This window comes from Halichoerus grypus, chromosome 1 (assembly GCF_964656455.1).
Source record: "Halichoerus grypus chromosome 1, mHalGry1.hap1.1, whole genome shotgun sequence".
NCBI classification, from domain to species: domain Eukaryota; kingdom Metazoa; phylum Chordata; class Mammalia; order Carnivora; family Phocidae; genus Halichoerus; species Halichoerus grypus.
The window spans coordinates 6,265,004-6,553,361 of NC_135712.1; the positions used below are offsets into that span (position 1 = coordinate 6,265,004).

At 42.8% G+C, this 288,358-nt stretch overlaps 5 protein-coding genes and 1 pseudogene across 21 annotated transcripts in view; 5 read left to right on the top strand and 1 right to left on the bottom strand.

The window, feature by feature from the left end:
• The window catches only part of LCA5L (lebercilin LCA5 like), an 18,158-nt gene extending 7,103 nt beyond the window's left edge, over nucleotides 1-11,055 (top strand). Inside the window, exons 3-6 of the mRNA XM_036119146.2 lie at nucleotides 2,911-2,995; nucleotides 6,341-6,444; nucleotides 6,609-6,726; nucleotides 10,293-11,055. Of these exons, the coding sequence (XP_035975039.2) occupies nucleotides 2,911-2,995; nucleotides 6,341-6,444; nucleotides 6,609-6,726; nucleotides 10,293-11,020 (1,035 nt within the window). The 3' untranslated portion in view covers nucleotides 11,021-11,055. The remainder of the gene's footprint in view (nucleotides 1-2,910; nucleotides 2,996-6,340; nucleotides 6,445-6,608; nucleotides 6,727-10,292) is intronic.
• A 14,068-nt stretch (nucleotides 11,056-25,123) lies between these two features.
• Nucleotides 25,124-38,299, bottom strand: GET1 (guided entry of tail-anchored proteins factor 1). Of its 2 annotated transcripts, none has more exons than XM_036119150.2 (5): nucleotides 38,098-38,299; nucleotides 30,682-30,847; nucleotides 29,546-29,613; nucleotides 27,636-27,750; nucleotides 25,124-26,119 (listed from the first exon to the last, which is right to left on the bottom strand). In XM_036119150.2, the coding sequence occupies exons 1-5, from the start codon at nucleotides 38,197-38,199 to the stop codon at nucleotides 26,046-26,048; spliced, it is 525 nt and encodes a 174-aa protein (XP_035975043.1). In that variant the 5' UTR covers nucleotides 38,200-38,299; the 3' UTR covers nucleotides 25,124-26,045. The 2 variants fall into 2 exon arrangements, with proteins under 2 accessions (XP_035975043.1, XP_077928139.1); XM_078072013.1 differs by lacking the exon at nucleotides 38,098-38,299 and adding an exon at nucleotides 31,028-31,139.
• Nucleotides 38,300-45,569: 7,270 nt separating this feature from the next.
• LOC118552623 (chromobox protein homolog 1 pseudogene) lies at nucleotides 45,570-46,572 on the top strand (annotated as a pseudogene).
• A 22,253-nt stretch (nucleotides 46,573-68,825) lies between these two features.
• Nucleotides 68,826-76,000, top strand: HMGN1 (high mobility group nucleosome binding domain 1). Of its 12 annotated transcripts, none has more exons than XM_078072204.1 (6): nucleotides 68,826-69,288; nucleotides 69,587-69,712; nucleotides 70,046-70,192; nucleotides 70,275-70,325; nucleotides 73,123-73,184; nucleotides 75,133-76,000. In XM_078072204.1, exons 2-6 carry the CDS (start codon nucleotides 69,698-69,700, stop codon nucleotides 75,260-75,262), a joined length of 405 nt encoding a protein of 134 aa, XP_077928330.1. In that variant the 5' UTR covers nucleotides 68,826-69,288; nucleotides 69,587-69,697; the 3' UTR covers nucleotides 75,263-76,000. The 12 variants fall into 12 exon arrangements, 10 of the variants coding, with proteins under 10 accessions (XP_077928330.1, XP_077928301.1, XP_077928409.1 ...); XR_013447946.1 differs by lacking the exons at nucleotides 69,587-69,712; nucleotides 73,123-73,184 and adding an exon at nucleotides 73,231-73,359 and having other exon boundaries at nucleotides 68,971-69,288; nucleotides 70,046-70,078; nucleotides 70,163-70,192; XM_078072283.1 differs by lacking the exon at nucleotides 68,826-69,288 and having other exon boundaries at nucleotides 69,517-69,712; nucleotides 70,046-70,078; nucleotides 70,163-70,192.
• A 33,609-nt stretch (nucleotides 76,001-109,609) lies between these two features.
• Nucleotides 109,610-227,647, top strand: BRWD1 (bromodomain and WD repeat domain containing 1). 4 transcript variants are annotated; one of them, XM_036072653.2, is made up of 42 exons: nucleotides 109,610-109,966; nucleotides 110,070-110,128; nucleotides 110,269-110,298; nucleotides 110,481-110,540; nucleotides 130,316-130,466; nucleotides 132,560-132,658; nucleotides 133,038-133,198; nucleotides 134,372-134,593; nucleotides 144,267-144,367; nucleotides 145,605-145,675; nucleotides 147,257-147,357; nucleotides 148,133-148,173; nucleotides 148,962-149,060; nucleotides 151,393-151,543; nucleotides 151,799-151,933; nucleotides 156,075-156,203; nucleotides 156,622-156,847; nucleotides 162,692-162,877; nucleotides 164,929-165,112; nucleotides 168,791-168,884; nucleotides 173,123-173,254; nucleotides 179,123-179,217; nucleotides 180,929-181,118; nucleotides 183,464-183,589; nucleotides 183,679-183,786; nucleotides 186,385-186,509; nucleotides 187,179-187,261; nucleotides 191,451-191,562; nucleotides 192,198-192,259; nucleotides 192,783-192,938; nucleotides 193,164-193,284; nucleotides 194,191-194,316; nucleotides 195,737-195,809; nucleotides 196,969-197,007; nucleotides 198,585-198,731; nucleotides 199,345-199,497; nucleotides 202,342-202,508; nucleotides 206,921-207,144; nucleotides 208,626-208,790; nucleotides 211,230-212,141; nucleotides 213,141-214,064; nucleotides 224,392-227,647. In XM_036072653.2, the coding sequence occupies exons 1-42, from the start codon at nucleotides 109,918-109,920 to the stop codon at nucleotides 224,781-224,783; spliced, it is 6,981 nt and encodes a 2,326-aa protein (XP_035928546.1). In that variant the 5' UTR covers nucleotides 109,610-109,917; the 3' UTR covers nucleotides 224,784-227,647. The 4 variants fall into 4 exon arrangements, with proteins under 4 accessions (XP_035928546.1, XP_035928543.1, XP_035928544.1 ...); XM_036072650.2 differs by lacking the exon at nucleotides 224,392-227,647 and having other exon boundaries at nucleotides 180,929-181,127; nucleotides 213,141-220,935; XM_036072651.2 differs by lacking the exon at nucleotides 224,392-227,647 and having other exon boundaries at nucleotides 213,141-220,935.
• A 395-nt stretch (nucleotides 227,648-228,042) lies between these two features.
• PSMG1 (proteasome assembly chaperone 1) lies at nucleotides 228,043-238,976 on the top strand. 2 transcript variants are annotated; one of them, XM_036072654.2, is made up of 7 exons: nucleotides 228,044-228,228; nucleotides 229,482-229,588; nucleotides 230,719-230,870; nucleotides 232,814-232,876; nucleotides 235,866-236,064; nucleotides 236,889-237,025; nucleotides 238,757-238,976. In XM_036072654.2, exons 1-7 carry the CDS (start codon nucleotides 228,095-228,097, stop codon nucleotides 238,829-238,831), a joined length of 867 nt encoding a protein of 288 aa, XP_035928547.2. In that variant the 5' UTR covers nucleotides 228,044-228,094; the 3' UTR covers nucleotides 238,832-238,976. The 2 variants fall into 2 exon arrangements, with proteins under 2 accessions (XP_035928548.2, XP_035928547.2); XM_036072655.2 differs by lacking the exon at nucleotides 232,814-232,876 and having other exon boundaries at nucleotides 228,043-228,228.
• The last annotated feature ends 49,382 nt before the right edge of the window (nucleotides 238,977-288,358 follow it).

A 288,358-nucleotide genomic window follows, 5' to 3' on the forward strand; every position in this document is an offset into this window, starting at 1 on the left:
TGTTTCCTGTCTTTTGGAAGCCATCTATCCTGATCTTAATACGATTTCCACCATGACCCAACTTCCCATTGAACTCTGACCTGATAGTCCCTGAGCTTGTGAGTATTTTTTTCTATAAATATTCCCCAAGCATTCCATGAGCATTCCTAGATGTGGATTTTCCTTCTTATTGCTTCTCTTGATTAACTGATTGACCTCAACTACACAAGTATCCTGGGTTGCGTTCTGAACCTGTTGTCTTTGATTTTGAGCCCAGCTCTGTGGAGGGCACCCAGACTTGGACATTTGTTCCAAGCCTGAGGGAGGACTGTTCTTCACGTGACTTCCTTTTGCCCCCAGCCAGCCCTGCACCAGCCACCTGCCAGTCAGCCATTCTTACCTGCCTTCTTCCTGCTCTCTGCTGCTGAAGCACATACTCCACCCTCCAAGGAGCCGGACCAAATCAAAAGAAATAACTGAATTTTCCAGACGATCAACGCTTGTCCCTCTAAACATCAAAATCATTCTTGTCTTAACCAGTAGGGGTAAAAAAAAAAAAAAATCTAAGATCTTCTACATTATATTCTTAAACATAATATCTAGAATAAACTTGATCAATTTTTCATGGCATCAAAGTGTCCCCATTACTGTTCTTTCTTGCTAAATGCAGTGTTATCACAATGAGAAATAAAAAGAGAAACATACTGTAACATGTTTGTTCCCAGAAACTTAATTTCTGGAAAAGATTAATATTCTCATATGTTATCCATTTACCTCTGATAGCAGATTAATTTTATGATTAAAATAAATACAAACCAGCAGTGTCTGGGCGGCGCAGTGTCTGCCTTCGGCTCAGGTCATGATCCCAGGGTCCTGGGATCGAGCCCCACGTTGAGCTCCCTGCTCAGCTGGGAGCCTGCTTCTCCCTCTGCTGCTCCCCTTGCTTGTTCTCTCTCTCTCTCTCTCTGTCAAATAAATAAATAAATAAATAAATAAATAAATAAATAAATAAATAAAATCTTTTAAAAAATAAAAAATAAATACAAACCCTGCCCTCTCCAGTTCAGATGTGCAAAAATATGTATGTTTTTTATTTTCTGTAACTGAGCTATACTCCCTCATGAGCCCCATTCCCACCGGTGGGAGGTGGGGACATGGACAGATATGAGACGATACAGAAGCTTGTCTCAGTCTGTCCAGTTGAAACTGGTCCTAGTTTAGGTTGTCTCTGAGGCTTGCAGCAGTTTTCCCCAACCCCATCTCCCATTTCTCAGTGGAGATAGCATCTAGCCAGGGCGGGGGGCGGGGAGGATGCACACGTTCTGTTGGTAAAAGGGGAAAGGGGCCCCTGGCCCTCTGGAACCTCTAGACTAGTTCTACTGAGGAATGACTGGTCTTAACTAGCCAAGTCCCTAGGACCTGGCTGGTGTCTACTGAATATGGCTGGTGAAACTCGTGGCCTCTTCTCAGTAGGTCCAATCTTAGTGATCTTCGCTTGTTGTCTGTTGAGGCCAATGCCTCGAGATCCATCTGCCATCTGATCCTTGGCTAGACCGTCGATCCCAAAGCCTATGCTGTGGGATCACCTGGGTCAGTAACCTTGAGGACTGGGGAGCAGGTTCCCTAGCTCCCTGCGCAGCTCCCCTCTGTGGGGTCCCACTCCTTGTGTAAGTGAGGGAAGCATTCTCTTTGGCCCTTTGCCTGGACATTGCATTTAGCCTTTTCCACTTACCACTTAGCAATGCCATGTTACTCTTGCTCCACGCTGACCTGGGGGCTTGACGAAGCGGCTTGAATTTCCTGGGCCACGCCAAGGCCTCCTGGGCTGAGAGTGTCCCAACCTCAGAGTTGTTTCTTCACCCTCTTAGTATCTCTGAGGGCACAGGGAGACCAGAACCCCATCTGATCTCTCTCTCTCCCCCTACCCCGCATCTCTGCCCCCACCCTTCCTTGGGCCCCCTCCTCCAGGCTTTCCTGCCTAATCACACAGTAGAAGACACCCTTCACTCATACACTCCTTTTGACTGTGGTTTTGGCTAAAACTTGGTGGTCTTGAGTCTAACAGGCTTGCCTCTTGATGCATGTGTGAGAGGAGTGTTTGGTGCTTAGCGAAACCTTTTTTTTTTTTCCTCGACAAGCCAGGATTTCACACATTTTGTTTTGCCAAGACTTTAAAAAGTCAATACTTTTGGGGCGCCTGGGTGGCTCAGTCAGCTGAGTGTCCGACTCTTGGTTTTGGCTCAGGTCATGATCTCAGGGTCATGAACAAAGAGTCTGCTTGGGATTCTCTCTCCCTCTGCCCCTCCTGCTTGTGCTCACGCTCTCTCTCTCAAATAAACAAATAAATCTTTAAAAAATAAAAATAATAAAAAAGTCAATACCGAGATTTAAAGCTGAACAATGATGCCTCTGTTCTAGGCTTTACCCACCCTGCATGTACTGTCTAAATGCAGCCGTGTCTAGTAGAACTTCCTGTGGTGGTGGGAATGTTCTACCTGCACCACCCAACAGTGTGGTCACCAGCCGTGGGCAGCTACTGAGCGCTGGAAACCTGGGTAATGTGAGGGAGGACTGAATTGTTCATTTCATTTTAATTAGTTTAGATCACAATGTGGCTAGTGCTATACTGGACCATGAGAAAAAACCAGCAAACTTCATGGCACAGACCCAGGGGACAAAAAACTCCAGTGAAAGAAGCTGGCTCGCAAAGCCCTCGGCGATATTGTCCCCGTCACAAAAGTCTGTTGCTCTGTTAAAAAGTACTTTTTGGTGTCGGGGATGATATATAAGGTTATGGCCTATTTCTGTTTCTGCTAGCATCTATAGATTTTATTCAAAGAATACTGAGCCCACTTAAATTGTTTTATAGAAAAGATGGAGGCTGATAAGAGCAAACATTTATAGAAAAATTGGTATTGTGGTTCTCTTTAGGAGAAGGATCGAGAGCTTGAAATTAGAAACATCTATACTAGTCGGATACTTAAAAATTTACATGACAAAGAAGATGATCTAAAAGGTACATTTTAATTATTTTTGCTCAAAATCTATTTTTAAGGATGTAGTCATATTTTTCTACTTTATATCATGCAAATAATGGATATTTTAAAAATCAGTTTCACTAGGCATTGAAACATTTTGGGATTCTAGAAGAATAATGAGCCATGGGATATGGTTGAAACAGTAGGACATAGACATGCTCTCCTGCCCTCCCAGCCTCCGCTCAGTCCCGCATGTCCTTACTGCAGGCGGATTGGGAGCCCCACTTTCCAGCTGGGAGCAAATTGTCTACCAGACAGTGAACTTTCTAAGTACATCTGTTGCCCAGTGTGGGGGTTTTTTAAATCATCATTATTTAGGTACAATTTTCCTCAGTAAGATGCACCCATTTTAAGCGTGCATTTTGGCGGGTTTTGGCAAAAGCTGACATGAATGTGACCAGCACCCCAGTCAGTACAAACCCCCCCCTCAGGAGGACCCCTCCCAACCCCCTGCCATCAGGAGTCCCTGGCCCTGGCCTGAGGCAACCGCTGATTTCCCTTGTCAGAGCAGCTTTCTTTGCCCGTTCTAGAATTTCCTGAGTGGAATCATATAGCAGGTGCTCTTCCGTGTCTGGCTTCTTTTGTTCAGCCTAATGCTTTTGAGATTCACCCATGTTGCTGTTGCCATCATTCGTTTGTACCTTTTCATTGCTGAGTAGTATTTTTCCTTCAAGACAGGCCGTACTTATCCACCATCCCCAAGATCTGCCAGCATAAGGCTTTGCTCAGAAGAAATACAATAGGAACACTCACCCCTAGTTTGGTAGAAAAAGCCACTACGTGCTTACTTTTTTGTTGTTTTTTGTTGATGGTGGGTTTTTTTAATTTAAATTCAATTACTTAATATATAGTGTATTATTAGTTTCAGAGGTAGAGTTCAGTGATTCATCAGTCTTATATAATACCCAGTGCTCATTACACCCCGTGCCCTCCTTAATGCCCATCACCCAGTTACCCTATCCCCCACCCCCCCAGCAACCCTCAGTTTGTTTCCTATGATTAAGAGTCTTTTATGATTTTTCACCCTCTCTGATTTCATCTTGTTTTATTTTTCCCTCCCTTCCCCTATGATCCTCTGTCTTATTTTTTAAACTCCACATATGAGTAAGATATGATAATTGTCTTTCTCTGACTGACTTATTTCACTTAGCATAATACCCACTAGTTCCATCCAAGTCATTGCAAATGAGATTTCATTTTTTTGATGGCTGCATAATATTCCATTGTATTTATGAACCACATCTCCTTTATCCATTCATCTGTCAATGGACGTCTGAGCTCTTTCCATAGTTTGGCTATTGTGGACTTTGCTGCTATGAACATTGGGGTGCAGGTGCTCCTTCAGATCACTACATTCGTATCTTTGGGGTAAATACCCAGTAGTGTAGTTGCTGGGTTGTAGGGTAGCTCTATTTTCAATTTTTGAGGAACCTCCATACTGTTTTCCAGAGTGGCTTCACCAGCTTGCATTCCCACCCACAGTGTAGGAGGGTTCCCCTTTCTCCACATCCTCGCCAACATCTGTCGTTTCCAGACTTGTTAATTTTAGCCATTCTGACAGATGTGAGGTGGTATCTCATTGTGGTTTTGACTTGTATTTCCCTGATGCCAAATGATGTGGAGTATTTTTTCATGTGTCTGGTGGCTATTTGAATGTCTTCTTTGGAGAAATGTCTGTTCATGTCTTCTGCTCATTTCTTGTTTGGATTATTTGTTCTTTGGGTGTTGAGTTTGATAAGTTCTTTATAGATTTTGGATACTAGCCCTTTATCTGATAAGACATTTGCAAATATCTTCTCCCATTCTGTCAGTTGTCTTTCGGTTTTGTTGACTGTTTCCTTTGCTGTGCAAAAGCTTTTTATCTTGATGAAGTCCCAATAGTTCATTTTTGCCTTTGTTTCCCTTGCCTTTGGAGACGTGTCTAGCAAGAAGTCGCTGCGGCCGAGGTCACAGAGGTTGCTGCCTTTGTTCTCCTCTAGGATTTTGATGGACTCCTATCTCACATTTAGGTCTTTCATCCATTTTGAGTCTATTTTTGGGTATAGTGTAAGGAAATGGTCCAGTTTCATTCTTCTGCATGTGGCTGTCCAATTTTCCCAACACCATTTGTTGAAGAGACTGTCTTTTTTCCACTGGACATTCTTTCCTGCTTTGTTGACGATTAGTGGACCATAGAGTTGAGGATCCATTTCTGGGCTCTCTATTCTGTTCCATTGATCTATGTGTCTGTCTTTGTGCCAATACCATACTGTCTTGATGATGACAGCTTTGTAATAGAGCTGGAAGTCCGGAATTGTGATGCTGCCAGCTTTGCTTTTCTTTTTCAACATTCCTCTGGCTATTTGGGGTCTTTTCTGGTTCCATACAAATTTTAGGATTATTTGTTCCAGCTTTGTGAAAAAAAATTGATGGTATTTTGATAGGGATTGCATTGAATGTGTAGATTGCTCTGGGTTGCATAGACATTTTAACAATATTTGTCCTTCCAATCCATGAGCATGGAATGTTTTTCCATTTCTTTGTGTCTTCCCCCATTTCTTTCATGAATGTTCTATAGTTTTCTGAGTACAGATCCTTTGCCTTTGGTTTATTTCTAAGTATCTTAGGGGTTTTGGTGCAGTTGTAAATGGGATTGACTCCTTCATTTCTCTTTCTTCTGTCTCATTGTTAGTGTATAGAAATGCAACTGATTTCTGTGCATTGATTTTCTATCCTGCCACTTTGCTGAATTCCTATATGAGTTCTAGCAATTTTGGGGTGGAGTCTTTTGGGTTTTCCACATAGGGTATTTGTCATCTGTCTACGCGCTTACTGTTAAAGGCAACAACCTCAAATTTCCTTGCCTTCCTTTGTTTGCTTCTGCTTTGTAATCCAGAATAATAGCTAGCAGAGATGATCATACCAACCACGGGGTCATTTAAATGGGATCACACTTTGAGGAAAGTGTAGGTTTAGTGGCAGGCTCCTGCGTGAGCCATCATTCTAACCACTGGTAACCAAGAGCACTGCCACAGGAGGTCGCTGTGGCTCACTGCCTCACGACTGCGTGTCCGGGCAGGGAGGACGTGTCCTCCAACAGCAAGGCCCTCCTAGCCTAAAGCCTCCTTGACACCCCTAACCTATGTGGCCCAAAATAAGACAAAACCGGTGAAAGGGTAGGGTAAAGGGGAACCGGCAAATGTTATCCATATATTGGGGAAAAAAAGGTTTAAATGTCTGTACACATTGTCTTACACTACAAACTTCAGCATTATTTTATATCTAAAATCAATGTTGCTTCCACATGTAAAATGTTTCTTACATATAATGTACCTGTTCTGTAGTTTCTTCAACAAAATCTGTACAAGCAGACAGAAGTTTTTCATTGACAAGTATGAAACACCAGGAAACCCAAAAATCGGAAGATGCTCCATCTTTGACAGCGAAGGTACAACAGGTTTGAATTCTTGCGGTGTCTGAACATATCTTTATAAAAATAGGGTAAAATCGTCTCTTATTCTCCACAAAAAGTATTTATATTCATTGAACAAAACAATTTAAAATTGCCTGTACCCCCAAAAAATGTGGTTTTGCTGCTTTTCTAAATTATAGGGTAAAAAGACAACTGGAAACATTGGTCATAGAGAAAAATCAACTGAAATAACCTGTGCAATTCCTCACTATATCAGCAAACTTCCAAACCAAGAGGATTCCAAGAGAAAATACGAAGGTAATTGTAACCACTTTTAAAAGTTTCCTTTACTCTTACTTGATTTAAGTTGTGAATTAGTGTGTGTGTGTGTGTGTGTGTGTGTGTGTGTGTGAAAAGTATACATAAGAGGCACTTGGGTGGCTCAGCTGGTTAAGCCCGCCTTCGGCTCAGGTCATGATCTCAGGGTCCAGGGATCAAGCCCCACAGGGAGCCTGCTTCTCCCTCTCTCTCTGCTGCCCCCCTGCTTGTGCTCACTCTCTCTCTCCATCAAATAAATTCTTTATAAAAAGTAAATAAAAGTATACATAAAACACATATATACAATGTAAAGAATTCTTAGGAAATGAACACCTCTGTAGCCACACCCCTGCTTAAGAACTAGCACCTTCGTGTTCCCCGCAACACCTGTGGGCCCTTCCGAACCGCAGGCCTGCGCCCCCCGCCCTCCAGAAATAACCACCATCTTCCATTTCATGCCCGTCATTGCCTTGCTGTTCCTCACAGTGCGTATCCTTAAACAGTATGTTCAGTTTTGACACACTGAGCAGCAAACCCAAACCTAGCTGAGTAAAGGGCAACATCCCTGCTAAGGAAGACTTTAAATGAAGACTCCCAGGAAAAGACGCACAGACTCTGGCTTCAGCTTCCCCGGACATACAAGGGGTCGGATCTGGGGGTGAGGTCAGGCGTCCCCCTGGGAGGCAGAGAACCATCAGGGCCCTGGCACCTACACCGGGACAGACGGGGTGGGAGGGAATGGGCTGCCCGGAATTTCCTGTGCTAAGATCACCAGACTCCGTCCAGCGCTCGGGAGCAGGTCCAAGCAGAACGCTGCTGTCCCCGGCCAAGCCAGGCTGCAGCGCGTGATGGCGAGGGCAACACCTTCATCAGGCCCCGGGCAGGACAGGCCAAGGACGTGGCGTGCCCGGGAGGTCTGCGGAGCAGGGGTCTTGGTGGCGCCAGCCCTCAGTGCTTCAGCCTCTTGGCCTCCGGCCCGGTCCCCCGTACCTCTGGCGCGCAGCTGTGGTGCTGGGACCCGCGTTTCCCCGCAGGCTCCTGCCACCCCGTTCTCTGCCCAGTTCTGGCTCCTAAGCCATGGCCTCCTCCTGGGTAAGAGCCGTCGTGCCCTAAGAGCACATCCTCCCCCAGCTGCTGGAGGATGCGTGCGTGTAAGGTAGGTGTGTATGCCTGTCGTCTGGAAATGGCATTACGCGACCCTCACGCTTGATGAATACTTGGCTGGAAAGAAATGCTAGGTTGGAGATCATTTACCTTCAGAATTCTTTTTTAAGATTGTATTTATTTAGAGAGAGAGAGTGGGCACACGCGAGTGGGGCTGGGGGCAGAGGGAGCGAGAATCTCCAGCGGACTCCCCGGTGAGCACCGTGCCTGTGCGGGGTCGATCTCACGACCCTGGCATCAGGACCCGAGCGGAAATCGAGCCCAAGGCTTCCCCCACGGAGCCGCCCAGGCGCCCTCCGTCCGGAATTTTAAAGCCACTGCCCCCTGGCGTCCGTGTGCAAGTACTGCCGCCGGGAAATGTGCCGCGCGCCCCACGGCCGGGCAACCGCAGCGGCGGCGGGCAGTACCCGCGGCCCGGGTCCCGCTCCGGAGGCCGCACCCTCGGTGTGGGGCCTCCGACTTCGCCCAGACGACACGGGGCTCGCCGGCGCGTCTGCGGCCGACCGAGGCTGACAAGTCGGCTGGTCGGTTTCCACGGCGCCGTTAGTCCGTGTCGGTAGTTGTTGTTGTCCCGGAAAGCTTACCCATCCACGGGACAAAGGGTCTTGGAGCCACAGTGTCCGATCCGGTTCCGGGGAGGAGTCGCGCCCTCGTGCGCCGCTGACCCAGCGAGGAAGGACCCGATGGCGCGCAGCAGGGAAGGCGTGCGGCTCGGCTGGGGGCCGTGGAGCTGCCGAGAGCGCCCGCACCGGGAGGGACGCGGAGGGCAGCTCCGGGGGCGGCGGGGGCGGCGGGGGCGACCCGAGCGGACACCCGAGGAGGGCATTCCAGGCGAAGCCCGCGCCGCCCGCAGGAGGGGCTGCGCAGCGGGGGGCTGCGGGGGGCACGGGACAGCTCGGGGAGCACGGTGGGGACTTGGGCCTTCTCTCGGAGGCGGGTGGGGGCGTGGGGAGCCACGAAGGGCTCGGAGTAGAGGCCGCTGCGCAGGAAGAGCAGGGCAGGGAGGCCGGGAGCAGCCCACCGCCCTAGCCCCGGAAGGGGGTGGCAAAGGAGCAGTTCCACCCAGGGTGTCCCGTGTCCACATTCGCATCAGGTATCGTGGGGCACGACAGGAACAGTTATTCAGAATTAACCATACGGTCTGCTGGCTTCTTTGCTCACCACTAATTCTTAAAACGATTGCTCTTGCTAGAATTCCTTTTTTTTTTTTTCCTGGATTAAAACGAATACTTTTATTTCAGAATGTGTTCACGTGAGAAAATTTCCCAACCCCGTGCTCATGTGACATTGCCCCATTCCCCGCCACAAATGAGCGACCGTCCAGGTGTGTAAGTGATCAGGACGCAGGTCGTGGGTGCGGGTCTCCTCGGAAGGTACCTGCAACAGCCCTTCCTCGGAAGAGGGGAGGCTGAGGGCAGGGCTTCCTGAGTGCCTGAGCAAGGAACGGGAACGGAAGGCTCACCTCCAAATGACTTCTTCATTTCACAGCCTACCCTGAACCTCTCCCCGTCAGTCCCCACGGCCCCACCCCGGTCTTTACAATAGCTGCCCAGAATCCCCCGGACTGCGCACGCCATTTCTTTACCCGTGGCCCCTTCACACACACTTAGGATGTTTCCTTGTTGCTACACCATGCTGCAGTGCACATCCTTATCCGTATCTTTGCGTATTTTTGTAGTTTGGTCCTAGAAGTGAGGTTGTTGGATCTAAGAGCACGTTCACGTAAATTCTGATAGATTCAGGGGAGCCAGGGCGGGGCAGATGGCTGAGTGTCTGACTGGTGTCAGCTCAGGGCATGATCTCAGGGTCTCGAGATCGAGCCCTGGGTCAGGCTCCGTGCTCAGCAGGGAGTCTGCTTGAGATTCTCTCTCTCCCCGTCCCTTTGCCCCTCCTCGCCAAACCCCCATCACACGTGCACACTCTCACTCTAAAAAAAAAAGGTTAAAAAAAACTTTTGTATAGTTACAGTCAAATTGCCATCCAAAAAAAGCTGTACCAATTGACACACCCACCAATGGGGAACAGAGTTCCAATTTCCCCGTATTCTCACCAAATCTGGAAACTATTTGTCAGTTTGGATGGGTGAAAAGTATTTTCATTGTTTTAAATGGCACTCCATCGCCTAGGAATGATGAGCATCCACTGATAACTTCTTAGCAAATGTCCATTCTTCTTTCATGAATATCATGTTTCTTTTGGTTTCATAATTCTTATTTATTTGGTATGTTCTAGGAAAGTTGAACATTTCAAGCTTGTTACCAGCACCCTTCCCTGTATTCTAGTGTTGGATGCATGTCATGTTCATGTGCCTGTCAGATGTCAACAGTGTGCTCAGTATGCCTTCTTGAAATAGAAATCCCTACATTTTAAAGATCACTAAACAGACTATTTTTCGAATATAGATTTATCGAAGGAAGAGGAACATTTGGAAGTACAACCACCTCTGGCGAATATTGGAAGACAGAGAGAAACAAAAGAAGATCAAGAAAAGAAAACCACTTTGGTGAAAGAAGAAGAAGAACTACCACCAAAAAGAATTCAAGTAACTCATCCTGAAAGGGAAGGCAAGCAGGAAGACAATGCAGGGAAAGAAAAGTTCAAAACAAGTCTCCAAATAAATGACATGGACGAGATGCCTGATAAAAATGCTGCTGCGAATATCAAGATACCCTTCAGACAGAGAAAGCATTACTCGTTCACAGAAGCGACGGAGAACCTGCACCACGGGCTTCCTGCCTCGGGCGGCCCGGTCGGGGCAGGGGTGATGAGAGGCGGCGTGGGCACCAGCAAGCCTCGCGGGAACGCGGACGGACTGAAGCCAGAACATTCTGTGAGTGGGTATGAACCCTCTTTTGGCAAGTCTTCCCGGACAAAAGCAAAAGATACTTTCAGAGATAAGAAAAGAAGTCTAATGGAAGAGCTCTTTGGGTCGGGCTATGTCTTTAAACACAACCAGACCAGCACGGCTGCTCCTGAACACGCTGACGAGACTCTGGAAAGTAAGAAGATGCACCATCTACCTCCTAGTCAGGCCTCCGCCAGCAACGCTTTCGGAGATTCTAAAGTAACTGTGGTAAATTCTATTCAGTCATCTTCACCTACAGAAGGAAAAAGAAAAATAATTATTTAAATATAATCAATATCCTAATACATTCTGATATGATATTCTCGTTCTTATGTGCCTTTAATCTTATAATGTTAGTGTTGTGTGTCTGTGTGTTTCGGTACTTAAACTGACTTTGGATAATTAAGGTTTTTATAATCTAATTTTGAAAATCCATTTTGTATTAGCCAGTCACATTTCAAATATAAAATTATATCTTTTCTTCCTACAACTGAAAACATGTCCATTATGCTTTAATACTCTGTGGGACTCCACAGCTCGTAAGTCCAAGTCAGCCAGCCAAGACCCACACACCTCATGTATGTGGGAACGTCCGCAGCAATCAAATTGTGTTTTAACTAAAAAGCATGGAAGCAGCTTTGAAAGAGAAGACTCTATAAAAAAAAAAAAAAAAAGGCATAGTGATGACCAAGCGTGGTTTTATGAAAATTACTTTTGAGTGTTCTATTCAGCTAAACTGCCTTTGTGATGACACTCTCCTCGTGTACACCTGAGATTCACTATTTTTATTTCTATTTGTTACATACCTATTCCTTGTCCTTCTTCCTGTTAATCTTGTTGTAAAAGAGCACCTGGGCAGAAGGGTGTCCACTCTAGCGAGCGGCTCCATGACACTGAGAGTATCTCGTATGGGGACTAGACAGCGGCTGCGCTCCCAGCACTAATCAGTTTACTTACCACCTTCATTTAGTTTAAGGCCAACTTATTTACAGTGTGGACCATGCTATTTCCAAAGAGGTTTATGGATTGGTGTGTAATACTAACACTTTAAAAAATTGAGAACTTTAAAAATAAAACTTTTAAAAGAGAGTGAAAGCCATGGTGGGAAAACAATTGTATTCAAAACCAAAGACGAGATAAATACTGTAACTGCCATAAGCTTTGATCTTTATGAAAACCACAGAGGGGAACAGAGAAGGAAAGGGAGGTGGGAGAGGGAGGAAAGTTTGATGTTCCACAGGCTTCTAAGGAGAGACACGCAAATGCACGTCAAATGATATAAATGCCTAGCCCTAAATTCTGGAGAAATTCACTAAAAGGATTCTTGGAAATGGTATATGGAATAATATTCCAGTATTTTAACATCTACTTGCTTTACAGCAGGTGTAGGATTTTTCAAGGGATCTCTTCTTATGCCTGCCTACCCATAACAAAAGCATAAATCATAACATGAGTTAAGGGTCCGTCCGACTCTTGATCTCAGCCCAGGTCTTGATCTCAGGTTGTGAAATCAAGATGCACGGGGCATGGAGCCTACTTTAAAAAGGAGAGAGAGAGAGACAGATCTAGGCTGGTAGTACCCTCAGGGCAGGAGAAATGAAAACTGTCTCTGGAAAAACCTGTCCTTGACCCAGGCCTCAAGAAATTCCCATAGATAATTAAAAACAAAAACAAAAACAAAAACCCACCCACATACATGCAGTCCAAAAAATGATAAAAGACAAGAAAACAAGGTGTTAAGACAACCAACAGGAACAGATATCAGGGTCAGATCTGCAAAGACTCTACATGTTGGAATTATTATACGCAGAAAATAAGCATGTTTAAAGAAATAAGTTTCTGAAAATATGAATAAAAAGAACAAGAACTCAGCATATGTGACAAAGAACTTAAAAGACGTACATATAATCATTGAATTTAAATTAACTCTATAAATGGGCTTAACAGCAGAAGAAACCAGAACACAGCAAAAAGATGGATCTAAGAAACCAGAACACAGCAAAAAGACGGATCTAAAGAAGCGATCACCATCGAAGCACAGAGAGAGAGAGGAAGTATGAGGGGAGGTTAACAGGCATTCACAGATTAAAAAGGCTGAACTAATATGTAATCTCATCTTCTGAAGAAAAAAGAAGAGAGAATGGAGCAGGGTTAAATACCTAAAGAGATAAAGGGTGAAAAATTTCCAGAACTGACAGAAGGTACCAATCCACTGATTCAGAAATCAAGCAAAATAAACAGAAATAGAAATGAAACGAAACTCACACCTGGCTAGGGCATGATGAAACTGCAGAACACCAAAGACAAAGAGAAATCTTAAGATCAACCAGACGGTAAAGGCAACGTATTGTGAAAGGAAGCACGGCACGCATCCATCACGACAGTGAAGGCAGAAAACAGTGGGGAGCCCACGGGACAGCCGTGACCTGGAACCGCACACCCTCCAACACTGCCCAGAAGAAAGAAGATGCAGGACACGTTTTCAGAGCCTCGCTAATGCGGAGATCAGCAAACCTTTTCTATAAAGGGCCAGACAGTAAATAACTGAGGCTCCACAGGCCACCTACTCTCAGTCACACCTTCGCGACACCACTGGAGCGTGAAAACAGCGGGAGACGATACGCAAACGGGCCTGGCTGGCCTCCTTCCAATACAACAAACCAAGTGCAGCCCGCTCGCCAAGTAGAGCCTGCCACCTAACTCCCGTTCTGACTGACAGACTTCAGGCAGAGGGACTGGTTTGAGATAAAAGGTCTCCTGTGCGAGCAAGAGTGGTGAGTGTGTAGTCCTAACATCGTGGTCTTACACCACCATCTCTGGTAGGGTCACACGGCTGAGGCATCATGCGTATGATGACGAGTACCTCGTGCGTCGGGAGGGAAGGACTGACGTTCTGGTGTTGGCGCTCACGCTACAGCAGAGGAGAGGAAAGCATTAACGTTAAGCATGGACAAATTTCCTAATGTTAAAACAAAAATCAAGTAACTTCAAAATTTAAGGGGGGAGAAGGATGTGGAAAAAAAAAAAAAGAAGGCGGCAATCATGAGATAATAGAAAATATGTACTGTGGGGACACCTGGGTGGCTTAGTCGGTTAAGCGGCTGCCTTCAGCTCAGGTCATGAGCCCAGGGTCCTGGGATCAAGTCCCGCATTGGGCTCCTTGCTCAGAGGGGAGCTTGCTTCTCTCTCTCTCTGCCTGCCGCTCCCCCTGCTTGTGCTCTCTCTCTCTATCTCTCTCTCTGTGTCAAATAAATAAATAAAATCTTTAAAAAAAAAAGAAAGAAAGTATGTACTGGCCTCTGCCCAGGCTCCCGGCACAGAGCTCCTGAAACCCCTGTAATTCCCTGCATGGGAGGAGCACTCGGAGCACCTTTTGTTCTGGTATTTGGTCTCTAACCCCTTCCTGACACAGGGCTCCAAAAACCCTGGTAATTTCTGGGTGATGGGCGTGTCTTTTGTTCTAACGAGGCGACTCCAGGTGGGCTCCTGGGTGGGGGCTGGTCACCGGAAAGACCACGCTGGGATTAGAAGTTTGGAACTTTCAGCCCCACCCTTATACTCTTGAGAAGGGAGAGGGGCTGAAAATGGAGTTGATGACCCACCATGCCTACCCAAGGAAACCTCCATAAAATCCCGGCAGCACGGGGTTGGGAGAGCTTCTGGGTTGAACACATGGAGGTGCGGGGAGAATGGCGTGCCTGGAGACGGCGTGGAAGCTCCACACCCCTTCCCACACACCTTACCCTAAGCATCCCCTCCATGTGCTGGTCATCGGTATCCTTTATCATATCCTTTTATAATAAACTGGCAAACAGGAAGGAAATGGCTTTCCTGAGTTCTGTGAGCTGCTCTAGCAAATTAATCAAACCTGAGGAGATCATGTGAATCCCTGACTGATAGCTGGTTGGTCAGAAGCAAAGCCCAGACCTCCCGGTAATGGGTAGCCCAGCAAATAAAAAAGCACCAGTAAAGAAAAAGATTTGAATAAGACAGTTGGTAACTCTAATCTAATGGACACATACAGAAGATAACTTCAAACTTGTATTTTTCATCACAAATGGAGGATTTACAAAAATTTTATCCTAATATATTTTAAGGTGGAGAAGAAATGGTTAAATCCTAAGCTAATTTTCCTAATATAATTCAAGAAAAAATATAAAACTGAAAAACCTCATAATCACTAAAGAAATTGAAATCAGTAGTTAATCTTTCAATAAAAATAAGAGAAAACCCAGAAGATTTTACCAACAAATTCATCATATATTCAAAGAATAACTCAGACCTTAAAGGTGGTCCAGAATATAGAAAAAGGAACATTTTCCAACTCATTCGTATGAGACTGGCATAACCTTGATAACAAAACCAGATGAGGAAAAAGACAATACTGTCCACATTCAACACTTCTATTCCACACTGTATAGAGGTTCTGGCCAGAGCAAGTAGGCAAAAATGAAATAAAAGGCATTGATTGGAAAAGAAGTAAAACTATCTCTATTCACAGATGACATGATCTTGTATATAGAAAATCCTAAGGTATCCACTAAACTACTGGAACTGATAAATGAGTTTGCAGAATACAAGATCAATGTATAAAAATCAATTTCTATATAACAATCAAATGAAATTTAAAAAATTTCACTTATAATAGCATCAAAAAGAAAATACTTATGAATAAATTTAACAAAGGAAATAGAAAATATCATCTGAAAACCACAGAGCGTTGTTGAAAGAAATTGAAGATCAAAATAGCTTGAAAGACAGCCCATGTTCATGGATTGGAAGACCTAATACTGTTAAGAGGGCAATACTCCCCAAGCTGACAAATTCAACACAATCCCTATCAGAATCCCAGCTAACTTCTTTGTAGAAATTGAGAAGCTAATTCTAAAATTCATATGAAATTGCAGGGGACACAGAACAGCCAAAACAATCTTTAAGAAGAAACACAAAATTGGAGGATGCACACTTCCCAATTTCAAGACTTACTACAAAGCAACTGTAATCAAAACATTTTGGTATTGGTTTAAGTACAGACAGACAACGAGGTGGATGGAATAGAACTAAGAGTCCAGAAATAAACCCATGTATCTACAGTCCACTGATTTTTGACAAGGTTGCCAAGACCACTCAACGGGGAATAAACAGTCTCAACAAATGGTGCTTAAAAATCAGATATCCACGTACAAAAGAATAAAGGTGAACCCTTACCTCACTCTCTATACAAAAATTAATTCAAAGTGAATAAAAGACTTAAATGTAAAAGTTAAAACTATAAAACTCTTAGAAGAAAACATAGACATAAATCTCTGTGACCTTGGATTTGGCAACGGATTCTTAGATATGACACCGAAAGCACAAGCAACAACAAAAATATTGGCAAAAGCTACACAATATTCATTCAACTTAAGAATGAACTCTCAGGCAGGAGTCAATATTGAGTGTTGAAAGAGGGATGCAGGAGAAGAGGAAAGGATGGTGGAGGAGCAGGGAACCCTATTCCAACTGGTCCCCGGAATTGAGCTGGATATCTACCAGACCACTCTGAGCACCCACAAAACCAGCCTGAGATGGAAGAAGATCTGGATCTCTACAAACAGAATATCGCAGGCGGTTGGTTCCAAGGTACGAAGCGGGGAGCCGTGATTCCGCGGGCAGATATCGGAGGATAAACGGCAGCGGGAGGGAGCCTGGCCGTGGGGATCCTACACCGCCGGTGAGCGACAGCCTCGCGCGCTGCGGACGGGCACAGACTCGCAGACCGGTAGTGGCGGGGAAAGGACTTTAGGGCAGCCCCCGGGGCGGAAACCCAGAGGGTGGGGTCGCGCGTGGGAACTGGGAGCAGCTGGCGGTTCTGGAAGCACAAAGGGCAGAGACATGCCCCGACCTGGAGGCAGGACTGGGGGCGCTGCGGAGGGGCGCACAACCCAGGATGCTGCAGTTTATAGCAGCACGGACAGAAACGGAGACGGTGTGGCCTGGAGAGCTCACGGAAGAACAGACTGCGGTCTCTCTGCTCTGAGACAGAGGGCTGGAAACGGTCTCTTCTGCTCTGACTCATGGAAGAGACGTGGAAAGCCGCCAGGGAAAGCTGCCAGAGAACAAAAGCCCCAAAAAACCGGTTCCCACTGAGCCAAACCCCCGCCACAGGGGTCAGGGCAGCTCCGCCCAAACAGGGTTGCCTGAGTAACAGCGTGGCAGGCCCCTCCCCCAGAAGACAGGCTGGGAGAACAAGAGGCCAGCAACCCTAAGGTCCCAAGAAAACAGGTGCATCTTGCTGGGTTCTGGTCAATAATTTGGACTCTATACATTCCCTCAACCACCCATCAACAGTATGACTAGGAGGAGGAGCCCCTAAAACAGAAAAGACTCAGAGATTATGACTTATGCTGCAGATTTACAAATGGATGCAGATATAACCAAGATGTCAGAGATGGAATTCAGGCTAGCAATTGTGAAGACAATGGCTAGAATGGAGAAATCAATTAATGGCAACATAGAGTCTCTAAGGGCAGAAATGAAAGCTGAATTGGCAGAACTTAAAAATGCTATCAATGAGATCCAAACTAATCTAGATAATCTAACAGCTAGGGTAAGTGAGGCAGAAGAACGATTAGTGACCTGAAGACAATTTAATAGATAAAAAGGGAAAAGAGGAGGCCAGGGAAAAACAACTCAGAATCCATGAAAATAGAATCAGAGAAATAAGTGACACCATGAAGCGTTCCAATGTCAGAATAATTGGAATCCCGGAGGGAGTGGAGAGAGAGAGAGGGCTAGAAGATGTATTTGAGCAAATTGTAGCTGAGAACTTCCCTAATCTGGGGAATGAAACAAACATTTGTGTCCTAGAGGCAGAGGGGACCCCTACCAAGATCAAGGAAAACAGGCCAACACGCCGGCATGTAAAAGTAAAACTTGCAAATCTTAGAACCAAGGAAACCATCTTAAGGGCCGTTAGGGGGAAGAGATTCCTTATGTACAGTGGGAGGAACATCAGAATAACGTCAGACCTGTCCACAGAGACCTGGCAAGCCAGAAAGGCCTGGCAAGACATATTTAGAGTACTAAATGAGAGGAACATGCAGCCAAGAATACTTTATCCGGCAAGGCTGTCATTTAGAATGGATGGAGAGATGCAGAGCTTCCACGACCGGCAGAAGCTGAAAGAATATGTGACCACTAAGCCAGCCCTGCAAGAAATATTAAGGGGGGTTCTATAAAAGGAGAAATACCCCAAGAATGATATACAACAGAAATTTACAGGGGCAATCTATAAAAACAAGGTCTTCACAGGCAACATGATGACAATTAATCCATATCCTTCAATAATCACTCTTAACGTGAATGGCCTAAATGCTCTCATAAAACGGCACAGGGTTGCAGATTGGATAAGAAGACAGGACCAATCCATATGCTGTCTACAAGACAGGTTCATTTTGAACCTAAAGATACATCCAGACTGAAAGTGAAGGGATGGAGATCCATCTTCCATGCCAATGGACCTCAAAAGAAAGCTGGGAGAAAAAAAACAAAAAACAAAAAACAAACGAAAAACAAAAAACAAACAAAAAAATAAATAAAAAAATAAAAAAATAAAACAAAATAAAATAAAAAGAAAGCTGGGGTAGCAATTCTTATATCAGACAAATTAGATTTTAAACTAAAGTCTGTAGTTAGAGACACAGAAGGACACTATATCATTCTTAAAGGGTCTATCCAACAAGATCTAACAATTGTAAATACCTATGCCCCCAACATGGGAGCAGCCATCTACATAAGCCAACTGTTAACCAAAATAAAGAGTCATATTGATAACAATACGTTAATTGTAGGAGACCTCAGTACTCCACTCTCAGCAATAGACAGATCATCTAAGCAGAAAATCAACAAGGAAACAAGAGCTTTGAATGATACACTGGACCAGATGGACCTCATAGATACTTACAGAACATTCCATCCTAAAACAACAGAATACTCATTCTTCTCGAGTGCACATGGAACTTTCTCCAGAATAGACCACATACTGGATCACAGATCAGGTCTCAACCGATACCAAAAGACTGAGATTATTCCCTGCATTTCTCAGACCATAATGCTTTAAAACTGGAACTCAATCACAAGAAAAAATTTGGCAGAAATTCAAACACTTTGAAGCTAAAGACCACTCTGCTCAAGAATGTTTGGGTCAACCAGGAAATCAAAGAAGAACTTAAACAATTCAAAGAAACCAATGAGAACGAAAACACATCGGTCCAAAACCTATGGGATACTGAAAAGGTGGTCCTAAGGGGGAAATACATAGCCATCCAAGCTTCACTCAAAAAATAGAAAAAGGGGCACCTGGGTGGCTCCGTCACTAAGCGTCTGCCTTCGGCGCAGGTCATGATCCCAGGGTCCTGGGATCGAGCCCCACATCGGGCTCCCTGCTCAGTGGGAAGCCTGCTTCTCCCTCTCCCACTCCCCCTGCTTGTGTTCCTGCTCTCACTATCTCTCTCTCTGTCAAATAAATAAATGGAATATTAAAAAAAAAAAAAGGTTTGAAAAAAGAAAAAAATAAAAATAAAAATAAATAGAAAAGTCCCGAATTCACCAACTAACTCTACACCTTAAAGAACTAGAGAAAAAGCAACAAACGATGCCTAAGCCACACATTAGAAGAGAAATAATTAAGATTAGAGCAGAGATCAATGAATTAGAAACCAGAAACACAGTAGATCAGATCAACGAAACTAGAAGCTGGTTCTTTGACAGAATTAATAAGATTGATAAACCACTGGCCAGACTTATCCAAAAGAGAAGAGAAAGGACCCAAATTAATAAAATTATGAATGAAAGGGGAGAGATCACGACTAACACCAAGGAAATAGAAACAATTATTAGAAATTATCAACAACTATATGCCAATAAACTGAGCAATCTGGATGAAATGGATGCCTTCCTGGAAACCTATAAACTGCCAAGACTGAAAGAGGAAGAAATTGACAACCTGAATAGGACAATAACCAGTAACGAGATTGAAGCAGTGATCAAAAACCTCCCAAAAAACAAGAGTCCAGGGCCTGATGGATTCCCTGGGGAATTCTACCAAACATTCAAAGAAGAAATAATACCTATTCTCCTGAAGCTGTTTCAAAAAATAGAAACAGAAGGAAAACTTCCAGACTCATTCTATGAGGCAAGCACTACCTTAATCCCCAAACCAGGCAAAGACCCCATCAAAAAGGAGAATTTCAGACCGATATCCCTGATGAATATGGATTCCAAAATCCTCAACAAAATCCTAGCTAATAGGATCCAACAATACATTAAAAGGATCATCCACCATGACCAAGTGGGATTTATACCCGGGATGCAAGGGTGGTTCAACATTCACAAATCAATCAATGTGATAGAACACATTAATAAGAGGAGGGAGAAGAACCATATGGTCCTCTCAATCAAGGCAGAAAAAGCATTTGACAAAATACAGCATCCTTTCCTGATTAAAACTCTTCAGAGTATAGGGATAGAGGGAACATTCTTCAAGTTCATAAAATCCATCTATGAAAAACCCACAGCGAATATCATCCTCAACGGGGAAAAGCTGAGAGCCTTGCCCTTAAGATCAGGAACATGTCAAGGGTGCCCACTCTCGCCACTATTGTTCAACATCGTATTAGAAGTCCTAGCAACAGCAATCAGACAACAAAAAGAAATAAGAGGTATTCAAATTGGCAAAGAAGAAGTCAAACTCTCTCTTTTCGCAGATAACATGACACTTTATGAGGAAAACCCAAAAGACTCCACCCCCAAATTACTAGATCTCATCCAGCAATTCAGTAATGTGGCAGGATACAAAATCAATGCACAGAAATCAGTTGCTTTCTTATACACTAACAACGCAACTGTTGAAAGAGAAATTAAAGAAACGATTCCATTTACAATAGCACCAAAAACCGTAAGATACCTCGGAATAAACCTAACCAAAGAGGTAAAGGATCTATACTCTAGGAACTACAAAACACTCATGAAAGAAATTGAAGAAGACACAAAAAGATGGAAAAACATTCCATGGTCATGGATCGGAAGAATAAACATTGTTAAAATGTCTATACTACTCAGAGCAATCTATACCTTCAATGCCATCCCGATCAAAATTCCAATGACATTTTTCAAAGTGCTGGAACAAACATTCCTAAAATTTGTATGGAATCAGAAAAGACCCCGAATCGCCAAGGAAATGTTGAAAAAGAAAAACAAAGCTGGGGGCATCACAGTGCCAGACTTCAAGCTCTATTACAAAGCAGTGATCACCAAGACAGCATGGTACTAGCACAAAAACAGACATACAGACCAATGGAGCAGAATAGAGAACCCAGATATGGACCCTCAACTCTATGGTCAAATAATCTTTGACAAAGCAGGAAAAAATACACAATGGAAAAAAAAGACAGTCTTTTCAATAAATGGTGCTGGGAAAATTGGACAGCCACATGCAGAAGAATGAAACCTGACCATTCTCTAACACCATTCACAAAGATAAACTCAAAGTGGATGAAAGACCTCAATGTGAGACAGGAATCCATCAAAATCCTAGAGGAGAACATAGGCAATAACCTCTTTAACATCGGCCACAGCAACTTCCTTCAAGATACATCTCCAAAAGCTAGTGAAACAAAAGCAAAAATGAACTTTTGGGACTTCATCAAGATAAAAAGCTTCTCCACAGCAAAGGAAACAGTCAACAAAACAAAGAGGCAACCCACAGAATGGGAGAAGATATTTGCAAATGACACTACAGATAAAGGGCTGGTATCCACGATCTATAAAGAACTTCTCAAACTCAACACCCAAAAAACAAATAATGAAGTCAAAAAATGGACAGAAGACAGGAAAAGACACTTCTCTGAAGAAAACATACAATTGGCTAACAGACACATGAAAAAATGTTCATCATCATTAGCCATCAGGGAAATTCAAATTAAAACCACACTGAGATACCACCTTACACCAGTTAGAATGGCAAAAATTGACAAGGCAAGAAACAACAAATGTTGGAAAGGTTGTGGAGAAAGGGGAACCCTCTTACACTGTTGGTGGGAATGAAAGTTGGTACAGCCACTTTGGAAAACAGAGTGGAGGTGCCTCAAAAAATTAAAAATAGAGCTACCATATGACCCAGCAATTGCACTACTGGGTATTTACCCCAAAGACACAGATGTAGTGAAAAGAAGGGCCATATGCACCCCAATGTTCATAGCAGCAATGTCCACAATAGCCAAACTGTGGAAAGGGCTGAGATGCCCTTCAACAGATGAATGGATAAAGAAGATGTGGTCCATATATACAGTGGAATATTATTCAGCCATCAGAAAGGATGAACACCCAACTTTTACATCAACATGGATGGGCCTGGAGGAGATTATGCTAAGTGAAATAAGTCAAGCAGAGAAAGTCAATTATCACATGGTTTCACTTATTTGTGGAACATAAGGAATAGCATGGAGGACATTAGGAGAGAGAAGGGAAAAATGAAGGGGGGAAAATCGGAGGGAGAGATGAACCATGAGAGACGATGGACTCTGAGAAACAAACAGGGTTTTAGAGGGGAGGGAGGTGGGGGGATGGGTTAGCCTGGTGATGGGTATGAAGGAGGACACGTACTGCATGGAGCACTGGGTGTTGTACGCAAACAATGGATCGTGGATCACCACATCAAAAACTAATGATGTATTGTATGGTGACTAACATAACATAATAAAATAAAATTAAAAAAAAAAGAAAGAAAGCGGGATGCATACTCTTTACATGCCAAATATGCAAGTAGAAAAGCTAACCCACACCAACAAGAAGAGAGCCCCGAGAGAGGATGGCATCCACACTAGTGTGCAAACCAGCAACACACACAGCTTTGAATCTGCCACACCACCAAAGGGCTCTGCCGTGAAGGACTTACAAGAGAAGAGCATCCTAGAAAATTCTAGTATCTGTTCATTGGTAATGCCTCAACTATGAAGAAAATATACTCCCTGGGAAAGACTTACATGGCCCTAGTGGAAAGCCATTATGTGATTTTCTTTTTTAAGTTAAATATTCCTGGATACTGACTTAAGACACGCTGGGAAGGGGATAAAAAAGCCTAAGGGACAGTCTCTGGCAGCACTGAAAACCCTGTATCACACACACACACACAAAAGCATCTAAAACATTAGGAACAAAACCACACAACAGCAGACACCCCACATCAATACAAAACCGGTTGACAAATCAGTCACAGAGATACTATGTAAGGTTCAACGAGGAGGGGAAGAAAAAAGAAATCACTATCATCTAAGATGATTAAGAGAGGGCTTCACACATTGCAAGGGGGGCTCAGCACACACACAGATTGCAGGGGAGGCTCAGCACACACACACACAGATTGCAGGGGAGGCTCAGCACACACACACACAGATTGCAGGGGAGGCTCAGCACACACACACACAGATTGCAGGGGAGGCTCAGCACACACACACACACACACACACAGATTGCAGGGGAGGCTCAGCACACACACACACAGATTGCAGGGGAGGCTCAGCACACACACACACTGATTGCAGGGGAGGCTCAGCACACACACACACAGATTGCAGGGGAGGCTCAGCACACACACACACACACACACACAGATTGCAGGGGAGGCTCAGCACACACACACACAGATTGCAGGGGAGGCTCAGCACACACACACACAGATATGCAGGGGAGGCTCAGCACACACACAGATTGCAGGGGAGGCTCAGCACACACACACACAGATTGCAGGGGAGGCTCAGCACACACACACACAGATATGCAGGGGAGGCTCAGCACACACACAGATTGCAGGGGAGGCTCAGCACACACACACAGATTGCAGGGGAGGCTCAGCACACACACAGATTACAGGGGAGGCTCAGCACACACACACACAGATTGCAGGGGAGGCTCAGCACACACACAGATTGCAGGGGAGGCTCAGCGCGCGCGCACGCGCACACACACACACACACACACACACTGCCCCCACTGAGAGCTGCACGTGTAAGAGAAACCATGGGACACCAGAGTGCCTGGCCAGCTCAAGGGAGAGTGAACTAGCTGACTAGCGTTATGCCTCCTTGTGGCGGCAACAGAAGCGTATTAACCCCATACAACAGTGTCTGTGGGGGTTTGTGTATAAAGATCTCCCTGCTTGATTTACCATACACGTAAAGCAAACAAAATTGGCATAAGGAGAACTTTAGATATATTAAATCAAAGAGGTGTCTATCTTCACGTAAAGCCATCAACTATATCCAGTATTTTTTCACAGAAACCCAAAACCTATCGCTATCCATACGTAAATAGGAAAGTTAAAGCACGAACGTTAACACCAACAATCCCAATCCTGTGGGTACGGGAGACTTTGCTTCCTTGCTTCCAAGTAGGAATTAAAAAAAAAAAAACACAGCAAACAGTTACCATTTTTTTATGTGTTACTTTTATAAAAAAATTTTTATTTTAGAAATGCACACAATTTTTCATTTACATATGGGATATCGCTGGAAGAATCATAAGAAAACGGTAACAGAAGATGGGGTGACACGATGGTCAAGGGTCAGATCTACCTCCCACCGTATCCCTTTCTGCAGCTTTTGAATCCAGTACCATGTTTATTATCTATTTAAGAACAATACCATTTCTGAAAACCCACAGTGACGTAAAACCTGAAGGATACTTACGTGCCCCTCGCGTCGGCCCTGCCAGCTGCTGCCGCGTGTGGCAAGATCCCCAGCTAACCGTGCGTCTTCTCCCCTGGCCGCTGTGAGCTCTGTCGAAGCCTTGAGTGTGAACTGAAAGAACGGGTCTTTAGGAGATCCAGAAGGCTCTCGTCAGGGAGACTGGACGCGGACAGTGAGCCAAGGATGTCCCCGGGCAGGCCGTGCGTGGCCACCGAGCGTTCACCGCGCACCGGGCCCCTGATGCGGGCACCTGGGCCTGGGCCCCGCAGCTTCCCCGTGCCACCGCCTCTGCCTCCTCAGGCGGCCCTCCCAGCCTCGGTGGCCCGGGTCCGCCCTCTGATGCTTTTGCTCTAAGTGCTCCCGTGACTCCTGCTGCGATCCTCTCTTAAAGCTAAGTCAACCTGGGCGGGGGCGTCTGAACTAAAGCACCACAGCATTTCTCCAGTACAAGGCATGGAATTAACAACGAGCTGCTTATTAGACCACTACAGAACTCAAGAATACAAATATGACAAGGACGATATGACCTTTTAAAAACCAGTGACAGAATTTAGCTTTACGGGGCTGTGGCCAAGCAAAGTTAACAGTTAAAGTCCTCTGTCACTTGTCAGTTACAAACTGGTCATAGCAAGTAGGCGGGCTGTAAGGAAGAACAGTCACACAAGCCCTTGCAAAAATTTTAATTATGAAAGTGTTTTACATGGGGAAACCAGACTTACTGTGGTGATCATTTACAGTGTATACAAATATCAAATCACTACGTTGTAGTCTTCAAACTAATATAATGTTATCTGTCATTTAGAACTCAAAAAAAAAAGCAACACAACAGTAAAAAAAAAGTGTTTTGAAAAATGTATCCACTCATTTTAATTTAATCAGAATTCCTAGTTTGTTTTTTAACTTTGTTCCATTCTACAGAGCATAAATATTAAATGCTTATAAAACACACTTCATTTGAAATGCTTTAAATATAAAACACACAATTCAAGCATAAAACAATGCATTATGATCCCATGAATACATTTACAAAACACAGTAACGAAAAGTTAACAACTTCAAACAAGTAGATAATCCTATACGCAGGCTCCCGTATGACCTTTTAAACAGAGGATGAAAACCACACAAGCGATGTCAATTAGTGTTATTCTTTTAGTAGGACTACGGGAGACTTCAAACTCTGGTAGTGGTATTAAAATTAAATCGCTTTCTAATCTGGATCAAAAATAGTGCTAAGTCTTTTTAAAGTACTTAAGTTAGAAAATTTTGACTTCCCAGTTGGCAATGTGACCTCTGAGGGACGCCAATGGTGCACAGCGCCAGTAACGTGCCGCCAAGGCCCCTTCTTGGGACCAACCCGGGGCTTGCTGGCCGGGTCACACGTGGGAGAGCCTGGCCTTCCAGCTCGGTGACAAGTGTACAAAATCAGGACTCTCGTATCTCACATAAAATCCAAGAACAAACACATTCAACAAAAAAACTAACCTGTGTGCTTTTATTTCCTTAAAAAAAAAAAAGTATCAATCAGATTTGTAACCTCCTCAGCGGAAATCCACTCCCTAAAATGTCACAGTTGCATCTGTCTTCTTTCAGCTGAAAGGGTGAAGCACAATCGCCACAACCTTGTTACAGACTAAAATCCAACAGGTAATCCCAACGCCACCTGGAAGTACAGAAGCTCACCGTCAGAGGGCATGCCAACAGTCCCGCCTGCATTTCCTGCCTCTGCTACCCTGAACTCACAGGAAGTCGACCCTTTTGCAGCAGCGCTCGGCTAAGCCAGCCTAGGTGTGTGCTTCCTGGATTCAGATTCAGCAGGCCTCCTCCTGAGTCACAGGGCTGCCCTCCTTACTGAACAGGAATCACACAGAACAGCTACCGCAGATGTGCATTGTTATGTATGATATTAACAAACGGTAAAACCGCCCAGTAAGACTGTTTTTCCTTCTCAAAAAAGCATTATGAACACAGACAGCAGTGCCTACCCATGCCTTTCTTGCCCAGCTGGTGATGGAGAAACAGGAAGTCAGGCAGCAGGAGTGGCTGATGGCCCTCTGGATGCCCGGAAGGGCGTCCTCACGCTCTCCTGCTCAGCAGCACTGACAGCCCACGGGCACGGTGCCCACAAGGTTGGGTGGGGGGAGGAGGGGGCAGGGTAGAGGGCGTGGTGAAACTGGGATCTCTGAAACACTCACTCCTCTTCACTCAGTAATTCATCTCCAGCAACAGATCACAACCAAAGGCTGAATGACAGGGATGTGTGCGGCATGCAGCATTATTCCTGATAGTAAGGACTTAGGACCTAAATATGTATCTTTTATCAGGGGAATTAGTAAATCATGATATATCCCAATGAAGAGCAAGTTATTCAAAATTTCTTAAAAAGTTTAATGATATGGGAAAGGGTTTACAATATAAAGTAAAAAGGGGTCTAAAACTGTATGTGCCAGATGATCTTAGTTGTATAAAATAAATGGAAAAAAAGAGTGGAAAAACATACCACAAAGTTAAGAGAGGTTATCTACAGCTTATGAGATGTTTTTAAATTGTTCTTATATCTCTAATCATTCTACAATGATATGTACCATTTTTTTTTTAAAGATTTTATTTATTTATTTGAGAGAGAGAGAAAGAGCATGAGCAGGGAGGACAGGGAGAAGCAGGCTCCCCCCTGAGCAGGGAGCCCAATGGGGGACTCGATCCCAGGACCCTGAGAACATGACCTGAGCCGAAGGCAGCCGCTTAACCGACTGAGCCACCCAGGCGCCCAATATGTACTACTTTTAACACCCAAAGGATATTATTACCTTTCAGAAATAAAAGAATGACCAATAGCAGTACATGCTGGAGAGAGGCCAAGCAAAAGAAACGAAGAGAGGTCACAGAACCTAGGAACTAGAGATCGGGGTTTCACTGAACAGGGTATCAGACAAGGTATGGGCTGACATTCTGCAAGCAGACCCAGGGTGAACTCCAGCTCTGCTACTTAACATTTCAGTGACACTGGACAAGGTAAGTAACTTCTCTAGCCCTATTTCTTCACCGTGAGCCTTGTGCAAGGCCAAGACAAAGTACTGCTCACTAGTCAATGGATGAGCTTGGGTTCCTTCACCTTGTACCCTACACGTCTACAGAAGCCTATCCGTATTCTTCTGCTCTGGTTTCCAGAAACTTCTTACCTGCTACTCTAGTCGGAAATGCTACCAGGCGGTCTAGCGGAGTGATCCACTTGCTCGGTACCACAGCTACGGGGACTGAGTAGTACTTCCAGATGAGCGACACCATCAGGGCAGCCTGCGAAGACAGTGCTGGTGAGTGCAGCAACCCGCCGGCCACACGCCCAGTAACCAAGGAGGAAGAGAGACGGGCAAACACTAAGGAAACTCTCCAAACTGGTGACTTCAAGCCCCACCAATCCAGTCCTTGCAGGACACAGACACATCCACACAGCCACTAATTTGCTGGCACCCCGAAACAGAGTGTCTAATTAAAGACTAGTTCACGGGGCGCCTGGGTGGCTCAGTCATTAAGTGTCTGCCTTCGGCTTGGGTCACGATCCCAGGGTCCTGGGATCGAGCCCCACGTCGGGCTCCCTGCTCAGCGGGAAGCCTGCTTCTCCCTCTCCCCCTGCTTGTGTTCCCTCTCTCGCTGTGTGTCAAATAAATAAATAAAATCTTTAAAAATAAATAAATAAATAGAGACTAGTTCCCAGGACACCTAGAACACACTGCTGCCAAGTGGGGTAGCCTTCTTAGTGAATTGCTATTTTACTGTTTTAATCTGAATAATAAATATACACTATTAAATTAGCTGATAAATTAACCAAGGTCTCCTATAACAAAGGTATTCTTTTCTCACTGAGCATCTCCTTCAAGTAGCTAGCCTACGATAAGTACACCCTATTAGTGACAAAAGCAATCCCTACCCGGACAGTGAGAAGCACTTTCCACGTCTGCATGCCGCGCAACAAGCAATGACCCAAACTGACCATCTTAGAAAATACAACGTCTAAATAAGCTTCTCTCACTTCCCCGCAGGCTCCCCAAACTGCACTGGAATAAAGGCAATACGAAAGAGCCCCAGAGAAGCTATTCCAGCATTCATGTGCTAAAAAACCCCCATGTTTCACAACGCAAGAGACTTTCTTGGAACCCTCGTGCACTGCTGGTGGGAATGCAAGCTGGTGCAGCCCCTGTGGAAACAGTACGGACGTTCCTCAGAAAGTTAAAGATAGAAATACCATAGGACCCAGTCATTCTCCTACTGAGTATTTGCCCAAAGAAAACAAAAACACTCATTTGAAAAGATACATGCACCCCTATGTTTATTGCAGCATTACTTACAGTAGCCAGGACATGGAAGCAGCCCAAGCGTCCATCGATAGATGGACGGACAAAGATGAGGTGGTGTATTTACATATATTTACACACATACGTACACACACAGTGGACTACTACTCAGCCACTAAAAGGGATGAGATCTTGCTGTTTGTAACATGGGTGGATCTAGAAGGTATAATGCTATGTGAAATAAGTCAGAGAGCAAGACAAATACATTTTTTAGACAAATCTAAAAAATGAAACGAATAAACAAAAAGCAGACCTATAAATACAGAGAACAAACTGATGGTTGCCAGAGGGAAGAGCAGTAGAGGGATAGTAGATAAAGGAGACTAAGAGGTACAAACTTCCCGTTCCAAAGTAAGTAAGTCATGGAGATGAAAAGTACAGCAGAGGAAATGGAGTCAATGACATCGTAACCACGCTGCACGATGAGGGGTGGTGATTACACTTATCGTGGTGAGCACTGAGCAACAGAGAACTGCTGATTCATCATGTTGTACACCTGAAACTAACAGGACACTGTACCTTACCTGTACTTCAAATTAAAACCAGAGAGAGAGAAAGGCTTTCTTTTAGCCTAACTTATGAACGCACAGCGTTCGGTTCCATGCCCACCGGAGAGCACAGCACAGCCGCGGGAAGTGGAAAAGCCTGAACTCTGGACCTGGATTCTGGGGGCCACAGGGCCCTGGAGGACAGTCCGTTATCAACTTTAAAGACCCCAGGTAACACAATAGTATACTTACTTGCAATACATAGAAGGCAACACTTATAACCCATTTTATCTTGGCCAATTGAGCTGTCCGAGCTTTCACTGAAAGGAAAAACAGGATGAAATCATTGTATCAGTCCTGAAGAGAAAGGAAAATATTCAAATACACAGAAATGTTATTCTCCTCTTATAAAATATCTTCTAATCATGTTGTGTAGCATTTGCTCAGTATATTTAGAAAATATAAAACAGAATTTCTTAAAAGCCACACATGATGCCATTCATTAAAATAGTCACGCACATATTGTAAGATTTGAAGCTTTAATTTTGAACACCCTTAAAACTATCCGTCTACACCAGAGATTCTTTTTATAGTGTACTTACCAACAGGACTACGTTTGCTTCCCAGGTCTCCCTGTCTACACAGTACATTAACCCACACGTGGGAGCCTAGCTTTTCCTGGGCCTGGGGGACCCTCCATATGTCTTACTAGCCTGGAGAAAGCGGTCTCACTGTGCGAGTTCCCAGCACGTGGGTGGAAATGTCTTCATCACAGAAGACTGTTAGGGACGGTGGCGACCACAGCAATGAACAAGACCTGATCCTGACCCTGTCAGTCTATTCTCGGATAAGGACACTCTGGGCACGTTGGAGAGCGTTCACAAAAGCCCTTGGGCATCGACTGTGACACTTTCTCTAGGCTTATCTTGAAAAGTGTTGAGGGACGCCTGGGTGGCTCAGATGGTTAAAGCCTCTGCCTTCGGCTCAGGTCATGATCTCAGGGTCCTGGGATCGAGTCCCACATCGGGATCTCTGCTCAGCGGGGAGCCTGCTTCTCCCTCTGCCGCTCCCCCTGCTTGTGCTCGCTCGCTCTCTCTCTCTCTGACAAATAAATAAAATCTTAAAAAAAAAAAGAAAGAAAGAGAAGCGTTTAATTTGAAAATGTCTACCTACAGAAACAGAAGAAAAGCTAAGAGGATGTTGTTTCTGTGTTTAGGAAGCAAAGGTTCACCAGCAAATAAAGAGAAAGTAATCATGACTACTGAGTTTCTTCTGGACAAACATTGAGAACATCTAAGAATCAAAGCATATATCCTACCAATCTTATAAAAAGACTTCTCTATTCGTCAGCCCCCATGAAGCTTTCCACACTACAGCGAAACCAGTACCGTGAGTTTTAAGCTTATCCGTCATCTTGTTGATCTTTCTCTCTAGCCTGGCGTATCTGGCGAATTCATCCATCATGTTGACAGTGGAGAGCTCCTGCTTCATGTCCTGGATCTCTGCTCTCATCTGTGCCTCCTGCTCAGCATCCTTCTGCAGCAGCCTGGACATCTGGTGGAGTGGACAGCTGCGGTCAGTGCCTTCCCACAGGGGGACAACTCCCCCCCATCCTACTGCTGCCGCTTCCAGCCGGGCAGGCTGCCCTTTACCTGAACAGCCAGCCTCTGCGGCCTAGTCCTGCTGCCCTCTATGACCACCACAAAGACAAAAACTCCCTCTGATGTGACTCACCGTTCTAATTATACGTTTCCTTTTGCAGACATGCCTATGGATCGCTCCAGCACAAATGTCTGTATCTTTCACTATAACTGTAAAATTGTGATTATGAAGTGAAAACCAATTCCAGGCGTCAGTCAGGTTAACAGGACCACACATCCTCTTCCCTTCCTGAAGAATTTAGTCCTAAATTAGGTAGGCAGAGGAAGGCGGGCGGTGCTAGTGAGGAGGGGGTGGCCCAGCAGCAGGACTTAATCCCTAGCACCATCAGGAGGGCATTCCCACAGAGGGGCCCCTGGCAAGGGAGGACAGAGCCAAGCATGGTGATGTGAGCATCTCCAGAAAGGGCAGCCTGGCATAGGACGCAGAGTAAGAGGCCTACAGGATAAGAGGAAAGCACCCAGCCAACCCCAGCGACAGAGCCCAAGGGGGGCCGGCAGGCATGGGGGTAGGGCAGGAGCAGGCAGCAGTGGGGATGCGAGATCAATTACAAAGCACTGATCAAATCCAGTAAACATACTGAAAATAATGGGAGCCAGTTTTCTCACTATCAGAACAAGGGGTTAGGAATATGGAAGAACCAGAATGAATCCTGCAGTGTTGAATTAGAATTGGAGGCATGGGTGTGAACTCGCGGTTTTTGGCAGGTAGAGAAATACAGACATAAATTTTGTGAAGAGGCGCCTCTGACAGCCAGACCCCACATGGGCCGTCCCCAGATGCCACTCACCCTCACATACAACTGCGGGGACACTGGCAGGCGGGAGCCCAGGGACCAGATGGCAGTGGCCACTAGGTGGCGCCCGGCAGCCGGCCAGGATGCCTCAGGATCGCCCAACAGCAAGGGTGCGGTGAGGAGGGAGGGTGGTGGGGCGGCACCCCCCCTTCGGACCCGCCCCAAGTGAAGAGTGAACGTGCCACGGCGCCAGATGAGATGCAGTGAGAACATAACATCCCTTCTGTGACACGGGACAAAGATGTTCTAAGCATTCTGCAAACTCACTGCCCTTGCCATATTCAGAAAGGTCAGCCATACAAGTCAAGGAAATACCGGGAATCCTGCCAGACTGAAGAGACGTGGCAAGTATGTGCAATGCACAGCACTGACCGGGATCCTTTTGCTACAAAGGACCTTGAGTGGGACAAGTGAAAACAGGAGCAGGTCAGTAGGAAGGTTCCTGATGGCTGTGCTGTGGACAAGGCACCTGTTTACACAGCAATGTGTCGGGGAATGCAGGGGCTCAGGTCGACAACTTATTTTCAAATGGTTCAGGAAACAAAATCAGTTCTTTGTATTGTATGCGTACCTTTTCTGCACGTTTGTTTCAAAATTTTAAAAACAGATTAATGAAAAAAGATGAAAGGGGATAATGTATGTAAGTGTACGGGCACATAGCAAGTGCACAATAATTGAGTTTGTCCCTCCAGCTTGGGGTCCCCTCTGCACAATAGGGCAACTCTTCAGATAGAGCCGGGGAGCCACGCCCCATCACGGGTCTCCCGGGGCGTCTGCGCAAGTGCGGGGTCCTGGGACACCCTCTGAGGTGGCATTCTCTAGCGCCTGCACAATGAAGCCCTTTTCGTGGGGACAGAGGTCTCTCAAGGGCACCTGCACAAAGCACAGTGTGTTTGCCCCTGCGCATCTTCCTGCAGGCTTCACGCCAAGAGTAGGGGTCTTCAAACCCAGCTCTGTCTTCGTCCCCTCTGCCCTAGCCTGACCCCTACCCAACACTTGAACTAAAGGACATATATACTCCAACCTGATCCACCCTAGAGACAAAAATAGGAATGGGCCAAATTTTCTTTAGAAAATCACAGAATCATCTTTCAGAGCAAGAGTCTATAGATGTTGCTTAGCTTTATAAATCAAGAAACAGGCACAGGGTGGGGAAATAGATTTTTTGAGGTGATAGATATATTCCTTATCTTGATTGTGATGGTGGTTACCCTATGAATAAGTAGCCCAAAACTCATCAAACTGCCCACCTACCTAGAAACAGTGAATTTCACTGAATGCAAATTACACATCAATAAACCTGACGTTTAACACTAGATCTTCAAAAGAAGAAATAGAAGCACAAGCACATTACTTAACAGTATAGAGAACACACACAAAAAATTAAAAACTGAAAAGACCAAAGATGTTTATTCAGGACTAGAAGGTGAGTGAGGGTGGGAAAATGAGCTTGTGGAGAAGTTTAGGATCTTATGGTTAAATTAGACAACTGTAGTTGGGAGGGAAAATGAATAAATTATGTCTGCAAGTACACAAAAATATTTGGAAGTGTTTAAATTTGCAAATAGGTACCTATATTAATCCAAGACCTCCTTATTAGTGACAGTTAAAATGTACTAGAACTATGAATTAAATTTTAAAATCTAATGAGATTTGAATTTAAGTGTTCTGAATATTAATTTTTCAAACAAAAATAAACCTCTGACCTCCTTATGTATTCAAAAGCACCTTCCAGGACATTAAACCTCCCACTTGACAGAAACAGATAAGCTATGTGGGGTACAGCTTTTCAAAGACCTGTAGATGGGTACACAAAGAATTCTCAAGCAGAAAACAAGTTTTTCAAAATTCTTATTAAGAGGACAGGCAGTGGAGAAAACAAGGATAGAACCAATCCTCCTTGTCACCCTTGTCCCTCAGACGCTGGCTGCCAGCCTGCATGAGCTCATAGTCTCCTACCAGACTCACCCTCAGATCCTGTCCAAGTTCCACACCCCTTTCCCAACAGACAAATGTTACGTTTTGAACTTGGAGTCACACCAGGGAAGAGTCAAACTCCACTCCACCACTCAGTGGCTGGCATCTGGACTAGACCCATCTGAATTAATATATAATGACATTTAAGCCCAAAGGTTCGTCCCTCCTGAAACACAGGGGGCACCAGGGGAATGACATGCTGGGGTTGCCCACTTAGATGTGTCCCTAATACTGGCGACGCACTGCTCATCCCGAGAAGGGACCAAGACTCCTGCGAAGCTGCAGACCCACATGAGGGCCCCCAGTCTGGAGCCCTCCTCACAGCACTGGTCCTGCGCACCTGGACGACCCCATCCACGAGGCCCCAACTGCGCATGTGCACTCAACCCCCCCTGCCCCCTCAATTACCCCCACGACTAATACTCGCGGGCCATCCTCACGCCTGGTGGTCCACAGAGGAACTCACGAGGCGAGTGTGCTCCCTGGAAAGGGGGAGGGTCTCAGGAAGGCCCCTACAGCAGCAGGCAGGTCCTACAGTGTCTGTCCCTGGCCTCAGAGGCCTGGGCCCCCACAAGGAAAGGGAGGCGGCCACTTTTCAGAGCAGAAAATGAAGGGAATTTCAAAGTCATCAAATATGAAAATGGCAGTCACCCCACAAGCCAGATCCCAGAGGGCAGCCTGCGCCGGGCCCAAGCCCAGGGTCTGCAAAGCGGGGTGCCCCGGAAGGGAGGGGCTATTACACCAGCGCAGCACCCACTCTCAGCCACGTCAATCCTGGGGCGCCTGCGTAGTGCGCCTCCCTACACCCCGCCTCCCACCGGAGTCCCCGGGGCGCATGCGCAGTGCACACAGCTCGCCAGGACGCTCGCTCTGCCCTCTGCCACTGCTAGGCCTGGGGCGCCTGCGCGGGGCGCCTGCGCAGTGCGCCTCCCTACACCCGCGCGCAGGGGTGCTCCCAGGGGCATCTCTGTCTCCCTCTTCCTCTGCCTTTGGCTGAAGAAAGTCCTGGGTCACCTATTAAATGAACTAGGCCCTCTCATCCATATGCCCTGTGACCAGCTTCAAGAGAATTAAGAACTCTCAGGAAAATTCCAACCAAGTCAACACCAGGGACTGGGTGTCCTCATCCAGGCCCCCATCTCTACCCACGTATTCAGCTGAGGCCCCCTCCCAGGACCCTGCAAGGCTTTGCTAGGCAGAGGACTTGTGATACTTAAGAGACTTATTCAAGGGCCTCAACCAGCCTACCTAACGGGATGGTGCGCCCCCCCGCCCTTCCTTCTAGCTGCGTGGAAAATGCTTCTGAAACACTGGCAGGAAGGCTATCTTTGACGTAGGAGGACATGGCCCATTCCCAATCAAGCTTTGTTTCTCCTCGGGAGTCTTTCCCACTTAGGTCCTCCAAAAGGGCCTGCAACAGGCAGCCTCTACTGGTCATGAAAGAACAGCATCTTACCCTAACCAGGACCAGAGCGTTCCTTACGGCTTTACACTGACCCTCACCACAAACCCAGTGACCGGGCGGTACAGATCTCTTCATTACTTTTCCCTGTTCTGCACACCAACAGTAGGGGCTGTACTCTGCTAGGGTAAGTATATGTGACGACCCTGACAAATAGCGTTACAACCAAGGGGAAACAGGTTCAAGAAAGCTAATTGGTTTGAGGTCACAGAGGTTATACAACCTGTGGGAAGCAGCACAGATTGTGAACCCATTGCTTTTTCACCTAAATGAGGAAGATCGAGGAACACAAGCCTCACGTACTTCTAGGCTGCAGCAATAACCCTTGGTGAGTGTGTCCTAGCTGCTGAGCACCAGTTTGGTGGAAGCTTGGTTAAGGAGCCTGATGGTGATAGGTCTTACTTATATCCACTAGCATACCCCAAACACACACTCCTCTTTCCCCTCTGCTAACAGGAAATTATGAGCAGCTCATAGAGGAATACAAAACTAACACAGCCTCTTTGAGCAATTTCATTTCATATAGCTCCAACAAGAGGTGAAATGGGATGGGGTACATAAGAAGAATCAAGGTAATATTCAAGAAAGATGGGCAGGCAAACCACAGAACGGGAGAAAATGTTTACAAATATATCTGGTAAGTAAACAATTCCTCACCCAACAACAACAACAAAACAAACACCCACTCACTCTCCGCTCTCAGTCCACAGAGGATGCCCTTCCCTTACGGACAAGCTCCTGATGCGCCATTAAAAAGGGGGCAAAGGACTTGAACAGACATTTCTCCAAAGAAGATATACAGACGGCCAATAAGCACATAAAATGATATTCAACATCACTATTCATTAGGAAAATGCAAATCAAAACCACAATAAGATGCCACCTCGCATCCACTGAGGATGACTATTATAAAAACAAAAACAAAACAAAACAAAATAGCAAGTGCTGGAAATTGTGGAAAAATTAGAACCTTGTATGTTGCAGGTGAGGATGCAAAATGGTGCAGCTGCTACGGAAACCGGTTGGGCAATTTCTCAAAAAGTTGAAAATAGAATACCATATTATCCAGTAATCCCACTTCCGGATGTTTACCCAAAAGTACTGAAAGCAGAGACTCGAACAGGTATTTGCACACCAGTGTTCCAGAAGCATTATTCACATAGGCAAAAAGGTGAAAACAACCCAAATGTCCATCAAAAGATGAAAGGATAAACAAAATGTGGTATACACAGACAATGAAATATTATTCAGCCTTAAAAAGGAAGGAAATCCTAACACATGCTACAACAGGGATAGACCCTGAAGGCATTATGCTGAATGAAAAGAAGCCAGGCATAAAAGGAAAAATATCGCATGATTTCACGTACATGAGATAATCAGAGTAGTAAAATTCATAGAGACAGAAAGTAGAACTGTGGTTGCCAGGACTGAGGTGAAAGAGGGATAGGGACTTACTGTTTAATGGACAGTTTCAGTTTAGGAAGATGGAAAAGTTCTGGAGATGGATGGTGGTGATGGTTGCACAACAATGTGAATTATTTAATGCAAGTGAACCATACACCCAAAAATGGTTAAAATGGTAAATTTTATGTTATGTATTATTTTACCACATTTTTTTTTAAAGGAAAAAAAAAAAGATAGGCAAAGGCCAGCTCTTCGAGGGTCTTTTATGCAATGCTAAGTATCTGGGACATCATCTTAAAGACTAAGCAGTATCCAGGGGAGAATGAGGGGTTAAGAGAGAATCTCCTATGCCTTAGTTGGGCAATGCAGGTAGAGTACAGTCCTAGAATAGAATCGTACATGAAACAGGCACTCAATGAATGCTGGTAGAATAAAGAAAGTAGAAATCCCGCCTAGTCTTAAATAACACCCCCTCCCCCATACACACCACCAATTTACATCAGGAGATAAGAGCAGGGAGAACTGCGTCTCCCCCAATAATGCTACAACGGCGTGCACCCAGTCTTTGAGGTCTTCCTGTCTGTCAGACTCCGGCTGTGGGCATAAAGGGGGCGCCCTTCCCCAGGGTACAGCTCCCTGTTTCCCACACACACCTCCAATCTACCACCACACCTGTATCCATGCTCCAACAGGCAGAGGGACAAAACTAGGAGAATCACAAACCAAGGATCAGTCTCCGCCCTAGTAGTCACTAACTGGATGACACAATGCAACTACCTGACCCTCTGAGTCAGACTCCTCCTCTGGGAGGTAAAGGGGCATGAGATGACATTCGCATCTTACAGCAGCCGTGACAACTGGACACGAGATAATGTACTCATGCCTACGCAAAACGCACGGCAGAGAGCTGCTCCCCGGTGCCCTTTGCTCTCTTGAATACAGGAAGCATGACACGGTGCCGAGATTCTGTCTGCACTGCCTCCGACCGCAAAAATGGGGGCGGCTGCACCCTGAGACCCTTCCATCTGGGACCTGGCACGGCTGGTACTCCGGCACTACGTGCAGGGAAGCCCAGGGCCTCCGGGAAACCCTGTACTCCGCGCTGCGCCAGGCTCTGGACCCCAGCAGCGAGGGCTGCTTGATTCCTCCACCGACCAGGAGCTAACGGAAATAAGTGTGGCCGGCCGGCAGAGGGGCACTGAGAACTTCCAGTCTCGGGGCTGCTGCCACGTGAAAACGTGGCCAAGTGTTGCCGGGTCATTCTTTTTTCTCCCTGAGACCCCAGAAATCCGGATTTGGGGGTAAAGCTTTGCAACTCTTAGACGCCAGCAACTAAAAACAAAACAAAACAAAACAAAACTTAAAGCAGAACGGCCCAACCAAGACGCCTCTGCTGGCGGAACCCAGCCCTCACGCGGCCAGTCTAAGACCGCCGTATCTACGCCAGGCTCGCCGGGGACCGAGGCAGCGACCCACCGGCCCCTGGAAGGCAAGGCAGCCACTTACGAAGGAGGAGAAGGACGGGAGGAGGATCCTGAGGACATTGCACCCAAACACGAAGCTGAGCACCAGCAGCCACGCCCAGCGGTCAGCCTCCGCGCCGCTCATGCCGGATGCTCCCGGTGGTGCCGGCTCCGCTAAGGTAACTCCATGGGGACCACGCCGGCGCCCACGCCGCGCGGGCGCCTGCGCAGTGAGGCCCAGCGGCCGCGGAGGCGCGCCGCCGCGCCTGCGCACTGTGCCACACTGGGCCGGGAGGCAGGGCCGTCTTTTCCTCTTGGTCATGGACGCTTTCCAGCTTACTCCTTGGCCTTTCCGGCTTCCGTAGCCTTTCCGTACCCTCCCCACCACCCCCCTGGCCGCGGTTTTCCAAGCTCCGGTGGTTGGGCTGCCACCGGCTATAGGTTTGTTGTAGCTGCGAGCCACTTGTTACAATTATATAATGAGTGCTTTCTTTAAATTGACTTTTATTCCTAGATAAATTTATTTTAAAATAAGCCTCCCCATAAGTGGAAAACTACCGTAATTATAGTAGCAAGTGACTGTAAAAAGAAACGTTTTGTAATCATATGTGAAATGTCCTGTTTATATTTCAAAACAAAACACTGAAGTAAATCTAAACAATTTACAAAGCTGCATACCTAAAAAATAAGTATTAATCAGAAGGCACTGTTTACAATCAGCCTGTAATAACCTAAGTTTAGGTGAAATGAAGTTTTATGGCAAAATAATCCCAATTCATGTTTGCATATAGTAGATAAAGCAAAAGATACATAGCTGGGGGCGCCTGGGCAGCTCAGTGGTTAAGCCTCTGACTCTTGATTTGGCTCAGGTCAAGATCTCAGAGTTGTGAGATCTGGGCTCCCCACTTAGTGTGGAGCCTGCTTAGGACTCTCTCTCTCCTTCTGCCCCTCCCCACCCCCACCCCACCCCACCCTTCCATGTGTGTGCGTGGGTCCACTCTTTCTCTAAAAATAAATAATAAATAAAAATAAAATAAAATAAGAGATATTTAGTTGCCCCTTCTGCCAAGGTTGGATTTTTTTTTTTTTAAGATTTTATTTATTTGACGGAGAGATAGCGAGTGAGGGAACACAAGCAGGGGGAGTGGGAGAGGGAGAAGCAGGCTTCCCCCGGAGCAGGGAGCCCGTAGGAGGGGCTCTATCCCAGGAACCTGGAATCAGGACCTGAGCCGAAGGCAAACGCTTAACGACTGAGCCACCCAGGCGCCCTAGGTTGGATTTTGAGAACAAATTCCAATCAAGGGAATCAAGGAGCTGTGGTTCTACTCTCTTAGCAAAATGAGCAAAACTTTTAGAATTTCTAAAAGTATTAGAAAGAGTTTTCTGGAGCCCAAGTTAGGACAGTTGCCTGGGAAACATGCTCCTCACAAGGAAGAAAGTGTTCTAGAAAAGTTTTTACAGGCTTATATACTTTTTTTACATCTTGTACAGGCTCAAAAGCTTACAGATTAGCATATAGGCAGGAATCATGAGTTTTATCACAGAGGAATGCCGGGAACAGCAGGATTGATCAGTATCTTAAGGACAAGATGGTTCTCCTTCAGGCTGCTTATTCACAAAGCAGATGCACAATGCATGGGTGGCAGACCATAAATCAAGTTTTTGGTTTGAACAAAGTTTCTTAAGAGTCGTGTTGACTGAGAAAGAAATCTGAAATGGCGTTCCTTGTATATCAGGGCTTTAGAGAGTTTTTCTCTCATCATTTCCCGCTTTTGATCAATAATCTTTCGACAGAAAGCATTGGTGATCATTATTTTGCCCCTTGATGCCTGAGTGATTGCTTACCTGCCGTGGGCCCATCATGTCCCTCAACGCTAGGTTGGATTTAAGTCACCTAGGAGTCTATGTGTGTGTGTGGGGGGGGGGGGTTGTCAACAGAATGGCCTTTAACAGGGAATATTACAGTATATATATATTTTTTCAATCAGATCGAATCGTCATGCCAACATTGTATGTGTGCTTTGTAATGAATTTTTGCCTTTGCATTTTTGTAACATTTATAACATAAATACAAAATAGCAATAAAAATCCAATTAATAACATTTGAAGCAAATAATGGGGACTAGGTACAGAATTAGAAAAAGAATCCCTCCAAAAAATCCATTACAGGGGCGCCTGGGTGGCTCAGTCGTTAGGCGTCTGCCTTCGGCTCAGGTTATGATCCCAGAGTCCTGGGATCGAGCCCTGCATCAGGCTCCCTGCTCTGCGGGAAGCCTGCTTCTCCCTCTCCCACTCCCCCTGCTTGGGTTCCCTCTCTCTGTGTCTCTGTCTGTCAAATAAATAAATAAAATCTTAAAAAAAAAAAAAATCCATTACAGGTATTTTGTAATATTGAATTAACTTGAGTATCTATTTCCTTTATCTGTAGTTATTTGTGCCTTGTGATATGTTTGAGCTGATTGGTTTAAAATGGTAATTAAATTTTCTGTTATTTTTTTTAAGATTATTTATTTATTTATTTGGGGGAGAGAGAGAGCATGAGAGGGGGAGGGTCAGAGGGAGAAGCAGACTCCCCGCTGAGCAGGGAGCCCAATGCGGAACTCGATCCCAGGATTCCAGGATCACGACCTGAGCCGAAGGCAGTTGCTTAACCAACTGAGCCACCCAGGCGCCCAAATTTTCTGTTATTATATGTAACAATTTCTCTGGCCAGTTAGTTTCCATAGATATTACATCTTGTGGTGGTTGTAATTCTATCTCCCAAAACATTTGGTCATGAATATCAATATTAGTATGATTTTTGTTAGAATCAGGCAGTTCTATTTGAGATAGAAGGCCAGTATTACACCATATAGGAGTAGAGTTAGGATGAAAAGTACTCTTGTTACAAAATAAATCAAGGAGTATTACAGAGGTGGGGTTTTTTTTTTAAGAATTTATTTATTTATTTGAGTGAGAGAGAGAGAAAGAGTGAGAGAGTGAGCACAAGCAAGGGGAGGGCAAGGGGCAGAGGGAGAGGGAGAATCAGACTCCCCACTGAGCAGGGAGCCCAACACGGGTCTCAATCCCAGGACCTTGAGATCATGACCTGAGCTGAAGGCAGACACTTAACCAACTGAGCCACCCAGGCACCCCTGCAGAGGTGTTTTGAAAACCTTCCCAACAACATCTTCTTTTCCCATATACCATACGTTAGTTTGTACAGGCCAAGTTGGAGTGAATTCAGGGCTCCATTGTTGTTTAGGGCCTAACCATATATTTTTCCTGAATTCACAGATATCAGAAGATACAGGAATCCAGTAAGAATCACTGCCTATTAAGGCCCATCTTCCTCCAATGGTAAGAACTTTGGTGGTATTTATAATAGTTTCTATTCCCATTATGACACTGAAATAAGTCTAGTTAGCCATAAGTTTGGATACCAAGGCAGTAATTGAACATTTATATAAGTTACAAGGGTCTTTAGTGATTTTTCCACAGGTTAGGAGAGCTGTACATTTTGGGTTTCTGCGGCCGTTGACCCATAGTTACCTCAGAATCTTCTGGGATGAATGGCAAAGTTAGATTTAGGAGATGGCTGAATCCACCAAGTCACTCCTAAAGTAGCATCTTTGATAGATGCCCACTGTTTTTTCTTGTTTTGTCTTAGGCCGCTCCATCTACAAAAACATGGTTTGTGAGTTTACTGGATAATTCGGCATGTTGGACAAGCTATTGCTAAGTTTCTCCCGTTGTACCTGGGGACCCTTCTTCATGCATTATCATCCAAGTTTATAGAGACACAATGGTCAATCTGTTGAGTATTATATATACTGTAGGTTAAATCTGAGTTATGTAGCACTTCTTGAAAGGCTTTTCCTAATAGAGGTAATTTATAAGCACCAGTGTAGCTACAGGAACATTAGAGTAAGTCCAAAAGTTCATAAATATTTCATCTAAGTTCTCATTATAATAAAGTACTCCGGTAATATTCAAAGTTATATTAGTTAAGTCTGCAAGTAACCATGATATTTTACCAGGACATAATAAAGGGGGAGGTGAAAGCAAACAAGTAGATTTACTATCTTCTAATATCGCAATTTAAAAAAAAAAAGAGTAGAAATACAAGCCTGGTCCCAAATCTTGGGAAAGCAGTCTATACTGTTGTCACCTACCCCTCATCCTAACTTGTAGCTCAAATGTCTCTGATGATCCTTCAGTGCCCCACTAAACAATTAGACACAAAGATTTTGTCTATTCGTGAGCTATTGTGGTGACTTCTTTACATCATTTATTTTTTCCAGTTTGCAGAGCTTCAGGGAAAAGGACAGTTTTAATTCTCAAATGATTCTAAGTCAGAAAGGTGGGAGAAAAATCAAAGTGTTAGTTTGAAGAGTTGTAGCCAGGCATTGGAGGACACTAAAAGAAATCAGAATCAAGGGGCGCCTGGGTGGCTCAGTCATTAAGTGTCTGCCTTTGGTTCAGGTCATGATCCGAGGGTCCTGGGATTGAGCCCACGTCGGGCTCCCTGCTCAGTGGGGAGCCTGCTTCTCCCTCTCCCTCTCCCCCTGCTTGTGTTCCCTCTCTAGCTGTGTCTCTGTCAAATAAATAAATAAAATCTTAAAAAAAAAAAAAAGAAATCAGAATCAAGTCCAGTTTATAATGAATAGTATTAAAATCTAATAGCTACAAAGATGTGCTATTGAAACATGTTCTTTCTATAATCACCCTCATTTTTACCAAAAATCGCCAAATTATTACTAATTTCTTTGCAAAATAAATCCAGTTTTAATAAACTTGGCCTTATTACTTACATAAGCAGAGCAAGAATAGTGATTGACCAAATAAGGTTTTTAAAATCTGCTTTGCTGGAACTTTTTTTTTTTAAGATTTTTTATTTGAGAGAGTGAGTGAGAGAGAGAGAACACGAGCTGGGGGGAAGAGCAGAGGGAGAGGGAGAAGCAGACTACCTGCTGAGCAGGGAGCCCGATGTGGGGCTCAATCTCAGGACCCTGGGATCATGACCTGAGCCGAAGGCAGACGCTTAACCGACTGAGCCACCCAGGTGCTCTTGGAACTTTTGTATCAGGGATTTTAGATTGAACTTTTAATAGCCTCTCAAGGCCAGAAGCCAAACCAAATTCTTGCTGTCAGATTTGCCAGCAATACCTATAGATTTAGGTGAATTCCTCTCCTCAAGGTCCCCAAAATATCCTGAGGTTCCTGCACCTGCCAGGAAGTGACATTCTTTACTCACCTGGTAAGGCTGCTGGGAACTCTGCAAGCAAGATAGCAGGCCAGCATTTCCAAGGGGCTTTATTGGCTCCAGAAAGTCAACCTTAGTTCCTTAAAGTTGTCTGGTCATATCTGAGTCTATGCATGTCTCTCTCAAATATGACATTCCAGTCAAAGTGTTGGTAAAATAACCAATGGTGTCCTGTTACAAGGAGAACAGATTCTTATTGAACTTATGCAGATGATTATAACTGCCATGAAAGAAAGAATACTCACTGAGAGTTTCTGAATTTTGGAGGGTTTTAGGTAGAGAGAAAAGATAAATGTTTCAATTTGTTCACAAAAGTGTATTTTATCATATTTCTGTAAGTCATAGGTATCTTAAGAGAAAAGGTTTCCTTAAATCTGGAAGAGTAGACTTTAAAGGACCAGTAATGTTTCTCTTGATCTCAGGGTCATGACTTCAAGCCCCACGTTGGTCTCCATGCTGGGCATGGAGCCAAATAAATAAATAAATAAATAACCAGTAATGTTCTAAACAAGAGTCATAAAAATCATAATAATCTTGCTCAATTCATTCAGTCCCATCTTATTAATTCTTGTTCTGTTTGAATGCAGTTTTCCCACTACTGGAAATTCTTACTCAGCTTAGTTTTATGATCTAAAAGACATCAGAAACCTGGGTTGGTCAAAAAGTCCATTTCATGAATCTCATTAAAGATGAAACACATTTTCAAAAGCATCGGAACAATAACTACAAATGGCAAAAAGACTCAAAATGGATATGGTTAAAGATGTGATGAGAGTTCATTATAATGCAGTTCACAAAGAAATCCAGTTGTTTCAGTGACATACAACACATCAATAATTAGAATGTCAAGTGATGACCTTACACCAGGACATATTAAAATTTTAGGAATTTCATGTAATTTCTGAAATAGTTACAGCATTTCAGGGTGCCCTCATGGTTCAGTTGGTTGAGCATCCGACTCTTGATTTTGGCTCAGGTCATGATCTCAGGGTTGTGGGACTGAGCCCTGTGTGGGGCTCTATGCTCAGTGGGGAGTCTGCTTGGGATTCTCTCTCTCCCTCTCCCTCTGCCCCTCCCCCCACTCACACACGCGCGTGCGCGCTCTCTCTCTCAAAATAAATAAATCTTTAAAAATAGTTATAGCATTTGCCCATACAATATAACCTAAGAAGGTTTATCGTCATTTGTTTAACAATGTTTCCCATATGACTTAACACAACAAATAAGCAAGCCTAATTAGTGAAAAGGATTTCATTTAGAATTCAAATCTTTGGGAAGTTCTGTTAAAAACCTCAGATGGTTTTAAAGCACATGACTAAATAGGATTAATGGTTATAAAACTTAATATTTAATTATCTATTTAACCAACGTGGCAATGCCTAAATTCTAAAGACAAATACAAGAGGTTACCCAGTCATTAGCAAAACTTAGCTCCTTTCAATACTGAAAAGTCTTAGCTTTCTTAAGTAATCAAAGACCTGATAGAGACAAAGCATAGCTAGCATGGGTTTGTTTTTTGTTTTTTTTTTTTTGGCGGGGGGGGGGGGGTGTAGATAAGAAAAACTTTGTTTATAATTTCTTCTCAAGAGCAGACCAACAATCCAAGAAAACTTTGACTTTTTAACAGAGAAAAAGGCCAAATGTCAATCTTATATTAATGTACATTAAGAACTCATTCATTCCTATCTTAATTAGCCCTGACCATGCATAAAATTCGTTTCCAAAGATTTCCCGTCACAAACCTACAACTCTTTTCTTCATTCAGATTTTTGTCCTTAGCCTTCTCTCTCTAAATAACCAGTCTCATTTTAGGACAAAATTACTTTCCTTTCCCTCAACAAAAATATGTTCCCATTCCTCATACCTTTCTTATCAAAAACACATCTTACTTTCCTTACATACAGAGTTGGTTTCTTTATCATTTTCTAGCAGTCTCAAATATTTATCAGAATTCTTAATGCTTAGAAACCTTAATTTCCGGGGCACCTGGGTGGCTCAGTCGTTAAGCGTCTGCCTTCGGGTCAGGTCATGGTCCCAGGGTCCTGGGATCGAGCCCCACATCGGGCTCCCTGCTCAGCGGGAAGTCTGGTTCTCCCTCTCCCACTCCCCCTGCTTGTGTTCCCTCTCTCGCTGTGTCTCTCCCTGTCAAATAAATAAAATCTAAAAAAAGAAAAGTGTGTGGCTGAGGGGAGCGCCGTTGGCGGGGCCTGCCGTCCGCCGCCTCCGTGAGGGGGTGCTGCGCTGTCCCCGGCCGCCCGCCGCGACGAGCCCCTAGCGCGCACCGATTCCTCTCGGGCTCTCGGGCGCTGCTCTGAGCAGCGTCACCCTTTAGACGAGAAAGCTGGCGGGCGCTATGGGGAAGAAACAAAACAAGAAGAAAGTGGAGGAGGTGCTAGAAGAGGAGGAAGAGGAACATGTGGCGGAAGAAGTTCTTGACCATCGGGTGGTGAAGGGCAGAGTGGAGGACCGCCTCCAGGGGAAGGGGTTCTCGGATGAGGGTCACACGTGGGGCGGAAGAGAGCCTGGATGGCCCTGAGCTCATTGCCGAGTTTCTACAGTCACAGAAAGCAGCACATGAGACAGACAAACCAGAGGGAGGCAAACGCAGAGCTGACTCTGATTCTGAGGCTCAGGGAGAAGAGAGCAAACCAAAGCAGAAGAAAGAAGAGCCAGAAAAGCCGCGAGGCTTTGCCCGGGGTTCGGAGCCAGAGCGGAGCACTGGGGCGACGACTCCAGGGGAGAACTCATGTTCCTGATGAGATGGAAGAGTTCTGATGAGGCTGACCTAGTCCCTGCCAGGGAAGCCAAGGTCAGGTGCCCACAGGTGGTCATATCCTTCTATGAGGAAAGGCTGACGTGGCATTCTTGCCCCTCGGAGGACGATGACCAAAAAGATGACAAGAATTAAGTCTCCTGAGTACCTGCCCCGTCACATCCGACTGTGGGTTTCAAGTGGGGAGGGAAGGAGTTCTACTTGTCTTGACACCATAGAGGTGGCTTGAGAAGATGTCCTTTGAAGAGCCAGTATCGTCTCTGTGCCCTACAGCAGCCCAAGCGCTTTAAAGCCTTTCCATGCTGTGTAGTTGGCACACCCATCCCGGCGGAGGGGAAGGAGAAGTGTTGTAAGGCAGCCCATTCTGTGCTTTGCTGAGAAAGGCAAAGGGCCTTCCATGAAGGACAGAGCTTGCAGAATGGGTGTGTGGGAGAGCAACAGATACTGTAGATCTTCAGAGCGCATCTCCACAACCCACAGCCTTCTTCCCAATAGTTTAACTCTGCATTTTTACAGCGTAGCATGTGTGTAGTTTTTGGCTATTACTGGCTATTACTGGTGTATCATTGGGGGTGGGAGGGTTGGGGGTGGGAAGGAACAGAGATGGGTAGGATCATTTTGTTAAAATTTGGGGCCTGATTGGGGAAATGGTGAAACAATGGAAAGAACAAACTTGTGGCGATTCGGTTCTGTGTCCAGAATATTTTATCTTTTCAAAAAAATGTAATTGGCGACCTAAATGAGGACTGTGAGAGACTGTTTAAAAGCTGTTTAAAAGCTGGGAATGCCCGAAACTTTAAGCCAAGGTGTTCCCCACCTGAGCTTAACGCTGTTCCCAACAAAGGACTAAGCCAGTTAATAAGTTACCAAAGCTGCCATTTTGGGGATGGAAACTGGTTGAAGAGGAAAAGTCTTATTGGAGTGTATACATAGGCAGATTGTTCTGTCTTAGAGGTGCTAATTCTTGAAATTGATAAGAAGACCCTTTCTTTTCCAATTATGAAGTTTTAAACATCAGCTTGTCCATCCACGCCACTGCCTGAGGTATTTGGGGAGGGGAAGAGGGTAGTATAGAAAGTGGGAGAGCAGAGAAAGACAAAGGCCCCTGCTCTTAGGGTGGAAAACTCTTGGAGCCTGTTATTTGAACTTTGAACTCTGAAATCAATCATTGGTGGCAGGGTTCAGTCACTGACAGTACAAGTTCATTGAATCACTTCAAGAGTGGAAGGATTTCAAAAGCCCTGGTCTCAGGAGAAGATTAAACTTTCATACTGGGGCAGTGGTTCACTTTAAAACACAAAACAAAATAAAACATTTTTTTTTAAGCCTAAGAATTAACTAATACCCAATATGCTGTTTTGAGTCATGAGATCCATCACTTCTTGACATTGTCTAGACCTGCATTCTAGAACTCCATTGTAAAATCTTTTTAGGCATGTGTTAGGTTTCTGTGGAAACTTTGTTTAAATGTAAACTTCATACCACATTGTCAGTTTTTGTCTTAATAAAACTATAGATTTATAAAAAAAATAAAAATTAAAAAAAGAAACCTTAATTTCTAGTAAAAATTAAGTAGTAACCACTTGTGAACTGCTACACCAGAATACTTTACACAAGAAATTTCTGAATACATTTCCTGATTTCTAGCTAATGTGTTTTTTTTATAGTATAACTTTCAGTAAAACACAAAGCATGTTTACCAAACAGAACCACATATTCCCAGTTTCTCTGCAATAAGAAGGCAAAAGCAGACAAACCTACATTCAGTAATCAATACTCTAGTATTCTATCTTATTTGGCAAAGACCTAGATATCCAATGAATTCAACCCAGTTTATCATTTAACATAGCAACACTTCAAAGTTTCAGGTTACCAAAGATTTTGAAAGTTATAAACCTTTTTATTTACTTACCCTATTTGCTCATAACAATTACCCAGGAAAAGATCATGAGACAGACAAAGTCAACCATTATTTTAAGTTATTTTTTGCTGAAAATGGCACCAGAGATGACACGAGCTTATCTGACCTTTAGTAAACCTTATTAGAATAAGAGTTTTATGTTTAATGCAGATATCTCTAAAGACATGTCTATTTTATTTAAACCGACAACTTAAACTAGTTTTAATGTTGAACATTTTTCCAGATCATGTAAACATGAAAAACATTTGGGTTAGTCTCTATCTTTCTGAGTTTTAGAAGGTTCAATTCTTTTTTTGTTTTGTTTTGTTCTGTTTTTATTTTTAATTTAAATACAATTAAATAACATATAATGTATTATTGGTTTCAGAGGTAGAGGTAAGTGATTCATCAGTCCTATATAATACTCAGTGCTCACTACATCATGTGCCCTCCTTATTAAAGTTCATCACTCAGTTACCCCATCCTCCTGCCCCTCCAGAAAGCCTCAGTTTGTTCCTATGATTAAGAGTCTCTTATGGTTTATCTCCCTCTGTGATTTCATCTTCTTTTATTTTTTCCTACCTTCCATTATGAGCCTCTGTCTTGTTTTTTAAATTCCACAAATGAGTGAGATCATATAATAATGGTCTTTCTCTGATTGCCTTATTTTGCTTAGCATAATACCCTCTGCCTCCATCCATGTTATTGCAAATGGCAAGACTTCATTCTTTTGATGGCTGAGTAGTATTCCATTGTGTATATATACCACATCTTTATCTGTTCATCTATCCATGGACATCTGGGCTCTTTCCATAGTTTGGCTATTGTGGACATTGCTGCTATAAACATTGGGGTGCAGGTGCCCCTTCAGATCACTACATTTGTATCTTTGGGGTAAATACCCAGTAATGCAATTGCTGGGTCTTAGGGTAGCTCTATTTTCAACTTTTTGAAGAACCTCCATACTGTTCTCCAGAGTGGCTGCACCAGCTTGCATTCCCACCAACAGTGTAGGAGGGCTCCACTTTCTCCACATCCTCACCAACATCTGTCATTTCCTGACTTGTTAATTTTAGCCATTCTGACTGGTGTGAGGTGGTATCTCATTGAGGTTTTGATTGTGTATTTCCCTGATGCTGAGTGATGTTGAACATTTTTTTCACGTGTCTTTTGGTCATTTGTATGTCTTTGCAGAAATGTCTGTTCATGTCTTCTGCCCATTTCTTGATTGGATTCTTTGTTCTTTGGGTGTTGAGTTTGGTAAGCTCTTTATAGATTTTGGATACTAGCCCTTTCTCTGGTAAGACATTTGCAAATATCTTCTCCCATTCTGTTGGTTGTCTTTTGGTTTTCTCAACTGTTTCCTTTGCTGTGCAAGAGCTTTTTATCTTGATGAAGTCCCAATAGTTCATTTTTGCCTTTGTTTCCCTTGCCTTTGGAGATGTATCTAGCAAGAAGTCGCTGTGGCTGGGGTCACAGAGGTTGCTGCCTTTGTTCTCCCCTAGGATGTTGATGGACTCCTGTCTCACATTTAGGTCTTTCATCCATTTTGAGTCTATTTTTGGGTATAGTGTAAGGAAATGGTCCAGTTTCATTCTTCTGCATGTGGCTGTCCAATTTTCCCAACACCATTTGTTGAAGAGACTGTCTTTTTTCCATTGGATATTCTTTCCTGCTTTTATGACGATTAGTTGACCATAGAGTTGAGGATCCATTTTGGGTTCTCTATTCTGTTCCATTGACCTATGTGTCTGTTTTTGTGCCAGTACCATACTGTCTTGATGATTACAGTTTTGTAGCAGAGCTTGAAGTCCAGAATTGTGATGCCCCCAGCTTTGGTTTTCTTTTTCAACATTCCTTTGGCTATTCGGGGTCTTTTCTGGTTCCATACAAATTTTAGGATTATTTGTTCCAGCTCTGTGAAAAAAAGTTGATGGTATTTTGATAGTGATTGCATTGAATATATAGATTGCTCGAGGTAACATACACATTTTAACAATATGTGTTCTTCCAATCCATGAGCATGGAACGTTTTTCCATTTCATTGCGTCTTCCCCCATTTCTTTCATGAGTGTTCTATAGTTTTCTGAGTATAGATTCTATGGTAAGGATTGAAATCATTTGGTTAGGTTTATTCCTAGGTATCTTATGGTTTTGGGTGCAATTGTACATAGGATCAACTCCTCAATTTCTTTTTTTTCTGTCTCATTGTTAGTGTATAGAAATGCAACAGATTTCTGTGCATTGATTTTCTATCCTGCCCCTTTGCTGAATTCCTGTAGGAGTTCTAACATTTTTGGGGTGGAGTCTTTTGGGTTTTCCACATAGAGTATCATGTCATCTGCAAAGAGTGAGAGTTTAACTTCTTCTTTGCCAATTTGGATGCCTTTTAGTTCTTTTTGTTTTCTGATTGCTGAGGCTAGGACTTCTAGTACTATGTTGAATAGCAGTGGTGAGAGTGGACATCCCTGCCATGTACCTGAACTTAGGGGAAAAGCTTTCAGTTTTTCCCCATCGAGAATGATATTCACTATGGGACTTTTTATGTGGCTTTTATGATATTGAGGTATGTTCCCTCTATCTCTGCACTGCAGAGTTTTAATCAAGAAAGGATGCTGTACTTTGTCAAATGCTTTTTCTGCATGTGCTGAGAGGATCATATGGTTCTTGTCCCTTTCTTTTATTTATGTAGTGTATCATATAGATTGATTTGCAGATGTTGAACCACCCTTGCAGCCCATGAGTAAATCCCACTTGGTCATGGTGAATAATCCTTTTAATGTACTGTTGGAACCTATTGGTTAGTATTTTGGTAACAATTTTTGCATCTATGTTCATCAGGGATATTGGTCTGTAATTTTCCTTTTTGATGGGGTCTTTCTCTGGTTTGGGGATCAGGTAATGCTGGCCTCATAGAAAGAGTTTGGAAGTTTTCCTTACATTTCTATTTTTTGAAACAGCTTTAGTAGAATAGGTATTATTTCTTCTTTAAATGTTTGGTAGAATTCCCCTGGAAAGCCGTCTGGCCCTGGACTCTTGTTTGTTGGGAGATTTTTGTTTACAGCTTCAATTTCCTTGCTGGTTATGGGTCTGTTCAGGTTTTCTATTTCTTCCTGTTTCAGTTTTGGTAGTTTATATGTCTCTCGGAATGCATCCATTTCTTCCAGGTTGCCTAATTTGTTGGCATATAGTTGTTCATAATATGTCCTTATAATTGTTTGTATTACTTCAGTGTTGATTGTGATCTCTCCTCTTTCATTCATGATTTTATTTTATGTATTGTGTCCTTTTTCTTTCCTTTTTAATAAATCTGGCCAGGGGTCTATCAATCTTATTAATTCTTTCAAAGAACCAGCTCCTAGTTTCGTTGATCGGTTCTACTGTTCTTTTAGTTTCTATTTCATTGATTTCTGCTCTGATCTTTATTATTTCTCTTCTCCTGCTGGGTTTAGGCTTTATTTGCTGTTCTTTCTCCAGCTCCTTTAGGTGTAGGGTTAGGTTGTGTATTTAAGACCTTTCTTGTTTCTTGAGAAAGGCTTGTGTTGCTATATACTTCCCTCTTAGGACTGCCTTTGCTGTATCCCAAAGATTTTGAACAGTTGTGTTTTCATTTTCATTTGTTTCCATGAATTTTTTAAATTCTTCTTTAATTTCCTGGTTGATCCATTCATTCTTTAATAGTATGCTCTTTAGCCTCCATGTATTTGAGTTCTTTCCAAATTTCCTCTTATGATTGAGTTCCGGTTTTAAAGTATTGTGGTCTGAAAATAGGCAGGGAATGATCCCAATCTTTTGGTACTGGTTGAGACCTGATTTGTGACCCCAGATGTGATCTATTCTGGAGGACGTTCCATGTGCACGCAAGAAAAATGTATATTCTGTTGCTTTAAGATGGAATGTTCTGAATATATCTGTGAAGTCCATCTGGTCCAGTGTGTCATTCAAAGCCCTTATATCCTTGTTTATCTTCTGCTTAGATGACCTGTCCATTGCAGTGAGTGGGATGTTAAAGTCCCCTACTATTATTGTATTATTATCGATGTGTTTCTTTAATTTTGTTATTAATTGTCTTATAAAATTGGCTGCTCCCATGTTAGGGGCATAAATATTTACAACTGTTAGATCATCTTGTTGGATAGACCCTTTAATTATGATATAGTGTCCTTCTTCATCTCTTATTACAGTCTTTGGTTTAAAATCTAATTTGTCTGATACACGGATTGTCTCCCCAGCTTTCTTTTGATGTCCATCAGCATGATAAATGGTTTCCACCCCCTCATTTTCAATCGGGAGGTGTCTTTGGGTCTAAAATGAGTCTCTTGCAGACAGCATATCAATGGGTCTTGCTTTTTTATCCAGTCTGATACTGTGTGTCTTTTGATTGGGGCATTTAGCCCATTTACATTCAGAGTAACTATTGAAAGATGAATTTAGTGCCATTGTATTACCTCTAAAGTCACTCTTTCTGTATATTGATTCTGTTCCTTTCTGGTCTATGTTATTTTGGGCTCTCTCTTTGCTTGAAGGATCCCTTTTAATATTTCTTGTAGGGCTGGTTTAGTCATCACAAATTCTTTTAGTTTCTGTTTGTCCTGGAAGCTTTTTATCTCTCTTTCTATTTTGAATGACAGCCTTAGTTTCTGTTTGTCCTGGAAGCTTTTTATCTCTCCTTCTATTTTGAATGACGTTCTAGCTGGATAAAGTATTCTTGGCTGCATATTTTTCTCATTTAGTACCCTGAATATATCATGCCAGTCCTTTCTGGCCTACCAGGACTCTGCATAGGTCTGCTGCCAATCTGATGTTTCTACCTTGTAGGTCACAGACCTCTTGTTCTGAGCTGCTTTCAGAATTTTCTCTTTGTCTCTGAGATTTGCAAGTTTCACTACTGTATGTCGGGGTGTTGACCTATTTTTATTGATTTTGAGGGGGTTCCTCTGTGCCTCTTGGACTTGGATGCCTGTTTCCTTCCCCAGATCAGGGAAGTTCTCCACTATAATTTGCTCCAACATACCTTCTGGCCCTCTCTCTCTCTTTTCTCTTCTTCTGGGATCCCAATTATTCTAATATTGTTTTGCTTTATAGTATCACTTATCTCTGGAATTCTCCCCTTGTAATCCAGTAGTTATCTCTCTTTCTCTCAGCTTCTTTATTCTCCATCATTTTGTCTTCTATATCACTAATTCTCTCTTCTGCCTCATTTATCCTAGCAGTTAGAGCCTCCATTTTTATTGCCTCTCATTAATAGCCTTTTTGATTTCGACTTGATTAGATCTTAGTTCTTTTATTTTTCCAGGAAGGGATTCTCTAGTGTCTTCTATGCTTTTTTCAAGCCCAGCTACTATCTTTATAATTGTTATTCTGAATTCTAGCTCCAACATCTTACTTATATCCATACTGATTAGGTCCCTGGCAGTCCGTACTGCCTCTTGTTCTCTTTTTTGAGGTGAGTTTTTCTGTCTTGATTCTGTCCAGAGAAGTATAGATGAATAAGAGAACAAAATACTAAAATGGCAACAATGACCCCAGAGAATTATACACTAAACAAATCAGGAGAGACCCAAAACCAAAACTAAATGTTTTTTAAATTAACATATAATGTATTATTTGTTTCAGGCATACAGGTCTATAATCTATCAGTCTTATATAATGTCCATCACCCAGTTACCCCAATGTCCATCACTCAGTTACCCCATCCTGCCACTCTCCTCCCCTCCAGCAACCCTCAGTTTGTTTCCTAAGATTAAGAGTCTCTTATGGTTTGTCTCCCTCTCTGGTTTCACCTTGTTTCTTGAAAAAAAAAAAAATTTTTTTTTTTTAAGAGAATGTAATCAGACAGGTGAACCGAATAGAGCAATACACTGGATTCTGTGTGTATTTTGGTCTGTTTGTTAGAAAACTAGATCCCAAAATTTAAAGAAAGAAAAATATATGTACAAAAACAAAATTAAATACAATGAAAGGGTAGAATGTAAAAATGAAAAAAGACAAAAAAAGAGAAAATGTAAGAATGTAAAAATGAAAAAAGACAAAAAAAGAGAAAAAAATAAGGAATATAAACAGACAGGTGAACAGAACAGAGCAATATACTATATACTGTGTGTATTTTCATCAGTTTGTTAGAAGACTACATCTTCAAAATTTTAAGGAAAGAAAAACTTATATATATACAAAAATAAAATTAAATACATTGGATGGATAGAATGTAACTGTAAAGATGAAAATTAAAAAAGACTTTAACCAAAAAAAAAAAAAAAAAAAAACGAAAAGGAAAAAGAAGAGGAAAGAAAAAAAATACAAGAGAATATGATCAGACAGATGAAGAGAATAGAGCCATATACTAGATTCTGGGTGTATTTTGGTCTGTTAGAAGAAACTGCATCCCAAAAGTGTAAAGAAAGAAAAACTTATATATATATACAAAAATAAAATTAAATAAAATGAAAGGATAGAATGTAACTGTAAAAATAAAAATTAAAAAAGATTTTTAAAAAGAGTTGATAAAATAAGGAATTGGTTGAAAAAGGAAAGAGGGGAAAAAATTAAAATTGAAAAACTAAAGAATCATGGGGAAAAAAACTATGAACTGTATATGCTATATTCCCCTAGCACTGGAATTTTGCAGTTCACTATGATTGGTAAACTTGGTCTTGGCTGGATATTCTTGCTGATCTTCTGGGGGAGGGGCTTGTTGCATTGATTCTCAAGTATCTTTGCCCTGGATGGAGCTGCACCACCCTTGCCAGGGGCCAGGCTAACTAATTTGCCCCGATTGCTCTATGTGGCTTTTGTTCCCTGAAGGTTTTCTGTGCTGCTTTAGAGGTTAAGAGTGAAAATGGCAGCCTCCCAATCTCTGGCCCTGGAGCCAAAACCTCAGGGCCCCCACTACTCAGTGCACCCTCAGAGAAAAGCAGTCAATCACTCCTATCTCCCTGGGCTCCATCAGCACTCCATGCTCACCCAGCCTGTGACCGCGAGTGTTTCTATCTCAGGCACGCGACCCCATGTCGAGTCTCCAAACCCTGCAGACTCTGTGGTGTGCTCCCGCACCGCTCCTCTCTGGGGAGGAAGGGGGGGCCTTGCTGTTTCTGCCATTTGTTGGGCCCCTGCTCAGAGAGCAGTCACCCGACCATGCCATGGTTTGTGGTTTATGGCAACCCTGAGCTGAGAGCTCTCTCCAGGGCTCGCTGATCGCAGCCAGCTGCCCCGCTCCAATGCCTGGGAACTCTGCTGTGCTCAGGCACCCCTGGTCTTCCTGTGCCCCCAGGGATCCTGGGACCACACTGTCTCATCTAGGATTCTACCCCTGCTTCATCACCTGAGCACCTTTCAGGCAGGGATGTCCCTCCCTGGAGCAGACTTGTAAAAGTTCTGATTTTGTGCTCTGCTGTTCTATCACTTTCTGGTAGCCAGCTTATGGAGTTTCTCTCCCCCTGCAGTTTATCTTCCCATATATTGCCTCAGATTCACTTCTGTGCACCACTTACCTTGCAGTAAGTGGTCACTTTTCTATTTGCAGAGTTGCAGCTATTTTCTTCAATCTCCAGTTGAGTTCGTAGGTGTTCAGAATGATTTGATAGCTCTCTAGCTGAATTCCTGGGACCAGATGAAACTAAGGTCTGCTATTCCTCTGCCATCTTGGACTCTCCCCTACTGAGAATGTCCAATTCTTATAGACACTTGCTTTAAGCCAATTAAATAGAGCTCTTTTACAAATTAATTTTAGCAATACCATCCGGAGGTAGAAAAAAAATCTCACATTTGTAACACACATGGACACATATACACAAACAAGATGCAAACAAAATCTAGCCTTTGTTTCATTAATATTTGTGGAGAGGACATTAAAGACCCAATTTCCAAATATCTCTGTTTTATTAAAACAAATCAAATTGCAAGATAGCATTATAATTATGGATCCGTGAACTAGTCATTTCCTGTTTTCCAATATAACAATATAACAGAGCTTGTCTGAAGATGCCAAAAGCTACAGCAACAAATAAACCAAATGAGGCCCAGAATACCTCTGAGAGTGTTGGTTCCTCTCGAAAGCCAAGGGCTTCCCTGACTCAACCAAATAGCTTCCTACTTTCTGGTTGCTTAATCTTACAGCCCGCTTTCTCTAATTGTGTGCACAAGAAAACTAATTTTGGAGGGGGGGTGCCTGGCTGGCTCAGTTGGTAGATTATGCAACTCTTGACCTAGGTGTTGTAAGTTCAAGCCCCACATTGGGTGTAGAGATTACTTAAAATAAAATAAAATCTTAAAAAAAAAAAGAAAACTAATTTAGACATGTCAAAAGGACCCCATTTGGGCCATCCGAGATAGGTTATCCTTAGTTAAATTTACCATGGGGCACCTGGGTGGCTCGTCAGCTGGGCGTCCAACTCTTGGTCTTAGCCCAGCTCTTGGTCTCAGGGTCTTGATCTCAGGGTTGTGAGGTCAGCCCCATGTAGTTTAAAAAAAAAAAAAAAAAAGTTTCCTGCTTGAATAAGCACTTGCAAGTAGAGGCTCCATATATGTAGTACATATGGCTTGCCGGAGTTCCTGTGGGTGGTTGTTGGTTTTCTGGGAGCTGTTTGGCTTTTAAAGCACAATTCCCTACTCATTTGGTTTCCATTTAGGAATAAGGCTTGAGCAAAATCTAAGGATGTTGCTTGTGATGGATCAAGAGGATAGTGCTTGCGAGTATCACTTCCAAATAGCCATAATACACTCTCTTATGTGTCTCAGTTTCTCCCAGGGAGCTCTAAGACCATTGAGGGGGCTGGGGCACCTGGGTGGCTCAGTCAGTTAAGCATCTGACTCTTGATCTCAGCTCAGGTCTTGATCTCAGTGTTGTGAGTTCAAGCCCCATATTAGGCTCCATGCTGGGTGTGGAGCCTACTTAAAAAAGAGAGAGAAAAGACCATTGAGTGGGGCTAGAAGCACTGGGTGATCAATCTTATGTGTGTGTCCCCAGATGAGCCAATCACTAATTACCTTATGAGATAGGAAATCCCTAGGGGACCCCTACACATCTCAAGGAATACCCTCAGACACTTCCGCTGGGCTTTCAGTCTCTTGAAAGTGCCTTTAGGCCAGAAGGAGCAAGTGTCCCCTTTCTTCAGAGCTGAGTGATTCAGTCTCTCATATTTCTAGCCAGAAAATTTACTCAAGCCTTATATTAATAACATCAATTAGTATAATGTCAAATTAAAACAACCTACTCATAACACCAACCTCTCTAGATTATTCCCACTTGGAGAACATTACCGGTGAGCCTTAACAGCTTGAATAAAAGTGAGGACTGTTAAGTTGAGGGTGTCTGGATATCAGCAGAACTCACCAGATACAACTATGAGGTGCTAAGAAGCTGGAAGAGTACAAAGGGCCCCTGCTGATACCAAGCATCAAGGCTGGAGGACCCCCAGATGTTTCTCAGGCTAGCTGCTCTGATATCCTGCCCACTACGCCAAGAAATGTCCATGCAAAATGAAAAAACTTTTTAAAAATTTTAAAGAGAAAAGAAAAGTTTCGTTCGAGCCCAAGTTAGGGCAGCTGCCTGGGAAACACGGTCTTCACAGGGAAGGAAGTGCTCTGGAGAATGGATAGTTTTTACAGGGTTATATACTTTTTTTTACATCTTGTGAAAGCTCAAAAGATTATAGATTAGCATATAGGGAGGAATCACAAGTCTTATCTCAAAGGAATGCAGGGAGTAGAAGTATTGATCGATATCTCAGGACAACATGGTTTTCCTTTAGGCTACTCATTCACAAAGCAGGTGTAAAATCCATGGGTGGTTGGGCCATAAAGCAGGCCTTTGGTTGGAACAAAGTTTATGTACAGTCATGCTGACTTGGAAAGAAATCTAAACTGGCAGCCCTTGTATATCAGGCCCTTAGAGAGTTTTTCTCTCATCACTGCCAATTTCTGCTTCAAGAAAACGTGCAGTATTCAATAGTGGTAGAGTGAATTCTTGCCATGGAATGGCATCTTGGCTGGTAGGTGAGGCTGAACTGACCAAACTAAAGACAGGCTTGGAGCTTGTCTCTCCCCTTTTCCCTGCAGCTGGACCATCCGAAGCTCTAGTCAGACTACTGGCTCCTCTACTCACTAGAGACTTAGATGAATCAGGAGGGAGAAACAACCTCATGAAGTGATAGCATCTCCTCCTGCCTCCCTGCCTCCCTGCCTCCCTCCCCAGTGTCTACCTTTCACGCAGAAGAAGAGGGCATCGCTGTTCTCCACCCCTACCATCCCCCTGCACTACCATATCCCCCAAGGAGGAGGATCACCAGTTCCTGGTAAGGCAAGAATTTGACAAAAAACCCTGAAGAATGTCCTTGACTGTGCAGCAGAGGTGGGAGAGAACCAGCAGTACCTGGCCTTCAAACACAACACAATTTGAACAACTCAGATCTCTCCTATTGCTTCATTTGGATAGCTCTCAAAAAGAGCACTAACAACTAAAGGCTGAATTATTCTACTAACATGTGGAAAGAAAGTATGAAAGCCAGGACATGTCTCTATCAATCAGTCCATATCTAGTTCAGATTAAGCCAGCAATCATGCCACTCCGACCTCTGCTTCCATTGTCACATCTCTGACCCTCCTATGTCCCTCCTTATTGAGTGAAATGGATCCAGATGGATAAGCCAGGATAATCTTCCTCCCCATTTAAAAATCTTTAACTTCATTACATCTGCAAAGTCCTTTGGGCCACATAATGTAACATATTCACAGGTTCTGGGCATTAAACGGTGGACATTTGGGGGAGGGGGCGTTATTCTGGCTACTATAAAGACCATATCATTGTGAAAATGAACCAAGATGACAGCAAGAGCAACTCCACAGAGAAGAAGCCTCTTACCAGCTTATTCATGAACTTGGTGTTGAGATGTCAGAGGGAGGCCATTAAGGTTCCAAGCACCATTGGAGAAATAATCAGAGGCACTACAATAGCTATTAGATGAGTCAAGAGACACACCTGACTGGAGAAATAGGAAAAGTGGGGCATGCAGCAGAGACTGAGGGATCCCTAAAGAAAGTTCAATTGGCAATTTTATTGTTAAAAACTTTGAGATCTGTGAGTGGGACAAATCCAATGAAGAATGTTGGTTTCTCCTGGAAATCAGCATAAATCATGCAAATAACTGGATTAAAAATCCTGGTCAAGATATGGACTTTCAACTGTCAGATACCAACAGAGATGATGGTACCAAAGATAAGTGTCAAAGATCAAAGAGCCCTGTGGCTAGGCAAACAAGATATCAAACCATGGCAAGTTTCAACAGTAATATTTACAACATTCCAAGGGCTAGATTTAAAGATGGTTCAAAACAGCAGAATTCAGCAGAAGAATCCTTCCCAATCTTAGGAAGATTAGAAATGGAATTGAGGGTGGAACAATAAGCAAGTCCTAAGTTGAGTGCAACTTAGTTGAGTGCAACTTAGCATGTAGAGCAACAGGTTTAGGACTTGCTTATTGTCAGGCAAACCAAGCAGGAAGTAGTGAATTCAGGCAAAAGGAGGAAGAACCATTTAGAGAAGTACATGGTTGGAAAAAACAGTGCTAGAATTAATATTACAGTGAGAAATACAATCCAAAGACTAGAGCCAATAAGGTTATGGTCTACTTTAAATAATCAAAGCTGTTCACCAACTCAAGAACAGAGTGACTCTTCATTCTGAGGAATATAACTCACGTAGGGGAACTAAATCTTTACACAACTTTAGGTCTTGCAGGTCTATAATGAGGCAGATAGAGAACACAGAAGTACCCCATTCCTTAATTCAAAACTTGAGTCAAGTACAGCAATGGAAAAAGAAGAACCCAGTGAGTCACAGCTTCTACCAACTCCGTCCAAGTATCACACTAGATTGTCAAGTTAAAAAAAAAAAAAAAGGCATTCAGCCTGTAGAAAGTAAAGATTGGGATAGCATTACAAATGGGTCGCCATCCAGAGGAAGGTGCACAGAAAATACAAACACCATTGAAAGCAGCAGTGGGGGCTTTCATCAAATCATTCCTTGTTCAGAACTGACAGGTCCTGGAGCCTCTGACAATTCCTACACATAGGACTTCAGAGAATGGATTTAGCAAGACCTATATCCATGGGTGTTATGTCAATTTGCAGCCAATCATGACTGGGACTGGAGAAACGAGTTCTCTAACGGAAACCAAATCTTGGTCAGAGATTCAAAGGAATGTCAGCAGTGACTAGAAATGTGCCCAAAACTTGAATGACTTGGGGTCAGTTATTCAGAGGGGCCAATGCAAGGTGATTCCTCTTGAGACAGGCACACCCGGAAGGCAGCACTGAAATGCAAGGTGGAAGAAAGACTGCCTCAACTCTTTCCAACATAGTGAGAACAGAGGGGATAGAAAGAAGTCACAATGTAGTGGAAACTGAACTTACCTATTCCTAGCTTTGCCTACTTGGTTTTACTAAATGATGATGGTGGTGGTGGTGGTGATGATGATGATGGTGGTGGTGATGATGATGGTGGTGGTGGTGATGGTGATGATGGTGGTGGTGATGATGATGGTGGTGGTGGTGATGATGATGGTGGTGGTGGTGGTGGTGGTGGTGATGATGATGGTGGTGGTGGTGATGATGATGATGATGGTGGTGGTGATGATGGTGGTGGTGGTGGTGGTGGTGGTGGTGGTGGTGATGGTGATGATGGTGGTGGTGATGATGGTGGTGGTGATGGTGATGATGATGGTGGTGGTGGTGGTGGTGATGGTGGTGGTGGTGATGGTGATGATGATGGTGGTGATGGTGATGATGATGGTGGTGGTGATGGTGATGATGGTGGTGGTGATGATGGTGGTGATGGTGGTGATGATGATGGTGGTGGTGGTGGTGGTGATGGTGGTGGTGGTGGTGGTGATGGTGATGATGATGGTGGTGGTGGTGATGATGATGGTGGTGGTGGTGGTGATGATGATGGTGGTGGTGATGATGATGGTGGTGGTGGTGGTGGTGGTGGTGGTGATGGTGATGGTGATGATGGTGGTGGTGATGATGGTGGTGGTGATGGTGATGATGATGGTGGTGGTGGTGGTGGTGATGGTGGTGGTGGTGATGATGATGGTGGTGGTGGTGATGATGATGGTGGTGGTGATGGTGATGATGGTGGTGGTGATGATGGTGGTGATGGTGGTGATGGTGATGATGATGGTGGTTGGTGGTGGTGGTGGTGGTGGTGGTGGTGGTGGTGGTCACATGCAGGGTTGAATCAAAAAGTAGATTGACAATCTTTCCATTGAGAACTAGGAGTACACCAACACTCAGGTGAATCAAGTAAAATCTGCATTGTTTGTTTCAGTGACTGGCACAAGCCAAGCACAGGCAGTGACCTCAAATGCACAAATTTCATGGCCTCATGATGCTCATTAGCTGTCAGGGACCTGCATGTGTCCTGTATGTTTGCAGCCTGCTTTAGGATCCAAGATAGCTAATGAGGAATGAAGAATCAGGATCTCCTGGAGAACTGCATTTCAGTATAGCTGAATTAGAAGGAATCTTGAATGTGTGCACACGTATGCATGTGTACACGTGTGCTGGGAGATTATCAGAAAAACGTGACAGCTTGTAATCCGAGCTAATTTTAACAAGTTAAAAAACACTCATAAAAATTTTAAATGTAAATGTTAAATTATCTTTAAAAATAGCACGTTTAATACTGTTAGGTAGTAGTTGAACAACATTGTAAATGTACTAATGCCACTGAATTGTACACTTCAAAATAGTTAGTTCCTGGGGCGCCTGGGTGGCTCAGTCAGTTAAGCGTCTGCCTTCAGCTCAGGTCATGATCCTGGGGTCCTGGGACCGAGTCCTGAGTCAGGCTCCCTACTTAGCAGGGAGTGTGCTTCTCTCTCCCTCTGCCCCTCCCCCTGCTTGTGCTCTTTCTCTCTCTCAAATAAATAAAATCTTTAAAAAAAAAAACTGCAGGGGCGCCTGGGTGGCTCAGTCATTAGGTGTCTGCCTTAGGCTCAGGTCATGATCCCAGGGTCCTGGGATCGAGCCCCGCATCTGGCTCCCTGCTCGGTGGGAGGCCTGCTTCTCCCTCTCCCACTCCCCCTGCTTGTGTTCCTGCTCTCGCTGTCTCTCTCTGTGAAATAAATAAATAAAATCTTTAAAAATAATAATAAAAATAAATAAAAAATAAAAAAATAAAAAAATAACTGCATGTTATGTGAATTTTACTTCAATTTAAGAAAAATACTGGTAGAGGGGTGCCTGGGTGGCTCAGTCGTTAAGCGTCTGCCTTCGGCTCAGTCATGATCCCAGGGTCCTGCGATCGAGCCCCGCATTGGGCTCCCTGCTCGGCGGGAAGCCTGCTTCTCCCTCTCCCACTCTCCCTGCTTGTGTTCCCTCTCTCGCTATGTCTCTCTCTGTCAAATAAATAAATAAAATCTTTAAAAAAAAAAAAGAAAAAGAAAAATACTGGTAGAACCAAATAACATTTTAAATGTTTTTAAGTCTCTGTTATGCTATGCCCTTCTGAATATGCAAAATTGAGTAGTTTAAAATATAATATTATTATTATTATTATTAGTGCAGTTAATTTCATTTACTTCTCAAAATTTCACAGGCTTTGGAAAATGTCCAGAAGAAATGTATCTCTAAATAAATCTTTCTTTTTTTTAAAAAAAGATTTTATTTATTTATTTGACAGAGAGAGACAGTGAGAGAGGAAACACAAGCAGGGGATGTGGGAGAGGGAGAAGCAGGCTTCCCACCCAGCAGGGAGCCCGACACGGGGCTTGATCCCAGGACCCTGGGATCATGACCTGAGCTGAAGGCAGACGCTTAACGACTGAGCCACCCAGGCGCCCCCTCTAAATAAATCTTTCATTAGCTTTCAAATTTTTTTATTTTAAAATAATTTCAAACTTACAGAAATGTTGTGAAAAATTAAAAATGGAGTCAAGAGCCAGGCTCATCTATTTTTGCTAATAATGCTTTCTCTGGTTTCTCCGAATGGAAGGGAAAATGAGAAGACATTCAGATGAGAATAACATTTGTCAAATAACATTTGACTATAATGAAATGTCACATTAGGCTCCCTCTCCTCCTCTCTTTTCCTTAATGAAAATTACATCAAAGTGAAGTCTTGGGGTGGGCGCCTGGGTGACTCAGTGGTTAAGCGTCTGTCTTCGGCTCAGGTCATGATCCCAGGGTCCTGGGATTGAGCCCCGCATTGGGCTCCCTGCTCCGCGGGAAGCCTGCTTCTCCCTCTCCCACTCCCCCTGATTGTGTTCCCTCTCTTGCTGTGTCTCTCTCTGTCAAATAAATAAATAAAATCTTAAAACAGAAAAAAGTGAAGTCTTCATCAATTATAATGCTTCTGAGAAAGGACTTAGAAGAAAACATTTTTTTTATTAAAATAAACCCTTGAACAACACAGGGGCTAGGGGAGCTAACTCCAATGCAGTTGGAAATCTATGATAACTGATGACGCCCCCAAAACTTAACTACTAATAGCCTATTGTTGCAGAAGCCTTACCAGTAACATAAACAGCCAATTAACACATATTTTGTATGTTATATGTATTATATACTGTACTCTTATAATCAAGTAAGCTAGAGAAAAGAAAATGTTATCAAGAAAATCATATGGAAGAGAAAATACATTTACCATACTCTATGTATCAAAAAATATCTGCATATAGGTGGACCCGTGTAGTTCAAACCCATGTTGCTCCCGAGTCAAATGTATTTGAATAATGTAAAAGTAGCATTAAGAGAACTCTTTTTTTTGGCTTTTGATTGTTATTCTGGCCAACACTCCAAACCACATATGTGGGGCAACGTCTAACCAAAGGAAACGGCTTCCTCCTGTAGGTTACGAATGGGGCATCCCTCAAACCATGTCAGCTGAACACATTTATATCACTGCCTCTGCCTTCAGAGTTCACAAAAGCCAGGGGAACCTTGAACTCTCTCATGTGATCTCAAGAGTCGGGTATAACAAGTGCCCCTTAGCAATGGAGTAGAATATTTCTGCTCAAGTCTCAAATAGTATGAAGTGGCTGCCCATTTGAGGGGGTGATTCTCTTTGGAAGCCACAGAAACTGAGTGATCTGGAAGAGATGCAGGGGGTGTTCCTGAACTGAAAGTGTGTTCCCAAAACTCAAATGTTGAGGGGCCCCTGGGTGGCTCTGTTGGTTAAGCGTCTGCCTTCAGCTCAGGACATGATCACAGGGTTCTGGGGTCAAGTCCCGCATCGGGCTCCTTGCTCAGCAGGGAGCCTTGCTTCTCCTTCTGCCTGCCGCTCCCCCTGCTTGTGCTCTCTTTCTTTCTCTCTGACAAATAAATAAATAAAATATTTTTTAAAAATTCAAATGTGGAAACCTAACCCCCACTGGTATGATATCTGGAGGGGGGGGCCTTTGGGAGGTGACTAGGTCATGCGGGTGGAGCCCTTGTGAATGGGATCAGTGTTCTTATAAAGAGACCCCAGAGAGCTGCTTTCCCCTTTCTTCCAAGTTGAGGACACAGCGAGAACACAGCCATCTATGAACCGGGAAGCAGGTTCTCACCAAATATGGAAACTACCAGAGCCTTGATCTTGGACTTCCCAGCCTCTAGAACTGCGAGAAATAAATGTCTGTTGTTTATAAGCCACCCAGTCTATGGTATTTTGCTACAACAGCTGGGACAGATTAAGAAGCTTCCTTTCCATGTTTGGAAAGGCAAGATTCACCTGTGGGCAGAAAAGAATAACATGACCAATTTGTAGCTGGCTTAGTGTTTTTTCTAAAATAGCAATGTGGACTATGGACTGCCAAACAGGAAGCTCATAATAACAATAATTCCAATTATCTTAGCTAATAATAATTATTTATATAGTCATGAAGCCATAAAGTTTGCAACCAGGCTAGAAACATACACTGCATGGTGACTTCTACGACTATGGGTCATCTTAGGGCTGTCTGTGTTCTGGCATTTCTAGCCAACTCATTCAGCATAGTGGTCATCCAAAGCTCTGCGTGGGGCCCAGCAGTTTTGCTCTCCTCTGCTTCTCTTGCATCTCACCCTTCCGCAACAGCCTGGATATCCAACAGAGCGGTGGACAGTAGGCATTCGCAGTTCCGATCATCATCTCCCTTATACCTGCTCTTGCTCACAGGCTCATCTAACACCTACCGCAGTTTATCTTCTGTCTTCACTCCCTGGACACACTGGCCCAGAGACGGCTTCTGGAGACACAGTGTAATGCAGCACAGCACAGTGGGGGCTGGAACACGTTCTCAGTTCCTCCCCTGCCCTCCACTTTCTAACTTCAACCTGGTTTCTGTCCTACCACTCACTGAAACTGCTCCATCAGGACAATCGGTGACATCATACGTTGCCAATGTAGGGGGCACTTTACAATCTCCATGTGCCCCCTCCACGGTCCTGCACACCTCTTCTTTCATCCCTCGCTGGGTGAATTGCTCCCCAGCCACAAAGCCTAGTGGACACACATGATTCTCAGCCCATTGCCCACCTTGTCCTTCCTAACAGAGCCGTTATTTTGCTCAGGTATCCATTCCCTCCACTCCTGGCCTACCCCCAACTCCAGGGGTGGGTCTGATTTGATCTAACGGTGTCCCGTTCCCCTTGCATGTGACCCAATTCTGGCCAAGAAGTAAAGGCAATCGAGAGAAGGCTTCTGGGAAAAGAGACATTCTTTCTCTGGCTGTTATACATCTGGATGTGACAAGTGGGATCCCACCTCCGAGGATGAAGCCAACTCAGAAAGAGGTACAATAAAAGAGAGAAAAGAACCTAGACTGTGAGAACACATGAAGCTGCTGAATCTTCCAGTCCAGAACATTCTGCTGTGGGAGATAGTCCATTTCCTTACTGTTTATGCTAATTGGGTTTCTATTGCTCATGGCCAAAAGTCTCTCTCCTCTCCCTTGCCCCAGTCCACTGAAGAGTCCGGTCAGTCCCCTCCCCCCACCAAAAGATAGCCCAAATCCCTCCTTCCAGGGATCTCCTTCCCCACAGCCAACATTCGTTGGCTAGACTGCTTTACAAGGTCTCATCTGGTCTTATGTCTTCTGGCAACAACTGACTTCACGTGTTAACCTCTCAGCCTGACCTCACCTCCACTTGGAGTCCAGACCAATGACCTCAGTTCTCACTACAGCCCTTCACTGCTTCCTCACCGCCTCACACATCCTCACCACTGCTTGCTTCTCTAACCACATTTCCCTTCTTCAAACACAGCAAGGCTGATCCTACCTCAGGACCTTTATACCAGCTGTTTCCTCTCTCCTGAAGCCTTCTCCTTCAGAGCCACCAAAGGCCCAGGACGTCTTACCCTTCACTTCTCTCCTCAGAGGCCCTCCCTGACTACCCCATCAACAGCAGCCCCATTCGGCATACCTCCAGCATGCTCCATATTGTGACACTTTTCCTTCCTTCAAGGCGTCATCGCTATGCGAAAGTATCTTGTTTACTTTATCGTACTCCCACTAGAATGAGAACCCCATGAGGACAGGTGGCTCGACTCGTGTTCACAGTTACATCCCCAGCACCTAGGACACCTGACACGGGGCATGGGGGGGGCAAACTGCTCACTATTATTGATTTCACCCTTTCAGTTCCCCTCGGAACCCTGCCTATCACCAGCAGTTCTGCCTTAGATTAGGCTTGGGATTCTCCTCTCTAGAAATTCTCAATCACCCTGCACCATCAACCAGCCTGCAAGAATGCATGATTTTCCAAAATGGGGCATGTGAACCCCAGGGTGAAGTGGTGGTGAGGATACTTGTGCGAGTGTATACAAAGATCCTGAGGGATCTTGAGGAATTTTAAAAATGCTGTTTCCATGTGGTTATCCAACAGTCTGGATCATCTAGCATAGATTCTGACTTTTGATCAAACACTGCCTAGTTTTAGTGCCTGTGTTGGATTACCCGTTTGCCTGCCTTTGTACATTATATGAATGGAATCACACTGTGTATTCTTTTGGATTTGGCATCTTGCTTTCAACATTGTGTTTGCGAGATTCACCCACACTGCTATGTGTAATTGTAGATAGCTCTTTGTCATGGCTGATAGTCTTCCACTCACTCATCCACTCTCCTGTTGATGGGCATTTAGGTTGCTGTTGGCTGGGCCTATGAAAATAGGTCAGCTATGAATATTCTACTTCATGTCTTCTGGTGAACAGATGTAGGCAATTTTGTTGGGTATATTTCTAGGAGTGAATTACTGAGCCATAGAGTACTTGCTTACCTTTAAAAGATACTGCCAAGTGGTTTTCCTATTGAGTTCCAGTTGTTTCACATGCTTATGTTGGCCAATTAAAAAAATGTCTGGTCCAAAGCAAACGTCAATAAAAGAGAGATTTTGTCACCTCTGGACTACTGCATCTTTAATTCTCATGGGAGAAAGTTCTTTATAAGGTAAGTTCAGATCTCAGCCCGTCATTCCCTTATTAGGACCTTGCAATGTCTTCTTGGATAATGGCCAAACCCCTTAGCCTGGCATCAAATGCCTTCTGCAGGTTGCCTTTCTCTTTCTGCCTCTTTTCTCTAATTGTCACTGTCCATTCTCCATGTATCCATCACTGCCACTTAGCAGGCCCTGGAGGACTATCACATTCTAGTACGTCTGCATGCCCTGGTCTGTGCTGTCCCCCGGCCTGTGGCTTCCCCCTTTCCCTTGCTAGGACAACTTGGGTGCCTTGTCTTTCCTCTAAACTTCCACCCAGAGTCCTTGCCATACATGTCCTGTCTGCTGTCTCTCTACCCCAGGGCCTAACATAATGCCTGGCACAGGGCAGGTAGGTGCTCAGTGTATGTTTGTGCCACAAACTCAGTCATTCTCTGATTTTTTTTTTTTTTTTGTGATGCAGATAGGAGTGGGGAAATAAAAAGGATAAATTTTAATCTTACCCTGCTCCCAGTTGTTCTCCACAGAAGCACCACTGGCACCACTTTCTTGTGAATTCTTCCTGAGTTACACAATGAATGTATAACTTTATACTCAATATAGCTATATATTCCGTAGGCACCATGTAGAAAATAAGGCAGAAAACAGAGATGGGGAGGTGCAATTTTAAACTGAAAGGTCAGGACAGGCCTCACTGAGAGGGTGAAATTTGCGCAAAAACCCGAATGAGGACGAGAAGCCACACTGGTCTAAGGCAGAGGGAACAGCAGGTGCCAAGGCCCTGAGAAGCAGGGGTGCCAGGCCAGGTTGAGAACGGGAGGGTGAAACAGAAGGAGCAGCGATGAAAATCATTGAACTGGGCCGAATTGCAGGGGGCTTTATAAGCCACTCTAGGACTTCAGACTTCCATGAATGAGAAGGGAAGACGCTAGTTATTGAGATCAGAGGTGCAACATCTGACTAGCGGTTTTCGAAATTCACTTCCTCAGTAAAGAGCTGCCTCATCTTTCTTTGTTGTAGCTCACTATTACAAGTATATGCGAAGGTTCCATAGTTCATCCGGGCCTCTCAAATGACTGACATTTGATCTGTTTCCTATCTTTTGGATGCAAAGTACTCCAACGTTTCCTTCTTTCCAAGAATCCCAGCTGACAATTTTTATTAAAAACGTGTAAGCCCACACAATTCATCCTTTTAGACGTAATTCTCTTCTTCATTAAAGAAACTGGGTAACATGCGATCTCACTGGTTCCGGGGTTCCCAGCTCACCGCCTCCCAGCCTGATGCCCTTTTCCCACTTTAAAAAGGTGCTTAGGTGAGCAAAAAAGGGCTAGAGCGGGTGGGCGTGCTTCCCGCCGCACTTCAGCGCAGGAGGGATCGGCCGGCCCAGAGGTCTACGAGATGACACGTCCTGGGGATGGTGAGGACCCCGACCCCTGAAGGAACAGAAGATTTAAAGGAGCGACCCAGAGCAACCAAGCAGCGGAACCCAGCCGCGGGACAGCCGCGAGCCCAGGGACGTCGCAAAGATCCGCGCCTGCGCAGTAGCACCCGCCGCTGAGCCCGCGCGCTAGCTTTCCTTCCCACGACCTCCTCTCTGGCGCCTGCGCACTAGGACCTGCTTCCCGAAGGCCTGCGAAGCTGCGGCCCATAGATAGCCTTTCTTGCCGCCCGAGGAGGGAGAAATTGGCTCGTACTTGAATCCATTGTCTCTCCCTTTACAGTTTATTAGACTAAGTATAAATGTCCCATACCAACTCACTCTAGAAGGGAGGAACTCAGTCCCCGAGGATCTCTGGGCGCTGGGGGTGCCCAGGTAACCAGGGAGGTTGTGGGTGGGGTCACCCGGCGATCACGTGGCGGAACCCCGCCAATCGGCGCGCAGACCGCACTTTGCGGCTCGGCTTCAAACAAACTACCGTGAGGTGAGAGCGGCCTCTGGGGCCCCGCCCCCCTCGCCTGGGTCTGGGGCCCCGCGAGCCGGCGGGCGGGGGAGGGGGCGCCGGGAGCGGGGGCGGGGCGCAGTGGTCGAGTGACGGCCCGCCTCACCTATTCCGGGCGCGGGCCGCGGCGCGGTGGGCCCCACAGCCAATGGGCGGGGGCGGGGGGCGGCCCGGCCGGCGGGGAGGGGGAGCCCGCGGCCGGGGGACGCGGGGGGAGGAGGGGGCGGGCTCCCAATCCGGTTCCATCCGGTTCTCCCACCGCCCCCGCGGCGGGTCGCAGCAGCTCGGGCGGCGGGAGGAGCGGTAGCGGCCTGAGGCAGCCCAGCTTCGCGAAGGCTCTCGGCGCGCCGCGGCCCGCAGGCACCCGGCACGCGCCCGCCCCGCCGCCACGATGCCCAAGAGGAAGGTGAGCGGCGGCCGCGGCCCGCACACGCTCCCTCCGCCGTCCGGGCCGCCACGGCCGCCCCGCGAGGCCCGAGGCCCGTCGCGCGCACGGCGGCGCAGGGCCTGACAAGCGCCCCGGGACCCGCAGCGGGCGGGCGGGCTGTGCTCGCGCGGCGGCCCGGGCGCGGCGTTCTGGAACGTTCGGCGGCCGAGGAGCCGGGTGGGAGATTCGAACGCGGCGGTGGGAAGCCGCTGACGTCACGCGGCCGGGCATTGTTCTCGGGGGCGGGCGCGGGGCGCGCGGGCACTTTTGTTTGCGGGCTGCGGCCACTCGCGCGTGTGCTTCCTTCCGCAGGTCAGCTCCGCCGAGGGGGCGGCCAAGGAGGAGGTAAGAGCCGCGCCGCGGCCCGGGGGTGGGTCCCGTGGCGCTTCGCCGCTCACTCCCTGCTCTTTCTCCTGTTCTCTCCCAAAGCCCAAGAGGAGGTCGGCGAGGTTGTCAGCTGTAAGTAGAGCGAGCCCCGTAACCGTGTCTGCCCCGTGGGGTCTGCCCAGTGAAGACACTCAGTGCTGCCTTTGCCTTTCAGAAACCCGCTCCTGCAAAAGTGGAAACGAAGCCAAAAAAGGCGGCAGGAAAGGTAGGCTCCAAACTTAGGAACTGCTGCCGCGCTGCTTGACGCGTGACTTGTTCTAGTAGCAAGCCGTCCCCCGCGACGCCGGGTCTTGTGACGTTAGTGACGGAGGTCGTGACCCCGAAGGTCTCAGTCCGGTGTCGTGCTTGCCTGGAGCGTGGGATTGTCTCCTGTTTCCCTACTTGAGTTTTATTTCGTAATGAGACAAGGGACCGACTTTTGTTTCTGGCCTGGGTAAAAAAAAAAAGATAATGGATGTGGTTCTCCTGGTTTTTTACGGGAATGTAACGTGTCACGTTCATGCTGCAGAATGTGAAAGACTTAAGACGACTGAAAATACTCCCAAGTGTAGCTGACGAAGGAAATCCATTCTTGGGTTGCGTGCGTCATGGTTGGTGCCTGCCGCGCGGCTGTGTGCCGGGCTTGACCGTAATCCCGCAGCCGGGGGCGAGCCTCGTGGGCGGGTGTTCGGCGCATGAAGCTCTCGGGCCTGTGTGCAGCCCTGTGCCATCGAGGCCGGCGTGCCCGGAGAACGTAATGCTGCAGGTGTTGTGTTTGTCGCCGTGTGTGACGGAGCGCACTGCCTGTCTTCCCTTAACCCTGAGTTAACCCTAACCAGCGTGGGTCGTTTCCCCGGAGTGGATCCACCACTGCGTTGTTCGCGTTGAAGGTCTCTGGAGTGAAGTTGCTCTTGGTTTATGTGCTGTTTGAACGCTGAAGTGGGGAAAGCAAAGTATACGTAAATGATTGTAACTGATTTCGGATGTGGCGTTGAAACCGGGCTCTGCAAAGCTGTCCCGGTCTTCAGGGGAAGTGAGTGCTGTGATTGATTTCCGTGCACTTGAAACTTGAGAGCTCGGTGTTAGACCCTTTTCTGAAAGTGTAGTTGGAAGCTCAGCGCTGCATAATCAAGGGTTTGGTTTCCAGTTATTTTAAACGTTGTACAGAAATGAGTGTGGAAGTCTCAAAGTGTTTAAGTGGAAAATTCTATTTTTTTTTAAGTAGTCAAAGGTTATAAGCATAGTGTGTTAACTTAGTATTTCCCCCAACAAAAGGTAAAACAATAACTCTGTATAAAAAGTTAAGTAAAACAGGAACCTTTCATGAAGGCCAAAAAAATAGCGGATCTTGTTGCGTAATGATGGAATGAACTATGTACTATTATTACTCATCTTTGGGTTATTTTTAATAAACCAATTGGCTGAAGTACTATGCCTGTTTTCCTCTTAAATTTTTCTTCCTTATTTACCACTTCGTATGTTTTGGTTTGCCCCCAAAACTTTTTTTAATGAAAATACTCAGATTTTACACTCAGTTGGGTTTGGGATCAGGTGTAATCAACACGTTTCTTTCTCCCACTGAGAGGCCAACAGGTAAGGCTTCTCGTCAGTGTTCCTTGAGGAACAAATTTGTCAACTCAGTGTTGCCAAAGGAAAAATGTGGAGCTGGGGGGCTTTGTTTTACTTGAGTTTCTGTAGTACACCCTTCATAATCGACCCAATTTAAAGCGTTAATGGAAGGTAAATTTTTGATGTATTGATTACAGTGTAGGCACACTGTTTTCAAAGCGTATATATACCACTGAGGTAATGACTTGTATCATTTTCTTAGAAGTATTTTGGGGATTGAAACAGATATATTAGGAAAACATTGATTTGCCTTTTTTCATCTGTCGTTCCTGTTATTAAAAGTGGTATTTTGTTTTCACTTCTAAGGATTTACATTTTTATGCTATGCCATAGTGGTTAGAAAATTAATGAGAAATTTAAAATCAGATTATAAAAGAATAACTTTTAACTACAGAGGTGATTGTGACACTTCATGGTACCAGTGTGTGAGGAGTGCTATCCCAAATATGTTTGTTTTCATAATTTATAGTTTATTCTGGGGCTCCCGGCTGGCTCAGTCGGTAGAGCATACGACCCTTGATCTCAGCGTTGTGCATTTGAGCCCCACACTGGGCGTAGAGCTCACTAAAAAATAATTATAATTTATGGTTCGTTCTAAAGATGGTGTATTTTTAGTAGCTGTCATGTTGTCTTTTACATGGAAGGCCGTCATTGGTTCAGAATACATTACAGTGATTCCCCCCCCCACGCTTAGCATTGAAGTTGTGATATTTACCTACATGTCTTTGTGGCTGTTCAACTCAAATATTGGTCAGTACTGACAGGGGTCTTTGATAAAACTTACTGGTGACCAACAATTAAGCATTCTTTACAAGGAATAAATGTTAAACGTTTAAACTTCTTCCCCATTGATGGATGGTATCCAAAAACAGTTTTACGTTGCTTAACAGTGGCGTAAATTTTGAACATCTTTTATCATCATACTAATATGTGTGCTTTTCAGATTCTTCCAACATGTAAATGAAAATGATAAACTCAAAATTGATCCTTTTAGCTACTCATTACATGATATCAAGGGATTAGCTGTAGCAGGCTAGTCAACCTGACCATTGAACATGGTGCTGTTTTCAGGTGAATGGTCTTACTGTGAGGGTGAATGTCTTGTCAGAACAGTGATGATTTGACAATTTGGTTATTATTCAGGCTTAAGAAAACTTTGGGGATGCGTAGGAAAGTGGAAAGAGATTTCCTCCAACTATTCTTCCCCTCATTGGTTCGGTCATGTGGAACTTGAGAGAGTAGTGGGTGATTGAGCAGGTGGAGGTTTACTCAAGGTAAGTCTGATGAGGCTTGATAAGGCGAGTAATGTTACAGTTCTGGGCATACGTTGTCGTCCTGACTAGTGGGGATGGACTTCCAGGCGTCTTCTCTAAAAGTGGTGTCCTGTCCTTCAGGCTGCTGTGGGGGCTAGCATGACCAGGGCAGCTGTTGGGGACACTGTAGCGAGTGAGAAAACGTAAGTGCCGAGTTTATACTTAAAATATACTCTTAATGTATCCTAGGATAAATCTTCAGACAAAAAAGTGCAAACAAAGGGGAAAAGGGGAGCAAAGGGAAAACAGGCTGAAGTGGCTAACCAGGAAACGAAAGAAGACTTACCTGCAGAAAACGGAGAAGCTAAAAATGAGGAGGTCAGAAGTGTTGTGTGTTGTTGATTTGGACTTTGAACAGTAAATAATAAGTTATATATTTCCATATAGTAGGTAAGACAGTCTTTATTCATCAAAATATTAAAGCTTTGTGTAGTAACTCCTAAGTGAGTACACAGGTGGTTTTTATGAATTAGATCATATTTGAAAATGTGTATGTTGATGGCTTCTTTTTTAAATGAGTGAACAAGAAATTTTAATATGCTTAGAATTTCACCAGATCCACCATGTATGTTGTACACAGGGTTCATTAATAAAATTACTTGGTGGATTTTTAAATGGATTTAATTTACTAAGTGATGTGATATTCCTTTTTCTTTCACATAACCTTGGGATTTTGTTTAAAGAAATATTGTAGGCTCTTTTTTTTTTTTTTTTTTTTTTAAAGATTTTATTTATTTGACAGAGACACAGCGAGAGAGGGAACACAAGCAGGGGGAGTGGGAGAGGGAGAAGCAGGCTTCCTGCGGAGCAGGGAACCTGATGCGGGGCTCGATCCCAGGACCCTGGGATCACGACCTGAGCCGAAGGCAGACGCTTAACGACTGAGCCACCCAGGCGCCCCTCTAGGCTCTTTTTTTAATTGCCATCTATAGAACTGTTGTAATCTTGCTTTTATTTCCTGGATATTCAAGAATGTTTTGAATCCATTCCTTATTTGGCACATTTTTCCTATTTCATTTCTGATAAAGAAGTCCAGTTTTCTTAAAAGTGGCTACTTGTGTTAGGACTAAATAACTTAGATCAAGCAAATAAAAAGACTTGGTGTTCTTAATCTTTATCCTTGAAGAGAAGACACTAAACAAGTAGGCTACAGGTTTTGATAAATAATTTTTCTTAAGCCAAGCCTTTTTTTTAATGTTATATTGGTTAAACCTGGAAAGATAAATAATTCAGGGTGTTTTTAAAACTTTTATATTTATAGATCAAATCTTAAAACAACCAAGGACTTATTTCTAATTTGTGGAGTCTTAATCAGAATTTATTTTTAACTGGTAGTTCTAACCACACATCAAATATTATGTGGTGTTAAGATGAGATTACTAATCTAGTTGTAAGGGAAGAATTTGACCTTCTAATACATGTTATCACACTACTCTTGTTATGGTGATTGTGTTCTAGAAGGTTGAATACTGAACAGTTGCACATGGAGGAAATACAGGGTTAGATTTTTGCAGCACGCTGATCACATTTCCATCAACCCATCAAGACATAACCTTATTTTATGTGTTTTCGTTGAATACATGTTGATATATTAGCATTGAACTCGAGGCCAACAGAAACAGCCCTGTAACTCATGCCTAAATGAAGCTCTTCAACAGGTGTATTTTATCCATAAGGGATACCACAACCTTCTTGCACTTAGTAGACAGTATTATATTTGTCTAGGCAACATCATCAAGAAGCACAAAAAAATGTGAAATGTATGGCACTAGATAAAGTGCAGAAAAAGACGCTAGTTCAGAACTGAAACAACTACCCCAGCTGGGAATGTACATGTTGAGGAACTTAAAGAAGTGCTTTTAAGTCCATGGAAGTGCCAGGAGTATTGATTTTAGGGTTACAAATAAATTTTCGTGAGTAGGCACATTTACAAATACAAAATCTGCATATAGTGAGGATCACCTGTATTTTCAAGACCTAATAATTCTATGTAAGTGAAACTTACATTGTATTAAATATTAAAGCTCTCAAAGATCATAACAATGACACAGAAATCCAATATTTGATTATTACTTTTCCTTTGATTTGCAGAGTCCAGCCTCCGATGAAGCAGGAGAGAAAGAAGCCAAGTCTGATTAATACCATAAACCATGTCTTATCAGTGGTCCCTGTCGCCCTTCTTGTACAATCCAGAGGAATATTTTTATCAACTATTTTGTAAATGCAAGTTTTTTAGTAGCTCTAGAAACATTTTTAAGAAGGAGGGAATCCCACCTCATCCCATTTTTTAAGTGTAAATGCTTTTTTTTAAGAGGTGAAATCATTTGCTGGTTGTTTATTTTTTGGTACAACCAGGAAATAGTGGGATATTGAATGTGGGAGGCTTTGATTGTCTTGGGTGTCAGCTCAACATTCCATAGATGGGGTAGTTTTTATATCCTATAATACCAAGCATACTAAATGGCAATTTGGAGTCAGTCGTGCATTTACTATGTCTTGAATATTTTAAATTACTTCTATTCCCATGTTGTTTTTGGTAGAATTGTTTCCTAAAGAAAACCACTCCTAGATCTTGGCTCTTCCGGTCAGAATTCTTGTGCACTCTGTAACATCTTGGTCGTGGTAGTCCAGTTTTCCTAGTAACTCTGTTAATGTGCTGTGCAAGATTGAGAATTTGAGTATGTAGTGTATATGATATTAAATTGTGAATTAATGGGACTTAACAATGTAACAGTGTATCAGCATTTGAAGATCTTGGTACTTGATACACTGTTAAGGAAAATTTGCCTCCAAATTTTAAGCTGGAAGGTCACTGGAATAACTTTTAGAAAAGAATCACAACTACATGGTTTTTTTAGATTTTCGGTATGTATGTTAAGAATTGTGTACAAATTGAAATGTCTGTACTGATCCTCAAAACAACCAATAAAAACTCAAAGAATTTCGTGAAGCACATAAATCAAGTTCAGGCTTAAATTTTACTCAGAGAATTACCACATTTGTTTTTCCAAAGTTTTCTTAAAATTTGAAAGTGGAGTATTTAATTTTTTTGTAACACTTGAACATGTACAATGTTCTTTGAAGATGTTTGTGTGCCTAAATTGGTTTAATAGCAAACAGTCCAGCATCCTCTGAAGCAAACTACATAATTATTTGCTCTTCATATTAGCTTATAAGTACTGAATAAGCTAAAACTACATCTAATGTGGTTTGTGTTTGCATATTTTTGGGATTTTCATACATATTGTACTTAGTTTTGCCGTCTAAATAGTCTTCAGAAGTGGTGGTGGACGCTGCACTGATTTGGCCAATGCAAACCCAGGGCCAGAGAAAGCACCAGGCCAGGGTTACCACTGAACAGGGGAAGGCCTTGAAACCCTGTAAGCCTCAGTACACTTGACATGTTATTTTGCCCTGGAATGATTCCGGGAGTGGGGGGCAAGAATGCTCTAGAAACAGGAGTCCTGAGGGATCACAGCTCTGCAAAGACGACCACAGGAATGGTCAGTGGCTGTTTTGAGCAGACCTCGTACGGGGGGCGGGGGGGTAAGATGTGACCCCTTCAGTGAAACCACAGGGTGTCAATGCAAAGAGGATGTTGACTTGGGATAAACTGACACCCAAAGGAGGGCTGTGGTGACCCCTAGGGAATGGGAAGGGCCTAGGAGCCACGTTCCCCAGTTCCTGGCGGTTGGTACTCTGTGGAGAGCCTGGAACCATGATAAACACAGATTTGTCTCTTAATTTCTAACTATAGACAGTCCGGGGTTTTGGATATGTAAATTGAAGCATTGAACTGAAAACCTTGCCTGGGGTGTATGGATACTTTATACAGTTTTATTGTACCAGAATTTCTGTAGCCCCTCTCTATTGGTAACAGCTAAAGGTGGTATCTGAAAAGCAATGGGAAGAAAACTAGAATTTTAACCCTTTAACCTGTTCGACGGTGTTCACCTGTACTCCCAGCCCTCAGTACCCCGAGGGACGGTGATCGTTGTTTACAGTCACAGGAAGATTTCCTCGATTGTTCCGAACTCATTGCTAATAATAAAGAGATTTACTAGTTTTCTAAAAAATAGTGTGACAGGGTTGGTTTTGTTTGTTTTTACTTCTTACAGATACCTAAAAGAGATGGTTTTCTTTGTAGAAAATTGGAATGGAGGTACTTGTAGGTCCTACTTGCCTTGAGCATTATCTTTTTATGAAAAAGTGAACCCTCACCTGGATGTTCTCTTCAGCTATCAAAGGAAAACAGTTTTTAAGGAAATAAGCCACTTTGAGGCATATTTTTAAAAATTAATTTTCTAAGTAATCCCTACACCCAACGTGGGGCTCTAACAACCCCGAGATCAAGAGTTGGATACTCGACCAACTGAGCCAGCCAGGCACCCCTTGGCATATTTTCTAAGCTCATTGCCTATAAATAGTTAATCTCTAAACTAGTTGTTTAAATCTCTTTAAACTAGTAATGAGAACTGGATGATGATAATGCTTGACATCAGACATGCTCAAAGGACAGGGAAGATAACTTTTTAGTAATGATGCAAACAAATCAGTCTTCAATCTGTAACTAGCAAAACCAATAAATAAGAACCTTTCCCTCCCTTGGCTTGTCAGAGGTTGGGTTTGACCTTCCAAACGGGGATTAATCAGAGGACTAACAGTCCTAGAACCTGGTGCCTAGTACCAAGACTGATCATGGAGGCCCCAGAGAAAACAGTCTGTTGTAGCCCTGTTTGGGAAGTGTGTGTGAAAATGTTTGTGGGCAGGGGCTCCTGGCGTGGTTCAGTAGTTAAGCGTCTGCCTTCGGCTCAGATCATGATCCCAGGGTCCTGGGATCGAGCCCCACATCGGGCTCCCTGCTCAGCGGGAAGCCTGCTTCTCCCTCTCCCACTCCCCCTGCTTGTGTTCCCTCTCCCTCTGTCTCTCTCTGTCAAATAATAAAGTCTTTAAAAAAATATTTGTTGGCATAGGGACAAGAATTGGGACAGCTGGTACAGGGAGGAGACATGTGTATGTATGTATGTAATTGAAGTACAGGAGCAATTTATATTCACTGGGGAAAAAACTCAGGAAATGCAGACAAAGCCAAAAAACAACCATAATTCATTATTACTAGACTGAGCCACCCAGGTGTGCTTAGAAGTAATTGTTTAGATACGTTGAAATTTTATTCATGTGTGCTTGGGTTTTCTTTATTTGAAAATGGTTTAGTACTTGCTTAATAATTCATGTGGCTATGCCATAATTTGGCCATTACAGGTGGGGGTTTTTTTTTCCCCCTTAGGGATGACTTTAACTATACTCAGAAGCCGTACAGTATACTGAACCCCCATGTACCAGTCAACCAATCCCAATAGCCATCAAACCATTGCTAATCTTGGCTATCCATACTATTTTGAAGCAAATAAGGATGGATAGTTTAAAACATAATCTATGTATAAATAAAACAAAATACACAGGAAGCAAAAATATATTACTAATAAAAATTGTTCCAAAAAATGTTCAGTTATTTTTGAAGTTTTGCACATTTTGTCAAGGTTGGGTGTTGGATGCAGATCGACTTGAACCAAGAAGCTGCTAAAAAAAAAAAAAAAAATCCAGTCTGGCTAGTTCCGCCTTTAGAATCAACATATTACCTTCCAGATGCTGATTCCACATTGATTTTATTTTTTTGAAAATAGTAAATGTCATATAATTTTGGAAAACTTGTGCAAGATTTTATACTGTTTTTTTTAAATTTTTTATTAACATACAGTGTATTTGTTTCAGGGGTACAAGTCTGTGATTCATCAGTCTTCCACAATTCACAGCGCTCACCATAGCACATACCCTCCCTGATGCCCATGCCCCAGCCACCCCATCCCTCCCGCCCCCCACCACTCCAGCAACCCTCAGTTTGTTTCCTGAGATTAAGAGTTTCTTCTGGTTTGAAGTCTCCCGAGGACTTGGAAGTGTAAAGTGATGTGATTAGAACTGGGCTTTGGGGAGAAGGGGCAGCCCGGCGCAGGGCTGCAGGAGCTACTCCGTGCGTGGTGCAAATGCAGACCCGAGTTAGGGACGGTCACAGCAGCTGCCGTTCTCGTCTCGCCACGTTCTTCTCACGGATGAAGGTGACCCCGCAACGGAAGGGGCAAAAGATAGGGAATAGAGTTTAACCGAAGTACTGCTAAACCCTTCTCAGAGGGTCCTGAGGAACTATAGTAGCATCTGGCAAGTGCCCAATAAACACCTGATGCTCTTCCTCAGTGATTTTCCCAGCTATGCTAACTAGATTCCTGGTGGACTTTTCCCCCTTTGCAACAACATAGGTTGCTCAGTAAAGCCTTAGAAAATGCATTTGATTTAACTTGAAGTCGAGCATTGAACGTGAGAGTTCCTTCTCCAATCTGGCTGTGTTGTCTTACTAGAACATGGCAGTAGGTCCGTCCGTGTTTCCTTACACCCTTAACTGTAGGGATTACTGCTGCAGTTCAGGTGGAATTCATAAAGTTATGTCAGTCTTAAATTTTGCTTCTGAAAACACTTTATGTTACCCACAGAAAGTTCAATTTGAAAAGTGTATAAAGACTAATGATAAATTCAAGTTATGTATGAAAAAATGTAAATACACTAATCTGTTATGCATGAGTCAGAGGGAGCGTTGCAAGGCTTGCATGCTTGGAAGGGTCCGTGTAAGGATGTGGCTGCATATTAAAATGTGCAAGATGATCATTTCCACCAGGGCTGATTTGGGTTTTCGCAAAAAATATTTTTAAGGGAGTCTTAACTGTTGTAGCATAATTTCTCACTCTTGGCTTTGCTTCTCCTTATCTCGTTTATCTTTGAAGCCAAAGTGAACTAAATATTAAATTGAGCAAATTTAATTGAGCTCATACGAGTAAGGTGGCCTCTTAGAAATCAGAGTAAATGGATTCTGGGTACTTGGCAAGGGGGCACACTGCTCTTCCGAATTTCTGGGACACAAAATGGGTCTTGGTCAGCATCAAAAATGTGCATTTTTATCTACGGAAGGAAAATACAAGACTTGGCTGTAGGACATAAAGGAAGATCTGAACAAATGAGAAAACAGGGTTCCTAAGAAGAGTCAACATTTAAGGGTGTCGGTTCTTCTTACCTAAAAATATGTGATGCGATTCCAGTCAGAATTCTGGCAGAATTTGCATTAGAAATTGGAAAGCTGATTCTAAAGACCATCGGGGGGGCGCGCCTGGCTGGCTCAGTCGGTAAAGCATGCGACTCTTTTTTTTTTTTTTTAAGATTTTTAATTTATTTGCCAAAGAGACAGGGAGAGAGAGAGTGCGCATGCACACAAGCAGGGGGAGTGGCAGGCAGAGGGAGAGGGAGAAGCAGGCCCCCCACTGAGCAGGGAGCCTGATGCAGGGCTTGATCCTGGGGATCGCTGGAATCATGACCTGAGCCAAAGGCAGACGCTCAACCCACTGAGCCACCCAGGTGTCCCAAAGCATGTGACTCTTGATCTCGGGGTTGTGAATTCGAGCCCCATGTTGGGTGTAAAGATTACGTAAAAATAAAATCTTAAAAAAAACACAAAACTTGAAAAACAATAAAGACCGTCAGAGAAAATTATGAGACTAAGAATTTTTTTGATAAAAGAATATAAGAGAAGCCTTGTCCTACCAGGTATCAAAAGTTCCTATAAAACTGTAGTAATAAAAACAATATGAGTTTGGAACAGAAATAGACACAAAGATTAATGGAACAGACTAGGCAAAACATTTCATAGGATAGAGTGGCATTTCAAATCACTGAGGAAAAGACCCTCCAAAAAAGAGTCTCAGGGACGTGTGGGTGGCTCAGTCGGTTGAGCGTCTGCCTTCAGCTCAGGTCATGATCCCGGGGTCCTGGGATCGAGTCCAGCATCGGGCTTCCTGCTCCGCGGAGAGCCTGCTTCTCCCTCCCCGCCGCTTCCCCTGCTTGTGCACGCATGCTCTCTCTCTCTCTCTCTGACAAATAAAATCAGATTAAAAAAAAAAAGCAGAGTCTCAGTCCAATAGCTATCCATTTAGGAAAATATAAATTAGACCTCTACCTTCTACCACACATGGAGATAAATTCCAGTAGATTTAAAAATCCAAATAGAGAAAAACTCTGTAAGTACCAGAGGAAAGTGTAGAATAGTTGCATAACTATGAAGTAGACAGGCCTGCCTTTCTCTGCAAAGTAATAAATCCAGAACCCATAAAGAAAAAGGCTGAATGAATATTTGATCTCATAACATTTTTAGATTTTATGTGATTTTACTTGAACAAATACCTGAGAAATGTTAGATTGGGAGAAAATATTTGCAATACATATAACAAAGAAAGAACATCCAAATCCTAATCCTAGTCAATATCCAATAGAAGCAGAAGCAAATGGTATGAAAAAACAATTAAGAAATTCAAATTTTTATTTTTATTTTTTATTTATTTATTAATTTTTAAATATTTTATTTATTTATTTGACAGAGAGAGACACAGCGAGAGAGGGAACACAAGCAGGGGGAGTGGGAGAGGGAGAAGCAGGCTGCCCGCCGAGCAGGGAGCCCGATGCGGGGCTTGATCCCAGGACCCCGGGATCACGACCTGAGCTGAAGGCAGACGCTTAACGACTGAGCCACCCAGGCGCCCCAAATTCAAATTTTTAAAAGAGTTTTTTGGTGGTAAAATACACATGAAATTTATCATTTCAACCACTTATAAGTGTACAGGTTAGTGGCATTCAAGTTACCTTCCCATTGTTGTGCAAACATCACCACCATCTGTCTCCAGATCATATTCATCTGCCTAAACTGAAACTGTCCCCATGAAACATGGACTCCCATTCCCCCTCCCGCAGCCCCTGGCACCCACCATTCTGCTCTCCATCTCTGTGGACCTGACTGCTCTAGGGACCTCACAGAAGTGGAATGACCGTTTCTGTCCTTTTGTGACTGGCTGATTGCACTTAGCATGTCTCCAGATTTCATCCATGTTGCAGCCATGTCGGAATGTCCTTCCTTTTCAAGGCTGAATCATATTCCACTGCGTGTGAGGATGGACACTGGGGTTGCTCCCATCTCTGGTCCATCATGAATAATGCTGCTGTGAACACGAGCATAAAAATACCTGCTTATGTCCCTGCTTTCAATTCTTTTGGGCACATACCCAGCAGTGGAATTGCTGGATCATAGGGTAGTTCTTTCTGAGGCATTGTCATACCATTTCCACAGCAGCTGCACCATTTTGCATTCCCACCAGTGGTGCACCGGGGTTCTAAATTCTCCGCACTTTTGTCAACACTGGTTATTTTCTTTAAAACGTACTTCTAACTGCGTTACAGAGGAGTGCAAATAAAAACAACAGAGATACCATTTCTGCCTATTGGATTGGTAAAAATTTAAAGGAATGATGATACTATTTCGTGTTGGGAAGGATGGGGGTTAAAAGGCATGGCTATCCAGTTGCTGGGTGGACGGACGTGTCAATTGGAAATGAGCTTTTTAGAAGGCAATTTGGTAATACTTATCAAAAATTTAAATTGAAGATATCCTTTGTGATGGGCAATTTTATATAGTAATGTGGCTGGTCCATGGTAACCACATATGTTGTTGGGCATTATCCTAGATGTTTCTGTGAAGGTGTCTGGGATAAGATGAACATTTAAATTTGTAGACTTAGAGTAAAGCGGCTTGTCCTCCATAATGTGGGTGGGCCTCATCCAATCAGTTGAAGACCTGGAGAGAACAAAAAGACTGACCTTTCCAGAGCACAGAGGGAATTCTGCAGCAGATGGCCTCCGGACTTGAACTGCAGGTTTTGGACCTACCAGCCTCCATAAATCACATGAGCCAATTTCTTAAAATAAATCTCGATATATTACGTATCCTATTCTCTTTCCCTGGAGAACCCTGGTTAATGCATCCTTTGACCTAATAATGTATTTTCTGAGAGTCTACTCATAAGAAAATTACAATTGCATAAGGATATATATGCAAGCACATTCCATGTAATATAACTGTAGCAGTGTCCACACATCCAGCAAAGGTTATGTTACATCACCAATCCTTATTACAGAATAGCACTTAGCTAAAAAGAGGATAGACTTGTATATGTTGACACGGAAGAAGGTCCAGAACACGTGGGTAAGTAATTAATGCTACTCACAGGACAATATGCACAACATGATTCCGTTGTCCTGATGTACTTGGTGAGCTCGAGAGGACACTTGGAAAGTGTTAACCGTGGCTCCCCCAAGGGAGTGCAATTCAAAGAGGAGAGGAACAACGGTTCGAAAGGGAATTTAACTTTTATTTATGTTTGTATGGTCTGAATTTGTTAAAATAAGCATCTAATAATTTTGTAAAAAATTTTTTGAAACCAAGGAGAGGAAAAGAAATCCAGGTCAGGATTTTTCAGTTTAGAGCTGAGCTAAAGATTCTCAAAAAAAATGGTCAAGAGACCAGGGTTCCCATTTGAGGGCAAATTGGACACATCCCTCATGGGATCTGGAGGTCCTGACCCAAACTGGAGCTTTAGACCTTCTCTGGAGTGTTTTCAACCCCCAGCCTTACCTCCACCCCGCAATGGCCAAGAATCAGAGCAGCGAGGTTGAGGGGAGCAGGATACCCAGCTCAGAACATGGCCTTGCTGCCGGGGATGTGAGATCAGGTGTTCCAGCCGCGGCACCAACTTACTGATGCGTTGAGGAAGTTTCTGAAAACGATCTTGCAGGCAACTCTTGATGAACCACGCCTGGGCAAGTAAGGGGACCAGCGTACTGCAGACTGGTTTGTAACAAAACCACAATGTGCCATCAGCATTTGCATATGAATATCTCAACCGTCAGCTCTGTCATGGTGCCTTTTGGAAGAAAGGTCTGGAAAGAAGTCTTCAAGTATCCATAAACATGTTGTAGATGATGAGCTGGGGAGTAGTCAAGGAGAGGAGGGCCACCTGACAAGAATCCATCCCAATCTCTTCCAGTCCTGTGCTCACCCTCTCTCCTCCACCCTTGTCTGATCCTCCCCCCACAAAAAAAGCCCCTTTCACAGAGAACTACAGCCTCCATTTAGATTGATCTAGCGGAGTGAATGGCCTTAATGAGGATGAGGTGAGGCATCTCCAGGGGCACGTTGGTGGCTCAGTTGGTTAAGCGTCTGCCTTCAGCTCAGGTCATGATCCCAGGGTCCTGGGATCGAGCCCCGCATTGGGCTCCCTGCTCATCGGGGAGTCTGTTCTCCCTCTCCCTCTGCTTCCCCCCCACCCCCGCTCATGCTCACTTGCTCTCAAATGAATAAAAAAAAAAAACTTTAAAAAATAAAATAATAAATAAATCTCCAGCTGGGTGCTGTAGGGGAAAGACTTTTTTTTTTTTTTTTTTTGAATTGAAGTCCTTTTTTATTTAGTTCATGACTGGCTTGGGGACTTTTTGCTGATTTATTCTCAGCTCTGCCAGGAAGCACAGGAAATCAAATAATCAGCAGCCCAAAATCCTTGACCATCCAGCTCTTTCCTCATGTTGCATGAAAACTGATGGATCAGTGGGAGGGTCATTGGCAAGACAGCAGTGTGGGATCAGGAAAGGAGAGTCTGTTCATTTCATTCATTCACATGAAGGTACTAGGACAGCCCATGTGCTAGAGATACTTCAGTGAAGGGGCAAACTCCCTGCTCCCTCGGACCTTACATCCCACTATGGAGGCAAGCAAGAGACACATTAAAATATGCGCATGATATAATTTCAGGAAGTCATGTTATGAAGAAAGCTAAAGAAGGGTAAAAAGCTAGGAACTGGAGCAGTATTATTTTGGACAGGGTGTTTAGGGAATGCTGTTTTGGGCCAGTGTCATTTCAGAACAGACATGAACAGAAGGAGTCAGCCTTGCAAAAGTCTGCGGGAAGAGCATTCTGATCAAAGGAAGTGGCAAGTGCAAAGGCCCTGAGGTAGAAGTGAGTTGGGTTTAGTCAAGGAAGTGAGGCAGACTAAACAGGGTTAGGGAGAGAAGTAGGGGCCAATGAGAAAGACATAGGTAGGAACCAGATTGTTAAGAGTTTGGATTTTACTCTGGATGTGATGGGAAGGCATTGGAGGGTTTTCAACAGGGAATCAATGTGCTCTGGTTTACATTTTTAAAAGCTAACTCTAGCTGCTGGAAAAAATTGCCACAACTTTGGGGCTTGAAACAACACAAGTTTATTATCTTCATTTTGGGGGCCATTATTCTGGAGGTCAGAAGTCCAAGATGAATCTCACTGGGCTGAAGTCCACGTTCAGACTTTCCTTTGTGTTCCTTCTGGAGACTCTAGGGGAGACTCCACCTCCAGGCACATCCTTGCCTTTTCCATTGTGGGGGCCATCTGCATTCCTGGCTTTGTGGGCCACCCCCTCCAACAACTGCATCACTCTGTCTTATGTTTCTGTCCCCACACCTCTTTCTCCGCCTTGGGCACCACCGCCTCCCTTTCATAAGGACATTGGGCCCACCCAGATGTTCCAGAATAATCTTCCCACCTCAGAGTCCAAACTCATCTGCAAAATCCATTTGGCCATGTAACACAGGCTCTGAAGCTGCAGACGTGGGCACTCTGGGTGGCCATTATTCTGCCTCCTGCGCAGGACAAGAGTGGAGGAGAGGGACATGCAGGAGGCCATGGCAATAGTCACTCGGGGAAGCTGGATGGTATGTGCCTTGGATGGAGGTGGGGTGCTCAGATTTGGGGTGTTCTGAATGGTCCCGCATCTCAGTGCTCCATTCCTCCTGAGTTCCTTTACTCTGCACTTTTTAGGGCGAGATTGGCCTGGGAGTAGTCGTGCCCCAGGAGAGAAAAGACTCACTGGAAGCTTCAGCTCCTGGAGGACTTCTGACCTCCAGGCCCGGTTTACCAGGGTGTCTTTTGGCAGAGGATAAAGAGAATGGAATCTTGTTTCAAGAAAGTTGTAAAGCAGTAGACAGTAAAACTCTACTCTTGGAACTGAAAACTGTCTTCACCTTAGTAATTAAAGATCCTGCCTCTAGAAGGGCTCATGGGGGCATGTTAAATTTTTCAACAAGTCTTCCTTTATCTGGAGACGCAGATATTTTTATTTTATCTTGAAAAAACAAAATACAGGGTCTTCTCTACTCACCAAAATTGCCCAATGTGCTCATTCTTGTTTCTAGGCCTTTCCTTGGGCTTTTTCTCCCACCAAGAATGCCCTCGATTTGCCCTGTCTGAATTCTACTCTTCTTTTAACATCATCTCTCTTCCAGGAAGCCGCCTTAGATTTTTCTAGAACACCTCGAGGGCTATCTTTTTTGAAGTCTTACATTATAATCACCAATAATAATATAAAAGCTCCCATTCATTGCTCACTGCTGTGTCTCTCACGTTCTTTTAGTATATTACCTAAATTCAATGCTCAGGGGCACCTGGGTGGCGCAGTGGGTTAAGCCTCTGCCTTCAGCTCAGGTCATGATCCCCGGGTCTCAAGATTGAGGCCCATGTTGTGCTCCCTGCTCAGCGGGAAGTCTGCTTCTGCCTCTCCCTTTGCCCCTCCCCCTGCTCGTGCTCTCTCTCTCTCCCTCTCTCGCTCACTCTCTCAGGTAAATAAATAAAATCTTTAACAAAAAAAAATTCAATTCTCACAAAACCCTACAAAAAAAGAATCTTCTCCACATGATACTGAGAAAATTGCAGTAAACACACATTGAGTGACCAGCCAGAAAGCTGCATGGCTAGAATTTGAATTCAGTTTTACCTGGCTAAATTTCAGCCTTCCAGTGAAAGATTAGTCAAGTTTCCCCAGTCCGTGATACAGTTTTTGTCCCCACATTTTATTATGAAAGTTTCAAATATACAAAAAAGTTGAAAAAAATTTTTTAAGATTTTATTTATTTATTTGAGAGAGGGAGAGCACAGGAGCGTGAGCGGGAAGCAGGCTCCCTGCCGAGCAGGGAGCCCAATGCGGGGCTCCATCCCAGGACCCTGGGATCATGACCTGAGCCGAAGGCAGCCACTTAACTCACTGAGCCACCCAAGCACCTCAAAAGGAAAATAAAATTATAGAGAACACCCAAATACCCACCACGCAGATTCTACAATTTGTAGTTTTAGTTTTAGTTTTCACTAAACTTGCTTTACTCCATATTGTTCTGTCCCTCTTTCCACTCCTCCATCTACCCATCAATTCATCTTACTTTTTTCATGTATTTCAAAGGAAGTTGCAGACATCAGGACACTTCCCCCTAATACTTCAGCATGCATGTTAGTAGTTAGAGCTCAGTATTTGCTTATGGTTCTATTTTTTTCCTTTGAGGTGAAATTTGCATCTCATGAAATTTACAGATCTCAAGCGTACTGTTTGATGAGGTCCACCTGCGTAACCCAAACCCTGTCATGATTGAGAGACTCTTCATCACCCCAGAGGTGCCTTCATGCCCCTTCCACTCCTTCCTTGCCCCGACCTGTAGCCTTACTGTGGCTTAGTTGTGCCTGTTCTAGAACTTTATATAAATGGAATCACGTGATACATACTCTTGAATCAGGCTTCTTTCACTCAAAATAATGTTTTTGAGATTCGTCCATGTTATTGCATGATCAGTTGTTCATTCGTTGCTATTGCTGAGCTGAGTACAAATCCAATGTATGAATACACCAGGATTTGTTTATCCGTTCTCTTCTTGATGGGCAGCTGCGATATTCCTATTTCTTGGCAATATGAATAAAGCTGCAACGAACATTCTGGTACAAAGGTTTTTGTGTGTGTGCAGACGTGTTTTCATTTCTTTTGGATAAACGTGGAACAATTTTGAGTTTCTGAGTTTCTGTAATTATGGACTAAATTGGAGATGATATATTTTTAGGAAGGTAAAAATTTGGTCCTATTAATAGGAAAACTATTTGTCTCAGTCAGTTAACCAAGAAAGGTTATCTTGTTCAAAGCCAGACCAGCATGAGCACACATGTGTTGAGTCCCTGTCAGCAGATCGGGCACAGCCTAGAGCATTCTAAAAGCTCACAGCAGTGAGAATACCCAACTCCTGACTGAAAGGAACTTGTCTGCTTCTCAACCTCTTTATCCTCTGAGGTTAAAATGGCACCAGCACATAATAGACACTCAACAAATACCTGGTAAGTGAATTAAATGTAAGATTTGTTGGGGCGCCCGGGTGGCTCAGTCGGTGAAGCGTCTGCCTTTGGCTCAGGCCATGATCCTGGGGTCCTGGGATGGAACCCCATGTTGGGCTCCCTGCTCAGTGGGGAGTCTGCTTCTCTCTCTGCCCCTCCCCCTGCTCTCACTCTCTCTCTCTCGCTCTTGCTCTCTCTCTCAAATAAATAAATAAAATCTTTTTAAAAACTGAAAGATTGTGCACTGGTTACTCAAGCAGATTTGGGAGAGGCATGACCTAAATCGCATACTTTAGGAACACCTGCCCAAACATGCTTTTAGATCTCCAGGGCCCTGGAGAATGACAATATATTATAGTATGCTGCTGATCTAACCATTCTAAACATTTTAAGAATCGACTGAGGAATTCAGCAGTACCTATTAAATTAAGATGCAGTATTTCCCGTGTCCCAGCAATGCCATTTTTAGTGCTTACCCTAAAGAAGCTCGAGAGAGCACCAAGAGGGAAAGATGAAGATGATCATGGCAGAAATGTTTGCAATGGTGCAAACTGGTAAGAGCCCAGTGTCTCTCAGTAGGGGACTGGCTAAATCAACTTCATCAAATCCCGCTTCATGGGCCTAAGACCTCCTTTACATTGACCTCTAATATTATCATGAAAATAAAAACTTACACTCTTGTAGGGGAAGGAGGGACGAACAGGCAGAGTGCAGAGGATTTTTAGGACAGTGAAACTACTCTGTATGGACCATAATGATGGTTAGTATATGTCGTTATATATTTGTCCAAACCCACAGATTGTACAACACCAAGGGAGACCCCTAACGTCAAGTATGGACTTTGGGTGATAATGACGTGTCAACATAGATTCATGGACTGTAACAAATGTGCCACTCTGGTGGGGGGAGGCTGTGCCTATGGGGCGCAGGGGGATATGGGAAATCTCTGCTACTTCTGCCTAACTGCTGCAAATGGAAAAGCGCTCTAGGAAATTAAAATCTATTAAGAGATTTTTTTTAACCCCTAAACTTGTACTCTCCTACTTGAGTAAATTCCACGAAGAACTATGTGTGCCTTTCTCATAAATATATCAAGAATTTATACATATATAATATATCAAGAAATTATATATGTAAAATTTGTGGGAGAAATCTTGGTTTAAAAATTACGCAACCAGCTGTTTAGTTTGACAAATTTTCAATAAGCATTTGCCTTGTGAATGCACTTAATGCCACTGAATTGTACACCAAAAGTAGTTAAGATGGTACGCTTTGTGTTCTGTATGTTTTACCACCATGACAACCACGAACAGTTGCTCTGGAGTGAGGTGAGGCGACCTGGCTGGGTCACTTCTGCCCTAGGAAAGCTAATGAAAAGCACATGATGCTTCCCACTTTGATGAAATTCTTGGTTACACCCTTTATCACAGAAATCTTCACAGCCGCATTCCTTGTTCCTCGCAGTAAGAGCTAGAAGCAGATGTCCATCCACAAGAGAATGGACTAATAAAGGGATATCCGCCCAATGGCATATTAAACAGTACTTGAAAATGAGTGAGCCACCGCCATTACAGGGATGAACCTAAGACATAGTCCCGTACTGAGTGCGAACATACTGACAAAGAGAGTTGGGTTTTCCTTTATTTGCTTCCAACCACCTATCCAGATCACGACCTGTCCTTCTTTGCCCTGCCCTGTGTCCACAAGTGCTCAATCTGTGGATTGCAACATTTGTGCCTTTTTTGCAGCTGCGGTCCCGCTGGCTTCCTCCAATGGGAATGGCAGCAGGACCGTACAGGGCAAGAGGAGAGAACAGTTGGAGTATTTCTTCCAGTGCTTGTGCCAGTGATTGTGATAACTTCCACAGCTCCAGCTCCTCATGCAGTGGCCCAACTCTCACTGGATCTGGTGACAGGTTTGCTCCCTTGCTCCATCAGACCTAGGGGGTAATGGCTCTCCAATGCTGCTAGTCTCTGGGAACCCCAATGTCCTTTGTTGGTTCCCTCAATTTTAAAAAAATATTTATTTATTTATTTGAGAGAGAGCAAGCACGAGTAGGGGGAGGAGCTGAGGGAGAAGGAGAAGCCGACTGCCCGCTGAGCAGGGAGCCCAACTCCGGGCTCCATCCTGGGACTCTGGGATCATGATCTGAGCCAAAGGTAGACGCTTAACCGACTGAGCCACCCAGGTGCCTTGGTTCCCTCAATTTTGACCACAACTTGTAGCTCCTTCAATACAATCTCTTCATTTGAACCCCGGAGTGGACTTCTGTTTTCTGGAGAGATCCCAGCTGATATCATCGATACATGGCATGATCCCATTTTTACAAAGCTCAAGACCAGGGAAACTAAACTGTATTTTATTGAAGGAATCCTACATGTCTAGTAAAACTATGTACAAAGAGCAAAGCAAGTGTCTGATAAACATACAGTTCAGGCCAATGGGCACCTCAGGGGGCCAACCCAGGAATAAGATCAGGAGGACAACTTCTACAAAGTTGATAATGTTCTAATTCTTTAATTGGATGGTATGTTCAAGGGAGTTGATTTTAATACTGGGCTTCATAACTTACATCTATAGTGCACATAGTATTTTATGCGAATCACATTTAAAAGTCAAGAAAGTATAGAGCGGCAGATCTGCTAAAACATAAGAAAAAGAAAAAAAAATCTCACAAGCAGAGGACCGAAATCAATGTCATAACGTGATGTTATGCAGTAAGGTATTTATTAGAGCTCAGAGGCAGGAGAAAAATGCTTTGGCCCATCTCTAGGCTATTTGATTTCCTGAAATTTCCAACTCCTTGCTATTTAAAAAAAATCATGTTTATTATAAGATTTATATACAATAAAATTCACTTTTTTAAGTGATTGGTTTGAGGAGTTTTGACAAACACATGCAGTCATGTGATCACTGAAGACACAGAATATTTCAGAGTCCCCTCTTGCCACTTAGTAGACGACCCCTCCTCCTACCCTCAGCACCTGGCAATCACTGAACTGTTCTCTGTCCTCTAGAGTTTGGCCTTTGCAGAAAAGTCATATACTGCATATGGAATAAGTATGTAGCCTGTTGAGTCCAGCTTCTTTTACTTACCATAATCTCTTGAGGTTCATCCAGGTTGTTGAGTGTCTCACCAGTTTGTTCCTCTTTTTTTTTTTTTTTAAGATTTATTTATTTATTTGAGAGAGAGTACGAGCAGGGGGAGGGGCAGAGGGAGAGAGAATCCCAAGCAGAGTCCCCGCTGAGCGTGGACCCCAACGTGGAGCTCAATCTCAGGACCCTGAGATCAGGACCTGAGCCAAAACCAAAAATCAGATGCTCAACCAACTGAGCCACCCAGGCACCCCTCACCAGTTCATTCCTTTTTATCACTGAGTACATTATATGGCTGTACCACCATTTGTTTATCCATTCATGAGTTGAAGGACATTTTGGTTGGTTGTTTCCAGTTTTTAAAGATTTCATCACTAAGGCCCTTAAAAATACTCATATATGGGTTTTTGAGAGAAGATACATTTTCATGTTTTGAACTAGGCATGAAATAGCTGGGGCCAATGGTCCGCAAGACATTGGTGGTCCCCAAGATGACCCTCAGGCTTGATGATTCACTGGAAGGACCCAGGATTCAGAAAAGCTGTTATACTCATGGTTATATTTTATTACAGCAAAAAATAGATGAAAATCAGCAACAGAAAAGGCATATAGGGTGGCTTCTGGGGGGAAGCAGGCTCAAACTTCCAGTTGTCCTTTCCCAGACTCTCCAGTGGAGTCTCAAAGATAGCCCTTAATTCTTCCAGCACCACTGTGTGACAACACGTACAAAGGGTTGCCAACCAGGGAAGCTCACCTAAGCCTGGATGTCCAGGATTTTTATGGGGGGGTCAGTCATGTAGACATGCAGCACCCATGTGACTGACCTCAGCCTCTCAGACTCCAGTCCCCCAGAAGTCAAACTGATACAATTCGGCTAAAGCCTCAGGCATACAAAAGAGAGCGTTCATCATAAATCACATTATTAGCATACACTCTCTGGTGTGGTCCACAGTCGCAGCAAACAAAGACACTCTGGTCAGGCAGGATATTCCAAAGACTCTGAGCTTATCTCCCAGGAGCTGGACCAAGGGCCAGTCCTAAAGACCTTGGAAGTATGCAAATTTTGAGCAGCCCAGGCCTGCTGAATTAACCCTTTCCTGAATATAATGTAAATCTGTGTTTAACTTTATAAGAAATTGCCAGACTGTATTTCAAAATGGCTATATCAATTTGTATTCCCACCATCAATATATGAGAATTTGAGTTGCTCTCCATCCTTGCTGGCATTTTCTATAATTCGTTTTTTTAAAAATATTGCCATACTACTATGAGTGTAGTGGTATCCCAGTGTGGTTTTAGTTTGAATCTTCTTAATGAGCAGTGATGTTGAGCATCTCTTTATGTACTTCTTTGTCATTCTTGGTGAAGTATCTATTCATCCTTTTGTCCATTTAAAAAATTGGTTGTTGGTTTACTTATCATTGAGTTTCAAATGTTCTTTATATATTCAGGATACAAGTCCTGTATCAGACGTGTGTTTCACAAATATTTCCTCTCAGTCCGTGGCTTGTCTTTTCATTTGATTAACAGTGTATTTCAAAGAGCAGAGCTTTTTAATTTTGGTAAAGTCTGGAGCGGACAGACATTAAGATGGCCCCAGTGATTGCAGTCTCTTGATATACATTCTCTTGTGCAATCCTCTGTCCTTAAGAGTGGGCAGGATCTGGGTGCCTGGGTGGCTCGGTTGGTTAGGCGACTGTCTTCAGCTCAGGTCATGATCCTGGAGTCCCAGGATCGAGTCCTGCACTGGGCTCCCTGCTCAGCGGGGAGTCTGCTTCTCCCTCTGACCTCGCCCCCCTCATGTGCTCTCTCTCATTCTTTCCTCAAATAAATAAATAAAATCTTAAAAAAAAAAAAAAAAAGAGTGGGCAGGATCTGTTACTTGCTTCCTTTTTTTTTTTTTAAGATTTATTTATTTATTTTAGGGAGAGAGAGAGAGCATGAGCAGGGGGAGGAGCAAAGAGAGAGAGGGAGACAAGCAGACTCCCCACTGAGAGGGCAACCCAATGCAGGGCTTGATCCCAGGACTCTGAGATCAAGACCTGAGCCAAAAACCAAGAGTTGGACGCTTAATGGCCTGAGCCACCCAGGCGCCCCTGTTACTTGCTTCCAACCAATAGAATGCAGCAAAGGTGATGGAATAGTACTTTGGGATTATGTTATATAAGATCGTCATTTCTGTCTTGCTAGTAGACTCTATTGCTTTCTTGACATGTACAATTTGATGAAGCAAGCAGCTGTGTTGGAGACCCATATGTGAAGAAACTGAGGACAGCCTCTGGCCAACAGCAGCTAGGGATTGAAACCCTCTACAAAAAGCCATCCAGGAACTGAATTCTGCCAAAAAAACCCACGTGGGCCTGGAATGAATTCTTCCCCAGTTGCACCTTCCGATGAGACCCCAGCCCTGGCCAACACTTTGATCGGAGCCTTGAAAGAGAGAGACTGTGAGACAGGATCTAGCTAAGCCAGACCTGGATTTCTGATCTACAGACACTGGTGAGATAATAAATATGCATTGTTTTAAGCCACTAAGTTTTGGGATAATATGTTATGCAGCAATAAATAATAAAAAGTTTGATTTATCAACTTTTTAATTTATGGATAATACTTTTTGTTTTATATGTATGAAATCTTTGCCTAACTGAATAATATTAAGATTTCCTCTCAGAAGATTTATAGGTTTAGGTTTCTTTTTAGGTCTGTGTCCATTCTGTGTTAGTTTTTATTTATGGGTGAGGTATTTAGCATATGGATATCCGATTGCTGAAGCACTGGTTTTGAAGACTATCCTCTCTCTATTGACTTTCCTTTGCATCTGTCAAAAGCCAATTGGCTGTATTTGTATGCATCTGTTTCTAGACTCTATTCTGTTTCACTGCTCTCTGTGTCTATTCTTTCTATACCAGACTTTCTCAATTACTCCAGTTTATTTCATGGAGTTTTGAAATCAGGTAATATAAATCCTCCAACTTCTTTTTCTTCTTTTTTCAAAAAATATTTTAAGTAATCTCTATGTCCAATGTGGGGCTCAAACTCACAACCCCAAGATTAAGTGTCCCATGCTCCACCAACTGAGCCAGCCAGAAGCCCCCAACTTTGTTCTTTTTCAAAGTTTTGGTTATTTTAGTTCCTTTGCTTTTACATATAAATTTTAGAATCAATTTGTCAATTTCTACAAAAAAGCCCACTGGATTATTTTATTGTAAAATATACATAACATAAATTTTACCATCTAAGCCATTTTTAAGTATACAGCTCAGTGGTATTAAATACTTTTCTAATGTTGTGCAACCACCAACACAGTCCATCTCCATAATTTTTTTCATTTAAAAAACCCTGAAACTTTGTACCCATTAAACAATAACTTCCCATTCCCCTTACTCTCTGTCCCTGACAACCACCATTCTACTCTCTGACTCTGTGATTTTGACTATTCTAAGTACCTTACCTAAGTGGAGTTAGTTTGTCCTTCTGCACCTGGCTTATTTCACTTAGCATAATGTCTGCAAGGTTCATCCCTATTGTAGCATGTGTCAGAAATTTCTTTTCTTTTTAAGGCTGAATAATATTCCATCTTAAGGATATATCACATTTGGTTTATCCCTTCATCTGTTCGTGGACACTTGGGTTGCTTTCATTTTTTCACTATTGTGAATAGTGTGGCTATAAACATGAGTATACAAATATCTTTTCACATCCTTACTTTTGATTATTTTGTGTATATACCTAGCAGTGGAACCACTGGATCATATGGCAGTTCTATGTTTACTTTTTTGAGAAACATCCATACTGTTTTCCACAGCTGTTGCACCAATTTACATTCCCACCAACAGTGCCCACGGGTTCCAGTGTCTCCACATCCTCACCAACACTTGTTATTTTATGATTTTTTTTTTAAATAGTAGACATCCTAAGGGATATGAGGTGGTTATTTCATGTAGTTTTTCTTTCTTTTCTTTTTTTTTTAAGTAGGCTCTGCACCCAACACGGGGCTTGACCTCATGATCCTGAGATCAAGAGTCGCATGCTCTACTGACTGAGCCAGCCAGGTGCCCCAATTTCATTGTTTTGGTTTGCGTTTCCCCAATGATCACTGATGTTGAGTGATCTTTTCATGTGTCCATTGACCATTTGTGTACCTTCTTTGGGAAAATGTCTAAGTCTTTTGCCCATTTTTGAATTGGCTTGTTTGTTGTTTATTATTGAGTTCTAGGAGTTCTCCCTCTATATTCTGGATATTAATCTCTTATCGTATATATGATTTTCAAAACTTTCTCCCATTCTCCCACTGGGACTTCGAATAAGAAAAATTTGGGCCAGACTGGGAGAAGATAGTTATCTCAGTCCATTTGGGTGGCCATAACAAAAATACAATAGACTGGGTGGCTTATGACAAAATATTTATTTCTCACAATTCTTTAAGTTGGGAAGTCCAGATCGAGGCACTGGCAGATTTGGTCTGGTGAGGACCTGCTTCCTCCTTCATGGACAGCCATTTTCTTGCTGTATCCTCACATGGCGGGAGAGGTGAGGGAGCTCGCTGGGAATTCTTTTATAAGGGCACTAATCCCATTCAGGACAGCTCCTCCCTCATGACCTAATCACCTCCCAAAGACCCCATCTCTAAATGCCATCACATTGTGGGGTAAGGTTCAACATATAAATTCTGGGGGGGGACCCACACATTCAATCTATTTTAGTAGTTTTCCTAGATTTTGGCAAGTGTTTAATACACCACCCTATGGAATATTAAGTGACAGTCTGAAAATGAAAAACATGGTGGATCTACTAAAACAGGAAGATTTAAAAAATATATTATTGAGAGAAACAAGCAAATTATTGCATGATTTAATTTATGTTAAAAAACCAAGTTATCAAATTTGGCATCACCCAAAATTGTCCAAACTGATATTGCACACCTCCTAATGTGAAGCAATGAAAACTAAATGGTATCACCTATAAGATGTTCTTGTCCAGAATGTTCAACCTGAATCTAGTCATGAGGAATAATCGGACAAATTCAGATTATAAAACAGTTTAAGAACACAAAAGAAGACTTTTATAAAAAGTCAATGTCTAAGGGGCACCTGGGTGGCTCAGTCGGTTAAGCATCTGACTTCGGATCAGGTCATGATCTTGGGGTCCTGGGATCGAGCCCTGCTTTGGGCTCCATGCTCAGTGGGGAATCCGCTTCTCCCTCTCCTTCTGCCCCCCTCCCCTGCTCATGCTCTCTCTCTCTCTCATATAAATAAATAAAATCTTAAAAAAAAAAAGTCAATGTTTAAGGTTTGGGAGAAGAGATGGTTCTAAAGACCAAAGAAATAAAACCAAATGCAGTACATGAGACAAGACTGGACCCTAGATTTAAAAAAAAATATATATATATATACACTATACTTGGGGCTCCTGGCTGGCTCAGCTGGTAGACCATGTGACTCTTGATCTCAGGGTTGTGACTTTGAGCCCCACGTTGGGTGTAGTGATTACTTAAAAATAAAATCATATATCATATATATATATATATATATATATATGTGCTATACTTGACAATGTTAGGCAATTGGAGAAATTTGAATATACACTGATACACTGCTTGGTAGATAGCCTTGAAAGATTGTTTATTTTCCTAGATGTGGTCATGGTATTGTGATCACGTAGGACAATGTCCTTATCCTTTGTACATATTGAATTATTTGTAGCGTTAAGTCCTGATGTGTGTGCATTTTCATCTCAAATTGTTCAGTAAAATAAATGCATAAAAATGAGCAAATGCAGCAAAAAGTTAACAATTGATGAACTACATGAAGGATATATCAGATTTTTTGGTACCGTTCTTTCAACTTTTCTATAGGCTTGAGAATGTTCAAAATAAAAAGTTGAGGGGGAAAAAATCAAAACAACAGAAAAAGAAGAGGAACATTACTTGGTTAATAAAATGCAGTTATTCCTGTGCTTTGATACCGCTAAACTTGGCACTGCATTTATTTGGAATCTTGAAATAAATATTTTTAAAATGTGGATAATTTTGCTGAGGCCTCTAAATTTAGATTACAAGGTAGCCATGGAGAAATATTTGCCCCTTGAATCAGACGTTGAAAAGGTAGAGTTTTGTTTGGCGGGGTACCTTACCTACTACTGGCTAGAAGAAAATGTTTTTCCTCTGCTAATCATATTTGAATCTTACAGTGCAACTGTTCAAGATGCCTTTCTTGCTTACCTAACGGGTTAGGACAGAAGATGTCACTCTTTGGGAATGGAGGAGTGTGCAGAGGCCAAAGATTGGGGATCATGACAGAAAACCATATAGACGGTGAGATGTTGGCTTGGTCTTGGGGACACAGAAAGGATTTAACTTGCAAATACTGACTCATATGTGGAGGAGCAGAACCTGGAATGGGGAATAGTGTGAATGGAGTCAAAAGAAAGGGCTTGGAAGAGAAACAGAGGGTGTTAATGGCCACGAGGGTCTTCAAAAATAACGTGTATGTTTATTATTGATGATTCTGAAGACAGAAAAGCTCAAAGAAGAAAACCAATGGCCCTTGGGGTGCCTGGGTGGCTCAGTCGGTTGAGCGTCTAACTCTTGATTTCCGCTCAGGTCATGATCTCAGGGTCGTGAGTTCCAGCCCCGTGCTGGGCATGGAGCCTACTTAAAAAAAAAAAAAAGAAAGAAAACAAATGAAACATCCCACCACACGGGTTAGCCTGCATGTCTTTATGCTTCCAGGCTGTTTTCTGCACATTAATAACAGTGATGATGATGCTGAGCAAACATGTGCCAGGTATAGGCTTAAGCAGTAACCCACGTTTTCTCAGTAGGTGCTCACGAAGACTGTGGGGGAACGATGGCTCTCCTGTCTTACCTTCGACCTGTCACACGTTCACCTGACTTGCCCAAACGACTAGCGTGGGGGGGGGCTCGCAGTCAAGTCTCTGTCCTCTGACCACACAGATATTTTGTAGAAAATGCTTCAGTTCTTTTGTAAAAAGGGAAAAATACATGAAATATTGTTTTGTAAACTGCTTTTTTTAAAAAGAAATCAATAGAAGAGAAGATGGAATGTAAGTACAGTATGTGTATGTACGGTGTCCTACAGAAATGGATACAAAATTTATGATGTTATCACTAATCTCAAGTTTGCATGTAATAATTCTTTTTTTATCTCTCTTTTTTTTAAAGATTTTATTTATTTATTTGACAGAGAGAGACACAGCGAGAGAGGGAACACAAGCAGGGGGAGTGGGAGAGGGAGAAGCAGGCTTCCCGCGGAGCAGGGAGCCCAACGCGGGGCTCGATCCCAGGACCCTGGGATCATGACCTGAGCCGAAGGCAGACGCTTAACGACTGAGCCACCCAGGCGCCCCAATAATTCTTTTTACCATTTCAAAGAGCTAATTATCTTTATGAGCAACACAATTAAACCAAAAGCATATTCTTTGAACATCTCAGTAATGGGATCAATGAACAAATTCAACAAAAATGTGAGGTCTTATATTCTAGGCATGGTGCCTAGAACATGTATTATTTCACTTAATTCTTATGCAAGCCTATGTGTAACTATTATTTTAATTTTTCAGATGAAGTGAAGGACTTTTCCCCAAGGTACACCAGCTAATAAGGGTACAGTCATGTGGTAACTTTGTAATGTGCCAACTTGCTGAGCTGAACTGCATTTTCTAGAATTCTCCTCCTGTATGTATCACTTAGGGTGGGCTACAAAAGATATTTTGTACCAGGTTGCTTTCTTCTCATAAAAACCTCTGTGATTCCATGGGGCCAACCTGACTGGTCCAGGACAGTCTCCCTATCTTGAGATCTTTAACTAAAGCCCATCTGCAGAGTCCCTTTTGCTGGGTAACATGAGAGATTCACAAATTCTGAGGGTTAGGATGTGGACATCTCTGGTGAGCCATTATTCTGACTACCACAGACACCATGAGATTTTTCCTTTTGTTTCTTTCTTTTAATATAAACTTTTTAGGGCGCCTGGGTGGCTCAGTCGTTAAGCGTCCGCCTTCGGCTCAGGTCATGATCCCGGGGTCCTGGAATCGAGTCCCACATCGGGCTCCCTACTCAGCGGGAAGCCTGCTTCTCCCTCTCCCAACGCCCCTGCTTGTGTTCCCTCTCTCGCTGTGTCTCGCTCTGTCAAATAAAAAAAAAAAAAATCTTAAAAAAATATATAAACTTCTTATTGGAGTATAACATATGTCATAAGCGTATGGCTCAGTGAATTTTTCACCAAGTGAATACATTCCAGATTAAGAAAGAGAACATGCCTGAACCTGAATTCCAGAAGTATCTCTTCAGTTACTATCCCCACCCTAAGAGTAACCAACCACTATCCCTTTTTTTTTAAAGATTTTATTTACTATTTCAGAGAGAGAAAGAAAGCACAAGCGGGGGTGGGAAGGGGCAGAGGGAGAGGGAGAAGCAGACTCCCCACTGAGCAGGGAGCCTGACGTGGGGTTCGATCCCAGGACCCCAGGATCATGACCTGAGCCAAAGGCAGACGCTTCACTGACTGAGCCACCCAGGCGCCCCTAACCACTATCCTAACTTCTAATGCCACAGGCCTGTTTGCCTGGTTTTGAATGGCATATCAACGCAATAATACAGTATGCACTCTTTTGTGTCTGCCTTCTTTGCTCAGTCCTTATATTTATGAGTCATTTATGTTGTACATTCATCCTCATTCCTGATAGTTTAACATTATTATGAATGAATTCCAATTTTTCAAAATAAATAATTTCAAAATTATTTATCCATTCTGCAGTTGATGGGCATTATAGCCCCAGTTTGGGGCTATTATGGGTAGTTCTGCTATGAATGTACTTGCACGTGTCTTTTGATGAACACATGTATTCATTTGTGGTGTACAACTGAGAAGCAGGACAGCTTGGTCACTGGGTACATATACATTCAGCTTTAGCAGGAAGTGTGGAAGCCACAATTCCATTCTTCTTTTTTTTTTTTTTAAGATTTTATTCACCAACGTGGGGCTTGAACTCACAACCCTGAGATCCAGAGTCGCATCCTCTACTGACTGAGCCAGCCAGGTGCCCCATGGATCCCTCCCATTCTTAAGCCATTCCTGAGCCTGGCCCTGATCCCCAGCCTCCCTGTTATTCTGTTCCCCCCGTTCCCCAGGAGCTGGTGATGGGTTGAGGTCTGGTACTGGATGAGGCTGAGGATCAGATGGATATGTCTTGCCTTATACATGACTTGGTTGAATTTTAAAATGATGTACTTGTAATGACCCTTGGGTCAAAATGGTGTGTTAAATAAAGGGCTGTACCAAAATGACTGCATCACAGGATGCATTCAGAAAATTACTGACATGCTTTGTACCTGGTGACAGGACAGCAAAGCCTCTAGAAGTGTCAGGTGGGAAGGAGGACCAGGAAGGTTAAAAAAAAATCCTAGGAGACTGGCAAAAAAAAGAGCTTCTTCCATCCAGTGAAGTCTTCACTGGTTGTGGGTTGTATATTCTATAGCCACAAGTTCTTGTGGGGAGTGAAGAAGGCTATGGAAAGCCATGCTTGACTGGGAGCAAGCAGGCAGGCCATGTGTCTCCCGCTTTATGTGGCTGTCAAAGTTTATTTCTGGGTTCTTTGCCATTGACTAAACTTTTTACCTTTTTACCCCATCTTAATGAGACTACCCTGCAGTTAGAATACTCGGGGAGTTTGTAAGATTGAGAGAATTCAAAGTGGTCGCTGGTCATTACTTTTTTTTTTTTTTTTTTTTTAATAAAGATAAAAGAGAAAGCTGAAGAACGTATATTCCAGTAGTTCCAAAGTTACTAATTAGAAAGCATTAGCTATTTGGGACCAAGATCCAGTTCAAGGTAAACTACATATTTTATCTTGTCATCATGAAATTGAGTTTCTGGATTATTTACTGCAAAGTGCAAGATGTTCTCCTCTCATATTCTGCTCTCTGCAAAGCCTTTATAATTAAATTCTGTGGAGCGTGTGACCTTTGTGAGGTTAGATTTTGGCATAGCTTATGTTATGGGCTTGTTGCAGGAAATTATATCCTTTAGCCTGAGACCCAGAGTCGCATCCTCTACCAACTGAGCCAGCCAGGTGCCCCATGGAGCCATTGTTGTTATGGAAAATGAAGCCACTCACAAAAATTGTAAGGAACATATCCACTTTGTGATCGTTCTTGTGCTCCCCAGGATTGCGTTAATTCTGTGTTATGTCCTCTGTGTGGGTAGTACGAATACCTAGCCTGGTCAGTGGGCTGGTTTCTGCTGTTTTAAAGGCCAGGTGGAAACCAACCCAGGTCTAACCCACTCAAAGCCCAGCTCTTTCAGAGTACAAGCTGGGTCCTATAGGAAGAAGGGTTGATCACGTCTTCTGGTCTCCCGTAGCTGGAAAGTTCTGCTGGGTGCAGGACCACGGCTCCGGGAGACCGGGAGACAGCCTTGCAGGCACTCTCCAAGCTTTGCACATTCTCCTGTTGGAACTCCTTCCCCCAGCTTTGCTTAGGCACTTCTGGGCGGCTTTGTGCTAGTCTCCCAAGACTGGCTGCCCTGAACAAATACCATCTAGCCTAGATCATTAGGGGATGAGGTCAGGGTCCATAAAATACCGCTTGCAGCCAGTATCCTCCTCCCTTGGAGACCTTGAGAGAGCAAGTGGCTGGCTAATGGCAAGATTTGGGATTCTGGGTTCTTAATTCAAACATCATCTGAACTCCATCTCATTACCAATATTCAGATTTTAAACCTTTGGTGGCTTTTATTTTTTAAATTGATGATTTAGTGTTAAACTGTGGGGTTGTTTTTTTTTTTCACCCTGCTCCAGGTCAGACTTGCCCGTAAATAAAAAAGAGGGACCAGGAAGCTCTATCCAGCTTGCAAACAGGGGAGTTATTTCTGCAGTTAGGTGCCAAATGTCATCCCAGAAAACGGGAAGGCCTCGCGGTAGGCACTTAGGTATTGCGTAACTGGTGACAGGGGACTATTCCCTGGTGAGATGACCCGGTGACCTCGGAGCACTACCTTCTTCCCCAGCCCCACCTCCTTGGACTTTCCCTCCATCCTTTGTTCTTTCTTGTAGACTTCCTCTTGGGCCTGCTGGGTTTCCCTCCACTCCCAGCAGCTCCCAGACTTATCTCCCCCACTCAGGCAAGGCCGAATTTCTTGGCCTCCTCCTCTTGGTGATCCAGGCTGTGCTTGCTTGAGAGAGAGGTTGGGGGGAGGGGAGGACGGGGGGGGGCGAGCTCTCTCCTGTGGGGGCTCGGGCTGGCCCCCGGAGGGTACGGGGCGGGGAGGGGGAGCGCTGTGTGTCCAGGGAGGAGGCAGAGGCCACTGGGCGTTCATGGGAAAGGGGCGACAGGATGTCCCATCCCCATAGTGGTCTGGCGCTCTCCCTAAAGCAGCCTCCCTTCCTGCTCCCCAGCGCGCTCTTCCACACGCCCTTCCTCTCTCCAGGCTCTGACTGCTTCGCTCTGCCTTCCAGAGAATGCAGGAGGCCCTTCTTCTGTGGGGGCCCCCGCGGGGGCAAGCTGTGCAGAGGAAGAAAGCATTTCTGCTCTTGCGAGCTCTGTTTCTGCTGGCCCCCTGACCTCAGGGCCCCGTCTCGAGGTATGCCGTGAGCCAACAGGTTGTCGTGGGCTCTCAGACTAAACCACCACGCCATCCAAAAACACTTCTGAGCGAATGTTGAGAGCATCACCGTCTCGTGTTTGAGGACTGTCTAGCTGAGCGATTTTTTTTTTAACCATCCTACCAATATTTCGTGTGTACCTCCCATACATCGGGCTCCGTTATAGTTCTAGAGAGACCTCAGAGAGCCGAGCAGACAACAAATCTCTCGGCCCGCCTTCACGAAGTGGGAGGAGATGGGCAATAAACGCAAATGACGAGCACAGTTTACAGCCGGTGAGGTCGAAAGTGCTGCAGAGAAGAGGGAAGCAGGCAGGACAGAAGGGAAGTGGGGGCAGAGGGTGAGGAGAAGTACTGGGTTTAGGGCAGTCAGGGAAGGTCTCACTGAAAAGCCACGACTTGTCTGAGGCGACGAACTGAGCTGTGTGGTGTTCTAGGGGAAGAATGTTCCTGGCAGAAAGAACAGCAAGTACAAAGGCCCTGAGGTAGTGGCGTGCCTGGAGTGTCTGAGGACGGTCAGGGCGGCCGGTGCGGCTGGAGCCGAGTGAGAAGAGGGAACAATAGTGGGACAAGAGGTCACAGAAGCACCAGCAGGCCAGATCATGGAGGCCTTGGAGGACTCGGGGGCTTCTCCTCTGGGTCAGATGGGAGCTGTCAGAGGGTTTTGAGAAAGGAGGACAGGACTGCCTTAAGTTTTAACAGGACCCCTCCAGCTGCCTCTTGAACACCGCCTGTTCCAGGATAAACAGAGAAGCAGGAAGACACTTAGGAGGTTGTTCTGCTCATCTAGATGAGAAGTGCTTATATCCAAGCTCATCAGGGCTTACTGATGGGTTGCGTGTGTGATGAAGAAATAATTCGAGGACATTCAAAAATCGCTTAACAAGGACCATAATGACTCAGGAAAGGTTTTGTGAGGCAAGGAGTTAGGGATTGAGGTAGATCCTTTCAAGCTAGAGGACAAAATAAATGTACAGAGAAGAAAGAAATAGGGGAGCAGAGGGAGAGAGAACTGGAGGGCATGCTCTGGACTCAGTTCGAGTGCAGTCATCATCATGGAGAGCTTGAGTACCTACCAGAGCTCCGGAAGGAAGGAGAAGGCATAATCCATTGGGATAACTAAGGAGGGTTAGTGGTGCCACTGTTTGCAAGGGTGTGGGCAGTTATAATAAATCTGCTAGGGACTCGAAAGCATGCTGGGCCCCCTCCAGAGGCTTGCATCTGACTCAGAAGAGAAGCCCAAACCCTGAAGGGCCAGGGGAGGTCAAGGTATGAAAACTGAGAGAGGGTTGCTGTATGGAGAGAGAGCTGTCCCACATGAACTGTGGCTTTCTTTCGAGAACCTGCAGCCATCACCAACCTGTGGCTTGGCAGGAAAGGCGCTGGGAAAATAGAAACCCACTCTCACCCTCCTCCCACTCTTCCATCTCCTGCTGGGGCCTCCTCCGTCGTGACCCACTGGGAGCCAGAGGACAGGAGAGCTCCCAGCCCAGTGCAGTCAGCTTTCCTGTGGATGCCCCGAGGGGAAAAGGGTAGAAAGCAGAGGATCCTACACAGCTTTACAAAGGAAGCCCGGAGTTTGGGTTTAGGTGAAAGGGAAGGAGCCAGGCTTGAATGGAGAATATGTTAAGTTGTACTTCAGGAAGTGTAAAAGTAGTGATAGGATTCATTGGGTAGGGAGTCAAGGAGACCTTTGAGGAGACTTGTTGGTGACGGAGGGAATGGAGAAAGAAATAATTTTTACGTAATAGTGTGATGTTGAGAGCTGGGCATTGTTCAGAGAGCTCTTTATAGGCATTCTCTCTGAAATGCTCACAAGCAACTCATGCATTCTAGCTATCTCATAGGATTAAACAAAACATGTTAAATGGGTTAGTGCGGTGTCCAGGATATAGACGCATTCACCAAACGTTATCTATTGTTGTTAATCCCTGTGTGAAAGATGATCAAAACCCAAGAACGAGCGCCGAGCCAGAGAGTTTGCTCAACTCGTAAGTCGCCTTCGAAGACGGACATATTCTGATTCCAGCTCCCCCGTTCCCAGGGTCTCTCTGGTCCAATCACGCTGTGTTCTCTCCAACGCCCTGAGAACCATCTCAAAAGAACTGGTGAGACTTGGACACAGACACGGGCCAATGCCTGCACCGTGGGGACACTGAGGGACAGGATCCAGTGACAAGCGAGGGAAGGGCTAAATGTGGAAGCAATCTGCTGAAGGAGGGCAGGGCCAAGTAGCATTAAGGGGACAGCTGGCTGGTGCGGACTGAAAGGGAAGGAAAGGTCCTGAGGGAAAGATGACACTTAGGAAGTAGAGAGGAGCCTCAGGAATCAGATGCAAGGTTGGCTATGACTGAGGGCTTATCCAAAACCAGTTACCCTCATTCTATTGTTTTTTTTTTCCCCCAAAGTCCTTCGGTAACCTATTAAGATACTTTTTCCTACTTCTAGGGGATTTAGCTCGCAGAAGCCCAGAAACCAATGACCACCACATACTGCCTGCCTTAGAGAAGGCTTCCAATACAATTTGTGTTGAATGAATGAAATGATGTTTTTGTGTGCGCTTGATTTCACTTCCGTGTCCTGATTACGCTTTGTGGTATCACTCTTCTGTAGGTCCAACGTCATCTACTTTCTTAGGTCCCTCAGAACTCTGCTGCTAGGGTGTGTGGATGAGCAGTGCCTGCTGGACGAGATGAAATTCAGTTAACGTACATTTGCACAAACATACTGATATTCGAATTTGAATTATGTATACAGTTTTCTTTGCATGGTGTCTGCTGCTCACAGATCTCATTGTTTCACTCTTTCAAAGTTGCCCCTAACTCTGGTTTGCTCCCCATTTTCCAGACGTGCTCTTCACACTTAATGCTCTCGAGACTCCTAACTTGGAAGGTCCCGCTGGATTTTTGTTTTTTCCTTAAGAGTTTACATCCGTACTCAAGTCCTGAAATTTCCTAAACCTCAGTTTCCTCACGCTTAAAATGAGAACAAGAGGATCCAGCGCCGAGTTGCCTGTGATAAAGGAGATCGTTCACGTCCTTGTGCATTTCCAATCTCAGCTCTCTCATGCACCATCTGTGTGGTCTTGTGTGAGTCCCTTCCTATTCAGGCTCTGATTCCTCCCTTGTGAGATGTGGCAAGGGGAGAAAGAATTCTGCAGTGCGTGGGTTCAGTCTAAGGTCGTTGTGCCCCAGCTGGGCTTGCAGCCTGGCTATGTGCCCTCAGGCCCTTCTGGGTCTCCCTAGGCCAGCCTCAGCTTTCTTAGCTGCGAAGTGAGCATATTAATGGCATCTGACTAAGGATCAGTGATGCTTATCCAGGAGAGGTGTTGGCTGCCAAGGACTAACACATTCTAGTTCTCTTATAGTGGAGATGGGTGACAGCCTTTCAGATGATGTCACCAGCTGTTAAGATCTTCTGGCCCCTGCTTATCTAGCAACTTTTCTAGAATTTGGCTCTCCATATAGCTTGCCTGTGGTGCAACTCAAGTTATTTCCATTTACCCCAAAGCAAATCTTAGTGTTTGCGTTTGGAGTGATTTGGGTTCAATTGTGAGGGGAACATATACATGATTTATGCTTTGTTTGGAGACTCCCGGCAGGTCCCCACTGTGGAGCTGCCGATGGGAGAGTGTGTCTCCTTTTCTAGGTGGCAGAAGTGGGAATCAAATCTGGGTCTCTATCACTTGAGAGTTGAATGGGGAAGATATTCTGCCTCTTGTCAGAATCTTTGTGTTTCTTTTTCAGATCTACAAGCAGTACTGGTCATGGACATCAGAGTAGGTTGTAAAGGCACTAACTAGCCAGGCTTTTGCGAAGGAAAACTGTCCTCACTCTGATGCCTCATAATGGTTACTGGGCTGCCCATACTGGAATTGTAGTTTTGGACAATGACCAGTACTTGAGATATAAATTCTTATATGTTTTGGCGGCTCTTTTTTTTTTTTTTTTAATTTTTTTATTGTTATGTTAATCCCCATACATTACATCATTAGTTTTAGATATAGTGTTCCATGATTCATTGTTTGTGCATAACACCCAGTGCTCCATGCAGAACGTGCCCTCCTCAATACCCATCACCAGGCTAACCCATCCTCCCACCCCCCTCCCCTCTAGAACCCTCAGTTTGTTTTTCAGAGTCCATCGTCTCTCATGGTTCTTCTCCTCCTCCGATTTCCCCCCCTTCATTCTTCCCCTCCTGCTACATTCTTCTTCTTCTTCTTTTCTTTCTTAACATATATTGCATTATTTGTTTCAGAGGTACAGATCTGAGATTCAACAGTCTTGCACAATTCACAGCGCTCACCATAGCACATACCCTCCCCAGTGTCCATCACCCAGTCACCCCATCCCTCCCACCCCACCCCCCACTCCAGCAACCCTCAGTTTGTTTCCTGAGATTAAGAATTCCTCATATCAGTGAGGTCATATGATACATGTCTTTCTCTTTTTGACTTATTGGCGGCTCTCTTTTGCTTTTATGATATTATGACAAAATGAAATATGTTGGGGCACCTGACTGGCTCATGGGATGGATCGTGGGACTCCTGATCTTGGCATTCTTAGTTCGAGGCCCACATTGGGTGTAGAGATTGCTTAAAGAGAAAATCTTTCAAGAACAAAACCAAAAACAAACAACCCAAGGTGAAATATGCAACTCCTGGGTCAATCTTTGAAAGTTTAAATCCTCCCTTCTTTATGTCTTTATCACTTGCCAACTTGGGTAATCTTTAGCATCAGATCATACTGTCCCACAAATATGCACTGTAACTTCAAATAATCAAGTTGTGCCAAGTATTCATTTTAACAAATGAGCTACAGCCTGTATGTCCTATCTTAGTTGGTGGCACAACCTTGACCTACTCAGCCCAAAACTTGAGACTTTTGTGACTCTTCTCATTCCACTTCAATCTCATCTTGCTGACTTAACCTCCAATGTGTTTCTGATCCTGTCTCTGCCTTTTCATCCTTATGTCCATTGGCCTAGTGCATCTTCATTTCTTTCCTATTTAAAAGGTCATCTAAGTGGTTTTCCTGTCTCTTGGTCCTAATACTCTCAAATCAATCCTAAAATTAAAACTGACCCTTCTTGGCTTAGAATCTTTCGATTGCTCCCAATTTTAACTTTTTTCTTCTCAATTTTAACTTCTTAGTGGGTCCCATCCACACCTCCAAAGTCACCCCAAATAGGCATACTAGAGTTCCCTAAACTTGAAATGTTACTCATGTCTTGGCCCTTTGTTGTTCAGATGCCTGGAATCCCGTTCCACGCAGAAACTGGGAAGGCTCAAACCTCTCTAACAACTCTCCCTCCCACAGGCAGGTTGATCTCCTCTCTCTGCCCTAAATTTTGTCATTATTTGCTTACATCTGTTTCTCCTAAAAGACGCTGAAGTCTCTGATGGCAAAGATGTGGCTTATTCTTTTTTGCTCTCCATCACTTGATTAATGTTTGCTGAATTAACAGATATAAGAACACATTACTGATGCGCTTGTCTGAACATGTTTGGGTTCATTCACAAACATATATAAGATCTTTTGTTACCTGGTGTAAATAATTATAAAAAACTAGCACGGACAGGGTGCTTATTACTATATGCCAGGAACACGTATTAACCCACAGGGTTGTAAATGCTCACAACCCTACGAAGTAGGCACAAATATGATTTACAGTTTACAGGTGAGGGAAAACGGAGGCTCAGAGGTTAAGTGATTTACTCAGAGTCAAACATCTAATAGTGGCACAAGACCCAGGGTCAGTCCCACACCTGAACCTCAGCTGAACCGCTACGTGGGGGTTATTACACTGAGTAGGAATTAGAACGACGATGCGTACCCCACGGAGGGTAGGGCTCTTTGCTTTGCTCACTGCTGTGCTTTCGGGCTCAGAATAGGATGCCCCGGACATGCTGAGTGATGAACCCAGTGAGGCCAGAAGCCTAGCACGGCAATTGAGAGAGGCCGAAATCCTCGTCCACTGCTCCAGCTTTGAATCCCAATTACACACGGTTCCCCCCGTGTGTTCCCCCAAGTTTCCTGCTTCTCTTCCTGGGAATGGGCTGCTGCCTGTCGGTACTGCCCGCTTCCTCCCATTCCTTTTCCCCATCCGGCTAAGTCATCGCCGGTTCCAGGCGGCTTTCCCTGACTAGCGAGGTTTACATCCTCTGCGACTTACTGCATTTTCCTTAACCCTTTCTGTCTGCTGGACTGCGGCTCGGTCTTACTTATTCATCCTTCCGTCCCGCGGACGTTTGCCGTGCCCTCCAAGACGCGGACGCGTCCGTGTCCGCGGACCCCAGGCCTCCCCCCCAACCTGTGGCTTCCCCGCATCCGTCCTCTCCTCCCCCGCGAAAGCTTTGCGGGCCGACGTTCTCCGCTCTGCGGGTGGTGCGACTCTCAAGTTCTACGGGTTTCGCGTCCTCCAAGCGAGCGATCTTTCGTGAGGGGCAAACACACCGGCCCCAGACGACTGTCCGAGAAACGTCCCTTCCTAGAGCCCGAAGCGGGCCACCCCGCCAGACCCGCTGCGCGCTCCGGGCCCCCGTGGGGAGCGACTTCGCTCCGGCGGGGGCACGGGAACCTGCCCCACCCCCGCCGCGCCCCCGCCCCCGCGCACCGCCCGACCTCCGCCCCGGCGCCCGCCCCGCCGCGAGCCCGGCCGCCGCGCCGCCGCCTCACAATGGCCGGGGGCCGCCTCACCGCGCGCAGGGATCCCGGCCACGCGCGCTCCCCGCCCCCACCCGCCGCCTGCCCGGGCCCGGGCCTTCGCCCACCCTCCACGTTCCCGTCGCGGCGCCCCTGACACGGGGGAGAGAGAGGCGCAGCCAGCCGCTCTGGTCGCGGCCCCACCGTCGGTCGGACGGGGGCGCCGGGCGGTCGCCGCGCAGGGACTACTTTCTCTCCCGCGGAGGGACTACTTCGCGGAGGCATCGGCGTGGCGGCGCGCACGGCATGGCGGCGGCGGCGGCGCGCCAGAGGTAGAGGGACGCCGGCCCGCTCAGGCCTCGGCGCGGCCTACACGCTTCGCTCGCCCGCTCCCTCGCCGCGTCCCGCGCCCCGCGCCCGGCCATGGCGGAGCCCTCGCCCGCCCGACGCCCGGTGCCCCTCATCGAGTCGGGTAAGACGCGCCGCCCGCGCCCTCCCCGCGGCGCCCCCAGCCCGGCCCGGCCCCCTCCCCGCCGCCGCGCCCGCGCTTGACCCGACTCCCCGTCTTCCCGCAGAGCTGTACTTCCTCATCGCCCGGTACCTATCGGCCGGCCCGTGTCGGAGAGCCGCCCAGGTGAGTGCGGGGCCCGCGGGCGGCGGCGCGGGCCGCCGCGTCCCGGCCCCGGCCCCGCCGCCGCCTGGGTCGCGGGTGGAGGGCGCCGGGTGGACCCGGGTGCCCCCCGCCGTCCTAACTGCGCGTCTCGTCGGCTGCAGGTGCTGGTGCAGGAGCTGGAGCAGTACCAGGTCTGTGCTTCGTGGCGCCCGCCGCGCCCGCCCCGCCGCGTCCCCTCCGTGCCCCCTCCCTACCCTGCCGGGGCCGCTCGCCCAGCTCCCACCCCGGCCCACCCCGCCGCCCCCCGCGCGGCCCGCGGCCCCCCGCCCGGCCCCGCGCGGTGGTCACTCGTGTGCGTGTCGTGCCTTTGCAGTTGCTGCCGAAGAGGTTGGACTGGGAGGGCAACGAGCACAACAGGAGCTACGAGGAATTGGTGAGATTTTTGACATTTCCATCCCCGTGTTTCCGAGCACCCGCTCCCCGCCCCCTTGTCGGGGCTCCTGCTCGTGGGGCGAAGTGGCCGAGCGGTGCTCGGGGGCGACCCCGGGAGAGCGGGACTCCCTCGGCAGGTTTTGTTTTGTTTTGGGGCGGCCAGGTTTGTTTTGGGAGGAAACGGCCCTGGGGGGTGGCTGGCGGGAGGTGGGGGCGACCCTGCGCCGCGGTTTGCGGTGGGGTGTGTCCCCAGGTGCGGCTGCCTATGGTGAGAGCCGGGGGCGCGCGTGCGCGCGGACGGGGTGGGGGGGTAGGTGCCAGCCACTCAGCGAGCTGCTCTCATCCTTCTGTTTTCGTACGCGACTTGTAACTCGACCTCTGATTGGTGTTCCCTCTTTTGCCCCGCCCAGCTCCTCTAACCACTTGTTCCCTAGGAATAGAATCGTTGGTTTCTGAAAGGTGGAGGAATGTTCTTGTCTTGAGCGTGTTTTTCTTGCCCCTCAGCAGCGTCATAAAAATCTTGCTGTTGAGACAGTATGCCGTTCGTCCAGTACTTGTGCTTCTCTAAACTGTACAGTACTTGTTGAGTGCCTGAGAAAACTGACTTCGGTGAATTTCTGTATTGGCCTTGCTGCACGTGACTTAACGTAGGCCCTGCCTCTGCGGCTTCCCCGTTTAGAGCACCGTTAGCGTAGATGATGCTTCTCTGTTCATTGCACCTTGTCAGCTTTTTGAGTTGCTCTCACGATACAGAATTCGGTCTTGCCCACTGGTTTGTCCTATGAAATAAAACAATCTTCAGGAAAATATTTTTGCCAACTTGTGTGTTAGGAGAAAGGATTTCGTTAGTTACCAGGCTGTATCGGCATCTTGTATGAGCCAAACAACTGAGGACGAATCGGAATCTCCTGAATGATCTATTACCACAGTTCCAGTACTTGTAACAGGATTTGGTAGTAGGATACGATCACTTCTTGGATTAAACAAAAGGACAAAAAGTAAGCGGGGACTTGTCATCTGTATATGAACAGTTAAGTATTATTGACAAAGTCTGGAGAAAGGATTTTATCTCAGTCATCAATTGTAATATTTACTGATGTAGAGTTTTTTGAAGCAAACACTTAAAAGTGAATAGTATTTCCAAGAAAGTTCTAAAAATTCTGCATCATGACAGAATTGAATTTGTTATTTTGATATTTAAGTCTGGGAAACGTTTAAAGGACTACTTGTTTTACACCTTCTGGTGAGAGAAAAAAGTGTTATCAGGGAAGCAGAAGTGCATTATTGACAGTGCAGTTGTGCTGTGGAAGAGATAATTGTGTAAATTTTGAGATGCTATAACTACTGGAAAACTTTTTAAATATTACATTTTTGGCTTTTCTGTTAGAATTGCTTGAAATCCTACTTAAAATTCTGCTTAGAATTACCCCAAATCTCTGTGTTCCATTCCTGTGGTGTGGCTGTGAGCCAGGTCATCTCTCATCACCTAGCTCATTGGGTCTGGTGGAAATCCTCTTTGTCCTTTGCCTTCCCCTGCCTCTACCCTCTCCTAGCTCTAAGTGACAGAGGATGAGCTTCCTTTTTTTTTTTTTTTAAAGATTTTATTTATTTATTTGACAGAGAGATATCAAAAGCAGGAACACAAGCAGGGGGAGTGGGAGAGGGAGAAGCAGGCTTCCCACTGAGCAGGGAGCCCGATGTGGAGCTCGATCCCAGGACTCTGGGACCATGACCTGAGCTGAAGGCAGACCCTTAACGACCGAGCCACCCAGGATGAGCATCTTGTATACAGGAGAGTTTTTTTTTTGTCGGAGTACGTGAGTAGCTTCTAGTTCTCCAAACCAAGTCCGCTTTTCTTTCAATTAAGCAGTATTTCAGATATACACAAATTGGAATAATGAAATGAACCCCGTTGCCAATTTGCTATCTTTACTTTGGCTTCTATTTGAAGTATTTTTTTTTATAAATTACGAGTGGAAATCTTCAAACAGAAAAATAAGAGTAATGAACCATCCACTAGGTACTCCTTATCAGCCTCAGTGATTAGCAAAGAATGTTGCATCTGTTAGCTCCCTCCCCTAGGCTGTATTGTTTTAAAGCAAATTCCAGACATTCCTTTATTTTATTGGTTAATATGCTGAAGTATTTTAAAGTAAATCTAGACATTATATTTCCTCTCAATTCTGCCGAGTGCATCTCGAAAAAAATTGAAGGACTATTTCTTAGACCACCACAGTGCCAGTGTCTGTCACACTTACAATCCAAAGAATAATATTCTTTGATGATACATATGTGGTTTTATTTATATATCTAGATCATATTCAGATTTCCTCTTGTTCCTTGGATTTCTTTTTATATTTAGTTAGAATTGGGCTTCAGGCAAGGTCCATGTGTTGTACTGAAATTATTTTCCATCTCTTTTTTATCTTCCATAGTTTTTTCTCCTGTGCCATTGATTTCCTGAAGAAACTTGAGTTGGTCTAAGTGTTTCACCTTCGGGTTTTGTCTGATAGTTTCTTTATGCTGTTTGTTTCCTTGTGCTGTTAAATTTACTCCTTTTTCTCAGTTCTCATTCTTGGATCAGAGCCATCTGGGAACCTTTTAAAATCTGAATACTCAGGCCACGTCTCACACTAGTTAAATCAGAATTTTTGTGTTGGGACTGGACGTTGGTAGTTTTTGAAACGTTTGAGGTGATTCCAGAGTCACTGCATACAAAGTTACAGTTTATCTTAGACTTGGGACCATGTTGTCACTCCAACCTGTACTGTGGAAGCAAGAGTATTTTTGTTATTTCTTGAAAGAATTGAGACTACTTATCTGCATTAGCAGTTGGGCCTGTGAATTTGTAAAATGTAATTGGGGTATTCATGATTTATAGGTGGTGAACATGAAAGAGGAAGAAGGAAATGGAGCTATGGAATGGGGCACAGGAGTAAGGACCTAATTTGTAAAGAAGGAGCATGTTTAAATAGGCGAACGTGATTCGAGAGACTTACTAATTGAGTAACATGCAATTTTGTAGGTCACTGTCTTCCTTAACCAGTAAATAAAATCAGGAAATCCTTACATTGGAGCCTCTTGTTAGAGAATTTATTGTCATTATGCTTTTTCTTTTAAATAATGTTTAATAGGCCTTTAAGGAAAAAAAGTTATTTGTATTGAAATACAAAGTCGAGGGGCGCCTGGGTGGCTCTCAGGACCTGGAGATCATGACCTGAGCCGAAGGCAGATGCTTAACCATCTGAGCCACCCAGGCGCCCCAAAGATAATAGTAATTGTATCAAAGCATTGTTGTAAACATGGAAAAAAAATGGCTTAACGATGCTTGGCATGCAGTAATAATCAGCACTTAAAAGTAACGATGTTGGGGGTGCCTGGGTGGCTCAGCTGTTAGGCGTCTGCCTTCGGCTCAGGTCATGGTCCCAGGGTCCTGGGATCGAGCCCCGCATTGGGCTCCCTGCTCCGCGGGAGGCCTGCTTCTCCCTCTCCCACTCCCCCTGCTTGTGTTCCCTCTCTCGCTGTGTCTCTCTCTGTCGAATAAATAAATAAAAATCTTAAAAAAAAAAAAAAAAAGTAACGATGTTGGTAAGATGACAAGGCCTAATTGGGTAGACTTCCCTTTTGCTTAATTTATATTTGTAGGGTCTAAATGAGATAACAAAATACAGTCTCTTTTGGCTCTTATGTCTGAATGAATGATACCTGCTATTTACCCATTTATGGGTGAACACATTGTGGGCTGGGGAACTAATGGTGCCTTCTAGCTAGGTGCTGAATAATGGTAGTGGTGGTGTTATCTATGAGTCCCTTAGCCTTGACTGTGCTACTTTATTTAAGCTCTCCATGCTGCGTAGGGCTTGAACTCAGTATCCTGAGATCAAGAGCGTGCTCTACCCTGCTTTGAAAGAGGATAGTTATTAATTACTTTGTTTTCAGAGGCTCACATCCTAACAGTTATTTGCATCTAAGGGACAAAAGTCACATGAAATTTTTTCCTTTCATGTTGTCTAAATCCTTAGAGATTTTTGCCATTTGGCTCTCTTGGTGTCTGAGAGGGATTGTTACAATCTCCATCCGTAACTGTAGAGTTGTCTTTTTACTTTTTCCAGTTCTTTATGTATGTTAGTGGGTACGTACAAATTCATAATTGTTATCTTCCTATTGAATTAACTTTTTTAGAGCAGTTTTAGGTTCATAGCAAAATTGAGCACTGTCCCCTGTAAGTGCACAGCCTCCCTTGTTTTCTGCATTCCCCAGAATGGTACGTTTGCTGCGGTCAATGAACCTATATTGACCCCCCGTAATTACCCAAGTCCATAGTTTACATTAGGGTTCTTTTGTATTTACAGTGGGTACTCTTGGTGTTGTGCATTTTGTGGGTTTAGACAAATGACACATATCCACTAATACAGTATCATACAGATACTGCCCAGAAATCCTCTGTGCTATACCTAATTATCCTTCTCTCCCTCCTAACCACTGATCTTTTTACTATTCCCATAGTTTTGCCTTTTCCAGAATTTGACCTTTTTTTTTTAAAAAAAAAAATTAGGAAATGTTCTTTCTTTCTCTCATAATAGCTTCTTATCTCAAAGTCTGACTTGGCCTTAGTACAGCCAGCCCTGCTTTCTCTCTGTTAGTGATGGCATAGTGCATCTTTTTCTGTCCTTTTACTTTTAGTAAAGCAAACATTTTCCCGCGTCTCATTTTCTAAGTATGTCTCCTGTAAACAGCATGTAGTTTTATTATTCAGTCTTCTCCTTGGAGTTTTTAGTTATAATTTAAGTAATTAATATAATTACTTAAATAAAATTGTGTGAAGTCTACCAGGTATCTTTTATATGTTCCCATCTCTTTATTTCTCTTCTCTTTTGGATTAATTATTATACTATTCTTTATTGCTTTTTAGGTATATATCCTTTTATTATTTTAGTGGTTACCCTAGAGGTTACAATATGTGTTGACCATTTAGTTATTTTACCACTTCCCAAGTAAATGAGATTGAAACTGTTAATTCTTACTCTCCTGTCCTTTGGGCTATTAATCATATTTTACTTTTATATATGTTATAAATTTTTCCAGATGTTACTGCTGTTGTTTTAAAGTTAATACTCATTTGCTTATTCACCGTCTACCTTTTCTGGTATTTTCAGTTCTTTCCTATCTTCCCATGTATCTTATCTGTGATTATTTTTCTTCAGTTTGGACAACTTACTCTGTTACTTCTTTTAATGAAGTTTTGTTGACAATGGCTTTGGTTTTCCTTTTTCTTATTTATTTTTGGTTTGAAACATTTTTGTTTTGTCTTTATTTTTAAAAGTTGTTTTAAAGGTGAAATTCCTGTTGGTGCTTTTTTTTTTCCTTCCCTTTCAGCTCATTAATAGTGAAAAATTGGCAGTCTTACTATTTTTTCTTTCAAGATAATGCTTTTTTTTTTTTCTGGCTGCTTTTTAAGATTTTCATTTTGTTTTTGATTTTTAGCAGTTTTACTGTGATGTACCATAGTTGTTATCTGTTCCTGCATGACAGGTTACCCCAAAACTTAGTGGTTTAAAACAACGCAGATTTATTTTTAATTATTCCAGAATTTATGTAAATTAGAAGTCCAGGCACAGCTGAGCTGAGTCATTTCGGTCTTTATCAAGGTTGCAGTCCAGGTGTTGGCCAGCTCTGGGGTTTCAACTGAAGACTTGATTGTAGGTAAGGTGAGGGTCTGTTTCCAAGCTCACCTGGTTTTTGCTAGATTCAGTTCTCGGTTTGTTGGACTGAAGTCTCGGTTCTAGTTGTCTGTTGGCTGTCCTCAGTTCCTTGCCACTTGTCTATCCAGCAGGGCAGCTTGCATCTTCAAAAGGTGAAAGCTGAATAGGGAATAATAATCTGCTAGTAAGACAGAAGTCACAGTAATGGAAGTGGTATCCCCTCAGTGTTAAGTGTATTCTTTTGGTTAGAAATAACTTACTCTAGGGGAAGGGATTTGGGATTTCACAAGGTTGTCAGTACTAGGAGGTGGGGATCATTGGAGGCCACGTCAAAAGTTTGCTACTACATGCACCTAAGTAGGATTCTTTGCATTTACTCTGCTTGAGGTTGTTCAAACTTCTCGAATCTGTGGGATATCAAATTGTCTAATGTGTAATTAAAGTCCTAAATGGAAAGAATAAGATTGGGGCAGAAGAAATATTTTGAAGAGATAATGGCTGAGCATTTTCAACATCGGGGCCTTCTCTGGGTCCACTGTTGACTACTCCCTCTCTTGATCAGGGGTCGTGTTTGGCTTTGTGTATCCCATCATCTTTTGAAGTATGCTGGGCAAAGAGTAGAGGTTGAGGTAATACAGTTAGCCCTAGTAAAGGATGCACCCTTTTACTCTCAAGTTCTTAATGTGAGAGGCTGGGTGAATCTAATTTGTGTCCTATCTGGTTGTCTCTGGGTTCTGTGGCAGCTATAGGTACATTTGGTTCATCACTAGCTTCACATAGTTTAAGGATTGGATCAGGATTTTCCCTTCCAGCAGAGTTTGGGGTTTGGGCACTGGTGAGATTTCTGAGCGAGCGAGTGACCGATCTATTTTTTTAAGTAGGTTCCACATTCAGCATGGAGCCCAACACAGGGTCTGAACTCCCGGAGACGTCTATATTTTATAGCCAGGTTGCTAGCTTCCCAAACCTTGAAAGAGCTTGCTCTGTTTTATAGTCCAATTGCCAGCTTTTGGGTTGCTGAGATCTCTTTGCTCTCCAGTTGGGCCCTTGGCTTTCTACTCTATTTTCCTATCCCTAGCCTTCAGAGGGCCTCTGGAGTGCACTAGGTGTGGACTGGGTCTCCCCCAGCTGCTCTGCATCCCGTTTTTGGCCCTTTGCAATTGATGAAGGCCCGTGGGGAGAATTGGGGTGGTGTAGACCCTCTTGACTGAGGGCCCTCAGCATTCTCATCAGGCCTCAGACATGCCAGCCCACAGATGGCTGTGAAGTTTAAAAGTTTGGCAGGTTTTTCCTTATTCTCATCTGTGGTCAGTTTTTCCTGCCTCTCTGCTAGGGATGAAAGCAGCTCTGAATCTTTTTCTGGTCACAGAAGGGCTCACCAGTTTCTGGGGCGTAGTTGATGTCAACTTGTTTTCTCAGCTCTTTGATGGGTTTAAAAATTATTTTCTTTCTTTTTTTTTAAAGATTTTATTTTATTTATTTGACAGAGACACAGCAAGAGAGGGAACACAAGCAGGGGGAGTGGGAGAGGGAGAACCAGGCTTCCCGCCGAGCAGGGAGCCGGATGCGGGGCTTGATCCCAGGACCCTGGGACCATGACCTGAGCCGAAGGCAGACGCTTAACGACTGAGCCACCCAGGCGCCCCTAAAAATTACTTTCAAGCTAGACCAACCTGTTCTCATTGTTAAAGTGAGGGCAGTAGCCTCACACATTATCTCCTTTTAATAGTTGAAATAAATGACTACTTTCAACTTAACAAAATTACGTGGGACATGTAACTGTCTGCAGTCCTCTTTGGGTACACTTAATTGTCCTTCCTGGCACATAGTCGGCTCTCACTGTTCATTGAAAGAATTAATGTGGGTGGCCTAATGCTTAGTATATTTTTCTGTTGAGAACCAGCCATCACCAGTTTGGTCAGTTTGGTTATTAAATGATTTTTTTTTTTTCTATGATCTTTGATTTCTTAAAATCTCTCCGAGACATGGGCTTCATTTGTAGGTCAGAGCAGTGTTCAGCACTGGAATGGCTGTGAGATACATGGAAGTTGTACATCCCTTTTTTAAGTTCCTTAGACTATTTCAGTAGGAAGGTACAAAATAGCATCTTTGAGTCATATTGACTCTCTTTCCTTTATTATGTAGAAATGCAAAAGTGGCATTTTGAACACAAAACTTTTGTGTTACAGTTAAGTAATACCATAGCAGCGCAGGATGAATTGTGTGCGCAGTATTTAGAATTTGGCCGAGACTTTGACTTGCTTATTATTTGTAATGGGGTAGGTGAATGAGATTTGGATGGGAGACTCTTTAACTGCTTAGAAAAAAATTCTCTATGTTGATTTTAATCAGTTTGCATATATTTGGCTTTAAAAACTTCTAGGGGCCACTTTGGCTCTAAATCTCTTCAGATACTCCTTGATTATCTTGTTAACGTGCCATTTTTATTAGGATGCAGTATAGCCAATTGCAAGGATCCAGTGATGCTGGAGAGTTGTGAACTAGACAGCCAGGGTTCTTATTTTTAGCTTTGTCGTTTCTTAGCTCTTTGCTTCTGGGCAAGTTATTTAATGCCCGTGCCTGCGTTTTCTCATCTGTAAAATGCAGATGAGTAGTTTGGGGATATAGTAAGTTAGTCTATGTGAAGTACTTAGAACAGTGTCAGGTAGAAATCACTGTGTACATGTTAGCTATTATCATTAATGTAGTGAAGAGTTAAATTAGTCAAAACCTTAAAAGCCTTAGAAGTGTACCTTGTACATTGTTAAGTGTGCAGTATTACCTATTCTTTTTGCAAATGTGGAATCTGAAGTCTTAGAAAGTACCCTGTCCAAGGGCCCGTAACTAGTTAGGTAGGGCCAACTAGTACTTTTAACCACACTGCCTGAGGGTCAGGAGAGTCTACTACCCCCCCTTACTTTAGTTTCTGTTAGTTAAACTATCATTGGTATATTTTAGGCTGGATTCCACATTGAGAAACTTTTGCTGGAGAAAGACTTTGTGGTAGAGCCTCAATTTAAAGCCTTACATTTTGCCCATATTAAATTTTGCCCATATTTATATGTAAATGTTTGAGGATCTTGGTAGTGGTCTTTATGGGGGGGGTAACTGAAAAGTGATGTAATTAATTAGTTCGTCTTTTCTCTGTGATCTGACCAAAAAGTGTCCTAATATTAAATAAAAATTGCTGTTTATTGTAGAATATTTAGAAAATGCAAAAGCAAAGAAAAAATAGAAAATCATGAGAGCGAGAGGTGTTTATTTTTCTTCATATACGCTAAAAAAATAGGATCTTTTTTTGAGAGCGCATGAGAGCGTGAAGGGGGGAGGGGCAGAAGGAGAGGGAGAAGCAGGCTCCTCACTGAGCAGGGAGACCAGCCCGCCGCCAACGCCGTTGCTTGATCCCGGTACCTGGGATCATGACCTGAGCCAAAGGCAGATGCTTCACTGACTGAGCCACCCAGGCGCCCCCCAAAATAGGATCTTTAAAAAGATAATATTTTGTGAATTCCTTTCCATTTCTCTAGAAAATTTTATCTAACCTTTTGTTTGTTGGACCTTTGGTTGGTTTCTAGGTTTTTTTGCTGTTAGTGATTCTGTGGATACCAAAGTAAGATCTGTGTATCTGTGCATTTATTTACATCTTCTATAATTGTCATTTATCATAAATTTCTAGAAACTTAACCATTGAGTAAAATGGTTTGTGTTTTTTTTAAAGTTTATTTATTTATATGTAAATAATGAGCTCTGCACCCAAGGTGGGGCAGGAACTCATGACTCCCAAGACCTAGAATCCCATGCTCTTCTGACTGAGCCAGCCAGGTGCCCCTCAGTAGCTAATGTTTGAGTCATTTTTTGCCAAGTACTGCACAAAAGTTAAGAGCTTTAACCTGTATAATCTCACTCACTTTTAGCAATCCTGTTACCTTGTCTATATTGTGATTTCCTGTTTGAGATGAAACTGAAAGGGATAAGTAGCTTTAGTGAGGTTACATTCCTAGGGGGCAGGTCCAGCTGCAAGCCCACTGTGTGTGATACTCATTCATGAATGTATGATGCATTTATTCAGTAAGTGAAAGGCTATTGTATTCAAGGTTCCAGGGAGACCAGTGTGGATGAGATGGACAAGGCTCCTGGTTTCCTGGGGCTTTACACCCTAGGGGTAACCAGAAGTAGCAGGCAAGTTACTGTAATACAAATTCACATTTGTATGGGGATGGGGATTGGGGGGGGGGTGGGGAGGGACAGCTTTTGTCCATGGGGTGACACTTGTCTTGAAGGATGAAGAAGGAAAGTGAAGCCATGAGAGGATCAGAGTTGCCGTCAGTCTTAAAAACCTGCATAGCTCTTTGCCGCATCTACTGCAAGAATGAAGACCATTGTCAGCAATCAGACTGTCGACATTTCAGAAGATGTCAACATCACTCTGAATGATACAGTGTTACTATGAAGGGCCCCAGAGGAACCCTGAGAAGGGACTTCAGTCACATCAATGTAGAACTCAGTCTCCTTGGAGGAAAGAGAAGAGGCTCTGAGTTGACAGATGGTGGGAGCTAGAACAGAACTGGCTCCTGTCCGCACTATGTGTAGTCCTGTACACAAGGTGATCGAGGGTGTTACACTGGCCTCCTGTTACAGGGTGAGGTCTGTGTACGCTCCCTTCCCCGTCAACGTCGTTACTCAGGAGAGTAGTTCTCTTGTGGAAATCTGAAATTTCTTGAGTGAAAAATATATCTACAGGGTGTGAATGAGGCCAGGTGTCGCTTTCTTGTATCTCAAGCCCAGGAAGATGAGTTAATTCTTGAAGGAAATGACATTGAACTTGTATCAAACTCAGTTGCTTGGATTTAGCACAACCGGTAAAAACAAGGATACCAGAAAATTTTGGGATGGTAACTATGTTTCTGAAAAAGGAACAGTTCAGCAGGCTGATGAATAAGATTTAAGTTGTCTAGTTATAGAAACAGCAAGATGCCAGTTGATTTTTCAGACTTAATTTGTGATATTTTAAAGATGTAATAAAAGCTGTACTGATTGGGGGCTTTTTCTTAAACGAATAATCCTTTCCAACTATTTGGCAATTAAACCATCGCAGAAGTAAAAAAACAAAGAAAACCCTGCATAACCTCTGACCCAGCAGTTACATGCTTAAGACTTGTTTTTTTAAGGAAGTTTGTTTTGTGCCTGTTGATAATTCATCTTTTCTGAATTGCCTTTTTATATCTCTTACCTGCTTTTCTACTGCTGTCTTCCCATTTTGTAAGAATTCTTCATCTCTCTAGGTTCCTTTAGTCGGCCACATGTTCTAGGTTCCTGTCCAAGCTTGCAGGCTGCTTTTAGTTTTGTTGGGAGCTTTTTTTTTTTTTGGAGCTTTTGTTTTTACGGAGGTTTAAGATTTTTACTTTGGTTACATCTGTTAATCTTTATTTTGTCTTTAGGGTTGTCCTTAAAGCCCTTCTGCACTCCAAAAATTAATATTATAAAAGGCAGTATTATGTATCTATTCATCGTTATTATTTTCCAGTCCATATGTAGTTCCTTTGTAATGTCTTTATGTTCAGTTGATTTGAGCGTATGGTTGGTGTGAGGTATGAATCTAGCCTTTTCTAAACTGTCAGTTTGCAAGTACCATTTGAGTCTTCTGTCCTTTCTCTACAGGGACTGTCGTCGTCATCATGTACTACATTTTTGCTGGCCTTCATCTAGACTTTCTTCTCTGTTTCTGTAACATTCTATACTGTGTTAGTGATCAGATTTTATAATACATTTCTTATTAAAATGGTTTATCAGATTCCCTTTGCTCAGCATTTTAGCTCAAAAAGAAGATGATCCTTAAATACACAGTGTTATGTTTTCAGCCAATTTGAAAGGAATTGAACCAGTAGCTGTGCAGCCATGGATCCTTTTTGGCTCGTTACTCAGTGGGGGACTAATATTTCTATTCTGAATGATTTAATTGTATTTACTTAAGAATTCATACATTTCAGGACTCTGCAGCTGAACCTAGAATCTGTATCAAGTGCAGGGCTTTTATTTGACTTTTTGTAAGCTCTTGTTTTGTTTGTATTGAGTTTTATGAATTTGCTTTAAAGACATAGCTGAAATGAATAGGTTTTATTTCTCTTGGTCTTTTAGAATATGGCAGACTTCTTTTTTTTTTAATTTTTATTGTTATGTTAATCACCATACCTTACATCATTAGTTTTTGATGTAGTGTTCCATGATTCATTATTTGCGTATAACACCCAGTGCTCCATGCAGAACGTGCCCTCTTTAATACCCATCACCAGGCTAACCCATCCTCCCACCCCCCTCCCCTCTGGAACCCTCAGTTTGTTTTTCACAGTCCATCGTCTCTCATGGTTCATATCCCCCTCCGATTCCCCTCCCTTCATTCTTCCCCTCCTGCTATCTTTTTTTTTTTAAACATACAATGTATTATTTGTTTCAGAGGTACAGGTCTGTGATTCAACAGTCTTGCACAATTCACAGCACTCACCATAGCACATACCCTCCCCAGTGTCTATCACCCAGCCACCCCATCCCTCCCACCCCCCACCACTCCAGCAACCCTCAGTTTGTTTCCTGAGATAAAGAATTCCTCGTATCAGTGAGGTCATATGATACATGTCTTTCTCTGATTGACTTATTTCGCTCAGCGTAACACCCTCCAGTTCATCCACGTTGTTGCAAATGGCAAAATCTCATTCCTTTTGATGGCTGCACAATATTCCATTGTATATATATACCATATCTTCTTTATCCATTCATCTGTCAATGGATATCTTGGCTCTTTCCAGTTTGGCTATTGTGGACATTGCTGCTATAAACATCGGGGTGCACGTACCCCTTTGGATCCCTACATTTGTATCTTTGGGGTAAATACCCAGTAGTGCAATTGCTGGATCGTAGGGTAGCTCTATTTTCAACTTTTTGAGGAACCTCCATACTGTTTTCCAGAGTGGCTGCACCAGCTTGCATTCCCACCAACAGTGTAGGAGGGTTCCCCTTTCTCCGCATCCCCGCCAACATCTGTCGTTTCCTGACTTGTTAATTTTAGCCATTCTGACTGGTGTGAGGTGATATCTCACTGAGGTTTTGATTTGGATTTCCCTAATGCCAAGCGATGTTGAGCACTTTTTCATGTGTCTGTTGGCCATTTGGATGTCTTCTTTGGAAAAATGTCTGTTCATGTCTTCTGCCCTAGAATATGGCAGACTTCTTGATGAAATGATAAACTAAGTCTGGCTAGAAGATGTTTTGCATTAATATTGAAAACTATGATCTTTACTATGTTCATGTCGCTGAAATTGTTCCTTGACCAGTACTTCACTATTTCATAGCTTCTTTGGGCTGTAGCATACTCATACATTTTGAAATGTCCTGTCTCTTCTGCTTTAATACATCTTGTGAAATATTAAAAAAAACAAAGAGGGTTGACTTTTTGGGGCGTATTTGTCTCTTCATTAAGTTCCATGTAGGACTCAGGCTTTAATTAGTCTTCACACAGGTTTATTTTAATTATGTTCTGCTTAGAAAATTCAGTTACTTTCATATGTTACAACGGAATAATCTCAAGTTTAGTGGTTTCTTTTCAGAAGTCAGCTGATTTATGGATAAAGCCCCTGAGTATTTTGCCTTTTGTATTTTATTCCTTTCAGATGATCTTACTCCCTATTGTGATGGTCAGTCAGAACTCCCTATCAAGAATATCAGAAATCTTAGATTTTCTTCTTCTGAATAATTTGTAATTTGGAAAAAAACAGGGCTTGCTGTTTTGCTAAGTAAGGGAAGAAGAAAATGGTATTAATAGGTTACACAGAATTACTAACTAAGGATATGTCCTCCTTTGGTATTGGCTGAAGCATTAATAGCATTTTCCAGGCAAGCCTCACTTTATGGGATGGCTGGTGGATGAGTTTGCTTCAGATTTTCAAATTGGTGGGCAGTGCTGGTAGGATTGGTGTGATTGCGTAGCACGTGATAGTAGGCTTATGGGATGCTTTACTTGCTTAAAAGCAGGGGCCTAAATAATAAAGTTACAATGATATCTTGTAAGTCTGTAGGTGGAATAGATGCAGTGATTTAATGGTGTCATTAAGGCCTTGGTCTCTGTCTTTTTGATTGGGCAGTTGACATCTTGGCTTTTTTCTCCTCAAACTCTTAGTTTTAATGGTTGCTATCATATCCTAGAAACGTGGGAGGGAAGGGTTCTTTTATTAGGGAGGAGAATTTTTCAGGAACATTGCCCTGCCTCAGAAAGTTTCTTCTCCGTGTCATTGCCCAGGACTACATAGGAGGGTCCTGCCGAAGTCGGGGGAGATAGTGGCTGTAGGGTGAGCAAACCTGGTCTACTCCAGGAAGCTAAAACTAGTTCTTTTTCCTGAATTAAAATCAGTGCTTTTGAGTGAAGGATCTTCATGCCAACACTAGATCATTTCTCTGCCTACGTCCTTTTGGATAACCTGAGGGTTAATCTCTTTTCCCCTTTTACATCTATAGCAATATTTATCTTGCCATTGACTACTAAACATGCATTTCTTTATAAAGCTTAGAAAAGAGGCCAAGAACTTCTGTGGCATCAGAGGCTGAGGGAAATTACTTAAGGAAGACATCAATTTTTTTTATTCTGTATCAAAGACTATGCTGTCACTTCTTATTTCATTGTGGTACTGTATGCCCATTATATAGGAGTTGTGATATGATGTGGTAGTTATGTGTTTTCCCTTGTAAGGTTTCTAGATGTAGTTTAATCGAGGGAAAGCTAATGGTCAGATAGGAACATATTAAAGATATTAAACATTCATTCTAGATCCTGATTAGATTATAGTATCCCAGACTTTACAGAAAAAGCTACTTTCTCCCATAACTTTCCAATTAGACAGGTTATCTAGACCCTGCTACCACTTTGTTGTATAGTTGCTCCCCTGGGCTTGAAGAGGCTCATGCTCACAGCAGTATTTAGTGATAGTGATAGTAACATGGTGATCCTAGGAGTATGGCTGATACACTTTCTGAGAGTGACTGTGGCTACAAAAAATAAGATGGTAGAGAGATTGGCTATTTGATGTTGGAAAGAACTTAGTTCTGGCCTCATTCCTGAGGATGTTGTATAACTGCCTTACTCATTGAAGTCGCTGGTAGAGACTATTACCAGTCTGCGTAGGACTTGAAAATAGTGAAGGAACATTATTTATCGTATTGATTTGGTCAGTATGATACTAACTTAATAATCCAGAACCATTTTCTTTTTTAAAAACATATTTGAGATTGAGAGCGCGTGTGTACACGAGCAATGGGAGGGGCAGAGGGAGAGGGAAAGAATCTCCATGCTCAGTGTGGAGCCCAGTGCTTAGTGTGGAGCCCACCGTGGGGCTGGATCTCATGACCCTGAGATCCTGACCTGAGCTGAAGTCAAGAGTCAGCTAATGCTTAACTGACTGAGCTGCCCAGGTGCCCTTTGTTTTTGTTTTTTAAGATTTTCTCTTTAAGCAATCTCTACACCCAGTGTGAGGCTCACACTCACAGCCATTTTCTGTTCATCATTTTTGTTGCCTGTATTGGGACTAGAACCACCATACTTTCCAGAAATACCTTGTTTTATACAAAAATAGGTTAGCAAACTTCCTCCCCCTTCATCTTTTGATGATTGTGCTAGAATCCTCAGAAATGCAATGAATCTATAATTCTTTTATGGGATTACAGCTGCTGCATGGAATCCATTTCCTACAACACCTGGACTTCGTGTAAGTACACCTGCCTATGTTGAAGCCTCCTATTATTTTAATGATCAGTTTTATTGCTTCTTCAACTCAGGCAGCGAGTGTAATCTAGAACGTTTCCCTTCTAGATCATTTAAGAGATAAAATAAGACCATGTTTAGCACTAGGAAACACTCTGTTTAAAATTTTCTGTCCGTACCTTTTCTATTAGAGAAGTTGTTTTTAGCCATGTCTGTTATAGCTCGCCTTTAAGAACAAGTCTCCACTTAGGAGACAGGCTTGGTTGTGTAACTTCAAAACTTAAAGCCAATTATATAAGTTATCTATCCACCTGGATAGTAGAAATCTTAAAACTATTAGAGTGATTTTGTGCCTTATAGAAGCCATATTGCCATTGCTCAAAGTCATTTTATCTTTCTTAAGCTTTTTAGATACATTATTTAGGTTGGTCAGTGTGAGTACTTCAGTGGGGGGGTTTTGTTTTCAGATTTGCATTGCTGACAAGTTCTTAGATCTGATTTTCTTGGCCCTGTTGGAATTACTTTCTAGTTCCTTCTATCTCTTCCCTTCCATGATGAGCTCATTATCTACAACAGTTTTTGGACTTTCACATGCTGACACTTGGAAGCACAGAGTGCTAATTAGTATTAAGAAACACTTTGATGTCTACTTGAGCTTTGATAGGCCTTTGGAGTTTTGCTGTGGGATATCTGTCAGGGTAGGAAACAAGTCTGGTTGAGAAGTTGAAGATATTTTATTTAGCCTCTTCTGTCATTAGGGCTTATGAACAAATATTTTAAATATTCTATTTACTTGAGAGAAAAAGAGACATAGAGTGGGGGAAATGGGAGGGGCAGAGGGAGAGGGAGAGAATCTCAAGCGGACTCCATGCCGAGCATGGAATCCTATGTGGGGCTCCATCTCACGACCCTGAGACCACGACCTGAGCTGAAATCAAGAGTTGGACACTCAGCTTTTACATCCAGGAAGCGTCAGGTTTAAGCTATGCGATTAAAGAAGCTGAACTAATTGTTCCGATGGATGATAGAAAGCAAGACATGATAATCAAGAAATTAAGGTGATACGGGTGAAGTCCTGTTTGTTTAGAATCTTGTGGTGCACTGCCAAAAGGTGATCTTAAATCTCAACAGCTTGGGTATTGAGTGGCAAATAATGTTCTGGAAACTGTCAGCGAGGTGTTTTCAATATAGGTCTGAATGTTTTTGCCTAACTATGGCGTTTAAGTAGAGAATAAGTGAGCACTTCCTTGCTTGCTATAATTAAATAAAATGCTGGATTCATCTGGGGGGAAAAAAAAGTTGGACACTCCACTGACTGACTGACCTGGGTGCCCCACAACAACTTTATATTGAATCCAGGCTTATTTTATATTTGAAATAATGCATAAGAACCAAAAGTGAGATCTTGAGGTATGTTTCAGATTTTCTTTGGAGCAGGGTTTCTCAGGGAGCTTGAAAAAGTGTAGGGGGCACTGTTGGTGTCGGAGTGGCATGGGGATTACTGTAGGCATTGATGGAACGGAGCCAGGGGCACCGTGTGTCCTGCACCTATGGACAGTCCTGTGCAGGGATGTTTTTGTCTTTCCTCAAATGTTGGTAACGTCACCATTGAGAAACCTCATCTCATGATTGAGAAACCTTAATGCAGCATTAAAGTGTGACATACAGATCAGGTAACATTAGGCATCTTCATGAGTTAAACTTACACAGTAACTTTTGTGTTTTTAACTTTGAAGTACATATGCATATATATATGCATATTTATAAAGGTTCAGGTTGATGAATTTGGATGTGTGTTAATACTGATGAACCCATCACAGTGAAGATAGTGAACATTTGTATCACACCCCAAAATTTCTTCTTCCCCTCTGAAATCTCTCCTGCTTTTCTTTTCTCCCTGCTCCCAGCTACCTCTGATCTGCTTTCTGTCATTATATATTAGTGTGCATTTTCTAGAGTTTTATGTAAATAAAATCATACAGGGTGTACTCTTTTTTCTGGGTTCTTTCAGCATAATTATTTTGAGACTTCATCTCATTGTGTGTTATTAATGATTCATTTAAAATTTAAATTCAATTTAATTAACCTATAGTATATTATTAGTTTCAGAGGTAGAGTTCAGTGATTCATCAGTGGCATATAACACCCAGTGCTCATTCCATCAAGTGCCCTCCTTTAATGCCCATCACCCAGTTACCCCATCCTCCCTCCCACCTCCTGTCCAGCAACCCTCAGTTTATTTCCTAGAGTTTAGCATCTCTCTCTATGGCCTCCCTCTCTGTTTTGGTCTTAATTTTATTTTTCCTTCTCTTCCCCTCAGTTCATCTGTTTTGTTTCTTAAATTCTACATATGAGTGAAATCAAATGGTATTTTTCCTTCTCTAACTGACTTATTTCACTTAGCATAATACCCTATAGTTCCATCCATTTTGTTGCAAATGGCAAGATTTCATTCTTTTTGATAACTTTTTGATAACTGAGTAATATTCCATTTACTCCCGGGCCATAAGTTTTTGTTTCTTCATTTTCTTCTGGGGTATCTTTTTCTTCTATGCAGCCTCCTCTTCTGGTTTAGGAACAATCTGGTCTTCTTCAGTAAGGATTGCTCAGTGTGCCAGGAAGAGCTCTTGTGTGGGTTAATCTGACCATGAGCCCTGTAAGTTCTACACTGCACCTTGGGGGCTTTGTTCACCTGGATGTACTCAATGACCGGAGAATCTACATCTAAACCCTTAAGTTCAGCATTACTCTCTGCATTGTTAAGCGTGTGCAGTAAAAATTCAGCACTCTTTTTGGGCCATGACCCTGTGTGCAGCCCCACTGTTTGGCCTGGGCACACCTACCACCTCCACCATTGTAGCAGGGCGATGGCACACATGGCTTCTGCAAAGTGACATCCTTCAGATACTTAGTGGCTTTTCAGATAAGTGTACCCTTGATGGCCTGGGCAGTTGCATGTGTGTTCTTAAAGTGAACACAAAGATTTGAACCTCTTGGTTTGCATGATTTTGTAGGGTTTTCTGTCTGGGTCAAGTGAACAGCGATCACCTCAGTCTGCTTCGGGGAATAGCACCCAACTGTTTTCCAAAGTGGTTGTACTGTCTTCTGTTCCCACCAGCAGTTTCTCCATGTTCTTGTCAATCTTGGTCTGGCCAGTACTTTTAATTTTAGCTATTCTAACAGGTGTGTAGTAATACCTCATGGTTTTAATTTGTGTTTCATCAGTTACCAGTGAATGATGTTGAGCATCTTTTTGTCTGTGTGTGTGTGTGTGTGTGTGACATGTCTGTTCACATCTTTTGCCTGTTTTTAAAAATTAGATTTTTTTTATAATTGAATTTTGAGAGTTTTTTATATTCTAGATACAAGTCCATTATCAGAGATATGCTTTGCAGACATTTTTTTTCAGTCTGTGGGTTGTCTTTTCATGCTCTGAACTGCGCCTTTTGAAAAACCAGAAGCTGTTAGTTTTGATGAAGTCTAGTTTATCGGCTGGTTTTTGTGTGGATTGTACTTTTGTTGTCATTAGAGATCTTTATCTAACCCCAGGTCATAAAGATTTTCTCCAGTGATTTCTGTGATAAGTTTTTCAGTTCTAGATTATGCATTTATTTTTTTTTAAAGATTTTATGTGTTTATTCGACAGAGACACAGTTAGAGAGGAGACACAAGCAGGGGCAGAGGGAGAGGGAGAACCGGACTCCCCACTGAGCAAGGAGCTCGATGTGGGACTCAATCCCAGGATGCTGGGATCGTGACCTGAGCTGACGGCAGATGCTTAACAACTGAGCCACCCAGGCGCCCCTCTAGATTATGCATTTAGATCTGTGATCTGTCTTGAGATAATTTTTGTTTATGGTGTGATGTGTGGATCAAAGCTAATTAAAAAAATTTTTTTGGCAAATGGATATCCAGTTGTTCCAGCTCTGTTTGTTGAAAAGATTATCTTTTGTCCTTTGTGCTTTTGTCAAAAATCAGTTGCCCTCATACAATGATTCCTGAAGTCAAGTATTATTTTTATACCTCAACTCTATGTTTTTTTTTTTTTTTTTAAAGCTGCTTCGGCTTTTGTAGGCCACTTGCATTTGAATATGAATTTTAGAATAAAATGGTCATTTTCTGCAAAAAAGCCTGCTTGGATTTCGATTGGGTTGGCTTTGAACCTATAGATCAGTTTGCTGTTTATTTAGATCTTCTGTAGTTTCTTTCAGCAACGATTTGTAGTTTTCCTTGTACATGTTTTTCACATGTTTTGTCAGACTTATCCCTAAGAGTTTAATATTTATTGATAATATTGTAAATAATGTTTTTAAAACTTGTTGTCCAATTTAGGTCTTGTCCAATAAGCATGTGGCTCCTGATCATCTGTTGCAAATCTGCCAGCGCATTGGTCCCATGTTGGATAAAGAAATTCCACCCAGTATTTCAAGAGTCACTTCTTTACTTGGTGCAGGAAGGCAGTCTTTGCTACGTACAGCAAAAGGTACCTTAATTTGAAGAAGTGTTCTGCTTTGTAGCTTATTAATAATTATAATTGTGAAGTAATGTATGCATTGTGGAAGAAAGGCGATATGTAACTATAAACCATGCTGTGGACTATAAAATTTTCTGCGTTTAGCATAGACATTGAATTTTACTACATAAGTGTTTAATGGGTCCTTCTGCATTTAAAAAAATGATAAAGGTTTAGATGTTAAGCGAAAAAGCTTGAATTTATTCTGAGATGTGTTTGAGGTTTTATCGATGTGAGTTCTTAATTTTCCATTTTGTAGCTCACTTATAACTTCATTGAATGTAATTGTATGTGTCTAATAAACTCTTTAAATGCTAGAAGTATTTTATTTGGTATTTAGATTCTGAAAGCCCTTTGTAATAAGGGGAAGTGATTTTTTAAATTGGTAGCAGTTTGAAACAAGCACCAAAAATGTACAATTGCATGGTTCTTTTTCATCAATTTAATTTTTTTGCAAAGTTATGTGGTAGCAAAATGTTTGGAATTGCTGTTCTTTTTCTGTTAGCTTGGTATAAATCACCTAGACTAAGTATATGTATGTGATATGATCTATGTATACAACGTGGCTGAACTGCTAATGGGCAAGAATGTTGGCTCTTCTGATCCTGAGTGTGTGTCACGTGCACTCCCCATGATTACCTTTATTCTGATTCTGAGTGTGTGTCACGTGCACTCCCCATGATTACCTTTAAGATCCGTTGCTGAGACGCTGCTGCCGCCTAGGTGCACCAGCAGGGTAAAGCTTGACTGAGGAAGAACAACCCTCCTTCCTGCTTCCATGCCAGCCTGGTTTGTCAGCTTTAGTTATTTCCTCGTGCTCTGTGGCCCTGCCACACTGTGGCTTGGGTCAGGAAACTGTTCTTATTCTCCCTTCTCTGCGTCCCCGTTCCCCTTGTAATTATTCTATTTTAGGTTGTTATGTAGTAGTTGCCTGAGTGGCCCGTTTTCCTCTGTTTTCTTTACTTGTGTCAAGCTCCGTGTCGTTTTGTGATGAGCACTGCTTTGGAACTGGCAGACCTTAGAAGAGACTTAAGCCAGCTGCCCTAGGGTAGGGGTCCATATTTCTCTGTTTTGTACTGGCGTCCAGAGAGGATGCCTTGTAACTGCTCTTTGGTCATGATAGTGGTAATGAATCCGTTCATGTAAAAAGTAATGTGTGTGTTAGGTTGGGGCACCCGAGGCTCAGTAGAGGTTTATATGCCCTCCTTCCCTTCCTCTTCCATTTGTGAAGAAGCTGATTTCTGGCACAGCATAATCTGTGTTCTGCTGCTATCTCCTATAGGGGGGGCAGATGTTTCTTCTTAGTGTATTTGTTGATAGGTCAAAAGGGACGGACTCTAGAATTAGCGTTCACACTCACAGATCCTACGTGCTCTTGGGTAAAGGCTTATCCGTGATCCTAAAACAAGAGGAAAGCCATTTAATTTTGTCAGTATTTCCTAAGGAGATTAAAGTCATGGTAATATTGGCCAAAATTAATTTGAAACTCCGTTAACATTTTAAGGATTTTCGTATCAGTCAAATAAAATTTTTCTTACAAAAATTTCCATTTTGGGAAAGTTGGATCCGTTGTGATTAAGATCTCTTACCATTCATATCGTGTGGTGTAATTCTGCATTGACGAATAAAAACTTACTCGGCATAGACTAGGACTTGGGAGTCAAAAGATCTGGTTTTACAGTCCGTCTGGACTGGGTCATTGGCAGCGGGTCTCTTGAAAGGTCCCAGAACCTTTGAGCCTCAGTTACCTCACTTGTGCGTTGGCGATCACACCTACCTCACAGGGTTGTTGTGAGGATTCAATGAGACGATGTACGTGGAAAGCACTTTGTACACTGTAAAGTGCTGTACTCATGTTAGCTGTTGTTGTTGTATCTGAGATGTCTTAATTTTTTTTTCCCCTTCAGAAATAGTCTAATAAACCTCTAGGGCTTTTCTGTTAAAGTATATTAGTTGGTAAAACTTTGAATAAACAGTTTGTTACAATATACGTAAGTATTCTATAAAATCTTTCTTGGGGTTAACTTTCAAGATTTTATGTGTATCTAAAATTCGTTTTAAAGACTGCAGGCACACAGTTTGGAAGGGCTCTGCCTTTGCTGCTCTTCACAGAGGAAGACCTCCAGAAATGCCAGTGAACTATGGTTCCCCACCCAGTCTTGGTGAGTGAGCGTGGCTTGGCACGTGACCGAAACCCTGCTTTTAATTTCTTGACCGACTTTGTAACGGCTTTGTAACAGCTATATTAAAATTTAAAAGGAAATACTGGTAGTGTTGTTTCAGTAGTGATAAGTATCCATTTCCAGACTTACTGTTTTCCTAAAGTTATTACTAAACGTAGTAAAAATTACTGAAAGATAATCTTATGCTAATAAGAAGCCCATAATGGTGATTATAGTAGAACAGAGTTGGGGAGAAACTAGTATCCTTAGGATTTCTTGAACGTAGATTCTGTGACCCTCTAGAAATTGTTGTGGAGTTTTTCTTCGTTTTTTACATTATTGGCTCTTCTTAACCATTTTCATTGTTTTTATTTCCTAGTGGAGATACATCGAGGAAAACAACTCACAGGGTGTTCCACTTTTAGCACAGCATTTCCAGGAACTATGTATCAGCATATAAAAATGCACAGAAGGATTCTTGGACATCTGTCTGCTGTTTACTGTGTAGCATTTGATAGGACAGGACATAGAATCTTTACCGTGAGTTAATGTTTTAAACTCAATTTGGTATCATCTGGAGCACTTCAGTGTGCATTAGAATCCTGTAGGCGATCTTATAAAATATGTAGATTCTGTGGTTCCCATTCTCAGGGATTTTGACTCCATAGATCTGGGGTGGGGCCCATGAATTTGCATTTTTATTAAGTATCCCAAGTGATTCAGATGCAGATAGCCAGGCCTTGTGTAGTGTTTGTGAGACATTGACTTAGTGGTTCATGGGCATGATCATCAAGGATCTTAAAAATATGCATGCCTAATACTTCCCTTCCATCCCATTCTAGACCTACTGATGAGGATAGTTTCTAGTATGTCCAGTAACCAAAACAGACCAAAAAAGCTTCCATAAAAATCCAAATCTTTGCAGGTGATTCATATTCATATTGACTACTCATTGATCCAGGGAAATTGATTACTTGAACAGGGAAAGATTATTTTATTATTATTATAAAACTATATATAAATATTTGTAATCTAACATTTTAATATTTTAAGGGAAGATAACGATGGGTCAGAAGTTTAAGTTTCCTTTTTCAGTTGTGAGATTCAGAGTACATACTAAAAAATTTGCTGAGTTAGATGGATGCTGGCTGGTGCCACAAATTTGAGACCCTGTTGTTGGGTTATTTAAAATGAGGGTGCTAGTCCCGTTCTTTTTTAGTTGTTTTTGAGATTGCCACTCACTTAGCCGGTGAACCATAGGTCTGTCCTAATGCACATCAAATTATTTAGCTTGATGTGAGCAAAACTGACATTTAACCATTGTTAATTGAAATAGGTGAGCCATGAACTTTTAGTTGAACTCATTGCTTGGCGGGGAATTTTGGGAAAACAGTATTTATAATGTTGTCTGATCCACAGAAATGAAAACTTCATAGTATCTTTATAGAGATGTTATTTGATTTGAAGAAAAAAATAGTTCCATACGTGTTCTGACTGTAAGATTCATAATTTACAGAATCTTACACAGTTGGAAAGAGAAGAGTTATAGATACTTAATTTGAGTGACATGTAAATAGTATTTTTAAAAATGCTAGGCCATCTTGGTTACTTCTAAGTATTAGCAATTGTGAATAGAGCTGCTGTAAACATGAAAAAAAATGCTAGAAAAGACTTGCTGTTTTAACATTTGTTTTTGGGTGTATTTTTTCTCAGGGTTCAGATGATTGTTTGGTGAAGATTTGGTCAACACACAATGGCCGCCTGTTATCAACATTAAGAGGTCATTCTGCAGAAATTTCAGATATGGCAGTAAACTATGAGAATACAATGATTGCTGCAGGGAGCTGTGATAAGATAATTAGAGTGTGGTGCTTGAGAACTTGTGCCCCAGTTGCTGTGCTCCAAGGACACACGGGGTCAATCACATCTTTACAGGTAAACTAGCTTTAGTGTGCACATTTGTGTATGAACTTTTGTTCAGATTCTTTCTCCTTAGAGATGAGAAATAGTAAGATGCTTAGTAATTATGTGATCTATTTTAGTAACCAAGAGAAAATTTAATTAATCATACCTCCATGAATCTTGGAAGGGTGAGGTAATGTTGTCCGGTGCAGCTAAGGGCTTTACGTGAAGGCATGATGGATAACTTCCTGCTTCCTAATTAGGCTTACAGTTAAGCTGGGGGAATGTCAGTTACAAACAGGATAGGTTCATGATCTTTCTTTCTTTCTTTCTTCCTTTCTTTCTATTTATTTACTTATTTGAAAGAGAGAGACAGCGAGGGAGGGAACACAGGCAGGGGGAGTGGGAGAATGAGAGGGAAGCAGGCTTCCCACTGAGGAGGGAGCCCGATGCGGGGCTCAATCCCGGGACCCTGTGATCATGACCTGAGCTGAAGGCAGACGCTTAACGACTGAGCCACCCAGGCGCCCCGGTTCGTGGAGGATAATTTTACACATACCCAGAGTAGAATAGTATAATGGACCCCTAGGTGCCCATTAACCCATGGCCAATTTTTTGCTCCAACCACACTTCACTTTGTACCTAAAGCAAATCCTAGATTTCATATCATTTTTCTGTAAATATTTCAGTGTGTCTTTCTAAAAGATAAAAATTTCTTCTTAATAAACACAACCAAAACATTATCATCATACTTATTTTTTTTTCATGTTCAAATTTCCAGTTGTCTCATCAGTAGCAATATTTTATTTGTTTGAAGGAGGAACCAGACAGAACTTATATCTTATAGTTTGTTACTGTCAATTAAAAGAAGCTTAAAACAAATTGCATTCCCTTGCCCAATTTTTAAAAAAATGCCCTTGCAGTTTCTTTGTTTTAAGAGTTGGGTTGTTTGTGTGTGGAGTTCCCACAGTCTGGATGTTACTGTCTGCATCCTTGCAAAGCGGATCAACATGTTCCTGTGTATTTCCCGTAACTTGGTTGTTGGATCCAGAGCAGTGGTTCTGCTAAATGTGCATGTGAATCACTTGGAGGCCTTGTTTAAAACACAGATTGCTAGGCCCCACCACCAAAGATTCTGATAGAAAGTGTTGGAGGTGGGGCCTGAGAATGTGCATTTATAATAAGTTCCCAGGTGCTGCTGCTGCTGTTCTTCCTCCCCCAGGGACTGCACTTTCAGGATCGTTAATCTAAAGGCTTGAGCACCTGGAGGTGTACGCTCTTCTAGGCATGAAGTGTCTGGTAGTCTCTCTCTAGCAGCCATTGAGGATACTGTCTTAGAGTCATTAGTTCATTCAGAACTGAAAATGGTGCTCTTCGGTCAGTTTTTTGAAAATTTTGTTAGGAAGATACCGATTTGTAAGGCCTTTTAAGGCACATTGGTGCCTCTGACTTGATTTTGGATAAAACTGTGGGAGTGGTTCCACTTTCAGGTACGAATGCACCCAGGCTATATGTTAAGTGATCTGTAAATAGATTTGGTGTGAAGTCCTGTGACGAGAGACACTTTTCTCAACTCTTCAGTCAGTTTTCTTGAAGAATAGAGATAACGGATTTATTTTTGAATGAAGACAACCAGAATTGAGATAGTGTTTTATTTTGAAACTTTAAGCAAGGTTTTTGGTATGCCTGTTTATTTTAAGGAAAGAGTTCTTTAGAAGTTTTCATAGTCTGAACATTAATTCAAATCTTCATTGTGTGTTCCACAGTTGACATTGTGTTATTTGATATGAACTTCTAGGCCAGTGTAGCAGCACATGAGAAAACTTCTGGCTTTGTGCTGGTGTCTGTCCTCAAACCGTCATGGAATCCCTCAGTGTAAAAGTGGAGCTCTGGTCTTTCCTATAACCCATTCCTTTGGTAATGGGGCCCACATTCGGTTATCACCTACTGAAAATATCTGAAAAATCTGTTTGGGTGGTAGTAAGTTTTTATACACCAGAAAGTTCATCTCTACTTGCCAGTGGTTACCAAAGTTCAAAGTCAAACAAGTACACAATTTTAGTTATTAATCTTTTTTATATTCTTTGCCCTGTTGTTACTGGCATGTAGAAACCATTTTTCACTAAAGGTTTTTTTTTTTTTTTCAATTTATATTAAAAAAAGATGTACAGGTAATATTGTTTGCAGAAAAATTAGACAGTAATAGCAAATAAGAAGGTAAGCCTCCATGATCTTACCATCTAGAAATAGTCATTGTGAATATTTTGATGTACACCTTTCTCAAGGGTAGCATTATACAATGTCATTTGATATAATTTACATTCTCAAAAATGTTAGTATTATTACAACCAGAAGTAGAACCTTTTGTCTGTCTGAAAGAATAGCAAATGAGCATTCTGCAGGAAGGAAAGACACTGTATAGGTGGCTTGGACTAGCTTTCCTTTTTAAAAAGAACTTGAGAAGTTAGACACAGGTGAAAAAATACCTGAGATACACACAATGAGAAATTAGGACACCAAGATAAGGAAGGCGAGGAGCTATGAGTCAGAAGGCATTTGCCAGTTCCAGAGGAGGTGGCCATTAAAGCTTAAAAAAGCAGAATTTTTGACACACTTGTAGGGGTAGAGAGGATATAGATTGAAAATACCTACACATAAGTTCGACTAATTAGAATAGAAAAAATTGCAGCAGAGAACTGCAAGTTAGTACAAAGGAAATTCTAGAGTTGAAATAAAAAGCTGAATTTCAGAATTGAGTGGATGGTTTTAATACATTAGACATGACTGAAGAAATTGGAGATTTAATGAACTGGAAGTGAGGTTGGAAGAAAATAAATGGATTGAAGCACAGCAGGAAGAGGTTGGACTCTCAGGCTCTGCTAAAAAAGATACTACATGTCTGTACATACATATGCCACATGTGTAATTGGGTTTCCTGAACAAGAGGAGAGAATGAAGCAGAGCTGTATTTGAAGTGGTAACAGCCGAGAATTTTGCAAAATGCACTGGAGAAATAGAGCCACAGATTGCAGAAACACTGGGGATCTTGAGCAGAATAAAGAAGAATACAGAAGACTACAGCTATTGAACATCACCCTACAGAGAAATCTTTAAGTAAGCAGAAGAAAAAATAAAGAAGCAGTAAGACTGATGATTAGCTTCTCAGTAGGATAGTGGAAGTCAATAGACAAAGAAACACTTCTAAAGTGCTAATAAGGGCACCTGGCTGGCTCAGTTGGTAGAGCATGCAACTTGATCTCAGGGTCGTGTGCTCAAGCCCCATGTTGGGCTAAATACATAAAAAATAAATAAATAAATAAAAATCTTACATTTGGATTTATTTAAATAAATAAAGTGCTAATAGGAAATGACTGCCTGTCAGGAATTCTGAACCTATCGAAAATAGTGCTTTAAACACATTTTCAGACAATTTCCTAGCAAGGGAACAGCCCTAAGGGGGGAATTCTAAATAGTAATAGGCCGAGAGGGAAATGTGATCCCAGGCTTGGAGATGCAAGAAGGAATAAAGAGTTAAAAAAAAAAAAAAGGTGTGTGAGCACATGAAAAAAAACATCGATTGTATACAAGTATAATAGCTTATGGGTTTAAAAATTATTACAGAGAATCTAACAAATAATAGTAAAAGCTTGTATATCAGGAGGAGGTAACTTTAGTATTTTTAACATCTTTGCATTGTTTGAGAAGTAGACTTTTAATAAGATGAAGATGGATTTTGTAATCTCCAAAATAACAACTAAAAGAATTGTAATAGAGTGTGTAACTACCAAGCTAATAGAGGGGGAAGTACGGAATAATTAAAAAAAAAAAAAAAAAAAAAAGGGCAAGAAAGAGTGAAAGAAAGGTGGGAAGACCTAGGATGCTGCCAGGCTGTGATTAGGTAGCAGTATGTTCATGAACACTTTATTTGTAAGTGCATTAGGTGGTTCCAGTGAGAGACAAAGATTTCAGACGGAACTAAGAAACAAAACCCCATCTTTGCTATAAGGCTATAGGGAGGCTGGAAGTAAAGGATGGAAGACTTGCAAATACCATAAGGCTGGTGTAGCATTCTAATATTAGCTAATAGGGCTTTAAGGCACTTAACATTTTTAGAGGCAAAGAGGGACAATTTATAATAAAAAGTTTCATGAGATAGAAGAGTTCTAAATTTAGGAATGTGGCATCAAAATACATAAAGCAAAAATAGAATTTATGAGGAAAAATGGACCTCCATAATATAATCATAGTGGGAGGTTAACACACCTCCATCTCTCCATAATTGAAAGAAGAACCTATGCTATAAAGAAATCTTGATTTGAACAACAAATGATGACCTTGACCTGGATGCCAGATTGAAACATTGCATATGATATCTGCATCATTTCTTTGTAGTCATAAGTGGGGTGTTTATATAAATACTATCCACATTCTGACCCTTAAAGCAACTTCTCAACAAATTTGAAAATACTGAAATAATCCCAAGTATATATTCTCTGACAGTAGTGTAGGTAAACCAGAAATTACTAACAGCCAGAATTAATGGGAGAATAATCCTCAAATTAAGCAGTATACTTTTAAATAATACACATATTAAAGGAGAAATCACAATAAAAATTTAAGAATACTTGAACTGATCAATGAAAATATTAGGTATTGTGTATTGTGGGATATAGAGTTTGGTAGGCAGCCACCAAGATGGTGTTCAATAATTCTTGCCTTCTGGACTCATGCCTCTTGACCTGTCTTATTCTCTTGACTCATTCATCTTGAGGGAAACCAGCTGCCATGTTGATAGGACACTCAAACAGCCCTATGGACTGTTCCATAACATTCATGGCAATTAACTGAAGTTTCTTGCCATAGGCATGTTGAGTCAGGCCTTTCGGAAGCAGGTCCGCCACCCCCCACGTAAGCCCAGGCTGACATCTGCAATCTCATGAGACCCTGAGCCAGAACCACCTAAGCTGCTCCTGAATTCTTGACCCTTAGTGATTTGGGGTATGAATATATATTGTTTTTGGTAGCTACATTTTGGGGTAATTTGTTACATGGCATAAGATTATTAATACACAGCGGAAGCTGTGCCCAAAGGGAAATTTATAGCCCTCAATGCATGTATTTAAAAAAGCTGAAATTCAGGGGTCAAGTATTTCTCAGAAAGTTAGAATAGGAAACAATAGAGGACAAGAACATTAGGAAGATAAGTACAGAAATTAAGAATAGAAAAGTAAGCCTAACAGTAGAGAGGATCAGCAAAGTCAAAAGTTCTTTGAAAGACCAAAAATGTTGCTTTAAGAATGCTCAGGTAAGAAGAAAATGTCAAAAATTACCATTGTCAGCTTTGAAGAGGGCCATCTCTATAGACCCTTTAGACATTAAAAAGAGGATATTTTATTTATTTAAAAAATTTTTTGATGTAATCTCTAACCACCCTCCCCCCCCCCCCAGTGTGGGGCTCAAACTCCTGACGCTGGGATCAAGAGTTGCTCTTCTGACTGAGCCAGCCAGGTACCCCTAAAAAGAGAATATTTTAAATGGCTATATAGGAAATTTGAAAATTAAGATGCAACAGGTAAATATTCAGAAAAACACTTATCAAGACTGCCACAAAAAGGAAGAAAATCTGAATAGATCTATAACTATAAAGCTGTGTAGTTAAATTTCTTATCCACCTATGTAGTATTTCTGTTAAAAAAGTTTAACCTGAATCTCATGAGGAAGCAGTCAGACAAATTCAAATTAAGAAACAGTCTGTGGGCACCTGGGTGGCTCAGTTGGTTAAGCGACTGCCTTCGGCTCGGGTCATGATCCTGGAGTCCCGGGATCGAGTCCCACATCGGGCTCCCTGCTCAGCAGGGGGGTCTGCTTCTCCCTCTGACCCTCTTCCCTCTCGTGCTCTCTGTCTCTCATTCTCTCTCTCTCAAATAAATAAATAAAATCTTAAAAAAAAAAAAAAAAGAAACAGTCTGTGAAATCTATATCTTTCAAAAGTTTAGTTTCAAGAAAGGCAAGAAAGTGTCATATAAGGAAACTAAGAAAATGGTACAAGTATAAATGTGATGTGTGAGCCTTGATTTGGTCTTGGCTTTAGGAGTGAAGAAAGCCTATAAAGCACATTTGAGAAATTAGGATAAATTTCAATATGAACCATATATTACATAATAGTATGATATTGATATTACATTTCTTGAGTGCTGACAAGCTTATTATAGTTATGGAGTAGAAAGTCACTGTTCTTAGGAGACTCATGCATGCTGAGGGTCTTAGGGCTGAAGTGTTGTGATTCAGGTCCACATGGTTCACTTCTATCCATGTCTGGCAAGAGACAAGTATGGCGCCATGTTATATGTATGATACACTTTAAAAAGCCCATGAGAATCCATTGAAAATGCTTTGACAGGTTACCATTTATCTTCTAAGATAATAGCTCTGGGACCAGCTAGTGGCAGTGGCCGCACAGCATGTGAATGTACTAAATGCTACTGAACTGTACATTTTATTTTTATTTTTTTAGACAGGAGGAGAGAATGAGAAGGGGGAGGGGGAGAGGGAAAAGGAGAGAGAGAGAATCTTAAGCAGACTCCATGTTCAGTGTGGAGCCCGGTGTGGAGCTGGATCTCATGACTCTTGAGATCATGACCTGAACCAAAATCTAGTCAGATGCTTAACTGATTGAGCCACCCAGGTGCTCTGTGAGTTGTACATTTTAAAATAGCTAAAATGGTGAGTTTTATGTTGTACAAATTTTCCCCCTCCACAGCTTTGTCTAGAATGCACACGTAATAAACAACAGGAAAGATTTGCATTTAGCAGGTGATAGGGTAGCTAACTACCTTCGGGTAGTGCACTCTTTAATAGCAAAGCAGAGGATCAGCATACATGAAAAACTTATTTTGCCACCAAACAAGTTGTAAAAGTAGAAGTTATTATGCACCCAGGCATATGTTATATACCGAAAAGTTACTGAAAATGTGTAGATTTCAAAACTGTTTTGACTTTGGAAGTAGCCAGGTGAGACTGTAGTACAGAAGCACGAAGCCACCAGCGACTGAGAAGTCATGCTCCTGCTGTTTCCTTTGTGCAGGACCTACCTAACCTGTCTTGGGAAAGTGAGACTCACTTTCAGTATGCAGAAATAAGTATTATGGTCCCTGATGAGTAGCTTTGAGGATGATTAATGAAGCATGGCTGGCTGTCAGTGATCTGCATTTGAGGAATGTTGCTGCTTAGAAACAGTGAAGGAAAGGCTTGAAAGGTTAATAATGCCTGTTGGGCACTGAAAAAAAAATTTAAAGCTCAGAGGACTCACTTTTGAATTTTATTAAAACTTATTAGAACTCCTGAGATCTTAGTAAACCGAATGAATATAGGACCTATGTCCTAAAACCAAAACTTTGCTATAAACCACCATAACTAATTAGCAGATGTAACGAAGTAAAAACATAATTCACAGTAGCAACAAAAGCCTTCAAACACATAAACCAGGAAATGGGAAAAGTCTGTATGAAGAAAAGTCTTAAAAATAATGACAGAACCTTGGGGTCGGTGGTCGGGGGGTGGAGGAGGGAATAATCTATATTAGTGAAAATGTCTAGTATACTCCTGAATGAAGATTCAGTGATGTAAAGATAGCATCTCTCTCCAAGTCTTGGTATAAAGTTAGTGTGTTTATATGAAATACCAGTTGCTTTGTTTTAATGGACTTTAGCATGCCATCAAGTTCATTTAGAAGAAAATAAGCACAAAGAGCCCTTCTCCCCCCCCACCCCCCCAAAAACCCCTAAGCAAAACAAACCTCACATCTTTTGCCGTGCTAGATATTTAAAAATACTTTATTATTATTATTATTTTTTAAATTTTTTTTTTTTTTTTTTTTTTTTTTTTTAAAGATTTTATTTATTTATTTGACAGAGAGAGACACAGCGAGAGAGGGAACACAAGCAGGGGGAGTGGGAGAGGGAGAAGCAGGGTCCCCACGGAGCAGGGAGCCGGATGCGGGGCTCGATCCTAGGACTCTGGGATCATACCCGAGCCGAAGGCAGATGCCCAACGACTGAGCCACCCAGGCGCCCTTAAAAATACTTTAAAGGTGTTACAGAGAAGACAGTATGGTGCAATACGACTTGTGTATCTAAGATTTAGTTAGAACATAGGTGACTTAAAGGAGTTAACTCTTCTGCAGAAATTCAGGTTTAGAATTCTTAAAGTACTCTGTGCAGATTTACAAATTTTACTGTGGTATTTTAATTTTAATTAACAATATTTGATACTAATTATCTTCAGTTATTAATTTTAACGGGATATTCTCCAAAACTCAGTTTTAGTCCGTATTCTGGGACACATCTGTTTAGATGTAAGCAATCACTTTCAACATTGAAAAACCCTTCATTTCCTGTACTTGAAGAGAAGGAAATTGGGAGAAGCTTCTTTGAAGAAGTATTAGGTTCAAATCCTACCTCCCTTACAAAGTGTATAATCTTGAGAAAAATCATGAAACAGATAATAAATAAACTATGTCTCTCTGGGATGTTGTAGTGATAAATAATTATGTAAATAACCTAAAAAAATTTCTTCCCAGCTCTTCCTTTTCTGTTAATGGCAGCCTGGTCTTTGTTTGCTAACCTCCTTTGTGTTGAATGACTCATGAGTCAGCAAGTTGTGGTGTTCTTCATGGCTTTTTCCTCCCCATTCTGGGGAAAGGAAGGGAGTACTTCCTTCCGGTTAAGGTTTTTAGATTAAGTGGATTGATTCTTAGTTGTTTTTCTTATCTGTTCCCTTCCAGTGACTATTGTATATTGCTGTCTGACACATTTTTGGGTTTTACTTGAGAACTGCAGTTACTTCTTGCTCTTATTGGGTCCAGATTCTCTACTCATTTAATCCATTCCTCCACCACTTGCTTGCAAAAATGAGCACTTTAGTCATATAGATATTTCTGTTGCTGTCACATACCATATTCCCTCTCACTTTGGTACTTTTGTTCATATTCTTTTGCCTAGTGTGTTTTCCTTGTTTTCTTTGTATTTTCCTCTCTATCTGTTAAGCCTTGTTGGGTGTCTCTGGTCCAAATTGGTCTAATAGCTTGTTTGTATAACACAGTTGAACTTTGTTAAACCTAAGTGTTAGCTCATTTCTGAAGTTAGGTATAATTCTTGTGTTTTCTTAGAATACTTTTATAGCTTTCTTTTTAAATACTTGAATTTTTGATCTACTTGGAATTGATCCTGATGTACAGTCCAAAGAATAGTTTCCAGATTGCTGCACAGTTGGTAAATCATTTATGCAGTGATTCATTGTTTCCGCAATCAATTTTGGCACCTTTATCTTAGCTTTTATATTAAGGTCCATTTGGACTTTATAGTTTATTTTTCCATTGGTCATTCTGTCACTGTACCTACCATGACCCATAATTTTCATTATTGAGACTTTGTATTATGCTTTCATATTGATAAGACCAGGACTTCACTTTCTCTTTGTAAAAGTTTTTCTTGTTTATTAGTTTTGAAAGTAATCTTTTACTGAGATCACATTACATTTATAAATTAGAGATAACCTAGGTTGTGATTTTTCACTATACTGTCACCTGTATTTTGTAAGTCTTATGTTTTACTTAAGTGTGTCAGTTGAAATTAACTTTGAAAAACCATTAAACTATGACTTCGGTAGAAGCTCAGGAAACAGAATTGTCTGTGTGGTTGCATTTTAGTTTAGCCCAATGGCCAAAGGCGCCCAAAGATACATGGTCTCTACTGGTGCTGACGGAACAGTTTGTTTCTGGCAGTGGGATTTAGAGTCCCTGAAATTCAGGTAAGTGGCTGTAATTATGTGATAAGTTTTCTTTCTTTAGTGTTTAATTTAGTCTAATGAGATGAAGTCTGATTATAAAGGGAAGTTCTATATTGTGGTTGCCTTTTTACTTTTTATTATATACAGCGTTAGTGCCCTATTGACTGTTTACAGTGTGTTGTTCGTTTATTTATAAAGATTTATTTTAGAGAGCGCACAGGGGAGGGGCAAAGGGAGAGGGAAAGAGAATCTCAGGCCGACTCCACACTGTGTGTGGAGCCCGGTGTGGGGCTTGACCTCACAACCCTGCGATCATGACCTGAGCTTAAATCAAGAGTTGATGCCTAACCGACTGAGCCACCCAGGCGGCCCTACAATGTACTATTTAGATGGATATGTGAAAGAAGCGCAGCTCTTCTATCTTAGTGGGCACATTTTATGGGGGAAAAAAGTGACATCGTATGTATGTGAAATGTTCTGAAAAATGTTAGAGATGTGCTGTCCAGGACGGTAGCCACCAGCGGTGTGTGACTGTCGAGCACTTCAGACGTGGGTAGTGCATTCGAGGAACTGAATTATTAGTTTCGTCTTAAAAACTGATACTTGATTCAGGAATCACAGAACCTTTAAGCATATTTCAAATAACCTGACTATGTGAATTTAGTTTTTCAACTGTGAGTTTTATGAAACCGAATATAGATAAAGTATCTTTGATGAAAACTGCTCAAATTGAGATGTAGTATGTATTTCGTATATTGTGGAAGATTTCAAAGATGCAGTATGAAAAGAAGGATCTAAGGTTCTCAATATTTTATTCATATTGATGTGATATTCTGGATATATTAGGTTAAATGAAATAAAACTGATTTTATCTTTTTACGTTTACTGTGGCTACTATAAAAATTGAAAGTTACACGTGTGGCTCGCATAGTTTCTGCTGAGCAGTGCTGTTCCCTGGTGGCTGTATACCCTGCCCTACCACCTGGATGGCGGGTTCACTTGCACTCGAAGTTTTAGTCCCTCAGTTACGAGATGGGGTTGGTAGGTCCGCTCTTGCTGTGGGGTAGGGTTCTTGTGAACATAGGGATTGGACAGAGCCTTCCAGAATCTGTCCAGCCGTAATAGCATATGCAGAGATACTTGTGAGGTACTTTATAAATAAGGTTATAATACTAAATATGCTAGATTAAAACCATCATTATAAACCCTGTTTATGTGTTGAACTAATGAGTTTTAAAAATTGCATCTTCTTTTAAAGTCCACGTCCCCTGAAGTTCACGGAAAAGCCTAGACCAGGTGTTCAGATGCTTTGTTCTTCTTTTAGTGTTGGTAAGATAAATTTAGTAATTTTTCTTCTTAGTTTTATTTATCATTTATTGGATGATCGTGTTATTGCTAAGAGCATTTATCAGATGGATGGTAAATGACTTCTGCCCATTTCATTAGGCTTAATCCAAGATGTTTATTTCATTAGCTTTTTTTCTTGTCTTTTATTCCCCCATTCTACCATTCTCTGATTTCTAATGGTAATCAGAGTCAGACAGCTGGCAAAAGGAGGCTTAAGGTATCCACGTGAGCCCCCTGTGTGAGATCTACCAAAACTGTGATTTTCTTGAATGGGCTGAACTGCAGATTTTTATAGTTTAAATTTGTTTTCCACTCATTTTGGTGAAATTATCGCACATTTTCTTTTCTTGTACAGTGAGCTTATGTGGTAACCTTTCTTTTTAGGAGAAGTCAAAGATTTTCCCCCATAAAAGTCTGAAAACTTGAGTGAGTGAACTTTGTATTCTGAAGCTAGGGTTAGGTATGTGAAGCTGTTTAGAAAGCAGAGCCCCTTTGTCAGGCGTCGTCAGAGTAGCAGCACATACGGTCATTGCCACAATTAATAAAGCAGTGACAGGTAGTGAACATTTCCAGATTGAATTACTTTTTTAATTAAAGTCCCATCTGATGTATGTGTTTTGTTTTTTTTTTTGTTTTTGTTTTTCCACACCATCCAGCAATTCTCCAGCACCAGCTGGGTGTCCTACAGTTCCGTTCTAAGACTATCTCCCTAAAGAACAGTGTGAGATCCTACAGGTTAAGGGCTTAGTCCTACAAGACCCCACCTCCCCCCTTTAGACCAGGTTGTCAGCTCTGCTTCTGACGGACTGGCTAAAGACCAGAGGTTCCCTCGACCCCCTCCTTGCGTTTGATTATTTTGTTAGAACAGCTTATAGAACTCAAACATTTTATTAGATTTCCAGCTTATTATAAAAGGATATAATTGAGTAATAGCCACGTGGAAGAGATGCAGAGGATGAAGTGTATGGACACTCTCTAGACACCCCACTCTTCCCAAATCTCCACATGTTCACCAGCCTGGAAGCTGTCTGAACCCTGTCCTTTAGGTTTTTTTATGGAGGTTCTGTTACATAGGAACAGTTGATTAAGTCATTGGTGATTGATTCACCTCCCTTTCTCTCCCCCTCCCCAGAGGTCAGGGGAGTGGGACCGAAAGTTCCAGCCCTCTAATGACATGGTTGGTACTTCTGGCAGTCAGCACACCCATTCTTAGGTGCTCTCCAAGAATCACTTTGTTAATATAAACTCTGGTGTGGGTGAAATTGATTTGTTATGAGTATCAAGATACTTTTATCAGTGTTGTTGCTTAGGAAATCCCAAGGGTTTTAGGAGCTCTGTGCCAGAAATAGGGATGAAGACCAAATACATACATTTTTTATTATAAATTAAAACATCACTCTGTATTATATTAATTTTAAAATGTCTTTATATAGTGATTTAGAAAATGGATCTATTGAGATAAACTTAATTTGGGGATAAAAGGTCTTGCTTAATTTGATATAGAAATTTGATTCAGATATTTGTTACAAACTGAATTTTTAAACCTTAACATTTTTATTTCAGGTGGTATGTTTTTAGCCACAGGTAGTACTGATCATGTAATCAGAATGTATTTTTTGGGTTTTGAAGCACCTGAAAAAATCGCAGAACTTGAAAGCCACACAGTAAGTATTCATGTTATAAAACTGTATAAATTAATCATTAATAATATTCCTGTTGGTCCATAGTCAAATATTGCTAACAAAATTGTTATTGATTCTAATTTTAAATGTAGGAAGGGTTGCATATATGAAGGTGAAGGATATTATTGACAACTAAGTATGTGACTGTGCTAATATATTGTGGTGGTTATTTCAGCTTTAAGTCGAAAATCTTGATTATGACAGTTTATCTGGGTGGGTTTAGTTTCAAGGGGCCTATTCATTTTAATCACACTCATGAAATCAGAATGCTATTTTATTAATGTATAGTAAGATAGATAACTCTCAGGATTCTGGAATACCGCTCAGTGGTCAGGTCATCTTTTTTCCTATAGGAAGTTCTATGAAGTTATTTGATAAACAGTTCCAAATCACTTTAAAAGAAAAAAAATTTTTTTGCACATAAGTATCAAAGTGATGCCTTGTTTTCAGCTGCTTTATGTTTTGATCACTTTCCACATGTGAATTCTTATACAGATGTAATTCATTGTAAATACAGTTTTAAATTTAGAAGGAAAGGTTTTTTATAGTCTTGTTAGAGTCGTAGTTAGGTTTTTTGCACGTAAATGTGTAGGATACGTGTTTGAATGATGGGGCTAAGCAGCACAAGTACACATTCTTCCTTTAAACCAAATGTGCTTCTAGTTCTAAAATGGAGTGGGTTTTTTTGTTTTGTTTTGTTTACAAACAAAAGTGATCACTTTTGTGTTTGTTTTCTGCCCTCCCCCCCCACCCCCAGGATAAAGTTGATAGTATCCAGTTTTGTAACAATGGTGATCGGTAAGTAAGTGTGTTTGTGTTTGTGAGTGTGTTTTTAGGCAAATATACTATGCTTCATATTAGTACAGCTGATATATCACTTTGTATATTGCAGGCACTTAGTAGAAAGTGTATTAATTGAATGAAAAGTGTCCGCAGTGGGGGAAACGTATTAAACAAAAAGAACTGTAGCTTCTACCGGGTCCTGTGACCAAAAGGAGCTCTCCTATTAAGTGTAAAGATAATGAAATTCCTTACGTTTGAGTAGTTAAAAAAATCTCTCTAGTCAACCACTGTTGATGTGTCATGTGACAGAATTGTCACTTAAATTATATACTCTGTTGTGGTCCCCAGTTTCTTTCAGGTGCCTTTCCTAAATTGCAGTTTTTAATATTTTCCTTAGTTAAAAGATTGATTTATTTTTACACAGTGGCCAGCATGAATTTGAGTTTAGAATGAAGATGCTTACAATGGAGTTTTTGCTCTTACTGATTTTCCCACACATCTTTAATTCTTCCTATTTTTTTCCCTCTCCAAGTACTACGTGTACATTGTCTTCTCAAAACTCAATCTGACAAGCTGTTTGAGTTTGAAATGTGCCTTAACTCCATAGGGCCAGGCAAATTCTAGCAAATCCGATTTTTTTTCCTATCAGATTTGCTCTAAATCCCTGTCTTTTGAATTAACACATACGTTTAGGCCAGCTAACAGTCAGGATAGCTACATGAAAAATGTTTTTGCTTGTGACTTTGACTGTAGTTCTTGGTGGCATGTATGTAAGTATAAGATATTTTTCTGAATTTTTTAAGGTTCTTAAGTGGTAGCAGAGATGGAACGGCACGGATTTGGAGATTTGAGCAGTTGGAGTGGAGAAGCATTTTATTGGATATGGCAACCCGAGTCTCAGGGTGAGCGGAGACGGTTTGTTGGAATCAGGTGGCTTAATAATCACTTGGTCCTTCTCCCTGGTGGTTGGAGCCCCCAGGTCCTATGGCGAAGAGCAGTGACCTAAATGGCTGCTTCCTGTATATCTGATACATAGATACATAAATCTCCTATATCCCAAAGAATTTGTCCATACATTTATGTTTCTAGTACACTTGCCTGGTCTAGGGTAGTACCATATCAAAATTCTTACCAGTTTTTCCTGAAATGTTTCACAATTTAGTCCTTTGGAAATCCTCATGTCTGCTTTATTTTTAATAATTGTAGGGGAAATTAAGTTCTCTGCTATGACTCAGACAATTTTATTTGGCTTCAAAATACATTTGATAATCACATTTTTGTGAAATGATCTGTGGTAGGGAGTGGAGAGAATGTTTACTGGAAATCTGATAATCCTTGCTCATAAACAAATCACATCTCTGCCATTTAAAAATGTTCTATCTGGATATTCAGAAGCATCTTCGTGTGAGAGTGAATACTGTCAGTCCTTGATTGGTTAAAATACTGAAGGTTATTTCATTATTAAGAAACAAATTGAAATTACATTTACCTGTGAACAATGATTTTAAGCAAAATAGGAACATCAATGTAAAAACTTTAATACAAAAATTTTTACTGAGGGGCGCCGGGGTGGCTCAGTCGTTAAGCGTATGCCTTCGGCTCAGGTCATGATCCCAGGGTCCTGGGATCGAGCCCCGCATCGGGCTCCCTGCTCGGCGGGAAGCCTGCTTCTCCCTCTCCCACTCCCCCTGCTTGTGTTCCCTCTCTCGCTGTGTCTCTCTCTGTCAAATAAATAAATAAAATCTTTAAAACAAATTTTTTTTTTACTGAGCCTGGAAACTGCTCTGTTTTCTTGCTGCCGTGGAGAGTGCTCTGCCAGTAATTCCTTCCAATGGTGGGAATATTCTTTTTTCATTTAAAGTTTTACATCTTTCCAATCTTGAGAAGCGGAGTTTTTTTCTGTATATAAGAATTAATGGATATATTTGTTTTAGTGTTCTAATCCTGGATGATCAACTTGATGAAGTATAATATGTCTGTTGCTTCAAGGTTACTAACAGGTGATGCCTTTTAGTTTAAAGTGAAGCATGGAGTCTTAGCCTTTACTCCGTTTTGCCTCTTCTGTTACACTTTTCCCTGACCAATCTGGTTAGAAATATTCTCTTGTCTGTGTTCCATTGTGCTTATATAGATAGGTGTTACATGGCACTTCTTCCATATTCTTACAGCTGTTTTCTTTAATTGAAATATATGTTTATTATATGTTTATAATTTCTTAGGATGTATTCTCTGATTTCAAAAAGCAGCTGGGCTTCACCTTTTCTCTGTGTAGTACTGACTACTATGTTTTACAGAGAAACTTTGCATTTCAGCCTGCAAAATATTGTAGACATTTGTATCCAAGGCCATTCTTGCCAAGAGAACCATAGTAACCATCTATAGGGAAGTGTAAAAAGAGATGAGTACAGTTTTATTTATAGTTCAAAAGATTGAATATCTGTGTGTCAGGCACTTTTCTAGACACTGGGGGCTGTGCAGATGCATTGCCTTCTTTCTGTCTTCCTAAAATTTCTTGTCATCTTCTCTGGAGAGAGAAACAACAAAATTATTGCTGTTAGGGCTTGGGGTCAGGGGAAGGGAATAACAGAAAAGGGGTAGAGAGAAAATCTTTGCTTTTATGAGCAGTGGTGATGTCCTAACATATGCCTTTATTCATACTGAACTGTTTCTTTGTCAGCACGAGCAGGGGGAGGGGCGGAGGGAGAGGAAGAGAGAGAATCTTAAGCAAACTCCATGCCCAGTGTCTGACTCGGGGCTCAGTCCCAGGACCCTGAGATCATGACCTGAGCTGAAATCAACAGTCAGATGCTTAACCAACTGAGCCATCCAGGCACCCCTGAACTATTTGTTTGTTTGTTTCTTTTTTTTAAAGATTTTGTTTATTTATTTGTCAGAGAGAGAGAGAGAGAGAGAGCACTTGAGCAGGCAGAGGGAGAAGTAGGCTCCCCGCCGAGCAAGGAGCCTGATGCGGGGCTCCATCCCAGGGACCCTGGGACCCTGAGCTGAAGGCAGACACTTAACCGACTGAGCCACCCAGGCGTCCCCCCTGAACTGTTTCTATAATCATCTCCTCCCCATCTCAGTTTTGCTGTAATCTGTTTATAGATCATCTGTTATGGGTCACATGTATATTAGATATATAATAATGTATGGACATGAACTACATTACTTCAATTAATTTTGTATTGATTGTACTTTTCAAATGAATTTACACATTGTCTATGTTTTTCTTAGGGACTTATCTTTGGAAGAGGAAAGGTTTATGAAACCCAAAGTCACAATGATCGCTTGGAATCAGAACGATAGCATTGTTGTCACAGCTGTGAACGATCATGTCCTTAAAGTGTGGAATTCTTACACAGGGCAACTGCTTCATAACTTACTGGTAGGTTGTTTTTATATAACGAATCAAGAATTTTTTTGAACTATAATTTGATTTTTGAAGCTGTAATATTAACATATTAAATATGTTTCACCCACTGATTATCAAATGAGTAGAAATTTGTAGATATACTAATGTTCAAGCCACTGTTATTAATACATTTTTAAAAGCCTTTATACACGATGACAATATGGGTTTTTCATTTTAAACTTAATAACTTGCAAACCTTCGTTAACTTTATGACTTTGTTGAATAAAGGGACATGCTGATGAAGTATTTGTTTTGGAGACACATCCCTTTGATTCCAGAATTATGTTATCTGCAGGACATGATGGCAGCATATTTATATGGGATATTACAAAAGGCACCAAGATGAAACATTATTTTAATATGGTAAGTGAAGTGTATCTTCATGTATGCTTGCACTGGTTTCAAGTATTTGGATCAGAAGTTTAGCCAGACACCGATCTGCATGTTTTGGCTGTTTATATTTCTAGAAATCAGGATGCTTAAAGCCTAATAAATATCCAACAGCCATACATATATACCCTCATGAAATTCTTTGTGTAACTGAGTCACCCGAGGGAAGGAGTTTCAAAAGTTACTTATTTAGCCCTCTGTATATGTGCAAATGTGTTTGAATTTGTTTAAATTTGCAAAATTATGGTAATTATACACATTTTCACCAAATTTATTGAAATATTTGGTAATAAAACAATACTCAGTAAAGTCACCTAGGGAATTAAAAACATCATTGGGTTTTTCCAGCCTGTTTTCTTTTTGCACGTGTAATATCCTAAAACCAAATTAGGATCCTGTTGCATATTTTTAGAATTTCTCATATATAACCACAAGCTAGTTACCAAAATCAGCAAATTTAACATTGATAAAGTAGCATTATGTAGTTCTGCTCTATATTCAAATTTTGTCAGTTGTTCTAGTAATGTCTTCTTAGTTATATTTGGCACTTGGAGCAGTATTTAATTCAGGATCATTCATTATGTTAAGTGGCTGTATATTTTAGGTTTCTGTAATCCTCAACAATTCTTTTTTTCTATTTCTCACCTTTTAACTTTTGATGAGTGCAGACAAATAATGTTACAGCGTATCTGTGTTTTGTCTGCTGTTTTTTCATGATTTGATTCTGTTACACCTTTTTTTGGTGGTATTTTTATTTTTTTAGATTTTTTTTTTTTAATTTATTTATTTTGAGAGAGAGAGAGCACACATGAGAGGGGGCAGGGTAAGAGGGAGAAGCAGACTCCCTGCTGAGCAGGGAGCCCGATGCGGGGCTCAATCCCAGGACTCCAGGATTATGACCTGAGCCGAAGGCAGTCGCTTAACCAACTGAGCCACCCAGGCGCCCCTATTTTTTTTTTTATAACCTTATTTATTTTTAGAGAGAGCAAGAACTCTCAAGTCTGTGAGTAGGGTGGGGAGGGGCAGAGGGAGAGAAAGAATCCCAGGCGGGCTGCATGCCCAGCCAAGAGCTGGATGCAGGGCTGGATCTCAGGACCCTGAGATCATGATCTGAGCCGAAATCAAGAGTTGGGACATTTAACTGACTGAGCCAACCAGGGTGCCCTGGTGGTGGTAATTTTAAAATTTGGAAAGGAGGCATTTGCCAGGTTTCCCCACAATGAAATAGTTTTTCCTCTTTGTAACTATTAAGCTAATTTTTTCAGGAGGTATTTTGAGACTCTGTAAATATCATATTCCTTGTTATACTTTCACTCACAAACAGTAGCATCCATTGAAGGTTTTTAGTGGCATCATTCTTTCCATAGTTATTACTTGGCATTCTCGCACAGTTTTTGTAATCTTTGTTTCATTTTATGTAAAGAATGTTTTCCAAAATCTTACATATATTTTTAAGAATTTGCAGTTATATTTTTGACTGTAAATTCAGCATTTCTCAGAAGATTACATATATAGTTAACTTAGAGTTGTTGAGTGTTTAAGTGGTTTCTGAATCAGGCACAGCAGCACCACTTTGGATATCCAGGTACATGGCTGTTTATGTAGCTCTGTGAATTTACCTTAGGGTAAATTCTAAGGGGGTTATTATATAAAAGAGTTTCTGTGTTGTCAAGACTATTGTTTGATCTACATATGAAATGTTTTGTAAAATTACTGTGCAGTTTATATTGAGTTCCAGCTCATAGTGTAATTCATTTTGGAGGCAGTCTAGTTGCAGGGTATAGATGATTGGTTCTTAGATCTTTTGCTTGAAGGCCATCTGAGTCCATGTGTTCCATGTTTTTGTTTTTGTTTTTTTTAACCTTAAAATTTTTATTTCAGTGTGCTTATTTTGGACAATTCTTGACAAACAATTTAAAATGCAGTGTTTTATTTATTACCATAAAATGCACTGAAATAACTCAAATAACATGGCCGAATTGCACATGTGTAATTAGGCATCTCTGGAAGTTGCATCTCTGGGTTCAAATTATTGGAAAAATAAGTCTTTTTCAGCAATTTTTTTGTGGTCTTAAAATTTATAGGTATCTCCATTTTCTTCATTATCCTTTAAAACTCTCTTTAAGAACATTACATCCTGAATTTAACTATCAAAACAGAAAACTACATTAATTAAGGCTTAAAGGAGAAAATAAGCTAAACAACTTCTGAGCCAAAGAAGTCTCAAGTGGGCAACAATGATATTACTTCCAGTGAGACATACAAACTTCGCTGCGTATACTGGGTTTTTCTTCTATTTTTTAAAAAATTTATTTATTTATTTTAGAGAGAGAAAGAGAGTATGTGTGTGCATGCAAGCGGGGTTGGGGCGGGGGGACAGAGGGAGAGGAAGAAATCTCAAGCAGACTCCCCGCTGAGCACGGAGCCTGATGCGGGGCTCAATCTCACGACCCTGAGATTGTGACCTGAGCCGAAATCAAGAGTCGGATGCTCAGCTGACTGAGCCACCCAGGCGCTCCTGGACTGAGTTCTTACATTTACTGCTCAGCTGAGAGGCTCCCAATTTTCTGTTAGATTACATACGGTTATAAATTACTAACATTACAGTATTTCATTAAATACATCATAATTTTCAATGTGATATCGAATTGTTCTCCAAGCACAGTTGCAGGTTGCATTTTGTCAGGAATCGTTGTGGAGGACTCTTCAAACTGCAGGTAGAAACCCAAGTGGCATGCTCTGCAAGTGCCTACTCAGGAAAATTTCCTTCTCTCCAGGTACCTTAGCAGCACTTTTGGTGCACTTAGGTCCACGTGTATGACAGGAGAGGAGCTGCCACCATCTTTGACTTGCCAGCAAAGGGCCTGGCCCCCGCTTCTGCTTTACTTGGACTGTAGGTTCCAGGCCAGGGGTGCAAAGTGGTTCCAGGGCATGGGTCAGGCTGTAGTGGAGATGGCTCCTCAAAGGACTGTGTGGGTGAATGTGTGTTCCTCTGTTTCAACAAGAAATTGGAAGAAAGATATTTATGCGGTTTATTCCTTTTTATGTTATTAGAGAATACAAATTTATATACATATTATGTGTACACATAATAGGGCAGTGCCTTAAATATCCCAGTAACTTTTTTTAAGTTTGTTAATCATCACCCACTTGTGTGTGGTATATAGTAGTGAAGTGTTGCTTTTCAAGCAGGTATTTCGGCATGGTGTGAGTTTGTTTTGGCAGTTAGTGAGTGGAGGATTCATTTTCCAGCACTGATCAAACTTGCCCTAAAGTTTAGTTTCTGGAAAGTTACAGGCTCAGACAACAAATAGGCATAGCTTTAAGCTGTTAATGAAACAACTCATTTAACTATAAATTGGTAGTGCTAAACTAATGTAATTTCAGTTGAAGAGCAAGAATAAAGTTGAAAAGCTCTCTCTTTAAGGCAACATTCATGATGTAATTGGAGCGTCCTTACTGAAATCTGCGGTAGTTTGCAGTAAGGTAGGTGCAGGCATTTCTGTGCGCACCTGTGTGACTTGGCAGCATTCCACTTCTGCATGGTGGTCAGTCATCTTCGTGGAAAGTTTAAATTGTTCGTACGATTTTAGTTCGTGCATACCACACTTTGTTGATCTTTAATCATTTATCTTGTGGGTTGTCAGTCAATAGCCTTTTGCTATACATTAAAACAAAAGTTTATGAAATTGCTTGTCATTCACTTCTAAGAAGTAAAGGAAGCCTTTACTTTGGATTTACTTATGATCTTTCATTCTATGATTCTGAGAACTCATTCTTAGAATACCTTTCAAGATTTTTTTTCTAGGCTAGTGGTATCTGAAATGAATTTTATTTTCTGAAAATATTATGTGCTTAATGCAGAATTTGTTTTTAAATATTTTCTTTCAGAAGTGATGTATTTGGGGGTGCCTGCATGCCTTAGTTGGTTAAGCGTCTGACTCTTGATCTCAGCTCAGGTCTAGATCTCAGGGTTATGAGATCAAGCCCCTCATTGAACTCATTGAAAAAAGAAAAAGTGATATTTATAGCAGGCAGATGACATGAAAACAGTTGATAAAGCAAAAGCACTCGTGTAGAATTGGCTATAACTTTTTCCCTCTGTGTTTCCTAGATTGAAGGGCAAGGACATGGAGCGGTCTTTGACTGTAAGTTTTCACAGGATGGACAGCATTTTGCCTGTACAGATTCTCATGGACACCTTCTGATATTTGGTTTTGGATGCAGCAAGCCATATGAAAAGGTCTTTTTTTTTTTGTAGCATTTTAACCACTTTTACAAAATTATAATTCCAGTGTAGTTAACATACAGTAGCTTCAGGTGTACAATATAGAGATTCAACAATTCTGTATATTACTCAGTGCTCATCAAAATAAGTGTACTCTTAATCCCATTCATCTATTTCACTCATCTCCCTGCCCACCTCCCCTCTGGTAACCATCTATTCTCTATATTAAGAGTCTGTTTCTTGGTTTGTCTCAAAAAGGTCATTCTTAATACTTTTTTACAGTAGTAAAGTAAGTAGTTATGAAGGATGTTTTGGAAATAGGTGTATTGATTTGGTTTCATTGTTTTTTTTCGAATTATAAATAACTTTAATATTTGTATTCTTTAACATATATAAACCTCAAAATGTCAATCTGTAAACTTCTTTTTTTCAGATTCCTGATCAGATGTTCTTCCATACTGACTATCGACCACTGATTAGGGATTCTAATAATTATGTCTTAGATGAGCAAACTCAGCAAGCTCCTCACCTTATGCCTCCACCATTCTTGGTAGATGTAGATGGAAATCCTCATCCAACTAAGTATCAGAGATTAGTACCAGGTCGAGAAAATTCTGCAGATGAACATTTGGTTCCACAGCTAGGCTATGTGGCAACAAGTAAGTGCAGTCTTTTTTTTTTCTTTCACTTTTTATTCAAAAAATGTAAAAAATAATATGCAGAACTCACATACTTTTAGATTTACCAGTTGTTAATAGTTTGTAATACTTGTTTTATCATTCTATTTCTAGATACATGTAATTGTTTTTAACCATTTGAGAGATAAGTTCTCAACCACGTGTTCATTTATCCCTAAATACTTCAATATGTGTTTTCTAAGAACAAAGGTATTCTCTTATGTAACCGTAAGCAATTATCAGAAGTAGGATGTTTAACACTGATGTAATACTGTTATTAAGTCTATGGTCTGTAATCAAATTTTGTCTGTTATTCTGATGCCTGTTAACTTTTATTGTTCTACTCTGATGTGGATCTCAGTTTGGGACTGCACATTAAACTTAGCTGTCCTTGGTGAAGTTCAGGTTGCGCTTTTTTTTTTTTTTTAAGTTTTATTGATTTTTAAGTAATCTCTACACCTAGTGTGGGGCTCAAACTCATGACCCCAAGATGAAGAATCACATGCTCGTCCGACTGAGCCAGCGAGGCACCCCCCGGTTGTACATTTTTTGATAGAATACAGTATAAATGATGATGTAGTGTTGTTGGAGCATCATGTCAGGGTGCTTATGATTGTGCTTTGTCCAAATATTGGTGATGTTTTCTTTGAAAACTTGGTTAAGGTGGTGCCTGCTAAGTTTTCCTCTACAAAGTTATTTTTCTCTTCGTAATCAGTAAGAAATTTGTGGGGAGATATGATGTAAATAACCTGTTCCTTACCAAACTTTACCTATAAGTTTTAGGATCCATTGATGATTTTAGCCTGAATCAGTTGTTCTAAAGGTTGCAAAATGGTTGTTTTCTAACTTTGTGGTCATTGCATATGCATTTTATTAGTTTGCCTTTTATATGTTGATGTAGTTCATTAAGTTTTAATATGGACTTAAGGGTTGTTATATAGTGGGTTATAATCCATAATGGTCATTATTTTGTTGCTCATTATTTTTAGATTTGAGTGTGAGAGTCTCTTCAGGCTGCGTGTTCCCTTTCCTGAGTCCCTTGAACACTTCCTTAACTTTCTGGTGCAAGATGTTTAGTCCCATCTTGTACTTTGCCTGGCCTAGTCAAGGGCAGAATTTTTGTTTTGTTTTGTTTTTTTGTATTTGTTACCACAGTGTAGTGTTTCTCCATACAGATGTTATTAAGCAAAGAAAAAAATGCTTCTTTTTTGTTTGGATGAGGTTTGTTTTACTAAAAGTTAATCACCAGTTATCACTGTGTGTTTACTGTTTCAAGTGTTTATTTTTTATTACTTTAATTGAAGTATAGTACGTACAACAAAATTCACCATTTTTAAGTGTACAGGTCAAATGAGTTTGGCAAATGTTAAACAATCAGGTCACCACCACCACAGGCAAGGTATAGAATGTTTCCAGTGCCCTCAAAAGTTCTGTTGGGCTTTTTAAATTAATTAATTTTTATTTTTATTTAAATTCATTAACATATAATGTATTGTTAGTTTCAGAGATAGAGGTCAGTGATTCATCAGTCCTACATATAACACCCAGTGCTCTTTACATCACGTGCCCTCCTTAATGTCCATCACCCAGGTACCTCCCCCCACCCCCAGCAACCCTCAGTTTTTTCCTAGGATTTAGAGTCCCTTATGGTTTGTCTCCCTCTCTGATTTCATCTTATTTTTTTCTCTCTTCCTCTATGACCCTCTGTTTTGTTTCTTGAATTCCATATGTGAGTGAGATCATATGATAATTGTCTTTCTCTGACTGACTTATTTCGCTTAGCATAATACCTTCTAGCTCCATCCATGTCCTTGCAAATGGCAAGATTTCGTATTTTTTTGTTGGCTGCATAATATTCCTGTGTGTGTGTGTGTGTGTGTGTGTGTGTGTATGTATGTATACACCACATCTTCTTTATCTATTCATCTATTCATGGGCATCTGGGCTCTTTCCATAGTTTGGCTATTGTGGACATTGCTGCTATAAACATTGGGGTGCAGGTTCTTTTGGGCCTTTTTGGAATCTTCTGCTGGTCTATGCATACTTCCAATTCTAAAACTCAGAACAGTTAAAAATGCGTGTTTAAGGCAATGAAGAATACAATGACTCTTTATCCTTTAACAGTAATGACTGCTATTTTGTCACTTTTATTTTGTCTTTTTGAGGAATTTTGTATAAATGGAGTTGTACAATACTAAATCTTTTGTGTCTGACTTCTTAGCCTGGTGCTTTTGAGATTCATTTTTGTCGTTGCACAGATTAGTTGTTTGTTCCTGTTTGTTGATAGTGTACCATGGTATGTGTATACCCTCATTCATTCAGTAACAATTGAAGGACAGTTGGCTTTTTTCCATTTTGGGGTTATTATAAGGAGTGCTGAAATATCAAATTACCATGTGGGCTTATCTTATGTCCCTTGGTTCTGTTAGTTTTGTTTTATGTATTTTAAAGTTCTGTTATTAGGTGCAGACACATTTCAGATTGTCCTCTGGGTGAATTCTTTTATCATTATGAATTGTTCCTTTTTCCCTTGGTAGCATTTCTTCTTTTGAAGACTTTTTCTGTTTCATATTAACATGCTAATCCAGCCAGTTTTGATGAGTATTGTCATGGTGTATCTTTTCAGGTTTTACAACCAATTTGTGTCTTTATATTAAAACAGATTTCGTGCAGGCACCAATCCAGTCTGACAACCTGTCTGTTAATTGGAAAATGTGGACCATTTACATTTAAATAAAATTACTAGAATTGTCAGGGTAAATTCTCTGCCATTTTGCTATTTTTTTCTCTTTATCCTTTGTTCTTTGTGCCTTTTCTTTTTTTCCTGCCTTGTTTGAAAATGATTACCTTTTAGTATTTCATATTATCTCCACCAATGTCTTAATTAACAATACCTGTTCATCTTATTTATTTCTAATGGTTATTTCTCATGGTTCTAAAGGTAGGACAGGAATTGTCTGTGTGGTTTGCAGACCTGTGGTTTTATCCTTGACCTTTTTTATGGGGTCTTTAAGGTCACAACTATTTTCATAATAATATGGAAATATTATTTACCTTTTTAGTAGTGTTGACAGTTGGACTGATGCCACAGAAGCAGTGGTGGGTAAAGCTTCTGACACCACACCACTAAGAGTCATTGTGTTCTTCATTGCCTTAAACACACATTTTTAATTGTTCTGAGTTTTAGAATTGGAAGTATGCATAAAACAGTTCTGTATATTCTGAAGTTTTTGTGTTCTGGCTGGTGGGAACATGGACTATTTCTGGGTCTGTGAGAGCTCTGGGAATTTTTGGGGTACTGCCTTTTCATGTCCCCCCGCCCCAATACGGTAGAGTTTGACCCAGTGTGTGCACATACCATTATTTAGTAGAATAATCAATTCAACCTCAGTGTATATCTCTGAGCTTTCTGTGCAATTCAGTCTTCTCTGATGTTCAGCCCTGTTTTAGTCTTCACCTCTGCTCCCAGGCTCTGACCTCTGTCTCCTCAACTTACTGAGACCTCTGGATGCTGTTTGGGTTTCCTCTCCTTGTTCTGCAGCCTGGAAACTGCCTCCAAGCTGTTACCTGGACCAATCAAAGGGCTAGACTCTTGTTGATCTTCTCTCAGGGATCGCAGTCCCGTGTATCTCTTGTCCAGTGTCTGAAAACCGGGGTTATATATATATATGTATATACATATATGTGTGTGTGTGTATGTGTACGTATATATGTGTTTTTTTCCCCAGGGTTTTAGTAGTTTATAGTGGGAGGGCAGTTCCTGTAGCACTTAGCAGTTTCTAAAGATTCCATTTATTATTTGGCACAAGCAGGGGGAGCGGCAGGCAGAGGGAGCAAGGAGCCCCACACTGGGCTCAATCCCAGGATTCTGGGATCATGACCTGAGCCTAAGGCAGACACTTAACTGACTGAGCCACCCAGGCACCCCTATTTCATTTTATTTTTAAGATTTTATTTGAGAGAGAGAAAGCCCCACACGGGGCTTAATCCCAGGATTCTGGGATCATGACCTGAGCCTAAGGCAGACACTTAACTGACTGAGCCACCCAGGCACCCCTATTTCATTTTATTTTTAAGATTTTATTTGAGAGAGAGAGAGAGAGGGGAGAGAGCGAGCGCACCTGTGCACGAGTGGGGCGGGTGGGAGAGGGAGAAGCAGACTTCCCACTGAGCAGGGAGCCTGATCCCAGAACCCCCAGATCATGACCTGAGCCAGAGGCAGATGCTTAAGCAACTGAACCACCCAGTAGAACCCTACTTTAATATTTCAGTATTTGAATAGCATTATGCCAATTAGAAACAGTTATCGTTCTGATGTTTGCCACATTCCATTTAAGTGTTCTGTGCTGTGAATGAAAAGTTCTATAGACCTTGGGTTTTTGCAGAGAGGGGGAGAGGACTAGAAGTCTCCTTTTCTACTGTTTTCCCTTTGGTTCCAAGTTGTAGTCTTAGGAATCTCTTGTTATTCCCAGTTCTAATTAAAACCTTTTTAACCTTTTAGATTAGGGCTCCACTTTTTGCTTTCTTAGCTCATTTTTTGAAAATAAAAAAAAGATTTAGTGATTTTAAGATAGTCTTAGACATTTAGTTCTTGTAAGTTCTTCATTGATTGCCATGGTAAAATGGAGATGTTATCAGTGAGATATAAGGGAATTTAACTGAAATAGTAGGATGCAAATATTTTTTCTTCTGAAACAGTACATGACATTTTTTTAGTTTCTGGATCTGTTACTATGGAGGCTAGGTTATATTTTTGCATTCTTTGCTAATACCCTATTAATTTCAGTCTGGGGGGGTTCTCTTTATAAGTTGCTGGGTGCTTGGTCTGTGTTATATGTTATGTTCAAAGAAGATGCATTTTATGTGGGAGGATATGTAAGGAATTGTTTGCATGAAAAAGTTAGTGTTTAGATAATTTTTCCAGACCCCACAACCATCTAACACTTTTTATCCATTAATATTAACTAAACCTGTGATTTCAAAAATAAAGAAGCAAAGCCACTTGTAAAAAATCTGATTTTTGTACTTGAAGAGAAGCATACCTAAGAGATAAGAGTAACTTAAGCTTAGTGGGAGAGGCATGTGTAGCTATCTCCCTCAGCGGCACCTGCTCTCAGGACGCTTGGGCTGGGAGAGCTACAGCTTTAGTTTGTTGAAGCGTATTACTCCTTTTTTTTTTTTAATTTTTTAAGAGAGTAGAGGAGAAATGCCACTGCTTTTCTCTACATCAGAAGTTATACATTTTTGCTCTGGTCTTGTCAGAGACCTTGGGAAATAAAGAGTTTAATGAAATCTATCTTACGTGAGGCAAGGGGAGTGTTAGTGTGAAACAGCATATTAAAGCTTCCACTGAAACTTCCACAGGTTTCCATGTGCTCACCTCAGGGGTTTCAGAGGCTCTGTTGAGGTTTTTGTGGTGTTTGGTATAAAGGAAGGGTTTCATTTGTTTTGAATCTTTTCTCTGATCCAGTTAGTTATGAATATATAGGATATTTTTAATTGCTTATTTTTTATTTTTTTATTTTTATTTAATGATTTTATTTATTTATTAGAGAGAGAGCACGCGGGTACATGAGCAGAGGGGAGAGGGAGAAGCAGGCTCCCTGCTGAGCCGGGAACCTGATGTGGGGCTTGATTCCAGGACCCCGGGATCAGGACCTGAGCCGAAGGCAGATGCTCAACCGACTGAGCCACCCAGGCGCCCCAATTGCTTATTTTTTAAAAGAAATCTGATAATTGCTAATATAATTTTAATTGTAGTTTTCTGAAAGTTTGTTTTTCTGTTCATGTTTATTATGATTTTGTGTTATGGTTGTGAATTTACAGGTGATGGAGAGGTGATTGAACAAATTATAAGCCTACAAACCAATGATAATGGTGAACGAAGCCCAGAATCCAGTGTTCTTGATGGAATGATAAGACAGTTGCAGCAGCAGCAGGATCAGAGAATGGGAGCAGATCAGGATACTATTCCAGGTGGACTTCCAAGTGGAGAAGAAACACCCCGAAGAGGTAAAATATCTGAGAAATATTTTGTCTTATTATGGCTGAAATTGAAGAGTAAATGAAGTAATTTTCAGGTACATGCAATGTGAAAAATTTTAACTGTATTTTATAACTTTAGTAGTCTGAGAGTAACTTCATTAGGTGTGAAGTTGATGATGTACTAGCAAATGACATTTGATTTTCAAGTACTTTGAAAGGCTGTTAAAACCTTTTTTGCTCTAAAATAAGAGTATTTACAAAACTGTATTGAGTAAAGAACAAAGTTTTTTTTTTTTTTTAAGGAAAACTACAGTTCTAGGTTTCCCTTTAAACATTTTTAGTTAAAAAAAATTAGTTGGGTAGAGCATGAAATGTTTCTTACGGAACCAGAAGGCTTGAAGTGAATTTTCGGGGTGAGGTTTTTGATCCTGTAGTATAGTATTAGTTACTTTTTAGGAGTGAGAGTACTGGCGGGGAGCAGACCGTGGTTATGCAAATGGAAACTCGTTGTGGAAGATGAGAGAAGCCTCAAGTGCCACAGAGGTCATCCCTGCCACGTCACACCTGCTCAGGGTACTCGGCCACTAATTTCAGTACCTTTCCTTGCCAAATGTTTCCACTTGTCTACAGAAAAGAAAAAGCAAATTCTCCCAATAGACAGGTTAAATATTTTGGGCAGGAATACTGCAAGTTGATGCTGTGTTCTTCTCTGCCTTGCTTTTTCCCCTTGACACAATATATTCTAGAAATCACTTCATATCCACTCACGGCACTTGCTCATCCTTTTTTATAGCTTCATAGTACTCCACTCTGTGGAATAACTGTTCTTTGTAATTAATGTTTATGACCATTTGAGTTATTTCTCAGACTTGCTGTTTACGAAATGATGTGATCAATAACCTGTGCATATGTTTTCTTCACATTGTTGGAGAATAATACTATAACTTGGGCAGTTAAATTTAGAATTTATTGTTGGTTCTCAATTCAAAACATGTTTCTTAAATATCAGTATATTTTAATATAAATATTTGGATTGATGGGGGCCTTTAAGGGGTGCCCGTGTGGCTCAGATGGTTAAGCGTCCCAACTCTTGATATCAGCTCAGGTCTTGGATCTCCGGGTTGTAAGTTCAAGCCCCATGTTGGGCTCCATGCTGGATGTGGAGCCTACTAAAAAAAACAAAAAACAAAAAAACAAAATAGGGTCATATAATGTTCTCTTCAGTAGATGAAGTGTGGTGCAATGCAAGTTGGTTCACATTTGATTGGTAAACAGAGTGCTGTACCTAGAAGAACGCAGGGGTTGTGTTCAGTCATGTGGATTTTGCCCTGGCCCAGGAGAGCTGGCAGAGTTGGAGTAGAATTTTATAGGCTCCTGCAGGCAAGGATATAGCTCCCAGTTTCTCTGTTGCATTAATAGCAGGAGGCCCTTCATACAGTATTTTAATAAAACAAGCACTTTATCTAGGGCACCGTTGTTCTCCATCCTTCATCCTGCTGACTTCCACTCATGGGGGATTGTCCTGCCTCCTCTGCCCACCTGATCAACTCTGCACAGGCTTGGGGCTCACTGTTGTCTGCGATGCCCTGTCCACTCTCTCAGCTCCAATTCAAGTGCTGCCAGCATTTCCCCAGTCTGCATTTTGTGAAGTTTTAATATCCACTCCGGCGGCTTGCCTGCCTGAGTGGCTCAGATTATCTCTTAAAGTCAGAGGTAATGTTGGTGTTTGAGCTTTTGTTATGAAGCCACCACAGTTTGAGGAGACTGTCATGCAATGCTAATTTTTCCAAAAAGATGTGTTTTTAGTGTACAGTTTTGAAGAAGACAAAGCCTTTAGGATGGCAAATAAAGCATTATAGTAGAAAATATCTGTACATTAAAAGATTCAGGAAGTCTAGTAAAAGTAGAAGTTGAAGTTAATGTTTGTTCTGTATTTTGATAGTTACATTATGATTTTTACAAAGTTTTTTGGATTTGTATTTTTGGTTTGTATCTTATTAGGACTGTATATGCCTATTAATGTGTTAAATGCATATTAGATTGAAATTTGGGAATCAATTTTGACAATTTTCCTGCAGGTTTTAGAAGACTGAGCTTAGACATCCAGTCCCCTCCAAATATTGGTCTGCGCCGTAGTGGACAAGTAGAAGGTGTTCGTCAAATGCATCAGAATGCTCCTCGTAGTCAGATTGCTACAGAACGTGACCTGCAGGCTTGGAAACGAAGAGTGGTTGTACCAGAGGTACCACTAGGCATATTTAGGTTTGTTTTAGGATATCTATTAATATTGTTTCTTTTTACAGAAATATATCTATATGGTTATTTACATATTTTTTACTCCATTAGTGGTATAAATAATCATATAAATATATTTTAGTAATGGGTCGGAATCTATTTTAATTGTGGTAGGAAACTGTCGAAATTGTTCTCTTAAGTTTTTACTGTGGTAAATTTTTTCTTAACCTTTCCTGTTCCATCTTTACAAATACCCGCTTTTCTCCCTTCAGTGTTATTTTGAAATAAATCCCAGGTGTATCGTTTTGTTCATAAATATGTCTAATTCTAAAAGATAAGGAATTGTCTTTAATATTACCACAGTGCCATTATCAGTACCTTAAAAAAATAATTGCTCTGTAGAACCAAATGTCCGGTCAGTGTTTAAATTTCCAATTGTTTTCAGTTCTTTTGCAAGACTGTTTCTTCAGTGGCATAATTTTGTCAAAAGGCACGTAATATATATTCTCTTTCCGTGACGCCGGCAGGCATTGGTGCTCACTGGCTAGATTCATTAACTCATTAGGGGCCATAAAACAGCGATCGCTCAACTCGGTGAAGTCTTCATTTGTTACAGTGGGTACTTCTAAAAAAGAAATTTACCCAAATGTACTGTGTGATTATCTAGTGGTAAAGTTCATATAAAAAAGACAAGATAGATGCTTCTTTTGCTTTATTTACTTTCAAAATGAAGATTTACTCCCACCCCCAGTAATGACCAGTTTGTGTTCTCCACTGTATAAATCACACTGCTGTGATTTAGCTTATTTCTAATATCCTTATTAAGTTTTTCTATCTCTGGCCAGGAGGAGCCTCTTCAAGGTACCTCCTGAGTCCTTTTGAAATGACGGTAGGATCCTTCTGTGGTGCCCCTGCTATCAGGCATGGCAAGGTGTTACAGGTTCGTCTTATAAATTTCTCATCCTGGATGTAGAATCGTTCTTGAAGTAGCCTGATTTTCTTGTAGTGGGAAATATTTTATAATTATAGTCTGGGCAGTAGGGTCTTTCTTTCTACTGAGGTGTTACCTGCTGATATTTGAGTTAATGAAATGGAGGTAGCAAATGTTGCTTTTCACTGATATCTGAAATGTTCAGTATTCTGTTATGTCTCATAATAACTAATACTTTGAAGATTATTTTGTAAAGGTATGTCCTCCATGTGTTTAGGCAGAAGAGTTTCAGTGATTGGTGGAGGGATGTAGTACTTACATATTGTATGGCGAATTTAAGGATGTTTACAAATACACGATAAAATAATGAAAAGCAAAATGTGGTATTGGGATGAGAAATACAGAAAATTACCGTCATGTATGTACTGTGCTATAATTAAGCCTTAAAATTGTGTCTGAGTTGCATAGTCATCAGAACCAAAAGTGTCATTTTGGGATACTTTTTGTTGTCAAAACCAAGGGAAGCAAACAAGTACCAAGAGGGAAAGATCTGAAGAATACTTCCTTAAACAGGCATATATTTATTCTCTTAACATGGAAGACTGGAAATAGTTTTAGGCTGGAATCATGGTTCCCTGGTTAATCAGGGACTCAGGCTCCTCTGTTTCTGATCTCCATCTGGGAGTATGGCTTCCAGGCTTAAAGTCACCTCAAAGTCTAGGATAGCTGGACTTTGTACAGTAGCCATCAATATCTGCATTTGTAATGGAGGTGGAGATTTAGGCCAGAAAAAGGAAGAGAGAGGCAAAAAGGACATTTCTTGTTGAGAGACTTCATTTAAGCAGCTTTAATAGTCGGACATGACCTTTTCTGTTTATAACTCATTGATGAGAATGTTGTCATATGGCCATATTTAGCTACAGAGGAGGCTAGGTGATAGTTTGTATTTAGAGCAGCAAACAGCCTAGATAAAAACTGAGGTTCTGTTTCAAAGGAAGAAAAGGAGAGTGGAGTTTTTGCATCAACTACTGTCTGCTATAATAAAATTTTCCCAGAGAAGAGCGTAGCTTATTGTAGTGCTGTATTCTAAAATACATGTGAGATTTTGTAAGGGAGATGCTGAGTAATCTAGTAATGGTCAGTGCTCTTGATGACAGTCCTTCTAGTGGGAGCAGTAGGAATTTTACCTGTTTTCTTAGTGTGGTATTTGATGAGGATCAAGAGAAAATTAAAGTTTTGTTTTCCAACTATAAAAGTAGTATGTGTCCATTGTGAAAAACTTAGGTAGTAGATGAAAGTGTGAGACAATCAATCAATGACCCTAATATGCAGAATGTTGAGCAAACAGTATTGCTTGCCAGTAGACACAGTTCTGGTTGGGGCTGGATTCCAGGCATGTAGTTTGTCCTAATTCAGTAATAGTAGAAACTCTCTTCATTCTGTTCATGCTAATTCTGTGATCTTTATCTTTTTTCTTAACTGACCATCTCATTTAGCCATGAAATTGCACAGAGTTGAAGATGATACTCATGAAGGCCTAGAGTGTTCCCTTGCTTTATTATTGAGAATGAAATGTATGTAGTGTTTCATTTTCAAAACAAAGGGAAGCATACAGCTATGGAGTAGAATTCCATTTGGCTGCGAGTGAAAACCTTATATAGTTCCTTAAATACACATAAAATTGGTGACACAGACCACTTGTGAAGGGCTGAGTCTGATTTAGAGCTCCCCTATAGATATAGTGTTGCTCAGTGTTGCTCATCTCCAGTGGGCTGGAGATGTACCTTGAGGAAAATGCCCTAAGGTAAAAACTGAAATCAGTTTTTACCTTAGGGCATTTGTGCATATTCTCTTTCTGAGCATCTGCTTGTATCTTGGATTATGGCCAATATGTCAGTTTTGAAACTGGCCCAAGTGGGGTTTTAAAGTGAACACAAACACAAAGCCATATGTTTTCAGCAAGGTTCAAATTAGAGAAAAAGGACATTTAGTCACTTGAATTCCCTAACCATGGAGAAGGAAAAAGAACTTCAGTACCTTCCTCATGGTGGAAGGTCCCTTGTTTTGAAATTGGTCACTGTAACAATCTTTTGTATCATGTGAGTTGAGAGAGAGAGGTGATTAGAAGTACTAGTAACACTGCTGTTCTGATTTTCTACAAATTATAAAACATGCAGTTTGAATAAATTTGGAGGAGGATTCTGCTTTTATTTCTTGAGAGAAAGTAATTGCAGTCTTGGAAAATTCATAGGGAGATTTTGAGTAGCTAATATGAAAAATCCTGTTTGAGTTGACTATACTGGGTCAGTGAAAATATAAACAATTATTTCTGTATTAAATATGAAACATAGGGAGTGCCTGGGTGGCTCAGTCCGTTAAGCGTTTGCCTTCAGCTCAGGTCATGATCCCAGGGTCCTGGAATCAAGCCCCATATCAGGCTCCCTGATCCTCCGGGAGCCTGCTTCTCCCTCTCCCTTTGCCTACTGCCTCCTGCTCGCTCCCCCTGCTTGTGCTCTCTCTCTGTCAAATAAATAAAGTCTTCAAAAAAAAAAAAATGAAACATAGGACCTCCTAACTGCCTCTGCGATTATATTAAATTTCTAACATAAAGTATAGCTTGGTTTGTTTTATTATAACTTTAAAATTTTTCTGTATTAATTTAAAAAGTATATAACCTTATGCCCAAAATCATAATGATTATTTTTTTCCTCTTTATATCCTTTACTTTATCCATCAGTTCACTAACCAATATAACTGGATACTTATATTTGTAGGAAGTTGGAAGACTTCAGAATAGAGAAAGGTGAAGAGGAAAGAAATCTTTATATAATAGGAAGGAAAAGGAAGACTCTCCAGCTCACACAAAAGGTAACCTAAAATCTGTTTTCTTAGGAATAACTAGAAATTAAACTGAATTTGTACTTTTTTTTTTTTTTTTTTTTGGATCGGTGAGAATATTAGTAACTTTTGCCTGAAGTAGGATATTTCTTGCTCAAGGTCTTCTGTTTTGGATTTAAAATAGTAGACATAAGGTTGTACAGCTGTTAGGAAAGAGTAGTCTGAATGAAACTTGAGGGAAGGACATAGCTAATACCTAACAGTGCTAAAGGATTCTAGAAAACTCCTGTCTGATGACCACTCAGGTTAAGAACTGGAACATTACAAGCCCATTGCATGCATTTCAGGTCCATTCCCACTCGCTAACTGCCACAGCTAGCCAACCATTTGATGTCTAAAACTGCTGGTTAGCTTTGTCTATTTCTGAAGTTTGTCCAGATGATGCATTTAAAAAAAAAAACCTTAGATGTTACAATGATTTGTGACCCTCCAAAGCTCATTGTCCCAAAGAAAATCTCATTCCTTAATATTTAGGTTCTCTTGATTTTCATGAGCATCACATGAGCAGCATTAACATTGATTCATGGAAGATGCCCAATGTTTGCAAGATCAGTGCTATAGAACTTTGTTGGAAAGTGGTTGTGTTTCCAGGACTTGCTCTCAGTTGACCTCTCAGTCTTGAAGGCATGTCATGACAGATGGCCTGTGCATGCCTAGCTGCCATGACATGCCTTGTCGTTTCGGCTTGATGCTTGATAATTTTGTATATGACTTGGGCTTTGAGAATGAAGTAAAAATAGTGTTTAATTTAAAAGTGATTTAACTCATTATGTCAAGTCTGAAAAGAAAAAACATGTTGACTGGAATGAGTATCTTTGGCCTGAGTTAGGATGTTTTCTCATGAAAAAAATTTGAAAGTTAAATTCACTAAAATAATTTTTAAGAAACTAATAAATTTTTTCAGTTGTTTTACTTTTGCTGGAAGAATAAGTTCTGGAAGATTTTTAAAAATTTGATTACATTGCTGTTCCTTATGTATTCATAGTTTTCTAATTTGGATATATTATTTGATATAGTCTATGCAATTATATTAAAATTCAAGGAATAGTTATAAAGCTAAATGTGAAGTGCTTTAAAGTTTTCAATTTAATTTCTAACTGAAAAATTAGGATTCTTAATCCTGTATTGAGTAAAAAGTCTAAGCTTTATACTTAACCATCTTATATACAAAGCCCAGTTATATACATACATAAACTGACCACATAGGTCTGTGGCATTACATTTTGTGGGGGAGCAAATTAGGAAAAAGTTCAGAGTTTCCTGTAGGGTAGTGATGTTGTAAAAATGTCAAGAAACACTAACCTAAGTGGAATCCTGCAGTATGCAATCTTTTGTATCTGGCTTAGTCATTTGGCTAGATGAGATTTATCTGTGTTGTGGTGAGTAGGTGAAGTCCATCTGTTTTCATTGCTGTGTAGTATTCCCTTGATGAACATGCTGCTACTTAGTCTGTTCTTGAAGGACATTTGGGTTGTTTTCATGTTTGACTATTAGTCATAATTTTCCTTTCAACATTTTGTATATATCTCTTGGTATCTCTCTGCGTGTTTCTTTTAAGTACATGCCTTGGAGTGAAATTTTTGGATTATAGGATATGTATATATTCCACTTGGTAGTTTATGCCCCGTGCCATTTCAGAATGATTGCACTTCTACCTGTAATATGTGTGAAAATTTCATTGTTTGTAGATTTCTCTCTTTCTACTTGTTTTTCTTTATATGGTTTGTAGCTATATTATTTGTTACGTACACATTTAGAATTTCCTTTTTCCCTACTGAATTGAACCTTTTCTCAGTATTTTCACCCCTTATTTCTAGTAGTGTTTTATTCTCAAAATTCTTTATACAGCTATGCTAGCTTTCCTTTGGCTCGTGTTTGCATAGTATATGTTTCCCTCCTCCTGACACTGCAGTTACGTGTATATTAGACTTTTACTGCTGATTCCCTTTTGTTAGGCTGCTGCTTTTCTGAATTTTTTTTCTGACCTCGATTTCACCTTGTTAGTTCTGTTTAGCTGTGTGTGTAATCTGGTGTTAAACCCGTTGTGTTCTTAGTTTTAGTTACTGTATTTCTCACTTCAGAATTTTTATTTAGTCCTTTTTTAGGGCTTCCAGTTTTCTGCTAAAGTTCTCATTATTTTAATTTCTTAAAAATCCGTGTCTGATAATTTCATTGTTTTAATATCTTGTTCCCCTGTTTCCATTGCTTGTTGATTTTTTTCTCATTTTTTACCATCACATTTTCTTTGTTACCTGTGGTTTTGACTGAATGTTAAATGTTAGAGATAATTGGAAGCCTAGGATGATATTTTTTCCCCTGGAGAAGTTTTACATTTGCTTCTGGTAAGCTGCTAGGGCCGCTGTCCAGCCTGTATTGCCTTAATCCAAACAAGGATGGGGCTGTAGTTCCTTTGGATTACTGTTCATCTGTAGTTTACTGATAGGGCTAGGCAGTACCCTTTGATCGAATAGCCAAAGCCTAGAGTGTTCTCCCACACATAGGAGGCTCTGAATTGCAATTTTTTGTTAGCCTAACTGGTTTAATCTGTCAGTGTTTTGCTTACCTGTTCAACCTGTCAGCTTCCTCTTCCAGAGTGAAATTCTAGGTTTTTCTTTTGTTGTTTGCACTCTTTTTCCTATCTTGGGCCTACAGTTCTTTATAGGTTTATTAGGTAGATGCCCTCAAACTTATTTTTTAAAAAAATATATTTTGAGATATTTTCTTGTCCTTACTGGTAGTTTGGTCCACCTGTGTTCACAAATTTCAGTCATGAAACTCATTAATAGGAGTTTTTGTTTTAACAAAAATCAGTACTGACAAATTAAGGAAAGCGCAATTCATTTTATTTTATTTATTTATTTATTTTTTTTAAGATGTTATTTATTTATTTGACAGAGAGAGACACAGCGAGAGAGGGAACACAAGCAGGGGGAGTGGGAGAGGGAGAAGCAGGCTTCCAGCCTAGCGGGGAGCCCGATGCGGGGCTCGATCCCAGGACCCTGGGACTATGACCTGAGCCGAAGGCAGACGCTTAACGACTGAGCCACCCAGGCGCCCCAGAGCGCAATTCATTTTATTTATTTTTATTTTTTTTTAAAGATTTTATTTATTTATTAGAGAGAATGAGATAGAGAGCATGAGAGGGGGGAGGGTCAGAGGGAGAAGCAGACTCCCTGCCGAGCAGGGAGCCCGATGCGGGACTCGATCCTGGGACTCCAGGATCATGACCTGAGCCGAAGGCAGTCGCTTAACCAACTGAGCCACCCAGGCGCCCGAGCCCAATTCATTTTAAAAGCAGCCAGTGGCATACTGAAATGATAAGACAGATACCAGTGATTATCACACAGAAGGCACTGATGTGAAAATTAATTTGTATATCAATTCAAGGAATATGTGCTTTCATTGAGTGATTTCACATACAACTTGGGTGTTTGAGGAATAGCAGGCTCCCTCCACCCTTTAAAAAAAAAAAAATTGCAGCCAGGGCACTTGGGTGGCTCAGTTGTTGAGCGTCTGCCTTCGGCTCAGGTCATGGTCCCGGGGTCCTGGGATCGAGCCCTGCATTGGGCTCCCTGCTCCGCGGGAAGCCTGCTTCTCCCTCCCCCACTCCCCCTGCTTTGTTCCCTCTCTCGCTGTGTGTCTCTCTCTGTCAAATAAATAAATAAAAAATCTTTTAAAAAATGCAGTGTATTATATTTGGATGCTTTTTAAAGATTATTTTGTTTTGATAAAATATATTTTAAAAATTCAAGTGGAGCTGAAAAGTACTGAAAACAAATCTTCTAAAAATTTAAAACCTGGAAATAAGTGGGGTTAATATTTGAGGATTATTTCAGATATTTTTCTATACCTCTGTTCCTTAATGTTGGTGACAGCATCATAATATACGAATATATACTTACACTTCTAAGATGTATATTCTAGGGGGTATCTCTTTTGGGTTGGTTGTTGTTATATTATTAATGCCAAAACAGTTAACTTAAAATTTAGTTTGGAAAATGCTGATCTAATGTGCCTCATTTACCATGTCTTCTAAGTACCTTAAAAGTAAAAATGCCAAGTTTAATTTATGTGTGTGTGTGTGTATTTGAACTGTTGTTATTTTTTATTTTTGCCTTAAATTCCTTTTGGAATTTGAAAAAATGCCCATCTTGCTGACGCTTGTACTTATTTGGGTGTTGATTTTCGTCTGCATGTTTATGTTTCAGTCTGACTCGGTGGTTTTGCTGTCACAGTCTAGGCAGAGGACATGCAGGCGCAAATACCCAAATTATGGTAGAAGAAATCTTGGCCGGCTTGAGTTATCTTCTGGAAATGAATCTTCAAGCTCTATGAGACATGTGAGTCTTGTAACTTTAAATTATATAAAGTAATGTTCAGTAACTTGTCTTAATTCTTTCCTTTGAATCTGCCAAGAGACTAGGATGAATTTTTAGCAGCTTTGTTGAGATACTTACCATACAAGTGTATAATCCAGTAGCTCTAGTATATTAACAGAATTGTGCCATCATCACTACTATTTAACTTCAAAATATTTTCATTTCCTCTAAAACGAAATCTTAGACTCATTTGCAGTTACTTCCCAGCCCACCTCACTCAGCTCCTGGCAACCACTTTCTGTCTCTGTGGGTTAAATTGGCCTATTCTGGGCATTTTATATAAGTGGAATCATACAATATGATTTTGTGACTGGCTTTTTTCCCTTAGCCTAATGTTTCCAAGGTTGATCCATGTGTAACATGTATCTATGCTTGTTTTTGGCTCTAAGGAATAATGCAGCTTACTAACAAATAGGTTTTTGATTGAACATAAGGTATCATTTCATTTGGGTATCTATCTAGGAGTTCGTTTGCTGGGTCATGTGGAAACTTTATGATTTAATCTTTTGAGGAATTGCTAAAAGGTTTTCCAAAGCAGCTGCACTATTTTATATTCCCATCAGTAATGTGTGAGGATTCCAGTTTCACCACATCCTTATCAGCACTTGGCATTGTCTGTACTTTTGATTTTAGCCATCCTAGTGGGTGTGAAGGGGTAGCTCACTGGTTTTGATTTGCATTTCCCTAATGATTAATGATGTGGAACATGTGCTTATTTCCTGTCTATCCTTGGGGAAATGTCTGTGCAAATCTGTTGCCCATTTTTCAGTTTGGTTGTCTTTTTTTATTGCTGTGAAAGTTCTTTATTCTGGATATGAGTCCTTTGCAGATACAGGATGTGCACATATTTTTTCCCATTCAGGGCGCTGGCGTTTCACTTCTTTGATGGTTTGTTTCCTTTGAAGCACAAAAGTTTTATGAAGTTTGGTGAAATCCAGTTGATTTTTTTTTTTTTTAACTTAGTTGCTTGTGCTTTTGCTGTCATATCTAAACCTTTCTCTAACCCCTTTGCTTGACTTTGAATAATCACATGGAATTACGGGTCTTCATTTTGATTTTTTGGGGGAAGCCAATATTTTTATAAAGAGTCTTTAAAATTTAATAATAGAACGTTAATATTTTCTAATCAGTAATGTTTTGAGGTTTGAAATGTTTCATATGGATAGACAAACAATTCATTTAATTCTGTTACAAAGCATTAAAGTAGTAGTTCAGCACAGGGTTTGAGATTAAATCTAAATTCTTCCACTCGGACAAGTTGTTTAACCTTTTTGTGCCTCTGGCCAGATCTATAAAAGCAGTTAGTGGTAACATATGTTTCTCAGAGATGTGAGAACTTATTTGATTGTGAAGTATTTAAAACAGTGCCTAATATCCAATAATGCTAGCTGCTATTATCACCAGCCTATTAATTTAGCTGATTTTGTTTTATGTAATGAGACTGTTTTTACATTATTTTCTTATTTATAGTGAATTGAGCATGTTTTAACCCTTTCTTAATAGTTTCGGGTAATTATGATAAACATTCCCACCTATCCTCACTAGTTTCTGGTTTATGCTTACTGTGTTTTTTCTTCATACGTGTGTATTTTATTGTTTCTCCTTTTGTACACAAGGTAGAGCATACTATAGATGCTCTTTTGCTCTAGACTTTTTTCACTTAAAATATTCTTGAACCCACTCCATATCAGTTCTTAAATATCTTCCCCGTGGTTTTTTAAGAGTTGCATCACACGTAATTGTGGGCTTGTAATAGTTTATTTAACTACTCTCTTACTTATGGGCATTTACGACATTTCCACTGTTTTTGTCATAAATAGTGTCACAATGAATACTCTTTTTGTCTTTGTATGTAGTTTTGTCCTGTCGGAGATGTAATTTGGGAGTACGTTCCTGGGAATGGGATTGCTGGGTCCAAAGATAGATTCCTATGAGTTGTATGAGATAGTGATAAAAAATTCCTGCTGAAGGAGGGTTCCAACCTGGCGTTCCTACCAGCGGCGCCTTGGAATGCCTGTTTCCCTACCTGTTAGCCAACAGAGTGTGTTATACTTGATAATTTTTCCTAGTGTAATGGGTGAGAGATGGTGTCTTAGTATAGTTTTATTTGTATGTTTTGGCTGTTCTTTTAGTGTCGTAAAATATATATAACAAAATTTATCATTTTAACTATTTTTCTGTATACAGTTCATTGGCATTAACTACATCTACAGTGTGTGCAGCCATCACCACTGTATGTTTCTAGCACTCTCTCATCATCCCAGACACTCTGTACTCATTAAACACTGACTCTCTATTTCCCTTCTCCGTCCCTGCTAGCCTTTCTTCTACTTTCTGTCTCTCTATAAATTTGCCTATTCTAGGGACTCCTGTCAGTGGAATCATGCAGTATTTGTCCTTTTGTCTTTGGTTTATTTCACAGAATAGGTTTATTTTTACTTTTTCATACTACGTGTGAAGTTGTTGAACATCTCTTCATATATTTAGAGTGGGTTTTTTTTTAATCCTTATGCACTATGTATTTATGTCTTTTGGTCATTTCTCTATCATGTTTTTGGCCTCTTCACTCTCCCCCGCCTTAATTTTTATCTTTCTTTGGGGGTGGGTCGGGATGGGGCAGAGGGAGAGAGCGAATCTTAAGCAGGCTCCTGCCCAGCGTGGAGCCTGATGCAGGACTTGATCTCACAACCCTGAGATCATGACCTGAGCCGAAATCAAGAGTTGGACGCTTAACCAACTGAGCCACCCAAACACACTCCCCTGCCTTTTTAAAAAGTTCTTAATAACTAGGGATTAATCTGTAGTTTGTAAGGTGCTGGGTGTTTTTTCCATTATGGCCCCTAAGTAGTTATTACTTTGCATAGATGAAGGCTTCTGATTTCAGTAGATTTAATTTTTTACACATCCTGCTGTGTTCCTGAATTGTTGGGTTAATTTTATCATTGAATTCTCTGAGGTTTTTCAGGTATCTTCTCCTTTGTACAGATAGTTTTACCCCTAATTTTTGTACCTCTCATTGATTTATCTAATTGCATTGTTCAATTCTTCCAGCACAGTGCTGAATAGTAGTGGAGATAATGGTCCGTATTCCTGTTGGTGGACACATGTCTACCACTTTCACATTAAGTAAGATGCTTTATTTTATGTGTCTACAGTATACACATATATTTTATTTTGCCAAGGGGATATCAACGAATGCTTATTTTCTTATGTTCTTTTTGAAATACCAGGATTGATTATAGATTTTTTTCCTTTTTAAATCATCACTGGTATGAATCTTACAATTCTTGTCTTTATATCTGTTAATTTGGTGTGTTTTAAGTAATGGGGAACTTTTTAAACTAATGCAAACATAGATAATACGGAATGTTAAATCCACTTGACCTTTTAAAATAAATCATAATTTTGGGACACCTGGGTGGCTCAGTTGTTAAGTGTCTGCCTTCGGCTCAGGTCATGATCCCAGGGTCCTGGGATCGAGTCCCACATCGGGCTCCTTGCTCACCGGGGAGCCTGCTTCTCCCTCTACTGCTCTGCCTGCCGCTCCCCCTGCTTGTGCTCTCTCTCTCTCTCTGACAAATAAATAAATAAAATCTTAAAATTTTTAAAAAAATCACAATTTTGTGTTTTGGTGTCGTTGGTTTTACTTCCATCGATATTCATTCGCCTGTGTTGTTGCAGTGAGGTGAGGGGGAGTGGGGGGGTATCTCTTGTGGCTGGTGGAGATGGGGTGTGTGTATGTGTATGTGTGTGTGTGCGTGTATGTGTATGGCAGCAGGATAGAGATTGTGGCATTGTGTATATGCATGTTGGTTCCATTCCATTTTGGTTTGGAAAATACTGATGGTAGAAAAACTTTAAGGGCTTTCTAGTTAGCCAGATTTTTAATTCCAGTTCCTGCACTTACCCTCCTGTGACCCCAGGCATGTTACTTTACTTTTCTTAGCCTTGGGTGTCCCTATAGATGAAGAGCTAGTAATATACAGGTAGGGACCTGGGAGACAATACAATACTCATAGGCAGGGTGGATCCAAGTTTTGTGGGGTTGAAGCTTGTGTAATTTTAGAGATTTCTTCTTCTTCTTCTTTTCTTTTTTTTTTTTTTAAGAAAAGTAACTCAGTTTCAAGTAGATACATGCTGCCTTCATAGGCAAGTTAAATCAGAAGTCTCTGAAACTTAGTGTTGTTAGTTTTCTTAATTCTGCCTCTGTTACCAGAAGTGTTTGGAGAGTTGGGGTAAGACATATATGACATTTCATAGGGTGTATGGTTTCTAGGTAGTAGCTTTGAAGAGTTTGTTTTTATTACTGTGCTTTAAAAAAAAGTCCATTTGAGCATGAGAAGCACACTCCTGTTTAGTAGTTCTGTTGTGCTAGGCCTAGAATCTGTACTCGTGGAATAGTGTTGGGCTCACATTTTGAGAAACAGTTTGTAGAGTATGTTGACTTTACATTTTGCCTATTCAAATGAAGTAAACAAAAGTAGATTTTTTTTAAAGGATTTTATTTATTTATTTATTTATTAGAGAGATTGAGAGCACAGAGGGAGACTGAGAGGGAGAAGCAGACTCCCGCTAAGCAGAGAGCCCGATGCGAGACTCGATCCCAGGACCCTGAGATCATGACCTGAGCCGAAGGCAGATGCGTAACTGACTGAGCCACCCAGATGCCCCCAAAAGTAGATGTTAACTTGAGATTTTGTCTTTAGAGTTTTGGATCTCATTGACATTTTCATTATCCATTATCAAAGCTGCTAACGTAAATGCTGTTACAGGAAAAGGTCCTGTCTCAGTTTAAAAGTACCTGCCTGGGATCCATGGCCAGAACTTAAAGTAGATTGCAACCGTTAGCTCTGTGGGACTCAAAAAGTTGTTTGTTCCATTCTCTCCCCTTTATTGACTTAAAAAAAAATTTTTTTTTTTGTATATGGTCAAGTAGTGTTTGACAAAGGAGCAAAGACAGCTCAATGGAGAAAACATAGTTTTTCAACAAATGGTGTTGGAACGACTGGATATCCACATGTAAAAAAAAAAACAAATCTAGAGAGAGACTTCTCACAAAAATTAACTCAAAATGGATCATAAACTTAATATAAAACGCAAAACTGAAATTTCCAGAAGATAGCAAACAATAAAATGTAGGGGACCTTGGGCAGTGACTTTTTAGATAGAATACCAAAAGCACGATCCATTAAAGAAAAACGTGACAAGCTAGACTTCATTGAAATTAAAATCTGCTCTGGGAAAGATACTGTTAAGAAAATGAAAGGCAAGCCTATTGACTGGGAGAAAATACTTGTAGAGCTCCTGTCTGATAAAGGGCTTGTATTTAAAACATACCATGAATTCTTAAAACACATTCATAAGAAAAAAAAATCCAATTTAAGAATCAGCAAAATGCCTGACACCTCATCAGAGAATATCTATAGATCACACAGAAAGATGCGCAACGTCAGTCATAGGGGATGGAAGTAGAACGACGAGGTCCCATTGCATACCTGTATCACGATGGCCTGAGTCCAACAATACACTGAGAACATTCACATTGGCTTTTTATGAACTTCACTCAGAGAAGGGCTGGCTGCACTAACAGTAGTAGCGTTAAGTCTTAGACTCTGGCGCCTTGTGCCTTGATAAGAAAAAGAATCTAGTAAAGACATTTACCTTTTGTTTTTTTAAGTCCATTTAATTCTGTTTCTTGCCCGATGGCCTAAGATGATTAGGACGAAGTGCAGTTTTTCTTGACTTGTGTTACTTAATCTCCAAGATCAGGATTTTTATTTTATCTACCCACCCCCCCTACCCCCCTACCCCCCACCCCCTGGCCAATAGGAGACTTCCTGTGATCAGAGTGAAGGCTCTTGTTCTTCTGAAGAAGAAGAGTGGAGGAGTGATCGAAGAAGTGAGAGTGACAGCGAGAGTTCGAGGTACCTGCTTTTCCTTGTTCCATCTTTTCAGCAGTTTAGTCATAGGCTTGGATGCAGTGGGACTCGGGTGGCATTCAAGATGTGAGAGCTCATGTCTGTGGGACAACTGACTGTTTAGTACATTTAAAAGCAGGAGAAAACCAGATTAACAGTTCTATAGAAAATATTTTGGGTATTTTTGACTGTAAACATTTGAGCCAGCAGGACGTAGGGTGTGTGTACTCAAAATATCAGTCTAGTCTTGGGCTGCATTTATAAAGAGTAGTATCCAAAGTATATGTGGTAAGACCATCGTTCTCTTTATTATTAGTTAATGCATGTGTTGACATTTTGCTTAGTTTTGGTATCCAAATTTCATGGGTTGACCAAGATGTTAACATCTATTCCTCCTCTTGGTAAATAAATGTCAACTTCACCTTTGGCAGATGCTCAAGCCAGAAACCTGGACCTCTTTCTCTTTTCACAAACATATCCATCACCACATCTAGGAAGGTGCCCCTTCCAAATATGACTCAAAGTATCTTCTGTTTCCATTGGTCCTGTGCTCGTCTAAACCACCATACTCTACTCCCTGTATCCTTTCTTGACTTCTTTTATTCCATTATGATTAGGAGCTGGAGTGATTTTTAGAACACCTGTCTTTTTTTTTTTTATAAATTCCTTTTTAATTATGAAACAGACATGATAAAATTTACTCTCTTAACCAATGTTAACTGTATATTTCAGTAGTGTTAAGTACATTCATATTGTCTTGCACCCAGTCTCCGGAGCTCGATGCAAAACTGAAACTGTATACTCATCACTGTACACAGGGATTCTCCACTTCACACCCCCATCCCCTGGCAACCACTGTTCTGCTTTCTCTCTCTATAATTACTGTCTTTTAATTCAACTTTTCTTGAGTTTTATTATACAAAGCAGGTGCTCTTAAAATTTTTCTAAATAGCTCTTTTTATAATAAACAGCTCTTGGAAATGTGTTAGTGTGAGTGGGTTTTATTGAGCCCGAGAGGTATGTGGTTGGCCAGTGATGGCCCAGTAGAGCCCTGTGTCATCCTTTTCTGTATTTGCTGAAGCTAGTAGTGGGCAGGGGGCTCGTTTTCTGGATCTAGTTTTCTGTTTGACTCTGCTTCTGCTCTGGGGTGGGCTAGGACCAGTTCCTCTCGTGGACCTTCTGTCGTATCAGGGAAGGGTCCCCCTCTTGGCAAGAAGCTCTGACCACTTACAGCTTTCTATTTGTTGTGGCTTTGTTTTCCTTGGGCTTCTCGGTCTGTTCACAGATGTTTTTTCATTCTGGTTAAAATTTCTAGTCTATTCCTGAGCTACCTCTCATTCGGGGTGGGTAGGGGGGGCCTACTCTTAATGGCTCTGTGTGATCTCTTCTGTTTTCATAACTACACTCCGTCTTCTGAAAGGGGAATCGTTGGTTGGCTCTAAATGTTGTCTTCCACGAGGTCTCCTCTATATTATACTTTAAAAAAAGTTCCTCAGGCTTACATCCTTTCCCTCATTTCCAGTGAAGGTTTCTCTCTTTCTCATGATCTCTGGTCATTTCAGTATTCGCTGATGGTGAAGGCAGATTGTTCAAGTTAAATCTTCCCAGGATCTTTCCTTCCTTCCCTCTTCATCTCTTCTCTTAATGTTAGGTGACTGATTTGCTCTCAGGGCTTAGATTCTGGTTCCCTGCAACTTACGCTGTTTTCCTTTGCCAGTGACTCGTCATCTCGATACTCTGATTGGACCGCCGACGCAGGCATCAACCTGCAGCCACCTCTACGGATGTCATCACGTCGGCGAGTTACCCGTTTTTGCAGTAGTTCAGAGGATGAAATGTCTACTGAGAATTTATCTCCTCCAAAAAGGAGACGAAAGAGAAAGAAAGACAATAAGCCTAAAAAAGAGGTAAAAGAGGTATATCTTTAAAAACATTTATTTACACTTTTTATAGGTGTTTCTGTCCATATTTAGAAATTAAAAATCTTTGGGAAATTGGAGCTTTTACATTCTTTTGGCACTATTAAGTCATCAAGACTCAAATGTAAAATGGAATTTATATTTGGAAAAGCTACTCTTATTATGAAGGCTTCTCTGTCGAATCTGCCGCAAATTGGCCTTGGCACCGACTCCTTCCCCAGTTTGACATTTAAAGGGGGAGCCCTGTTTCGCTCAGAATCCCACCATAACTCTTTATTTTCTCCCGTTAATTTCAACACCAGAAATGTGCTTCAGGGCATTTTAAGACACTTTCTTCTTCTTTCATCTGCTGTTGCCATGTTTCCCAGATGCATCTGGTATGTTCTCTTTCATTTGGCAGGTTCACACACTCCTCCTAATTGTGCCTACTCCTTATCATATGCGCAGTGCTTGTGTCGTGCAGGTGGTGGCCATTATTTAAAGATGCCACGTCCTTGTACTCGTTCTCTATTGCTGTGTAACAGATGACCCTGAAATTTAGCTCCCTAAAACAACAAACATATACTCATGTTTTGATGAATTGGGAATTTGAGGGCTGATTAGCTAGGTGATTTTTGGCTAACAAGGTTGCAATTATCACATTGGCTGGAGTTGGCAGCTGTCTGAAGGTTTGACTGAAGCTGGCTGATCTTCTTTGAAGCTTATTCATTGGGCAGTTGGCTGGTGGACTCAGTTGCTAACCACATGGGCCCCTCCATAGTGCTGCTTGAGCATCTGCAGGACATGGTGGCTGATTTTCCCTAGAGCAAGTGATCCTGAGGTGTAAGCAGGGGGTGAACCCTAATGCTTGTGACAGCCTAGTCTTCGAAGCCTCTCGTTACTTCTGTTTTATCTTCTCTTTGTTAGAAGCACTTCCAGCCCACCCTCCAGTGGAGATGTGGCTGCACCTCTTGAAGAGGAGAGGAGGAGAATCAAAGTTTGGTCATGTTTTAAAATCACCAGTTTTATTTTTTTTTTATTTTTTTTTTAAAGATTTTATTTATTTATTTGACAGAGAGAGACACAGCAAGAGAGGGAACACAAGCAGGGGGAGTGGGAGAGGGAGAAGCAGGCTTCCCGCGGAGCAGGGAGCCCGACGCGGGGCTCGATCCCAGGACCCTGGGATCATGACCTGAGCCGAAGGCAGACGCTTAACGACTGAGCCACCCAGGCGCCCCTAAAATCACCAGTTTTAAAACCTCAAATCAAGAGGAGACTCCGTGATGATTAGTTCATGGTGAAATTCAGAAGGGTGTGTCTGTAGAGAGGCTGTCTGTTGAAGAGGATTTAGGTTGGAAATTAGGCCCCTTCTCTGTAGGATGTAAAGTGTTAGGAAGAATCTATGAGAAATTCAGGAGATGCTAGAAAAGTCCTAGGTAAATCTACAATGCTTTCACAAGTGATACGTTCCTGTGTATGTTAAGGAACCAAATATGTATGCTATTTAAAAACTAATTATATAGCAGCGATGTCCACAATAGCCAAACTGTGGAAAGAGCCAAGATGTCCATTGACAGATGAATGGATAAAGAAGATGTGGTACATATACACAATGGAGTATTATGCAGCCATCAAAAGGAATGAGATCTTGCCATTTGCAACGACGTGGATGGAACTGGAGGGTGTTATGCTGAGCGAAATAAGTCAATCAGAGAAAGACATGTATCATATGACCTCACTGATATGAGGAATTCTTAATCTCAGGAAACAAACTGAGGGTTGCTGGAGTGGTGGGGGGGTGGGAGGGATGGGGTGGCTGGGTGATAGACACTGGGGAGGGTATGTCTGTGGTGAGCGCTGTGAATTGTGCAAGACTGTTGAATCACAGACCTTTACCTCTGAAACAAATAATACATTATATGTTAAAAAAAAAAAGAAGATAGTAGGAAGGGAAAAATGAAGGTGGGGGAATCGGAGGGGGAGACGAACCAGGAGAGACTGTGGACTCTGAGAAACAAACTGAGGGTTCTAGAGGGGAGGGGGTTGGGGGGATGGGTTAGCCTGGTGATGGGTATTAAAGAGGGCATGTATTGAATGGAGCACTGGGTGTTATATGTAAACAATGAATCATGGAACACTACATCAGAAACTAATGATGTAATGTATGGTGATTAACATAACATAATAAAATAAAATTAAAAAAACAAAACAACAACAACAACAAAAAAAACTAATCATTAGGTGACCTGCCCATAAATAGTCATTCTCAGTGGTGAAGTTTCTTTTGTTTTTCAATTAAACAGTGTATGCATGCCCTTTCTCTTGAACTAAACTTGTTCTCTTCCCCTTGGCAGAACTTGCGAAGAATGACTCCGGTGGAGCTTGCAAATATGGAACATTTATATGAATTTCATCCTCCAGTTTGGATAACTGACACCACACTTCGAAAGTCTCCTTTTGTTCCTCAAATGGGTGATGAGGTGAGAGTAATAAAATTTAAGAACGTGAATATGGACCATAAGAAAATATTTTACTGTTAGGTTTTAATGTAAATATATGCTTTTTTCAGGTAATATATTTTCGACAGGGTCATGAAGCTTATATTGAGGCTGTCAGAAGAAATAAAATATATGAACTGAACCCTAACAAGGAGCCATGGAGAAAAATGGATCTCAGGGTAAGATGATATTTTTAAATCATTAAACATTTAGCACATGTATAGTTAAATATTTATAAATCCATTAAAAATAAACCTACTGGAGGCATATTTCATTACTATCTTTCCATTGATTTCCTACTTACAAACATTTCTGTTGTCACCTTGTAAGCCTTAAGATCCAGTAGGAAGACATGTTTGTCAGTGGGCGCTCTTTGTGTATTGCTGACTGGTGTATAAAATTGTGTGTTAGAGTCTTTCAGGAAGGCATCTTGGCAGTATATATCATTAATCTTAAAATGTGTATAAGTACATATTCAAAAGAAGTACGGCTTTTCAAGAGAGGAAATACAAATTAAAAAGGGTTGGACCCCATGCATAAGAGACTAGATTGATGAAAACACTTGCGTACCCCTGTACTTAACCAATTTTATAAATTTTTTTTTTTTTAAATAACATTTAAAGAAAGAAACTACCACATTTCAGCAAGTAGCAAAGGTTTTGGTTTGTTACCAGTTACTCACATTGGTGACAGGGTCCATGGAACAGCCCAGGCTTTCTGGAGGCTATTTTGACAATTGGAATTGAAACTGAAGAATATTTCGATGTTTTAATTCAGTGATTTTACTTCCAGTAATTTAGGAAACAACTGGAAATGTATGTGAATTTATGAGCAAGGCAATTTCATATCACTGTTTATAAAAAGAAAATATTAGAAAAAATCCAAATATCCTATGGTATTGAATGAATCAAATCATGGTACATTCACAGAATTGACTACTAGGTGGAGCCCGCTGCTTAATTGAGGCTTTTAAAATATTTGTTGAATGAACAACTATTAAATTTTTATAATTTATTACTAAGAGGAGAAATGGGATGTGAAATGTTGTTTGTGGTTAAGATAAAAATTTACAGACATATATCTCAACCAAAATAAATACATCAAAAAGTCAATAGTGATTATATGTGGAATAGCACTACAGTTGATTTTTATTTTGTTCTTTATACTTATATGTTTTTGATACTTTGAGTAACTGTTAGAAGATGAAAACAGCTGTTAGCAAAGATAGCCGTTCTTAACTCCCCTTTAACTTAGTGGCTGTCCTTCTTGAACTTGGGTTGAGTTATGTTCTGATTTATGTATGTCTGTCTCACTACTGAGTCTTCTGAGTACAGTTGATCCTCATTATTCACAGATTCCATATTTGTGACTTTGCCTACTTGGTGTATGTTATTTGTAACCCAGAATCAATGCTCAGGATGCTTTCTGGTCATTTGCAAACATGCACAGAGTGGCAAAAAATTAGATTTGCGTGACCAGCATGTTTCCAGCTGAGATTGAGCAGTGGTGCCTTCTTATTTGAGCCCTCATCTCATAAATAAGGGTCCTTTTTGCAGTGTGTTGAATGCAACAGGAAAGGATGTTTACATTTTTATGCTTTTTGTTGGTGACTTGCTGTTTAAAATAGCCCCCAAGTGTAGTGCTTAAAGTATTCTACAGTGTTAGCACAAGAAAGTGATGACGTGCTTTATGGAGAAAGTATGTGCATTAGATAAACCTTGTTTAGACCTGAGTTATACTGCTTTGGGTTGTGAGTTCAGCACTAATGAATCAATATATTAGATGAGGTGTCTTTACACAGAAACACACAAAACAGGGTTGTGTATCTCTAGGAAGAGAACAAAGCTGGAAAGAAATTCAGATTGTTCACAGTAGTTGCTTTAGATATTGAGCTGGTTAGTGACTTATATGTTCCTTCTTAATACTTATGGTATATTTTTTTTCCTTTTTAAAAAAAATTTTATTGTTATGTTAATCACCATACATTACATCATTAGTTTTTGATGTAGTGTTCCATGATTCATTGTTTGTGTATACCACCCAGTGCTCCATGCAGAACGTGCGCTCTTTAATACCCATCACCAGGCTCACCCATCCTCCCACCCCCCCTCCCCTCTGGAACCCTCAGTTTGTTTTTCAGAGTCCATCATCTCTCATGGATTGTCTCCCCCTCCGATTTCCCCCCCTTCGTTCTTCCCCTCCTGCTATCTTCTTCTTTTTTTTTTTTTAAACATATAATGTATTGTTTGTTTCAGAGGTACAGATCTGTGATTCAACAGTCTTGCACCATTCACAGCGCTCACCATAGCACATACCCTCCCCAGTGTCTATCACCCAGCCATCCCATCCCTCCCACCCCACCCCCCACTCCAGCAACTCTCAGTTTGTTTCCTGAGATTAAGAATTCCTCATCAGTGAGGTCATATGATACAAGTCTTTCTCTGATTGACTTACTTCGCTCAGCATAACACCCTCCAGCTCCATCCACGTCGTTGCAAATGGCAAGATTTCATTCCTTTTGATGGCTGCATAATATTCCATTGTATATATCACTTGTGGTATATTTTCTAAGTATCCTTACATTAGAAACAGTATTAAATGTCTATCCTAAAAAAGATGTGAAGATTAACATTAGCAAAAATTATTGTAATTAATGTTAAATTGGAAGCTAAATTGTGAGTTGACTTACTGTGGCAATATGGAGAATTATAATCTTGAGGAATTGTTCTGTTTTAAACCATTTTAAACACTTGCTCTTTTAAAAATATCTGTTAAAGGATCAAGAATTGGTCAAAATAGTTGGAATACGATATGAAGTTGGGCCCCCTACACTCTGTTGCCTCAAACTGGCATTTATAGATCCTGCAACTGGAAGATTAATGGACAAATCTTTCTCTATTAGGTATGTGTTACTATTTTTTTATGGAATTATTTAAATTTAGATTTTTTTCTCTAGCTGATGAGCGTGCCCTTTCCATAGCTGCAGGGGTAGAGCACTGTAGACAGCCTGTGAGTTAAGGTTCCCGGTAGAGGGGAGCCCACTAGAAGTAAAGATCATGTGCTGTAGCAGCAGTTACGCACTGGCATGTTTTATACCTTTCCCCGTGCCACTTAAATGTGTGGAGAATTTTGGCCTGGAGGGGACATTTCTTCTGTCTTCATTTTTGAGAAAATGTTAGAATAAATAATTTGTTAGGCCTGTGTTGTCCATTATGGTAGCCCTTAGCCCCTGTGGCTCCTGAGCACTTAGAATGTGGCGGATTTCAATTGAGTGTGATGTTAAGTGTACACACTAGATTTTGAAGACTTGATACGAAGAAAAAGATTATGTAAAGTGTCTCATTATTTTGTGCTGATAACATTGTGAAACAGGATTTAGGGTATGTAAGGTTAAATAAAATACACTCTTAACATTAATTTTACTAGCTTCTTTTTCACTTTCTTTTTAATAAGGCTAGTTGAAAAATAAAAATTACAAGTGCAGCTCCTATCCTATTTCTTTTTGACATTTTTGCCCTAGACTATAACCTGCTACTCAGGGAGTTTAACAGTTTTTTATATTTCTGTTTAGGTATCATGATATGCCAGATGTTATTGACTTTCTTGTATTGCGTCAATTTTATGATGAAGCAAGACAGAGGAATTGGCAGTCTTGTAAGTCCATCCTTACTGAGTTTCATATGCCTTTAGAAGACGATCTCTCATTTTACTGGTCATAGTGCTGCTTAGGTGCATGCAGACATGTAAGTCATGCAAAGATACAAGTGACTGGAGTATATTTTGCTTAGGGCTTGGTACTTACTTCTCCTTAATACCCTTTTTAGCCAAGCACCATTTCTTGTATTCTTACAGTAGCGGACGTTTTGAAGGGATTATTTCTTACTCATTGATTATATGCTAGAATTGACCTTTTATTTCCTTTCAGACTTCCTCGCACTGCCTTTTTTCTGTCTTTTTAATGTGACTGGCATAATTCACAAAATTATTCTATGATATAAAACAATCAGAAAGGCGAAAAATAATGCAAATTTCACACTGATAATGTTCTGGTATACCAGAATATTTTACTTTAATGTTGTTATCAACCCAAACTTAAATAGGTTGACTTGAGGAAACCATTCCTCTAAAAAATAAATTCATAAAACACACTTTATAACCCTGAGACATCTGGCTGGACAAAAAAGTCGAATTACCTCAATGTACATGCTAGCTTGACTGTGGTTTTTGTGGTGACCATTTAGGGTGGGCTGGTGGGCTCCTTTGCTTGACTGTGTAGGTCATTAATCTCCATGGGACAAAATTGATGATTGTAACCAGGCCAGGTAATACTACTTAGCAGCTGTAGTGTAGTACCCATTTCATAGGGGTGCATGTGTTACTTTCAGTTTGGAACGCTGTCTGGGGAGCTCATGTGTGGAGCTTGACTTGAATCCCTTAGGATCGTTCATTCTCCTTTTATCAGTTTTGGTCTCTTAGAAATACTAAGTTTTATCAGATCTCTTATTAGAAGTATTAAGTTTTACATCTGGTGTACACATTTGTAAATGATTTTAAGACCTCATTAATTTTCCTAGTTTTTGTTGCCTTTTTCTACAGGTACTACAAATAGGTAAATTTTAGATAAATTCCCCGAGCCATCCCTATTTGAAACGAAAGATTGTCAGGGAATGTGGCCGCTCTTAGTAGACTGTTTTTAATGGTAATGTCCACTCAAGTAGTCCGCATTATTTTGGGACTAGAGGTAAAGGAAATTTTTCTTGAAGAAAAACATCTAGCCACACACAGAAACAACAAAAACCAAACTCGAGTCATCTGGAATGTGTGGGAGTTAACAAGTCCTATAGCCAGATTCTGAAGAACTGTCAGGTTTCCCATCTATTATGGGATCTATTCCCATCTATTTATCCAGCCCCCATGATGTCTAAGTTGGAAGCTGTCCTTTTGTTCCACCAACATGTGCATCCAAAAATTGTTTTAAACTCCGTTCTCTTTAGCTCAGCTCTAGAGATGGATTCCCACTTGCCTCTTGCAATTTAGTGGCTTTGTTTTATTTTTGTGGTTGAGAAATGGATCTTCTAATTAATTCAGTTTTGTTCCCCCATAAAGTCTTACCTGTTCTCTTGAAGTTTGAGGAGTACTATTAGAAGAAGTTGCTTGATTCTGATTTTCCTGTATTGAAAGCTTTAATCAAGTTCTACCATACTGTCTTTACTCAAGTTTATCCTACTTGTATAGGCAAAAATAGGTTTGGTGTTTTTTTTTTATGCTTAAGTAAAAGCCAGGTTTTACCTTCAGAAAAGCGATTTATTTATTTATTTATTTATTTTTAAAAAGACTTTATTTATTTGTGAGAGAGAGAATGAGAGCGCGAGAGGGAAGTGGGTCAGAGGGAGAAGCAAACTCCCCGCTGAGCAGGGAGCCCGATGTGGGACTCGATCCCGGGACTCCAGGATCATGACCTGAGCCGAAGGCAGTCGCTTAACCAGCTGAGCCACCCAGGTGCTCCAAGTGATTTATTTTTTAAAAAATTTATTTAAGTGATCTCTATACCAAACATGGGGCTCTAACTCATGACCCTGAGATTAAGAGTTGCATGTTCCTCTGACTGAGCCAGCTAGGTGCACCCAGAAAAGTGATTTCTTAAGGCTCCTTTTAATTAAAAGTGTTATCTTACACCGAAGAAATACTTTTATTTAAACTGTGAAAGTATCTTCTAGTTTTAAATAAATAAGGAGGAAAAATATTATAAAGTTAATTCTTGCTATCAAAGACTGGCTTTTTTATAACCATGAATTTATGTTAGGCATCTCAAAATGAAGCCACTGGACTTGTTATTACAATAATATCTATTACATAAATACTGTGGGTGATATTTATGTTAAATTAGGTTATTTACATTACATAATTGGTAAAAACCAGGGTATTACATCAGATTTTTACTGTATGCCTTTCATTTAAAAAGTTAGAAGAACTTACCAAGATTTTTTTCTAAAGATGAAGTTCTGTTTTAGAATATTTATGTTAATGAAATATTATCAAAAGTAGAAATTTATTAGTGGCAGAGAGGTGGGTAGAGGGATGAGGGACTTACGGGTTTCTGATGATTTTGGAAAATATGAAATATACATAAAAGTCAAGTTTACATGAATTTGAAAATAGATTAAGAACCTCAAAGCAGGTGCCTGGGTGGCTCAGTCAGTTAAGTGGCTGCCATTGGCTCAGGTCATGATCCCAGGGTCCTGGGATTAAGTCCTGCATCAGGCTCCTTGCTCAGCGGGGAGCCTGCTTCTCCCTCTCCCTCTGCCTGCCACTCGCCTTGCTTGTGCTTGTGTGCTTACTCTCGTTCTCGCTCTCTCTCTTTCTCTCTCTCAAATAAATAATTAAAAAAAAAACCCTCTGGGACACCTGGATGGCTCAGTCGGTTAAGTGGGTGCCTTTGGCTCAGGTCATGGTCCTAGGATCTAGTCCCGCATCGGGCTCCCTGCTCATTGAGGAGTCTGCTTCTCCCTCTGCCTGCAGCTCCCCCTGCTTGTGCTTGCTCTCTCTCTGACAAATAAATAAAATCTTAAAAAAAAAAAAAACACCTCAAAACAAGTAGCTCTGATAATTGTAATATTGCTATTTTTTTCAGTTTTACAGAATTCAGTGTAAGTATACTTTGTTTAGTTAATACTGTTTGTGGGTATTTTATTACGTAAGTATTCTCTTTCTTGGGAGTGAGATGTAGCATTAATTTTGATTGATACCATTTCCATAAAACTTTCCTTGAAGAAAGAACTGTGAATCTACCAAGGATAGATAAGTGACTTTTTTTGGTTAGTGATTTTGTTTTGAGAATGGTGGAAAGCATGGGAAGGAAAAGGTGGGGTTATTATAGCAGTCTGTTTCTTTTGTAATATTTGTGAAAAAGCTCACATACAGCGTGTTCCTCAGAAGCGTTCTTACAGAATACATTCAGAAAATGACTGAGGTTAGTTGGAGCACTCTCGACAGTTATTTGGGTTTGTAGAGGAGTCCTCCTAATATCTATTTCCCTGCTTCTATTACATCCTGCTGAGATAAAGGAATATTTGGATGTTTAATTTTTTTTTTTTTTTTTAAGAGAGGGAGGTGGGAGGGTCAAAGGGTGAGGGAGAGAGAATCCTAAGCAAGCTCCATGCCTGAAGTGGGGCTCCATCTCATGACCCTGAGATCATGATCTGAGCTGAAACCAAGAGTCAGTTGCTCAACCGACTGAACCACCCAGGCTCCCCCGATTTTTTAAATAATCAATATGTACGTGTTTCCAAGGGTACATCTAGAACTGATTTTTATTGTGAAGTCTTAAGAATTAAAACACTTTTATGTGGCAATATTTATATAGGAACAACTTTAGAATAATCATGGATTAAATTCTCATCATACTTTCATATTTTGTTTTATTCTTCAGGAAATATATATTTCAGAGCTGTATGTATTTAATATACTTATTAAACAAGTATTTATTGATAGTACACATTGTTATAAAAGATTTTTGAGTTTTATTAAACCTTGTTCTTTGTTTCATGTTGTAAAATGTAATGGAACTTATTTTGGGGGTAGGTGTTTAGATCCACCAAACAATAGCATTTAGTCGTAACTATTTTAGTCTGTTATACTGTTTGGTTATATGCCTTAAGGAAATTAAGTGTAACATTGTATCTTTTTACATTGACTTTATCACTGAAGATTGCTGGAAAGTGGGGAAGGGTGGCTAATTTTAAGATAAAGAAGTAATTTCTCTTTTATCTATATCACGGTACTTTATAAATTAAAAATGTTAATCTTGGCAAATTGGTGTCTCAGACTCGGTCATCTCTTACAGGTGACAGGTTCCGATCTATCATTGATGATGCTTGGTGGTTTGGGACAGTGCTAAGTCAAGAGCCATATCAGCCACAGTACCCTGACAGTCATTTCCAGTGCTACATCGTTAGGTCTGTATGCAGTTGAAAATTAATCCTCTATAAACATTCATTCATTGTGGTGGGTGGTTTTATGAAGAACTATTATGTTTCAGGTTAAAGACTATGATTTAGTCTGTCATTGAGTCCTATCAGTCTCCTCCATGCAGTATCTCTAGGACGCCCCTGTTGCTTCCCATTCGCCAGTACCCCCTTGGGGCAGGCTCTTCTTGCTTCCCTGGGACCATTTCTGTAGCCACCTGGTATTTCCTCAGCGTAATACTGCAGGATCCTTATTCCAGGAGCACACATTACATCATTTCCCTTGTTTATGGAAGTCTGTGCTGCTTTCCCATTGGCTGTGGAATAAAGTCACATTCTGAAGTGTGGCATTCAAGGCTCCATGGTTTCTTTGAGTTTTTTTTTCTTATACCTACCCTGTGTAAAGCCACACAGGATTTCTGGCTTTGTCTTTGAACCGCCATACATTTTTATACTTTTTTCTCATAATATATCCTCCTTAAAAAATCTTACTGTTAATATTTAAACCTTTATTGCTGCAAAAAGGTTTTCACATTTTCTATCCTTTACTTTTGTAGTGGATACCTAGTTATTAGCCACAAGTCATTTTTATGAGAGGCTAACTGGACTTCTTGTTTTTTTAACAGGTGGGACAATACTGAAATTGAAAAACTTAGCCCATGGGACATGGAACCAATTCCTGATAATGGTATATAATTTTTAAATAATGAAAATATTTTACCTATGTTTTGAGTTTGAGAAGTGTTTTCAAATTATTATGATAACTGTGAGCTTTACTAAAACTCCAGAGAATTAATGTGTGTCTGGCTCATTAATTCTTACCCTAGGCTTCCAGCTTTATACTGACTGCATCTTAGTAGCCTCACTATCCTTTCCCATATAATCCTGGCTGGTTATTTTGCAGAATTTCTCTCAGTTTGGGCTTTGCTGATATTTATGCATCATCCGGGGTTCGCATTTTTGGCACTAGCGTTACAGAAGTGATATGTGGTCCTTGGTGCATCCTGTCAGGAGGCACATGATGTCCATCTGTTCTGTTACTGAAGCTGTTAACCTTCATCTTGTGATTTAGGTGGTGTCTGCCAGGTTTCTCCGCTGTAAAGCAGCTACTTTTTCCTTTGTAGTGTCTTGTTTATGAGTTTTGACAACTTAAATATAGTGTATATTTGGTTGATTATTTTTCTTTTTGTTCTTTTTAATGTAATTCATAGTTGATCCACCTGAAGAATTAGGAGCTAGTATTTCTGTCACTTCAGATGAGCTAGAGAAACTGCTGTACAAACCACAAGATGGTGAATGGGGTCAGAAATCGAGAGATGAAGAGTGTGAACGAATTATTAGTGGCATAGATCAACTTTTGAATCTTGGTAAGTTCTTTAGTGTGAAGTTTCACGTTCAAGTTTTCCTTTCCTCAAAAGTATTTTAAAATTGTAGCAAGCTGTGGTTGTGTTCTTCACTACAATTTCTGTTTGCTACTTTTTGGTTGGGCCTGCAGTGTTAAATGTAGCTCTATTTTTAAATCATTTGTAGAGGAATAATCTCTTAAAAGTAATGAACTTATTGATCAAGAGTTCTTCTCTCTGCCTCCACAGACATAGCTGCAGCTTTTGCAGGTCCAGTTGATCTGTGTACGTATCCGAAGTACTGTACTGTGGTAGCTTATCCAACGGATCTGTACACAATTCGAATGAGACTCGTTAATCGCTTTTACAGGTCAGTAGAAACTTCCTTTACAAATAGTTTGAAAGGGTCTTTGGTCGTCCTGACCAGAGTGAACGGAAGTGGTGGTTGATGGTGATAGTGATGGAGTGGGAGCTGATTAGCATTACTTTCTGTTGCATTCTCTTCTTTCATGATGGTCATTTGTGGTCTTATGTGTAAGACACTGTTAGGTGTTTAGATGAGAAATACCGTGTTTCATTCCTCAATCTTTTGTAGTCTCCTTTTCTTATGAATTATGCTAAGTAGTTAGATATTGTATTTGTTTTTATTTGCATGTTAACATTCCTATTTAGCAGCTCGATTTAAAGATAAAATTTAACTTGGTTAAAGATTGGCCTTTGAAAGATTAATTCCCTAGAGTCATCAGCTTTTTATCTTTGGCTTCTAGAGCACTGGTAACTGTAAAGTTTCTTATTCTCGGTGATTTTTTTTCAAGTAATTTATGGTATTTTTTATAATTCATCTACTTCAAGAAATTACCTGTACAAAAAACTGGCTTCTTACATTGTTTGTGTAGCCAAACCTGGGAATGTGCATTTGTTCAGAAACCACTTTGCCAGGTTACTCTCTCAGGATTAATGGTATCTAACACATTTTCTTCATTGAGTAGCTTCATTTGTATCTCTAGACAAGGTGAAAGGGAGGGTTGCTCTGTTGGTTTTCTGGATTAAGTGATCTGTTAAGATTTTTGGTTTTTAAATGTATTCTCTATGGTTTAGCTTCTGATATAATTGCTTATGACTGTGATCAGGTTGGTAGCATTAGAAGGTTATTATTCGTTGTAACTTTGGCACTTAGATTTAATAATATATGCTGGCTTAATTTTTTTTTTTTTTTTTACTTGGTTTCTGTCTTTTCATTTTCTATGTCCTAAATTGCCTACTTTTTATTTTGAAGGAGGCTATCTGCATTAGTTTGGGAAGTCAGATACATAGAACATAATGCCAGGACATTTAATGAACCCGAGAGTGTAATTGCAAGATCAGCTAAGAAGATAACTGACCAACTTTTAAAATTTATAAAGTAAGTTATCTCCTATTACAGATGTTGTGAAAAAGTGACTTTTCATATTGTACCTCTTGCAGCCAGCCAGTTTATAATTTTTGCTCTCTGAATTATACCTTTTCAATGTGCTACATTAAATGACATTTCTTTACATACATATTGTGAACATAATTTCAGTAAAGGCATGAGAAATTGAACAATCCAGATTTTTCTATTTTTTAAAACTTTGAACTAATTTTATACTATAGAGAGTTGCCCTATAAATACCCTTCACCCGGTATCCCCTTAGGTTAACATTTTTCATACCTGTGGTGTCCTCATGAAACATTAAATTTTCCTTGGTGTAATACTAATGACTGCAGTCCAGAACGCCTGTGGATTTCCTCAGTTCTTTACACCAATAGCCTTCTCTGTCTTCAGGACCCAGTCCAGACTGCCATAGCTTTCACGTGTCTGCTGTCTGTGTGTCCTTTCATCTGTTGCTTGGCTTTCCTTTCTTTCCTGACCTCATCATTTTTTCTCAACGCTTCTTTTGTGGAGAGTATTGAGTTTGGGTTTGTGAGATGTGTTGTCATGACTAGATTGGTTTTCATCTCTTTGGGGTTGTATCCCATGAGCGTGTTTGTATAAGAATGACTTTGCACATGCTTGCTTTCACTGGGAGATGAGTTTGGAAGAGTAGGATGGGAAACTGACTTGGAAAGTGAGATCTGAGTTTTAACCTAATCTGTTCAAGTGAACATTCTTTGTCACTTTGGACAAATTACTCAGCCTGTTTCCTTCAAAATTAATGAGTTTTGCTGTATGATCTTTAATGCCTTTTTCTACTATAGCCATGCAAATTGTTGGAAAGAATTACGTATTGGAGAACATGGTTATTTATAAACTGTGCCATCATTTTCACCATCAGGCTACACACTGGGAAATAACTGGTTCTAGTCTATCTCACTTTGCTGGGATGAATCCGCCTCTTGCCCGGATGACTTGGACTTATTTCCCTTTCTCCAGCACTTTCATTTTTTTCTACGTCAGAAAAATCACATACCCATTTTCATCTTCCTTGTGCCTAGACATTCCTACTTTAGCATTCCTTCAGCCATGTTCTTGGTACTCGCTATATGAATATATTATTAGTGATGATGTGTAGGAAAACTCATCTGCACATTCATCCAGTTGAGCTCATGTATATACTATTTCTGGATTACCAGCTTAATGTTTATACATACATAACTGGGCGGTGGGGGGGGCTTGCTTTCAGTATTCTAAGATGGTCAGTTGTTTCCACAGAGTGTAGATTAAAAAACCCCGGTATTCCGCTGCTTGAAATTAGGCATGCAAACTTGGGGCACTGTTTATATCTTAACCTGCAGTTTGAATTTTTGACAACAGTAGTAATTACATCTGCATACTCTTAAAAACGTGAAAAATTGTTTTTTAGGAATCAAGACTGTACAAATATCTCAGAACTTTCTAACACTTCTGAAAATGATGAGCAAAATGCCGAGGATTTGGTATGAAGTTTGTCTATTTTATAATGATTTTTGTTAATTTCAAATGGTAACTTAAAAACATTGAGTGAAGTAGAAAATATCAGTTCTCACTGTATTCCAGTGAACTATGAAAACTATTTTGATAAAAATATATATATTTTTTTATTTTATTATGTTAGTCACCATACAGTACATCACCAATTTTCGATGCAGTGATCCACAATTCATTGTTTTCTTAACAACCCCCAGTGCTCCATGCAGTACATGCCCTCCTTAATACCCATCACCGGGCTAACCCATCCCCCCACCCCCCTCCCCTCTAAAACCCTCAGTTTGTTTCTCAGGAGAGATGACGCATGAGAGACTGTGGACTTTGAGAAAAAATATATTTCTTAATTGTCTAGATGTTCAGTGAGGAAATTTGTTTTAACCAGTAATTGCTACCAAATAAACAAAATATGTCTATATGAATAACATAGCTGCGGAATATGTTCTCTACTTTTGCTAAAACCAATATCTGAGAGTTGGATTTAATTGTAATTAAAAATTCATGAACTTTTACCATGCTCACAGTACCCACAAGTTCTTCACTCAAGATGGTATTGAAGTTTAAGGCAGCTATCAATGGTGTTGAATAATTTCACTTATACAGAATCAGGCAGGAAGTTGCAGGAGTTGTAGGAAGGATATTCTTTAAAAACACTACTCATGTCAGTGTAGTGTCAATTTCTATGCAAGCCCTTATTGTAATTCACTGATTTTCATGCTAATTTATATTGGAATAAAAATGGGTATACAAATATTTGATTTAGAGAATAAGAAAATGTGTAGAGTAGGAAATTCAGGAAATGTAGGAGATGGTTTCTAGAGTTTTATGGGTAGAGGTAAAACACAAATTTAAAGTTGCGTATGCATGTTCTATTTAGGTCATGCACAAAGCAACTTTTTATAGCTATCTTTTGGAATTACTGCATGTTCTTAGGGAATGTAAGGGGTTATTAAGAATGATTGGTTTGTTGGAGTCTGGGTCCCACAAAGGTCATCTGACAGGGTCTGCCTTTTGAGATTTTTGTAAACAAGTTAAAACCCTTGTAAGACCTAATGTCTTTGATATGCTTTTAGATTATTACATTTCTAATGAGAATATTAACACTTAAGCTGCTCTGATTTTTATTCCTAGGATGATAGTGATCTTCCTAAAACATCTTCTGGAAGGAGAGTAAGTTAATCTGCCTGATTGACCTTTGTTGTTTACTTATTCTGTGTTTTAAAAGCAATCTAAGGGGGCGCCTGGGTGGCGCAGTTGGTTAAGCGTCTGACTGTTGATTTCGGCCCAGATCATGATCTCAGGGTCATGAGATTGAGCCCTGGGTGAGGCCCTGTGCTGAGCCCTGGAGCCTGCTTTTAAGATCCTCTCTCTATCCCCCCACCCCACCCACGCCCTGCGAGCATGCACATGCTTTCTCTCTCTCTCTCTCTCAAAAAAAAAAAAAAAGCTTAACATTTTAAATGTTATCCAAATGCTGCTTAAATTTAAGCTTTTTACCATATTAATTTTCCTAATACGCTTGCCCCAAATAACATTGAAGAAGTTAGACTTGAATTATTGTCATCTGATTGTCATTTTCATATAATTTCATTCTTAAACAGACTCCCAGGTGTTTAGTATCTCTTTAGTATTTGTTTGCTGTGGCTGCTATAGCAAATTACAAATCTAGTGGCTTAAACAATTTTGAAAAATGGTGTTGGGGCGCCTGGGTGGCTCAGTTGGTTAAACATCTGCCTTCGGCTCAGGTCATGATCCTGGGACCCTGGGATCGAGCCCTGCATTGGGCTCCCTGCTCAATGGGGAGCTGCTGCTTCCTCTCCCTCTGCCTGCCACTCCACCTGTTTATGCTCGCTCTCTCTGTTAAATAAATAAAATCTTAAAAAAAAAAAAAAAGGTCTTCTGTCAGCGGTTGGACATGGGTCTCTGTGAGCTAAAATCAGTGTCAGCATAGCCGTGTTCCCTTCTGGAAGCTGTAGGGTAGAATCCCTTTCTTTGCATTTTTCCAGCTTCTAGAGGTTCATGTCACCTCTTTTATCTTCAGGCCAGCAGCTTGAAGTCTCTGGCTCTGACTCTTCTGCCTCGCTCTGTTTTGTTTGTTTAAGATTTATTTATTTGAGAGAGAGAGAGCGAGCGTGCACAAGTGGGAGGGGTAGAGGGAGAGGGAGAGAGAATCCCAAGCAGACTCTGTGCTGTGTGCGGAGTCCAGTGCAGGGCTCAGTCTCATGACCCTGAGATGACGACCTGAGCCAAAACTGAGAGTCGGATGCTTAACCAACTGAACCACCCAGGTGCCCCTCTTCTGCCTCACTCTTAAAAGGACCTTTGTGATTCCTTTGGGCCCATCCTGATAATCCAGGTCAGTCTTCCCATGTCAAGATCCATGTCTTTAGTCAAGTCTGCCATGTAAAGTGACAGTCATGAGTTCTTGGATTAGGATGTGGGTATCTTTGGGGAGCCATTAATTAGCCTACCAGGTTATCCCAGGTGGTGCTTCATATTCTGTGAAAATATTCTCTATACTTGGGAGATAAGTGGTGGGATGAACAATATTTTCAGAGTAAAGGGTGTGATGCTATTGGGTTTTTACAGAAAAGTGGGTTTCTTCCAAGTAGGCAGAAAATAAGAGTAGCCCTATTATTAAAGTACAGAAGACAACTCACTTGGATTTTTACCACCATACTGTGCCATATCACTCTGTTAAATTTTCAAGACTGAAAAAACTTTTAATACTGTAAATGTGTTTTTAGGTCCATGATTGGAAAAAAAGGAGCATCAAAGCGACCAACTATGTTGAAAGTAACTGGAAGAAACAGTGTAAGGAACTAGTGAACTTAATTTTTCAGTGTGAAGATTCTGAACCATTTAGACAACCTGTTGATTTGGTTGAATATCCAGTAAGTTGTCATTGTTTGAACGTTTGGGCCTTTTCTTGTTTTGTATAGAGATTGGGGTGGAGGTATTTAAAGTAAACTTTAATGAGTAAGATGTCTTAGCTTCATGTTAACTTTGTCTCTTACCACTGAGTGGAAGAGTTGTATTACACAGTTTTTCTTGAATCTATAGACACCCTTGTAACTTGGGCTGAGACTTCATCACTCCCATCATAATGGGAGGATTCTACATGGTTATTATCTTAGTAGGGCCAGCCCCAGGAAAACTGTAAATTGGATAAAAGCATCTGTATTCATTCCTTCAGTATGGGGTATGGGAAATAGCCTTAAAAAAAAAAAAAAGATTTTAAAACACAAATTTACTCTAGGAAGCTTGGAAACTATGTAAGAGTGTAAAGAAGGAAATAAAAATCATTCCACGTCCTACCAAGTATATCATTTTGGTATATTTCTTGTCTTAATGTCTGGGTCTCTTTTTAAAAATTATGGATGATTCTTAAGGTCTCCTTCTAATCTTTTTCTTCTCTCTCATTTTGAATATTTTAGAGATCTGTGCACTTGCATTTCTAAAAGTAGGAATCAAATCTTTGAACTAATTATTGTTTTTAAAACCTAGGACTACCGAGATATTATAGATACTCCAATGGATTTTGGAACAGTAAGGGAAACTTTAGAAGCAGGAAATTATGACAGCCCTTTGGAATTTTGCAAAGACATCCGGTTGATATTTAGCAATGCAAAAGCATATACACCAAACAAAAGATCAAAGGTAATTTTAAAAGTGGTTATCAGAGGAAAAAGTGCGTAATCTATGTTGATGGTCATTTTCCACTTGCTGGTAAATGTTGGAACATTACAGATAAGTGAAGAGAGAGACCACTGGTAAGAATAGCGCTCTGCCGCTGCCCAGATGTCTGCAGTTGGTCCCTTAAAGCAATTCACGTTTACCTTTCCTGAAGTTGTATAAACAAATGGGAATTGGTGGGAGTGAGGCTGCCGGTGAACTTGATACATAGAATGAGAAAAACCTGTGTTTTCATACATGTAGGACTCTTGACAAGTGGATTAGAAATTTACTGAGAGAGGCTGGAAGGATATTACAAGCAAGCGAAGGAAGATCTGAAGCGGGGGTGGGACTGCTGGCGCTATACTGATATTTCGGATGCAAAGAGGAAGCACGTGCGCTATCTGGTTATTTAAGAACACTAGGAGAGAGGGCATCCCTGAAGTATTAAAAAATTGGATAACTTTTCAAAATTTGTTGAAGCATAATAAATGTACAAAAGGGTACATATACTCTCAGCGATTTTTCACAAATATCACAAAACCCTTGTAGCCAGTGTGTGTTGGGTAATTGAAAACACAGCAATGATTTGAGAAGATCTTAAAGGAAAGCACTTGCTTAATATTGTGGCACTTTGTGATCAGTGACTGTCACTGCTAATTAACCATTCTGCCTTAATTTCACTTTCTCTTCATTATTTATTACCAGACTCCCTGTGTTATTTTTAATCTGAGAACTCTTTCCTTGCATTCAGTATGCAAATTTAACATCAATTTAAACATCACTTTAACATCAAGTCTTTTTTCCAAGCTTGTGTTATTGTCAGTATTCATCATCAGTAAGACACTTTCTTTCCAGAAAGAAAATAAATCTCATTCGTGCCTCTTTCCCCTTTTATTTTAAAATACATATTTGAGGATATATCACACAACTCAGCCATTTAAAGTGTACAATTTATTGGATTTTTGTGTATTATGTTATCAGAATTTCACAGTTATGGTTAAACATGTGTAACATAAACTTTATTATTTTAACCACTTTTAAGGGTACATTTCATTGACATTATATTCACAGTGTTGCTTAGCTTTCCAAAACTCTCTTGTCAACCCACACAGAAGTCCTAACCGCCGAGCAGTAACTCCGCACTCTCTCCTTCTCTCAGCCCTTGGTAATAATGTCTCCTCTCCTTTGTCGGTACGCATCTGCCTATTCTAGATGTTTCATGTAAGTGGAATCACACAGCATTTGTCCTTTTGTGTCGGGCTTCTTTCACTCAGCAGAACATTTGAAAGTTTCATCCATGTTGTAACGTGTATGAGAACTTTATTCCTTTTATGCCTGAATAACACTCCATCGTATGGGTATATGACATTTTGTTTATCTGTTCATTTCCTGCTGGACAGTTGAATTGCTTCTGCTTTTTGGGTATTGGTAATGCTGTCATGAATATGGATCACGTCATCTGTGAAGAACGATAGTTTCACTTCTAGCTTTACAATCTGATTTTTATTTCTCTTTTTGTCTAATTATTCTGGCTAGAATTTAAAGTGCAGTGGTGAAAGGAGGCAATCTTGTCTTACTCCTCACCTCGGGGGGAATGATTTTCCGTCTTTCACCGTTGTATATGATGATAACTCTGGGTTTTTTTCATACATGCCCTCTTTTCATTTTGAGGAGCTAATAATTTTAGCACCCCTTTTTGTTAAATGTTTATGTTCAATTCAAATGTATCACTAAATTTTACATAAAACCTAATGAGAAGACAGATAATATGAAGAATCAGAGGTTTCAAACTTAATATGATTAAGAAAACAAATCACTTTTAAAACTGGTGACTTACACTAGAATTCAGATTTGAGGGAGAAGAATAAGTTTAAGATATATACAAAATACTGGAAATAGTTGTCAAAGATCATTTCAAAGATGAAGTGGGATTTTGAATTTCACATATATTGTGAATATGTATATGTGCATATATATTTATAAAGCATATAGGAAATTCATGTATCCCAAACCCTTTTTTTTTTTTTTTAAAGATTCTTTAGTGTTAGTCTCTCCACCCTTCTGCCCAGTGCATCAGAGTGATTGATACGTAGCTTTTGAACATTAGACTTTTTAACTTATTTTCCCAGAATGATTGTGAATGAGTCGAGAGTACTTCCTGTAAATACATAGCTATACCAAAGTTAATTACAGTAGCACTTAACATCACACTGCTTGAATTCTTTGAAAGATTTGATACTATTTAATTGTAAAAACTGTTTAAACATAGTCTTTCACATCTATTAAAGTTCTAGGGCCTATTTTCTTCTCCTGGAGGAAGATAAGATAGCCTTTGGTCTGTAATTCATGTTTAGATCTGGGTGGCAACAGAGGCCGTCACATTGCAAGTTGGAGACCAGGGTGAAAGTGCCTTTGTTTCCTCATCCCAAGGAGACACTGCTCTTTTGCTGCCTAATAAATAGCAATCCTAAAACCCACCAACTTCTCATCTGACTTTGAGAGAAGGGGACATTTTTTTGGATTTGTACATGTAAATGTGAAAATGTGAAAAGCCAAATGAAAACTGTTGACGTGTAGACATCAGTCCCAGATTCCAGAGAACTGCTTGATTTAAAACGATTTTCTTTTCATCTGAGAGGTGTATGTCTGATGCTGCCTGTTTCTTGCAGGTGTCACTGAAGGAAGGGGGGCAGTGGATAAAGGAACAGCTGTTGTCTGTAACAGTGATAGAATAGATTGCAAGTAGTCTGTGTGTTATACATTTTTTTTGTGAAAGTATTTTAAAAGGTATGTTGTAGTTCTAGTTTTGCTTTCATATCCTTGCAGATTTACAGTATGACCTTGAGATTGTCTGCCTTATTTGAAGAAAAAATGAAGAAAATCTCCTCTGATTTTAAAATTGGTCAAAAATTCAGTGAAAAACTTCGAAGAAGCCAGAGGTTCAAGAGACGGCAGAATTGTAACCGTGTCAATCAGGCTAACAAAAGTATCAGGTGAATTGGTTATTGCAGGCTTTGTATGCAAATAGACAAATTTCAGGTTGTGATACTTAATTTTATTATGCTAAAATGATCAGGAGTACAGTATATTCAGAAAGATTAGTTTTTTATGGCTTAAAAGCACTGCATATAGAGCTACTGTAGAATTTGTAATTAGGTAAGTTTTAAAGCATTTAATGAAAATGACAGATTTAAAAAATCTTAGGATTAAAGTATTATTTATTACGTAAGAAGCTTTGTTTTAGTGCAGAGAGTAAAGTGGTTACTTTGTTTGACCGTTGAGCATTTGACTGTGTAAGGGAAATATCAAAGAAACCTTATGCACCCTATTTTTTTCTGAGGATTGGTTGTAAAGAAATATAAAATGCAGGGCTTATTCTCTATCAGGAATTTAATATTACGTTCTGTCTTTGACCGTGTAGCTTGCATTAATATCAGATTTCCAGGTACTTTAAAGTGTTGCAATGTGAAAATGGAGTAATTCAGTGTTTAGTCTGTGTCCAGCCTCCTTTTGAACATGCGCTGAACCATGATGGGTGTCTACCTGCGAGTTTGGGGATTAAACTGCATCTCAATTCAGAACTGTCTCCTTCAGATTCATACTATTGATTCTCATAAGAAGTTTGTTCTAGGCTTAGCTTTCTCCCTTCCTTTTTTGTGCTATTGTTGTCAGATTACGTCTTTATATGTTATGGTTTATCTAGTTTTCCTTAACATTGCTTAGGAAAAGAATAAAGTCATTTATACTATTAATTGTATTTACATACGTGATTACCTTTCCCAGTAGTTTTTATTTTTTGTGTGGAGTGAGTTACCCTCTGGTGTCCTTTCTTTTCAGCCTGATGTCCTTTAGTGTTTCTTATAATGTGCTAGCAATTCATTCTGATTGGTTTTTGTTGGAGACTAGTTTTGCTGGATATAGACTTCCTAGTTGACAGTGTTTGCTCCCTGTCCCCCGCCCACACACATCCTGAGTGTTGCCTTCCACTGCCGGCTGACCTCCGTGGTTGCCCAGGAGAAGTCAGCTAGTTGGGCTCCTGACGTAGCACAGAAGGAATGGGTTTTCTCTTGCTGCTTTGAAAATTCTGTCTTCATTTTGCATCTGACTATAATGTGTGTAGGAATTTTTCCAGCTTTGTAGAGGAATGTTTTTCATCAAATCTGGGTGGTTTCTAGCCATTACTCAGATTACTTCCTGCCCCTTCCCTCTCATCTGCGGGCCCCTCCTGTACATACGTGGATGTGATGGATGGTCTCCCACAGGCCTCGGAGGCTCTCTCCAGTTTTCCTTCTCTTCCTGTTCTTCAGATGGGATAATACTCACCTACCAAGGTCAGGGATTCCTGTACCAGCTCACATCTGCTGCTGAGCCCGTCTCCTGAATGTCTGTTTCAGTGATTGTGCTTTTCAACTCCAGAATCTCTGTTTGGTTTTTTGTTTTTTGTTTTTTTTTGTAATTTCTGTGTCTTTCATGGATATTCTCTGTCATCTTCCTTTTATTCTGTAAACATTATTTCATTTGGTTTTTCAAATGTGTTTATAATAGTTGATTTAAATATCTTTAGTTCAACATCTGGGTCCTTTCAGAGACTGTTTCTGTTGCCTCCATTTTTACCTGTATGTGGGCAAACTTCCTTGACTCTTGGTATGTCTTGTACTGTTGTGTTGGAAACAGTACATACTTAATAAAATAATGTTGCCATTCTGGAAATACCATCTCTTCAGGTTTTCTTATTGCTGTTTGTTAACATATTGTAGAAACTCTGGATTCTGATCCTTCTCCCTCCCTCAGTGATGGTGCTTGTTGCTGGTTTTGTTTAGTGAGTTGCCTAAACCAGTTCTGTAGTCTGTCTTTCCTGCAGTGTTAAGCTACCGAAATCTGCTTTTTAAAATAACTTAAAAAAAAAAAAAAAATTGGTGGGGCAGTGTTCCTGGATGTCTTCCCTAACTTAGCATAGCTCAGTGGTCAGAAATTTGTGCTTACACACTTTAAGTAAGCCTTCCACCCTTTTCTGAAGAAGGTCTTTGTGTGGAGTGGGGCAGACTTCACCTTCTGCTTATATTTTTCCAGGCATGAGTCTCAAGGTCTGCCAAGGACAACTAGATAACAGGGCTCTCCTTGAGTACGTATAGAACCTTGAGTATGTGTAGAACCTTCCACATCCCCAGGAAGACACTGGAGCTTTTCAGAGACTCCTGTGACTGTCTCATTCCCTAGATCTCCTTTGAATTTTTGGCTGCGCTTCTGTTGGCTCTAACCAGTGTCACAGCTTAGGCAGCTATGTGTTTAGCCTGGCTGGATTGCTGACAGTGAGTTTGGTGCCCTTGGGCAGAGCATGCGCTGCTTGGTGAACCTCCCAAATCAGGCCAGCTCCCTTTGCCTCTTCATCCTGGTCCTCAAGGCTGTGCCACAGAATTGGGGTGTACATGACTGGGAGGAGCCCAAAGTTAAAATGCCAAAAACTCCAGTCAAGTTTTTTCTTAGATTCAGAAGGTTTTCTTGAATAAACACTTTTTAATTTGTTAAATGCCTGTGATTACTTTCCAGAGTTGTGAAATGACTTTTTTGGATGATTTTGCCAGTTTTATCTTTGCTTTTTGGGTGAGAGGATTTGCCAAAGTCTTCCTCGCATCCCTGCCCCCTTGTTTAGAGTAACAGAGCTGCCCTGAAATAGGAGGTAAACCTGTGCTCCTTAGGTAAATGACTTTGTCCTGTTCAGCTGCTTTACAGCCTGTAATTCAGGGACATACATCACGAAGTACTTACTATGTGAGTCCTCCCCACTTTTTTTTTTTCCCCCAACTTTTAATTCTGAAATAATTTCAGAATTACAGAAAAGCTGAAGAATAATTGAAAGAACTCCTTTATACTCCTTACCTGGACTCACCAATTTTTCATAGTATGTTACATTTGCTTTATCATTGCTTTATCTATTTGTTACATGTTTTTCTTCTAAATCATTCAAAAGAGTATTTCTGACATCCTACTCCTTTACCCCTAAATACTTAGTGTGGATTTGCAAAAAAAAAAAAAAAAAAAAAAATTCTAACCACACCTTATTGTTTTTCTACCATTGACCCAATAATGTCCTTAGGGCAAATTTTTTTTCTAATCTAGACCCAAAGGGAGGATCTTGCGTTGCATATAGTTACTGTTTCTTTAGTCTCTTGTTTAAAAAAATATTAACTCATTTAATCACACAATCCTGTTTTCCATTTTTTTTTTTTTTTTTAAGTAATCTCCACACACAGTGAGGGGTTTGAATTCACAACCCTGAGATCAAGTCACAGGCTCCACTGACTGAGCCAGCCAGGCGCCCTTCTTTAGTCTTAATCAGGAATTTTATTTTCAACCTTTGTCTTCTTAATTGACATTTTTGGAGAGTATAGGTCATTTATTTTATAAAATGAACCTCAGTTTGGGTTTTTCTGTTATCGTGTGAGTTTAATTTTTTCGTTTAATTATTTTAAAAAACTCTCTCTTTGAACCAATGAAGAGTCTAACAGTTGAGAAAGACATAGGATAAAAGGGGACCAATCTTATTCCGGAGGTATTTACCACTTGTTTTCTGTTTAAAATGAAGATTATGATGAATATGAGCATGTAATTATTTCTTTTTGTATTTATTGGTCTGCCCTTCAGTTGATAGTAATGGAAGTTAATATTTTGACATAAGAAGCTTGAAATTTCTTGATGACAAAAGAGCTGCTGCTTTAAAGAACCTTGTGGTTGTCTTTAAGCTCAGATTAGATTCTCTTAAAAGCTCCTTTATCTTGTTGTTTTAAACGAAAATAGGATTATTCATCATGAATATTACCCAGATCTGTAAATTAAAACCAAAGACTGTCTTGTCCTAAACTTCTACTTTTTCTTCATAATCCATGGCTCAGGGACCCAACATGGTGAACTAGTTGATACTTAGAAGTAAACAGATTGGTCGTAGAAAAAACTACCTTGTTCTGATCTCTTTTTTTGCCTCTGTTCTTACTGTTTAGGTTTTGTTGCTTTCTCCTCTTAATTTTATACAGTCTTTAGGAACATATAAATAGACGAGAGAGAAAATTGTGTCTTACTGAGACTCAGTTTTGTAATATGAATGAATGCCGGTATTACAGAAACGTTGGCTCCTCTTACTAGCATTTAATCCAAAGAGCTTATGGTATTCAGTCTGACACTCTGTAACTCTGTTCCTTGGATCATTTGTTCATTACTCCAGTTTGGAATAAAATTATGTCCAGGTTAGAGTAAGAAAATTAGTCGTAATCCATGTCAGAATAAGATGTTAACAATGAATATTTTAATGTTTTGATCATAAAATTATCCTCAGGTTAAGTAATAGTACACTTTTACTCAGGCATTCTCGGTTTAATTAGATTTTGTTTCCTTTGTTTCTCTCTTTGACCAGAAATATCAAGCAGAAGCGGTTAAAGTCTCAGACAAAAGTCATTCCTGAATTGGTAGGTTCTCCTACCCAGTCTACCTCCAGTAGGGCCGCTTACTCTGCGAGCCAGAAGACAAGTGCTAGTGTTTCTTCAGGGGTGACGTCTGGTGACTCCTCAGACTCAGCGGGATCGTCAGAAAGAATGAGAAGTAGGCCTGTCACTCTACACAATGGCTCTACGTTATCTGGTGAGACTATCCAGCACTCACATGTGTAGCCCTGCCAGTTACTGTGGGTTCAGAGGAAAGAATAAATGAGACTGGCCTACCAGTTGAGGAATTTACAATTCAATGATAGAGTCAGAAGTAACAAATACGCAGCAGTTAACTATATGTTTGATAAGTGCTGGTCTTTGCAAATGGAGCAGCCACATTCTATGCATACTTGAATCTTCTACATTTTAAATCATGGGATATAAATATCACACTTTGTATGCAAAATATGCTTTTGTTTTTCTTTAAAAAAAAAAAGGCATCATCATCATGTGAGCTTAAAACTGGATGGCCTAGTAAATTCTAAGCTCTTCATGTTCTTGGCTGTTTGGTAGTATAACCACAGCTGATCGTAACCCTTTGTTAGCATTGTGGGAATGAGGCTGTGGTGGGTGTATACTTCCCTGTTGCTCTGAGTGATTTTGGTGACTTGTGATGATAGTGTAAAAATTACTATAATTTAAAATAATAGGACCAAAGAGGTAGAATGCAGCCACATAGTAGAGTGGCAAGCCTTACAGAAGAGTCTGGATTACTTAATTGGGTCCCTTGATGAGTAAGGGAATCACACGATGAATTCTGCTTCAGGAAGATCAGTCTCACTTTGGCAGTAATATGCAGGGAAGGGGAAGAATCTAGAAACTGAGTCAATGTGCTGGGGAGTGGAATGGAATAGAATAGGAGCAGTCAGAGTGGCAAATGGCAGAGCAGTTTCAGAGGAAGAAACACGACTTGGTGACTGGTGTCCTTCTAACGCAGCCACTTTCTTTAATGCAGAGTTGGGGTTGTTTTTGTGGAGCAAAATTTTATCTTTTAGCAACATGCTCCCGCTCACTTTGATGAAACTCTCATTCTGTGATATGTATGTAAGGGTGGAGTGGACGAAAGAGCGGGAAGCTTCTCTGTACCATGTTCGCCCTGGAGCATGCCCTCATTCAGTGAAGTAGTAGGGAGAGGTGACCTGTACTGTTATTTTTTCTATCCCTCCCTCCCCCTTTCTGGTAGAATATGGGAAAATGACCTCTTGAGCTGAAAGCATGTGTGGTACCACTGTGCTGTTACAGGGGTTATTAGCAAGAGGCCTGAAAGTGTGTCCACTGACGTGAGATGAACAGGGGTTGTCTTTCCTACAGGAAATACCGGTCTCATGGGATAGAAGTGGGGGCTGATTACATTTTTAAATGGAAGTTTATGAAATATGTAAACTGTATTTTCTGAATCCAACTCAGGATTAATATGCTCCTTTCAGAAATAAGAGAACAAACTTGATTTGTAATGCTGATTACCTACTTTTGAATGCCAAAATTTTATGAGCTGGTCTTTGAAACAGTTTTTAAAAATATAAGCTCTTCTAAGTATTTTGAGCATCTTCTTTTAATCTGTTGTTACGAAACAACTGCTTGTGTGTATAAAGATAGAATATGTGTGAAGAACTGTTGATGCTTTGTTTTTCTTAGAAAGTGAAATGGAAGATTCCTTAGGTACCTCTTCATCATCAGCTTCAAATAGTTCAGAGGAAAGCAAAGAGAGTTCAAGACCTCGTGAATCTTCCTTACGTAGTGGGCTGGCCAGAAGCAGTAATCTCAGGGTGACCAGAACCAGAGCTGCTCAAAGAAAAACTGGTAAGAGACTCAGTGTTTGGTACTTTGGAGGAATGTATATCAAGGGAATCCATAAGCTAAGCATGGAATGGTTTATTGTTTTAATGTATCTACTACATATGGTTAAATGTCCTTTTTAGATTTTTTTTTTTTTAAGATTTTATTTATTTGTCAGAGAGAACACAAGCAGGGGGGACAAGCAGGCTCCTCACCGAGCAGGGAGCCCGATGCAGGACTCGATCCCATGACCCTGGGATCATGACCTGAGCTGAAGGCACATGCTTATACCGACTGAGCCACACCCAGGTGTCCCTCCTTTTTAGATTTTTTAAAAATTGAGATATAATTGACATACAATATTCTATTTCAGGTGTACAACATAATGATTTGATATTTGTATACACTGCAAAATGATCACAAAAAGTGCAGTTACCGTCAGTTACTGTACATAAATTTTTTATTTCTTGTGATGAGGACTTCTAAGATTTACTCTTAGCAGCTTTCAGATATGCAAGAGTATTAACTATATAGTCATCATGCTGTACATTACATCCCTATGACTTATAACTGGAAGTTTGTACCTTTTGATCTCCTTCACCTCCCCTCCCCCACAAATCTGTTCTGATCAGTGAGCTTAGTTTTTTGGTTTGTTTTGGTTATTTTGTCTGTTAGGTTCCACATACAAGTGAAATCACACAGTATTTGTCTCTCTCTGTTGACTTATTTCGCTTAGCGTAACACCTTCAATGTCCATCCATGTTGTCACAGATGACAAGATTCCATTCTTTTTCTTTTTTTTTTAAGATTTTATTTATTTATTTGACAGGGAACACAAGCAGGGGGAGTGGGAGAGGGAGAAGCAGGCTTCCCGCTGAGCAGGGAGCCCGACGCGGGGCTCAATCCCAGGACTCTGGGATCATGACCTGAGCTGAAGGCAGACACTTAACAACTGAGCCACCCAGCCGCCCCTCCATTCTTTTTTATGACTGAATAATATTCCATTGTATAGATACACCACATCATCTTTTCCATTCATCCGTCGATGGGTGCCTTGTTTGTTTCTGTATCCTGGCTTTTGTAAGTAATGCTGCAATGAAATTGGGGTGCAGATATCTTTTTAAATTAGTGCTTAGTTTTCTTTGGATAAATACCTAGTAGTGCAATTGCTGGATCATAGGGTAGTTCAAGTTTTAACTTTCTGAGGAACCTCCATACTGTTATTCACAGTGGCTGCACCAGTTTGCATTCCCACCAGTAGTGCGTGAGGGTTCCTTTTTCCCTACATCTCGCCAGCCCTGTTTTTTGTCTTTTTGATGATAGCCATTCTAACAGGTGTGAGATGACATCTCACTGTGGTTTTGATTTGCATTTCCCTTATTGGTGATGTTGAACATCTTTTCGCATTCTGTTGGCCATTATTTGTATGCCATATTTTGAAAAATGTCTACTCAGATCGTCTACATTTTTTAATCAGATTTTTTTTTTTTGCTAATGAACTGTATGAGTTCTTTAAATATTTTTAACAATTAACCCCTTATCACATACATGATTTGTGCATATCAGTAGGTTGCCTTTTTATTTCATTGATGATTCCTTTTGCTGTGCAGAGGCTTTTAGTTTGATGTAGTCCCACTTGTTTATTTTTGGTTTTTATTGCCTTTACTTTTGGTGTCAGATCCAAAAAAATCATTGGCAAGATCGATGTTAAGGAGCTCACCGCCTGTGTTTTCTTCTAGGAGGTTTATGGTTTCAGGTCTTACATTCAAGTCTTTAGTCCATTTTTGTGTATGTGTAAGATAGTCATCTCGTTTCGTTCTTTTGCATGTTGGCTGTCCAGTGTTCCCAACACTGTTGAAGAGACTGTCCTTTCTCCATTGTGTATTGCCTCTTCTGTTGTAAATTAATTCACCATGTAGGCGTGGGTTTATTCTGGACTCTCTCTTCTGTTTTCATCCTTAGGGCTGCCCCCCTCCCTTTTTTTTTTAAAGAGAATGCAAGAGCAGGGGTGGGGAGAGGGAGAGAATCTTAAGCAGGCTCCACACCCAGCACAAGGCAGGGCTCGATCTCACAACCCTGAGATCATGATCTGGCCTGAAGTCAAGAATCAGACACTTAACCTGAGACACCTAGGCGCCCCCATCCTTAGGGCTTTTTAGATTTAGAAGGGAAATCTGTTTTGGCATTAAAAGGTATGGGGTAACTGGGTGATAGACATTAAGGACAGCACATGATGTAATGGACACTGGGTGTTATATAAGACTGATGAATAGTTGACCTCCACTTCTGAACTAATAATATATGTTAATTAATTGAATTTAAATTTTAAAAATTAAAAAAATAAAATATTTATAAAAATGTTCACAAAGAAAAGGTAGGGAACGTCAGTTCTAAAATAATAAATTCATTAAAAAATGTTGATTAAGGAAGACTTTTCTAATCTTATTGCTACTTTATTTCTAGGTCCAGTTTCTTTAGAGAATGGATGTGGCAGAAAAGCCACTCGAAAGAGAGTCTATTTAAGTGACTCTGATAACAATTCAGTGGAGACCGGTGAAAGTCTAAAAGCCAGGACTGGAAATAACCGGAAAGTGCTACGGAAGTGTGCTGCCGTGGCTGCCAATAAGATAAAGCTCATGAGTGACGTAGAGGAGAACTCTAGCTCTGAAAGCGTCTGTTCTGGCCGTAAGCTGCCTCACCGTAATGCTTCTGCTGTGGCTAGAAAAAAGTTACTACATAATTCTGAAGATGATCAGAGCTTAAAGTCCGAAATTGAAGAAGAGGAGCTAAAAGATCGAAATCAGCCATCACCACTGTCCAGTTCTCATGCTGCCCAGAATACTGTGAATGAGTCTGAAAACGGGGATTCAGAGTCAGAAAGTGATTTGCGAGTAGCCCGCAAAAATTGGCACGCCAATGGTTATAAGTCGCATGCTCCAGCAACTTCTAAAACAAAATTTCTGAAAATAGAGTCTTCTGATGAAGACTCCAAAAGTCATGATTCAGACAATGTACATAACAGAACTGCTGGTCCATCCACGTCTGGGCAGAAACTTAAGGCAGAGCGCGTCTCAGAGGAAGAGGAGGAAGCAGATTCTGAACCAAGAAAGTATGCCAGTAGGAAATACAACACAGGTCGCAAGAATCTTACTTTCCTTAAAAAAGCAAAGATCTTCAGTGATTCGGAGGATTCCGAATCTGAAGAGCAAGATCGAGAAGATGGCAGCTATCACAGAATGGAAACAAACCTGATTAAAGGGGGTTCGAAGTGTGAACCAACTACTGGGTCCCAGTGTTTCTCAGATCACGTATCTGAGACTGATTTGGATTCAGATGATGACACTGCAAAAGAAAAACCAAACCATTTTAGGAAAGGTAATTCAAAACCTATAACCTTGACTCACTGGCCTGTTCTCACTGTTCTCCCCTTACAGCATACGTTGTTTGTTTTTCCCCATGAAACTTCTCTTCACCAGTGGTTTTCTGTCCACCCCCTGCATTCTCAGTCGTTTCTGTGCATCCCTCATGTTCTGTGTGCATGCATAACTGGTTGTCAAATATGTTTAGTTTTATTCACATGACAGGCAATCTTGACCTTAACAGCTATTTTTAGTAAGATTTCACTTCTTGTATTGGCTGTGGGTTTCAGAAAAGCGGAGGCGAGCACATTTATAAGCTGTGGTGTTAGCCAGTTTCAGAAGGGGAAAGAAAAGGGCAGGAAAAGGTATATATAAGTAAGAATAACAGCAGCGGCCACTGAGCTGTTCTGTGGGTCAGGGAAATTGGTCCCCATGCTTTACGTGTATTAACTAGTTAAGTCTTCGTAACTTTTATGAGCTAGATATTACTATTATTGTCCACTTTACTCATGATAACTCTGGGGCACAGAGGGGTGAAATCACTTGCTGATTTAAGGCTGTATTTATTCTTGGTCCTTGGGGGCTGATGACAGATATTGAAGAGCAGGAGGCAGCTAAAGCTAAGATTAAAGGTGTTGGTGTGATTGGAACTTGTGAAGTGAAAAAAAGTTTCAGGGAGGCTGAGGGTCAGTGATTAGTTTGCATACCCTAGTGCATTGGTAAAGAGAGGTTAGTCTGTATTCATGTAAATAAAATGTGTCAAGTGTGTTGTGCATGTAAATAGCAAGCAAGGCACGGGGTGTAAGTGCTGGGGATGTGCTGTGCTTGTGATTGGTGCTGAGGCCGCACGAAAGGTCACTGCTCTTATGCATTAAGAGCCCGAACATTCACTGCCATCCTCCTTCCAAGGTAGTAAGAATTCCGGACTTCGATTGTTGAAAATGTTGGGCATTTAATTTCATTACACATACTACTCTTAAAGATTAAAGGAATACTCTTAATTTTTAATTTTTAGATTCTACATCACAAGACCATGGACAAAGCAGGAAAGTTTCCAGGAAAAGGGTCTGTTCCAGTGACTCAGACAGCAATTCAAAGGTGGTTAAGAAGTCCTCAAAAGCCAAAACGGGTCTCCTCAGGACTCCTCGAAGACGTGCAACCACCGCTGCCGGTAAGCTGAAGCTCACGAGTGACGTGGAAGATGTCAGTTTAGACAGCGCATGCACCAGAAGCAAAAGTGGAAGGCAAAAGCCCCTCCGTTCTGCGTGTGCCCCAGCTAAGACAACGGCGAGTGATTCTGAGGGAGACGTCAACTGTGAAGTGCCAAATGAGCAGTGTGCTTGCCCCGGGAGGCAGCCCGCAGCCAGCTCGGAAGGCAGTGCGAGAAGTATTCATCCATCTTTAAACGGAGACTCAGACTCTGAAGGGATGCCCAGGCCCGCACCTAAGAGCAGGCACACCAGGAGTCACAGAACAAATGTTGCACCTTCTAACACAAAGAATTCCTCGGTTGGGTCTTCAGAGGAAGAGTCAAAAAGCCATATTCCAGGGGGTGAGATGGGTCGAAAATGTTCTTCGGAATCAGCTTTGGTGCAGAAAGCTACTGCAGAGAACGCCTTTGAGGAGGACCTGAATTACGGGCTGCGCAGGTGGAACGGCAGGAGGCTCAGGACCTACGGGAAGGCCCCGTTCAGCAAGACCAAAGTGCTGCAGGAGGCGCAGGGAGCGGCCGAGGCGGAGGTGAAGAGGAAGAGGCCGCATCCTGAGCCCCAGCGCGGGCAGGCGGCTGAAAGCGGAGGCGCTTCCAAGCTGGGGGCCGACCCCGGCCCCAAATCCGACTCCGAGTTGGCGTCTGTGACTGAATCAGATGTGGACTGTGCCGATGACGCGAAAACCAAAAAGAGGAAAACGAGAGGAAAAGCAAAAGCGGTGAGAAAAGGTAAAGCTTGTGCAGCCGCCGCATCTAGAGGCGCGAGGCGGCAGAGACAGAGCAAACGGCCTAGGCTAAGTGTGGACGATAACGACTGGGAGGACTTGGACTATGCAAAATCGAAAAGAGGTCTTCGACGTTCGAAAATAAAAACGAGAAATCAGGGCAGAAGGACCGTGAGATACCATGATGGGGATGATGACAGAAGCTTAGAAAATGTGTTAGATTTTGATGATTGCACCTTATGACCTTGAGAGAAAGCCAGTTCATTGAAAGAGGAAATGGACTGGAATTTATGGTGAAAGTTGGCTGTTGAAATTATTTTTGTCCTACAATTCAGGGAATATATTTATATTTTTCTATGAAAAGTTATGAATGTGACTAAATCATGACTGTTATTTTTATTTGCACTTGCTTGCCTTTGTAGCAGCGCTCAGCACAGGTGCCAAAATATGCTTCATTTTGGGGGCAGATCTACTTTGACAGTATTTAACTACAGATAGCAAGAATTTGAAATCTGTTCAACACTAGACATCCTGGTTATCAAAACCAATAAGCATTACTCTCATGGTAGCAAGTGTCACGCAGTTACTTTCTGAGCGTGTCAGGAGGTGGTAGTTTCTAACCCCTGTCTTGTTGTAGTCGAACAATTTCACGTGACCTATGTTTACAGTTTCCTCATAAATATTGTGTGCATACTGACATTACAATCATGGGAAGTGTGACCATGATTAGTAGGCGAGGTACCTACCACTTTTTTTCTTTTCCCCCCCTTTCCCTGGCTACTTGAGCAAAATGCATTATACCAGATTTGGTCATTTTCATTGAAATGGTTTCTTTCCAAATGCTGTTGGGTCTTTTTTCTCTTTTTATTTTTAAGGAAAATATCATCACTTTTATTTTATAAACTTGAATTTATAAAGTGCTGGTAAATTATTTTTTAAAATGTTTTGATTGTATATTTTAAACCTCTAAGGCCCCGACCGTAGTCCTAGCATTTTCTTTTAAATTGTGCACTAACAGAATGCTGTATAATTTGTCTTTCCAAGATCTCCTGGTTTCTATGTAAGGGATTTAACCAAAATCTTGGTCTTCCATAGTCTTACTCTGTGAAATAGAGGAGTTTGTGTGCCTTAGATTTAGGAAAAGTGTGTTCTTTAATAGAGTGTACAGGGCCAAGAGAGTATTTAAATTATATGTAGTTTCCCCCCATTTCCATTGAGATTGTAGAGTTGAGTTTTGTTAAGAGTGCAATCGCAGATCTCATCTATATAGGAAAATAGTTAAACGTCATTCTCCACCTCTTTGTTTTAGCTTACTGCTGCCATGTGCAATCCCAGGCATTCTTTGCAGGGGCAACTAAGTGTATCTTTACTAGTGACTTCTAGTTTAAATCTAAGAAACTGTCTTGTGTTGTGGGAAAATAATTTTGGAATCCATTTAAAGTGAAACTTCTATCACATCATCGAATACATCAAATAAGTACACTTATTTTCAAGCCAAATATTTTTGCTTGATAGGTTGTGCTACTCCATACAGTGTAGGTGGCCATTCCTAGCTTGTTTGTGCCTGAAGATGGACTTGATTCAAATGGTTTACATATTTTGTAGCGAAGGAGTATGTTACAGTACTCCCACCTTTGTTATTTATTGGCCCTGTGTTTGGTTCCAGACAAAATTAACCCTTTGCTCCTGTGTATCCTGAAGGTGGCAGGTGTGGAAAAACATCAGACTCTGGTGTCAGTGTTAGGGAATGTTCTTAAGTGTTGTTACTTTTCAGTTATCTGTCCCATTCGACATGGTAGGAGGTACTTTGTACTCTGATGTAAGGGGAAGGATATTTTTGGACATTACCAACCGAGATAGGTGGGATAGACCTGCCCCTCCTTAGGTTGTTTAGAGAGCTTTCACCACTTTAGAACTATGATGCTCTTTTTATCAAAGTTTGTGTTTAGTATCTGGTAGAGAAAGCGATTCGGGAGAATTGTCCTTGACTATTGACCTGAAAACATTAATGGAATGTTCTTTACTTCCTGAGTTTTAAGCAGTGGTGATAGATGTCCTACCCATTAATTTATTTAAACTCTTCTAAAGCTTCTCTGTTTTATATCTATTCTCAGGGTTATAACTCCATGTTTACCATCATCTGCAAAAAGGTACCAAAAAAATCCATAAATACAAATATAGAATATGTTCATAAATACATAAATTCTTTTGGTAAAGTGAGACTTTGATCATTTAGGCTTCATCAGTAGAACTGTTATCTTTTGGACTGAATTAACTGGTCAGAGATTGGCTGGTCAACCAATTACTAATTTTTCTTTTTGTCCAAAATTGTTAGGCCTTTGTGTATAGAAAGCAGTATTTTGGTTTCACCTGGGGAAAAAAAAAACAAGAATTTGGCCTCATGGCGTGGAAGGTGTGGTTGACAATGGTAGCTTCTCAAGTTCTGGAGTAAAACTAAGGGATTGTAGTGAGAATCATGTTTATGGGTTTTTTTGGTCATGGTGCTATTCCTAAGGTTAACTTTGAATATGTGACACACACTCCTAAGTACTTTAAGGAAAATTAATAAATAATTAATAGTTCAAAATGTTTACATTGAGCACTAGAACATGTTTGACTTTTTTTCTACTTCTCTTTATGCGAAATGCGCAGGGATTTAATGCACGGATGTACTTTAATGTGTTTGGGATCAGTTTGTATTTACTTGTGAAAAAAGACAAAAGCTTGCAGATTGAATGTGAACTGATCCGGAAGTAAGTGCTATAGCTTTTCATTGCACTTGAAGTCACTTAATGGTGTATATGAACAACAACAAAAACTGCTGTGGTTGTGTATGTCCAAAGTCCTATGATTTTACTCATTTATGGTTGAAAAAAAGGGCTGAAGTATTTAGATTTGAGTTTTGATTCCTTTGAAAGACTATTAAGAAAAAAGATGTCAAACATTTAAGAAATAGGTGAGGTTTAAAAACATTTTTTTTTTCCATATCAGACTTACTTTAAAAGGGTATACCGACAATGTGTAGTAACTTCTGAATAAAAGGGAAAGTGTATCCCATTTTCAGATAATTTTTAGGGCGGTCATTCTCCCTTTATTATTTTAGGGGAAAATCTCTGATTAAATCCTTTCTCAGTTTAGTAATTATTTGGAAAGAATGGTAAAGCATTTACTCACAGCTTCTAAGTTACAACACAAAAGTTTCTTCTAAGTAGTAGAGAGTTGTACCTAAAAAGCGAATTAATTTTATAATACGAAAATGGGGAGAAAGAACTTACGTTTGGGGAAAAGGCACTTCAAATCCTAGAATTGCAAATGAAAAAGGAGGTATGAAGCAAGCCAATAAAAAGGCCATCTTGAAGGTATTACCGTCCAAAAATAAGAATAAGACTTGTCACTAAATCTTCACACTCCATTGGTTGCTGACATCTTAGGTAACAGTTCTTAGAACAGCCTTGGGTTCATACTACATTCCCTCCCCCTCTTCTAGCCTTTTTTTTTCTTTAGAATAATCAGAAGACAATTTGTTAATTTCAGTGTATCGTTTTAAAAATTACATGGAAAGGACTTCAATCTCTCGCCCGTGCACATTGAATTTGATTGTGCCCCCTGAAAAAAATGAGAGGTTTGTGTATCGGTAGAATGCAAGAACATTGTTCAGGGTGCTGACAGTAATGTTTTCCTTTCTACTCCGTTGTATTGTTTTTTTTTGAGTAACTTTTAAATGGCTAGAACAGGTCTGTTTGACTTGCCCTTCATAGCTGAAATACCAGCTCTGTCCTTTTCATCCATGTTAAGTCAGCATGTTTCCTTTATTCGGCACCTCGGAGTTGTCCACAAACACTTGAGTATCTTACATTGTATGGAAATTGTAGTTGAGTTGTTTTCTGGTGTGATGTAGTGGGTCACAGCACCCTCACTGCGGGAGAACTCTCTGTTACTATGTAAGTCCATCTCTCAACTTCTGCTGTGGATAACAGGATGTAATAAAGCAGAAACTGTAAGAAACTTGCAATGTCACTGTTTAAAGACTGCCTGATTCTAGTATTTGGGAACAAAGACCAAACCAAGTAAAATTTGTCAATGCTAGGGAGAAAATGGAACACTGTGGAAAAATCTAGTCCAACAACTAGATTAATCGCAAGTGCTAATACCACTTGGTAGCTCAAAAGTTGTGAATTAATGGAGAGGATTAAAGTGTAAAGACAATAATGGTGAGGGCTGTGTTGTCTTTTCTCACTTTTTAATTAAGATTTTTGTAGCTATTTTCTTAAATTATAGATGTTGCTGAAGGGTACGTGGGAATTCTCAAAGTTGGGGAGATTTTTACTAGTCACTAATAATCTGCCAAGCTGGTTCCTTAATACATTGTGAACTTGGTGGAAAAATATCAAGACTTTTACTTGGTGTCTCCTTAAGGATTGCTTGTATGGATCTGATGTAGGGAGGTTGGATGGGGACAATTACAACATCAGGGTCTTACAGATCTGCAGGCTCTGTCTTTGGCAGCATGTAAGTAACTGTAGCGTATATATCTATTTGTCACGACTGATCATTTCATTGAATTATCAGTGTTTGAGCATATTTTCTGGTCATGCTTTAGTTTTTAAGGTAAGTTTTGTCATTTATTAAAACCTTTAATGGAATTTGAACTCCTAAAGAGGCATTCTGACTGACCTAACTGAAATGAGATGACCAGTTACAGTTTGCATGGATTGGAGCAGCCAGCCTGGCCTACAGGAATATTATTTAGAGGTTATTACCTTTTTTGATCTGTGGTTAAGTGTTAAAACAATCTTTCATTTTTAATATATTGAAGGTAATTTTCTAGGTGTTGATCCATACTTAGTCCTTGGACTGTATGCACACATTCAGTTCACCTGTGAAATTCTAACCATTTCACTGGAGCCGGACAAAAAGGCAAATCTTTAATTTTCCACTCGCACACAAGATCTCTCAAACTTTTCTAAATTAACTCATTACCACATCTCACGACTCTCAGTTGTCATCTAGGAACCAGTTTTAATTTACTTTTTTAAGTCAATTACTAACAAATAGTAGAGTATAATAAATATAATGGTATCCTAACTTTTTTTTTTTTAAACTACTTCAAGCCTTCTAGCTGATTAATTCTATAAGGTCTGCAATAGGCAGTCAAATTCCCTTGCAACTCATCTTTACTCTTAAACAGCTCGTTTTTCTCTCTCAAACCACTGTCCATTTGTGATTTCTTTCTCATGCAGGCAGAATGCAGGGCCACACCCTGTCGTATGGGCCAAGGGGGGCTGAAGGGAGTTGAAAGATGGGCCTGAGAGGGAGTTGTCCTTGGATTGTCTGTGCCCTGCTGCTTTTCATTAGGGAAGTAATAAAGTAGCTTGAAAACCAGGGTTGATTTCTGATACCTTACCCTGCCCAACAGTTTAAAATGCTTTGAGATCTCTCTCAAGAAGTTCATTAAACCCAGAAACCAATATTGCACTGTATGTTAACAAAAATTTAAATTTAAAAAGTTCAGTAAACAGATATAGGATCCCTGAATTCATACTTCATAGAGCTTTTGTCAGATTTTTAGAAAAAAAAAAAAACTGTAGTAGCCATCGCAAGTCTTTGAGAATCATGACTGTTACCAATTAACTGTTTTCTGGGGATGAGAGAAAACCTTAGAGTGATGAGCTCCATTAGCTGTCAAAGCCAAACAAAATTCTGTGGTGCCATCACTGAGTGTGTTGAAGACTTTAAATAGAGGAACTTAAGTGCATCTGTTCAACAATAAAAGTGACCAAGCTAGCAAAGAACAGCTCTTGATTCTGGAATTATTTCTGACAATCTCCAGACCTGAGGTGGCCATACTGTAGAAGCTGACTTCTCAGTGTTACCAACTCCCCCAGAAAACAGAAAGGTGTTCAGCTCGGGGAGTTACAGAAAACACAAGAGACTTTCTGGTGTATGGGATCTTTTTGGAAACTTGTGCTTTGGGAGGGATGAATATCAGTGATAAATGATGTTTTGCTTCCTGAGTTTTGATCATTTCATTGCTTCTCAGTGAAGGGCAGACAAGAAAGAAGGCATCTCTACTAGCTCTGATGAAAGCCTTGCTCGAGAGAGGTTACTGTGATTTGCAACTGAAAGGTTTCCCCTCTGTGGATTTACCACGAGCCACAGCAACCAATAATGTCAGTACTTCAAAAGTATGTGAAATAGGCTAGTACATTTTCATTCTGATTCAGACATGCTTCCATCTTTTTCCATTCTCAGATTTGTTTTTCATACTCCACAAGTAAAATGCTGATGAGATTGAAAATTTTCATGCTTCTACGGCAATGATGTGAAGTTTATTTTGGATCTAGGAAAACAGTTTTGTATTAAGAAGTATCATAATTGGAATATGATTAGTCCTTAAAATAGAGAAACTAGAGATTAATTGCTTTGAATCAAAACTGTAATGTCTACATCCAAGTTCCTTCTATTCAACACAGACCATCTTAAAGCACACAGTGATACAGTTTAAAGTGGCCATCTCGGTGAACTGTGAGGGGTACTGCTGCAGATTGGAAGTTCTACTCTAGGAACGAGGTTTTTGCCATATCCAAATAGAGCAGTGATGCCTCAAGCTCTCATTGACTGCTCCAAATCACCTGACTGACCAAGACCATCTGGGGCAGGAGGACTTGGGGGATGGTACTGACCTGTTAGTATTCAGTGACGCTATCACAAATGTATTGTTAGAGCAGTGTCCTCCAAAAGTTTTAAGCTTGTACCCTAACATACAAATTGGACTTGATCCTGTATATATTTCTAAAAACTGTTTGTAGTTTTCTCAAGGAGAATAAAGCACTTTATAATTTACCAAGTTCTCTAATAAAATTAACACTGACTTACATGTATGCATTATTATTTTAATTTCCCACACTGTCACTCTTCTGTCTTCCTGAGTGCTTATATCTTTATTCTGTGACATTCCCATTGTAGGGCTAAGACTAGAGTTACAGCTTCATCAAGTTGGAGTGGCTGTGCACAGTAGAATTGACTCCGTTATCCACCCCAACACGGTTACATATTTGAAGTGCAGATTTTCTTAAAGTACTTTAAAAAGCCTACTTAGAGTTGCTTTTGTAGAATCTTGTTTCCCCTTATATTGGATTACAAATAAGCATTTATTAAAATGAGACTGTATTTACTGGGCTCCTAAATTTCATCAGTATATCAAAAAGGAATTAGTTGCTGCCACTTAAGTCCTTTTGTCCCACAGAAGTGTTTAGTTGTGCTAGGATTTTATCTATACTATCAACTGGGTATGTTGTTGGGAATGAACTGGTTATCTACTTATGGTGTGGTTTCAACATGCAAATGGAAGTAGTTGAGCGACGCTGGTTGTCTTCATCCTGCGTAGGCCAGATTTCACCTTAATTTTGTTACATATATACAAGAACGTTTGTCTGTTGTAGCCTATTAATTCACATTCTAGTATTTGCCTAACATTGATTTAATGTGCTGAAGATTCACTTCGGATCTAGGATTGCTTTGCAGACACATTAGTTGGTAATTTTAAACATTCCTGAGAAAAGGCCTTTCTGAAAACACTGTGGGCCGCGCGCTTTCTCGTGGTCTCTGCTGCTTGTTGGAGTGACCGCACAGAGCCCGGCCAGGCAGGGGAGGCTGTGCTGACCAGCAGTCCGTGATGACGAACTTAGCCGTTGAAAATGCCATTTTTGCAATGCCTGGGGACTTACATTGAACAAACCACCTTTAGAAATAGAATTTCACTGGAAAAGTATAGAAGTCACGTAATTGGCAAAAGGGACTGATGCATTTTGGGGGAGTTGCTTTTACTACAGTAGTTCTAACCTCTTCTGGGAGAACTCTAACAGGTCTTGGAGAAAGCACAAGCACATCTATGAAGTGAGTTTCACAGACTGAGGGTAAAACCTGAAGGGCTTTCCTTCTGAGAGCAGAAGATCTTTTCCTCAGTTCTCATTCTATTAATGAACCTGTCAATCAACAGAAGCCCATTTTCACCTGTACTCATTTGCGCTTGGTGGCAGAAGGGCAAACCTCTCCGTTCCTAAAGGAAAAACTAGGAAGGTTGGGTGGTTGGGAGTTTCACTGCGATAGAATAATAGCATTACTTGAGAGCTGACAAAAATGAGTCCTTATTTTCTCATCCTTAGTGTTTCAAAGGGATAGAGTGGGAGAGAGAGTCCAGATGGGGAGTGTGAGTATTTCAGTGGTCTCTAGCCTGTTCTTACCAACTGCTGAATGTCTGCACACGAGGTGGGGTCCCACAAACTCACCCCCCAGCGAGGCTTGTGTGCCTTTAAAACAGTTCTGGATAGCTTGACTTAATGGCTGCAAGGCTAGATTGCCAACAGGTAAGTCCTAACTTTCAGCGGCAGAACTTCAGGTGCATTTTTATCAAGACATACAGGTTTTGCCTGCTATCTGAAAGTAGGGCGTTCCTGTGAAACTTCATAAGCCCAAATGGGATAAAGCAAAGACGCAACTACCATTAATATATATGGAAAAAATTGAGGGCATTTGCAGACTTTGAAAAATCACCTCTCAGGCTTCTCTGATACCTTAGGACCTATCTTACTAATGGATGCACAAAAATCAGTGTAGATCAAGCCCAGATGCTCAGACCATTCAAGAGCTCTGGCAGCAGGGGGAGGAACTTGGTGGGCCGCCCTTGGCGCTCAAGCTGTGTGCTGCCTCTGTAGAGGCTCTCAGCAAAACCAACACCAAGCACTATTTGAGCTTTTTGCCACCCCCCTTTTTTAAAGATTTTATTTATTTGAGCGAGCCCAAGCAGGGGGAGCAGCAGGCAGAGGGAGAGGGAAAAGCACGCTCCCCGCGGAGCAGGGAGCCCGATGCGGGACGTGATCCCAGGACTCTGGGATCATGACCTGAGCCGAAGGCAGGTGCTTAACCGACTGAGCCACCCTCGCGCCCCCCCCCTTTTTTTTTTAATAAAAGTGAAATCCTCTTCTGTTTCTTTCAGTTAGCAAAACCAGGTAGATCTTTTGTAAAAGTGAAGTGACATTGTGTGAACTTTCAAAAAGCCTAGGAGTGCATTAATTAATCCTGTATTTGAAATCTGAAAATCTGGCTTTGAGACATTGGCAGAATAAAACTGATTTGAGCCCACCTAAGCTGGTAAACTTGGAGTAGTGGGCACAACATTATGGGGCTCCTCAGCACAACTGGGATGGATCTCAGGCCACACTTGGAAAATTGCCTCTCCAGAGTACTTTCAGTCCTGCTCGGTGGATCCTTCCACAGTTCCTAGCTCTCAGCTCCAATAACACTCCTCAAAGGAAGCTTTCCTTGCCCTGTGACTGTATTCTTACGGCCCCCCTGCACCTCTTCGTTCTTACAGCAACCAGAGTTAACATGTATAGAATTAGTTTGTTTTGGATTCTTTATCCTGATCCTCTGGATGCCCGGCCTATACCTAGCTCGGAAAATTGTTATTCAAATAATAATGAAACCAGGATTTAATAATTCCAGTTATGTAAAAATGCTCAAATATTTGAAAAATGGATCTAGGATTAAAACCATATTTTAGGGGCGCCTGGGTGGCTCAGTTGGTTAAGCGACTGCCTTCGGCTCAGGTCATGATCCTGGAGTCCCTGGATCGAGTCCCGCATCGGGCTCCCTGCTCAGCAAGGAGCCTGCTTCTCCCTCTGACCCTCTCCCCTCTCATGTGCTCTCTCTCTCTCATTCTCTCTGTCTCAAATAAATAAATAAAATCTTTAAAAAAAAAAAAATAAAATAAAACCATATTTTAGTTAGATAAAATGAATAGGCAATTCCTTCTTCTCTACTGGTTCATGTTTGTTTTGACTAAAGGTGTTGGAATTCAAACTTCAAGGACCTTCTTGAGGCAGAGCTGTTGCCGCGTCCAGAGTCACGACGGCATTGCCTTCTCTTGGAGGTTCTAGGAACATTATTTCAGAACTCCTATTGAATATCCTAAAGTAGTTCAACAGAGAAATCTGAAATGGTACCAAGAATTTAGTGCTTTATGATGCTGAAGATACATTCTCACCAGTCTGATCCTGTTCTAAGTGGCAGTTGTCCTTGCAGATTAGAAAGTATGCCAGGTGGCATACTACTCAAGACTCCCTTTTGTTGATAAGGAAATGGGAGGTTCTATCAAGGTCAAGAACACGTAGTATCCCTGATGAGAATCACTTGAGTTTTTTACTTATTTAGCCATGTGAGTAACTTTTAAGTTTATTATTTAGGAATGTGTTACTGAGGAATTGTAAGTAGTAGTAAAATCTTGTGTTACAAGGTTTTTGCATTTACATGAACTTTCACTCGTTTTTCAGAATCTGTTCCTAGAGACAGAGAACCCAATACAAAAATGAGAACATGTATGCATAATCAGAAGGCTGCAGTGCAAATGCCTAGTGAAACTCTGACAGCAAACATGGTGCCTGAGAAAGTTCTCCGCAGATGGGCCGCTGTGGCTGCAAATAAAATAAAAATAATGAGTAATCTCAAGGAAACGATTTCAGGACCAGAAAATGTCTGGATTAGGAAGAGCTGCAGAAAGCTGCCGCATCGAAACGCTTCTGATGTGGCTAAGAAAAAATTACTGAGTGTTTATAAAGAGGATGATACCACCATAAATTCTGACAGTGAAAAAGAGCTAGAAGATATGAATAGCAAAACGCTTTCTTTCAGGCGGTTCAGATCCTGGAAAGCAAAAGCACAATAGTTACTATGGGAATGTATTAAGTGGGATCAGGGGCCACAAGTAAACCGGCAGTTGCATTCTGCTTCGAGCTCTAAAGTTAATCCCTTGTTGGCTCCTTTTCGGGGAATTTTCTAAAAGCCGTAATCCAGCGGGTCACAGTGGGAGGAAGCCTTCCTTCCAGTGGTCCCTGGTACAGACACCCACTACAGAGAGGTGGAGAGAAGAGACAAGTGGCCTGTCCTAAGATTGTTCCTTTTCAGAAAGGAAGGGCCTTCAAGAAATCTCTTGATTCCTTAGAGGAAAAAAATAATGGGAAGTGTACAGGGTCTGTAGCAAAAACTTCAAGGACTGAAAAAAAAAAAGTCAAAATCGCAACCTGATGCTAATTTTAAGGGTTCAGACCAGCACGGCTACGGTGTGTCATTACTGCAGTAAGAGGGGGAAAAAGTAGGCACATTTCAAGAGAAGTGCCACTGAGCCCAATAGACTTTTGAGCGAAGCAAATACTTTCATAAGATCCAGTCCCTAGAATTCACAACCTCAAAAGTCAAAAACAACTTAAACTAGAAGGACCTGAGGATTCAATGATGGGGATGTTGATAGTCGAGTTCTGAAACAGAGTGTGGGAAACAGGCAATTAGGGAAAATCCATTAATGTCTTATTTTGTTTATAATACTGGAATTCATACCGAATGGTGACCACTTGATATGACTAATTCAGGGAATATATATTTTTCTATGAAGGCTATGAATGTGACTATCACAACTCCTTTTCCTCATTTTTACTTGCACATAAGAGCATTTACAGAGATGCCAAAATGTGCCTCATTATGGGGCAAGGTCTTAGTTTTAACCAGTTAGAAAATAAAAGGTATAGATGAAGATCAAAACAGTCATATTTTTGGATGGTACAGTGACATCCTCTTATGTTTCTCTACAGCACCTTAAAAATTAGTGCTTTATGTACACTTTGAGCAAATTAATTACAATCTCATCACAACAAACTTTAACAACAGCATGTGTGGGCTCTTCCATTGTGGCCTTTGCTAGGATTAGAAAATCTGATCTTGATACTATAAAGAATTCTTTGCAGTGAGGTTTAATTTGTTAACAGGTATTTGTTGAAATTAAGATCACCAGATTAAATGAATGCACTGTTGAATCTTTTTAACATAGTGACATGCTATTGGAAAAATGAGTTGTTAGAAGCAAGTTGTTTTCCCGTTTAAAAATATCTGTGAATATTAATATATGATTTGCATGTGTAAATCTGAAAAAGTAAAATACAGAAAACTAAGGGTTTCTATTCCTTTTTCATTAAAAGACTAATGTAATGCATGTATTTTGGTTATACAGATAGAGCCAAGTGTCTAGATTACTTGAGAAGTTTGTGGTTGCATGTCTGCTTAAAAAAAAAGGCTTTTTGTCATTTTTTTTTTCTTTAGCATAAGCCAGAATATTTCTAACCTACAGAGTCTGTGTCCTTTGCTCTGTTTATGGTATACTTTCATCTGAAATACCGATACCAGTATCTTGTTACTAGTACAGGTGAGAAAAGGAAGAATTCCTAATAAACTGCTAATATTTTTAGGCGCATGGGATTTGATTTTTGATTGCTAATGAAATGTTTAAACCGATTTCCACTCCCATATTTACCCTTAATTTTATAGAAATTTCTCATTGGGGCTGTTATATCCTCAACAAATACCATAAAATGAAAATATTTAAGTCTCAGTTAAGACTCTTTTATGCAAAATTTCTTGTCAATTTCAATGTAATCAAAGAATTTGTTTTCAATTTACGATGTTCTGTGATGGTGTTAGTTTCCGTCAGTACTTGAGGAGGTGTCACCAGCCTTCTTTCATAACGGAATCTCTGCTGGTTTAGTATTTAAATTGAACATCTATTTGCCTTTTTTTGAAGTGCTTGGCCAAAATTTATTGTAACGGCATGAAATAAGCATTTGCTTAAAACTTAACATTATTGTAAAACTCTCTCTGAAGTGTACGCAGAATTTAAATCACAGGCCAAATGTATTATTATTACCCTACTCATAATTTTAATCAACTTTCTAGAAATGACTTCTTCATAATGTAACTGTGAAATCAAATCGCGGTAAATTTTACTGGTAAAAATGACAAGTTACTTTATTCGACAAAAGGACTAAGACAAAGTGATAGCCAAACATCCTTTTTATTCTGCAATTCAGTCATTCTATAAAACAACCCGAGTATCAGTGTAGCATAAAAATATCACATTGGTAATCTTGCTAACTACTCGCAAAATTTCCCAAGCTCTCACTGCATAGCAATTTGGTCATACTGTTTATACTTAAATGTTCAAATTTTGCTTCAAAACCCAAATTTTCATTTTGCAGTAATATGTAAAACTGCGAAAACGGACTTAATGTACATGCTTCTGTTGATATTATTTCTCCACATCTAAAAACAAGGTATTTGTAGCAGCTTTCTGAGATTCTTTTCAATACCTCAAGGGGTTCTGCCTGACAGCACCTTGTAGGTATTTACCGGCAGTGTTCCCAAACGTAAGCAGTGTTCTCGAGGTAAGCGGGTTTTACGTTTCGCGGCAATCCGGACATCGCCCGTGAACCTGGCACGCGGTCCCCCCCTCCTGCTCCCAGGGCTCCGCGAACTCGGTCTTCCAGCGCGTTCTAACGACGAGAACCGATTCGGGAACAAGCGCATACTTGCTTAGTAATGAAAGGCTATTTAAGGCGAAAATAAACTTTGTATGGGAAACGGCCACGTTTTAAAAAAGAAGTAACTATTTGTGCATTCTCCTAAACTCTTTCAGATCGGCTTGACAACCATCAGCTCTTGAAATGTGAATTCTTATTGCCAGAGTAAAAGTTGCATTTTATACCACCACGAAGCGCTGTGTTTCTTCCCGCCCTCGGTCCGCAGCACGGCCCCCCTCCCGCCCCGCCCCGCCGGAGAAGGGGAACGGACAGCGGGTGAAGGATCGCAGGGGAGCGGGGCTGGTTTCTCCCGGGAGCCGGCGGCCGAGCCCCGCTCCTCTCCTCCGTGCGTCACCTGCCGGGACAGGACGCTCCGGACCCCGCCCCGCGCTGGCCTCTCTAGCCCGCAGTCATCCGACCTCTCGGTGTCCCCGCGGGCTCAGGCTCCGAGACAAGACGCTCGGGATTGGCGCGGTCGAAGGGGCCCGGCGCGCGTGCGCGGGGGCGTGGCGTGAGGGCGGTGCTTAGGGGCGCGGGGGCGGGGCAGGGGACGTGGTGGTGCGCGGCTGAGGGCGGGGGCGCATGCGCCGTGCGGGGGCGCCGCGGGCCGGCCGGGACGGGGGTGGGGGGTGCCATGGCGGCCACGTTCTTCGGCGAGGTGGTAAAGGCCCCGTGCCGAGCTGGGACGGAGGACCAGGAGGAGGAGGAAGAGGGGAGGAGGGAGACGGCCGAGGACAGGGAGGTCCGGCGGCAGCTGGCTCGGAAGAGGTGAGGTCCGGTCGGCGGGGGCGGGCTGGCGCTGGCCTGCTGCGGCCTCGGCGGCGAGGGTGCCGCCAGGGCTTCCTTTGCGGGGACCTGGGGGCCGTCCTGCGCCCGCATAACGGGTTCTCGGGCGGGCCTCGCGTGCCTGCTTCGTGGACGTAAGACAGCTCTCTTAAAGCCTTATCCTCCGCCCCGCTCTTCCGTTAGCCTCGGTGTCCGTAGCAGGTGGATAACGCGTCTCTTTAAAAAGAGATTGGAGAGGGGCGCCTGGGTGGCTCAGTCGTTGAGCGTCTGCCTTCGGCTCGGGTCATGATCCAGGGTCCTGGGATCGAGCCCCGCGTCGGGCTCCCTGCTCCGCGGGGAGTCTGCTTCTCCCTCTCCCACTCCCCCTGCTTGTGTTCCTGTTCTCTCTCTGTCAAATAAATAAATTTAAAAAAAGAGATTGGAGAAAATAGTAAAATGACCCTTCACCCCTACCCAGTAAATTCAACAGTTGTGACGATTTCGCCGCGTGTATTTTATCCCCCACCACCTCTGAGTCCGAGGGACCGCGGCCTCTCACCTCTCCATTTTTCAGAATGCACCTCAAACGATGTAGGCGTTTTCTTGTATATGCTATTATCGCCCTAACAAAATAAACGATCTTTGATACCATTTAGTAGCCAGGCATGTCCAGACTTACTCGGGAGTCTCAAACATGAGGTTTTACGGTGAGTTTGTGTAAATCAGAATCAAGGCGCACACGTTACTTTTAGACTTCCTGACTCTTGAGCTGCCTGTCGTTTAGAGCAGCCCCTTCTCACCCCTGCTGAGATTTGTTGTTCTGTAGGGTGTCCCACACTCTTAAATTTGTCTGATTTAACCTGGTGTCCCTACCAGCATTCCCTAGGTGGATGTTCCTTTTGGAGGCGTGGTCAGATGCAAGTTCAGTATTTTGCTGGCGGGAAGGTGGTACCTGCCATTTCTTACTGCACACGGTACCCATTTGTGCCACTTTGGGGGATGCTCAGATTGGGCAGTGGGTCAGGTGGACAGCCTGATCTCCGTTGTGGAGTTCTCCATGAATTTTGCATCGGATGGTTTTATCTGTTATTGTTGCCTGAATCTGTTGTTCCCTTTAGATGATAATTACATTCTTTATGAAATTAAAGCGTGCATATTGCTTATTACAAAATCATGCCTCTGGTATCCTTTTTCTCATAATACGGTACTAATTATACTTAAGTTGCTTTAGTTTTGTCTTTTGTTTCTTGTGTTAGGGAGGTGCGGCTCTTTCGAAGACAGACAAAAACATCTTTGGAAGTTTCTCTGCTGGAAAAATATCCTTGCTCCAAATTCATAATTGCTATAGGAAATAATGCAGTAGGTGAGTAGAAATGTGTTAGATTGAAAGAACAAAATCTGAGGGCGGTGGGTGGGGGGATGGGGTAACTGGGGGATGGGCATTAAGGAGGGCACGTGATGTACTGAGCACTGGTGTTATATGCAACTGATGAATCACTGAACTCTACCTCTGAAACTAATAATACAGTATATGTTAATTGAATTTAAATAAAAATTTTAAAAAGAAAAAAAAAACAAAATCCCTTGTTACTTATTTCTTTCCCTCATACTTCAAATGTCTGTTACTTTTTTAGAAAAAGTCATAGCAGAGTGAATTTGTATCTGAGTAAAATCTGTGCCTGCTCATGTGATACCGTCTTTTTGATAAACTTTAAAAATAAGATTTAAAGGAAGTGTGCTTCGGTTCAAGAAGTTGTAAATTCCAGGAACTGGGTTTATAGTGTGTTCAGGTATCTGCATTTCCTCAGACTCCTGGGCCTGTTTGGACCAGACTTGGGGGGGAGCAGAGGTGGCATGTGTACATGGCCAGTGGTTCTTAAATGTTTCTGAATTAACAGGCTCCTTTGAGAGCAGGAGGAGAGCTCTAAAAATAGTAGTGATGGTCGCTAACATTTTTGAGCACTCAAGTTTGAAGGTCTGTACATATATGACTCCCATTTGACAGGTTAACGTGAGAGCAGTGCAGAGTTCAGCTGGGACCGTGTACACGAGCAGGTGCGCAAACCTGTGTGATTTTAGCTGGTGCAAGGCTCTGGGGGCGAGCATTTGGGGTCTCCAGGGAAGCCGATCCCTTGCCCCGTCAGGTAGCCCTTGCTTGCAGGACATAGTAAGTACATGGTAAATAACTGTTGAGTCATTTATATAAAGTTCTCCCGGCCTACAATCTTCCCGCAAGTGTTACCTTCTGAGAGTGCAGTAAAGCCCAGCAGTAAACCTGTGTTCTCCGTTCCTGCCTCTCATACCAGTTGTACTTAGGCCATGGCCTTTAACTTCGTGAGGCCTGTTTCCTTTTCTGCAAAATGGCAGGGTAAGGTCAGTGGTCTTAATGGCTCTTGTAGTTCTCAAATTCTAGAATTACTTGAAATCATTTCTGATTGTACAAAATGCAGCTTGCAGAACCAGGCACTAACTGATGTGAATTGTTTTTCACAGCATTTTTGTCGTCATTTGTTATGAATTCAGGAGTCTGGGAAGAAGTTGGCTGTGCTAAACTCTGGAATGAATGGTGTAGAACAACGGACACTACACATCTGTCCCCTGCAGAGGCCTTTTGTGTGTTTTATCATCTGAAATCGAGTCCCTCGGTACGTGGGACTTGGATGCTTCAGAGAGAGCTGTTTAGGCATCACTCATGTGGTGTTCGTTTGAATTTTATGTTCCTTTATATCTACTTTTGTGCTGACGAATTGTGCCTGCAGGCAGTGCTGTTATTTATATAAATATTAGTGTGGCATACACAGTGTGTTGATAAAGTTCTAGGAAATTCTGAAATAACTTCGTTAGAAAAAAACCATAGACGGTAGGCATTCACACCTTGCTCATTCAAAAAATTATTTCAGCTGGTAACTCTAAATGTGCAAAAATGTGTTCACTCTGTGAAAGCAGGGAGTTCTCCTTTGTGGCAGGATACCCAGGATTTAGCAAATGCTAGTATGTGCTAGAAACTCAGGTAATGTTTGTTGAACAAATGAATGCTTTATGCATTCTGAGCATAATTCTCTTGACATCGAGCTTTTACCCTAACCTGATTTGTTAAGTCCTGAAAGTCGTTCTGTAGCTGATGCGGAGTGATTCCTTGTGTCCTCTTCGTTCGAATCCTAATCTTGGGTCTATTTGGCGAACACAGCATAGTGGGCGATTTGAGGGTCAGGCAGATGAGGTGGCCAGGCAGGTGCTGAGTCCCTGCACCTGCTTGTCTGACAGTAGCATTCTCCAGCTGCTGAGCTCCTGAACGCGGGCCAGCGCAGGGGTTCAAACAATGGCAGAAACCACTAAGTCCCTAATATTATAGTGGGGCTTATTTCAAAAGGTAAGGACCAAAATGTTAGCCTTGTAAACCGTAAAGTTTGATTTTTTTAATACTTCTAGTTTGTTTTTTTTAACATGTAATCCAAAGTTATTTAAATTTGCATAAGGATTTTTATGCACATCCAGCATTTATAGGAGATAAGAATGAAACTAATCATGTTTTTGATCTGATCTTTAGTTGGAAAGATTGTACTTTAGAATAGATTGTGAAGGTCCAGTAGGAGAAATTTCTGTCACCTCTTCTAGTCGTACCACTTATTAGTTAGATATCTCTTGATGATGCACAACCTACGTGTGTAGTTAATTACATGTCCTGTCTTTTTCTTATTCTCCATCCCCATGTACCTTTTTTCTCTTCTGTGCCTCCTTTGGTTAATTAAGTGTTAGCATTTCTGGCAATGTTTTAATAGAAGACATTGTTGAGTTCTGTGGATAAGATCACTCCATGAGCATTAATAAGCAGGAATCCAACCTTTTATGGCATCGTGGCATTACAAATTATTTCACTTTGAGCATATGGGTTGGAACTTGGTTTCTAAAATAATACCGTCTTCAGAGGCATTAGTACCGTTTCACAATGCCATTTGGGCTGAGATGCTGTCCGGCTGACATTCACTCTGCTAGCACCTAGAGTTTGTATAATGCTTATATATATATATATATTTTTTTTTTTTTTTTAAAGATTTATTTATTTGACAGACACAGCGAGAGAGGGAACACAAGCAGGGGGAGTGGGAGAGGGAGAAGCAGGCTTCCCGTGGAGCAGGGAGCCCGATGCGGGGCTCGATCCCAGGACCCTGGGATCACGAGCTGGGCCGAAGGCAGACACTTAATGACTGAGCCACCCAGGCGCCCCAATGCTTATGTTTTATAGTGTTTACATTTATTTTGTGTTTGATCTTCCCGGTATGTGACCCCCAGGAGGGCAGCAGGGCTGGTGTCATTCCTGTGTCATAAAGAAGATTCTGGTAGCATTTACTGGTAGTATATTCAGTGTCTTGTGGTCACTCCATTAACATGTACTTTATTCTTCTGTTAACTGCCAGTAGTGGTTTGATTCTTAAGTTTTAAAGATAAATAAATAAGCCAATAGCAAATTCAGAAAACAAGTGTTACCTAAAGGTTATATTAGGATTCAAATGATGTGTATATGGTGGTAGTTCAGAGTGTGTGTAAAATTCCTTTGACCTGACCAAAAACTTGGAATGGGATTTTCCAGGTCCTCCTCTGTCAGTGCAGTTGCTATGTTGCTGAAGATCAGCAGTATCAGTGGCTGGAGAAGGTAAGAGAGAAATGAAGACTGGTGAGCTCCTTTTTTTAAGGGTTCCGTGTCTTAACACTTGAGCCTACACAGCCAAATACCGAAGCAGGGAAGTATTTGTTTTTTTCTTTTTTCTTTTTAAATTATTTATTTACTTATTTATTTGAGAGAGAGAGCACAGAGGGAGAGGGAGAGGGAGAAGCAGACTTCCCGCTGAGCGGAGAGCCCAACGCAGGGCTCAGTCCCAGGATCCTGAGATCATGACCCGAGCCGAAGGCAGATACTTAACCGACTGAGCCACCCAGGCGCCCCTGTTTTTTTCTTAAAAATATCCTAGGAATTTGTTACAGAATATAAAGAATAAAATAACTCATTTAACAAATGTGCTGAAGATTATAGGTCATAGAAGCATAAAACCGTTGGATTCTTCCCAGCTGCCATATTGTTACGTTTGAACGAAAAACAAGCTACTCGCATGAAACAGAACAGGGTCATGGCCATGGGTGCAAAATGGCAGTGCTGACCATGCAGGCTGGTGATGGCTCAGGGTTGTGAGGCAGGAAGCAGGTGTGAGCTGCGTTCAGGGGGTTGGCACTTGGCTGCTACTTGCTCCAAATTCCAAAATATTATGTCCATTTGTCTTGAATTAGGATGGCTTAATTGAGGCTTCATTTTGTGGGAAAATTGTGCATGTTTTGTGCCCAATAAAACATATTTTTCAGTGAAGAATTTAGGAATTTTAGAGAATAATCATAATTTTGGCAGTTGCATATTATTATTATTTTTTTAAGATTTTTTTTATTTATTCATTTGGGAAAGAGACAGCACGAGCAGGTGGGGAGGCAGAGGGAGAAGCAGACTCCCCAGTGAGCCGGGAGTCCGACGTGGGGCTCGATTCCAGGACCCGGAGATCACAGCCTGAGCTGAAGTCAGGCAGAGGCAGACGCTTAATCATCTGAGCCACCCAGGCGCCCCAGCTGCATATTATTTTTAAATGAAGTAGGTCTCAAGTATATATCTTAGCAACATTTGAGCTTAAATCTTCGGTGTATTTTTGTTTAGGTATTAAAATTAAATTAATTAGAAATAAGAAATTTGGTGTACACCTGTTTTAAACCAGGTTGGCATACTTGGAAACATTTATTAAAAGTTATTAAATACATCTTATTAAATGAGTTATTCAAGAAGGTCTGTGGACCTTCTCACAATCATATACGTGATTTTGTGTTATGTACTGATGTGTATTTTTCTAGGGAGAGCCCTTAGCTTTCCTCAGGTCTCGAAGGGTAGGAAACTGTTGTGTTAATTTTTGTTTGTGTTTAAAGATTTTATTTAGGGGCACCTGGGTGGCTTAGTCGGCTAAGCATCTGCCTTTGGCTCAGGTCATGATCCAGGGTCCTGGGATTGAGCCCTGTGTCCCCGAGGGAACAGCTCTCTCTCTTTAAAAAAATAAATAAATAAAGATTTTATTTATTTATTTGAGAGAGAGAGAGCGCACAAGCAGGGGGAGCAGCAGAGGGAGAGGGAGAAGCAGACTCCCCGCGGAGCAGGGAGCCCGATGCAGGGCCCTATCCCAGGACCCTGGGATCATGACCTGAGCTGAAGGAAGATGCTTAACCAACTGAGCCACCCAGGTGCCCCAATTTGTGTTTTTTTTAATTTAAGTAGGATGATTGTTAATGTCAAAAATATTTTATTATTGGGGCACCTGGGTGGCTCAGATGGTTAAGCGTCTGCCTTCGGCTCAGGTCATGGTCCCAGGGTCCTGGGATCGAGTCCCGCATCGGGCTCCCTGCTCCTTGGGAGCCTGCTTCTCCCTCTGCTTCTCTCTCCCTCTCTCTGTCTCTCATGAATAAATGAATAAAAAATCTAAAAAAAAAAAAAAAAAATTTTATTATTTTTGTACTATGGGACTTTTCTTTTCCAGAACTTAAAAACTTTAATCAGTATTTTTTTTTCCTTAGGGACACTCTGCGTCCCCCTACTGTTTGGTTCATGTCATCCACAAAATCCTGATAAACACACACAGTCTAACAGAGTGGTCAAGTGTGAATTCAGTCTGTGGGTGTTCTAGGGAGGTTGATAAATTAGGCTTTGTGAGTAATGTTGTATTTCTTAAATGGGATGTACCTGCTGATGTTAACTATTTAGTGTTTATTTACAAAGCTGTGAGATGATGAAATTAGTCTTAGAAATCATTAATAATGTGTAAAATCTGTAGTTCTGTTGTTATTATTAGAAATAGCCATTTTCTTCTTTCGTAAAATACTTCCCAACAAGGTGGAGTGGCCTAAAGTTTACTTTTTTTCCTTAAAAAAAAAAATAGCTGCTTGTTTTGTTTACATCACCATAGGTTTTAAAAGCTGGAAAGGGTCCTTGGAACTTCATGAAATACACACTTAGGAGAGGATAAAGGTCTAGAGTGATTAAAACTTGCCTATAAGCAAAATAACTTAAAAAATGCATTTAAGAAATACTGCAGTGATACAACACTATTATGAATGCACCTTGCAGCTTAGAAACATCTTTATTAAAGTGTTCTTGGACACGTCAACACATGGATTAGAGAAAGGGGATCACTTCCTTTTGCTGATATTCTGCTAGTCTGAATGTAGCTTGCAAGTAAAGTGGTGTTCTTAGAAATGTCTGTATTAGAAGAGATCTCGTAGTCCAGCAGCTGCTTTGCCCTGGAAGCCAGTCCTGGTGTTAGCACAGCTGCTCTGGCTACGTTTCTTCCTGACTTCATTGACTGCACACTGCAGCCCCCTTAGGTGGGTAGTACTGTCCCCTGTTCACAGCTGAGGAAAGTGACTTAGAAAAGGTCAGCAAACCAGGAAGTGACAGACCCAAGATCAAACCCAGGTGAGGGGACAGCAGATGTGTTCTCTTTTCCACCACCTCTCCAGGGGGGATATTACTGTGAATGGTGTTAGATAAACAGCTAGAGAAATGTTTCTGTTCTGTAACAAAACTGTGTGTGTATTTTAATTTGAGGTCAATTTTGCCTTAGGTCTTTGGCTCTTGTGCAAGGAAGAATATGCAAGTAACTCTTCTCACATGTCGACATGTTACTGACTATAAGACTTCAGAATCTATTAGCAGCCTTCATTCTCCTTTTCTGAAAGCCCTAAAAACACAGAATTTCAAAGAGCCTCCATGCTGTTCACTGCTGGAACAACCAAATATCGTACATGATCTTCCTGCAGCAGGTGGTATTAAAATTTGTAACATTTACAGTGTATCTTGCTAGTGCTTTATTGGTTATTGGTTATTACTTTGACTATTAGAGGTCTTTTTAAAGTAGTTCGTTAATGATTGATACCAATGTATTGCTGTTAAACTTTAATATTTGTTGTTGCTAGTATGTTGTGTTTGATTTGAGTTCTGACATTGTCCACACACGCAGTTACGATGTGAGAGCAGCTCAGAGTTCGTAAGTGTTAGGTTGCAGAGTTGCTCTGGTTCTTTTTGGTCTGTGATAACATCATGCAAGCCGATGTTAGATGTAAATTGTTGGTGCATGAAAGTTGATAAAGTATGTTTTAATTGTCAAGATAGAAGTTTCCAGATACTGAATCTGGAGTTTCTTTAATATTTTATTTTTATTACTGTTACTAATTATACCCTAGCATCACATCAAGATGAGATTGTCCCTTACTTTTCGGTAGCTAATATAATTATTTGTTAATAAGTAAGTTTTTCCCCCTTAAATGTGAAGTTTACTGGAATAAGTGGCTAATTTATTGTATTATATTCAGCGAAATTTTAATCTTGTAGTTACTTATGATGTGTCTCAGTATATTCAGGAAATGCAAAATAAGCAGTATTTGCAAAAGCAAGAAATTACTTAGCGAAAATAAATTGGCTTTGAAAGAAAGTATGCATCATAAGTGGTGTGATATGGCAGTAAACACTTTAAGGAAAGCAATAGAGACAACTACTTTTAAAAGTAGCCTTTGTTATTTAGCGGTATTTAGTTTAAAAATTATACAGTAGAAGACTTAAGTGTTTTCTTTCCTTGTATTATTCATAGTTCTGAGTTACTGTCAAGTGTGGAAGATTCCCGCAGTTCTGTACTTGTGTTATACTGATGTGATGAAGTTAGACCTAATCACAGTTGAAGCTTTTAAGCCTATCCTTTCTTCCAGAAGCTTGAAAGGTTTGGTTAAGGTAAGGTTTTAGCTCATTGACTTAACACCTGAGTTATAACAAACTTAATAACAAATGGTAAATTTATGGTACTGATTTAAAACTTAAGGAACGCTTAGAGATCCTTTTTTCTCAAAGTAAAGCTTTCTAATCTGGCACTTGGAATTGGATTGTCACCTTCTCTTTTAGATGTACTTCTGTAACTGGAGAAATGTTTTGTTCATGCTTTTTCATGGTAGATCAGTGCAGCGCATTGATATAAATTCCAGATGGCTGTGTAGGAAGGTGGTTGGGCTGTTCAGGAAGTTTCTGTAACTAATTCATTTGGAAGGTTGTAATATTTAAGAAGGCATTTTTGAGCACAGCATGGATCAAATTTTCAACGTTTATTCCTTAATTTTGCATGGGACTGGCTATGTGAAGGCGAGATAAACCTGTTTCCTGCGCTCCGTGTGTGTGTGTGTCCCTGGGCTCTTTCACCAGAAAAAGTCATACTGGAACATGTACACAAAAAGTTTTGCCTGTGATTTCAGGTGGTTTAGGAGCTCCTGTCTTTTCCCTAAGAGATTTGCTGAAAGGGTAGGAACGTCTCTCGTACAGGGAAGAGACGACAGCAGCGTTCCACAGTGGGAGTCCTGTCTTATTCTAGAACGACCGTTGGTGTTAAGACAGCTTTTCTGGCAAGTTCTGTTGGAAGTAGCTCATTGCACTTGTCTCATTAAATCAGTTTGCTTGCCAGGTGGTCAGCTCCGTGGGAATGTGGACCCATTTGGGTACCCCCAGGTCATCGGGTACCTGGCATACAGGAGAAAGCATTCCCAGCCATTTGGTGAGTTAGTTAGAGTAGAACTTCAAACTAAGTTCGTGTAATTCAGGCGTGATTTCACGGTAGCTGGAGTCCCGGCCAGGCTTTCTGACGGGCTGAGTTGTTTCGTAGGTCGCGTGGCTCTCAGAGCGCGTACTGCTCGTGGGTTTGCTTCCGTGGTTGACGGCTGTTCTGTCCCGGGGGGGCACGGCGCGCCGCGCGCGTTCTGGCGACTGGAAATCGTCGTGTGCCGTCGAGGTCCACCGCAGCTTTTAGGGGTATTCTCTGAAGGGGAGATGGAGGTACCTTCGTTTCTTCCTGTAAACGTGATGACGGCGGAGGGTGCAGCGGCCGTTCGAGGAGCGCGCTCGTCTCAGACGGGAGCACACGTGGCCGTCCTGAGTTCACAGTCTGTTGATCTGAGGGGGGCGTGCGGCCACCGACGTGGACTTCTCTTGAGCCACGTGAGCGCCACGGCCTGGCGGTGGCACAGGCCACTGTCGCGCCAGCTGGGCGGAGGAGAGCACCCCGCCGTGGGCTGAGCGCCATCTGAGGAGAGACTGGCGCCTGAGCCCGACGTGAGGTGGCCGCAGGGAGCGCAGACGAGGCCGGCTCAGAGCCGAGCGCCTGCCGAGCTGGGCGCGGAGAGAGGCCGGCCTGGAGGGTCACCTCCCGCCAGAGGTCTCGGAAGGGCCGTGGGGGCCGTGAGGCAGCCCCGGAGAGTTCTGGGCGAGGGGAGGGCAGGCTTCGATGTTTCACCTGCTTCAACACTTGGGCGTCCTGAAGCGCTGAGGTGCCCGGGTGCGCTACCCCCCGAGGGAGAGTCAGGGCAGGGCCTGTTCTCTGCGCGCCGTTCTGGCTACGTCCTGAGTGCAGGGCTTGCAGGGGGTCCGGGGTTTCCGTGTTCTCCGTCCCACTCAACTGACGACTTTCTTCTCGTCTTCCAGAATATTCCCCAGAGCACAGAGATACTGAAGAAATTGATGACAACAAATGAGATTCAGAGCAACATTTATACATGATTCCAAAGATCGTTTTGTAAAGTTATTACCCATCCATTCCTTCAAGGGGAGCAGTGTGTATGGTTTTGTTGTTGTGTTGTTTTTTTTTTTTTTCCAAGGGGGTATTTTATGGGTATGCAAACAGAATAAACTTATTTTAAATTCATTATCGTTTTGGTTCCTTTTTTACGGTGGTACTCTTGACAACTGAAATAAGCCAGATGTTTTTCTTCATCCACTAGGGGGGAGTGTTGTTTTATTTGAATATTTTATACTCATATAGTTAAAATTTTAAAAACCTACAGATAATGGGTTTTAGTAATATGTAAGCAGAGTTACTTTAGTGCAACAGTTCTGTGATACCTGAAAGTTATTTGTTGGTGATTATTATTTTATTTATAAGAGATAGAGCTACGAGCTGGGGGAGGTGGGGAGGGGAAGAGGGAGGGGGAGAAGCAGCCTCCCCACCAAGCAGGGAGCAGGGATCCCGACCCCAGGGCTCGATCCCAGGCCCCTGGATCATGACCTGAGCTGAAAGCAGACACTTAACCGACTGAGCCACCCAGGTGTCCCTGTTGGTGATTCTTAATATGTGAAAAGTTTGTGTTTTATGGGTTCTTCAGGTTTTTTGTGTGGGTAAAAGTTGATCAGGTAACAAAGTTATATACTTGCTCAAAATGAAACAAAAAGAAATGTGTATCTCATCACTTTTCAGTAATATCTGCCAGGCAGGCTCTTCGTGCAGACTTCTCCGGGCCCTGGTGCAGGGTTAACTGTAGTGGAGGTGCGAGCTCGGCTGCGGGGGGCCTGTTGTTGCTAGAAGGTGACGTGAGTCATGAGCCTGAAGTAGCCACCCTGCTGCAGAAGACCACGCACCGCACTCGGTCAGTGAAAACGCATTCTACAGTGGTAAAGTGGAGGAGTGCTGCTTTCTCTCTCTATAAGTTACGGAATCATTTGTGTATTACAGATTTATTATTACTATTATTTTATTTAAATGCTAGTTAGTTGACATGCAGTTCACTATTGGTCTCAGGAGTAGAGGTCAGTGGTTCATCATTTACGTACAACTCTCAGGGCTCACCACAAGTGCCTTCCTTAACGCCCATCCCCCATCTAGCCCACCCCGCACCCACCTATATATTACAGATGGAGACAACGTACTCGTATCTTTTAGATTCAGTTTGCTTACATTTGCTTACTGTTCTTGACAGTGTTCGTAGGTGGGGTGAGGACACTCTGCACCCCCCTTCGTGAGCGTCGGAAGTCCTGGGCAGGGCGCGTGTGAACACACTTTGGTGATAGAAATTGAAGCATTCTTGTTGCAGAAAGGTCTGCATCCATTCAGAAATGTGTTTGCAGAGCCCTGTGGTGACTTTGGGGTCCAGTCTGGAGCTAGAGCCTTCTGTCACCATGAGGGTTAGTTGGTCACAGAGGAAGAGTAACCTTGGAAAAGAGCAACTCTCAGGCTGACCCTTACAGGCCGGGTGGCCCCCGGAGTCCCAGTTTCCTCATCTCTAAACTGCAGGTAGGTAAAGGAAAATTACTGAATTAATGTAAGTGTGCAGTAAATGTTTCTTCCCTCAGGTTCCATTTTTCATCTGTTTAGTGAGGAAGAATTGACCTGTTTATGTGGTTGGGTGGTTGTAAGTATAAAAATAGAAAAATGCTTTCGATGAACAGGAGAGGGTACTTCACGTACACACCCCTGTGTACACCCACCCAGAGACCCCGACTTCACGGTGCAGCCAGGAAGGCGTGACCGGCAGGCACTGCTCTCCGTTCCTTCTCAACACTCCATGTCACATTCGAGAACCACGATTCTTGGCGATTTATCAAGGCCAGGAGTGGAGTTGCTGGGGGAGATGCTTAGTGGTTGGGTTTATCGGTGCGGCGGGTTGGTTGAGTGTGTTTTATGTTCCTCACTTTGCACTGAGATTCATTTCCAGTTGACATCAGTAATTATTTAGCGGCATAGAATCTACAATTACATTCATGCAGATAAGTCACCAATTTGAATGGCGGTGGTTTCTGGAGAAAAGTAATCGGTATGAACACAAGTGGGTACCTACAATGCTGACGTCTCTCTTTAATGCCGATGGACGCTCATTTGTGAACTGTATGCAAGTCTGGAGATCTTGGTTTGGGCTGGAGAGAGGCGCGGAGAGGACGGGGGTGTGCAGGGGGGATGGAGAGAGAGGGTCTGCACTGAGGCTGCCTGGAGTCCTGCTCATTTGGGGAGGGCGGGGGAGGAAGCAGTCTGCAAGGTGCCCCTGGGGCTCTCCAGGCCAGTCGCTCTCCAGAAGAGCGCAGGGGAGGCCTGGGCAGGAGCCCGCCCTACCTGCCCCTGCTGTGTGGCTCCTTAATTACCCGGATAGCTCGGAGCTGGGTATCCAATCTGGGCTCCACCCCTCACGTTAAACACGGCCACCCCTGACGTTTTTGAAGGTGAGGTAGCAGCGGCCTCCTTCTGGTGGCCTACTTAACTCTGAAGCTGCTGGAATAAACTCCATCATGGCCACACCTGGAGCCTTGGCCTCCCCGTTCTGTGCAAATTCTGCTTTGTCTAGTGAAAATCCCAGGCAATGACACTCTCCATTAGTGTTTGGGGAAAGGAAAGGAGGGGATGGAGGTCGAATCAGTGTGACTGTTGTTAGCGCATCTGGCCAAGGTGAGCCCGAGCTGCCCGCAAGTGTACTCGTGCCGTCTGGTTTCACTACAGCGGATCTGCGGGAGGCAGTGCAAGGGGAGGGTTTCCACGGAAGCCGGGCCAGTGTACTTACTCCATGAATGCCAGTTTCGCTTATTCAGGAAAAGGACCGGACTTGTGAACTAGCCCTCGCTCTCCCTTCGCCAGCCTCGTTGCCATTTGGAGATGCTGTTAGTCCCCTTCAGCCCGGACTGCATCCTGGGAAGGAGCTACTGCGATTGACCACAGAGCAGAGGACTGTGCCATACTTGTTGCCTAGACAGCTTTATGGTTGTCATCTGACGCCGTCCTTGAAACAGGCCGAGGAAGAGCCTATTCTACAAACAAGGGCGCTAAGGAGCTTGAGTCCCACAGGGTCAGACCCCGGTGAGGGGTGGATTTCAGCCCAGCTCTGCTGCACCCGGCTCAGCGTTCCCTGCAAAACTACCCACCCGAGGCTGGGGAATGCAAGGTTCCAGGGCCTCACAGCTGGAACCATCCAGAAGACCGGAAAGCCCACGACCAAAGATGGCTCAGCCTGCCAGGGACAGGACTGATCCGAAAGAACCAAGTTCCCCGCCTCAGCAGCTCCACATCTCAAGTCCCAGCAGGTGGCCCTGGGCACGGAGCAGACTGACATCAGGCGGAGCTGCTGAGCTGGGGTCTGTTCCACGTCAGGCTTCTGGGGGCAGTGTGCACTTGGCACCACACCCGGCTCTCCTCGTCCGAGTTCGAGTCTCTGTCTGGAACCTGTTTCTTGCTGTGCCCGTTGGAGAGCTGTGGGCAGGAGGCTAGGAGAGCAGGGCCCAAGTCCCTGAGGGAAGTCATGCTGGCAAGGAAATCACAGGCTGTGTGGGCCACTGCACAGAAAGCTGCCGGGCAGAGGATCTCAGCGGGCGCTTAGTTGAGGGGAACATACCAGAAATCCGAGAACTGGCGGCAGAACTGTGCTCTAGACGCAGAATGGTATTTGGAAGTGTCTTCTGGGAATGTGAACTCCTCTGGCTGAGCCCGGTGAGGCCCGGCCAGGAGCTGCTGAAGCGCCAGGGCGGCCGTCCCAGGGCATGGAGTCAGAATCCAGACGGCATGACCCGCTAGGCCTGGCCCACAGGCCCGACAGCAGGCCCAGTCAAGACACGCCCAGTCCCCGCCGCCTTCTGGGCTTGTCCCAAGAGAGGCGAGGGTTCTCTCTCCAGTCCCAGAAGGCCTCCAACTTCGAGAGCTACGGGGCCCGGGCAGAGGCCCCAGAATGAACGGACACCCTGGCCTGCCCCGTCCGTGAGCTGCAGGCCTGTGGCGGGGTCCACGGGCACCCCCGAGGCCTCGCGGCTGGACTCTGAGACCCACATGGATCTGCGTTACTCTGAACCCTGGGGTCTCCACTGGGTCAGATGTGGGCCTTTGATGTTTATAACAAAACAACCTGTGTTTTGGGTTGCCATGTGGCTGCCAGACCATGAGCCTTGCTGGCGATGACTCAGAAATTCCGCCTCATGTTCTCAAAAGGCCAGAGTGCTGGATTGAAACCACATATTAATAACTTGGCCGTCTGCTCAATCTCGTAATATTAAACGTGAGATTGTTCGTGTATTCGTGTCTACACATTGTGAAACCATTATTAAACATGACCCATACCAAAATAGCTCAGAGTGTATTTATTTCAAAGGAAACAGAATGATTTACGTTGAATCCTCATTGCTGCAGTGAACTTTAAAGGTATCTTGAGGAAGGGATAAAAGGCCACGCAGTTATTACTGCAAGTTCACAGAAATCTTTGGACTTTTAAGATACGAGGTCCTTTTTATTTAAACATTTTTAGATGTTATAGCCACAAAACTGTTTCTGCTTTTGACTCATGATCTGCTTAGGTTTTTGATTAAACCTTCATTCTGTTTCTCTCCCTAGGATGTTCTATTTCCGTCGACAAACATGCTTGCTTCCCCCGTGTTCTAGAATCTTCTTTCGGTCCTGCTGAACAAGGAGCTGAAGCCATCTTCCCATCTCTTGTCGTCTGGGCTCTGGGGCTCCTAGAACACCCGTCTCTGTGGGGGCACGACGCAGCGTCCCAGTGCACCAGCTCCCGCTACTCCTGGGTGCCTCCGTCAGGTCCGCAGTTCCGCAGAAGCCTGTTTTAGCACCAGCCTCGGCGCCCCCGTGTCCCCCCTTCCCCTCCCTCTCATCCTGCAGCCAAAGGACGCTCGCCACGGGAACTGGGAGCCCCGCCGTTCCTGTTGTCTGTCAGATAAACTCCGAATATCTGATGCCCATTCAGGCTCCTACTTGGTCTAGATTAATTGATCTTTCCCAATCTTACCTCCCTGCTTTTTCTTTAAAAACGCAGCTACGTGCTGTCTTTTTCAAAAGCTGCTCCTACCTGCTCAGCCGGTAGCCGTCTGTTCTGCTCTGGATCTCCACGGAGCCAGACAGCACGAGCGCCTGTCCCCCCGGCGCCTGAGCCATCTGTGTGGATGGGCTTTAAGCGTGGGGGCGTTGCTCTGTCAGGATTTGGGGGGAACTCCCTGGGCAGGGGTGAAGATGAGAGGGTCAAGAGTCAGCCCTGGAGGACGTTGCCTTGAATGCGTACCTCGCACAGGTAAGAATCCTCGGCAGGTAAGAGTTAGGGCCCCGAAGCCAGACGCCGGCCTCTTAGCAGAAACAGGACAAAAGTGAGGGCATTCCTACAATTGGGAAGTGGGATTTTAGCCACAGCGGTGCAGGATTATCGTGAATTTCTCAGTGAGTAGAAATTAGAGCAAAATACCGGAACACGCACCACTGAAGAAGAGAAAGGTTATTATCTATATGTCTATATATCTATATATGACTAGTGAGTGCACTCCATGCCCAAACCTGAGAGTGGCCATACAAGTCTATCTATCTATCTATCTATCTATCTATCTATCTATCTATCTATCTATCTATCTATCATCTATCTGCCTATCTAAAAGATTTTATTTATTTGTCAGAGAGTGAGAGAGCACAAAGCAGGGGGAGTGGGAGAGGGAGAAGCAGGCTCCCCCCTGAGCAGGGATCCCAGGACCCTGGGATCATGACCTGAGCCGAAGGCAGACACTTAACCAACTGAGCCACCCAGGTGTCCCAAGTCTTTACTTTTCTGTAGTAGGTCTCCCATTTCTCTTTTGGGCCTACATTCCACCAGTGACAGGAACTAGATCTTCCTCAGTTCAGAGAGAGCCCTTTCCCTGGGATGTGTCTCCACGTTGGGCACCGACCCGGGTCTCAGGGAAGGCGTTGCACCAAGAGGACCTGTCCCAGCTTCTCCCGCTGGTGTCTGCGGACACAGGCTTCTTCTTGACCCCTGTTCTCTGTTCTCTTAGGGCCACCTCAGCCCCAGGGGTACAGTAGAATGCTCCGGGGACGATGAGGGCTGTTTCAAGGCAGCTTTCCAACACTGCAGAGGGGCATCTCTTCTGCCCTGATGTTGGAGGGGTCCACTGTTTCTTTTGTAGTTTGTGTCTGGTAAAATTCTGGGGTTGGGCATTTTGCTGGGCCCTTCCTAGGGAAGGTTCCCATTGCCCTGTGATCCAGGTGATCTGTCATGCTGGCCTCTGCCCGGCCCTGGCTTGGGAAGTCGGGACACACGCAGGGACCCCCAACAACATCTACACTCCTTGTCCCCACCCTCCTCATCCACTTCCCTGCAGTCTCATCTCTGGGGACAGGAAGGACCAGCTCAGATGGGTCTTGTATCTCCATCTTTCCGTTTAGGCCAAGACCTCACGTTCTGGGACTCAAAATGGGCAGAGTTTGACTCCTGTTCTCTGAGCTCTGCACGGTCATCCATTCCGTGTGGCGGGAAGCAGCGGATACTGGAGGGGGGCACGGGGTGTGGGGACTATGAGGAACACAAACCAGAGTCAACGCTGCAAAAAACCAGACACAAAGACAATGGGAGAATATTTGCTCAAGTTTTAGTCATGATTGTTTTTAGGTGGTGGGGTTTTGGTGGTTTTCTGCTTTTTACTTAAAAAAAATTTTTTTGGGGGGGCACCGGTGGCTCGGTTGGGTGTCTGCCTTCGGCTCGGGGCATGATCCCAGGGTCCTGGGATTGAGCTCTGCGTCAGGCTCCCTGCTCAGCGGGGACCCTGCTTCTCCCTCTCCCATTCCCCCTGCTGTGCTCTCTCTCTGTCTGTCAAATGAATAAATAAAATCTTAAAAAAAATTTTTTTTTCAACACTGAACATGAATTACTTTTATAACTCAGGGGAAAAATAACCCCCAGACCAGTGAATTTTATTTATTTTTATTTTTTATTTTTTATTTTTTAAAAAATGATTTATTCATGAGAGTCAGAGAGAGAGAGAGAGAGAGGCGGAGGCAGAGGGAGAAGCAGGCTCCCCGCCTAGCAGGGAGCCCGATGTGGGACTCGATCCCAGGACCCTAGGATCATGACCTGAGCCAAAGGCAGACGCTCAACCATCTGAGCCACCCAGGCGCCCCGACCAGTGAATTTTAAAAAAGATCCGCACTCTTTTCCTTTTCAATATGTCGGGTTTGGATCTCATTTCAGAGTGCGCCTCCAGGAATGCCCACCAAATCTTTTGTTTAATCTTCACAAAGACCCGTGTTAAAAAATGAATTCTCAGCCTGATTATTCATCTCCCTCTGTTCGGCATGTACTTATTTCCAAGTAGTCGGGGTGGAGTGATGGGCAGGGTAGACACCGTGTCTGTTGTTGCGGAGCTTGTGGTCAGCAAGGAGCCCACCTGATGGCTGGATGGTGCCTGGATCCAACCCCCACAGTCCCAGAGGGGGGACCCGACAACAGCCCCGTGTACAGCCCCTTACGAGGCTGTTCATGTTACAGTGGCAGAAAGGTACAGCCTGTCCTCGTTATTTGTGGATTCCATATTCACAAAATTCTGTCCACTAAAATTTATTTGTCAGCCTCAAATCAATACGCCCAATACTTTCTCGGTCATTCGTGTGGACACGTGCAGAGTAGCAAAATGAGTCAGGAGACATGCGTTTCCAGCTGAGGTTGAACAAAGTGACACCCTGCCTTCTTGTCTCTGCTTCCTGCAGAGCCGATGGGAGGATGGAGACGGGAGACCAGCGGGCTCCGGCTCTTGGGCCGTTGGACGGTGTTGAAGCCCCACTCTGGCATGTGTTAGTGGAATGGCCTCAGACAAGTCACTTGGCACTTCTGAATCTTGTTTGTCTCCCCTAAAGTAAAGAAAATAGTATCTACCTGGATGAGTTGTTTCTGGAATTCAAGACTATAATCTCTGTATGTTCATATCTTCCCTAGGAACAGTGGCTCAGTACTTGCTGAATCCATGTTCGTGGAGATGGTATCACTACGACCCATCCTGAGAATCAACTGCATTTGGCTTAGAGGTCTCCAGCCAAACAGGGTCGTCTTGGCTAGACATCTCTCAAGGTGACTGTTCTGCCCCTTGAGGACTGGGGCAGATTGTGTGGGGCAGGAGGAGGAGAGGTGTTGAGTACTTTGTTGGCTCCGGCTGCTATAGCAAAAACAACAGAAATTTATTCTTACGGTTCTGGGGCCTGGGAAGTCCAAGATCAAGATGCCAGCTGATTCAGTTTCTGGTGAGGACTCTTCCTGGCTCGTGGATGGCCATTTTCTCCTTGTATCCTCATGTGGTAGAGAGAGAAGGGAAGCAAGCTCCCTCATGTCTCTTCTTATACAGGACACCAGTCTCATCATGAGGGCTCCACCTTCGTGACCTTATAGCCTCTCAAAGACCCCATCTCCAAACACCATCACATTGGCGGGTAGGGTTTTAAGGTATGAACTTGGGAGGGGGTGTGGATGGGAAGAACAATATTCAGTCTACAGCAAAAACAGAACAATTGCTCTGTGGGACAGGTCTGAGGAAGGAATTATAGAGAAATCTGGGTAGTCAGGGAGGGATAATTCTGTGCTCCGCACTGGGGGAGGAATGGGAAGGAGATGCAGAGGGAGGTGGGAGGCTGCTGAGGATGCCTGTTTCCATGGTGTGGAGAGCAGTCCTCGGGCTACCATGCCAGCAACACCTTGTAGGAGGGTAAATCTAATGATATTTATAACTTCTTCCCTGCGTTAAAAATTGACTTATTTTTTTTAGATATGATTTTTTCATTTTCTATTACCATTTTCCCTCCTGACTTATGGATGATTTGGAGCTTAAAAGCACAGTTCTTGGGATGTGGCCCCTGTATTTTCGTCACAGCTGACAACCACTATCTTAGTATTTTAATCCCTTCATTACCAATGAGAGAGGTATTTTCCTGTCTTCAATCTTAGCTGAGTGGGTTATTTAATAGAATTGCTTTGTGTGTGTGTGTGTGCATGTGTGTGTGCATGCATGCGTGTACATGTGTGTGCATGCATGTGTGTGTACATGTGTGTGTGCATGTGTGTGTGTGTGTGTGCGTGCATGCGTGTGTGTGTGTATGTGTGTGTGTGTGTCTCCCTTCCTCCTTTCCCTACCAGGCTGGCCTGGGGTCCACTGCAAAATCCCCAGGCTGATCTGCAGCTATGCTGGCCACCACTGAGGAGACCCAAATCCTTGCCCCTTGTCTGATATTATGGGCTGAATTGTGTCTGCCCCTTGCCTCCAAATTCATTCCTTGAAGACGCCAATGTGCTTGTGTTTGGAGACTGGGCTTTTTTAAGGACAATTAAGGTTGAACGAGTGGTTAAGAGTGGAGCCCTAATCCACTCAGATTGGTGTCCATATAAGAAGAAGAGGAGACAACAGAACTCTCTTTTTCCATACAGGGGCACAGAGAAAAGGCCATGTGTGGATGCAGGGAGAATGTGGCCTTCTATCAGCCAAGGAGGGAGGTCTCACCAGAAACTCACCCTACCAACACCTTGATCTTGGCCTTCTAGCCTCCAGAACGCCGAGGAAATAAATCTCTGTTGTTTAAGCCCCACAGTCTGGGGTATTTTGTAATGACAGCCCAGGCTGACTGATAGAACTGGCAACGAACAATGGAATCAGGGCCACTCTACTCTTGTGCCCTGGAGCAGCCTTGTGGGCTGTCTCCTCAGCCTCCTCTTAGCCCTTACCTCTTTCTAACAGGACCCAGAGATACCAACTTGAGGAGAATTTGCCCAGGAAAATTGCTACTACACCGGGTAGAATGGCGAGTTTGGGCCTTCTTGCCCATCTCACCCAGCTTGGGTGGTGACCATCTGCAACTTTACCAGCTACACACAACAGATTTGATTCAGGGAGCTGACAGAGCAACTAGAAATTTAAGGGTGAGGTTTTGGAAGTGAGAGAGCCAAACAAAAACATGCATGATAAATTCTCCATATGTTCATTCTAGGTTAATGGCTAAACTTTGTAGGCACACGGGAACCACAGGAGGCCCAGCAAAAATGGAAAGCATGGGAGACTGGTAAATTTACTGTGCTTTTGAAAATATCCCTCAATCTACACACAGCTTAGGCAGTGGAGGTGGATACATTGGCTTGAAGTATCTTAGCATAACCTCTGCCTAAATCATTGCCTGGCTACAAAACTATGCAGGTGAAGGGAAAACCTAAGAGCCAGACTTAAAAAAATAAAAATAATAAGCAGAGATATCAATGGCTATCCATTGAAAGTGAGATAGATTGGCAGGTTGAGTCAAGGCAAGTTAATTGTCTATTAAAACCAACAACTCTCAGAACAAAGCAAAGTCCAGAATTGCTACAAAATATTGCCTACAACGTCTATTTTTATTTTTATTTTTATTTTTAAAGATTTTATTTATTTGTCAGAGTGAGAGAGCACAAGCAGGGGGAACGGCAGGCACAGGGAGGAAACAGGCTCCCTGCTGAGCAGGGAGCCCGACGCGGGGCTCCATCCCAGGACCCTGGGATCACCACTGAGCCGAAGGCAGATGCTTAACCAACTGAGCCACCCAGGGACCCCAATGTCTGCTTTTAAATAAAAATTGGCAGACATGCAAACAAAAGAAAATATTTCCCAAACTCAGGGAGGGGAGGTGGAGGGAAACCAGTCAAAGCAACTGGCTCTGAAGGGCTCAGACATTCTATCTGGCAATTAAAGACTTCAAAGCAGCTATTAAAAATACATCCAAAGAATTAAAGGAAAATATACTAACAATGAATAAACAAGGTATCTCAACAGAAATGGAAAAAAGCAAATAAAATTCTAGAGCTTAAAAGTACACTTACTGAAATAAAAAGTTCATGGCATGAGTCACATGTCAGAAGAAAGAATAATTAAATTTGATAGAATAATGTAAATTATCTAAAGAACAAAGAGAAAAACACCTCATAGTCAAACTGCTAAAAGCCAGAGGTAAAGAAAATATTTTTAAAGGAACAAAAGAAAAATGTTACATCATATACAGGAAACAATAAACAATATGGTTTATTGCTGACTTTTCCCAGAAACACGAGAAGCCAAAAGACATTGAAAGCCCAAGAGACTTTGTGAATTTACTGCATTTTCTGTAAAAGAACAGTGGTTTCCTATTCTTTTTAATGGCTTCCTATTCTATTTAATGACATAATCAAGGTGCTGAAGGGGGGGCGGTGGAAATTATAACCAGTAGGTCTCCTTCAAAACTGAAGACAAAAATAAAGCCATTTTTAGATTTTTTTTTTTAAAGGGAAAATAAAACAGAATTTGTCACTAGCAGACCTGTGCTAAAAAGAATTGCTAGGGAGAAATGACTTCAGATGGTAGCTTGGATAGTAACTCAGATACATAAGAAGGATTGAAGAAAACCCTAAATGGAAACATGTGAAGATGTAAGAAATATATATGTATAATATATATATTATATATAAATGTATGTGTATATTTATATGCATATAGTATCTGTATGTATATGTATATGTATATAAATATATTTGAAAAACATGTATAAATATATATGTGAAATTTATATATACACATATAATTTTTAATTAAAAAAGACATGACCATATAAAGCAAAAATTATAATACTGTATTGTTTGGCTTTAACATATAGAAATTAATATATATGACAACAATAGCACCAAAAGTAGCACAAAAGGGAATGGAGCTAGACAAATACAAAGTTCCAATATTTTATTAGAAGTTAGTGTTAATTTCAAACAGATTGTGATAAGTAAAAGATGTATACCGTAATACTTAGGTAAAGCACTAAAAATAATGCAAAGAAATATAGTTGAAGTCAATACAGGAATTAAGATGGAACACTAAAACATTTGTTAACATAAAGGTACAAGGGTAACAGAGATTAAAAAGAGAGAAAAATGGGACTTATAGGGAAAATTAGTGAAATGGTAGACTTATATTAAGGGGAATGAACTAAAAATTCCAATCAAAATTCCAACAAACTGTTTGACTGGACAAAGTGAGATATATTGTCTGTAAGAGATCAGTTTAAGTTCAAAGATACAAATAGATTAAAGTGAAAGGATGACAAAATGTATATGATGCAAACATATAAACAGTAATCAGAAAGGAAATGGGATGATTTTTATTAATATCAGACAAAATAGACTTTAAAAATGAATGTTACTAGAGACAGCATTTCATAATAAAAGAGTCAATACAACAGAAATAAGTTAAATATTATAAATTTATTTGTACCTAATAAGAGAGCTCCAAAATAAATGAAATAAAAACATTAAAAAAATCAACAATATAGTTGAAGATTTCAATATTCTTCTCTTAGTAATTGATTGAAAAAGTAGGCATAGTTGAGCAAGAATATAAAAAACTTGAACAGCACTACCAACCCACTTGATAGAATACTTCACCTGACAATAGCAGAATACTTATTCTTTTCAAACGTACAAGAAATGTTCATGAAATAAACCATATACTGAATGATAAAACAGGAGTCAAATATTTAAAAAGATTTCTACCATACATAGCATGCTGTTAGATGAGAATGGAAATAACTTAGAAATCCATAACAGATGAAATCTGAGAAATCCTAAAATATGGGGAAATTAAACAACACACTTCTAAATAACTCATGAATCAAAGACGAAATCACAAGGGAAATTAAAGTATATATCAGGTTTAGTGAAAATGAGAACACAACATATTCAAATTTGTGCGATGTTGCTGAAGAAGTCATTAGAAGGAAATTTATTGCTTTGAACGCTTATGTTATACAAGAAGACAGGTCTAAAATCAGTAAACTAAGCTTTCAATTTAGGAAGCTAAAGAAGAGGAGAAAATTAAATGCAAAGTGAGTAAAAGGAAGGCAATAGTAAAGATCAGTGTGGAAATCAACAAAGTAAAAAAGAGAAAATGAATGGAACCAAAAGCTGGTTCTTTGCAAAGGTCAATAAAATTGATAAACCTTCATCAGATTGAAAGAAGACACAAATTAACAATTAGGAAAGAAAGAGGGGACATCACTACAGATCTTACAAACATTAAGCAGATAATAAGGAAATATTACTAACAACCTGCTCTGAAGTTTAAAACATGTTTTGTTCTTCTTTTAAAAAAATATTTATTTGACAGAGAGAGAGAGCACAAACAGGGAGAGCAGGAGGCAGAGGGAGAGGGAGAAGCAGGCTTCCCGCTGAGCAGGGAGCCGGATGTGGGACTCCATCCCAGGACCCTGGGATCATGACCTGAGCCGAGGGCAGACGCTTAATGACTGAGTCACCCAGGCGCCGATAAAATATGTTGATGAAAGAAAACCTAAATGAAATGGAGGGGGATACCACAGTCTGAAAGACCCAGGATTATTAAGATGACAGTTAACCCCAAAGGTATCTATAGACTCAACACAATCCCAATAAAAATCCCAGCATTTTTTTATGTAAGATACAAACTGATTCTAAAATTTATATGGAGAAGCAACGAATAACCAAAACAATTGTGAAAGAGAAGAACAAAGTTGGAGGCCTTCAGTGACCTGATTTCAAAACTTACTATAAAGCTGTGGTAATTAAGAAAGCATTGGATCAACATAAGGATAAACATTTAGCTCAAAGGAACAGAATAGAAAGTTTGAAACTAGAGACACAGGCATATGATCAATTGAGTTTTGACAAAGGTGCCAAGGTAACTCACTGAAATTATATGAAGGATTTTTACAACTTAATAAGAAAAACAACTCAATAAAAAATGGACAAATGAAATCAGAGATGTTCACAAAAGAAGATATATGAATGGCCAATAAACACATGGAAGGATGAGCAACATCACTGGTCATTAGGAAAATGCAAATTAAGGCAACAAATGAGAAGCTACTATAAACCTAGTAGAATACAATTTTAAAAAATGAATTAAAATATTAAGTGTTGGCAGGAATGTGGAGCAATTGAAACCCTCAAACACTGCCGGTGGGGATGGAAAATGGTTGGATAAACAGTTTTGTACTTTCTTATGTAGTTAAACATGCCATAAACATTAAGCTTACCATATGACCCCATAATTCCACTCCTGGGTATCTATCCAAGAGTAGCAAAAATACATGTCCACTCGTGTGTAGAAGCATTATTCGTAATAGCCGAAAAGTGAAAACAACCCAAATGTCCCTTGACTGGTGCATGAACAAACAAAATGTTATTATAATGTATTATAATACTATAACATGTGGTCATAACATATCCATAAATAGAATAATACTCAGCAATTAAAAGAGAATAAATTGTTGATACATGCACCAACATGAGTGAGTCTAAAAAGCCAGGATGCTGGGGCACCCGGGTGGCTCCATTGGTTAAGGGTTTGACTCTCGATTTCGGCTCAGGTCATGATCTCAGGGTTGTGAGATCGGGCCCAGAGTTGGGCTCCCCGCCAAGTGGGGAGTCTGCTTGAGATTCTCTCTCTCCTTTTCCCTCTGCCCCTCTTCCCTGTGTGCTCACTCTCTCTCTCAAATAAATAAATCAATCTTAAAGAAGATAAATAAAAAGTATGATGCTGAGTGAAAGAAGCCATACATAAAAGACTACACATTGTCCAAATAAATCTGTATTGAATTCTAGAAAAGGCCAAACTATAGAGGCAGAAAGTAGACCAATGGTTGCCTGAGGCTGAAGGTGAAGGCACGTGACAGATTTTTAGGGTAATGAAAGTGTTCTAAAACTTGATTGTGTTGATCGTTTGACAGTAAGGTATACGCTTATCAAAACTCATGGAACTATACACTTAGGGTGGGTCAATTTTTTTTTAGTATGTAAATTATACTTCAGTAAAACCATTAAAAAATAATCTAACCTGACCTTCATGGTTTCTGTGACAGACCTGTCTACTTCTCCAGCCATCTTACCTTGGGGTCTTCTTCCCCAGATGGTGAAAACAGTAGGTCTGACTCTGCCCTTCCTTTTGGTTGGGGTATCCTTTCTGGGCATTCAGTCTGGTGCCCGAGGGGGCCCTGCAGCGCTGCTGGGGTCCACCCTGTGCTGTCCGCTCCTGCCGGCGGTGCCTGGCGTCCTGGTGATCCTCTGTCTCTGGTCCCTTTAGTGCCGACCTGATCCTTAGGGCAACATCGAGCATCTTTCTCTGGTGGCCTGGAGGCCCTCTCTTTCACTGCCAGGCATGGGTCCTGAAATGCAAGTATTTTATAAGGAAACTTAACCAAAGGGAAGCACTGCCTGAGGCTGCACCTGTTTGTTTAGACCTGAAGCGACAAAGAGGCAGGATCATCCTACAGACCCCAGCCCAGCACCTGGGGTGCCGTTTGTGAGACTTGCCCTCCTTGAGGAGGAATCCTTCCAGCCTTTTCCGTGGCAGGAGGCCTCTTGCATCCACAGCACCAGGGAGGACTTTGCCCTCTCCCTCAGGTGCGTGGACGATGAAGAAATTGACGTCAGGGACTAGGCGGATCCTGCGGCCACAAGCAAGCCCTTCCTGTGCGGCTTCTACGGCCCCATTATGAAGTCACCTCCAAGAGGCTGAGTTCAGAAGTCGACCTGCCTCGTCTGTCTCCAATCCACAGGGATCCCTGGACTGACCCCCTTCCCTCCCACACTAGCTAAGGTATTGCCTCTAGCCCTCCTAGGCGCTGAACCGTGTCCCTCCAAAATTCATATGTTGAAGACTTGACCCCCAGTGCTTTAGGATGTGACTGTATTTGGAGATAAGGTCTATAGAGAGGTGAGAAAGTGAAAATGAGGTCACGAGGGTGGCCCTGATCCACTCTGACCGGTGTCCTTATGAGAAGAGATCAGGACACAGACGTGCAGAGAGGGACATGGGGAGAAGACCGTGTGTGCACACCACGGAGAGAAGCCGGAGAAGAAACCAGCCCTGCTGACTCTTTGATCTTGGACGTCTTGCCTGCAGAGCTGGGAGAACGCGCACTTCTGTCGTTCAAGCGGCCAGCCTGTGGCGTTTTGTGACCGTAGTCCGAGCAGAGGGAGCCCCCCGCCCCCACTCATTCCCTCCCACACTTTCTTCTCCTCGCCGACTCCGTCACTACCTGGCACTGTTTCCTTGTTTCTTGCCAGCCCGCCGGCCCTGAAGAAGGTTCAGGAAGGAAGGGAAGAGACACTCTGGCCTACAACAGCCTCCGCTCGCTCAGCTAGGTTTGCGGAAGGCCTTGGTAAGTCCATGGAGCCCGCTGCTCTGTGGCCCATAACGACTTTCTTTGAAAGCAAATGAAATCTTCTAATTACTCTGGTTCCTGAGAAGCAGATCCTGCCCCAGGCCAGTCCCAGAAGGCCGAACAGGCTCTGGGCTTGAAGGAGGAGACGGGCGAACAGGCTCTCCCTGAAGCCTGTTAGACCGATCGCGGCTCTTTTCAGCAACGCCGAGCTCCTGCGCCCTCACCGACCTCGGCCACCAGCTGAAGAGCAGATGGTGGTGGCTGGAACATCAGAGTTCTAAGTGTGTGAGGTTGTGTGCATGTGCATGTGTGTGTGCACATGCGTGTGCATGTGAGTGCGTGTGAGTGCGTGTGTGCGCGTGTGAGCACTGGGCATGTGAGATATGAAACCAGGAAGAGAGAAACAAAAACCGGTTTCGGCATACTTAACCAACGTATCAGAAACAGGCTCTCCTGCAGCTTGGGTTTACGTCCAATCAGGCTTGCGTGCTTTGTAAAAGTCTAAAAGTGGGTGATTTGTCCTAACTCTCACCCCAACCACAGAACCCAGCATTTCGTGGGGATGCCGCCCCGTGTGAGCTGCTTGATGTAATGAGTGTGGGGCTGCCCTTGCTCGGAATGATCTGACCCTTCCGATGAACCCCCAGATCTGAGCAGCGGTCTCAAAGACCCAGCTGTCCGCTGTGGTAGCCGCTGGTCACATGAGGCTATTTTCATTTAAATTACCTAGAATGAAGTTAGAGATTCTGTTCCTCCGTTGCTCGGGCCACATTTCAAGTGCTCGGGAGCATCACGTGGCTATTGGACAGTGGAAATACGGAGCATTTCCAGGATTACAGAAAGTTCTGTTAGCTTCAGGATAGAGAGCAGGCAGGTTGGCAGAAATCACTCTAGGGGCTTGGAATGGGTTGGGGCCCAGTGGTCTTGGGCCTCGAAAGCTCCCCAACGGGGTGCTGGGTCTCTCAGGAATGCTGGCTGTTCGTCTGCTTACGTTGCTGTCAGCGCAGGGAAGGGTTTGCTTTAGCTGACTTCCTGCTGTGAGCTGATCTCTCGGTGTTTCCGACATATTTTATACTCAGAACAATTCTGTAAGGTAAGTATGTCCTCATTTTTATGATTGAGAAAGCTGCAGAGCAGAGAGGCAGCTGATCCATAATCAGCTATAATTGACAGAGTCCGGATTTGAACTTGGGTTTAGTTAGTCCCAAGCAGAAACCTTTTTTCCTGTATCTTTTTGTCTTCTTGGCTACCTGGGCTCTGGCAGGATGCAGAGCAGGAAGGGGATGAACGCACTCACTCTCTGGGCTTACTTCCCTCTGCCGGGGAACCCAACCCCGACCCTCGAGTCTCCCTCCAAGAGGTTGAAACCAGTAGACTCTGAGGTGTCCATGCTGGTCTCCCCGAGGTCCTCCCTGTGGAGTCTGAGCACGCTCATGTTTTCTCCAGGCAGGTACCTAGAGGCAAGGTCACCAATAACACAAGTAGACACGTTGATGTTGGTTTTAACTAAACATGTTGGTATTGCAACTCCTCTAGAGGAAGCACGGTGCCCCCTGGACCCGGGATTACCCGAGCACCTCTCAGGGGTACTGGGGGGTTGGCGTTTGGCTGGGGCCAACAGATGAGGCTTGGATGCCATGGAATTGCAGAGAGTTTTAGGCCCCGGTTTTTCTGCTCATGAACTGAGAACAGAACCAAGTCACGAAGCAAGCCAATCCACAAATTATTTGTCAAGTTATTTTATGCTTTAATTACCTTACAAATTCAGTGTGTTTGAATGTTGTAGGTACGTTTCTTTACAAAGCTCCCTCTCTCCCTTTTTTTTTTTAAATAAGTAGGGATTTTAAATCTTAGCTTTAATTAATTAATTTTTAAAAAAGATTTTATTTATTTATTTAACAGAGAGAGAGAGACAGCGAGAGAGGGAACACAAGCAGGGGGAGTGGGAGATGGAGAAGCAGGCTTCCTGCTGAGCAGGGAGCCCGATGCGGGGCTCGATCCCAGGACCCTGGGATCATGACCTGAGCCGAAGGCAAACGCTTTACGACTGAGCCACCCAGGCGCCCCTAAATCTTAGCTTTTAAAGAAAAGTCTATTTTTGACTTCTGGTGCTTTTGTGAGGGTCTACGTACTTAACGACCATATGCACCTGCCACGATTATCGAGAGTCTTTTTTTTTTTTTTTTTTTTTTAAGATTTTATTTATTTATCTGACAGAGAGAGAGAGTTAGCGAGAGCAGGAACACAAGCGGGGGAGTGGGAGAAGGAGAAGCAGGCTTCCCGCCGAGCAGGGAGCCCGATGCGGGGCTCGATCCCAGGACCCCGGGATCATGACCTGAGCCGAAGGCAGACGCTTTAACGACTGAGCCACCCAGGCGCCCCTCGAGAGTCTTAATTAAGCAAAATCAGATGAGCAGAAATAGAAGGCACTTCAGGGACGCTCAGAGGAGAGATTTTAGGATCCAGGCCTGACATACAGAACCGATGCTGCCCTTTCACAAAGGAAGTCCTCGTTTGGCCACGTTGGGGAGAGAAATGTGACTTGAAGCACAAGTGGCCAGAGCAGCCCATTCTCTCTGCATATGGCAAAGTGCACGGATCACAAATAGCCACGAGTGAGCACATTCACGCAAACACCAAGTGGGAAAAGGGGACATCGCCCCATGTTGGCATCTCACGAGCGCTCTTATCTGTCTCTGAAATGCCTTTGACTTAAATTATATTTTATCTGATATTAATTAATGGCAACAGCTCTCCTTTGGTTAGTATTTGCTTAGTATACACACATCTTTTTCCTCCTGCATCTCTCGTAAACAGCCTACAACTGGATTTTAAAAGGTGAAATTTTTACCTTTTAAGTGAGGCATTTACTCCATTTGCACTTAATGTAATTGTTATATTTGGATTACTTCTACCATCTTATTTTGTGCTGTCGATTCCATTTTTTGTTTTTTGGGGGATCTAACGAGGTTTTCCCTTATGTCATCCCATTTTCCCCCCTCTGGTTTGTAAGTTACACTATCTGTTTTTATTCTTCTAGTGGTTACTTCAGAAATTTACAACATACAAAATTAAGTTATTGTTTAAAGTTAATGAAAACCTTTGTCCTTCTCCTAGACGATGCACTGATCTTAGAAAACATTTGGTCTATTCATTCTCTCCCTGATTTACGTGATTAATCGACTGGGCTTTTAGGTGCAAATCTGTACAGATTAAAAAACCCAGTTGTCATTACTATGATTAGCATTTTCTGTAACTGAAGTTCACTGAAGTCTGCCCACTCATTTACCACCTTCTTTGTCCTTCCTTCCTTGCTCTATTGTTCAGACCCTTTTTCTGAAGTCACATTCCTTCTGCGTGAGGTATATTCCTAAGAATTCCCTTTCACGAGATTCTACTAGGGAAGGAAAACCGTCCCGATCAGCTCTGTTCCTGCCAAGAGAGGTTTCAGCTTCATGCAGGGAAGGGCTTCTGTAGGATTCCTGTGTCTCTGCTTTTATGGGCTTATGCTTTTAAATATCCTTTGCTTTCATTTTAATGGGTTCTTGGAAGGGAGGAAAAGAAGACATGCCCAAATGACCATCTTGTTCTGTACAGAACTGCCTGTGTTTATTTCCCCATAAATATTTTGAATGTTACCGTCATAGGGAAATTTACGTGGAATAAAAGACACACTGCTTCAGTTGACACATAGATGCCATTCAATAAAATTCTGTCGAATGAAGCAATTAATGAAGCAAGTCCCCTGAATAACCTTCTGGAAATATCTTGCCATTGAATGATTTTCCAAAAATTCCCTTCTGAATTTTAAGAAGAAAATGATTAAGATAATATGCAGTGTTAGCTGTAATGTCCCACTATTTTTATTTATTTGTTTGGTCTCTTAAAAATTTTTTTAAATTTTATTTTTTATTTTAAAGATTTTTATTTATTTGTCAGAAAGAGAGAGAGAGAGAGAGAAAGCACAAGCAGGGGGAGCGGCAGAGGGAGAGGGAGAAGCAGGCTCCCCGCAGAGCAGGGAGCCCGACGCGGGGCTCAATCCCAGGACCCTGGGATCACGACCTGAGCTTAACCAACTGAGCCACCCAGGTGCCCTACAAAGTGTTTTCACAGACAGTTTCCATATGCTTTCCACAACGGCCTAGAGAGACAGGCAGCAGTTCTCAATTCTATTTACAGGTGATTCAGGCCTTTCGATTTCTAGCCCCAAGCCCTTGCACGGTACTGCTCGGTTCCCCGGTCCAGTGTCCTTATGTCCCTCTATCAGGACCACAGGCTAATTTTGCTACTTTAGGTGATACTGGATGGTCACTAGTACTGAGAATCTTTCTCTATGACATTGCGCTGGTCGTGTCTGTTTATTTGTTGCAAGGGTCTTGGTTGGGAAAACAAACCTTCCCCGTTATGCCATGGTTCCAGAAGAGGCTGTATTGATCCAGGTGATGATTTGTTTTCTCAGCCCAAGTGGAGAGCCGCCTGTCCTTTGCCTGTCCTACAGTTGCCAGCCTAAAAAGGTGAGGACCACCGCTTTCTGATATTTGGAAACAAAAAAGTTCAGAGGGACGGTTTTAGGGGTAGTTTCCACAACATGGACATGGCTCTCGCACTGGCTTTGCTCAGGGTAAAATCCAGCCCCAGCTCGCGGCTGTGAGGGTTTGTGGGCATCCCAACAGGACAGCGGCCGGCTCGCTACCCTAGGACATTCTTCTCAGTGGCTTCTCTGAAGCTCAGGTGACCTGATTGTCCTCTCCCTGTCTCCCTCCTGCCCCCACCGGGCAGACTTCACCCTGCTCTCTGGTGCGTTGCAACACCTTTTGTCCTGCATTAGCTCTCAAAGAGGATGTATGTAGGCTTCCGGAGAGCCCTTACCAACATATTCTCATCAGGCAATCACGTGGCTTAGCAGGACGTGGCAATAAAGGACTTCTGATGTCTCCCCTTTGGTCCCTTGGAGCAGTGGTTCCCAATCTTTGCTGCCTGTTCGCATCCAGGGAACTTTTCAAATGCTCAGTGCCCAAGCCACACTTTCATCTGGTTTCTGGAGGTGGGGCCCGGGGGTCGGTGTTGTTTACACCTCTTAGATAGTGCCAACATGCAGCCGAGGTCCAGAGCCGGTGTGGCCCTCAGGCCTGGAACCCCCCAGGAACTTGTTAGATGAGCACATTCTCGGGCTCACCTGGGCCCACCGAGTCAGACCCCCAGGGCTGGGCCCAGCGGTGTTTTAACACCCCCTCCCGATGATGCTCGTGCTCACTCATGTCTGGAAACCACTGCAGAGCATCTCAAACCCTAATGCAAACCACATGGGGGATCTTGGCAAAATGCAGATGCAGACTCGGTGGGTCGGGGTGGGTTGGGGTGGGCTGCGACCCCGCCTCTCTCACGCGCTCCCAGGTGATGAAGCTGCTACTCCCGGGAAGACTGAGGGCACAGGTTCCCAGCAATTCTTGGCTTACAGTAGATGCTCAGAAAGACCCAGTCGAATTGGATAAATATTTAGTGAACATGGGGATTACAGGAAGCACGGGACTGTGCCAACAATTACACGTCGTAATCAGGGTAAAAATACCCACAGTGAACTTGCCTTGATAGAAAGTCTTAAAAGTCACCGGGAATGTTTGGAACAGCAGTCTCATGTTACGGCAAAAAATCCAGCAGGTAAGTTATGCGGGCTGGAAGGAATTTACACTTTACCTCTCTTGGGCATTTGCAGTTCACTGATTCATGGAGCATGTTAAAAAAAATTGGTGTGGAAGTGAGACCTTCTTCCTAACAGCATCAGCCCACATACTCGTAAGATCCACTGGGAACTCCGGCGTGAATGCTGGAGGAGTGTTCTGACGTCAGATTTCTCCTTGCCTAGAAGTAAGTGGCTCTGGGTCTGTGGGCTTCCTTCAGGAGTACAAGGGAGTCAAAGGGGGCCAAGATGGTCAGGTCCTATATGACTGCAAGGGGTACAATCTGCAGGTTGTCTTTACCCAGGGGTTAATTTACAGAAATAGGTCTGTGAAAATTGGTCACTAGGGGGCAGTATTGCCCCACAAAGAGGCCCGGTGACCCTGGCATTTACAACCTGCGCTTTCTTAAGTATGTGTGGTATCAATGACACTCTTTGTTCTTCCTTCTCCCAGGACCTGTAGGCGATTAAAAACATACCAAAGAAATCCGTATGCATCAGACCTTTTAAAATGTCTGCTGACTGTTTTTAAATATATTTTTAAAGGATTTTATTTCTCTCGCCGTTTTTATGCAATTCTTGCTAGTTATTACCAAAGATTTAAAAAGTGGTCCTTTCCTGGAAGACGCTGATCTTTATCAGCAGATCTGGAACATTCAGCCCTGCAGATATTAATATGCCCAAGTTTAGGAGGGTTTGTTCTCAGGGAGAAGTTGGGTCTGGGGGGAAGCCTGTTGATTGAGAAACTCAATATTGTGTTATTTTGGACATTTCAGTCGTTTCCTGATTTCTTCTGAGTGGACACTGTGGCAAAGGGACCGAGGTGGCCTCTCCGGGGGGCACGCTGTGACCTCCCTCGTCCGAGCTGGCCTGCCCCCAAGTGTGCACCTCTGTGATCCGGGCCCTGTCACGTCCTCAACGATACTGGCCTGAACGAGTCTCCGCTGGAGACATTTATTAAGACTGAAAAGTGCATGGCTTTTCCCACTGCCCCTTCTAAGGGCACCTGAGGAAAAGTCGCTGGAATGCGAGGGATTTTGCTCAGTCCACAGATCCCCGGGTCTGTGTGTGCTGTTTGCACGGGCGGGCTCGGTTAACAAGGCTTCCTGCCTTGGTTAACTGCGCAGCCCCTGGCTGGGCCACGTCTCCAGATGCCGGGTTGTCCTTGGCTGATATGGTTTCCATATGTGACCCCACGTGCTCTCGGCGGACCCCTCTGAAGAGGTGGGCCCCCCAGGTGCCCTCTTGGGAACAGTAAATTGTCTGCATCTATTGGGCTTCCTTCCAGGCAGCGTCTCCCCCTCCCACTGGGCCACACTTGAGAGCCATCAAGCCCTCGGCTGGCTCCGGAGGCCACGTCCACATTCGCTAAGGAAGGGGACAGCCCCCCCCCCCCCGCCACCGTTCTCTCCTCTGTTTTCCATTCGGCCTGCTGAGGGCGCTCTTCTCTGGGCTGAGATCAAGGCAAGGTTTTCAGCAGGGACTTGATGCTGTTTCGTGAGCACAGGGGGATGAGAATGAGCACTGTTCGGCGCCAGGCACACTGTCAAGCCCTGGGGACGCACAGGTGGACACAGAGGCCCCCACCCACCCTGCGCTCCGGGAGCCTGCAATCCCCAGGGCTCTCCCTTCTATAACTAAGGCCAGAACGGCTCTGCTTGGGGTGCCCAGCCACGGGAGGGCTGGTGGATCCCAGTGGTGGGTGACCCACTGGGCAGGAGAGTTCAGATTCCAGCCCAACGTGAGTCCTGGGTCCATCTCAGCCCAGCGTGGCCACGGAACGCCGGGCCTGTGGCCTCTCGGCTCTGTTCCACTTGGCAGCTCCCGGCCGACCTGATTCCCAGCTCCTGCCCTGTGCTGTGGCCGCGAAGAAGAGTGGGCTGGCCACAGGATGCAGTGGGCTTGTGGCCCCAGGCGGGTTGTCTCCCAGACCCTCAGCCTGGGAAGGGGTTCCGATGGGTTCTGCAAGCTCACCATCGGGGGAAGAGGAGGGCGGCTGAGGGCAGGGATGTGTCAGCTGGAAGCGCGCTGGGATCCAAGTTCAGAACATCTGACCGCAGAGGTGGAAACAAATGGGGATGAGTAGTCATATATATACATATTTAAATTAGTAGCCTAGTTTTTTTTTTTTTAAGATTTTATTTATTTATTTGAGAGAGAGAGAGAGCACGAGCAGGGGGAGGGACAGAGGGAGAAGAAGAAGCAGGCTCCCCCTTGAGCAGGGAGCCTGATGCGGGGCTCAATCCCAGGACCCTGGGATCATGACCTGAGCCTAAGACAGACGTTTAACGACTGAGCCACCCAGGTGCCCCCCAGTAGACTACTTTAAAGAGCAGTTTTAGGTTCACAGCAAAATTTCGTAGGAGATACAGAGGCCTCCCATCTATCCCTCCCCCCACAGGACCCCCCCCCCCCCCGTGGAAACGCCCACCGTTGTGGTGCATGGGTTACGGTCGAAGAACCACCCAGAGTCGATCAGCAGGCATCGGGCTCCCTGGTGGTGGTGTACGTTCTGTGTAAGCGCAGGTTTCCACCATCAGTGTGTCCTCCAGAGGAGTTCACTGCCCCACCAGCCCTCTGTGCTCTGCCCGTCATCCCCGGGAAACCCCCGGTGGTGTTACTGTCTCCACACACTTCTTTCCAGAATGTCAAATAGTTGGAATCAGGCAGCGTGCGGCCTCTTCAGATCAGTTCTTTCACTCTGCGGTGCGCGTTTACGTTTCCCGTGTCTTTTCATGGCTTACACCTGCTTTCTTTTGTGCTGCATTAACTGGGTCGTCATATTTACTGAGAGGTCTGGAGCGGGGCGGTCGTGGGCTTCAGGGGCTCAGGGGCTGCTCGTCTCAGCCCCCGGGACCTGCAGAGGCTGCTGAGCTGGGGGAAGAGGGTCGGGGCAGAGGGGAGGGTGCTGCCAGCCAGCGCTGTCCCCTTTGTGCAGGAGAGAAGGGTTTCTAGAAGACCCTGCAGGGAACGTCCACGTCCATCTCATCGGCCAGAGCCGGGCCCTGTGGCCGCACTGGGTGGCAGAGGGGACAGGTCAGGCCTGGCCCCCCTCCGCACTAGGTAGGGCTTACCCTGCATGCTTCTGCGAACGTCAGGGGTCTACTTGCAGAGAAGTGTGTGAGTGTGTGTGAGCTTGTGAGTGTGTTTGCCTGTGTGGGGGTGTGTGTGTGTGTGTGTCAAATGGGCGTTGGGGAGATCATGGAAGTTTGTCAACCACAAAGCTCAATAAAAAGACTGTCGTCACAGCAGGAAATGGAATGAGCTGGTGGGGAAAGGCGAGCTCCCTCCCCTGGAGGCGGCTAGGCAGGGTGGTGGTGCTGTGGTGGGACGCAGGCCGCCCGGAGGGCACAGGGGAAGTTCAGAAGGGCAGCTCCGGAGCACTGTCGGCTCAGGGAACTGATGAAGGGGGAGGGGTGTGGCTTAGGCCTTGAAGGCTGGGGAGAATTCTTTTAAAGTAGCTATTTTACACTAAATTCTACCTCTGAAACTGATGAAAAAATTATAATACAATAAAAAATAAGAGAAAGTAGCTGTTTTATTCTATCAGAGCATCCAAGATTGCACATCACCCTTTATTTCCGACTTGCACCATCTTCTCTAGCAACCCCGCTTCTGGGCTCCGTAAGGCTTCCCTTGCAGCTGGGGGCGGGCAAGGGCAGGTGAAGGGAAGCATGAAGTGCGACTTCGGAGTTGTGCCCTCCGAGGGAACAACCCCCTCCCGCTTTCCTCCCCCCCAGCGCCTGGCATGGGGCCAGGGTGGTGCTGAGCCACTGTGGTGGCCATGGCTGAAGCCACCCCGGCAGTGGGGAGGCCCACGGCAGAGAGAGACAGTCTTGGTGACTGTGGACCCAGCACCCGCAAGCTTACGTCAGAGAAAAGACAACCTTTCTGGTTTAAACCGGTATTCCTGGGGCTCCAGCTCTGCCAAAGCCATCAGCCTCTGTTGTAATTCATAATCAAGTTTTTAGTGTCTCCTGAAAGCTCCTTTATTCATACTTACCTAAATCAATGTTTGCACAGCCTTGCAGTGTTAAAGAACCATTTATCCTTCCTTTTTAAGAAGAGGGTTTTCTGCGTTATCACTGGATGCTGGTCATTTGTGCGGGGAGCCTGAATCTCCCTGTGGCATCAGCCTCTCTGGCCGGGGTGGTGGGATGTGAGGAGATGCTTTCCTTTAGCCCCTGGACCCTTCCCTCAGGTAGGCTCCTAGTTGTCTCTGGGAAGGGATGGGACGGCAGAAAGAGCAAAACTGGACTCAGGTCTGGGCTTTTGGTTTTCTAAAGGCCAAGAGCCGCTGAGCAGGACCACGAGTGGGGACGCAGGTGGTAGGGAGGCACCTGCTGAGGGGCCAAGGGGGATGGCGCAGCAGGACTGCAGGGGGGAGGCCCCCCCTCTCAAGCGGCAGCAGGGACAGATGACCTGCAGCCCCTCCCCAGCACCTAGGAGCTAGGCAGGTCCTATGGAACCCAGCAGCCCCTCAGGACAGTGGGGGGCCCGGGTTTGACTCAGTTCCAGTTTCTGCCATTGCTAGGGTGAAGGCTCCCGGTGGAAATCGTGCTGAGCAGTGAGTGCTCACCCATCCGCATCTCTGGTGGAGAGTTGTATCAGCCACACAAGCATTTGCAGACATCCTTTCTGGGCCAAATACCAGGCATTACAGGTTCAAAAAATGTTGCAGATACAAAGATGCATGAGACACCGGTCTCTTCATTCCAGCTTCCTGTCCCCTGCTCTAGACATTGGGTCCCTAGGAGGCCACGTTTGAAGGCCCCAATGCTACTTGGTTGTTCTGAAAAATACTGGTATATTATAAATACTATTGCAAGTGCAACATCTTTAGGACCAAAGTATGGCCTTCCTTTGCTGGTGGCGATTTTTCAAAGAATTTTTTTTGCTAGCAACTACGCACTTTGCATAGGGTTCCTGGCCCAGAGTGGCCGGCAAAGGAACTCCCTGCACGTCTTTGGGATTTCCCAAGATTTAGCTTCTGTGTGAGAGGAAGGTGACTTTAAGCGAATGGATCCTACTGACATAATCGTAATTTTCTGTTTGGAAGTAACCACACGGTAACAAACCTCCGAGGCCACAAAAAGCTGTGTCCTGTACAAGGAAGGCAGAAAGAGCATGGAGTACACTGTACCATTGACTACATGTGGGGGATGCTGATTTTGCACCAAAAGAAGAGCTTTCTGTGAAATGTTATTGCTTATCTTAGAGCCATACTAAGGATTGTATATCAAAGGGTGAAAATAATTTGCTGAAATCCTACTTCTTCCCCTTAAAAAGTCACTGATGAGCGAAATTGTGAACAAATAGCTTTTCAAGCAAGTCAGCAGCAAAATAGTTTATATAACCAAGTCACCGTGACCGTGAAGAAAACCTTCTTCCCAGATGGGATGCTTGGCCGTAATCACATGAGTTATCTTAGGAGACACCGTGGATGGAATTTTATATAACCTTGCATGGGGAAGGTCTTTCGTGGCACGGCGTAAATCAGGACAAAATTCAGAAGCTGTAAAGGAAAATATTGATAAATTTCACTTCACACAAATTGAAAGCTTCCGATGTCAAGAATACCATAAACAAATTTAAAATACCAACCACGAAAGAACCATCCAATTAAAATATGAAGCCAATCTTCAACCTAGCAATTTCCCACTGCTAAGAAAAATATTTGGAGTCGTGGTGGAGGCTGGTAGCTGGTTGCCCTCTGAAGCCTAGTGCTCTCTCTCACCGTCATGGAATTCTAAGGGGGCCCCTCGACAGAACCCTGGGTGGTGCCCCAGTCCTTGGTTCCTGTTGGTCCATAGCCTCCTCCCCTCGGGTGCGGGCGGGGCATGTGCTTCCAAGCAGGAGAATATGGCAAAGGTCGTGGGCCATCCATGACGGTGTGTATGTATTATGTACCTAAGACTGTAGCGCCCATTCTTGCTGAAGTCCCTCTCTCTCCTTTGTTGGCTTTGAGTTAATCCCATAGGACGAGGGACTGAGGGTGGCTTCTAGGAGCCGAGGGAAGCTTCTGATGGATCGCCAGCAAGACACGGAAGCCTTCAGCTCTACAACTACGAGACACTGAATTCTGCCAACGACCAGAGTGAGTTTGGAGGCAGCTCTTTCCCCAGCTGAGCCCTGGCTGGGGAAGCAGCCCTGGCCAACACCTTAATGTCAGCCCTGTCGAGGACCTAGTTCAGCTGTGCGCAAGCTCCGGACCCCCAGAAACTGTGAGAAAAGGAATGTTTAGTTTTAATTTGCTCCGTCGGTAGTGATATCGTTAGGCAGAATAGGGAGCGGAGGCATTGCATCTCTCTGCCTTCCTTAGATGCCATCGTTGGATTAAGTCCTAACCCATGGAATGTGAACACAAGATACGCAGATGGCCATTAGGGAAACGCACACCCAAACCACAACGAGATACCACCCCCTACGCATTAAGATGGTTACCATAAAAAACCCATCATAACAAGCGTTGGCAAGGATGTGGAGAAGTTGGACCCATCCTGCACTGTCGGTGGGAACGTAAAATAGTGCAGCCACTCTGGAAGACGGTATGGTGGTTTCTCCAAAAAGAATTGAACATAGAGTTACCATATGACCCAGCAGTTCCACTTTTGTGAATATACCCAAAAGAATTGAAAAGAGGGTGTTAAAGAGATATTTGTAGACCCATGTCCACAGTAGTGTTATTCTTAATAGTTAAAAGGCGGAAGCCATCCAAGTGTTGACCAGCACATGAGTGGATAAGCAAAATGTAGACCATACAGACAATGGAATATTATTCAGCCTTAAGAAGGAAGGACATTCTGACACCTGCTCCAACAAGGGTGAACCTTGAGGACATGATGCTCAGTGACATCAGCCAGACACAAGAGGGCAGATACTGTCTCATTCCACTTCCCTGAGGTCCCTAGAGCAGCCAGATTCATAGAGACAGACAGTAGGACGGTGGGATCCAGGGGCTGGGGGAGGAGGCGTCAGTATTTAATGGGGACACTGGAGACGGATGGCGGCGGCGGCGGCTACAGGACAGTGTGAATGTACTTAGTGTCCCTGAACTGTACACTAAAAATGGCTAAGATGGTGATTTTCGCTATATGTATTTTATCACAATAAAAATAAAGCAAAAAAAAAAAAAAGGAACTTGCAAAATCAATGGGTATATAGTGCCATCCCATTGCATAAAAATATGTATGTTTGCTTGTTGCATGCGTAAAGAATTTCTGAAAGAATACACAGAAAACGGACCGTGGGGAGACCTCCTCTCGCATTGCATTGCACACCTTCTGGTGTGGTTTGCAATGTTAGTTTGTAATGTGCATGTCTTACTTTTTAAATTTAAAGCCAGTCATCAATAAGCAGACTGCATCTCCTCCCATTCTGGTTCCTGACGCTCCTCTGGGGACCGCTGCTTACGGTAGTGCTGGTTCCTCACGTCGGGTTCTGGGGAGACGTTTGGAGCTGTTTGGTTTTGGTTCTTCTAGAAAACTTTTTTTCTCCCCCCAAAGGATAACATTTAATTCTTCAAAAGCAGAACAGCCAGAGTAAAATTTGAAATTTAGTTGGATTGGATTTGAATGATTTGAATCAATAAGTAAACACAGTTATTGAAAGAGCCTTTGGGGTTTTTAAAACACCAAATAGAGCCACAATCTAGAAGGCATTTGGCAAAAAAAATACACAGAATTCCTCATTTGTAGAGACTGTCTTCTACCTGTTTTGTGTCTCCCATGGCATCTGGTAAATTCTATGCAATATTAAGTAAATGCTTAATCACTCCATGGTGGGCAGAAACAATTTTCATGGCTAATTTCGACCATAACAGATCATGTGAGCTGTTCATTTCGATGGTGCTGACCTTTTAATCATCAATCTCGTAGTTAAAAATAATTAAATTACCCAATTAGGCAAAAGGAATGTTGAACAAGACATTACCCTCAGGGGAAAAAAGGACTATGCAGAGATGTGTTTTCATCTCCTTGAATAGGTCCACGTACAAAGATCTGGATGTGGATGCACTTACAAATCCCAACAAGTGGCCCGGAGAGGTGAAGGAGGGGCGGGTCCGCTGGGGAACACAGTGGCTCCCACCAGTTGATAAGGGAAGTATTAAAAGAGGCATGTAAGCCCCGGAAAAATTCATGCTCTCATTCTTTGAGAGACATATTTGTCCCGCAGCTTTGTTCTTCTCCATACAGGCAAAATGCATGTGCATTATAATAGAGTTCTTACGTTTTTTTCATTCCAAATTTTTAGCTAAAGCATCCATTTGTTTAAAAGCAGTACTAATTTACACCCCAGCTGAGCACTGAAGGGAGGGCTTGTCAATCTCACGCTGTTGGCATTTTGTGCGGGGTCACCCTGGGCACTGGAGGATCTCGAGCAGCACGTCTGGTCTCACCCACGAGGTGCAGTAGCATCCTTCCCCAGTTGTGCCAACCAAAAACGTCTCCAGACATCACCACGCGTCCTCTTGGGGGCCACATCGTCCCCGGTTGGGAACCCCGCTTAGAGGGCGAGGCGGGAGTGCGGGCAGGATGGAGGGCACCGCGCACGCCCGCCCCTCTATGCACCTGGGAGCCAGCTGGTGGTGACCTTCCTCCAAGCCCACCGGCAGGCTCTGACCGTCTCCTGCAAGAGTCCGTCCCTCCTGGGGCTCCTGTGTCATCCTCCTGGGCGGGCAAGGGGTCTATGTGTCTGCACAAGGAGCAGGAATAGGCCACGCAGCAACCGCGGGGCTGAGGGTTGCAGGGGCTCGGCGGAGCGGACTGCGGGACGGATTCCCCGAGTGACTGGCGGGCTCACGCGCCTGCGCGGGGCGGAGGTCTGGGGGTGCCAGGCTCGCCAGCCCTCGGAGCTGCTCCCCTTAGCGATCGGCTGCGTGGGTATGATTTCAGCCCGCATTCCCCGACCACTGATGAAGCTTAGCATCTTTTCAAATGCTTTACTTGTATAATGAGACAAAAAGTAAAGATAGATGCCCACATACGTGGGTGCCCGTGTGTGTCAAAGGAGGCGTTCTATACAAAGGGGGGGCTAGGCGCATCCCGGGGGGCGTTGAGCCCTCTCAGCCGACGGGTGGCCTGGCCAGCACCGCCGAGGGCAGCCCCGACCCTCCAGGTCCAAGTAAGACACGGGCCACTCCTCTGCTCCCTCTGCCTGGCATGATGCCAACCACTGGCCGGTCCCTTTACACCTCAGATTGGGAACTAGCGCAACCGGGGAGCCTCTAGGTGGCACTGAGTCCTAGAGGTTTAGAAAGTGCCGCCGGCCCAGGCCCAGCTGCCTGCACCGTGACCGGACTTTGACCTGCTTTGCAAACAGAGCCCCACCCTGCACCTGGTTTAGAAATGCTTCGGGAGGGTTCTACAGGCCGGGGGTGGGGAGAGACTCCTCCCTGACAGATGCAAGTGTGTGCGTGCACGCGCATGGGTGGCGTGCCATGTGGGGGGTGTGTGTGTGTGTGGGTCGGAGGGGCGAGGGCACGGTGGGCTCTCGGTGAAGAGTGGGTTCTTGCTGAGATTAAGAAGTTGTGTCACAATCTCCGAGAAGACAACAGTTCACCCGCAGGACACACACAACGCACACGCACGTTTTCAAGTACAAAAGTCAGAAGTCACAGAGAGATACACAGTGTAAAGCAAGTGTCCCTTTCACTTTGTCCCAGCCTCTACTCCCCTTGGCCGCAGTGGACGTCATTTAAGCACAGTGACGGGGAATGTATGTAGTGTGTGTGTGTGTGTGTGTGTGTGTGTGCACGCGCACGCGGTGGTCAGAGAGGTGGTCCTACGCGCACACTAGGAGCAGCTTCTGCCTCCTGGGCTCCCTTCGGCGCTGCGGGCTCCTCACGCTATAGAAGCTTTCTCGTGGCTACCACAGAGTGGGGGCCGTTCTGGAAGGTTCCTCCCTGCCCAGCACTGAGGCACATACATTGGTTGCCTTGGCATCGATTTTAAAGTTGGCTGTTTCCAGATTTGGGCGGGGGCCCTCCAAAAGGGACTCCCCTTCCCTCGAAAATGCAGTTGTTTCTTTGCGCTATTGTTTCCTTTTCCTTTGTGGTTGCTTTTTTTTTTTTTAATGGGAAAATATCATAACTATACTCAGAAAAACAATCAGCATGTATTTTTACCCCTAAATTATTTGAGAAACAAAAGGTCAAATGTCTTTAATTAGAGCTTCCATTGTATCATTTTCATTTGTTTCCCAGCAGGATGAGGGCCTGCTGGTGGCGGGGGGCAGGGGTCTGGGCTCCCAGCTCGGGTGTGGACAGGCAGACCTCGAGTTGGGCACTTTCTCCCTGGAACACAGATCTTTTGTGTGTGCGTGTGTTTGTGTGTGCGTGTGCATATGGGTGTGCATATGTGTGTTTTAGAAGGTCGGATACCATTTTGGGGGAATGACAGTGAGGTTGGGGAAGGAGCTCCCCCCATCTTCCAGCCTCCCCCACATGCTCTTTTGTAGACCGTGAGCCTGGAAGCAATGCTGGTTGAAACTTTCGTGCAATTCTTGGATTACGTGACATCTTTTGGCCGAAGTTTGGGCGAGTCTTCTGTTCCTCTGACATCTTTAGTTTTGACAGATCGGCTGACTGGAGTTCATGGAGAGATGTCTACATGTGCGCAGTTTGCCAGAAATAAGCTGGTTCCATTTTCCTATAGTGAAATACGCAAGAGTCTCTGGAGATGACTGTCTCTTTGCGCCCACGGTGAGACCCACTGCTTGGGAGGGAGGGCTGTCCCCCAACTCTTCTCAGCCTCAGGTCATCGTCCCTGACAACACTGATGGCCCCTGGTGGCCTCTCTCAGAGTGTGACATGGCTCAGAGCGTCTCTGTGCAGAAGAAACCTGTAGCCCCGAGTAACTCCCTGAACCGCCCCACGTCTCTGCGAGCTCGTCTTTACAACAAGGATGATGGTGACCCTCGGGGATTGCTCGCTTCCGTCTGCCTGGCTACTGCCTGAAGTGGGGGCCACATGGCCAGTGCCAGGAGCCCCGCCCGCTCAGCTCCTTTGTCCTCCGGGGTGACCTGGGGAGCCCTGATAGCCTTCCATGGAAATCCCAGGCCACCCGCTCAGGAGAGCCAGGCATGTCTGAGTCACAAGGCAGCTTCCCCCGCTGGGTACTGAGTCATTTTTAACCAGCCCTCATGACTGGCAAACTCTTGTCATCATCCCGTATTCATGGAAGTGAGCAGGTGCGGGAGGACCGGCCTGGAGGGGAGGCGCACAGGCGGAGGGCGGGTGGTCCTGCGGGCCAATGGGCTGGCGTTAGCATCCCGACCCTGTGTGTGCACCCTGGGCGGTCAGATGTGCTCAGTGGGGAAGAACGACAGCAGAGTTGCTGGGAGTCAGGGCCCTTCGGAACCAGCAAGAGTGCCTTCCGAGACGCTGAGCTTTGGGTCCCTGTAAAAGACCACCATGATGGGACGCTTGGGTGGCTCAGTCGGTGAAGCGTCTGCCTTTGGCTCAGGTCAAGATCCTGGTGTTGTGGGATTGAGTCCCACATCGGGCTCCCTGCTCAGCAGGGAGCCTGTTTCTTCCTTGGCTGCTCCCCCTGCTTGTGCTCTCTCTCTCTGTCATATAAGTAAATAAAATCTTAAAAAGAAAGAGATGACCATTATAAACTTGGCCAATTTCATAAGACTCAACCAACCAGATATTCAACTTTTTTTTTCAGAAATGTTTCCAGTTTTATTGAGATATAATTGACATAGAACATTCTGTAAGTGTAAGTTTTATAAGTTTTAACCTTTTGATTTCATACGTTTATTTTTTTTAATTTAAATTCAATTACTTAACATATAGTGTATTATTAGTTTCGGAGGTAGAGTTTAGTGAAAAATACTCAACTCTGATCAACCACTCTCTGACTTCAGAATCTCTTGCTGTGTTGGTTAGATTTTCTCCTTGAGGGCTAATTTATTTACCTCTCCTGTTCCGTCTTTGGCACCAGCTTGCTTCCCGAGTGGCAGCACGGTCCTCTTCGGGACCCTTTCCGTGTCACGTGACGTGCTGGGGCTTGCTCACGGACCTGGAGCCAGATCGCTGGGTCTGAGCCCTGAGGCTTCAGGGACCGGCAGGGATCCGCCCTCCCTCCACCTCCCTCGGGGGTTGGAGGTTAAACTAAAATCAGCCTGCATGAGACTGAGAAAACCCGCCACGTATTCTGCAAAACGAACAACGCTGTTCCCTTCCAGCGCTGAGCTCAGGGTTTCTCTGTGGCTAGATTTTCCAGTTGGTTCCTTCTGGCCGTGCTTATACTCGGTGCTGTAGCTTACAGTTTTTTTTTTTTTTTTTTTTTTTTGGTTATCCTTAACTAATGTTATTTTTTAGTAGTTTTAGCTTTACAGAAAAGTGAGCAAAACTTGCGGACAGAGCTCCCATATGCCTTTGCGCTCCCCCAGCAGTTCCCCCCGTACTAACACCTTGCCCACGTGTGCTGCGTCTGTTCCACCTGATGGGCCACTATCGACAGACACGTGGTTATTAGCCCAAGTTCCCCGTGTTCACTAGGGTTCACTCTTTGTGTCGAACTTTCTATGGGTTTTGAAAAGCGTGCTGTGCGGTGTGTGCACCATGATGGTTCGCTGCCCTGCAGGGCCACCCGCCCTCTCTCCCCCTTCCTTACCCGTGACTTCACTGGAGTCCTAGCAAAGGGTCTGAACAGCTTTATAAGCCCCGTTCCACACTGCCCCTCTGCTCGACACGCAGATTTCTTTTGTCATGCCACGTAGAATGTAGAACTCTGTCCCTTTCCTTAACTCTTTAATATTGGATTTTATTGTTTTAATTATTGTAGCTAGCTTGAGATTAAACACTTTATTTATTTTTAATTTTTTAAAAAAGGTTTTATTTATTTGTGAGACAGAGAGAGCAAACGAGCACAAGCAGGGGGAGTGGGAGAGGGAGAAGCAGGCTTCCTGCTGAGCAGGGAGCCCGACGCGAGGCTCGATCCCAGGACCCTGGGATCATGACCTGAGCCGAAGGCAGATGCTTAACTGACTGAGCCACCCAGGCGTCCCAAAACACTTTACTTTAGAATCACTTCTTACCATCAAAGCAATTAATGTTTATTTAAAAATCCCAACAATCCCTGCATTTTATTCATTTGAACACCAGTTTCTTACATGCCCGTGGGTTCCCAGACCTCTCCTAGCCGTGGGGCTACAAGGGAGAAGCAAATGAACGTGGCTCCTTGCCTCCAAGGACTTCACCTTTGAGGGGGGAGGACAGATAATGAGCAAGCAAGCCCTTCAGGAGGAGCGAAGGAAGCTAATGGTAGACCCCCGTAGGAGCGGGCTGAGGGGGTGGACCTGGGTTTGCAAAAGCCTGAATTGGCAGCTCCCGGGGAGCTTCAAGAACACTTGGGGGGCCGCCTGGGACCAGCGGAATGAAAGTCCAGGCCTGGGGATGGCGACTCTGAGAATCTCTGGGTGGACAGGTAGGAATGGGGTCGTGACTTTGGTTTCAGATACGATGGCAGGGAGGTCCTCACCAATAACGTGCACGAGCTCAGGAACCTGAGCGGAGCTGGGAGGGAGCCAATGGAACATCAGGGAAGGGCGCTGCAGGCGGGGGGAGCCGCCTCTGCGAAGCTCCGGGGTAGGGGTATCTTTTAGCTTCCCACCTCCCAGAGTGTAGGCCCTTGCCCCCCTGTCACTGTCACAGACATGGAATTGCTTGGGGACCGCCCACAAGTAGGGAGAAAAGAAGGGACAAAACCCCACAGAGCTTTCTCCCTCTCTGAGTATTAGGAGCCCCTTTCCCTGCTCCCCGAGCGCCCTCCCTCTCCACGCTGGTGGCCCCTTCTGGATTTGGGCTGTTGAGTTTAGGCCATGGGTGGGCAAAGGAAATGGTAAACTCTCCCCCTCCCCTGCCCCGTTTAGTGGGCCTTTGAACACCGGTCTTCTCCTCTGGTCGTACACCTGCTGCCCTTGGGTTTTGTGAGCTCTCGCCCAGCTGGCCCGTGAATCCTGTCCCGGCTGGATAGCTGCACTTGATGGGAGCGAGGGCCCTGAAGCTGGACAGCACTGGTGTTTGTCTCTAGCTTACAGACGAGGGCACTCACAGGGCTGTAAGGGGGGGGGCCGGCTGGACACTGAGCCGGGGATGGACTCGGTGACCTTGGAGGCCAGGCTGTGCCCCCATCTTTCCCTCCCCACGTGCCCCACTGTAGCCGATTTCAGCAAGCTCCTGCTTTGGGATACAAGGCTGGTTCCATTTTAATATTATAAATAATGTTAAGATGGAATTCTGTACACAGAGAGCAGGGCTCTGTTTCTGGAAGTGGATGTTTCTGGAAGTGGAATCGTTGAGTCTAAGAGCACGAGTACTTTTAAGGCTTCGGTTAAAAACCAGTCGCGTCTCACTGGGGTGGGGGGTCCCCTGCCTTGCTCTGTGCATGGCTTCCACACCTTTCACTGGAGCACAGCCCCTGCTGTTCCTTGACAAACATTTAAGAGGTACCCCTCCCAAAGGTCCAGACGATTGGCTCACAGCCTTCCTACATGCAGCTGGGGCAAAAGCTACGCATCCTAATTTGACCCCTTTGCCTGTCCCCCCTAATTTATCAAGCCCCCTACTAGGCATTGTCTCACCCCCTGTGGTCTCACTGTCCCCTTCCCCTGCGCCCCACCCCGCCCAGGCTCTGCTTTCAGGAACTTCACTCGAGGCACTGAGAACCTAGTGTTTTGGACTCCCTGCTAAATTTGACAACATTTTTTTTTTCTTTTGCTGAATTCTGCCCTGATCTCTACTTATTAGATCTTTCTTCTTTCTTCTGGATTCATTTTTTTTTCTTCTTGCCAGAGTAAACCCTTCAAGAATGTTCTCAAAGAAGGCTTTGTGGAATAAATTCTTTGACCCCGTGTTTGTACAAGAATAATGTTACTTTCTCACGTCGAGCAGTAATTTCATTAGATACACTGTTTTCGGTTAAGCATGCTTTCCCTTCACAATAGTTAAGCTGTTACTCCACTGTTCCCTTTCATCCATTATCATTGAAAGCCCCAGTGAAAATCTTATTTTTGCTATTTTGTAGGTGTTGTGGGTTGAACTGCGTCCACCTAACAAGATGTGTTCGGGTCGTCACTCTGGTACCTGTGACTGTGGCCTTATTTGGAAACAGAGCGCTGCAGATGTGGTTAGTCAACTGAGGCCAGGCGGGGGTAAGGTGGGCCCCTAGTCCAGTGCGATGGGGTCCTCGTCACAAAAGGAGAAGAGACAGGCGCACGGAAAACACCGCGGATGACAGTGGCCCAGCGGGAGTGAGGCTTCGACAAGACGAGCCTAGCAAGGATGCCAGCAAAGCCCTGGAGGCCGGCACGGGGGCCGGAGACATGCTCCCTGGAGCCTCCGTGGGGAGCATGGCCCTGCTCGCCCTCTGACCTTGGCCTTGGGCTTCTAGAACAGGGAGAGAGGAAAGTTCTGTTGTTTCAAGCCACCCAGTTTGTGGGACACGGTTAAGGCATCTCAAGTGACCTAACACGGGGGGCGACCCACTTTTTCTTCTGGGAGGATGTGAAAGTTGACCTTCTTCTTAAGTCTGACCTTCTTACTGCTCTCATCAGGCTGGTACTGTCTCCCCAGGGGGTGGCTCCAAGGCCAGGCTGACTGCGGCCCTTGGGGGGTGAGTTTTAGGAACACAGAAGCTTCTAGTGCACAGGGCTCATCAGCCTCTCCTCCCACCCCCAGCCCTTTCTCACTTCCTTCCAGGCACTTCCCTTTTCAGGGAAGCCAGCCTCTGTCCCGGGAGTGGCACTGAGGAGAGCCGGAGGCCTATCTCCGGGGCTGGGATGGCGGGACGGGGGGCTCCAAGGCCATGGGTGTGCACAGCGGCTCTTTCCCTCTGTGCACGCTATTTCCAAGGCCCTGAGGACCCGGAAGTCCCTGTGCACACTGTGGTCCTCAGCTGAGCAGCGCAGGTGCAACAGGGTGGGGGGGGCGGGGAGGGGTCTGCCCTGATGGCTGTTGGGGGGGAGAACAGGCCACAGGTCGAAAGCGCCTTCCAGCCCCCTTGAGCCCCCTGGTTGGTTTTCCTACCTGCTCCCCGCCCCACCCCGCCGCGCACACCCCGGGCCTGCTTCCCCTTGGGTTCACCCACAGCTACGCTGTCAGCATCGAAGAGGCTCTGGACCCACCAGCTTCTTCCATCACCTGATTTATCTCAGTGGGCGGTTCCGGGGAGGAGCCTGGCAGCCCCTGGGGTTCTCCACTTAGTGCGGACGGATGGCACAGAGCCCTTGGAACAAATCAGGATTCTCAACCAGGGCCTCTGGTGTCCTGAGACACACTTATCCTTGAGCAGTGCCCGTGTGACCCCGAAAGGCAGAGGCCTCCGGCTTCTCTCTTGTTTATTCGGTAGCAGTGACGGAGGGAGGGGAGAGGAGACCGGCCATCCACCTGCTGGGAGGGGGCCGCCATGGGGGTGGGGACGCGGTGAGGGGCATCCTCTTGTATCTGGTGCTCCTGACTCTGGTTCTGTCCCAAAGGCAGGGGGTTGGGAATTGCCACGTTCGAGGCGCCAGGAAGGGTCTGGGGCTGCAGCTGGGATTTCAGGCAGAAGCCAAGAGCTGCCAGGGAGCAGAGGAAGGAGGCACCTTGGAGGGCCGGTGGTGTGAGGTCTCACTGTGTTCACCCCGGGCGTGCTGGGGTTTCATATCCGACACCCAGAGTCTTCACACATCTGAAGTTTTATGGTCCAGTCTTCCAAGAGGGGCTGTTTCCTTCCCCAAGAGGATCAGGGGAGCTGAGACAGGAAGGCCTTCTTGGTCTAGGAGAAGAGTCTGAAGCTGGGAAGGCTGAGCTGTGGCCCAAACCCGATCCTCTGACACCCTCTGCCCGGCTCAGGGCTGCCCTTGGCTGTTGGACAAGAGCACTGGGCAGCATGGTGTGCGGCTCAGGATTCTGGAAGGTTCTGTTTCTCTGTGGGAGGGCATGGCCAACTGAAATTTGCAGGTGGTCCCCAGACCTTGTTTGTGCCAAGTAAGCACCTCAAGATTTTCAGTTGGTGCCAACCAGACACTTGGCCCTGTGGGGCCATTCTCCCCTGCAGACCCCGTGAGGCAGGCAGGCACCTGGGGTGCCACCCTGAATGAGACCCCTCTCGGGGCTGCCAGCCTGCACGTCCCCCTGTCCTGGCCCAGGCCGTGAGCTCTGTCTATCCAACGTGTGTGTGTGCACAGTGTGTTTGTGGGGGGCCATGGCTGGACACTGCGGGGGTCACAGAGGTGGAAGACACTCACCTTCTGCCTCTTTGTGACTTGCTATCCAGAGAGCATTCTGGGAAGCCCGTCTGTCCACCAGCATGTGTCAGGGTTCTCCCGAGACACACAAACAGAAGATGTGTGGATTTCTCTCTCTCTCTCTCTCCCCGTCTTTATCACCTGCATTTTTACCCTATCTAAAATCTCCACATCTAGAATCTGTAGGGCAGGTGGGCAGGTGGGTGGGCTGGAGACCCCGGGAGGGGTTGATGCTACGCTGGAGTCCAAAGGCCGTTTGGGGGCATCAGTCTTTTTGGCTTGAGGCCTTCCACTGATTGGGTGCGGCCCACCCACACTGCCCAAGGAAGTCTGATTTACTCAAAGTCTACTGATTTAACAGTTAATCACATCTAAGAAATACCATCACAGCCACACCCAGATGGATGTTTGGCCACATGACGGGGCACCATGGCCCAGCCAGGCTGACACATGAAATTAGCCATCGCAACCAGTAACCACTAAAAAAGTCGGATGCAACAAGTGCACGATTGGGTTGCGAGTACATGGGGGCCCAAGGACTCCGTTTCTCTGAGGACTGGGAAGAATGCTTGGAAGTGGGGGATGAGGTTTGCAGGAGGGCGTCCCATTAGGCCTGGAATGTGGTGGGTGCAATGAGGCTCCTGGTCTCTGTCTTCCATTCCACCTCAGCACGGGCCACCAAGGAGTTGTGGGTGGGAAAGACCCTGGGGCTTGCTGCTGTGGGTGAGGGCCCACAGGGCCATGTGCAGCTGTGCTATGCACACGCAATCCATCGCGTCCCCAGTGCTGGGCTCTGGAGACTTGAGGGCGGAGGTTCTAGAATCCTGAGCCCAGGCTGAGCTCACTGCAGAAGCCCTGAGACATTTCCCAGGGACACACATAGCACGCCCCAGCTGGGGACAAAGTCAGAGTAAGGCTGGTGGAAAGCGACCCCCTCTCCCCCAGAGCTTGATGCATTTTTGACAGCTCTTCTGCCTTCTTGGAGGCTGGAATGCACTACTCTTGGTGGGGTGGTGGGGTGGTGGGGTAGGGATAATATTTGGATTGATCAATTGCATGTAAGTCTGAGCAGGGGGCTCATTCCTGCTCCACCGTCTTCCTGAGCAAGTCACCAGAGGGACCATCTCCAGATGCCCAGATCCAGAGATGGGAAACGTCTGGGGGCAAAGTGTGGTGCCGGCTTATTTTCCCCCAGGGGCTGGTTGTGGGTTCACACATATGTGCATAGAAAATATCCTGGTTTTCTGTGTTGGTTCCCACTGTGTTATTTGGAGGCTGTTCAATACTTTCACAGCGAGGTTTCGTTTTCCCCTTACCCCTTGTTTTCCTAAAGGGCCCAGAGCTCCCCAAACTGTATCACGTCTGTCGTCTTGGAGAGGATAAGACAGTCCCCGAGCACTTAACCCCTGAGTAGAGACACTACCTCACAGCACGAGGATCTATGGGGGAAGCCCCAGCAGAAGGCCCAGAAGCATGGCTTTTGGAGAGTCAGGTCCCTCTCTGGGGGCTGTGTCACCACAGGCAAGCGTGACTGTCAGCACTCAACGGTCAAGAATGCCAACCCTCCGAGGGGGAGCTGTGCCTCCTAGCACAAGGGGACTACCACGTGGGGAGGTGGGGGGGCGTGGAAATGACTGCGTGGCTAAGCCAGCCTGACGTGTCTCAAATTCAGGGTCAATTCGGAGGAGCGTCCAAAGTCTGCGCCATGATTCTAACTCAGGGTGCCTGTGACAGCTTAGAAACCCGACCTGAAAGGTCTTCTGGTTTTATTACGAGGTCTACAGATTCGTTGGTGGATTGCAGTTTACATCCGCAGAGTGATAGGTGTTTGTGAGAGAAAATCCAGTATCAGCGGATCTTTGGATAAAAGGAAAGTCACTCCAGACTCCTCTTCCAAGTGACAAGCCTCTTGGAAGTACTTGGATTTATAAAGCACTTCATGCTTACCTGTATCTCCTCTTTTCCTTGCTAAACTCACTTGGCTCTCCTCCAGCATCCCCAAGCCCTGTGGTTTCAATGCCTGGCACCATCTTGGTCGTGCGGCCCGGACACTCTAGTATGCTATGACTACCTTAAAAGGTTGTGTCCAGAAGGGGAGAGAATATTCCAAACTAATGTGCTTTTAGAGATCTTTATTGTTGCATGTTTTTTCCCTGTTATTAAATGCTAAGTGAGGTTCTTAATGGCAGAGGTCTTTTCTATTGTCTGTATTTTTATTGTTTATTTATTTATTTTTGAGTAAATTGTTTTTAAAATTTATTTAAATTTAATTGTAGAGTATTATTAGTTTCAGAGATAGAGTTCAGTGATTCATCAGTTGCATAGAATACCCAGTGCTCATTACATCACTTGCCCTCCTTATTGCCCATCACCCAGTTACCCCATCCCCCCACCCATCTCCCCTCCAGCAACCTTCAGTTTATTTCCTATGCTTAAGAGTCTTATGTTTTGTCTCCCTCTCTGGTTTCGTCTTGTTTCATTTTCCCCTCCCTTCCCCTATGATCCTCTGTTTTGTTTCTTAAATTCCACATATGAGTGAGATCATACGATAATTATCTTTCTCTGACTGACTTATTTCACTTAGTATAATACCCTCTATTTCCATCCACGTCATTGCAAATGACAAAATTTCATTTTTTGATAGCTGAGTAATAGTCCATATTGTCTGTATTTTTTTTTTTTAAGATTTTTTAATTTATTTTTTGACAGAGAGAGACAGCGAGAGAGGGAACACAAGCAGGGGGAGTGGGAGAGGGAGAAGTAGGCTTCTTGCCGAGCAGGGAGCCCGATGCGGGGCTCGATCCCAGGACCCTGGGATCATGACCTGAGCCGAAGGCAGACGCTAAACGGCTGAGCCACCCAGGAGCCCCTATTGTCTGTATTTTTAACTGGAAGTTTATCAATGCTCATAAGGTTATTTACACATACTGGATGAAGAATACATGTTGTGGACAATAATTACAATATTAAATAACATTTACATCATGGAAATTGGCAAAAGCTACAATCAACGGTCAAGAATGCCAACCCTCCGAGGGGGAGCTGTGCCTCCCAGCACAAGGGGACTTTGAGTTTCCTCTCAGAGAGCTGGTGTGCCAGCACACCACTGCTTAAAGATGAGAAAAAGCTCCAGTCTTTCGTTCCTGGAAAAAATGAGGAAGACGCATTGATTTTTTTCCCTCCTTGTGCAAAGGGTAAAATTCAATGGTGCCTTTTTGCTTCCTGAAATATATTTTTTTTTTCCTCAAGAAAGAATAAAACATAACTCCGGGCCAAAGATGGGCAACTGAAAATAATCATAATATTTTCACGGAAGTGTGCGGTTGGATGTAGACAACCCATCCTCCCCTTTTCTTGTGAAAGCTTTAGTTTATCCGGGACCTTCTGCTGAAAGAATATAAGGCTTTGCAGACACTCAGAATGTTAAACCACAGGTTTTACTCTCATCATTTTCTACATTTATTTACTTTATGGAAACTGTGGGGCGGGAATGTGACATTCAGTTAATATTCGAGTCTGGTTTTCTGAAAATAACTTGCCATTTGGGAAGATAGTATACAGTGTTGATCTCAGCTGCTTGGCTGAATTTCCCAGTAAAGTTTTAAGTTTGCCAACCCCAAGATTAGGCACAGCGTTTCTTAAAGAATAATTCGTTTTCAGGGTGTTCGTGGGTTCTGAACTACCAGCATGCCAATGCTGAACGATTCCCTTAGGGAGAATTTTTCTCCCTGAAGAGTCTCCAACTCCCCCGCTGCTGAGCCCCACCGATATGCAAAACATTGACAGTCTTAATTTTTTCTTTTCAAAATATATTTAACTCCAGTAAACCTGAAGCCAAGCCTCTTGCAGATGGCAGACAGCTTAATTGCTGTGGTAAACTCGTCTGACGTTTTTTTGGAAAACTTTGGGTGCTATAATAACCCATCGAACCCAGAGAAAATAGAATCCAACCCACACAAAGGCATGCATATGGCCCGGCCCCTCAACTTGGCTGTTGAAGTTTTGTCCCAGGGTGTTCCTTTTCTCCCTCTTCCCTTTTCGGGCTTTCTCGTACAGCTTGCAAGTGCAGAATGTATTATTTGGATGGCAAACCGAGAGAGGCCCAGTATAAAATGAATCAGCATTCCTGTCTCTTCCCCCACCCCATCTGTCCTCCTGGAGCATCTGATGGTGGATGGCAAGATCGGCTGGCTGCACTCATGTATTATTAGCTAGATTTATTTACTGACTTATCTTTTAAATCCCGCAGGCACTGGGGGCCCCCAGGTAGCTCAGCTGGTCCGGTGGTCCTCGGGTTGGTGCCGGTTGGCACGTTACCGTATCTTTCCTGAGGGCCGTCCACATACCAGGCCCTGCCCGGGCTCCGTTTCCTTTTCTCCGATGCCTTTTCTTTCTCCGTTTCAATAAGAGATATTTTCTGAGTGAATGATTTCTGATTCAACATAGCAGTTATAATTTGGGGGATATAAACAAGTATTTGGCATAAAAGCTGCTCTTAGTCATCCCCGCTAAGCTTGCTACCATCCTAAACGGCGAAGTTAAAAACAGAACCCGGTGGAGATCGCCCTTGTTTACTTCGACGACCAAGGGTTATGAAGTTTGAGTCCTTTTTTTTCTCGACGGTGTTTATAAACACTTGTAAACACACTGTAGCATGAACGGCCAACCCATGTTTGTACTTTAATGGGTTTATTTTAACCCGTGGCCCTTCTGCGCGTCACCGGGAGCGTGGTTGAGTTCTCGGCTTAGACCAGACCTAACCTCCGGCCGCCTTCTTGGGGTTGCGGGTCCAGGGTCACTGGGCAGCTGTGCAGGACCTCGCAGGTGGGGCGGGAAGGAAAGACAGGCTGGAGGTGGCCCCTGGGGGGCACTGTGGGACCTGGAGCCGGGCCCAGAGGAGCGGAGGAAGGAAAGGGCGGATGCAGGTGGCCGTGCGTGGTCGGCCATTTGAACGGACTTGTTCACAGGATGGGCGAGACGCCCTCGGGAGCCCCCAAGCTCGTGGGTGGGGGTCAGAGGCACGCGTGGGCTCTTGTCAGCAGGGGAGGAGGGTTTCTGAGAGAGTGGCTCGAGCTGGTGTCCGGGGAGGAGGTTACCGGTAGTCTTCTTTTAGATTTTATTTATTTATTTTTGCGAGAGAGAGAGAGAGAGAGAGAGAGAGCATGAGCAGGGGGAGAGGGCAAAGGGAGAAGCAGACTCCCCGCTGAGCAGGGAGCCTGATGCAGGATTCAATCCCAGGACCCTGGGATCATGACCTGAGCCGAAGGCAGATGCTTAAACCGAGTAAGCCACCCACGTGCCCTATTAGTAGGCTTCTTGTCCAGCTGGTTGTCCTCCTCAAAGAAGTTTGGTATGTGAACACCCGATGGCCGCTAGCTCACAAGGCTGGACGACAGATGGGGTTCTGGGGGTCTGGGCCTTGTGGACACTTGTCTTTCACCGGGTCGTACTCTCCCACATGCCGTAGAGAGAACTGGCTGTGTAATTATTCCAGACTTGGAGATGAAAGCTTGGAGGCTCAGAGAGGGTCCTGGATCTGCTTTGCTGCCCTCAGCATCTCAGTGCCAGGATTCCGTGAAGAAACTGAGTCTCCCACAGATCACTCCTGGCGGCCTCCTTCCCTCGCTGCCTCCATCGGAGGCTGGTTTAACAAGATGCCCTTCGTCTCATTAAATACTTCCAAGTGGTTTTCTCTCTCATGGGAACCGTCCTGCTCAGAGGATTTCTTCTCACAAGACACGGTGGTACTGGTGATCTGCCGCCTTCCCTTTACTTTCTCCGGGAAAAGCAAGTTAAGTCCCTTGGTAGGAAAGAAACTTTCCGTGTCTGGGCAGCAAAGGGTTCATTGTCATTAGTAAGTTTTGGGGGGCGGTCCATGGAGAATCCTAGTACAAACGACTTACACCCCCAAATCCACACTGTCAAGCCCACGGGCAGCGCTTCTGAAGTTCCATGGCTCAGGGATGTCACCGGGGACTGAGGCTCCTTTCCTCTTTGGGGGTGAACTCCCTAGGCTTGTCCTCTCCTGGTCAGAAGGTGGCTGGTCCTGCACCAGCCATCACCTCAACAGGCTGTGTGTTGGGAGACCTGTTTTCCCTTCGCTGACTTTCTTTATCAAGGAGGCAAAGTCTTCTAGATACTCTTGCTGTTCCCCAGGTTTCTTCCAGCCCACCCGCATGCTCTGCCAACCCACATCCCTCACTGGGGTCCTCGGTCCCCTGCACGCTGTACACAGGCCAGGGGGCCGTTCCTCAGGCTCATCTAGATTCCCATCTCCAAGACCTCCCCCCACCCCCCATCTTCTGAGCTGAAGGCTTACAGCTTCCCCGCCTCTGTGCCTGGATGTTCTAGGATGCCCAGATATCCTTCTGGACAAGTGTCAGCTTTTCACCAGCTCCTGCTCTCCCTTCTCCAGTGTCTGGAGACCCGGCTCATGCGGAGCAGGCCCTGGGTTTCTGATATTTTTGACCTCGTGTCCTTCTCCTATGTGTGGCTTGGTCACTGCCAAGGAAGGGGGATCCTCCTCTCCTAGGGAAGCATCTTGAGGATCTGACTCGTCTCTGCCTAGAACTTAGAAAATCCTTCTTGGCGAGAACAGGCTTTCAAGGGACAGTCCTACGAGATGCAAACAAAAATCCACTCAGCTGTCAGAGCTGAGGAAAGACTTTGTTATTAAGTGAAATACTATGTGTAAAGCACACGCAGAGCGCCTGACATGTAGGGATCCCTCAGGGAGAAGTAGTTGTTGCCACTGTGGTTACCCCATGTGAGAAAAACCGAGCTTCAGTTTTCCCCTGGGGCCAAGAGTCCGTGGGGCTGAGCCCGTGACCCTCCAGACGACGCTCCAGGTGCTGGGGCCTCTGGCATTCCCACCCTAGTCGTCCCAAGACTGTTCTCCTCAGGGTCTGCCCTCCTGAGGGCAAAGCTGCCCCAGGTTGTGCCCCCTGAGGCCCAGGGGGCGGCTGAGGAATGGCTGTGAGACCACTGGATGGACATCCACAGGGGCCTGTGAGCTTCTGGGGGGTGGGACGCAGCTGAGTGGGGGACGGCGGGGTGGGCTGCGGGCTGGCGGATAAGGGTCTGCTCCTCCCAAGCCACCAGATTCCAGAACTCCCAGCAGTCTGAGATTTCTAAATTCAACCCCAGTTTCCCAGGTTGTTATCAGGTATCTTTATCAAGGCGGAAGGCTAGAACACAGTTTAACAGTCTGTCCACTTGGTTATTACTTCAAAATGTTTCTACGTGTGGTTCGTGGGTCTTTGTTTCCATTCTCACCCTGCGCCCCGCTGACATTCGGGGTGGGCCTGGTCGGAATGGTGTTGGCATTATGGCGCCTTAGCTGTGGATGGAGCAGTTCTAATTTTTATGGTCTAGTTCAATTGCTCTTATTTAACTTTCAAAGCAAGTGCGGGCCGGGGTATTTCTGTGCTCTCCGCCTGCCGGTGTTGAATGCTCTGAAGCTCATACATCAGGTCATTCAATCGTGTGGTTTAAATTTCTTTCCTAGAAGAGGAATGATCAAGGCAGTGTGCACATGGGGCCAACGTGCATCCAACGCTAGGATTTTGCCGTGCCACCGACCCGTCCTCGCTTGTCCTAAGTAGCACAGTGGCTTTGTTTTCCCAGTGGAGTGCTTCCTAAAGGCCTTGAGAAATGCCACCTCCTCACAAATATTGGACAGTCAGCGAGAAAATCACTGCACAGTGTCTGTGCTCGGAACTGGGCCTAGTTCTGCCACAGACAGAAAATTACAGGACAAGGTTCCGGCTCTCCGAGTCGTGAGGAGGACGGAGGAAGAAATACAGAATGGGAGAACATATACTTAAAAAAACCCCTTATTTCTCAACAATTTTAATTAAAATATGTAGTAGGTAAGACATTCACAAGGCTTGAAATCAATAAACCACAAAGGCCCTCCTCACATGAATATTCTAACCACCCTGCTCCCTTCTCGGTAGGCAGTCAGTCTTACCGACTCCTTCCGGAGAGATCTGATGCGTGTATAAGTCAGTACCACATATATGTATCGAACACACACACACACACGCGTGCGCGCATCTCTTCCTCTCCTTTTTACACAAGTGGGAATGCAATATGTCCTTTTTATACATCATAGACTACCTTTAATTTTTATTTTTATGTATTTATTTTTAAAGATTTTATTTATTTATTTGAGTGAGAGAGATAGTGAGGGAGTGAGCACAAAATGGGGGTGGGGCAGAGGGAAAGGGAGAAGCAGACTCCCTGCTGAGCAGGGAGCCCAACTGGGGGGCTCAATCCCAGGACCCCGGGATCATGACCTGAGCCGAAGGCAGATGCTTCAACGACTGAGCCACCCAGGTGCCCCAGAGAGGGAGAGAGAGAGCAGGGGCACGTGGTGGGGGTGATGGGGGGAGGGGCAGAGGGAGAGAGAGATCCTAAGCAGGCTCCACACCCAGGGCGGAGCTGGACTTGGAGCTCAGTCTCACGACCCTGAGATCATGACCTGAGCTGAAACCAAGTCAGATGCTTAATCAACTGAGCCACTCAGGTGCCCCAAATCATAGACTATTTTTTAGAGCAGTTTCAGGTTCACAGCAAAATTGAGCAAAAGGTTTAGCGGTTTCCCATGTCCCCCTGCCCCCATCACTCACAGCCTCCCCCACCATCAGCGTTCCCCCTTTCTCACGGAGGTGTATCTGTTACAATCAATGAACCTACATTTACTCATCATAATCACCCACAGCTCCTAGTTTACGTAAGGGCTGACTCTTGGTGGTGAGCATTCTGTGGGTTTGGGCAAATGTATAATGAGGTATCTATCATGGGAGTAGCCTACAGAAGAGTTTCACTGTCCTAAAATTCCTCTAAAGGGCACATATTTTGATGCTATTTTGTGTAGGAGGTCTATAGCGGGGCTTGGCAGCTTCTGTAAAAAGCCAGAGTACGTATTTTGGGCTTTGTGGGCATACTGGTCCTGTCGGAGCTGCTCAACTCTGACGATACGTTAGCAAATGAGCACGGGCGCGTCGCAATACAACTTTATTATGAACACTGAAACTTGAATTTTACGTAATTTTAGCCAGTCATGAAATATTGCTTGTCTTTTGATTTTTTTCCCCCAACCATTTAAACATGTAACAATTCCAAGAAGTGAGAAGAGTGAAAACAGAAGCACTTGACACAGTTTAGGGTGTCAGGGAAGACTTCTTGGAGGAAGTGGCACTGAGCTGAGACAGGACAATAAAAAAAAAAAAAGGAACAACTAAGCTTACTGGCCATATAAAAACAGGTGGTTAGCTGGAATTGACAGTGGGCTGCAGTTACCAACTCCTGGTCCAGAGCACTGTGTCCTGAATTGTTTAGTAGAACAAAATTACTTCATGGGCTATTAGTGGGCATGCAGACCAGTGAATGTGGAAACTACTATAGACCCTGTATCTTTCTTAGAGAGTTAGTGCACATTAGCATATTAAAGGCTCTGAGAAGTCCTGCAGTAAAAAACAGCGTGCAACATGCTGTTTAGAGCTCTACTTCCCAGACTGGTCACGGGAAACTTTCTCCATGCTCCTTCCTTTCCTCCTCCTCCGCCTTCTCTGCCTCCTTCTTCTTTGCCACAGAATATCTGTTCACTCCTTGTAGAATGGATATTCTGAAGATCTCAGATTGGGAAATGCTGGCCCAGAGGTCCTAAAACTGTTGAGAAAACAGCTTCGAAGCAGTGCAAGGAGTCCAAGGAAGGTTTTGGAAGAGCTGGGATGTAAGTCTGCCCAACTTTCTTGAGTTCAGCTTCAGAGGGAAGAATTCTCTTGGAGCGGGGAGGAAGCAGTTGCTGACTAGGCTTCAGAATCTCTAACATGCCACTGGGCACAGCAGACTTGTCCTCCCCCCCTCTCCGAGCCTGGTCCTCCCCGTCTCAATCAGTAGCACCTGCATTCACTGCTGCTTGGACGTAGGATTTGTCCTTGACCCTTTCTTTACACTCCACACCCAATTCATCGACAAGTGTTCTCAACTCTACCCTCAAACAGCCACTTCTCACCACCCGTCCCAGTTCACCTGACCCCCCATATTTGGCACACACCCCTCAGCTATTCCTGGACCAGTGGTCTCCAGTGTGAGAGGGGGAGAGGAAACCACTAAGTCTTTTATTTATATTTGCTGGTTTTCCATCCTTCTTTCTATGTAATAATGTATGCATTGTACATTCTCTAATGTACATAATATATGACTAAAATAGAACGTGTTTATAATTTATAAATAATGTGTGTGGACATCTGTGTGCATGCGTGCATGCCTGTGTATCTGGAGGGAGAGCTGGAGAATTTGGGTTATTTTTGCATGAAATCAATCACATACACATAAAATGAAATCCAGCTCTCCCTGCCGAAGAACAGCTAAAAATGAAGAGGATAGGAGTAGTATTTGAAGGCATTAGAGAGTTAACATGGCAGTGAAGATT

Excerpts from the sequence above, each read along its gene's own strand:
- GET1 (XM_036119150.2), bottom strand. The coding sequence starts at position 38,199 with ATGAGCGGCGCGGAGGCTGACCGCTGGGCGTGGCTGCTGGTGCTCAGC. Across the intron at positions 30,848-38,097 it reads TCCCGTCCTTCTCCTCCTTC|ATGTCCAGGCTGCTGCAGAA; the intron begins GTAAGTGGCTGC and ends CCACTCCACCAG. Across the intron at positions 29,614-30,681 it reads GGATAAGCTTAAAACTCACG|TGAAAGCTCGGACAGCTCAA; the intron begins GTACTGGTTTCG and ends TTTTCCTTTCAG.
- PSMG1 (XM_036072654.2), top strand. The coding sequence starts at position 228,095 with ATGGCGGCCACGTTCTTCGGCGAGGTGGTAAAGGCCCCGTGCCGAGCT. Across the intron at positions 228,229-229,481 it reads CGGCAGCTGGCTCGGAAGAG|GGAGGTGCGGCTCTTTCGAA; the intron begins GTGAGGTCCGGT and ends TTCTTGTGTTAG. Across the intron at positions 229,589-230,718 it reads TATAGGAAATAATGCAGTAG|CATTTTTGTCGTCATTTGTT; the intron begins GTGAGTAGAAAT and ends TGTTTTTCACAG.
- HMGN1 (XM_078072204.1), top strand. Across the intron at positions 70,193-70,274 it reads GGTCGGCGAGGTTGTCAGCT|AAACCCGCTCCTGCAAAAGT; the intron begins GTAAGTAGAGCG and ends TTTGCCTTTCAG. Across the intron at positions 70,326-73,122 it reads CAAAAAAGGCGGCAGGAAAG|GCTGCTGTGGGGGCTAGCAT; the intron begins GTAGGCTCCAAA and ends CCTGTCCTTCAG.
- BRWD1 (XM_036072653.2), top strand. The coding sequence starts at position 109,918 with ATGGCGGAGCCCTCGCCCGCCCGACGCCCGGTGCCCCTCATCGAGTCG. Across the intron at positions 134,594-144,266 it reads GGTCAATCACATCTTTACAG|TTTAGCCCAATGGCCAAAGG; the intron begins GTAAACTAGCTT and ends GTTGCATTTTAG. Across the intron at positions 148,174-148,961 it reads TTTTGTAACAATGGTGATCG|GTTCTTAAGTGGTAGCAGAG; the intron begins GTAAGTAAGTGT and ends GAATTTTTTAAG.